Source organism: Brachionichthys hirsutus, chromosome 3 (assembly GCF_040956055.1).
Source record: "Brachionichthys hirsutus isolate HB-005 chromosome 3, CSIRO-AGI_Bhir_v1, whole genome shotgun sequence".
Classification (NCBI taxonomy): Eukaryota; Metazoa; Chordata; class Actinopteri; order Lophiiformes; family Brachionichthyidae; genus Brachionichthys; species Brachionichthys hirsutus.
This window is the reverse complement of record NC_090899.1, coordinates 6,164,463-6,413,408: the sequence shown is the minus strand read 5'-3', so window position 1 is coordinate 6,413,408 and position 248,946 is coordinate 6,164,463. Positions and strand designations below refer to the sequence as shown.

The 248,946-nt window shown below is 42.0% G+C and overlaps 29 protein-coding genes across 32 annotated transcripts; 15 read left to right on the top strand and 14 right to left on the bottom strand.

Annotated features, from left to right (window-relative positions):
- The first annotated feature begins 3,045 nt into the window (after nt 1–3,045).
- Nucleotides 3,046–7,545, top strand: LOC137914597 (transmembrane protein 200C-like). Its single transcript, XM_068758117.1, has 3 exons — nt 3,046–3,811; nt 7,080–7,241; nt 7,319–7,545. The coding sequence occupies exons 1-3, from the start codon at nt 3,046–3,048 to the stop codon at nt 7,543–7,545; spliced, it is 1,155 nt and encodes a 384-aa protein (XP_068614218.1).
- Nucleotides 7,546–7,934: 389 nt separating this feature from the next.
- Nucleotides 7,935–16,181, bottom strand: msh5 (mutS homolog 5). Its single transcript, XM_068758771.1, has 25 exons — nt 16,086–16,181; nt 15,887–16,010; nt 15,703–15,783; nt 15,383–15,436; nt 15,144–15,265; nt 14,897–15,006; nt 14,682–14,717; nt 14,270–14,352; nt 14,143–14,188; nt 13,532–13,670; nt 13,340–13,402; nt 13,109–13,237; nt 12,942–13,014; nt 12,730–12,839; nt 12,551–12,631; nt 12,374–12,461; nt 12,161–12,228; nt 11,145–11,263; nt 10,881–11,007; nt 10,163–10,312; nt 9,838–9,912; nt 8,685–8,831; nt 8,291–8,428; nt 8,136–8,209; nt 7,935–8,055 (listed from the first exon to the last, which is right to left on the bottom strand). Exons 1-25 carry the CDS (start codon nt 16,179–16,181, stop codon nt 7,935–7,937), a joined length of 2,454 nt encoding a protein of 817 aa, XP_068614872.1.
- A 3,224-nt stretch (nt 16,182–19,405) lies between these two features.
- Nucleotides 19,406–33,776, top strand: fam171a1 (family with sequence similarity 171 member A1). The gene is made up of 9 exons (XM_068756705.1): nt 19,406–19,514; nt 24,744–24,971; nt 25,572–25,664; nt 27,831–27,995; nt 28,506–28,685; nt 31,277–31,393; nt 31,547–31,661; nt 31,901–32,018; nt 32,247–33,776. Exons 1-9 carry the CDS (start codon nt 19,406–19,408, stop codon nt 33,774–33,776), a joined length of 2,655 nt encoding a protein of 884 aa, XP_068612806.1.
- A 2,280-nt stretch (nt 33,777–36,056) lies between these two features.
- Nucleotides 36,057–40,342, top strand: nmt2 (N-myristoyltransferase 2). Its single transcript, XM_068756716.1, has 12 exons — nt 36,057–36,166; nt 36,473–36,590; nt 37,212–37,353; nt 37,700–37,818; nt 38,112–38,203; nt 38,472–38,588; nt 38,672–38,842; nt 38,946–39,054; nt 39,139–39,309; nt 39,398–39,565; nt 39,712–39,849; nt 40,322–40,342. The coding sequence occupies exons 1-12, from the start codon at nt 36,057–36,059 to the stop codon at nt 40,340–40,342; spliced, it is 1,476 nt and encodes a 491-aa protein (XP_068612817.1).
- A 261-nt stretch (nt 40,343–40,603) lies between these two features.
- rpp38 (ribonuclease P/MRP 38 subunit) lies at nt 40,604–43,200 on the bottom strand. The gene has a single exon (XM_068760340.1). The coding sequence runs from the start codon at nt 43,198–43,200 to the stop codon at nt 42,379–42,381; it is 822 nt and encodes a 273-aa protein (XP_068616441.1). The 3' UTR covers nt 40,604–42,378.
- Nucleotides 43,201–46,785: 3,585 nt separating this feature from the next.
- On the top strand, nt 46,786–48,089 carry acbd7 (acyl-CoA binding domain containing 7). The gene is given in 3 exon segments (XM_068755740.1): nt 46,786–46,918; nt 47,018–47,080; nt 47,621–48,089. Coding segments are annotated over 3 exon segments (270 nt in total). The 3' UTR covers nt 47,695–48,089.
- Nucleotides 48,090–50,038: 1,949 nt separating this feature from the next.
- Nucleotides 50,039–55,454, top strand: crot (carnitine O-octanoyltransferase). Its single transcript, XM_068755731.1, has 16 exons — nt 50,039–50,141; nt 50,349–50,473; nt 50,557–50,738; nt 50,875–50,999; nt 51,103–51,211; nt 51,777–51,870; nt 52,011–52,136; nt 52,211–52,312; nt 52,456–52,539; nt 52,630–52,737; nt 52,811–52,941; nt 53,027–53,150; nt 53,251–53,329; nt 53,531–53,624; nt 53,872–53,991; nt 54,816–55,454. The coding sequence occupies exons 1-16, from the start codon at nt 50,039–50,041 to the stop codon at nt 54,934–54,936; spliced, it is 1,827 nt and encodes a 608-aa protein (XP_068611832.1). The 3' UTR covers nt 54,937–55,454.
- Nucleotides 55,455–56,685: 1,231 nt separating this feature from the next.
- abcb4 (ATP-binding cassette, sub-family B (MDR/TAP), member 4) lies at nt 56,686–69,555 on the bottom strand. The gene is made up of 27 exons (XM_068759580.1): nt 69,488–69,555; nt 69,282–69,354; nt 68,007–68,163; nt 67,862–67,904; nt 67,513–67,704; nt 67,174–67,345; nt 66,944–67,068; nt 66,432–66,603; nt 66,211–66,324; nt 65,262–65,372; nt 65,063–65,188; nt 63,993–64,196; nt 63,730–63,900; nt 62,827–62,988; nt 62,541–62,720; nt 61,932–62,078; nt 61,715–61,819; nt 61,116–61,193; nt 60,602–60,685; nt 60,289–60,492; nt 60,095–60,195; nt 59,868–60,008; nt 58,819–58,975; nt 58,510–58,707; nt 57,734–57,940; nt 57,276–57,422; nt 56,686–56,892 (listed from the first exon to the last, which is right to left on the bottom strand). Exons 1-27 carry the CDS (start codon nt 69,553–69,555, stop codon nt 56,686–56,688), a joined length of 3,846 nt encoding a protein of 1,281 aa, XP_068615681.1.
- Nucleotides 69,556–71,148: 1,593 nt separating this feature from the next.
- Nucleotides 71,149–74,948, bottom strand: slc25a40 (solute carrier family 25 member 40). Its single transcript, XM_068759952.1, has 10 exons — nt 74,821–74,948; nt 74,498–74,602; nt 73,583–73,642; nt 73,388–73,494; nt 73,183–73,250; nt 72,714–72,838; nt 72,209–72,492; nt 72,025–72,106; nt 71,419–71,499; nt 71,149–71,341 (listed from the first exon to the last, which is right to left on the bottom strand). Exons 2-10 carry the CDS (start codon nt 74,595–74,597, stop codon nt 71,208–71,210), a joined length of 1,041 nt encoding a protein of 346 aa, XP_068616053.1. The 5' UTR covers nt 74,598–74,602; nt 74,821–74,948; the 3' UTR covers nt 71,149–71,207.
- A 920-nt stretch (nt 74,949–75,868) lies between these two features.
- On the top strand, nt 75,869–81,314 carry dbf4 (DBF4-CDC7 kinase regulatory subunit). Its single transcript, XM_068760442.1, has 12 exons — nt 75,869–75,908; nt 76,063–76,168; nt 76,464–76,633; nt 77,058–77,306; nt 77,396–77,465; nt 77,595–77,671; nt 77,754–77,799; nt 78,762–78,807; nt 78,918–79,043; nt 79,195–79,306; nt 79,703–79,818; nt 79,931–81,314. The coding sequence occupies exons 2-12, from the start codon at nt 76,123–76,125 to the stop codon at nt 80,706–80,708; spliced, it is 1,836 nt and encodes a 611-aa protein (XP_068616543.1). The 5' UTR covers nt 75,869–75,908; nt 76,063–76,122; the 3' UTR covers nt 80,709–81,314.
- Nucleotides 81,315–82,279: 965 nt separating this feature from the next.
- On the top strand, nt 82,280–111,986 carry adam22 (ADAM metallopeptidase domain 22). Its single transcript, XM_068760448.1, has 32 exons — nt 82,280–82,376; nt 82,548–82,711; nt 85,378–85,454; nt 89,738–89,804; nt 93,032–93,114; nt 93,819–93,882; nt 99,009–99,075; nt 99,159–99,235; nt 99,759–99,833; nt 100,071–100,142; nt 100,911–101,077; nt 101,174–101,258; nt 101,512–101,602; nt 101,721–101,772; nt 104,554–104,653; nt 104,746–104,817; nt 105,003–105,095; nt 105,810–105,890; nt 105,976–106,026; nt 106,107–106,170; nt 106,282–106,387; nt 106,472–106,591; nt 106,698–106,866; nt 107,239–107,350; nt 108,100–108,190; nt 108,524–108,577; nt 109,017–109,217; nt 109,594–109,694; nt 109,814–109,880; nt 110,538–110,627; nt 111,522–111,645; nt 111,966–111,986. The coding sequence occupies exons 1-32, from the start codon at nt 82,280–82,282 to the stop codon at nt 111,984–111,986; spliced, it is 2,955 nt and encodes a 984-aa protein (XP_068616549.1).
- On the bottom strand, nt 95,839–98,135 carry cldn12 (claudin 12). 2 transcript variants are annotated; one of them, XM_068760451.1, is made up of 3 exons: nt 97,883–98,135; nt 97,072–97,798; nt 95,839–96,969 (listed from the first exon to the last, which is right to left on the bottom strand). In XM_068760451.1, the coding sequence occupies exons 1-3, from the start codon at nt 98,099–98,101 to the stop codon at nt 96,893–96,895; spliced, it is 1,023 nt and encodes a 340-aa protein (XP_068616552.1). In that variant the 5' UTR covers nt 98,102–98,135; the 3' UTR covers nt 95,839–96,892. The 2 variants fall into 2 exon arrangements, with proteins under 2 accessions (XP_068616552.1, XP_068616551.1); XM_068760450.1 differs by having other exon boundaries at nt 95,839–97,798.
- A 2,628-nt stretch (nt 111,987–114,614) lies between the features above and the next one.
- gtpbp10 (GTP-binding protein 10 (putative)) lies at nt 114,615–118,368 on the bottom strand. The gene is made up of 10 exons (XM_068759886.1): nt 118,248–118,368; nt 117,727–117,920; nt 117,505–117,596; nt 117,189–117,333; nt 117,025–117,098; nt 116,844–116,896; nt 116,636–116,743; nt 116,308–116,385; nt 116,083–116,206; nt 114,615–115,454 (listed from the first exon to the last, which is right to left on the bottom strand). The coding sequence occupies exons 1-10, from the start codon at nt 118,278–118,280 to the stop codon at nt 115,252–115,254; spliced, it is 1,104 nt and encodes a 367-aa protein (XP_068615987.1). The 5' UTR covers nt 118,281–118,368; the 3' UTR covers nt 114,615–115,251.
- A 2,626-nt stretch (nt 118,369–120,994) lies between these two features.
- osgin2 (oxidative stress induced growth inhibitor family member 2) lies at nt 120,995–123,040 on the top strand. The gene is made up of 5 exons (XM_068760324.1): nt 120,995–121,082; nt 121,173–121,309; nt 121,390–121,581; nt 121,679–121,770; nt 121,846–123,040. Exons 1-5 carry the CDS (start codon nt 121,016–121,018, stop codon nt 123,038–123,040), a joined length of 1,683 nt encoding a protein of 560 aa, XP_068616425.1. The 5' UTR covers nt 120,995–121,015.
- A 2,285-nt stretch (nt 123,041–125,325) lies between these two features.
- nbn (nibrin) lies at nt 125,326–135,265 on the bottom strand. The gene is made up of 17 exons (XM_068760115.1): nt 135,150–135,265; nt 134,124–134,245; nt 131,543–131,670; nt 131,202–131,361; nt 131,022–131,125; nt 130,811–130,928; nt 129,901–130,091; nt 129,709–129,809; nt 129,469–129,601; nt 129,243–129,376; nt 128,759–128,927; nt 127,989–128,586; nt 127,772–127,861; nt 126,710–126,853; nt 126,420–126,533; nt 126,293–126,342; nt 125,326–125,642 (listed from the first exon to the last, which is right to left on the bottom strand). The coding sequence occupies exons 1-17, from the start codon at nt 135,178–135,180 to the stop codon at nt 125,609–125,611; spliced, it is 2,421 nt and encodes an 806-aa protein (XP_068616216.1). The 5' UTR covers nt 135,181–135,265; the 3' UTR covers nt 125,326–125,608.
- A 6,983-nt stretch (nt 135,266–142,248) lies between these two features.
- zgc:174935 (uncharacterized protein LOC796019 homolog) lies at nt 142,249–144,567 on the bottom strand. The gene is made up of 4 exons (XM_068758106.1): nt 144,251–144,567; nt 143,020–143,074; nt 142,685–142,799; nt 142,249–142,591 (listed from the first exon to the last, which is right to left on the bottom strand). The coding sequence occupies exons 1-4, from the start codon at nt 144,542–144,544 to the stop codon at nt 142,249–142,251; spliced, it is 807 nt and encodes a 268-aa protein (XP_068614207.1). The 5' UTR covers nt 144,545–144,567.
- A 1,356-nt stretch (nt 144,568–145,923) lies between these two features.
- si:dkey-87o1.2 (uncharacterized protein LOC796684 homolog) lies at nt 145,924–148,718 on the top strand. Its single transcript, XM_068754957.1, has 4 exons — nt 145,924–146,216; nt 146,451–146,505; nt 147,308–147,425; nt 147,616–148,718. The coding sequence occupies exons 1-4, from the start codon at nt 145,962–145,964 to the stop codon at nt 147,647–147,649; spliced, it is 462 nt and encodes a 153-aa protein (XP_068611058.1). The 5' UTR covers nt 145,924–145,961; the 3' UTR covers nt 147,650–148,718.
- Nucleotides 148,719–149,251: 533 nt separating this feature from the next.
- them4 (thioesterase superfamily member 4) lies at nt 149,252–152,475 on the top strand. Its single transcript, XM_068754945.1, has 6 exons — nt 149,252–149,374; nt 149,966–150,155; nt 150,503–150,665; nt 150,973–151,083; nt 151,641–151,765; nt 151,921–152,475. The coding sequence occupies exons 1-6, from the start codon at nt 149,252–149,254 to the stop codon at nt 151,965–151,967; spliced, it is 759 nt and encodes a 252-aa protein (XP_068611046.1). The 3' UTR covers nt 151,968–152,475.
- A 2,843-nt stretch (nt 152,476–155,318) lies between these two features.
- On the top strand, nt 155,319–169,103 carry rorc (RAR-related orphan receptor C). Its single transcript, XM_068754936.1, has 12 exons — nt 155,319–155,370; nt 159,462–159,491; nt 165,797–165,882; nt 166,264–166,405; nt 166,505–166,867; nt 166,958–167,059; nt 167,149–167,270; nt 167,528–167,660; nt 167,732–167,839; nt 167,951–168,061; nt 168,625–168,734; nt 168,862–169,103. The coding sequence occupies exons 1-12, from the start codon at nt 155,319–155,321 to the stop codon at nt 169,024–169,026; spliced, it is 1,524 nt and encodes a 507-aa protein (XP_068611037.1). The 3' UTR covers nt 169,027–169,103.
- A 3,718-nt stretch (nt 169,104–172,821) lies between these two features.
- On the top strand, nt 172,822–178,069 carry LOC137910480 (extracellular matrix protein 1-like). Of its 2 annotated transcripts, XM_068754919.1 has the most exons (9): nt 172,822–172,922; nt 173,638–173,694; nt 174,100–174,168; nt 174,260–174,600; nt 176,063–176,268; nt 176,478–176,757; nt 176,843–177,033; nt 177,224–177,311; nt 177,460–178,069. In XM_068754919.1, exons 1-9 carry the CDS (start codon nt 172,853–172,855, stop codon nt 177,637–177,639), a joined length of 1,482 nt encoding a protein of 493 aa, XP_068611020.1. In that variant the 5' UTR covers nt 172,822–172,852; the 3' UTR covers nt 177,640–178,069. The 2 variants fall into 2 exon arrangements, with proteins under 2 accessions (XP_068611020.1, XP_068611028.1); XM_068754927.1 differs by lacking the exon at nt 173,638–173,694 and having other exon boundaries at nt 172,842–172,922.
- Nucleotides 178,070–178,705: 636 nt separating this feature from the next.
- LOC137911530 (phosphatidylinositol 4-phosphate 5-kinase type-1 alpha-like) lies at nt 178,706–186,115 on the top strand. The gene is made up of 16 exons (XM_068755913.1): nt 178,706–178,751; nt 180,111–180,149; nt 181,226–181,260; nt 181,651–181,743; nt 181,940–182,070; nt 182,163–182,280; nt 182,905–183,057; nt 183,151–183,450; nt 184,265–184,500; nt 184,660–184,743; nt 184,855–184,903; nt 185,156–185,240; nt 185,351–185,521; nt 185,654–185,786; nt 185,870–185,932; nt 186,019–186,115. Exons 1-16 carry the CDS (start codon nt 178,706–178,708, stop codon nt 186,113–186,115), a joined length of 1,833 nt encoding a protein of 610 aa, XP_068612014.1.
- Nucleotides 186,116–189,385: 3,270 nt separating this feature from the next.
- Nucleotides 189,386–190,464, bottom strand: LOC137914571 (C-reactive protein-like). The gene is made up of 3 exons (XM_068758101.1): nt 190,407–190,464; nt 189,976–190,078; nt 189,386–189,899 (listed from the first exon to the last, which is right to left on the bottom strand). The coding sequence occupies exons 1-3, from the start codon at nt 190,462–190,464 to the stop codon at nt 189,386–189,388; spliced, it is 675 nt and encodes a 224-aa protein (XP_068614202.1).
- Nucleotides 190,465–196,255: 5,791 nt separating this feature from the next.
- On the bottom strand, nt 196,256–197,996 carry LOC137917707 (C-reactive protein-like). Its single transcript, XM_068760431.1, has 4 exons — nt 197,976–197,996; nt 197,316–197,373; nt 196,888–196,990; nt 196,256–196,811 (listed from the first exon to the last, which is right to left on the bottom strand). Exons 2-4 carry the CDS (start codon nt 197,371–197,373, stop codon nt 196,298–196,300), a joined length of 675 nt encoding a protein of 224 aa, XP_068616532.1. The 5' UTR covers nt 197,976–197,996; the 3' UTR covers nt 196,256–196,297.
- An 844-nt stretch (nt 197,997–198,840) lies between these two features.
- On the top strand, nt 198,841–204,922 carry LOC137915694 (26S proteasome non-ATPase regulatory subunit 4-like). Of its 2 annotated transcripts, none has more exons than XM_068758830.1 (10): nt 198,841–198,872; nt 199,391–199,531; nt 199,611–199,725; nt 200,007–200,093; nt 201,449–201,517; nt 201,647–201,862; nt 202,062–202,170; nt 202,757–202,894; nt 204,183–204,238; nt 204,323–204,922. In XM_068758830.1, exons 1-10 carry the CDS (start codon nt 198,847–198,849, stop codon nt 204,491–204,493), a joined length of 1,128 nt encoding a protein of 375 aa, XP_068614931.1. In that variant the 5' UTR covers nt 198,841–198,846; the 3' UTR covers nt 204,494–204,922. The 2 variants fall into 2 exon arrangements, with proteins under 2 accessions (XP_068614931.1, XP_068614932.1); XM_068758831.1 differs by having other exon boundaries at nt 204,183–204,227; nt 204,323–204,428.
- A 587-nt stretch (nt 204,923–205,509) lies between these two features.
- znf687a (zinc finger protein 687a) lies at nt 205,510–210,719 on the top strand. The gene is made up of 10 exons (XM_068756761.1): nt 205,510–207,390; nt 207,843–208,098; nt 208,240–208,442; nt 208,530–208,714; nt 208,830–209,006; nt 209,079–209,241; nt 209,365–209,607; nt 209,692–209,804; nt 209,895–209,994; nt 210,094–210,719. The coding sequence occupies exons 1-10, from the start codon at nt 205,510–205,512 to the stop codon at nt 210,694–210,696; spliced, it is 3,924 nt and encodes a 1,307-aa protein (XP_068612862.1). The 3' UTR covers nt 210,697–210,719.
- Nucleotides 210,720–212,482: 1,763 nt separating this feature from the next.
- Nucleotides 212,483–222,166, bottom strand: otoa (otoancorin). The gene is made up of 29 exons (XM_068760550.1): nt 222,109–222,166; nt 221,953–222,014; nt 221,226–221,247; nt 221,050–221,098; nt 220,661–220,781; nt 220,437–220,493; nt 220,157–220,350; nt 219,754–219,887; nt 219,610–219,657; nt 219,091–219,209; nt 218,887–219,011; nt 218,448–218,565; nt 217,919–218,131; nt 217,665–217,835; nt 217,418–217,558; nt 217,117–217,166; nt 216,488–216,608; nt 216,299–216,417; nt 216,074–216,209; nt 215,321–215,499; nt 215,139–215,229; nt 214,818–214,947; nt 214,518–214,723; nt 213,935–214,084; nt 213,721–213,857; nt 213,241–213,377; nt 213,056–213,153; nt 212,775–212,925; nt 212,483–212,649 (listed from the first exon to the last, which is right to left on the bottom strand). Exons 1-29 carry the CDS (start codon nt 222,164–222,166, stop codon nt 212,567–212,569), a joined length of 3,420 nt encoding a protein of 1,139 aa, XP_068616651.1. The 3' UTR covers nt 212,483–212,566.
- A 2,122-nt stretch (nt 222,167–224,288) lies between these two features.
- LOC137917800 (RIIa domain-containing protein 1) lies at nt 224,289–224,999 on the bottom strand. The gene is made up of 4 exons (XM_068760535.1): nt 224,916–224,999; nt 224,729–224,805; nt 224,602–224,648; nt 224,289–224,384 (listed from the first exon to the last, which is right to left on the bottom strand). Exons 1-4 carry the CDS (start codon nt 224,997–224,999, stop codon nt 224,332–224,334), a joined length of 261 nt encoding a protein of 86 aa, XP_068616636.1. The 3' UTR covers nt 224,289–224,331.
- An 817-nt stretch (nt 225,000–225,816) lies between these two features.
- On the bottom strand, nt 225,817–231,729 carry il6r (interleukin 6 receptor). Its single transcript, XM_068758948.1, has 10 exons — nt 231,648–231,729; nt 229,964–230,509; nt 229,432–229,555; nt 228,776–228,954; nt 228,529–228,698; nt 228,272–228,416; nt 227,560–227,582; nt 227,405–227,459; nt 227,008–227,110; nt 225,817–226,869 (listed from the first exon to the last, which is right to left on the bottom strand). The coding sequence occupies exons 1-10, from the start codon at nt 231,727–231,729 to the stop codon at nt 226,611–226,613; spliced, it is 1,686 nt and encodes a 561-aa protein (XP_068615049.1). The 3' UTR covers nt 225,817–226,610.
- A 1,566-nt stretch (nt 231,730–233,295) lies between these two features.
- On the bottom strand, nt 233,296–244,415 carry atp8b2 (ATPase phospholipid transporting 8B2). Its single transcript, XM_068758100.1, has 30 exons — nt 244,295–244,415; nt 243,771–243,829; nt 243,537–243,650; nt 243,300–243,398; nt 243,112–243,173; nt 242,964–243,036; nt 242,732–242,802; nt 242,547–242,626; nt 241,988–242,146; nt 241,826–241,914; nt 241,412–241,608; nt 240,796–240,916; nt 240,627–240,714; nt 240,497–240,531; nt 240,178–240,337; nt 239,898–240,086; nt 239,439–239,554; nt 239,110–239,274; nt 238,672–238,783; nt 238,046–238,151; nt 237,376–237,613; nt 237,057–237,240; nt 235,889–236,112; nt 235,719–235,802; nt 235,322–235,567; nt 235,074–235,216; nt 234,505–234,631; nt 233,645–234,065; nt 233,472–233,584; nt 233,296–233,385 (listed from the first exon to the last, which is right to left on the bottom strand). The coding sequence occupies exons 1-30, from the start codon at nt 244,413–244,415 to the stop codon at nt 233,296–233,298; spliced, it is 4,086 nt and encodes a 1,361-aa protein (XP_068614201.1).
- Between the last annotated feature and the right edge of the window lie 4,531 nt (nt 244,416–248,946).

The window sequence follows — 248,946 nt, the reverse complement described above, 5'->3', positions numbered from 1 at the left end:
CAGAGCAGATCGAACAAGCATGGAACGTGTTGCTTTCTTACTTGGTAACATCTTTTTTTTTTTTTTTTTTTTTAAATCAAAGCTGCAAAATACAATCGCGAGAGGTGTTTCAAAGTGGAGAAAGACCCTGTGGAGCAGAGCACTATGTAGTTCAGCTTGTCTCCTCTAGATGGAGGTAGTGGGCCACTCCCCGGGCCCAGAAGGCTGAAGAGGTTATTTACCATAATTGGAGTTGTCTGATGCTTACATTGAATGGGAGGGGGGTTAAAACTTTGTATCCGAGTGTGCGCAAATGTGACTTAAGTGTGTTTGAGAAATGAGGATGGCATTTCCTACCAGCATGTTCTGAGTTGGCTTTCTGGTCGGAGGATAGTTTTGTGACGAGCAGGGCGAAGGGCTAAATAAGAAATCAAGGAGACTCGTTCAGTCTCAGAAAGTGGAGCGAGCTCTGTTCTCATCTACCCGCTGTTTAACAGCTCGCGTCAATATGAATGTTTAAATAAAGTTTTTGGTTTCGAGCAACCTTCATCGCTCACACTGTAAATATTATACAGCTCCTCGCTCCTTCCCAGAGTCTCCTCCTGCTGCAGGGAACGGCCTGTGACAATGAGTGGGAACATTGGAGCATCGGTTCCTTCGTAGATCGTGAGGGAGAGAGAAAGGAAAAAAAAGAACGTTGTCTTTGTAAATGAGCAAGTTGGAATGTGTACATCAGCAACTGTTTATATGCAAACAGCTTTTATTTATGTATTCTAATTTAAGGGGTAATGCTAAAGCTTGTTGTCCCTGAGGTAACAGTTTGATGGAGTGGGTGAAAAATAAATGAGATGCACACCGCCTCCTGTTCTCACTTGACCTCACTCATTTTACCACAACTGTACACACACACACACACACTTTAAATCGATTTTATCTGCTAGTTCCTGTACTTACATGATAGATATTTACTGCAGAATGAGTACGTCTCCAATATATGCAATGTGACATAATGTTATTTGGTGCGTTCCTGTTGTAACCAGGAACTCTAGTTTCATCGTGTGAATGATCTTGGAGGTGCTGCACCTCCGTAATAAATGGATATGAGCCACTTGATTGTCCTTGAGGACCAATAAATTAAATTCACTTTCTATCTCCTTGTGTCCACCGGAAGGACAGCCCAGAGTTGTTACCGCCGCCGAGGAGGTTATGTTTGTGCCGACGTTATTTGGATTGTCTGCTAGAAATATAACTTAAAGAGCTACAGATTTATTTTGATGGAATTTTTGGGAACGTTTCCAGGAACAGACCATTCAATTTTGGATTGGGATCGGTGCCACCTAGAGCTGTAACACTTGAGTCTGCAGCCAGATTCAGGGTTCGGTATCTAGACTCGGGACACTTCAACCTGCAGACTGCAGGGACCGGGGATCGAACCAACAGCCTCCCGACCGGTGGATGACTGTTCTACTGCGGCCCTACTACTATTGTCGATAACCTAACTTTGTTGATGCTTTGTTTTTGCTCTTCATGAACATTTAAAGAATTCGTAAACATTAGAAGACATGTGAAATATGATCATATAAAAGTTTTAAAGCCAGACTCCACTGTCAATCATTTCCAAGATTAATAGTTTTAACCCGACTCACTCTAGTGACGTCACATGACGTCACAGCTTTTTACGCAGCGCCCTGTGGCGGCGCGACGTTCCTTGGACAACATTATTTTATGCAGTTCGCCTTTCAGCAAAATTCAAGTCAGTGCTGATTTATATTCACACTGCACAGAGTTAAAGGGACTTAATGTCTTTTGGGACGAAAATAAATGTACACATTATATTATTGCTAACATATATTTGAGAAATAGTCAAGTATTTAGGAAGTATTAGTATTCTTCCTTTACGTTTTATGTGTTAAATGTACTAATAAATAATTACCATCTTTTTTTTTAACCCATTCAGTAACTCCGCCGTATTCCTGCCACTTCATGGATCACTAAAAATAACAGCGCGCTCAGCGTGGGACGAGGAAGATTCCCACGACCCTTCCTCCGCACGCACGCACACGCACACACACACACACACACACACACAGGCAGGGCAGCCTTGCACCACTTTCGGTCTGACTCTTAAAGCGTCTCTTCTTGGAGCCGCAGCGCTCGCTGCTGGATCGCGCAGTGGAAGCGCAGGAAGAAGATCTCCATCCATCTCTTATTCTGGGACGGGATTAGGCGAAAGTCCGGATTGAACCGCGGAGACGACGGGAGGAATCGGACAACTCCTGGGTTATTCATTCGGATAATGCCGAGGAGACAGATCCTGCTTCGGATTTACCAAAATAAGGCAAGTATATAGCCAATCCCGTCAGATTAATGATGACGTGAAACTCACCGGACCGGTCCGCTGCAGCGCTGCTGCATGTTAGATGCATGAGAACAGGCACTTATTTATTTATCCTGTTGAATCGGCCTCAGCGGCTCAGTTTGGAGCAGATAACGTGTCTGGCTCTCACGACGACGGGGATGCATTGAAGTAATAAACCCAGCAGGGTGATGATGATGATGAATATATTTATTAGATAGAATGTTAGAGTATAAACAGTCACACAGGAGCATGTATTACAGTACAGGTACAGTCAAACAGTAGCATGTATTACAGTACAAGTACAGTCACACATCCTGTCTAAGAGGAGCATTTCTAAAAAGCTCTTGCGGTCTTGTTTCCGTTGAAAGTCCTTCGTACATAAATCATCGACATTTAACAATACCAATAAAACTAATATTAAATTACTCAATTGATGCAAAAATAACAATAAATTAAAGACACATACTATGTAGAACCGAGAGGGGTCAGTCAGGCAGAGTTTTCTCTTCGCATGATGCTGAGAGCAGCTGCTGCTGCAGGGGTCTGCAGAAGAGTTGGCATCTCATTAGCTCGGCCACATGCCTCATTAAAGCAGCTATTTCCTGTTGTGTTGTGTGTAATGAAGACTATACCCCCCCCCCCCCCATTGCTTGACTGTTGCATTTCAGCCCCTCTTGCTCTCTCTCTGTTCAGTCTGAAGTCACATAATGACAGCAGCCAGTCCCGTCTGCAGCTCCGCCTCTTCCCGCTCCGCCCGGTCTTCACCCGCCTGCCTCCCGGCGTGCCGCAGACAACTGAAGAAAGGCAAGCTCCTCCGATCCCGACTGCACCTCCGCTCCGCCCCAGGCGTCTGGCTCATGCTGGGCGTCGCGGTGGTTTTGGTGGGGATGGGCGTCGCCGTGGCCGGCTACGTGTCTGCGGCACCGAAGCCCACGGGCGTCCGGGGCAGCACCCACGTGGAGAGGATGAAGCTGGCTGGGCCCGTGGTCATGGGAGTGGGTTTATTTATCTTCATCTGCGCAGCCACTCTTCTGTACGAGAACCGGGACCTGGAGGTCCTCAGACAGGAGTCGCTCGATGACCTCGAGGACCTGAAGGGACGAAACGGCTGGGAGGGTCCGCAGGAGCAGCCCGGCGTCGGATGCTGGGCCGCTCAGGGCCACGCGCTGCCGCTCTCAAACCGGAACTGTGACCCTCTTCTTCCTCCCCCTCACAGACAAAACATTAGCAGCAGCAGATCATCACTTCTGCCTCCCTCGGATCCAGGAGGCAGAGGAGATGAGGAGGAGGAGGAGGAGGAAGGAAGGTCAACCCTTCTGGCCCACGTTTTGCACCACCAGGAGCCAACTCCTTACCCCCCCTCCCCCTGCCCGTCCATCCCTCACTCCTCCATCTCCTCAGACTCCTGCGACTCCAGCGAGATGAACATCAGGACAGGCCGCGCTCTGCCGCCTCAACGCCGGAGCCCGGCTGGTTCAACTTCTTCTGTCTAATTAACCTGCATGATGGGATTCATTTGAAAAAGATCACAGACACGCTGAAGAAAATGCATTCCTCAATAAACGGATTCAATGTTTGTTAGCATGTTTTAGTGCCTCCAGCTGGCTCTGAGTCACTGTCTCTCCAGGTTCGTCTGACTCACGGTCGCGTTGGGAAGATTGGACCGGCGCCGTTTGTGTTTCTGTTTGAACTCACTTATTGGCCAGAAATCCTCAAAAGTCACTGCCCTGTTTGACCATATTAGGGCGCGAGGTGGCTTGCTGAAAATGTCTCGGGGTGCCATTCTGGGATACGGACACTCTCGCTCTTTTCCCTTCTCTCTCCTGACACACACACACGCGCGCACACACCCACACACACACCTCCGCTCTCCCTCTCTACTACTTTCCCTTTGCTGAAGAGGTTTTGGTTCAGAGGTTGAGCCAGATTAGGTCTCAAAAGAGTCTTTATCTAATCTCACACACACTGTGATCTGCTCTTTATCTGAGGACATTGTGCCTTGGCGTAAACAAGGGAAGCGCTTAAGGCCACACTAACAATGCCCGTCCGTGCTCTGCGCTAAATGTAATCCGGTGTAATTCAACATTTTTGTTTTAATTCAGCGCCAGCTGCTCGGTTTCTCTCCGCTCTCAGTGTGATGAGGCAAGATCTGAAAGAATTTTAATCAGATGGTGGATAGAAAAAAAGAGCAATGACTTAGAACCCCCCCCCCCCCACACACACACACACACAGAACTCTGGTAAAGCTGTTATGAGTTATTCCTGACGCAGCTGAACTGAGAAAAGCAGTCCTGTGAGTCGTGTAGCCGAGGCCTCGCTCTCCCACCATCCCGACCTTTCATCTCCTCTCACTACGCTTTATTCAAATACGCCATCCTCCATCCAAATCCTTGGCTGAAGCAAGTAGAATGAAAAAAATAGAGCAAAAACAATGCCGACTGAAACGCCACTGGTCCCATTAAACATGTTTGAACAGGCGGAGGGGTAAAGGGGGGGGTAGAACTTTAATTATCACCAGCATGTTCTCCCCCAGCCGTTACACAGGGGGCTCGGTCTGGAGGCTTTTATAGGTGCCCTCGAACTGCAGAGTATTTCCTTGTTGTTTCGGCCCACGCTGGGATCCTGCAATCCAGATGACGACAGAGACCCAAGCGTACGGCAATTTCCAGCCACAGATTTCACTCGCTCTGTCACGCTACACGGGCGTGCACGTGGGATCCACACGGGGTGTTGTGTTGGTTGGTATAGCGCACGTTCTAAAATGCTGGATGTGTTGTTTAGAAGCAGGGATGATTCGTAGAGATGTGCGCAACAAGCTGCAAGCAGCCTCCTTCGCACGTCTTGCTCAAGAGAGGCAGCTCTTTCAACACACACACACACACACACACACACACACACACACAGTACAGTGTGTACAGTGAGAAATACAGTATTTATGTACACGCAGAAGCTGTACTGCAGTTCTCTGGAATACCAGCAGTCTTTGATGTTTCCTAGGTGTCCATCAGTGTGTGTGTGTGTTTGTACAGTGTTGTTACATAATTCTGCAACACATATTTCTTTTCTTTTTTTGCTGCATTAAGGATATTACTGAATCAAAGTTCTCCTCAGAGAGATTACCGCGTGGGTCTGTGTTGATCCATATCTGAGCCGACGTTCAAGAGGCCGTAAGCTGCTCAACGACGAGCTGACTCAGGGCCGACGCAGCTCTCCTGCTTCTGAAAGGAAAGATGAGCCACAATCAACGTATGAAAACGACGTCGGGGACTGAGGATGAGCCAGCAGAATCGTGTTTATTCATTTACTCTCCTCAAAGACTTCACTTCTTACAGCAGGAAAGGGGATTTTAGTTTAGATGTGAAGTGAAAACAGGTGAAGCATCAGCAGGGGGGGGGGCTGTCTGGAACAGCATAGTGTATCTGGAGTCTTTCATCAAACCAGAGGGTTGAGCGACCAGATGACATTTTGTGACATATAGAATCCTTCTGGCTTCCAATCCAAATAAAAGTTTTCCTATAATCCGCTGTTTTCTCAAAACGCTTAATTGTTTAGTCGACTGCAACCTTTCACGATCTGGGATCGGTGTGTAAGACGAGCAGCAGGTGCATTCCTGAGAATCCTGCCTAATCCAATTTCAGCCAAAACATCTCCTCGGCAATCCTAACGGTGCCGTCAATGGAAGAGGAGCGAGCGGAGAATGAGCGGACTAATGTTCTGTGTTTTTGCTGTCGTGATGCTCACTCCTTCTCAAGGTAAGATGCCACAAAACTCTTATCAGTGTCTTCTGAGCTACACATCCTCGTTGGGTTCACAAAATGTAACGTCTTAGATTTACTAACTAATAACCTACTTGATTAGTGAAATGTATACAAGGCTCTTATTTCTGATCTCTCTAAAAGAATATCCTAGTTTAATAGAGCCCTAGGTGTGTTTTACTACAATTTATAACAACAAAAACATCAGTCCACGTTTACTGCAAGATGGCTTGTACTTTCATCCATTTGTTAAAGCTGGTTTAAGATCTGAATCTACCATTATTGACTATTTCCTCCAAAATATTGAAGAAAGACTGATAAATGTCAGGAGGACACGCACTGAAACCCACCGACCACAGCATTGAAATCACATGAGCTGGCACTCGCTAACAAGATGAGAGGGGATTAGGATTGTGAGTCTCTCTTACACTCATTTTACGGCTTACAGGAAGAGATAAGTCCTTCTGAAGCGGCTACTGAGGTCAGCCATTTGGCTACTGGATGTAGTCCGACACAGAGATGCAGTTACACCCAAACCATTCTGAAATATGCTGTCTTTACAGTTACTGGATTATTGGAAAACCCCAGTTATTATAAATCCTAAAAATAGACTAACTTTAAAGGGTTTAAGTCTGTGACCTTCATTTCACTCTGCCGATATTTGGAGAAGATGCCTGTTGGCATTTCAAGAGCCAATGTGTGCCGCTATCTTTATTCCTAGGATGGACTGTGCAGAGCAGTGTGTTGGGAATAACAATCAGTTGGTCCCACGCCAACATTCTGCAGCCATATCTTTCATTTAATTCCAGTACCTGTCTGGTCAACAAAGACACGGGGCAGTCCAAAGTCAGAAACAAATTCCAGGCAGAATAATGAAAACATTTCTCAGATGCTTAACTTAATGTCCTTATCCTTCACACATTCAGGCAGATCATAGTCGTTCCATTCCTTAAATCTGATATCCATGCTATTCCTGTGGTGTTTAGGTGACAACGGGGAGCAGATAGAGCAGCCCATGGAGTTAGTGGGACCTGAAGAAGAGTTCCTGAAGTGTTTCCGTTGTGACCTGGGCTTTTGGGATGCCTGCTACACCACGGAAACCACCTGCAGCCTCGGGGAGCGCTGCTACACAGGCCGAGGGGATGCAGGTGTGTTGTACCGTACGTGTCAATAACTACCCTTTCAGCTTTAGAAGGTGCTTTATTTTAATGTTCTTCCTTTCTAGCTACTCTGGCCATTAAGACTTTGGGTTGCGCGAAGGCAGGGGAGTGTGGTGTGGAGAGCACGTTGGAGCTCTTCGCTAATAAAACCATCTTTGTCATGACCAAACACTGCTGCGACACACCTTTCTGCAACTCAGCAAGCCATCTTCCGATCGTCACACTTTTGCATGTCGCAGTGTCCGTCCTAGCTGCGCGTCACCTCGCCGAGGCCTCAACATGTGTCCAGTAAAAGCTAGCATTCATTTCTGTAACAAATAAAATAAATAAATGAAACAGAGGCTGTGGGAAATGATGCCGCCTTTATTGCATTTAGAACTGTTAAATTAGAAAGCACTACTTTGACAACTATGAAGGTCTTAATTCGACCAATGTCTTTGTGTCGTATTTCAGGCTGTGAATTTGAGGCTGAAGAAACTGCAAAAACGCAACAACAAAAACCAAGCAGCTACAACATAAGCATTTTAAATGTATGCATAGTGACAGCAAACGCCACACTGTATAGAACACTGGTCCTGTATAGTGAAAAACTGCATCGGTAGAAGCCTGCTCTCTTGAAACTGAGCTAATAAATGAACAAACTCATCACAGATTTGTAGAAATGTGTTGCAGCGAAGCGCTTCAGCTGTGGTTCAGCAGCTCCCCAGCAGAGGGCAGGATTTCCTCTTTCATGAAAAGCTGAAGATCCAAATCTTTGTCCTCCAAGTCCAAGCTCATGAACTTCTCCACCACCAGCCTGCACCTGTCAGTCAGCCTCTGTTATGCACTGTGGGCTCTCGTGTTGGTTTCATTGTCCTTCTCTGCAGGGGGAGCTGAACAAACCTCTTTTCCTGCTCGTCTGATGATGCTTTGTCAACGCGTTTGATGGACCTTCCTGTCCTGTACAGTTCGGACACCTGACCAAACACACAAACAGTCGACGTGAGCGTGTGGGTTTCTGTTCGTCTGTGGGTGTGTGCGTCAATGTGTGTACTTGCATCCACTCCTCTCTGCACGAGGCTAGCTGGCAAGCCGGCTAGTGTAGCGATGTTGGCAGCATAGCTGGACTGGCAAATCCCTTCTTTCAGCTGGTAGAGAAACACCAACTCATCCCCGTCCACTGCTGTCTCTAGAGTCTAGTATACACACACACACACACACACACACACGCACACACACACAAATCACATACAAAATAAACTTCTAATGAGGAAAAACCAAATAGGATTTTCATTTGCTAATTGTTCATTTGGAAGTTCTGCTGTTCAATATGTTTCTGCAGGAAATTAGTTTCCGTCATGAAACCTCCCTGAACATCCCCAAAATGCTTCAGGCTACATTTTAATCATTGCACGCGTTGTGTTTATCATTGTGTTGTGTATTTCTCAGTACCAACAGAGACAGCAGGCCAGAGGAAGGTAATAGTTCCAGCTGCAGCAAGCTGTGGAAATTAGTGGTCAGGAGGACGTGGGGTAAATCCCCTACAGGCTGTCTCATCCAATGAGAGATCGATGCGGCCAGCAGGGACAGTCCATCCACCTGCGGGGGGAACGTTACACCATTGGCTGCGTGTCTGACGAGGATGAAGCAACTACTGGCAAAAAAAACAAACAGACGAGGCTCTTTATACAAATTCCTTTGATATTCCTTGACATTGCTTTGGTACCCCCCCCCCAAAAAAACTTGATTGCAATAATGTTTTGGAATAGTATTATAAATAAATGTTGTACATGAATTGATGCTAATGTTACTGACGGCTTCAGACTCCAGAGAGCTCATATTTACAAATGCGTGAATATGATTGCATCTGAAGTTGATAAAGGACACTTATGGACCGTCACTGGCATTTTACCAGTTAGGAGAAATGCTGAAACATTGTGATTTCTGTCCTCCAGGTGAAAATCAGTGCAATATTCAATCCCTTTTGTAATCTTTGCCAGCTGCATATTTTCCAATAGTTATTTTTGTTTTTATCTAAGACAGGACGAGTTCATTCTACTGCAGTGATTTGATTTGATTGTTTCTGGCCTATCTCTCTCTCCCACTTCACTAATTCTCCTTTAGACACATAAACTACGTTTGGACTCTCTCCAGCCCTCTCCTGAGTAACCTGGCAGGCAGTGGTGGAAGACTGAGCGCATAAAGAAATCCAGAACACTGTGAAGTCTGTACACAAAAGTATCCCACTAGGAATACCCTCCAATTACAAAAAAATAATCTTAAACTATAAAAAGGTATGAGACACTTTAACGCAGGAACAGCAGCTACTGAAGGTTGCACATTGTTGAGCTGTTTCTTCCCTTGCCTTTAGAGGGCGCACATCAACACGTTTGTGTCTGCAGCGCCACACAGCTGCTCTTATTTTGTTTTTGATCGATGGCACATGTTGAGCTGAACTGAATGGCCGTTCGTGCTGAAGCTCTTAATTCGATCATACTGGCCAAGATTGGTTTCAGGCGCTTCACGTCAGTGACACTGTTTTCCCTTGTTATGTGTGTACACACATGTATTCAATTCACAAAGTACTGGAACGAGATCATCCTACTGTGTTAGTTCCTTTTCCAAATTCATCGATGAGAACTAATGAGTTGCCAGTACTGCTGTTGAGAGCCTGGGCCATCTGGGGAGAATAGAGTAGAACAAAATGTTATACCCCACATTACTCTTTTAGTGTGTGTGTGTGTGTGTGTGTGTGTGTGCGTGTGAGCTGTCTGTTATAGCTGTAGGCAGTACTTGATTCATAATGTCTTGACAGGTGGAGAGTGGGTGTAAAACTGGAGACCATTAACGGTGGGAGTTCATATCTTTAATTTATTCATTTGCTCGTGTGCAAAGATGTGCATGTTGGTTTGTCTGTGCGTCGTATGCACCTGGTTGAGGTCTATCATGAATGTACTGAGGCCCACAGACACGGACTCTCTGCTCTGCATGCGGGTAAAGATTCCGTCCACCATTCCAATCTCTGCATTCTTTGCCGGCACATCTGAGCCAATCAGAGCCATGAACACAATCAACCCCACCTGTCAAAGTGAAATCAGAAAAGCTGGTTGAAGTCAAACCAAAGGAAGAAATAGGAAAACAGAAATATCAGGAATTCTGAGCAGGAGCTCCAAAGGACTGTCAAATGAGGACGTTCTCATTCAAAAACTGCTGTCATCATCAGTTGCAGAAATGTTTTCTGATTTCTGACTTTCAAACTACAACGTCAGGAAATTCAGTGTAAACAGTAAAGTTACCTGGCAAACTAGAAGACATGCATTTTGTATATTTTTATAACTGTCATCATCGTTTGTGTTAAACTGCAAGCGCTGAAAAAACGTGTTGAAGACAGTTTGTGCAACTATGTGGGCTTTCTTTGAAAGACTACCGCTTCTCACTGCTTTCTTTGCATCTCAAAGACTTTTCCTCTGCGAATTACAATTATCATTGGGTGTTTGCAAAAGAAAAACAAAGAACATAAAGTCTGCTAGCCAAAACCTAATATCGGTGAACATCAAAGCTATTTTCAGATGAGCAGCGAACTGAAACACATTCCGTACAGATAACAGTGATATCCAGCGAGGCAGGATACCCCCCCCCCCCCCCCACCTGTTTTAGGTAGATGCTCTTGCCAGATGAGTTGGGGCCGGTGATGATCTTGACTCTGCCCTGGGACTCTAAGCTCTGGAAGGAGTTGGCCACAAACACAGGAGCGCACAGCTCTAACAGTGGATGTCTAGATGAAAACAGACATTTATCAGTGTGTGTCATGTATGTTCATATTAATCAGATTAAGGTTAGCTTGATTATCATTACAGTTACAGATTAGAAGACAAACTGCAGAACCTGGATTATTGTCTCGATCTTGCCTACCTGCCCTGGGTGACTGTTATACACCTGTGGCTGGCTAGTTTGGGTGAAGTGTAGCCGTACTCTTGGGACGCGCTGCTCATAGCCATCAGACAGTCGAGCTCCGCAATGAGATCCAGAATCTAGACAGCACAGACAATAAATGCATTCCTGAATAGTGTTGAGCCTTCAAAGTCATCAAGCTTAACAGGGCTGTGCCCTTGAGTTAAGATGGATCTTGAAGTCAATTTTCTTTTTCAAAAAAATAATTTAGAACATGTGGAGAATGCAGATGGGCAGCAAAGAAGTGGATTTTGTTAGAAGATAATTGTACTTTTTTTTTGTATTATGCAGTAAGCGGGATGAGATTTGAGATTCCTGTACATGGGATGCAGGTTCGTACCCCTGTGCCATCTGCACTCCCATACAAAGTGCATTCTTTACGCTTTATTTTTTCAACCAGAATGCATCTAAACTGAATTCTCAGTCTCTTCTCAAAAATAAGCTCTGCAATTTCTCCTACAACTGGCAGCACACCCATCTGTGATGAGACCTCATCGTATTTGAAATTAACTTTAGGGGTCAACACAATCTGAGGAAAGGCAGAGCCTGTCACAACAGTCCGGGCATTCCAGGTAAATGACACAGCAGGAGGGAATAAGCGCGAACAGAATAGAAACAAATAGAATAGAATAGAATAGAAATATTTTATTAATCCCACACCTGGTAAATTATTTTGTTACAGCGCCAGGAGACATCAGTCAAAACAAGTTAAAAAATAATGAGATGTCGATAAAAAAGAATAATTGAAGGGAATAAATGAATTGGATGAGGATGAATGACTGTACAAAAAGTGCAGATGGAGAAACAGTGCAAAAGAAAAAGGATGTTACAGAGCAGAGGGCTGTGATTGTTCTCTGTCTGACGGAGGTGATTTGTTATACAGATGAATTAGCGTCATGTCGACAATCATTTTACCCACGTAGACTTTGTTTAAAACACCTGAAACTGTAAGTAGAGCCAAGCTGATGAACACAAACCTTGTAGAGGGAGGCACTCTTCTCGAGGATTGTGTTCTGCAACTGTGTCATGACTCCAGTCTCCATGTCTGACAAACAGCAAGTAAGAACCATGAAAATAAAGAGTTTAAAAAAACAACAACAACAACATGAAAAGAGCCCTCAGTGATTGTGGTCATTTCTGTATATCAGATACATACTAGGCAGGTAAAACGCTTTCTGTGAGTAAAATACCTCTAATGTCACAGTGCAAGTCTCCCAGCAGGTCGTCTAGCTCTTTGGTTTTCTTGCTGCGGTAATGCAGGCGGTCCTCTGATAGGAACTAGACCACAGGAACACAAGGGAAAGCATTGGAAAAACAACAACAAAGAAATTAACAACATTATTTTGCTGACTAGATCAGATGCAAACCATGAAATCAAGCCCTTCTATCTCAAAATCTTCTTTCTCCACCATGCTGGGCAGGCGAGGGACAGAGAGCAGGAATCCAATCTGTGAGGAAAGTAAACAATATTATGTGCGCACTGATACCGAAATGTTGGAAAGTTGTGTAGAAGATAAACAGATAAGTGCAGCCGTAACGCTCAGACCAGAGGGATGTAAATGACACAGCAGGAGGGAATGCAAGCGTCCAGATGCTCCAGCTCTTGTCTGGCTACATCTGTGAGGAAGTGTGACAACCCCATCATCGTCCTCTTCTCTGTCAGAGGGAAGGAGCACATTGCTTAGACTTTCACCAACCATCTTTTACAGAAAATCAACACAAGCAAGACACAACAGAATCCGGTAGAGCGGAACCTACTCTCATCGATTGCTGGGTCCACATTGGGCTTGATGGTGAAACGGTTCTCGGCTACGCTGGTTTCAAAATCCACCTACGTGTGCCAAACAAAAGATGAAAGTAAACTCATTAATACTCTGTAACATTCTGTGTATTCAGGTGTGTGTGTGTGTGTGTGTGTGTATTACAACTCGGTTGATGAGGGAGGCAATATAGTGAAGGTCATTAGAGAACCCTTCACTGATATCACAAAAAAGCCGAATGGACTGAGGCAGTTGTCGCACTGTGTCCCTGATACACACTGCACTGTACAATGTCTGAAACACACACAGAAACACAACGCATCATGTTGAATAGATTTCACCCACCCTGGCTTGGACATGTGACGCTATTGCTAAGTGGTGTGCACTATACTGTACCTTGTAGAGACTCTGCCATTTGGTCACTTTGGTGTGAGAGAGAGACATCCTCCGCAGAAGAGTCTGAGACACACACACACACACACACGCACACACACACACACAGAGGCTGGTTTTGTTCAGGTAGTGTCACATCCATCCAGTAAAATGGTCGCAGATGAGGACAAAACAGTAATTGGTTCTAGTTGTTACCGGTATGTTACTGATGCAGCGCAGTGAGGCCTGTAGGGTGCTCAGCACGTTGGAATTCTGCGGCGACGTGAAGAAACGTATCACTTCCTGTCTCCTACGTAACACGGCCATGTCCTGTGTCGGGCGCAGAAACCACTGGCTGAGAGGAGGGAAGACATCGATCAATCGCTTGCTTCTACCAAGCAAACAGTACAAACTAGTCTCCCAATCTGCTAGTAGAAATAACTAGGAGAGAAAACATCAAAATTATTTAATGTACATACTCGGAATATCCAAAGCCTGGAATAAAAATCGCCATAAAGGTATTACAGAAAGTATCTGTTCTTGATTTTTGTTGCTTTGGTAACATTATGTTCCACTGCTGTTCCTTAAAAACACATATTATGTGAAATCTACTTGTCACTTATTGCAATATAATCTTTACATTTAGTATATTTTCTTTCTTAAAATCGTCTATGTTTATTTAGTAACGCTACGAACATGATCAGAAGAATGGCACATAAATGTTTCATGTCACCATCACTTTAATACTAATCAGTAATAATAAATGATCAAATAAAAGCCTAATATTGTGTTTTGATGAATGGACTCAAGCAAGAGGCGCTTCTCACCGTAGAAGTTTAGATCCAAACTTGCACCTGCAGCGGTTCAGGATTCCTGCAGCACACAGGGAAGACGTTCACAATTAAAAAAGACAAAGAGATGATGTCCATAATTACTATCGTCACGTTTGCATACCATAAAGACTGAGTCCTTCCTTTTCACCAGAATGCAGCTTATACACGGAGGGATGCTGCTCTGATTTGAAGATCTGCAGTACACTGAAAGAAATACAAAATCCATGATGATCTCACAGCCACATTCTTTCTGTAAACTAAATCTGATTTAAATTCCATATATTATAACAAAACAAAAAAAAACATAAAGAAAGTAAATGTATGACACAGAGCTTCATGAAGAGAAATAAATTTAATTGGGACGGGAGAGTAAAAGTAGAATTATCGTTCGTTGGTCAGCAAAGTATAGGAAAATTAGCAGTTTTGCTAGTAGTAGTCAAATTCAAATATATTGGGCAAGTGCATTAGTTCTGGAACACAGAACAATGAATTAGAAATGTGTTAGATTAGTGTGTGTGACAGAGCTCATTTACCTGTAGGTGTCCCGGTCAATGCAAATAACACCTTTACTACATCGGGAAGCAACGAGTCACGTGTGAGAGAAGAATTTAAGAACATGATCAGAATCACACACGACAGATTTTATGCTAAATAGGGCATAAAGGCGTAGCGATAGGGAGAACAGAGAGCGTGTACTCATCAGTGTGTGTGTTACTGTGTGAGTAACCAACATTAATGCGTGTCTTACAGTGTGTAGGTGGAGAACTGCAGGATAGGAACTTTAACACTGCTGTCCTCCAGCTCGACTCCCACTCGCCTCCTGTCCAGACATTTCAGCAGAGCGCCTACTGTCCTCAGCTACCCGATGGATGTCCACGCACGCACACACACGCACACACACACATACACACATGAAAATGATGGACCACTCATAATCACCGCCTGCACCCCCCGATGGAATGCTGGATCGGATGACATGTAGCAAGCTGTCTCACCATCAGGGGCGAGTCAAAGGCGATGCAGGATGAGAGATAGGACATTTTGTCCTTCTCTGAAATGGAGGCAGGAAGAAAAGGCAGATTGGCAGAAAGTAGCCTCTGTTTACTGACCTCCAGACCTATAACATTTAAAAATGGACTTAAAACCAATCAGCTGATTGCAGGAAATTATGCACATTTTATGCAGAAAAAAAAGACAGAACAGAATTGAATAAATTGGATAGGTGTTTGTTTACCAAAGTCAACATATGGATATGTAACTAACTCTGGCCTGTTGTCAGGGTTTGAACCTGGGATACAATAACAAAGAAAGTCAGCAAATACAAACAAAATACATTAACAGTGTACTAGAATCATATCACCTTAATGTGTCCGGTAAAATCAGTATAATGCAGCGGATAGTAGCTATACAATCACTAAATATAAACACTGTAGGGTCATTATTTAATTATCTGACCTAGAAACTTTTATATCATACATGTCAAATCTTACTGCTCTATTTATATATTTATAAATATAAATGCAAGTGATTTTTGTTTTATCGCCCAAATCTCACCAAGTTGTTGCAAGCAGCGTGTCATGCAATGCTCCTGTTTTGCACTGGTAACTATTACGTGGGGATTAACCTCTTGAATGACTAAAAAACAGAGGATAGGGGGGGGGGGGGGGTGTTAGGTGTACAGTATATCAAACCACACAGAGCTTTGTAAATTCTAGTAACAATTCTGTGCATCTTTTACCTCTGGCCAATAGGGGGAGCTCGTAGTTGTCAGGAGTGTCTGCCATGTAGTGCAAAGACGAATCTTTACTGTCATAGAAGGAGAGACCCAACTGCCCGTTCTGGGCTAAAACACTCAGGACAACCTTTTATGGAGAGAACACAAGATTTACCGTCTCACTGCTGCAGCTATTTACTGAAATGGGGACGTCTGGGCTCACCACCGATGACTCTTCCTCCTCTTCTTCATCCCCACTTACGCTGGAGGAACCGATATCTACCCCTCTTCCACCTCTCAGACTTTCCAGTGCTGCCATGACCAATTACCTCTAAGCAGAAATAATACTAATACTAAGAAGAAGAAGAAGAAAAATTGACTTATAATTAGTTCTGTTATGTATAAGATTACATTAAATCTTCAAAAACCTAACACCACAGCCATTTAGCTAGGCAAGCTAAGTTAATTAAGCTAGCTGCCTCGTCATTAAATGAGGATATAAATAGATACAGGAATGTAAGGACTCATTAGCAAAACAATAAGATGTTAAAGTTGAAACGCTAATTATAATTACAAGCTTTTCTGCTACAGTACCGCCATTCAGCCAGAAGGACGCCTTCACGTCACGTGACCCCTTCAGCGAGCGCTTCCTCCTTGCCCCTCAGTTGTCATGACAACAGAGTCCCGGGCGCTTGGTTATGCTAATAAGATGTTCTATTTGGAAAACTTTTAACATCAATAAGTGATTATCATTTGCTGAGCTGACCTAGTATGGAACCAAATCATTGCATGCATGTTATTAATGAGAATGCTGTAGACATAAGGGACCTTTCCGTGACATGATAGAGCGGTTTATTATAATAAATACAATAAATAAATACAACTGTACATATTCATATATGTCTTCCATACATATAATTGTACATAAACAGGAACTGTTCTGCAGAATTTTGACACAATTGAAAATTGTGATGATATTTGATATGATATTTGTGAACATCATTGATCACGGTGGCGCAGTGGGTGGCGCTGTTGCCTCACAGCAAGAAGCTCTCCATTTCAAATCCAAGTGATCTGTGAGGAGTTTGCATGTTCTCCCCATGTCTGCGTGGGTTCTCTCCTGGGTTCCCCGTCGAGGGGGTAGAGGCAGATGGTGCATTTTTATTTTGCCTCTCCTGCCCTAAATACCGGTGTATTGACAGTCTGCATGAAGGCATCAAGACTGGGGGAAATCACCTGGGAAGAAAAAGAGAAAGAAACATTCTGTTAGCCTGTGCTTTATAAGACGATAGCAGAACTATCTAATGCAGATGAGCATAAAAACCAGACACTCACGTGCAGCGTAGTCGTAATGTGCAGGAAAAGAGAAATACAGACGTGAAATTAATACAGCAATAACAGAGACTCGGAGCGCGGCACGTCCCGTTTATCTTATCTTGTTCTGTAATGTATGTAAACATAGATAGCGAAGCACAAGAAGAGGAGCAGACTCGGACTTTTAAATAACAAAAAGAGAAAAATGCAATAAAAGCCGAAGCGACTCATGACGGCAGCGCGCATGCGCACAGCGTCGCATTTGGCTCGAGAGCCCTGAGCGCCGTCGTCATAGGTCGACAGCGCTTATGTATGAGCTTACTGATATATTGGCTACAGCTGCAGATAATGATTATTATTGATTATTTGTTGTGCTTTATTGTTTGTTTTGTAAAAAAAGTACAAATATATTCAAGATGCCCACTCCACATGCGGGACGTATCTCATAGGTTTAACCCCATATTGCTAGCCAATCAGAAGAAGCGTCTTTCCAACACTGTAGCCAATCAGATTCAAGGGATTGCCCCCTGAAGGCTGCGCGTGTCTTTGTTTACATCCGGGTCGCCTTGTGGAATTGAGCTCCTCACGAAATAAACGATCGTGTCGGTTCTTCCATTTGTCCTTATTTAATTAAAACATTCGTCTTTGTCTCGGCGTTTAGTGTCTCTCTGGGAAACGTCTCTAGCATCTCTGCCTTCTCCCTGCGCCATTTTAACATTTAACTTTACAACCAGCCGGCGTTTCTTGAGATTCTACTGAAACTTTCACTTCATTGTTTTTCGGCAGTTTCCAGCTTCACAAACCCCGGCAAAGGTGACTAAAACCACGGCAGCAGGACAGAGGAGAGCTGCTCTCCAATGCTGGCCAATTTAAAGGTAATGGAGGAATTGCAGTCTCTGGTAATCGCACAATAAGACGTGACATTTAGAGAAAAGGTACTTCAGATTTTACTTGTAGCCTGTCTCAGTTGTGACTGTCACTCAGCTGAGATCTGAAAATAGTAATATTTAACAAAAAACAGCTATTTTTGACTAAAACACAACCTCAGAGGATGTCACAAGCCAAAGAATCAATCCTGTGTCCAGAAAGCTTGAACTAATCAGGTGTTGTCTCCAGTAGCCCAGTGGATCCTCTCCCCACGGTACCTGAGGGTCCGGCTGACGTTTCCATGAAGGAGGAGCAGGAGTCGTTCCAGGCTTTCTCTGGAGGCGCTGCTCTCTGTGGAAGAGGTTGATGAGCAGGATGCAGACCAGCCACATCTCTGCTCACAATATGTCAAAGGCATCTACAACTATCTCCACATTCTGGAGGTAAGTTTCTTCCCTTGATCCTCCAGACTCGTACTGGTTCATTTGGTTTCCACAGAAGCAGCAGAGACTGTACGAGCAAACTGTATGCAGGGTTATGAAATCACTGAACGGCATTGAAGCCTCGCTCACCCAGATTCATTCCCACAAAACATTGTAGAGGAGCAGCAGATTGTTAGGCAAAGATGCAATACATTTTAGGGCATGTCTAAACCTTTACATTACAGAATGTACTTCATTGTTGAGGAACAGCGTGACTTTTCATAGTTTAATACTTTTTTTTTACTTTTACTTTTTCATAGTTTAGCTTACTTACAGCTTACTTGTGTAAAGCTGGGTTTTACGTCAGAGATAATCAGCGAAGAGCCAATTATGACGATTTATATTTCTTCATTGCAGTTTTCAAACCAATTTTCGTTCACAGTAAAGTATGCTAATAGGTGTATTTAATTAAAATTAGGTCTTCGCTGATAACAATTTTAGTCATTTTTCCAGCCTCTGCGAATTTTAGCTACTGACTGGCAGTAGCTCATCTCTTAATGAAAGGCCTTATTATTTACTTTTTATCATGTGACCAGCGTGTGGCGCTGGAGGTCCGCGGACGACAGCGGTGTGTGTGTGTGTGTGTGTGTGTGTTGTGTGTGTGTGTGTGTGGAAGCCGCCTGTTGGGGGGGCCGTCTTCTTCCTCGATGACCCTGGTCCGTTTGTGAAAGAGCCGCCCGAGCGGTAGAACGACGCGCGGAAGAAACGCGACTTCTCAAGCCCAAATCCAATGGTGGTGCTGCTAAGTATGCAGCACCACCCCCCCCTTGCGGAATACACCGTCTTTACGCTGCTGTGAGCGGGCAGCGAGTTTTTAAAAAGCTAATTTTTGTGTTTTTTTTTTTTTAAGCCGTTTGCTTGATAGACAACATCTGCAGTGATGCGGGCTGCGGGGTGGGGAAGAGCCGCTGCGATAGGACTCTACCTCTTGGGATACCTCGTCTCCGAAGCCGTCAGCAAAACGCTAGCGGGGGATACAACGGCAGAGGGTAAACGTGCTTCTCTTTGTGCGGCTTCCTTTGCTCGTTCTGTCCGAGGAAAGGCGGGTTGGCTGGGAATGTGCGGTGGCTAGCCGCGCCGCTAGCCTGCACTGGTGCTGGTGGGACCAAAACTTCACGCTAGCTAGCTAACATTAGCAAATTAGCTAGTGGGGGGGGTGGGGGGGAGAAAAAACACAAAAAGTTCGCTGACGTTATTTTTTTCATAAAAACAAAACAAAATAATCTCTACTGGATTTATTCCCTGGTGTAAAATCGTCAACCAACATGTTTTGCATGCGTAGTATTTATTCTCAATGACGGAAACCGTATTGCCCGGTAGGGGAGCGAGTCCAGCTGCTCTGATTTGTCATTTTGATCGTTGCTACATTTCAGGGAAGAGGGAAACCACCTGGATCAGAGCTCGGCGAGCTCAAACTTTATACTCCGCCTGCGTGCTCGAACTACAAATGATGACTTCTTCTTTATTTGTATTATTAGCAGAAAATTCAAGTCTGGAAAATGTCAGTAAATACTAAATAGTGAAAAAAATAAGTTTTTTAATTAATTTAATTAATTTTAATGTAATTTCCTTTAAGGTAAGCGTTCAGCAGTACGTTACTAATATTTTTTTTTTTAAAGAAAAATAAATTAGGAGTGGCTATTTTTGGTCCTCGCTTCAGTAGTCCTATAACAATACAGTAAGTATAACTACACATCTGTCTAAATAAAAATAATAATGAAACATTCAAGTTTGGCTTAAACATTATTTGGCCATTTTCTGTATCGTCACAATAAAGTAGTTCCTACAGAATGCTGCTCTTTTGAAGACTATCCCAGCCTTTCTTTGCTATTTGACTTCCTCACTCCTGGGTGTTCATATTTCCTCGGATTGACCTTCAGTTATGCCCTGTGGGGTGTGTCCAGGTCGATACTGAGGACTCCTCTTGGACCATCCGGCGGCGCAGCATGGATGAGTGGAGCCAGACAGACAATCTCCTCGCAGATATAGATCTCACTCGCATTACTGCTGCCCATAATAGGCATGGCAGTGCGTCTCCAGCAGACAGACATTCGCTGGCGGCCTGGAAGTAGACCAATCAAATCATTTGTCACCAGCTAGTCAAGCTTGATTTTAATCATGAGATGCTAGTGGGAGTGCCAACAGCCTATTCTTGGGAGGATATGCCAGGTCATAAAACAGCATAGTAGTTTGGAAGGGGTCAATAGCCTTCTCCTTCAAGAACAGAACCCGTATTTAAATGCTGTATAATGGTATAGTATGTTTACCAAAGTAAGGGAGCGTCCTTTTGCTTTCTAGCCTGAGAATGGGGGCCGGCCGATGTAACCTAATTGTTCAGTCCCATGCTGAGTTAACGGGATTGGCAATTCCTGTTCAATCTTTTAATCCAGACAAAGAAAATAGCAGACTGGACGTCTATTGAAAGCTGCTGTCTTTATTTGTAATGTTATAATATTATGTTTTAGATGCCCAATTTCTCTTTCCCACTTGGGTAATTTATTCTGACTTTTCATGAATTCCACATTTTGTTCCCAAAATGTTTAAAAGGTCTTTTTTTTCTCCCAAATGAGATTTTTTTTATTTGTCTGAATGGTAAAAAAAAAATAGCCTCAGTCTTCATACTCTTGGTTGCAGTTGTTGAGAAAGTTAATAAGTTTATAAGTTAAATAAGTCCAAAAACACAATCAGTCTGTTGGAAATTGATCATTGATTTGATTTAAACAATAGCTAAAAGCTGATGGGCGGGGGGGGGAACTATTTTCTTTGTATTATCAGTTACGGATTCAGCACCAACAACCTTCAAAATGATAAACACAACCTCGTGGAAATATAGCTTTTGTAGGAAAACTGCATTCTCGCTAATGGTCCACATGGAATCGAGTCTTCATCTGCTGCAATATTTTCTCTTCGGTGGCAGACTACATGAGGGCTACTTGCATTTTATGTTTTTTATGTATTTGGAACCGTGCCAAACTCAAAAGCCGTAGGTTTTTCGTGTGTAAGCAGTTGGAAGGTGCACATAAAAACATGTGGAAACACTCGTTGTGTCCGTGCACCCATTCCAAACTAATTGATTGGTGTTACTTTTCGCTGACATCAATTTGAACTAACTCGGGGCCAAAAGATTTACTCATTCATGTTGGCGTGACTGCAACTGTTGGACTGGATGTTGTATGTAAGCAGACTTTCCACTCAGCCTCTTAAGCAGAACGCATCTGTTTCCCCTTGTTCTCTGTTTGGAAGCGCACCAATCCTGTTCACACACCCAGTGAAGGCCAGCCATACCAGGCATTTCCAGTTTATCACACTTCTCTTTTATGGCGCACAAATGCACTGCCTCACTGTCACTTCTACTTAATACATCAAACACAAGTTAATTTGAGCCGGACTGGTCCGATAAAGGGACACAACTTCGTTCTGCTTCATTAGATCTATCTTTGGTTGGGAATTTTTCTTTTGGGTGGTGGGGGGGGGGGGGGGGGGGCAGCGATCTCCTTTTCAGGAAGATGGCCTAGACGCATTTCCCCTCAAACCTACCTTCCTATCTACGTCAGACCTGACCACATTGCTAATATATTCATGAGGATTATTGCATTTTGACAGGGTCTGTCTGCTGAAGTACAAACACACGCAACCATCCTGCTGCTTTAGCTGCTGTTGCCTGGGATAATTAGTCTGTACTCTGCGTTGGTCATGAAAAACTCTCTTTGATACCTTTATCCTCCATATGGTACTCGGTACACGTAGGTAAGGGGTGCATTTAGCATGGAGCCGTTGTAAAGGTACTGGCTGAGCGTCAGAATCCAGCTCGTGGCCGAGGATCTGTCATTCCTCAAGCCGATCGTCTTTGATGTATCAGAGGTGGAGGAGGGCTCCTAGCTTGTTTAGCAATGCAGTGGTGATTTACTGAATGAGAGTTGGAAGGAGAGTGTTTGCATTTGTCTCTCAAGTCTTCCTGGGGGGGGGGGGAGTTCTTTTTACAGTACAGCTGGTATCCCTAAAAACTCGTCATTGAGAGCAACACTGGAGGTGATGAGGTCACGATGTCTCCAAAACACACAGGCTCACCAAATCTTGATGCAATGCTCCTTTTGTTTTCATGTGACAGTGCAAATCCAATAAGAGTGGAATGAAGTGAGGGGTCAGGAAGTAGCCACAGATAAAGACCTCCACACCAAACCACTTGGGAAGATGATGTATTGGTTTGTAACTTGACATATTGCTCAACAAATCCCGTTGCTTAATGAACAACATATCTTTCCGCCCATCTAATGGTCTCTTGGTGCAATGGTCGCTCTTTTTTTGGTGGAGGCTGAACTCGGGATGAACTATGCTAACATTCTCGTTAGCATGTGTGTCACGGAGGGTGGAGTTGCAAGATGGAATTGTGACAAAATTGAATTGCCGTGAGTATGGGGGAGGTGGGTGTGTTCAGGTCAGGGGAGGTGGGTGCGTTCAGGTCAGGGGAGGTGGGTGCGCTCAGGTCAGGGGAGGTGGGTGCGCTCAGGTCAGGGGAGGTGGGTGCGCTCAGGTCAGGGGAGGTGGGTGCGTTCAGGTCAGGGGAGGTGGGTGCGTTCAGGTCAGGGGAGGTGGGTGCGTTCAGGTCAGGGGAGGTGGGTGCGTTCAGGTCAGGGGAGGTGGGTGCGTTCAGGTCAGGGGAGGTGGGTGCGCTCAGGTCAGGGGAGGTGGGTGCGTTCAGGTCAGGGGAGGTGGGTGCGTTCAGGTCAGGGGAGGTGGGTGTGTTCAGGTCAGGGGAGGTGGGTGTGTTCAGGTCAGGGGAGGTGGGTGCGTTCAGGTCAGGGGAGGTGGGTGCGTTCAGGTCAGGGGAGGTGGGTGCGTTCAGGTCAGAGGCGAGGGAGGGAAAAACCTTTCAGCCTAAATAGAAAGGTCAGCTCGTGGCCGAGGATCAAACGGGTCACTGTGTTGTGTGTGTGAGAATAAGGAGCTTGGATGAGTTATTACTGATGTTAGAGTTTCTGCCAAGTCTTATTTTTATTTTTATATCAAACAATGTATTGAAGCATGAGGTGAACTTTCAGGGTAATATAAATGTGTTAAAAATGCAAATCTTACTGGACTGTACACTTTGTGGTACTTTTGCTTTACTTTAATTTTACTTGCTTTCCATTTCATAGTACTTCATCTCCATTTAGATTCATTCATTCATTCATTCATTCATTTATTTATTTGATAGGGACAGTGCACATTAATGAACATCATTACAAAATAATATAATAGATGTAAATGTGCCGGATTTTAGCAAAAATGCTCACTTACATCCGCATTCAGAGACAAAGTACTCGATGTGTGTAAATTGACTCAAAAACATAAACGTGTTATACTCCATTGCATCAGCTTGACATTTTTTTTTTACTTTGCCATCATATTAGCAGCACAGAATGTAATTGATGTGTCATTATATTTAGGAAGTGATGTAATTGACCCCTGGGGTGAAGGTCTTTAGCCATGCAACTGAATATAAAGTAATTGACTCATTGAGTGCCAGCCGTTTTCAACTGGGGGGGGGGGATACATGATTCTTTCCAGTCAGTAATATTAACAGATAATTGCATTCTGTTAGTGGTTGATTGTGATAAAATAACTAAGATCACATTTTCAAAGTTTATAACCTGGTAGGGACTTTTCTTTTGCACACCTGAGGGTTTAAAAAGAGAAAAACAAAGTGAGTTTGTTGCATTAAAAACTCCAACTACTTTCCCTCCTTCATGTACCATTCTGGGACATGTATGACTTGGTATGCAAATATTGTTTTTCCTTAAAGGAGGTTTTCACAGTCAAGGGCAAAGATTTGTGATCTCAAAGTCTAGCTACCTTTATGACCCTTTCTTCAATCAACAGGACGTGTGCATGTTTTTTCTATTCCTTTCCAGTAGAGAAGGTGTTTATATGTATTGGGGGGGTCACCTCAAATCCAAGGCTTCTTGGAGAGAAGGAAATGGACCATTGTTTTAGAGAGGAAACGCTGATGACAAGAGTCCAGGAAATGTTCAGATCAGCATCTTTGATTGGCTGAAATGTGTAACGCCATCGCTGTGGATTGAGACAAAGGGAGTGGCACTTAAATAGAACCCAGTGTAATCAGAACACGGCCGTCTTTGATGTCTATTGATCACACCCTGTCATAGTTTATTATTATTTTGTCTCTCTGCCGTGTCGTCACACTAACACTCGGTATAATCTTTGCCGTTTGTCCGCAGAGGTAACTCTGAGAGTGTACCTGAGTGATGCCAGCACACAGCGGCCCCTGGGAGGAGCAACCATACAGCTCTTCAACAACCACACGTCGTTATCCACAGAAAGCTCATCAGCTGAAGGCAACGCCCACCTTCGCTTCCCCTACCGCCTTGGGACGCCGCTGGTCATCACTGCAACCAAACAGGGATATGTGCCAAACTCTGTGCCTTGGACTCCCTCCAGATTACCTGGTAGATAAGTGTGTGTGTGTGTGTGTGTGTGTGTGAGAGAGGACACATTTAGAATTGGTTATTGTAAGTTATTGATTTCCATGTCTTCTGCTAATTGAATGTGTACGTTAATGTATGACTCTGTGCAAGGTGTGTGAGCTGCTGATGAGAGGAATGCACCATTACTTATTTATTATTAATAGTATTACAATAGAAGCCAGCAGGGGGGCTGCTTAAGGTGTCCTTACACACAAAATATCTGTCTGTGTGTGTGTCTGTGTGTGTGTGTGTGTGTGTGTTGGATTTGGGGTGGCTATTATGGGCCGACGGAATGGCAGCCAATTGGATTATCATGCTTACCAGCTCTGAACAATGGAGGAGTGAAAGGAAGGAAGGAAGAGGAAAGAAGTGTAGTTTGCTGGGTCAGACTTGTGTCCTGCACAGTGGGCGGGATGAAAGCAGGACTATTAAAAATGTATAAAGATGGTTTAATGGCTTATGATGTCTGACAGTGATCAGCAGAGTGGGCAGGTAGATTGGAGTTTGATGCTCATCTAATTGTGAATTCATTCGGCCAGTTAATGTAGTGTGTACACTTGTGTGTTTTCTTTTGTATTCTAGTGTTTTCCTCCATTAGCCTGGACCTCCTTCCAGAAAGAGCTGCCACTCTGATGGTCTATGAAGATGTTGTCGAGATTGTTTCAGGCTTACAAGGTAAATAGCAACGTGTGCGTGTGTTTAAAAAAAGAATTATGTATTTTTAGCTGTACACGCTGTTCAAATACCAAATTGGATAGAATATTTTAAACCAACCTGCTTAAAATTGAATTTGTCACTGTACAGCCTGTTTGCTTTCTCAACTGATTTTTAACGTCAAGAATCCTTAAAACATATTTTTTTCCAGCCAGAATTTGTAATAAACTTCCAAAGGTACTTCATTGTAAAATTATTTTTTCTTTATTACTATATAAGTATTTACACAGTAAAATGGGTTCAATAGAAAATTAAGCATGGATAAAGTCCAATATTTATTTAAAACTGAAAATAATTAGCACTGCTGATGCATTCAGATGCATTTCTGTCAAGTAGAGATGGTGACGAATCAAGCGTCCTCCCTCTGCTCGTCGGCCTCTTTGTGAAGCGCGTGTAATTATATTGAATAAGGCGCTCTCATTCAGACGCACTCAACACAACCTCTTTGTCTGCTTGGTCTTTTGTGTCTGGGAGCTCGAGGGAGTAATTTAAAGTATCCGTTGTGTTGTCTGACTTAAACAAAACAACTTCACAGACACAGCACACATTAAAAATAGAGACGCCATTGACATGTAAACCGGCCAAGGTACACACACGACCTGTAGCACGTGTCCGACTGGTGTATCATTTCTGCCTGCTGTCCCACACACTCTTTTTGTCACCATGCTGTTGATTTATGCGCCCAGGGGAGTGATAGACCTTGGCGTTGGGACAGAGAATAAAAAGACCAGGATGAGGATGATGCAGTACGTGCTGGAAAGTGGAGTTGTGGGTGGAGCAGTCGGGAGAGAATAAAGGAGGAAGGGGGGGGGGGGGGATGGGCAGAGCGGTGTCCGACAGAAGGAGGAACAGATGAGGTGAGGGGGAAAAGTGGAGGGAAAAGGCAGGAAGAGTTGAGGAAGGGAACGCTAAACAAAGGGAAATGGGACCTTTTCATTTGACCAAAAAACTGCCAGAGAAGGGAAATAAATCTCATCCTGCGATTTCATGAACAAGCCTTAGACAGACACGTGAAATTAATTTAAAGACGCACGTACAGCAGGGTGGAAATTCACGTCGAGTACAACTAGAAACGCAAACGCGGCGACCGCTCGCTTACGGCTGGGTCGGTGTCTCACTGCTCAGGAATGCGCTCGGCGTTGGACTACAATGACATCACCTTGCTGAGTCCAGCTACATGCAGTCTCTGCTGCTTTATTGGACTTGGTCAGTAATTTGCTAATGTCAGTCAGAGACCGGAGGGAATGATGCATGATGTGCAGAAATTAGGCGAGAAAAAGTTCACAGACGGGGGATGAAATAATTACTGTTGCAGGGCTTAACTTGTCATGCAAGGAATTACTATGATTGTCGATCAGACGCTGATAGCTGAACAATATTAGTAGTAGTAATGATCATAATAATAAAAACACGAGGGGAAGCAGAGTAAAAATTGCCTGAATGTGCAAGACAGAATGTTGCTTTCTTCCCGAATGCATCCTTTTCTTCCTCGTCTCTCTCTCCGTCTCCTGCTGAGCCCAACTTGCCGTTCCTTCTAATGACTGGGAGATCTAGGAATGTGTTTCTGATAGTGAGCTGGATGCTTGGCACCTGTGGAAGTGTATTGCCTGTGCTTTCTATAATATTCTTGTCTGCATGTTCTTCTCCTCCTGGACACTCATTTTTCTGTATAGAGAAAAGATCCATGGACATTTTTGTGCTTCTTGATTCCCTTCTGCACGGGATTTCTTCATGTTGGATTCCAATCTTCTTTCCTTGTGGGATGTTTGCACTGATTGTTCTGACCAGGACTTGAACTGCTGTCTTGTTGTTCAAAAGGCAACAACATTACCGCTGTGCCATTATCTATCACGTGGTAGAGAGATGATCTCTAGTGCTAATTCTGCTCAGTCCACTTGTAGCAACAATCTGGATCAGCTAGAGTCTTATTGGGACAGCCTCATAGCAAATTCATTGGTTGATTTTTCTCTATCACTTGAACTGGTTCCTGTAGTTTTTAGCCAGTTTTGCTTAATAATCATTACATTAAAGCTGTTGTCCAATCATGATTGGGTCTGTCTTGGCCCCAACACTGAAACTTAAACGACACCGAATATGCATTCAGCCCGTCCTGCCTGTCTGTCGTAGCTCAAGGTTTCAGGAGTCAGCCCATGGTTCGTTTCCAGCGCAGAGCTCTGAGTCTTCCGTCCGACTCATCCTATGCCAACCTGACGGCTCTCCTCACCGTGACCAGCACCAGCTCGCACATCCAGCACTTTCCCCACCTGCAGCTCCACAGCGGCAACAGCACAGGTCAGACTGCTACTGGCGTATGATGGCAGCCCAGAGGCTACACTGTGGGAATAGGGATAGTAAGATAAGGGGGACATTTAGGGTAGAGAGGTGTTGTGGGGGGGGGGGGGGGGGGGGGTAGTAGATTAGAAAGACCCAGCAATGCCTCAAGCTTTTGAAACACGATAAACCCTGTGTGTTTTCATGTTTCACTTCTTTATGTGGGTTGTGTGTCTGTTTGTGCGTGTCCAGTCTTCAGATTTATGAACCCTAAAATCCTCTCCCTCCCCATAGTACACGCCTTCTTCCTCTGTGTGCCCACCTCACTGTCCTAGTTTTATCACTCTCCACCTTGTGTTCCCTTTTCCTGTCTGTCCCTTGCTTTCTTTCCTGTCTCTGTTTCCCCTTACATCTCTGCCAGTTGCCAGCTCCTTTTTCTGCCCCCCCCCCCCCCCCATGTGGACTTCACTCCCACTTCCTTTCCTTTTTGTTGCATCTCTCTCTCTTACACTCTTTCGGTCTCCCTCACAGGGACGGAGAAGACGAGCATTGAGTTGACTCCCGTTGCAGCCGTTTCTGTTCACTTATTGGCCAATGACGGATTGGAGCTGCAGGTGAACGAGCCAATCACAGTCTCCATTCCCCTGCCTGCTGATAGTGGCCTGAAAGAGAATGATCACATCCCTGCTTGGAGATTTGACCCACGCTTTGGTATGTACTGACAAAAAAATACACACTTTACTGATTCATATAGTATGTTTGCATTTGTATCGCCCACTAAGAGCTATTAAAATAAACCTTGACCTAATTATGAATTAATTCACACAAACTACAAGCATATTGACTAGGTGACCACTTCCTGCTGTGTGAATTTATTCTTGAAGTGATAAGGAATGACCAACATGCAATGCTACTCAATACAAAGATTCTGTGTCTGATCACAAGATTTGACTGGAAGCATAATCTGCTAGCGATCATTTGAATCTTGAACTAAACAAGAGCAAAGTGTTGCCGTCTCCTAGAGCAGGGGCCGTTGAAGCCTCTCCGGACCCACGGCTTTATTTCAGCAGGTTTCAGTAGTTCCGGGGGGGGGGGGGGGACACGCCACACCCAGTACTTCTTGGACAGGCTGGACTGAAAGATTGTAATTGGATCATCAGTTGAGTCAGATGTGTGTCTGCACTAGAAAACGTTGTTGTCTCACAGCTCCTCGTCGCATGTCTCCATTTCATTTGTGCCAGTGTGAGAGAAATGCTCTATAAAGATGAAACCGGTGAACTAAAATGTACACTGAGCTTATTTAAAGTCGGACTGAATCATTTAGTTGATTTATTGCTTCAATGTCAAACTGCAAAAGCTGCAGCTACTGGCCATTTGGGTGTTTTTTTGGGTGTCCATCAACTTCCAGGAACAACAGCTGACATTTGAAAACACGCTCAGTTGGTCTTTCTTTCTGTCTTTGATAGCTGCTTCGTGCTGCGAGCTACTCTTTAAGTCTTCCGTTGTGGGTATAATATGTCATCTGAACATTCCACACCGTCTTGCCTTTTTTTGATGTCTTATTCTCCATTCGAACACATTTCATAGAATTGCAAAGAGGTCTCTCTATTGGATGGCACGGCTGTTAAAACCTGTTCTCATGATCCAGAAGGGAACAGGTTACTAATCTTACTCGGTCCTCCCCCCGCGGTGTCTTCTGTAAATGTCAGAATATATGAACGCTGAGACGACTCGTCCCTTTTCACTGTGATGATATTTTCTTCACTGAATTAGCTTTAATTCTAACTGCATTTAAAATAATTCAAGCACTTCTCTGAATTCATTTGTAGAATAACTTTGGTTCTGATTGGTTCCGAATTGTTTCTGATTTTAAGGAGTTTAGGGCTTAATTTCAATTTCATGTGCCCAGTCTATGAAGATCTAGAGCTTATAAAAAGGGCTTTGATAAAAACTGAAAGATTTCTCTTGCTCGCTCTCTCTCACTTGTAGCCTACGCACAACCTGTAGCAGTGATTATTTCCACAACACAAGCCATCCCCAGACCCCTTTCCCTAGGCTCCATCCCATGTTCCCTAGCAACCGACCAAATAAACAACAGACAGGCCCAGCTCCTGATTTGGTTTCTTCAGTAACTTCTTTGAGCGGGAAATGGTCGTGTGTGTGTGTGTGGTTTTTTTTGTATGTTTGAAACAGAATACAAAATGGCCATTATTTTTTAGAGGGAAACTAAAGTTGATAAAAGCTTCTCGTGTAGCGGCTAGTTGTTTACAATACACGTATAACTGACGTCCTCTTGCAGATCTTTTCCTGTGAAATGGTGCGTGGGATAGATTTACGGTGAATCTACTTGGAAACAAATATTGTTCAACCGCTACAGGGCTGTAGTCACAAAGAAGCGCCACAAGGCCTCTCTTGTCTTTCTGCCTGCTTCTTGCGCCTCTACCCTTATTTTCTATCATTTCCATTCACCCGTCTCCACTTGTGTTCTGCCCATGCTTCAATTTGCAATCTGATTCTGATCAGATCAATACAGATTCCTTATTTAATCTGGAATAAATGCAGGTTAAACACAGGCACAAAGTAGCTCACACCATGCTGGCCCAGAGAGCCTAAAGGAAGTGTTTTCCTCTTGAAGCAGATTTACTGAGTCGGTCGGAGCCTTTTGTCTTTGTTGTGGTTTTTGGGCACTGGCACTGCTTGAGCTGCTGTTGTGCTCCTGTTTACGAGCTGTCCAGGACACTAGCGGGAGCATGCTGCCCCCTTTTGGTTAAATTAAGTAACCGCCAGAGAGCGTGAATCCGCTTTACCAGCTATTATTGAGGTTAAAAGTCTTAAGAGTCGGCTTCTGCAAACACTTTTAAACGGCACAAAGAATATAAAGGTTTCCAAAAGGCTTTTTTATATGCGTGTACAGGGACTGGGCACCAGGAGCAGCTCCATTACTGAAATCTCAAGCCATGAACAGTTTAAAATTGACGTGGATCAGTGTTCTTACTCATTTATCAGAAGGGTGTGGGTCGATTCCCCATCTGAGGCATGTTAATGTGTCCTCGGACAACATATTGAACCCCAGATTCCTCCCAGCGTTGGTGTAAATGATCGCTCGAATGGTGACCACTCCTAACCAACAGGTAGTCAAAGATTTTTTTAATGGCCGAATGCTGGGTTTGTGGGTTTGAGGAAAAGTCCTATAAGATTACAGGACATTTCTCCATGTTGGGTCCACGAGAGTGACGCAGGAGTTTGCTGCAGGCCGTATTAATTGTCATTGTGTGTGTGTGTGTGTGTGTGTGTGCATGCAGGTGCCTGGATAAAGAGCAGTTGGGGTCACGTACAGAAGGAGGACAATCAGCTCATCCTGACCTACATTGCCCCTCAGCTGGGATATTGGGTGGCTGCTATGTCCCCACTACACTCAGGTGGGGAAACCACTTTGACACAAACGTTTAGTTTTCAAATATTGGAAAGTCAACATATGCATTAATTTTGTGGTACTGCATGTGAGTGAAACCTGTTTCATATAAATGTTTTTATGAGCTTATTCCTTACCCTGCTTTTTGTCTGTTTAACAGATCCCCTGCTTGCAAATGACATGACCACATACCACACCATGTTTCTGTTGGCTATAATGGGAGGCATGGCCCTCATCCTGCTCTGCCTTCTTTGCCTGCTGTTGTACTTCTGCAGGTGTGTGCAGCAGCATCAAACCCCATGTTAGAAGGAGCCTTCGCATTTGTCACACTACTGTTACATTTCGTATAATATACAGTAATAATCTATTGCAACTTGCAAGTATTAAACAATCATGAAATTCTGGTTGCCTTTTCAAGTGTCTGCTTTTATCGCAGTATTGTGGAAGGAGCAATAAAGTCAAATCCTGAAACGGATTCCTCATTATAATATCTGGTGATGCTTCTCTTGTTCAGACGGTGTTGTTTGAAGCCTCGAGCGTCTCACCGCAAGCTCACACTGTCCTCTGATCTGGACAGCAGTAAGAAGGATCAAGGCACCTCCACGTCCCACCTGAACCTCATCAGCCATGAGGTTTGTCTGACTCACAAAGAACTGTGCTTGCATTGCATCGTCCTGGGAAACGTAAGGGAGGAAACGCACAATTCTGAATTTAAATCCGATTTTGTATAGATATGGATTTAGAAGTCTGATGAAGGTGCAGATAAACACTTCCAACAGACCTGTGGTGGGCAAACCAGGGATAGAATTGTTATAAAAGTGTCTGTGGTGAGATGTTTCTTTATATTTTGACATCTGTAGGTGCAGCTGGAACTTGTTTCCACAGCAACTGAGCCTGACGTGACCACGCCAATGCTGAGGCCTTTCTCATATGAGCACCAAGACAATCAACGTCAACATAGCATAATCCATCGCAGCAAAAACAGCCGCTCCTCTCTGGGCAACAGCCACCACGGCTCATCGCTCGGTAATCTGACGCCCCGCAGCAGAGACTACCTTCAGTCTGTTGAGACGTTCCAGTTAAAGGGCGCCGTTTCGTCTGGGACAGATCGAGGTTACCGTCAATCATACAACTCTGTCTGTTCCTCCAGCAACCGGATTTCAGATGCGCCGTCAGTCCCGGCTAACCAGCTGAGCAGCGTCGGGAATGTCGCTTGCATCTCGCCTTCTTCTCCTCCCCGCTCCCCTAGTAGAGGGGAGGGGTGCGAGTGCAGAGCTCCGGATTATCTTCTGTCCCGCTCGGTGGACCACCTGGAGCGCCCCAATCACCAGTCGCTCTCCCGACCAGGCCAGCTGCTCTGCTGTGGCTCTGTGGATCTGCTGAGCGGAGGCGAGGGCTACCCAAGGGTGCGCCCCACGCTGGTGATCCCAGCACACTACATGCGCTTGCCTGGGGAGCACCCTTTGTCTGGTCAGGCTCTCCTGTTGCAGACTGACCAGCAGAGTGACTTGGAGACCATTCAGGCTGAACTCAACGCTTCACATTCCCAGCAGCCCCTGGGACAAACCCTCGCTAGCGGCGCTCCCGCCCCCGCCAAAGAAGGTGACAGAGATCAGCTCGGTCTGTCCGAGTCTCTGTCGATCCCAACGGCACTCGGGGAAACGGCTTTGATGGAAATAAACAGTGAGGACACCTTGTTGGCTGAAAAGACTTTAATGGAGTTAAGGGGGGGGAAGCCTCTGCCTCATCCGCGAGCCTGGTTTGTCTCGCTTGATGGACGCTCCAACGCTCATATTCGCCACTCCTACATCGACCTCCAGCGGGCAGGATGCCACAGCAGCGCAACAGGGGGAGGAAATCAGCCAAGTAATGGCGGCAGTGGTCGACGGAGCCACGGCAACGATGCCAGTCTGGACTCCGGCGTGGACCTGAATGAGCCTAGAACGAGCCACAGGCCGAAAGATGCAGAGCGAGAGGAAAGGGAGATCGAGACGAACGAGGCGGCGGGAACAACGCCAGCCGTGGCCGTCACCCAGCTGGTGTGTGTGGATGATGCGAATGGGGGAGGCGGCTTGGAGGAAACCCCCAAGTGCATTCCACAGGACAGTGACACGGCACTCGCTCTGCCAAACAAAGAGGGTCAGAGAGGGGATGAGGAGCAGGGGCAGGGGGATGGGGTGAAGATTCAACAGGAACCCCCGTCGCTTTCTCCATCCCCTGCATCGCCTCCTCCGTTACCAACGCCAGAGGGGGAGACTTTTAGAACTGATCAAGCGCTGCGGCCAGTCTGTCCTGATGGCGTTGAGCCGCATGAGGATGGCGAGGAGGAGAAAAAGAGTCCTTGGCAGAGAAGAGAGGAGCGACCTCTGTTGTCCTTTAACCTTAAATGATCCACACAAGACCACGTAAAGGAGGGTGACCTTTCACAAGTGCTTTCTCGATCGATCTCCTATGTTGAGATCACATAACGGATGTATTTGCTGCTGGTGACGACAGGTGGAACAATTACAATGTCAAAAATGTTCAATTGTATACAAGTATCGCCACGTCAGTTGTGGAAAAATGTGACCCCATCCCTTAAATAAATTGGAATGATATGACCATTAATAATGAATTATAGCACTGGAAGAATAATTTAGCACTGGGATTTTTTTCTAGTCCCAAGTTTTTTCTATCTTTCATGAGCTTCCAGGTTCCCTTCATGAAAACAACCACTGATGTCCTCCACTTTGCCATCCTCGCATCACTTTCCATAAACGCACCACTGGATGTACGCATTTGCCTGTGAAAGACAAATATTTTATGCACAACAAGTATATGCCTTTTCTTATAATTATCCTCGTAAGCTTAGAGGAGATGCAGTGGAAACAGGATGATTGAATCTCACAAATGAAAGACTACAGGAATCCTCGTTCTCTCGCCACATTGGCCTCAGTCCGCTGACCGTGAAGGAATCGCAAACACGAGGAATACACGGCATTTCTTTAAGGTGACATTATAACCAATAGGAACGAACATTTGTGATTCGTCTGTCTGGAAAGTCTAATCCCTTGTGTTCACGCGCTAAAAGCATCCCGAACCTAAACGTTTTAATTCTTACGTGCGTTAGGAAATGTAATCTTGCCCAACAGAAGCTTGTGTAGATATTCACATGTTCCTCGCATGGGATCGCGCTTCAGTGAAACGTGATCAGATAACGTGACACGCGTGTATTTTGGTGGGCAAGGATACAATACTACTACCAAACTGTAATTGCACCAAAAAGCGAGCGTTGGATTCGCTGATATGAAGGGCTTATCATAGCTGGACCACTGTCGTATATATATTTTTGCACCTGTTTTGAATAACTGCTTGAAATGCCTTTTTTGTCCTTTTAATCCCTGATTTTGATTGCCAACAAGTATTTTACTCAAGCAGGCTGTTTTTATTCTTCTGTTGAGGGCTTTTATTTTTCACACATTTTATTGTCAATTGTATGAAAACAAACACTTTGGCATAACGTTCATCTGGAACTGATGATGCATTTGTGTTGTGTTTCACTTTAATTGTTTTTCTGATGTTACAAGTGCCTTTGAATAACCTGACTCTACTACAGATTTGTGGGACAGATCACCTTATTTATTTCTCACCTTCTTTTGCCTTCAGCTTTTCTCCTCTACCTCAGCTCCCCCTTTCTCTCCCATCTGTGAAAGCATGCAGTGAACTTTCCTCAGCTTCACCACACTCAAAGGCCACACAGCAAAATTCTACCAGCTGCTGCGATCCTAAAATCCTAAAATCGATAAGATGCCGGTCTCTCTTTGAGTAAGCAGTTAAGGATTTACTGACATTTTAGCACATGCCACCTGGACGCTTGTAGCTTTTTCCTGCAACGCTGCTGGCTGTGAGTCGGTCTTTCCAGACTGTCCATGTGAGAATGATGAAAAAAATAATCAACATGCATTCATGTGGAGTTTGTGTAGTTGTAGCAATCGTGCTACTGTGTATATAGTCCTTTCCGCTGACTGGTGAAAGTGGTGTATGAGTCGGTGCTGTGACTGGCCTCTTCTTTCTTCGTGTTCCACAGCAACCTCCAGTTCAGGGGTGGAGTTGCAATTCAGCGTCCTTAATGCATAACTTGGTTGCTTTTTGTTATATTTGTAGCCTATTATTCTGAATAAACAGTCAAACTGGAATGATGTGTTCTTGCATAATGTAATAAAATAGGAATCCACTGGCCTTCTCCACCTCATCGTTTTGAGGTGACTGTCCCTGCTTTCCAGAGTTTCTCAGTCCAAGTCGAGGTAAATCAAGAAGCACATCTGTTCTTGCTTCATGTCTAACTTTTTGTCATTTAATTTCTTCATTTGACATTTTAAGCTGTTCTCCCAAGGACCCCCCCCCCCCCTCTCTCATGTATATATGTATATATATATTTTAAGCAAGTCCAATGATGATACACACAACATTTAGTGCCTTTAGAATAACACGTCCGGATTGAGTTTCACAATGACTGTAGTTTAGCTGTGATTCCTCCCTTCGCCTCTAGGGGGCGCGCTTTCCTTCTTGCATTGTCTTTGTTTTTCGGTCTCTTCGCCCATTGACCATCATCTCTGTCATAACAGTGGCTGGTATTTAAAAAAAGAAAAAAAAGAAAAAGAACACACACACACACACACACAGCTTTTATCATGGCGGAGGACAGCGAGTCCGCTGCTAGTCAGCAGAGCCTGGAGCTCGACGACCAAGACACCTGCGGGATAGATGGAGACAACGAGGAGGAGAACGAGCACACGCAGGGGTAAGAAGAACGGCCTGCGCAGCCCCGAACGCAGCGGCGTCCGCTGCTAGCTGCTAGCTCGCACAAACACCGTCTTTTTGTTTTTCGTTTTCAAGCAAGTGACGTGAAGAGAAGTGATTTGAAATCTTTATTTTTTATTTTTATTTTTAGCGTTTACATTGTGTTGCGTTAACCGTGTGTACCTTCGCGGATAAATACACTCAGGTAACATCCGACTGATGAAAGGACACGTCTTTAGCTAACGTCGGGTTAGCTCGGCTCTTACGGGGGGCTAGCGTTAGCCGCGCGTCTGTTTGCGTCCTGCAGGATTCCGGCGGGGGATGTGGGGGCAAAAAGGAAGAAGAAGAAGCAGAAGAGAAAGAAAGAGAAGCCCAGCGCTGGGGGAGCCAAGTCCGACTCGGCTTCCGACTCGCAGGAGATGAAGGTGTGATGATGATGATGATGATGATGATGGAGCGAGGACAGACCCGTCCATAGAGTCTGCACTGAAGGAATGTAAACACGCAGCTGTGTTTACATGCAAACTTAAGATCAAGAGCAAACGAAGAATCAAATGGACTTGTTGAAGATGGTTCACCCCTCATCTTCTTCAGTGCTCAGAACTGAAGAAGATGAGAGGTGAAAAATGTTGGTAGATATTTAAATTCTAAGAGCTTTCGTTTGCTGTCAGAGGGAATGTGTGTCTGTGGGTTATCCTGCAGAGTGGACCTCAAGGCAACCCTAATTATGACGGTCGCAGCCTTTATACAAAGGTTCCTTGGAATGTTCCTTTCTTTCTTAAATTTTAATTTTCTCAAATGTTTTGCGTTTTTTTAAATACATAAAAAACAAAAGGTGTGTGCTACTATGCATTTCTGGGGAATTGTGTGTCGTATGTACAGAGATTATCCAATATTCATCAGTATTATTGAACTCTCAGTACACAGTACAGTTTTGAACAGGACCGCTTCATGCAGTGTCGCACACACGGGGAAAGGTTCGTCCATGTTGTGTTCTTACCTAATGTTGTTGTTGTTGTGTACACACACCCCTTCTTCATGTGTAGAATCCTGGCTTGCCCATCCAGAAGCTGCAGGACATCCAAAGAGCCATGGAGCTGCTGACTTGCCAGGGCCCAGCAAAGAGCGTCGACGAGGCAGCCAAGCACAAGTACCAGTTCTGGGACACCCAGCCTGTGCCCAAGCTCAGTAAGTGCCTCCTTAGCTGATTTTTAGCTGATTTATTTATTTCTGTTTGTAAAAATGCAGCCTCGTAGGCAGTGTCCCAACGATAATCACCTTTTGTTGATCCCGTGTTTTATGTTTTTGTTTAACAAGCCCACATGAAGAGAGAAGGGCAGTTAGTAGAGGCCTGGGCCGTGGTCGTCGGTCATCAGCGCCATCTACTGGGTTGATTTTGTCACAGTTTGCTGTCCAAAACAAACTTTCCAAAAAAAAAAAAGCATGTAGCTAACAAGTGGAGGGTCTGGTTAGTTCAGGAGAAAGTAATTTTGATCTTTCTCTGTGCTTGACGAGAGTTCTGCTGTTTTTCCAGACGAGGTGGTGACGAGTCACGGGCCGATAGAAACAGACAAAGAAAACATCAGACAAGAGCCGTATTCCTTACCTCAAGGCTTTATGTGGGATACGCTCGATCTCAGCAATGCAGATGTGGCAAGTACCATGTTTATCATGAATAAACATTCAAGTGTTGGAATGTATTATTTCAGCATGGAAATTAAAATTTTCCCATTTATAATAGTGAGATTATTTACGCAAGGCAGTTTAACTCATCATTCTATATCATTTTTATTGGCTGATACTAAGCCAAAACTTTCTGGGTTCATATTTTATGGTCACCTACCAGTATTTTGATCAACTATTTGATGAATCAATGAACCATGTCAGCTCTTGTGCATACTGTAGAGAGAAGGTACACAGAATGAGTCGCTTGCTGTCCTTTCCAGCTGAAGGAGTTGTACACGCTGTTAAATGAGAACTATGTGGAGGATGACGACAACATGTTCAGATTTGATTACTCACCGAACTTTCTCATATGGTAAGCCTTCCTCTCTGACGCTTCGCGATTACTTTGCTGATGTTTAAACGACTGGCAGCCAAATATATCCACCTCGGAAGACGAATTGTTCGACCCTTATTCTGTATCCGGCTTATTGGCTAAATCTGTTGTATTGTGATATAGAAATAGTTTGATTAAACTTGTGTGTGGTTTTCTAACTTCCGATGGGGTGTGAAAATATTCGCTTTCGGCTGATCTACTGCGTTCAAATCTCTGCTTTCCAGTGAAGCTTCTCCTTCCCTTTCAGGGCTCTGCGTCCACCTGGCTGGTTGCCCCACTGGCATTGTGGAGTGAGGGTGTCCTCAAATAAGAAGCTTGTTGGCTTCATTAGTGCCATTCCTGCAGATATACGCATCTATGACACGTAAGCCCCTCACAACATTCGGTGTAAAACGCGATAAACCGTCGCACCGTGATCACCAGTCCTCTCTCCTTCTGCCGCTGCAGACTCAAGAGGATGGTTGAAATCAACTTCCTGTGCGTCCATAAGAAGCTGCGTTCAAAACGTGTCGCGCCGGTGTTAATTAGAGAGATCACACGGAGGGTGAACTTAGAAGGAATATTTCAAGCAGTGTACACGGCCGGAGTGGTGCTACCTAAACCCGTGTCAACATGCAGGTAGGCATTCTTCAATTCTTCAGTCATGAATCACTTGGGGGGGGGGGGGGGGGCAGAAGTCATTGAGTATTTAAATTGTCTATTTCTTTCCCCTCTGAGACAGATATTGGCACCGTTCTCTAAACCCCAGAAAGCTTGTGGAAGTGAAATTCTCCCACCTGAGCAGAAACATGACCCTACAAAGAACAATGAAACTCTACAGACTATCAGATGTAAAGCAGTTAAACCCGTCGGGGCCCGGTTCGTTCTGGTATTTTCATTACTGGCAGGAAGTAATGTGGAGTTTTTCTTTGCAGAGCACAAAGACCCCCGGGCTGCGGCTGATGGAGAGGCGTGACATCCGCCAGGTCACTGAGCTGCTGCAGAGGTACCTGAAACGTTTCCAGCTGGCACCCTGCATGGGAGAAGAGGAGGTCGCTCACTGGTTCTTACCACAAGACAACATCATTGACACATATGTGGTAGAGGTACCTGGAAGCAGTTTACGCCCTCCAGATTTCGGAGGCCTGTTTGATGGTTCTCCTCGGTGAGCCGTTGCTCTCCGTCTCTTCTCAGGATGCCGGCGGCGTGCTGACGGACTTGGCTAGTTTCTACACGCTGCCCTCCACTGTGATGCATCACCCGCTCCACAGGAGCCTGAAAGCAGCTTACTCTTTTTACAACGTTCACACACAAACCCCGCTGCTGGACTTAATGAACGACGCGCTGATCCTGGCTAAACTGGCGAGTCTCTCGTCTATCTCATTTATAATATGTATAATTTATAATGCGAGTAGCCCAGGTTGTTTAAACTGTTGCAATGTCAACATGTTGAATGGAATTGATTTATTTAAAAAATAAATTCCATTTCTTACCTTTGTGTTCAACAGAAAGGATTTGACGTGTTCAATGCCTTGGATCTAATGGAAAATAAGGTGTTCTTAGAGAAGCTGAAGTTTGGCATAGGAGATGGAAATCTGCAGTATTACCTCTATAACTGGAAATGTCCCCCAGTGGACACAGATAAGGTCAGCAGTATGTTTGATCTGAGCTAGCGCACAACGGTTAGCCAGCATTGTGAGGAATTGAGTCGGCTGCGGGTTAATTATGTCGACATTATTGATGAGTAAATGTTCCAACTGTGCAGCCTGCTGTGAAACAAGTTGCATAGTTAAAGCAAGTCAACTAATATTCTTTACTAGTTGTTCTGAGAAACTCATATTTTGATTTAATAAAAGGCTATTTGTGGGGATTCCAAATTGTTTTACCAGGAAAAATGAGCGTGACCACAATAATATCAGGTCAAATATGATTTTATTATAAATGTATATGATGATTTCAGTCAGTTTATTATCTTGCCAGTTAAAATAAATGAGCAGTTGTCATAGTTACTGAGTTCAATAAGCTAAAAAAATGTGGTTGGCTACGTTATAAATTTGGTGTAATTATTTAACAACTACTCTATGAATCGTTTTGAATGTTTTATCCTCTATTTGTCAGGTTGGGCTCGTCCTTCAGTAGCAGCTCCTTCCAGGCTGAAGCACAAACACTGATCAAGCCGTCATCAGCGACCCCAGACTGCTTCTCACCTGGACAAACAGGTAGCACCATTCAGACAATGAGAACGGTGGGACCAACCTGGAGGCCGGGGACGGAGGTCGCCTGTTCAACAGGAGGTGACGACTCTTAAATCGTCGCACTGAATGTGAAGTCATGCTATGCCTGAGATGCTCCTGACCTGCACACTCGCATCGACAACATTTTCACATGCAAGAGGATGCCTTGACTTTGTGAATTTTTTTTTAGTTCTTCTTCTCCAGCAACCACCTCCGTTAAAAGGGACTCGCATGGACTTTAATATCGCTGAGAGAGAACTACGTAAATGACCATCGACAACATGACCACGATGCAGAACTATCGGCTATTGTGCCCCGACTGCACATTTGTGCGCAAAAGGGACTTAAAGGTGGCTGAAGAATTATTATTCCCCTTTTGGCTCATGTCATTGTGGTTGGAAGTTTCTCCGGTCGTGTGAGTTTGGGCGGGGCTGATCCAAAGTATTTTCCTTCGTAGGGTATATCAGTTTATTCAGACAACATGAGTTCAAGTGGTTTTTAATGAATGTATTGCAGCAATGAAGCACAATTTTTGAGTTCCGAAATAAAGCTAAAGGTCTTTTTTTTTTTTTTTACGGTTCACATCTCAAAGCAGCGGCTGTATTAAGTACCATACCACCTCAGTGGCTATAAAGGACAGGAGCCGTTTCCATGGTTACAGATCTGTTTCTGGGGTTTTTATATTTATGGGATCCTTGATCCAGAGTTTGTTTCTTTGATGTTCCGAAGGTTCTGCTTGGCCTAAGCGATGAAGACGCTGCCATTGTGGTTCATTTATATGTATGTCATTTTCTTATCAACCCTTAAAGTCCTCCTCATCGCATTCAAAGCTCTCCACGATCTGGCGCCCCCATACCTCGCAGATCTGCTCCATCATCACACCCCATCTCGTTCCCTCCGCTCCTCTGACGCCAACCTCCCGTCGGACCAAGCTCCGAACCTGGGGGGACAGCACCTTCTCCATCGCTGCCCCCACACTCTGGAACACGTTACCACATCCGCTACGAGCCTGCTCCGATCTTAACACATTCAAGAAAGAACACGAAACCCGTCTGTTCAACATCGCTTTTAATGTCTAATCTTACTTTTTACGTTTTATTGAATTTAAAACCGTGTTCATTTTCTATTGTCTGTATTTCCTTGCTGTTTTTATATTATGTACACTATGTAAAGCGACTGAGCATCCAGAAAAGCGCTATACAAATAAAATGTATTATTGCAGCTGTTTGAATGAACCTCCAGCATGTCAGTTTTGTTGCTTTAATGATTTTAACACGACTTACATAATTTACTGAGAACTCAACCAGAAGAACCTGCCTTATTTAAACGCTTTTATTTTATTTAAATTAGTTTGGGATGCACTTTTCAAATGATTCAGCTTTCTCCGTCTGAACTTTTTGTTTTGGGAAATTCAAATCCATTGTATGCTGTGAAAAAGCTGCTGAACATTTCAACATTACCCTGCGTTAATAATCTGTTTCAACGCACATCAGCTATGCCAGCATGGATATTCGATTGAATAAACTCACTTTCGAAAGAAACATGAGCATGTGCTTTATGTATGATGGGCCGAACTTAATAATTTAGTTTTAACTCTAGCCTCATTTTAGTTGGTCAAATTTTGGTCATTTCAACTTTTACAGAACTCCATGAAAATTATATACCAGCAATCCAAAGCTGTTAACCTTTTTTTTTTTTTTTTATGAAATTGCAATTAAATGTGTTTCTAGTTCCTTGGAAATAAAGTTAATTTAAAGGATCACATCATTGTCTGGTGCCTCTAAAAACATGCCGGTTAAAATAACTGAAATGACTCAAGTCCACATTCTGAGATCAAGAGGTCACAAACAGGCAACTGCAAATTATCAAAACAAAATGGAAGCCACTGAGCTTATACACACACACAAAAAAAGATGGTACTTTTACTTTCCCATTTCTATTTCATCCGACAACCAACGGTTTGGCCTTTTTCTTTCTTTTAGAGTTAGCAACTACTCGTTTCACTTTGAGAGGCTGCAGAGTGAGGCGTGGCTCAGACCCCGGGACTTGTTCAGGTTCAGTCTCAAGCTTCCTTTTCTGGCCCTTCTCAACCTCCTTCTCCATGATGACACAGCCTTCGGGTCTCACACTGCGTGCTGCGCTTCGTAGCCACGCAACATCCAGCGATGGCACCCTCGGTGTTATAGCATCAACAATGTCGCCGAACAGCTCATCCTCTGTGGAGGCGCACCGCCTAAAGCCCAGCGCAAGGACACTTTTCAGGCCCAGTGGCTCCGACAAAGTCTGGCTGAGACGAGGAACTTGGCAGGCTGGCACACTCCTTGTCGCACTCAGTTCTATCAGGTGATTGATCATGTGTTTAGGCATGACAGACTTGCACACAAGCAGCAGTTTGAGCTCATTCCTTTCAAGGCCTTTGGTGACCTCGTTGATGCCAATGGCAAGCTGTCTCCTGGCTGCCACATCTGTCCACCCATTTTTGGCAGGACCCTGCACCTTCGCATCCGGGCTCACTTGGAGAACAGGATCTGCCATAGCAGCAGTCTTATTGTCCTTCTTTTTCTGCCACTGGCGAAAAGCTTTTACCTCTTTTTTCTGCAGACCTGTGGAAGCCAGCTTGTCCTTCAGGATGTTCAAGATGAAATGCATGTCTTCCTGTGGGAGCGGACTCCATTTTGGAGTGAATGGTGAGGTGAAGGATGTCTTTGTTGGAACATGCTTCTTGAGTTTTTCCTTTTTAGACAGCTTTCCTGGCGTAGCCATACCTTCCGCTGAAATTAAAACAAGAAGTGTAGAAGGAATAAATGTACATAAGTACAGAGCCAGACCAATATTATTCACTCCCTACTAAATAGTTTCATTTAATTACTATCGTATTAGGCCAGGTGCGTTTGGATAACATTCCCCCAAAATAAATAGCATTAAAAATAATAACTACATACTGCATTTATTTGGGCTATCATTCTCTAATATTTAAATTTGATTAACTGAAACATTTCAGTGTGACAAGCAAAAAAATATTTATTTTAGAAAATGTCTTCATAGAACCGTATTTCAGCTTCCTGGACATTGCATACAGCCGGTTCCTTTTTTTTTTTTTGGTCCCTGAACTCAGACAGCATTAGTCCACCATTGATTAAATGCAATACTGCAACAGATTGTACATAAAACAATGTGCAGCTTTTGTTGTTTGTTACTACAGGTAAATATGCACAATGTAAATCCTCAGAAAACTGATGGTAATAAGGTTTGAAAACCGGAATAAATGAATATAATAAATAGCCATCTGTAGATCTTGTTCCTACAAAACTTGTACGCAAACAATGAAAACAATAAATTCCCTCTATCAGATTACATGTACAAATGACTATCAATGAAACATTTTAACGCCGTCTCCGAAAACTAAAAACAAACAAACCGCCGCGTCATATCACGTGAAACTGTTTTTATTAAACTGTAAAAATACATCTCCGTTCTTCAACCCACATTAAACTAAGTCAACAACTTACATGACGGTAACCCGTAGTCTTGAGTTTCTTTACAGACCCACGGCGAAACGAAGTTTCAGTCTTTCAGCACGTCTGGTTCACAGGGCGCCGCCATTTTTGTTTGAATTGTAAAAACTTTATTTAAAAATCCGGGTTATCACGCTTTTATAGATGATGTGTTTGCGTCGCTAACATCTGATGTCTTAACTCTATAAAGATGCCTTTTGTTTGTTGTGGAATAAGAAATAAGTCTACATTACATCCCTCTGAAATATGTTAATGAACCATAAATATATGCAGATCTAACATTAAAATAAAATGAAATAAAATAAAATAACATAAAATACCCTTCGCAGGACGTGTAACTTACGTTATATCACGTGAGCTTCGCGGACCTATGACAAAGCAGCCAATCAGCTCCTCCCTCTGCTCACTGCGCCCGCCTCTGTAAATATCCGATTGGCTTAGCGGACTGCCTCTGATCAGTTACTCTGACATTGCAGCTGCGAACAGAACCGGAGGAAAATACTTTTATCACGACCCCCGACGCCGGATTTGCTAAAATGTCTTTTAAGGTAAACTATAAATGTTGTTTGTTTTCATTTGGTGCAGTGGCTTATTGTAAGCGTGGCGACCACCGCTATGAGCAGGCTTAACGGTTGTAACGGTTGTGTCTTGCGTGGGGTGACATCCATCTTTGACAGTGTGCTATGAATAAGTAAGAAAAATGATTCGAGACGCGCCATCATCCGATTCTCAGATTATTGTGACGCCGCAAAAATAACAAGCATAATAATTGGATTTAAAAGATGAAAAATGTTCCTTAACGTCTAAATTGTTATTGGCACTGATTCAAGGTTTAAAGTTCAAGAGGTTTTTTTATGATTATGTCTACCATGAAAGGGTTAATTATTATCCATAATCGTAGATTATGTTCCAGATCCTTTGTGAGTCAGATCAAGTTGCCTACAAAAGCAACCAACGTCTTGAATAACAAGCCATTTGTGTGGTTCCAACAATAGGCTTCCCAGGCAAGCGATACTGGAATACTGAATACTGTGCTCAGACACCTGAGTTGTGTTCATAACTAAAAAATAAAAATGAAGTTTCTCATCTTCTCAGATTATTGTGCTTTGAGGGATTGCCCTGCTTCCAGAACATCAGTGGCACCATTTTGGTCTTGTTTCCTCGCTCAAGCCAAGATGCTTTAATTTCTTCCTAATCTTTACGCATAAGGAGGCTTGGTCAAACAAGAGAGTTTTCATTTAAGGTTTGTGTATAAAGGTTCCATTATTGTTTTCTATACGATAAGCAGGTTAATTGTCGTTACTCCAGACTACTCAGAAATGAAGCATGATCAGATCTTGTGCGGTGACAGTTATCGCGAAACCTGTCATACATACATTGTCTATTGTCTGTTTGTTTTTTAGGCTCTGTGAAGCTAAAACCTCGTTATAGCTTCACTCTTAATAATTGTCACTGTTAAAGGTGAAATGATGACACCAACCTGTTTTAAATGTACATAACCGTTAATAATTATCACTGTTAAGGTCTAATGATGACTCCAGCCTGTTTTAAATGTTCATAACCGTTAATAATTATCACTGTTAAGGTCTAATGATGACTCCAGCCTGTTTTAAATGTTCATAACCGTTAATAATTATCACTGTTAAGGTCTAATGATGACTCCAACCTGTTTTAAATGTTTATAATAGTTAATAATTATCACTGTTAAGGTCTAATGATGACTCCAACCTGTTTTAAATGTTCATAACCGTTAATAATTATCACTGTTAAGGTCTAATGATGACTCCAACCTGTTTTAAATGTTCATAACCGTTAATAATTATCACTGTTAAGGTCTAATGATGACTCCAACCTGTTTTAAATGTTTATAATAGTTAATAATTATCACTGTTAAGGTCTAATGATGACTCCAACCTGTTTTAAATGTTCATAACCGTTAATAATTATCACTGTTAAGGTCTAATGATGACTCCAACCTGTTTTAAATGTTCATAACCGTTAATAATTATCACTGTTAAGGTCTAATGATGACTCCAACCTGTTTTAAATGTTCATAACCGTTAATAATTATCACTGTTAAGGTCTAATGATGACACCGACCTGTTTTAAATGTTCATAACCGTTAATAATTATCACTGTTAAGGTCTAATGATGACACCAACCTGTTTTAAATGTTCATAACCGTTAATAATTATCACTGTTAAGGTCTAATGATGACTCCAACCTGTTTTGAAAGCAGGATACATTGTAAGAAAAAAGGACACTTGTGTCAAATGTCACAAGGTGGTATTTGTACATACAAAAGAAAGAAATACTGATAAAAAAAAAACAAAAGACAAAAGACATAACAAAACGCAGCACATAGTTTGAAAAAGGAGTCGGAAGAAGTGGAATACTTAAAAATAATTCCTACCCCTTTGTAACTATTATTCAGTTTATAGCAAAATATTCAACATAAATACTCATATTAATAAACTATAAAATACTATCATATATAAATAAAAATATAAATACTCCTCATCATCCACAGTTAACACCCTTCCTCCTCCGTGTACCTTCTTTGCTTGTTAATTTTATGTTTTATTTGTTGATTTTATCTCTTGTTTTTATGTTTTTTTTATACTATTGTGCACTTTGAGATTTGCTTTCAAATATAAAGTGCAATAAAAAGAATAAAACAGAGTGGTGAATTCTTAAACCACTTTTAGTGTGTGTAACTAAATAGCAATGTTGTCCAATAAGAGAAGAATACGGATGTCAAATCTTGTTGCATTTTTTATAGGTTTTGAATCATTTTTCATAAATGTCGAGGGATTTAAATCATTTGTCCCCCATGTGTTACCTCTAGGCAGAGTTTGAGAAGGTGGCAGAGGATGTAAAGAAAGTGAAGACACAACCCACAGACCAGGAGCTTCTGGACCTGTATGGCCTTTATAAGCAGGCAATCGTGGGAGACATTAACACAGGTTTGTCTTGGTTCAGAAAAACAGAAATTATATGAAAAAAAAAATATATATGCCTAATTTCTAAATTCTTCCCATCTCTCTGCCATCACACAATTGTAGAGAGACCAGGAATGTTGGACTTGAAAGGAAAAGCCAAATGGGATGCATGGAGCTCCAGGAGAGGTAAGACTTTACCAATACTTGTATGTGTAAAACTCTTATTTACTTCACTCAGAGATTAAACAAATCTTTACAGCTTTGCTATAGTTCTGAATGGCTATACTAAATGGCATCACTGCTTTTAGACGGATGCTAGGATTAACATGCCATTGCTAAGCATGTATAAAGTGTATACCATAATCACTATCATAGTTTAATATATTAGCCTGCTAACGTTTGCTAATTTGGACTAAACACTAAGTATAGTTGAAGATGATTGAAATGTTATTTGTCTAAGTATTTGGCCATAAACACAATTTTCCTGAACTGATAATACTTATGCTGTAGATGAGAGGCCAGTGATTCCTTCCACATATTTTGGCTTCCTCCCACATTTTCAAACAAAATCCGGCTAAACTGTTATAGAAAATGAACGAGGGGTGAATGGGTGCTGGAATGTGTGGCCCAAGTATGACGTCAGTCCATCTCATAGCAGTGTTTAAAAACATCAACATATTTATACACTGTTTAATCCAAATTGATTATATTTATATTGGTTTTCAGGAATGTCCAAGGAAGATGCCATGTCAGCCTATATCACACTTGGAAAGGAAACTATCAGCAAAGATGGCATGTGAGGCTTGCAGTCAAGTGAAGAGGCTGAATTAAAACTAGCAGTTATTTCAATTAAACTATGCTGCTGTCTGTCTAACAATGAACCTTCTGCTTTCAGAGATTGTGATAGTAGTATAATATGATAATTCCTTTCATCTCTTTTAATGCATTTGCCTTTTTAATTTGGATGTTTCCATTAATTTGTACTATTTGTTCTACTCTCTAAAGTCTTTAAAGATATTAAACATTTTTTTCTCTCTGAATGGTATCTCATCCAGTGTGTGTAGTATATTGTAATCCACATGTTGCCATATTCTCTTGTGCTGTGGACTGGGCTGATTCCTTATGAAATAGGACACAGTACGGTACAGTAAAGCAATATTACTGTTTACGCAATAAAACCTTCTTCTGAACTGTTTTTGACTTGTTGTTACTGAGCCTGCATTTATTAATAGGAATGGGGTTTGCAAAATAATAAACTGTCGATATATTGCAATGGATGCACACACAAATGGATTGAGACAGTAACAGTAATTTATTGAGACAGCATTGACTAACACAGTGACGTAGAAAATGACAAATGTTTCACAAATATGACTCGTAAAAATGCGCGTGCGCAGTAGTGACTTCCGGGTTGTCACTGGTTATGTAGGGTAAATGTGAGTTATTGCATTCAGTCAATATCTTTCTGCAGGTGGAAAAAAGCTGTCAATAAACAGGCTATCTATGAGTGAATGAATGAATATATTTATTAGATAGTATGATTGGGCACAAGTATAGTCACACAGTAGCATGTATTACAGTACAAATACAGTCAAACATCCTGTCTAAGAGGAACATTTCAAAAAAGCCCTTGCGGTCTTGTTTCCGTTGAAAGTCCTTCGTACATAAATCGTCTACATTTAACAATACAATTATACAGACAGTATTGATAGTAACACAACAACATGGATGGCACCTCACTATGTTCTTTAAATACCCTACAGAAAAGAGCAATAAGGATCATTCACAAAGCTGGTTATCAGGATCACACAAATCCATTATTTTTAAAGTCACAATTACTTAAGTTTACTGACACTGTTCAACACAAAACAGCACAGATAATGTTTAAAATATTTATAGGAAATATACAACAATTGTTTAAAAAGCATGAAGACTGCTACAATCTACGGAGAAATTAATTTTAAGGAACCAAGATTTCGTATGACCAGAAAGCGTTTTTGTTCATAAGTGTGAGGGGTGAGACTTCTGAAGGGATTTAGTGTGGCGTTGATGCAAAGTACAAACATGAGGCAGTTTAAAATGCTGTATAGAAATATGATTTTCAAAAGGTACGAGGGTGAGGGAGGTATGGCCAATCAGGTGTCTTAGGGTCAAATGTCTAGTTATTTATTTTTTGTTATTTCTATTTGGGTTTTTTTCTTTCCTTGGTTTGGTTAGTTCGGCTAGTCTCTGTCCTGAAGTTGTGCATATTGTACTTGTATAGATTTATATGGGAGAGAAAATAAGTTTGACTTCTTCTCACTCCTTTTCAAATATTCATTCTATTATGGGTTTTTTTCTTTATTTTTTTTTTATTATTTAATTTATGTGTTCGAAATAAATAATTCAATAAAAAAATCAGTCAATCAAATTACAAATGTTTTACAAAAATGACTCGTAAAAATGTAGGTCACGAGCAATGCGCATGCGCAGTAATGACTTCCGGGCTGTCTGTATGTAGGGTAAAGGTGAGAGGCTGTTGCCTTTCACTGGACCTCTTCTGCATTCAGTGCGTATCTCTGCAAGATTTCTGCAGGTAGAGGCTCTAAAACAACGTCAACCCGAAGACGGTGAGTGGACGGAGGCAAACAGCTAACAACTGGTTAGTTTTTAATTCAGATTAATTCCATGACATGTTGTTATTGACAAAGATGGTTGGTGTTCATGAATAATGAACGAGGGAAAAAGGATGTAAAAAAAACAGGCTATTTATATTTGTCTATTTTTATAGGCGAACAATTATCGAGTCTATTTATGAAATTGCCACTGGGCTAATATTCCACAGTGATATTCTGGGCAATAATCTTGTTAGGGTAGGGGGGGTCATACTTGGTGTAATTATGTTAAAACTTCACAAAATCTCTTTTTTGTAGTTCACTGAAAACTGAATTTTTTTGTTTTGTTTTGGAGCTTTTTAATGAAGTTATTTGCACTTATTGTTATGGAGACCTTTCTTCACTGTTGCTACTTTTCTTAAATAAGCGTTGCATGTTAGTGTTCTTTATTTCACTCGATACACACGCACACACTACAATGTAAGTGAAATCTATATCACAAGACAACTCCCGGGTCGTGTGACATTTATTTCTATTGCAGAGGGAGGGAATGGCGAATCATTTGCAAGAGCGGACCTTCCAGTATCAGAACAGCCTCCCACCTTTGCCGGTGCCATCGCTTGAGAATAGCCTTTCCAAATACTTGGATGCAGGTGGGATCTGAACTCTCTTTCAGTTTTTCTAAATATTTACCAAGCAAAGTATTTACCTAAATAAATATGTTAATGGTCATAACTGTTTGCTGCTGCTGTTGCATCTATTTTATGCGTAGTCATGTAAATAAATTTGACCCCCTTTTGTGACAAGTGTTACAATATTTCTGACACTGGTTGATATTGCTTTTCCCTGTTTGCCATCAGTCCGTCCTTTTGCCTCTGAGGAGGAGTTTAAAGCTACAGCGGACACTGTAAGGAGATTTCAAGAGGGTGTTGGCAAAGAGCTGCACAAGAAGCTGCTGCAGAGAGCGAAGACAAAGAAGAACTGGGTGTGTAATTAAGCTCTGAATGGCTCTTTCTTCTTACAGATCTCCTCTTTGCTAAGTAGTGTTTTATTTTTCTTTGTCTGCAGCTGGAAGAATGGTGGTTAAACGCTGCATATCTGGAGGTTCGGATCCCCTCTCAGCTGAATGTGAACATTACAGGCCCAGGGTCTTTCCTAGAGCACTACTGGCCTGCTGCAGAAGGAACACACCTGCAGAGGGCCAGTATTAATATATGGCACACACTACAATACTGGATCATGCTTCACACGTAAGACAAGTTCACACTTATTTCTTAAGCTTATAATGTGTTAAGCAGTGTTTGCGCTGACTTTTAAATAAAGTCACATGTATATAAAAATATGTTTTTTCTTTTTCTATTTCTGGCATTTTCTTGCGTGGTTTAGGGAGACGCTGCCTCCACAGAAAGCTGGCAACACAGCATTGGATATGGACCAGTTCAGAATGCTGTACTGCACCTGCAAAGTGCCGGGAGTAAAGAAGGACTCCATTCGTAACTACTTCAAAACAGGTGGAATTAACTCTGCTGTTATCCGTAACCTGCAGATACACCTCTAAACTTTGCCCTAAATTCTTCTCAGTTTACACCTCACTGTTTTGAATGTGTATTACAGAGCGTGAGGGTCATTGCCCTTCCCATTTGGTAGTGCTTTGCCGTGGACGAATCTTCACCTTTGATGCACTCTATGATGGAAAAATCCTCACTCCTCCAGAGCTACTCAGGTACTTAGTACTAACAACATACAAATATGAAACCTACAGACAACAAACATCATTTTGAGTGTTGGAGAAATGAGCTCACTGACAATATTGCAAATTTGTAATTTGATAAAACATTTGTTTTTAGGCCAAGAGGGGACTTGCTCTGAGAGAATGTCTTGGGAGCACAGCTGCTTGTCTGGGGATCTCCATTTTTATAAACAGCCAACCTCCTTTATACAAACTTTGGTGTGATGGCGTCACAGAAAATAATTGTCTCTTTTCACTTTCCAGAAGAGAAAAAAAAAAAGACTTTGGATTTTTAGGGTTTATTCTAATTTGGATGAAGATAATATATTTATATTTATTTTCTGAGTAAAGCAGAATATATAACCTCCGCCTCGGCAGAGGTAATTATATTTTTTTAGGGTGCTCTAATTCCCGGTTGCAAACTGTGTTATCCCTTTTGGTTTTTCCAGCATACTTTGGGTTATATAATCGTGCTACTCCACAGAAACACCGTCGTTATGGGCTGAATTGAAGAGCCCATCGGTCAGTGTTTTATTTGAACATGTCCTTCCCTTTGTAGGCAGCTGAGCTATGTGACAGAGTGCTGTGAGGGACAACCAGAGGGACAAGGAGTGAGTGCTCTCACCTCACAGGAAAGGACTCTCTGGGCAAAGGTAGAGACACACACATGGATTATTTTTATATTTTTGTCATGTCAATAAATAAGATAAAAAAAATATATATATTTTGTTATGACCAAAGTATATTTAAGGATCACCTCAGTCAGCACTAAATTAGTTTACTCTTCCTGCAGGCCAGAGAGTACCTGATAAGCGCTGATCCACACAACGAGACCATCCTGGAGACCATCCAGAGCAGCCTGTTCGTCATATGTTTGGATGAATCGAAACCGTACTCCACTGCGGAGAACTACACAAATGTAACGGCCATACGAAGCACAATTATTCACGATTTGAAGTTAACAGATGATATGATTTGGATTTCTGTACACAGGTAACCCTGGGAACAATTACTGGTGACCCCACCATTCGCTGGGGTGACAAGTCGTACAATTTAATCGTTTTCTCAGATGGCACCTTTGGATCCATATGTGATGTACGTGTTATCCGAGTGGAGTTTGATACATACTGTAAAATCCTGTTGGTTACATTTTTCCTTCTTTTGTAGTCTCAGGATAATTCCTGTACTAAAGAAAGAGTATATCATTTTAAAAATAATAGACCCAATTTATTTTGCAGCATGCACCGTATGATGCCATGGTAGTGGTGGCTCTCTGCTGGTATGTGGACCAGCAAGTTAAAGCAGCAGAAGGACAATGGAAGGTACTACTTGATTCTGCGCATATGTTTAAGTAGTTATTGAAACATTAGATATCTGTCCACTTTTCACACAAGGATATCTACACTTGATAGGGTCCAGACACAGTGGGAAACATGCCCCCTCCTGAGGAGCTGGTGTTTACTGTGGATGAGAAAGTCAGCAGTGATATCAGCTATGCCAAACAGCAATATCTGGAGTCGGTGAGCCAAAGGACGGACGCTAAATGACTTGTCCTTTGTTACAGCTGTGTGACTGTGCCCGCTGTTTTTATAGTCACGAGACCTGCAGCTCGTATGCTACGCCTTCACAGCTTTTGGAAAAGCTGCCATCAAAGAGAGGAAGCTGCATCCAGACACATTTGTGCAGCTTGCAATGCAGCTAGCCTACTACAAGATGCACAGAAAGTACGGAGCCCTGATTGAGTTTGGCCATGCAAATGTACCCGATGCGTTTGACGTGAATGGAGATGTCTCTTCTCGTCCCTCTCAGGCCAGGCAGTTGTTATGAGACGGCAATGACTCGCAGGTTCTACCACGGCAGGACAGAGACGATGCGACCCTGCACCATGGAGGCTGTGAGCTGGTGCATAGCCATGTTGGACCCTGCATGCGATGTGAGTGTGAAACCCTGCGTTGTAGCAGGATGCCTGAATGATGGAGAAAGGAAAGCAGACCGCGACTCTTTGATCTACTTTATAATGTTCTTCCTGTCAGGCGAACACCAAGAGGAAAGCCATGCAGCTGGCCTTCGATAAGCACAACAAACTGATGGCTGAAGCACAGGAAGGAAATGGTTAATATGTCAATTCTACGCTGTTACCTGCTAAATGCTACTCGCTGCTTGTTGAATTTCTCAGCAGTCGGTTTTACTAATGTTGCATCACGGTGACATCCTTCTGAGAGTACAGTAGTAGTGTTGCATACCGCATGCTCAGACATTAACTGTCCGGCGCTGACACGTCTCTGATAGCGATTTACATTATGATGTTTTTAGGTTTTGACCGGCACCTTTTTGGGCTGTATCTCATCTCCAAAGAGGAAGGATGCCCCACTCCAGAGCTTTTCTTGGATCCCCTCTATGCAAATAGGTGCAACATTTATTTAGCTAATGTGTGTCTGCAGCTGGTTTTATCATCGTGTACTTGTAGTTGTACATACATATGCTATGTAAAGCTTCATTCATTGACAAGTTTAAATGGACCAACATCATTTTTCACCAAGATGTACAGTAGAACATTTTCAGAACGTACATTTAAATTATCCTAGGAGAAAGTGAGTGCTGATATCAGTCTCAGCTCCAAACCCCCCCAAAACAATTTGTGTTTGTTTCTGCAGTGGGGGCGGTGGCAACTTCACATTATCCTCCAGTCTGGTGGGCTACACCACGATTCTAGGGGCTGCTGTTCCCATGGTGCACCACGGCTACGGCTTTTTCTACCGCATCAGAGATGACAGGTATGCAGCAAAGGCCTGAAGTATTTCTTCTGTCATGATTTCTACAGAGGGTGTGTAGTTAAAACTATGAAGATTCAGCAAATTCAGGAATTTTCTTACTATTATTTTTTATTACCTCCGCCGAGGCGAAGGTTATGTAGGTAATCACCGTCGTTTCTTTGTTTGTTTGACTGTTAGCAAGATAACTGAAACATTTATGGATTGGTCTTCATGAAAATTTCAGGAAATGTTGGGAATGTTACCGGAATCAGATGATTACATTTTGGTGATGATCCAGAAGAGATCCTGGATTACGGATCACTTTGAAATGTTTGTGAACATTGCCGTAAATGGAGCTCCAACATTTGTTCCTCAATATCTCGGTTGATTATTGACCAATGTTCATGGAATTTGACACAGTCATGTATGGTGGCGACCTCTATGTTACCACCAAATTTAATCCGGATCAGATGCAGAATGGAGTCAGGAAAAATATTAAATTTTAAAAAACCATTTAAGGATTCAAAAATCATCTTAAAATACACATCAACTCCGTTTCAATTTTACTTTTCATGGTTGGTGTATAAAGATACCAAAAACAATTTATAGCCTTTTGATGATGATCCAGATCACCATGTGGACGGTGTAAATGCAAACACAAGGGTAATGAGCCGCTCAGTGGAGGTCTGCGCTCTCTGCGAGTGTTATTATTATTATTTAAAACACATTCTGCGGAAGAGTACAAATCTGTGAAAAACTCTAAAGTTTGAAAGTGTATATACTTTCCCTCCATTTATGGAAGTGAAATCGTGTCCACAATACACTGTGCTTTTTTCTTCCTCCAGGATCGTTATTTCCATCACATCGTGGAAATCCTGCCGGCAGACAGATGCTGCATCACTATTCAACATCTTCTCGAGCTGCCTGCACGACATTCTCCACCTGTCCACCACATCTCACCTGTAAATGCACCGGCCGGCCTTTTGGCTCTCACCACACGTGCTGTCTGAAACAACTGCAGGCGTAATAAAGAAAAATTCAACAATAGCCAGTGGCCTTTGATAATTTTTATTCTCAGCACAGATCAATGCAAATATGTAAAAGCTTCTTTCCGTGATGAATAAGTATTTATTTGCTAATTTTTTTGGTTGGTTAAAAATATTCTTGATTCTTTCTAATGGTTTTATTTAATACATTCCGCATAAACCGAGATGATCAAGAGCTATAATTTGCATCATGGCTGGCCTCACCACCGTCTTGGAGACCTTTCCCTTCATCCTTGCTGACTCTCCTATCACAGAGCATACCTGATGCTTTCCTCCACCCGTTCCAGCCCGCCTGCACACGGTTCTTCACCTCCTTTCCACATTCCCTCCATCACTCTGTTGACCGGAGGTACCTGAAGTCCTCTACCTTCTTTACGTCTATTCCTTGTAACCGAACTGTGATCTTCTCATTTACACACATGGTTTACTCCTGGTTTGACACATGTGCCTTACACAAATCTGTAGGTTTTTACTTTTTACTGACCTTTGATGAATGGTGAAAATGTGAATAAGACTGTAATACCTTCATATATCCGGATGGGGGAAAATAAAGTTGAAAGCTGAGCTGATTCTACCCGTTTCCACATTGTGTTACTACAGCATTACACAAAAGCGACACTCATAGTAGTTTGACTCCACTACAATCTGAAATCTGGAATCATTAGCTATTCACAATAAATCACTTCACCAAAGTTAAATTTGTAAATTCGACACCAAACCAAATCAGCTATTTTCAAATCTGTAACATTGTCTTCTCACTATATCAGCCCGATGATACAGCGAGCCCTACAAATCAAAAATTCCAAATGCGGAGTGTCACTTGGATCCATATTGATGTGTGGTAGGACTTCATTGTCTAATTTGTGTTTGAGCATCATTATCCATGAAGCAAGAAGCACAAAAAACCAAACAAAACCCCAAAACTTGTAATCCTGCAATGGTGAAGAATCATAAAAATAAATAAGAAATTGTTCCTTCGCCTGTAACCTACCTCTCTTTCTCTCAAAGAAAGAAAATTAATCACATTTTGAATAATTATATAAGAGACAAAAACATAAGATGCAGTAGAACATTTAATAGTTAGATGCTGTATAAGCATACAAGCCGAGTACTCAAGTAATTCCATTTATTGTAGAAATTAATTAGGATTTCTAGAGTGCAACTGAGAAATAGCATTTGTATTTTCATTCATATCCTATAATGTTTTCCTGTTTTTAAAAAGTTCAGGCACTTTAACTACTAAGATAGTAGAAAACACAAACAAAACCAGCATAATGGAGAAAAAAAAAAACCCTAAATGCGTACACTTCAATTTGCAATTGTGATCCAAGCGTTAGGCACTATAAGTGGTAGGTGCAATACTGCATACATTGGAAGCTTTAATCTGAGAACATTTGCCTTCAGGGTTTTGTAGTTTACAGTAGGTGGCACCAGAAACAGAAGACGAGCCATGTTTTCAGTCTTTTCAACAACTTTACCTCGCCCACAACAACAGTGATGAACAGACGTTCAGAAGAGTTCAAACCCCGACTGTCCCACTAGAACTGCATACACGCTGAATGCGAAGCGTGAAGTTGTTGATACAATGCACAAATAGTGTCCCTTTGGAAACCTGAAAATAAAGAAAAACAATCTGTGTTGTGCTGCCCTCCATGCCCTCCGCCTGGCCTCAGTCGTATTGGTGGCCCATCTGTTTGGTGACTAGCATTTGGTAGACTCCCTTTTTGGCTATCAGCTGTTGATGTGTCCCCTCTTCGACCACCACCCCTCCCTGGAAGACAGCAATGCGGTCAGCATTTTGAATGGTGGATAGACGGTGCGCCACGATGATGCAGGTCCTGCCCATCCTGGCCTGGTCCAACGCCTCCTGCACCACCTGGAAACAGAATGATGGTGGCGACTTCAAATTAACATCTAGCCGCTTAGACGTTTTCCTGTTTCATATTCTGCTTAGATTCAGTTGATGAATTTAGACTTTTTGTTGTGCGTTTAGAACAGAATAGAATAGAATCAGCATTATTGTCAACAAAATTCAAAGTGCAGTTCAGTCGGTGCCTCGTCATAAATAAAACACATTATTAAAAGATACCAAAATATTAAAATAGACACATATTGCTGTTTATAGTCCCTGGTAAGATTTCAGGAGTGTGTGCGTTTTGCCATTTGTGTTTGTAATCCTTAATTAAAACTCCAGCAGGAAAACTACTTGCGCTCATTCCCACAGGTCACTAGACCTGTGGGAAGAGGATTAACACTCACCTTCTCACTCTCAGTGTCAAGTGCTGAAGTGGCCTCATCCAGAAGCAATAATTTAGGGTTGCGGATGATGGCTCTGGCTATGGCAATCCGCTGCTTCTGACCACCAGACAGTTGTGTTCCCTTATCTCCTGCTTGAGTGTCATATCTCTGCTCATGCAAAAAGAGACAAATAAATTAGCTAAATAACTCCGGCATGCTAAAAGCCCAGCTGTAACCTTTTCACAGATGTTTTTACCCCATCCGTGTATTAATGATTTCATATGACATGGGATTAATGGGATAAAGCTATTGTATATATAATATACAATATATATATATATCCATACAACCAGAAAAACCTGTGAAACATTAGTCGTGCCTTTTAAAAGCAGAAGAAAGGAAAGTAATATGTTTTATTATTTACCATTTATTTATTTTAGTTAAAACAATGGTGGCACACGGGGCCTCCTGGCGGTTACCTCTGGGAGCTGTTCGATGAAGCTGTGGATGTTGGCCGCCTTAGCAGCTGCCTCTATCTCGTCCATCGTTACCGTGCGGCTGTTGTCTCCATAGGCGATGTTTTCAGCCAGGGAGCAGTCAAAGAGCACAGGCTCCTGGGACACGATGCCTATCTGGGATCTCAGCCAGTGGATGTTCAGCTCTTTTACATCGACACCGTCTAGCTCCTGATGGTGAGAATCGCAGCGGAGAGGGTAAGAAATCAACCAGTAACATTTGTATTTGACTTATTTTGTTTGGATTCCACCCTTGCCTAAGGCTTAAATATTTATATTACAAATATTCTTATTTGCCTTTTGTTTTCCATTTGCAATTTCGCAGCAAGCAAGTAATTCTCACTGTACCTGTAGGGCTATTGATCGAGTACACCAGCTCTTTCTGGGAACTATATTTACTCAAGAACAGTGCACCAAAACGTGTTATTAAAGCAATACGCTGATACACTCTAAAGCGCAAAGCTGCACAGATCCGTGCTGAACCAGTTTTAGGATTATTAAGTCAACAAGATTAATGTGCAAACAGACACTCGTGGTTGAAGAGAGACTTCGTGATCGGATATGAGAAATCTCGGCTTATACGACTTCCGTCGAACCCACACCCCACCCCAAAAGATAAAATCAAACGGAAATTACAGTATTGATAAAAGTACACACGCTACACCGACCTCACAAAGCCTCAATGTGTCATCAGTACATGATTATGCCGTTAACTATTTGTGTGCTGTGTGACCTCTCACCACTCTCCCAGCTCTGGGATCATAAAACCTCTCCAGCAGCTGGATGGTGGTGCTCTTTCCACAGCCGCTACTCCCCACCAACGCCAGAGTCGCTCCCTTTTTCAACTTCAGATTCAACCCTTGGAGAATGGGCACATCGGGACGCGAAGGGTAGTTAAATTGAACATTTTTGAAGCATACGTTGCCGTCAAATTTCTCCTGGAGTTTTAAGAGACAAGAAAAAAAACAGCAACGTTGTTAAGCAGCATTGTTAAGCAAAGTCATTTGTTTTCAAGTAAGTATTGTGAGTGGGGGCGTTGCAATATGTACCGGTGACACGCCTTCCTGTGAAAGATTATCAATGTCCGACTCTCTGTTTATGAGCATCATGAGGTGGGAAGCTGATACTTTGGCCTTAGCGTAGTTTGGAGTGAAAGCGTTTGCCTCTCCGACGGCCATTGCCCCAAACACAACAGCTGAAACCACACTGAGAGAGGAAGTAAAAAAAAAAAACACACGTTAGGCTGTGCACATTTTCACGAGTTAATGGAGTGTTACATGGCATTGTATAAAGCGAAGACAGCGAGCAATCCCGTGTTCACCTCTGTGTTTACTTTGTGTTCATAGATGTTCGTACGTGCTGTGTAACACCCTCCATCGGGACTCCATCTTCTCATCTCCAACAAATCATTTTATTATTCTCCCAAACGAGATGTTGACTTACTGCATGTGTTTGCTATTTCAATGCGATAAATGAACAGGTGTCTGCAGCTTACAGGTCAAAGTTCCACAAGATTCCATAATGTAGTATTATACTACTATAATAAGTATTATACTATTCCCCACACACACACCAACAACTTTCATCAGCAAATATAGGGCTAGAAACCTACAGGCAAATGTGTGGCTGAACTAATGGAGAGTCAGAAAGGCATAATTGGATTTAGCATACATTTTGTGTTATTTAAAATCTGTTTTTTAATCTAGTTTGAGTATAATTTGAGATTATGCTTCCATCCATGCCTGTTTTTTATGGTTAGTTTGGCTGTTAGCAGGATTATACAAAAATTGATATCAATCAAACTCATATATCTTAGACGTGTGCTTGTAAAAATATTCCTGAAAGTTAATGTTTCTGTGTTTTACAGTCTTATGATCCTTTTGAACGTTAGCGTGGAAAGAACTTTGGACTACCTCTTTATGTAACGGGTATAATAAAAATGATGGTTCCACCCCCCCCCCCCCCCACACTGAGTTAAAGTACAGTACAGTGACCCTTCATACACTTCAAGCCAAGGTAATGATTGAAACCCACATAAACAGCCTCGCTTCTCAGCAGTAATACATGAGAGGTACAGACACGCTGCCTGGTTACTCACAGGAATACGTCCTCGGCATCCATCCTTCCTTGCTTAATGAGCCAAGCCCCAAAGCTGAAGCAGGCTGCATAAGCAAAGTAGATCATGGCCTGGGAGAAGGAGTAGGTGAAACCATACACATGGGCCTTTTTCTGGGAATTTCTGTGCAGAATATTGGACAAAAATGACATGAGAGGGAGAATGGCCTCAAATAAAATAAAAACACACACAGGTAAAATGTAGCATACTTGAATGGCAATTCAAGGTTTTCCTGATACAAGGATTCAAATGTGGGTTCTCTGTTGAGAGAGACAACTGTACGGATATTCTCAATGGCTTCTGTAGCAATCTGTGGAGACAAACCATGCAGACATCTGTATTCATCCAGATCAAGGTTTAAAACATGCAGCTACTGACCAAAAAGAAGCCTAAAACTCGCAACCTTTCCAGCTTTCTCCAGCTCCTTCTTGTCTTTCACGGCATGTCCAGCGAGAAGGTTCATTTCCGCAGCTCCGGCAAATACCATGATGGGCACCACAACCAGGATGAGCAGGGTCAGCTCCCAGCCGAACACGAGGGATATGATCACTCCCGTGCCCAAGTTGGCGAGGTTCTGTGTCAGTGTGGCCAGACGTACTCCAGTGGCCTGACCAGACGAAAATGGTGGGAATAAAAGAGGTGACAATATCATCAATGCCATTAGATGGTCTTTGTGTGGCCTTTTTGTTGTGTTGTGTTCAGCTGTTGGCACTTACCCCTTGTACTTGGGCAGCATCTGTGGCCAATCTCGTAGTGAGCGCACCAACACTGTTATTGGGATTGTCAAACCAGCCCAAGTCCTGAAGCAAACGCAGGTATAAACATTTTACAATAGATTACAAATCAGATATTTGAACAGAATCTAATTTATTGACAAGATTAATGATCAAATAAGAAACAAGAAATGTTGAAGATGGACACACACACACACACACACACACACACACACAACAATGAGTGGGTGTAATTTGAACAAAAATGCTTAAACTTTCACCCCATTTTGATTCAGGAATTGCTCAAATCTAACTGTTAAATGGAAAAACACGACCCCAATATTTCAAACTAGCGAACAAGACAAGGACAAAAACAAGTCTTATAAGAAATACCCAGAACCCTTCAAGATCCTCTGGATTATAAGGCAAATAGAGACCGTAAAATTAATATTGGAACCGGAGGAGGATTTCATGCAACACCCTGTGTAGATCTGGAATGTCTGCTCTTTGCACTCACCTGCTTCATCATAGATGTGAAGGCATTGAGTCTCAGCTTCAGGGTCAGAATCTCCCCAGATTTACCAAAACAGAAACCCTGTTGAGAGTTTGCAGAAAACATTTGCATGAAGATTCACCTTCCCGGCATGTGTTTAGAAAGTAAAATGATTGCCTGGATAAATGGAGTGTGTCTGTGTCATAATGTAATAATAAAGTGTAATATAACATTACAAGGCTGTGAGACAGTTATCAAGCGCTCAGTTATTAACCAACCTTAGTTTAAATTTGGTTTGAAGAAAAAGCAACACCATTACTATTGCCCGTAACCTAATAAAATCTATCTTTAGAAAGGAAATGTTTTTGTCTTTATTTATTCAGGTCTAAATTAATTAAGAATAACTAACGAATATGTATATTTTGGTTAACCTTTTTCCACTCTCTAGGGAGGTGGGTTTTCGAGCTTCGCATACAACTTTCGTAGCAATGATATATTGGTCTTCTCATCTAACTCTGCGGAATAAATGCAATTTTCCAAAATGACACATTATTCCTATCAAGGTAACGAGCATGCACCAGAAGGTCAGTGTGAAAGTGATGCATACATGTATACATGCATACCTGTAGAAACATGGTGACAAACGATACACCTCCAATGGCAGCAAACATGAGCGAAAAAAACGTGGATTTTTGCCTGACGATTTCCTGGTCTGGCTCTGCAAACACCTGATAAGTGGGAAAAACTAAAGCATCACAGGCTTTCTACAACATCTGAGAAATTAAATCCCCAATCAAACTTTAATATTAAAAGACATTTTGTGGCATCAAGCAAACATACAGTGATGATCTTTGAGAAGATGACAGCGAACGCTGGCTGCATTGCTCCGTTGATCACAGCACAGACGGTTCCCACTAGTAACAACGGCCACTCCGATATGTTGAGACGGATAATTTTGAAGAACGACGCAGGGACAATATTTTCTTCCTGCAGAAAAATGAAGAAAGAATGCAGAAAGAAGCATGTGTGGGACTGAATTTAGGGCTCGATTTAAGTGTGTCAGACTGAGATATTTAGCATTGCTTTTCCTGGCTCTGCTACATATATGCTCCCTCCAACATTTGTAAATCCCATCCATTACTATTCATTCAAAACGTGTGAAGCAATTACCGGTAGGTAAAGGCTCAATAGCAAGGACAAATAAAAGAGGCAAGAGGGGTCAGCCCTGCTTCCATGTCTTGAAGTATTTGGAGCAACAGTGCAGAGGAAGAACATTCTCACCCATGAAGGGACAAGAAAACTAACATCAAAATCATTTCCAACCTCTAATGATAGGTCTCCTGGTACGATGATGATACAAAGCTGCAATTTTGACAAAACCTGTTTCGTCTGTTCTACTCCCGATGCTTCTTCATGTGCAAATGTTCACATGTGCCGTATGCAGCTAACCTCGTCCGGTTTCTCTGGGTCATTTTGTAGCTTTTCTTTTTCCTCTTTCTCTCCCTCTGAGGCAGCAAAAGAGGAGCCTCTTGTGGATTTTCTCCTGAACAGAGAGGAGTGGGAGAGGGACACCTCCCCCGGAGACATATTACAGTCTACATCCTCCTCCTCGTCAACTTTCTGAAAGGTCTGAAATACAAAGAGATCGGAGGAAACCACAGACACAAATTATGTCAAAGCAAAATTCCCAAATCAAACTAAATGCTGTGTCAAGATGTTTCTGCGTCTAGTTCACCTGCATAGTGACCAGGGTATTGTAGACTCCCTGCGTTTTCATCAGTTCGCTGTGAGATCCCAGCTCTACAATTTCACCTCTTTGGAAGCCAGCAATGACATCAGCATTTCTGATGGTTGACAGGCGGTGGGCAACAATTATAGTGGTACGACCCAGTCGCACCTGCAAAGATAAAGTCATTTTTACTGACATTTACGAGAATGATTACACTCATTTATGATCAGTGCCGTTTTGAAGACGATGCAACGGCCAATTCTGTGTGCAGTGTCCATTCCAACATGGGGAGGTGCCATCCCATAACTGAAAATGGTGGGAAAGTACAAGGCGTCAAGTCGAGTCGAGTACTACACACGGAACATTTGGTACTGTGTGACCTCTGGGGACGTGTGGAGGAACGAGGAACATGAATTACCTTTGGATCCTGTCAGCATGTGGGAAGATTAAAAAAAAGTAATAAAGTAAGCTGCCGTCTTTGGCAAGTAAATGAGTCAGAGAGCACAGAAGTATTTCTGTTGCTGGGGGATTACTGTTAATGTATTACTTTATATTATTTATGTTACAGGGGAAATGGGTTGAGCGTAGTAATGCAAGTCATGGTCACTCATGTCGAGTCCTGCCCTGCGCGTCCTTTTTTGACAGTTTTTAATCCTCCTTTCGTGCGTTTTTTTGTTGGTAAACTTTTAAATAAAAGGATTTGTTCAATGCGTGGTCATTTGAGACCTTGTGCCAAGGTTGTTACAGTCGATCTTTTACTTATAACCCTCTGTCTACCTTTAATATACCGAGTCTTTTCACCCCATCGTGCCCAAAAACAAAATAAGGATCAAAAGTATTAAAATGCAGAGCAAACATTGAGGCTGCGTCTCGAGACAGAGCTTATGACTCTGTGTGTGTGTGTGTTACCTTGTCGAGTGCAGCCTGCACAATGGTCTCACTCTCAGCATCGAGTGCAGATGTGGCTTCATCCAACAGGAGGATTTTGGGGTTGCGGACAAGAGCTCGAGCAATCGCAATCCTCTGCTTCTGTCCTCCGCTCATCTGAGTCCCTCGGTCTCCAGCCAGTGTTTCAAACTTCTGTTCGGCCACAACGAATTCAGTGTTAGCCAGTGACGGACAGAGGTCGTTAAAAGCTTAAAAATAAGGAGGATTCATAAGTGCAGTCTTACGTCGGGAAGGTTCATAATGAAGTCGTAAGCATTAGCTTCCTTGGAAGCTTGTTCAATCTCCGCCTGCGTGACATCAAGGCGGCCATATCTGATGTTTTCAGCGATTGTCGTGGCAAAGAGGATGGGCTCCTGACTCACCACTCCAATCATCTCTCTCAGGTAGCGGAGGTTAAGAGAACGGATGTCATGATCATCAACAAATATCTATGAAACAAGAGCAGCAAAACCAAACTTTAAACAATGTAGCTGCCAGATAAGTAGGGGGGGGGGGATCCTACTACATATAATACTATAAATAATATTATAAAGGAAAGAAGATCTAAAACTAACTAGTAGATACTTTAATGGTTCAGTGTGGAAGTTTTAAGGTCATTTAAAAAAGACAAGGTTGCTATGTTTCTACAGGGGCCCAAACACTGGCCCTAGAAAAGGCCTTTTATTCCACTACTGGGAGAGTGAATGGCGGGACAGTCACTTTGCTCCATTCTGCAACCTCACAACAAGAAACTACTAAATCATGCCCACTGGACATTTAAAATGGGCTCATTAAACACGTTTACAGGTCTTGGGAAGCACTATTTATTCATTCATTCATCTTCTTGAAGACATGACCATGAGAAATCTCATCTTCAGCTGCTTATCTGAATCTGGGTTACGGTTCAGGGTTGGAGCCTATCCCAGCTTACTGTGGGCGAGAGGCATGGTGCACCCTGGACAAGTCGCCAGTTTATCGCAGGGCCACACATAGACAGACAAACTCTCACAGTGGTACCTACAGACAATTTGGAGTGTCCAAACACCAGTGGGTGTTTCTGGAGGGGGGGAGGAGGCCGGCGAAACCGGAGAGAACGTACAAACGCCGCACAGAAAGGAATCAAACCCCGAACCTTCTTGCCGTGAGTCAACAGCACTACCCACTGCACCACCTTCATGCCCAAGTACTATTATAATTCTTCTATATTCTTCTTCTTCCTCCTTTGTCTTGTCTTGTCTTTGGCATTGCATTGTGGGTAAATTAAGCGGCACAATTTGACAAAACCGGTCCCCTTGTGAACAAAGGCATCACTTACCGATCCTTCCTGAGGATCATAGAACCTCTGCAACAGCTGGATCGTGGTGCTTTTGCCGCAGCCGCTGCTGCCCACTAGCGCAATGGTCTGTCCACTCTTCACACTCAGAGATAAGTCATTTAACACCTGCAAACGATAACAATGTCAATTAGGATATACGCTCACAATGTTGTTGGAGACGCGTAAACAACACGCATACCTCAACCTCTGGCCTCGACGGGTAATTGAAGTGGACGTTCTTGAAGTCAACGTCTCCCTTGATGGAGTCGGGTTTGAACCCCGCGTCTGAATAGCTGTCAATGATTGGTTCCTGTGGGGAGAATATATTTTTTTAACTGGTCACAGTTGGAAAAAGAACCCGATTCTCAAACAAACAATGGGAGGAAGGCTGTTATGCTTCTAGGCTGGGACGAGTATATTTAGATTAGCCTAATATTTATTTCCACAACTTTTTATGTTTACACTGCTTCTTTCCTTGCAGCTAAACTTGCAAAATATCTGTTCTGTATCTTGCTTCCTGTTGAGTATTTGAGAACGCTTTAAACTAGGCTGGCGATTTTACTGATGGAACCTTTGCCAGAGCAATAAACAGGTTTTAATTTCAATATGAAACAGTCACAAAATGCGAAGACAAAGACTTCATTTTCTACAGAATGCATTACCTTGTTTCCCAATATCAGTGCTTCTAAACCAGTTTGAGTGTCCTACGGATTGATCTAAATGCAGGCCGATCTCCTCTTCCTGAAATTACCCTATAATCCCAGAAATAACCCCCCCCCCCCCCCCCCCCCCAATTTGTATAGATCTCTTTTTGTGCTGTCACCCATGATGAGAAATCTGATACACACCTTTGTGTACCAGTACTCACATTTGGGAAGCACTTTTTCCTCACACTGCATTCACAATATGTTGAGGAAGGCCAGAACCACCGCTGTGCTACATCACCCAGACGTGAAGTACAATATGAATCCAAGCAGCAGCGGCTTCCAGGCCGACCTCTCATAACGAATTGTCGGCTGTATCAAAGCAGCCTCCCAGAGTGCAGAGCGGCTTGCTCGGTAATACAAACTGACAACTGTCCAGCAGCAAAGAAACCCTTAAGAGTGTTTTGACGTGTGTGCTAAGTTCAAATGTTTCGTAGTCCTTACATGACTAATAATGCTGTACACTTTGTAGGCAGCTCCACGGGCACTGGCAAAGGTCTGGATGTTTGGAGAGGCCTGCCCCACACTGTAGGCTCCAATTATCACAGCGAAGAACACCTAAACACACACACACACACACACACACACACACAGATTCACATGAGTTTTAGCGGAGCCAACTGTCAGAGTCTTCCTTATGACCAGTTATCATAATGTCTACTCACAGTGAGCACACTTCCAATGGTGTACTCCCCACTCAAGATGAGTGTGCTCCCGTACCAGAAGGCCAGAGAGTAGGACAGGTAGATCAGCAGGAAGGTGGCACCCATGGCAACGTTAGCAGAGATGGCCTTCTTTATTCCCATCTTCTTTGCGTCCTCCAAGTTCTTACGATATCTGTGGTGCAGTGCAGACACAGACAAGCCGGCATGCTTATTTACATTGAAGCAAGATGAGGGTCAAACAAACAAACGACATTCACCCCTCCACAGCACAGTAGATATTTTTGAGCTTTTGTGAAGGAAATCATTTTCTTTAAAATATTTTTTTTGGAATAAAATAGCTATTAAATATATCATATCTTTACTGTTTTTTTAATATTAGATCTATTAATGACTTTAAAATGAATATTCTTAAATACAAACATACACACTTTCTGTTTATTTATTTATTTAGATACTTATTTATTTGTTATGGGGGGGGGGGCTGACCGATGTACACATGCAGCCATACACACCTCTTAATCTCATTGTTCTGACCACTGAAGGCAAACACTGTCCTGATACTAGACAGCACCTCTTCTGCCACAGCTCCAGCTTTGGCATATGCAGTCTGCTCTTTAGAGGTGAACGATGTTAGCAACTGTTTGAAAGGAATCACAAAAATGGAACAGAAAACAAATTCACAGGGGCTTTTAGGAAAGGCACGCACACAGAAATATTCAGAGAAAGCGACACAAACACTTACTTTACTGAAAAGTGCAGCGGAAATTGCCATCGCAGGACTCACAGCCAAGATGACGAGAGTGAGTTTCCAACCTTTAAAGAATCCGATGATGAAAGCCACAATGAAGGTGGTGTAGGACTGGATCAGCAACCCCATCTTGTCGCCAATACCCTCCTGGATCTTATAAACATCACTGTTCAAGCAAATACATTCAACATGTCAACTAATGTTCTTCAGAATACTGTATAATGTATATATCGCATTCAAACTACAATATTTATATTGTTCTGTGAAACTATAATAATAATAATAATACAGATTTAAAATTTTAATGAACGCATGGATTCATCTGGTACCCACTCTGTGAGACGTGTGTTGAGCTCTCCTGTGTCGCTGAGATCGAACCAGCCTATTTCCTGCTTCATGATGCAGTGGAAAAACAACTTGCGGATGCGTTTGGTCTGTCTTCCAGCTGTAAGCGTCCAGAAGGACACTTGTATGTAGGCTGCCACCAGCACCACAGCCCCCATGATGGAGTAGTAGATAGAAAACCTGGAAGAAGAGACATGTTTGGACACCTTTAACAAAAAAATAGAAAGAAAGATAGAAAAGCCACTCGAGGGGATATAAGAACAAACAAACATGAACTTTAAACTCAATAATTTCAACATATTTTTCTCATACTTTCAGGCTGAGGATATAAACTTACTGACGCATGTCTTCTTGTAAGGTGCTGTTTGCAAATGTCAAATCTGAAGGCAGGGGGTAAAGAAAAACATTGTTAAAATGTGCTAGAGAGATTCCTCCTCAATGTTATTTCAGATTAGGATTATGTGCTTTGCACTAAAACTCACTGTTTGTGTTGTTTTGGGATTCTACGGCGTCCTTTATGAAACTGTCTGTCATATCTCCAAACACAATACACATGAGAGGAAGCACTGTCCCATTGACCATGGCCATTATTGTGGCTGCAAAGATCAGCACCTTATCCAAGCTGTCTGCAAACCGGAACTACAATCATGGAAGGGAGCCGGGGGGCAAAGACAGAGAAAACAGCATGTCAGTAGCTGCATTCTGTGGATACTCCTGGTCATTTGGTGACTGGAAGAGTTAATCGATTACACAATAAGATAAGGGGGGGGGGGGGGGGTGTAACTCTAAGAAGTTATTTTATTCTCACAGCAGGGGACAAGTGAAGTCCACCCAAACAACAAGAGGATGTGCTACACTCCCTTCCTCTCTCCCTGCTTGATCCTCTTACTTCATACACATGCCTCGACACACACACACACACACACACACTGCCGTGTAAGGTCGCACACGTCTAGATGTTTGACACTATTATCAGATTTTACTTTGATTAATAACCTCAGCATTTAAAACAAATGAACATAATTGTTACTAGCTCTTTTCCAACGACACACACACACACACACGCACAGACACACACACACACACACACACACACACACACACACACACATTCCAGTTTCATTTTATGACAGTATTAAAACACAGAGATATTCTCACGTTACTGAGGCCCAGGCTCAACTATTGATTTCTTTACCCAAAAACAACAGTTTGGCATAGCTGCTGAACTTCTGCAAATCTTCAGGAGTTAATGTAACGAGTCATCAAATGATTTAGGTTGTGATGTTTTTTTTGCCATAACTTTTTATTTATTTATTAATATTTTCATTGCCATAAATACATTTAAAAGGATGCATCTATCTATAGAGTTTACCTTACCCAGTAGTTATTCCATTTTCAATATCCTCATTACTTATCTATCGTTTAACACAGTGTGAGTCCAGGCTGTTGTCATGCTTTGTTTTTGTTTTTGTTTTATCTCCAGTTCATCCATACAACTAATTATGTACATCCTCCATCTCACCATTACTTTCCATACTTCACAGGCCTGATCAGGCTCAGCAGAGTCATCATCCACCACCACCAGTGTCCGGACTACAAAGGCCATCTGCTCGAGGTAGATGGCCTTTGATCACAATGTCCCTGTCTGACAGACTAATTGTTTTCTATTGTTCCCCTCATGATCGTGTCTTTGCTGGTTAAGCTAAAGCTACACCAGGTTCAAACAAATATAAATAACAGCGTGATGCCTGACTTACCACAGCGATGGGGCCGACCATGGGCTTCTTTGGCGATTTTTCTGGCTTCTTTTTTCCATTCTTTTCTTTCTCACTGAAAGTCACCGACAGCATAATGAATTTAAAAAAAAACCCTGCTTTTACAAGAACTGGTGTATTTTTTTCATAAAGTATTTCTTAAAACTTTAAGCCCACTAGAAAAAAACACACAAAAAAAGCACCCTTACCTTATATCTCCATTTAGTTTATCACTGGCTGCGTGTTGAAACGTTTCCATTTCGTTGCGCTCATCCATGTCTGGTTCCTGTAAGGCGGGGAATGTGTTTACACCTCCCGAGCATGCGTTTCCAAAACACAGCAGCAAATATTCAAAATGAAACCTCGAGGTTCTGGACCGCTGCTTTCCGTCTTCACGGATCCAGACCCTCTCGGTTCTCCCCGTCTATTTCCGATTGCGCACTCTGGACCAAAAGGCTCTTCCGTCATTATCACGTTTCCCCCCCACGTGGCTTTATATCAGCTGTGTGTGAGTGTGTGTGTGTGTGTGTGTGTGGGTGTGGGTGTGTGTGTGTGTGTGGGGGAGGGGGGGGTCCGTGGGATCGAGGCCCATCCTCAGTTAAAAATATTTAAGAATGAATGTATTACTTTATTTGTTGTTTATTTATTACTATTATTATTTTTCTCATAGTGGCACCTTTTAGTCCGTGTTTGGCTTCCTAATCGATGACAGTCTGTCGATATCAGGGGGCGTGGCGAAACTTTGCGGCTGCAGAGAGGGACAAAAATACATCCCCTGCTTCTCAGACATGAGAGGTGGACTTCAGGAGGAAGAGGATAGCTTCTCCTTCAGTGGGCTCAAGGTAAGACTTCCACCACGGACAACACGACAGTGAAGGGGGCAACAACCTCTTGGATGATAGGTAAAAACGTCTTTGATCAAAGTCCATTTGACTTCTTTGTGATTTATAGGAGGATCACACTCCTCAGCCTGAGGTTACTTCGGCAGTGAAGGGACACTGCATCCGGTGGATGAGATTCATCCCTTTACTAACCCAGCGGGTTCCCTTTTCAAGAAGGGGGACCAGAGGGTGTGCTCGACCTACAGTTGGATTTACTCAGAATTCTAAGAAACCGAAAAGCAAAATAAAACTCAGAGTGGGTTTCTTTTTTTTGGACAAATGTCTTTGAATGTCTTTTCTCGGTATGCTCCGGTTCAGCTTCCGTTTTAGCCTTTTCCAGATCATCTTGATTCTCAATATCAGCCGTAATAGTAATGTTGAAATTCACCTTTTTTGCAAATATAGCGCTTCTGATCGAAATGTTTTGCAATATGTCTTTTATAAGGATTCAATGCAACAGCCCCCCCCCCCCCCCCCGAAATAGCATTTCAAAGATATAAATAAATTATTTGATCTTCAATTGCTTTGTATGAAAATCCTATATAGTCACAGCAAAACGTGCAATTTCACATTCTTTTACAACTAACCATTAATAACAGCCACCCCCCCTGAAATATTCTTCTGGGTGTGATGTCAAATGGTTGCACCACCGAGCTCTGCTGTTGTGGAGAATAGCAGCGATCCCTTGGCAGCTGTCAGCTCCTCTGGTCGGCCTTTGCGGTCTGGCCCACGGCGGCGGGGACGGGAGGGGGGTGAGGAGGAAGCCGGAGATGGGGGTTTATGGGAGAACTCTTAAGATACACTTAAAGTTACACTTAAACAACATGTTCAGGGCAACAGAGAGGGTTTGCACATGGCGCCACTACTATCACATCATTGGAAAACTTTGTGAAATATTGCTTTATAAATAACAATAAATGCATTTAATATAGATTTTGATCAATTATATCTTGAAATGCAGAAATGTTTATTTGGCAATTTTTAACGCCCACATTTATTCTAGCAGCGTGCATTGTGCTCGATCTGGAGAGAAAGGACAGTGAAACGATTAGATGCTGCTGGTCTGCAGCGGCCGGACGATTCTCTCCTGGTTGCGTTTGCGGAAAAAAGCCTTTCCAATCTCATAAGTGCTGATCATGATAGCACAGGCGGGGGCCACTTTGATCACCCTGGGGAGGAAGCCTGGCAGAGGTGTGACAGATTAGAAGCCATTCGGTTGATATAATGAGTCATAAAACACCACAAAGGCATCTAGATACCTGCCAGCAGTCCACCAAAGCCATCCTGAGCCACAATGTGTTTCATCACGCTGAAGGTGGAGGCGGAGGCCTGGTGGGTCACTAAGGACAGACAACATGAAATGACCCGTTTAGCTTCTGATCAGGACAGTAATGTAGGATCTCTGATGTAGGTCGGTGATCTCAGGTACGCTTCATCCACACCACCCATCATTTCTAAACTTCAGCCTGTTCCATCTTTTTAGTGAAACTATAATATCTGCAGTAAGTTAAATATCTCCTGTCAATGACATAAATACAACCAGATATATTTGATAAGTTTGGAAACTTTGAAATCTTTCATATTGTCTAAACCAAGACAAAATCAAAGTAATCAAACATTGTGATGACTGCTCCTTAAACGTATTTGCCTTCTAGAGGTCTGCAGTTAATTATTTAAGTGAATGTTATTACATTTCCTTTGACACGAGGCAAACTAATTTATATCTGAAATCAGAAGTTATGTTTTTTTTAATAAATTTCACCACATATATGCTGAAAGTGCACTCAAGGGAAATAGTACCTTGTCCACTCATGCACAAATAAAATTAACTAAAGCAAAAAAATAAAGGTTAAGGCAATTATTACATTTCTTTGCCAGCAGCTCTCCCAGCTCCACCTGCCTCCTCGTTTTGACCACATCAAATGGTAACGTTACAATGGCTGCAACCTGAAAGAAATGGAAATGAGCATTAATTACTAAATAACAGTTCACATTCTTACATCTAAAATGTTGAAAAGCTGAACCTGAATACTGAACAGATGCACTCACAGAGCCAGACACCGCTCCAGATGTGAAGGTAATGGCCAGCGTGGGTTCACTGGCGTCATACCTTTCACACAGCCATTTCTTGCCCATCTCATAGTTAGACCAGTACATGGCTGAGAAGGGCACATCTCGTAGGAGCGTGGCTCCCAAACCCCGCCACAGCGACAGCCAGCCGCCTGACCGCACCGCCCCGCGGATGCAGTCAGTCAGCTGTCTGTACGACTGTTTCTCAGCCTGCAGCTTTGTGCGGATCAGCTCCAGAGGGCTGATTATCGTCACTGCGAACACTGACGAACACAGACAGCAAAGAGACAACGTTCAAACACACCTTCTCTTGCGCAAAACAAGATTACAAATAAAAAATAATCCTGGTGGCACATTCAACCTGACTAGAGTAGAGTGTTCCGAATGACCATGAATCAAATTGTAACCATCTTCATGAAATGGGCTTTCCATTACTCTCTTTTTCAGAACTGGAAATCATTTCGATCATAATGACTTGGCTCACCTCTAGCAGTGCCTCCGGCCACAAGAGGAGCCTCCTTAGCGTAGCCTCCCATTCTGACCCTCAGCACTGCATGCAGCTGCTCGTAGCAAGTGAAGTAGATAACTGTAGCTGGCACCGCCATCACGCTGGATGTAGCACATAAAGATCCAAGAATTATCCATCAAAATAATCTCATGCAGGCAAAGCCAACTAAAATCAAGAGTAGTGAATAGTGATATACATATAGATTTGTAAAGTTTCATTATGATAGCACTTAAAATGCATTATTCTGTGGTAATAAGCCTCCAGGAAAGCTTTTGTTGGTTTTGGCTACTAATTAGTACAACTTCAAACATAAACGCCCTTAATGATAAGGTACAGACTAAACGACTGTCAACCAACCGTGTTTGCTCATTAACTCAGTTTTTAGAAGAAGGCAAACAGAGATAAGTGTAACAAGGAAGAGCAACGCAGAAGGCTCGATACTCACAGGGTTGGAGATAGGCCACTCCACAAAGCCTTTATTCCTTCACCACGGACGATCTTGACAAAAGCGTCCTTCAAAGAGGCAGAGTAGTGTCAGTTTAGAAGATTGCTATGGCAACACAGGAAACTATGACAGGGAACCTGTCTGCCTTAATTTTGATTTTGGCCAAGACTGAAGATTGAAATATAACAAGATATGAAATCTTTACCAGCGTGCCATTGAAATGACCGGGGGCTTTGTACCAGGCCTTGGAATTGCCATTTTCACATACACATAAGTGGTCCATAAGTCCATTGCAGTAGACAAAGCATTTTCCTGAAATATATTGTTAATTCATTGTTTAGAAAAATGATGTCAAGCATTTATTGTGTTAATAAATCTTGCCAAATTGTTGTCATCATACCTTTGGGGAAGGGATTTTTCTGCGCTTGCAGTCTGATCTTCACAACATCCAAAGGTGTGACTGAAAAAAAGCAAAAAGGCAGCAAGAATTTCTGTGTATAAAAGTGCACTGTGCAAACAAATAGATGTGACAATTTTCATGTCTTTGACACTTGATCCAGTTTAATAACCTGGAAGAGACAATGTTGAATGTGCAAGTCTGATGCAGCAACAACTGATGGGTGACATGACTACTTTCACCACAGCTTTGTTTTGTTTATCTTCTGCGTTTGATTTTTTAACAGTCAGCGTAACCTAAAAGTCGTCTGAAGTTGACAGCATCGTGAACACAAAAATAAGATGGAAAAATAACACACAAAAAAACGGCGATGTAGCTCAAAGACGTTTACAAACGGAAATTGCTTTTGATATCTAAAAGAAAATGCAGAAACCAGGATCAACAGGTTTTCAACTTTTTGAACGTGTTCACAGAGCCCTCATCGCTTAAAGTTCTTCGCAGGGTGTTTTATACTTTTGTGTGGAATATGCTGCCAATTTTCTAGTGCATATGATTCCATATATTTTAATACAACCCTGCATTGGAAGATGATGAGCTCACAAGGGATTACATATGTGCAAATAACATGCAATGTAGGTAAGTAACCAGATCATTTAGCCTTTTATAAACATGTAAAATAACTTATTTGATTTGCTCTCTCATTTCTGAATAAATCGAGGTTTTTCAAGGGAAGACTGTGGAAGACCAGATGAAACAACATAGTAATCTCATGTAACTGAAATAAATGTATTAAAAGGAAATATAACGGAATGTAAATCAGGTGTATTTAGAAATAGTTGTTACACTGATACATTCAACTAATAGAAGTATTGTATTTTTATTGTTTTTATTTTTAAACCAGCATCTGGGGCGTCTCACCCAACAGAGACGTGATGATGGCACCGGAGCCGGACGCCACCATCTGTTGAAGCGGGGTAATGCCATTTCTGTTCAAATGCGCGGAACTTCCACCACTCATACTGTCTGACAACAGAAAAGCACATTTCAGCGTTAGACGTATTAAAACTGTACATTCGTCACCGTGTAAACGAGAAAAGGCTCAAACCAAATGAGCGAATCTACGACCTCGGGAACCGTGGCTTGATTTCTACGTTGTTATGATGCTGTCCATTCCACGCGCAGCTAACGTGACATGCAGACAAGCTGCTAAAGCGCAAAACAAAACATGAACAAAGACATACCCCTGCAGATTTGTAGTTTCCGGACAATTACAGTCTTACTAAATCTAAAAGGAATGACACTAACGCCTGAGAGTTGAAGGTTGCTGCTTCCCCTTGCAAACTAGCCAGTTTAGCAGCCATGATGTACTCACTGCATTACTTTGACAGGCGTTTACGTAATTTAGATTTCAGTAGAGCACATTCACGAACTGTACGGAGTTTACGTTAAATGTAATATAATGTCTAACATACTACTACTTACATAATTTAAGAAAATAGAATGTATTAAAATCAAAATATGTGGGTATATTTTTCGACCCAGTCCATATATGTTTTTAAAGTTTGTAACACTGGTGTGGAAACTTCACATAAAAACCGAAGACAGCGTTTACTTTATTGCTGGGGTGCCAGGTTTGAAGTGTATACCCGATTATTCCTCTTTGTTATTCGGACTGCTCACTTTAATTTGTTCTGCATTAAATAAAATTTATAAATAAAACACATTAAATGTTACGGGAAGTTCCTTGATAATTACACAATTAGCTGTTTTTTGCAATATTTGTTTTTTGACGGATGTTAGTCGTAATATTTTGAACAGTTCCAAAGACATATTTTAATCAGAATTATGAAAACAAAAAAGGCATGGTATTTCCAAACTAATCTACCTGTCATAAATATTTGTTGTACAGTACTCCGGACTTTTTTTTATTTTCTATTAAAATTTGTTTTCTTAACCATTTCATTCCAGAATACATGATTGGTCACTCACTCAGAATGTTGCAAAATCTTTTGAGTATTAGACAAGACACGTGTTGCTGCTTGTAAGTGATTTAAGACTAAAACATAACGCTGAGAGTGTAAATTGCGAACTTTTTCCAACATGCAGGATAAAATGTAAAACATGGCAACAAACAAACTTGGGCCAACGTTGAATGCAAAGCGCGAAAGTAGTTTCGCGAAAGATACACTTTTAAATGGGATACAAATGACGTAACCCGTGGATAAGAATGCTAACGCGCTTATTGTGTAGATTAATTACATTATTTTACCGAGTAATCTGACGTGAAATGAGCTCAGCAGCTCGCAGACACCGCTGCTTGCTCGCTCGGGTAAACGACGCTCATTAAACGGTAATGTTTACGTTTAATGAGTTAGCGCCGCGCACGTTGACTTCAAGCGACTCTTATTCGGTGAACGAGCTACTTCGTTCTGGCTTCCTGCTTGTATTTGTCAATAACCATTTCCTTGTTTACAAACCCGCAGGGGAGAAGCTAGCTAGCTAGCTGCTAGCTCAACACAAGAGGGCAGGCGACGAACAATAAAATGAAACCGAAGCGGACCCAGAAGAATGTCGCACCGGAATGGCAAGGTGATGTAGCGTAGCGTCACGTTAGCCTATTGTTGTGTGTTTTTATTCCGTTTGATTGAACGTAAAACAAATTGCTAATAACGAAGTGGTAGCAGCTCAATAAAAGTACAAAATATTTCAGCCCAATATACATATTTGAAAATAAATAGGATATAACTACAACTGAGTAGCATGAAGTTGGTGTAGTCTGAATGATTTCATTTCTGGTTGGAGACTTCATCGAGTAGTGAGGCGTGCTTGAGCTGAGATTACTACGTCTGTGTTTTATTCGTGTGATTGTACGGTTGTCTTTCAGGTGAAAGTGTCCCCGCAGGTTACAGGTCAACATCGGGCCAAGCCGCGCTGACCTCTCGCGTGACCTCTGGCCCTCAAGTCAAACCTTTTGCTGGGAAAGTGTTTTACTTGGATCTGCCAGCGGACAGAATAACAGACACGTTGGAAAGAGACATCAAAGAACTGGGTGGTGTAAGACAAAAAAAACATTTTCTCTACATGTATATTTGTTTGATATTTTTTCTGTGTATTCTTGCCATATCCATTATATTAGTCATTACACGTCATATATTTTCTCCACCGTGTGCACCTTATTGGCCTCTCAGCTTTCTGCTGGTGTTTTCTGGCTTTTTTGTGTCATTTACTGTACTTTCTTCTTGTCCCGTGAGGGGTCGCACAGCAAATCAACCCTCTCCACTTCACCCTGTCCTTTGCATCGCCCTCCTCAGCACCAGCCTCCACCACTTTGTCCTGTGTTCTGCCTTCGTCCTTCATCTTCTTCACCACTAGAGTCATCTTACGCTACACTCTCTCTCTCCTCAAGCTTTCTCATTGCATTATTACATTTTTAAAAGTCAGTTTCACAAATGTTCGTTGTTTTTCTTGTGTTTGACAGACTGTTGAGACATTTTTCAGTAAGGATATTAAGTATCTGGTATCCAACAAGATGGAGGCTAAGTACGTGCAAAGCTTTGGGCAGGAACCTCCTGTTCCCAGCCCATACTCCGGACAGAGTTCGCCTCACCCTCACTCGAAGTCAGACCGGTCTGGTAACAATGGCGACAACCTTAAAAGCAGGGCTGTGGGCCAAGCGGAAACAGTGAGTCGAGGCAAGGCTTTGGTGGAGAGAGTGGTGAAAGAGCAGGTTTGTTATGCAAGCACTGATGAGTTTAGGGGGGAAATGTTATTGCCTTATTTATTTTTTTGTGCTAATACACGCTTGCTTATTAATAGGAAAGGGTCCGAATGAACAAGATCCTGTCAAATGCTCTGGATTGGGGTGTGAAAATCCTCTACATAGATGGTAAGATGTAGAGGTATTATAATTTTGTTGCATCGACCATTATGTAGATTGTTTGAATGTCAAATGCAAATACTGACTTCCTTTAGACGTATGTATGCATATCTTTATTTTTTTATTTTACACTTGCAGATGTAATCGCTTATGTTAAAAAGAAGAAAAAGATGGTTGGTACCCAGAGCCTGTCCACCGCCACTGTCAAAGCGAGTGTAAGTTCACAGGTGGTTGCATACACGTGGTACAATGCACGCTTTTTTTTTATAATAATTGTTGCTATGTTGTTGTTTTTAGGTCAAAGCTGAGCTTGTAGCAAAGAAAGGCGTTCAGAAATGCAAAGGTAAATATCTTGTCTTGGACTGAAATAAAAAAAATAAATATTTTATGCCATTTTAAATCTGGTTGTATTTTTTTCAAGCAGAAAATGATTTTCTTTTTATAAATGTTTTTTGAATTTTGGCCGTTCCCCCGAAATGAGATGGGATCTATCGTTGGACTCTTGCTTGCTTGGTTGGTTGTTTTGTGAAGATAAAGCCCACTGCCAACCTTCTAACCTGCCACCATACGATATGTGCTGCTATTTCTTTGCAGGTTTGAAGAACATAAAATATCAAGCTGACATTTTATTGTAACTTGAATATGCGGCACTTCAAAAAATTAGGTTATAATTAAGTCAAATGAACATTTATTAATATACCGGTACACACAATCATTCCGCAGGTTGGAGATTTTCATTTTTTTTAATTGTTATTATTCCATTTGTGTTGCTATGGTGATGTTATAAGGGCCACCAGCGTGTGTATGTTGTAGTAGATAATGGTATCTCGCCCATGGAAAGCTGGGATCGTCTCATATACAAGTAAATGGATGGATGGATATAGCACGATGGACTATAATATTTTATTTATCCTGTGTATTAGTAAACTAGAAAAGCACTCGGGGAGCGCAGACCTCCGCTGAGCAGCTCATTCCCCTCATATTTAGATTTACACCGTCCACATGGTGATCTGAATCATCGTCAAAAGGTTCTAAATTGTTCTTGGTATCTTTATACACCAACCATGAAAAGTAAAAGTGAATCAGACTTGATGTGTATTTTTAACAGAATTTCGAATCCGTAAATTGAGTTTTCAATGCTACGATGCCGTTTTCTTTTTTCTAACGTCATTCTGGATCCGGAATGTGTATGTTTGTACATTATAGTATTTATGAAACCGGGCCGAAATGTCAGCTCTTTTTCAGAAGAACTTGTTTAAATGCATGCTCGAATTTTAAACTGACCAAAAGCAACATCTGTTCCAGGGGGTCGGCTCCGTAAACAGTTCATCAAGGTTGAGGATTCAAGCAGGTAAAAATGCAAAGTTAGGAAAAGCTGGCAATCACCAAACAACTCAAAGGCAGTAGTATTTGAGTTGTTTAGAGCTATTAAATATATAATGTATTTTTACTTTTCCTCAGACACTACTGTCCAATCTACCTCACTATTTCAAACATGCCTCAGTTCAACCTGAAGACTCTTCCTCCCTGCAGTCCCTTCTTGGTTGATGACAAGGATCCTACTGGGAACAAACTACGGGGCAACAGGTATGATGTTTGTTGTATGTATTTATTTGTATTTCAAGTTTGTTTTTTTGGGGGGGGTAAAAGTGCATTGTGCTGTTGGTTCTGTTGGAGTCAGCCATAAAAACACTTGCTTCATCTTGATTAGTTTTTTCTTTGCAACCTTTGCGATCAGAGGTGTGAAAGCTTCAGCCAGTGAGGAGAGAGCACACGGCCGAAAGATCCGAGATAAGAAAAGAGGCGGCTACTGCGAGTGCTGTATGATCAGATATGAGAACGTCGTGACGGTAGGTTCTCACATTTGTAACCAAAAAAACTTTTTTCAGTTTCCACTCTTGAACATTTATCTCCAGCAGGGGTCGGCAACCTCTTTCATGACGCGTGCCACTTGACAATATACGCAAGCCCAAAGTTTCATCACTTACTTCTTTAATAAAATAATTTGTAAACAATATGCTTTTACAGTTTTTTTTGCAGTATTTAAACATGTTCACTTACCTACTGAGAGCTTTAGTTGACCGTTATATGTAATAATACACATCTATAAATCAGTGTTGTGTAAGACACACGCACAACTTAACGCAGTCGATAGGAAAGCCTCCTTTATGTATTTTAACGGCACAAAACGTCTTGCTCTGTTTAGCATGCTAGCCCTGTTTTTACTGATGCATTTTTTTTATCAGCATCTACAGAGTGCGTGTCACAAGGCATTCTCCAAGAGCGGCGAGTATTTTGTGGTCGACAAGCTGGTATCGACAACGCACTGCAACTTCCTCCAGATTAGAACTCAAGTTAAAAGGTGACCAGTCCCCTTTGCAGAAAAACTGTAAATGTTAGCATTTAATTTGTCAGATATTCAGATATTTTTTATATATTGCTTCTCACTTCACTTTTCCTTTTATTCCTATCAGATATAAGTGTAGCGTCTCCTCTGTTCTGATTGCCCCTGGACCGTGTGGGAAACCTGATCAAAGGCACAAGCAGGACATCGATTCTACTGAGATTATTAAAGAAGAGCAGCGCTGGCCTGGAGATAATCACAAGGGTTTTTATTCAGGACACACTTCTGTTCCTCTGATTCTCAGAGAGGAGGACACAAGGAGTAATGACACTTGCCCAGAAAGATCCAATCATAACTCTCTTGGATGTAAATTATCCTGCAGACAGACTTCCTTAACTTCTTGCACTCAAAAAACCTTTCCAGCTAAGAAAGAACCTGCCTCTTGCAGAAGCAAGTGTGTTGCTTCTATTCCCTCCAGAGACGCTCGGGTCAACCCAGCGGACCAATTAATAACAGAAGATATGAGCAGCTCAAGTTCCCACTTTCAGAAGATAAATATAAAGGATGAGGTTCCCACAAAAAGCCTCAGTGTTGAAACAAATCGTAAAGATGTCAAAGAAGATTCCTCTGTTCAGGATGGAAACAAAATGTTTGGAAATAATCTCTCAGAAAAAAACACAGGAAGCCTTCCAAGCATTATTCCTGTCCGGAAAATACAGAGGAGGGTCAGAACATATAAACGCAAAAGACGGAAATTGGAAACAGATGTTGAACGTGTGACGCTAAGTGACCTTCCTGATGACGCCAACCAGAGACTTTGGGAACTTTTTGAGTCCAGTGATGACATGGATTTGGAATTTCTGGGGTTTGAAGACGGGGAAAGGCAGAAAATAATGGAATTAAAATGAACATTATTGACTTACAGAGCTTCAATCAATACCAGTCCTGGTAACATAGTGTGTCATCAGCTCTGTAATCTGATTTTTCACATGACAAAAAAGTTTTAACATGGCAACATTTTAGACGGTGATATAACTTGTTTTCATGGTGGAAAAGGGCCAAATGATTCCCCTATTTTCCTCCTCCTTATTTATCAGATGAAAGGCAGCTGATGATGCGATGTGGCATGTTCACAGTATTGTATATAATATAAAACATGAAATGGGGAAATCACAGTTCTAAATTTAAAACAGAAAATAGGTCTAGTTCTAGTGAGAGTAAAGGAAATGTTATTTTGTTGTTAAAGGGTTCTTTTAGCAGCTGATCCCGTTTTCCCACTATCCCCTCTTCTCTAATTGAATCCCATCCTTTTCTATCTGTCTTATCCTTTCTTTGCCTGCATGTACATCATGAGGTATTGTATCCTGTCCCATTCTCTGCCCTCTTTTCTCCTATTCACTTCTCATATCCCATATATTAACACACACTTGCTACCCAGGTGCCTGAGGGGCAGCCCATGGGTGAAATGCAGAGAGGTTCTCTTCCAAGTGGTCAAAGTATTCAAAATTAATAAAGAAGGCTCCAAGATGACTTGTGCTTCGGGGTCAACAACAACGGCTCTCTCTCTCTCTCTCTCTCTCTCTCTCTCTCTCTCTCTCCACTCACACACACTATTTTGAGCATGCAGCTATCTGCATTGGAGAGCAATACAAATTAATACCGACGCATAATAAAATGGAACTAAAGCATGTATTCAAATTATACTTATTAGATTTTGCAAAGGATTACAAATCAATAGTTAAATCAACTTGAGTTTTTGTATTACAATTTTCTAATTTCTTAAGCAATCCAAAAATCTAAATAAGAATATTCTTATATTTAAGTTGTGAATGACAATTTTCTAATTTTATTCCTAATGCTTTACAAAATGTATAAATAAATAGCACAAGGTTTTAGAAAGATTCCTCAATGTTGCAGGAAATGGAAAAAAAAAAAATCAAGTATTTGCAAACCATTCAAAAACCACCCGCGGAATAAATACCCCGAGTAAACTCAGTATTGTGTACAGGTCGGCGCTCCGAGCCGGCAGACGGCGGGGAGTCTGGATCAATAACGGGCAGAATGGCGCCCCGCGGCATTTTAACACGGAGGAGGAGATTCGACAGCATCCCTGTCGGTGGGAGGAGAACACAGACCCGCCGGCTCTGTTCGCTCACTCACGCATGAGACGTTGTTGCGGTGGATCGCTGGATATTGATGAGTTTTAAGGAGCCCCCCCCCCTTTTCACTCTCCTCCCCCCGTCCATCCGTGATGCTGCTGATCCAACCGGGTCTCGGTGCGCTCAGACGCGCAAACCAATGGACCCAAATGTGATGGACTGCGCTACCCAGACGGAAAGACCCTGCTCCAAACTCCCCTAAGCGGAGGCAGGACCCCCGGAGTCCCGGTACTCGTAGAGCCGGATCCCGGAATACCGCATTGTTCTATCATTTACACCGAGAGAGAGAGAGAGAGAGCGAGAGAGAGAGAGAGAGGGAGATGATGCTGATGCTGCGCCCGCGATGGTGGATTTCCCTTTTGTGCTTCTCTGGATTGATGCCCGTCGGTCACCAGAGCCCCGCTAATGCCCGAGATGGTAACCGATGCGCTCCTTTAAATATCACACGAGTTCTTAGGCCCGTGTTTATTATTATTATTATTATTATTATTATTATTATTATTTACAAGCGGCTCTGCTCCCTGTAGTTGTTGCGCGGATTAAATGCTCCATGTTTCAGGCGGCCTTGCTGTTTTCCTCTCCGTGCAGGAGACGCCTCGCCGGGTTGGAAGGCTCTTCGCGATGCGGGCAGGTTCGTCCGGGGGGAGGACACCGTCCCTCTTCGCCTGCGCTCCTGCAGGCTGCGTCACGGCCAGGACGCGCAGGACGCGCTCAGCACCAGAGTCGTCGCCGCCAGCCCCGGGTCCACGCAGGTGAAGCGCCGTCGTGGTTTACCGTGGGTTCGGAGGAGACGTGCCTCCGTGGGGCGCCGCTGTGTGCGTTATGTTTCCTCAGAGGGAAATTCATAATTAGGTTAATTGCAAGCAGAATAAAAGAAGCTTGAAACAAGGCTGCGATGATATTAGACAGTCAGCAGTGCCTGCGTGGGTCAGCAGACCTGCGTGGGCACAGAGAGAGGTAACATAACATAACATCACCAGCAACCCCCGAGAATAGAAAGCCTTTATTGTCATTGTATAGTGGCTACACAATGAGATTAGGACTCTGCAGTCAGAGGTTTCTGTTTGTTTTTATTTGTTTTTTATTTGACATTTTGTCTGACCATTCCAGTCTCAGCAGCTTCTTCTTTTTATTCTATTGTCTTTATCGATTTATCAAAGTGACCATGGGACGAGCTGTTAGAGCTTGGTTGATACATCATCATGTGGAAATATGATCAACAGATTCAAGTTGATCACAGACCGATTAGCACCAAATGTACCAAGAAGTTACAGTTACTCTTTAATATCATTTAGAAACGGCATCACCATTTGGATCATTTGTCCACCAGAAGGAACTGACAATTTTGAGAAAAAATAATATTTGATCAATGTGTTTTTTTTCTCTCCTGGTTTTAATTGCCAATAGTTTAAACTCTCAAATATCAATGTTATTATTGGCCTAAATTCAATTCCATTTGAGCGCTACGAACTGATTACTGTAATGTTTTCTATGATTTACAGTAGATAAATCACTAGCTCATTAATACCTTTAGTAAGGATTAGTATATTCACATTTTTACGTAGGTTTGGAGTTATTTACACGATGAATGGATTGAGACTTTGAGCCTCAACACCTTCATGTAATCGTACAGAGAACTAAGCTTTACATAAACTTCACTTTGCATGGGTAAAACTTTGTTTTGTGGGGTATTTTTGTGGTAAATATATTAACAAAATTGTGCAGAAAGGTGTAAGTAGTTATCTAATAAAATGGGAGAACAGTGTACTGTAGTTGCATTAAAAAAAAATGGCGTCATACAGGGGGGTGCTAAGCCCTCGTCATTCTCAAACCTCAGACAGAGCTGCAGCCCAAAGGGTAAACAAGCTGACAGGATCCATCTGCTATTATTATTATTGGCTGCCTGTGATCTTTATATTTTCCAATTGGAAGTGATATTTTCATCCATCATAACTTAGTTATATGAGTTGCATTTCAAAGAGATAGAAGAGATTCATTTCTCCAGATCATTTAGACATTTTTACTTTCCACACAGAAAGACATTGTGCTGGTGTTTCATTTGCATGTCAGTTTATTCCACTTTTAGGAGTGCTATATGGCTCTGGAAGAGGATTCATTTGACTCCTTTTAGATATTGATTATGCCAGCTCATCATAAAAAATAGTTCATCAACACGGGCACACAGAAACTGCTTTCAAAGTTGTGATTAAGCTGTAAAATATATTTAATGCTAGTAAAGAATGCATCAAGGCTTAGAAGAGGAAGAAGCGACTTCAGTTTGATTTTGATTTGATGCTTTTGATTTTATGATTCTCCAGAGAGTTGAATTATGTTATTGGCTATTTTTAGATCAACAGCCTAAAAACAAATGTGTCGCGCAGTTCTGAAAATGTGCGACACGCAAGGTGTTATTTATAGACTTCTTTAGCATTGCCTATTTTCAGTCGCAGACAAAGTGCTTGCTTTGTTTGAATGGAAAAACAAACCCAGGCTGAAGCATGTGAGTGTTGGTTCATATGTTTGGCTTCTTGTCTCTATAGTGGATTAAAAGCACTTACAGTCACCCTTAAACAGTGACGAGTGTAAATTGAGACTTGCGATAACCCAAAGATCAATGTCAGGAGAGTCGGCGGTAGCCTCAGAATACCGGCCTGGCTCATCAAGCTGGGATTTGCTTTCGTTAAACACAATTACTGGTACCTTCAGCTTCAGGGATTCAGTCTGATATCAGATTTCATGGGAAGTGTGCCATGACTTTGTCCTCACCCTCCCCGCACTGACCACACACTGACACACATCATCTGAGGGTGGATGTGCAGTGACACATCCTGACATCGAAACAAAACACACGCACACACACACACACACACACACCTCCTCCCCCTATTGTTATTTCATGTCCAGTACGTAATGATTGTAGGCCATCGGCCAAACTTGGTGGGGGATGGTGAGCTGTGTTTTAGCTCAGCTCTGGGACTCGTGCACGGGAATGATTATGGAGAGCTTTTATTGACCCGAGGGCGTGCAATGAAGCCTCTACCATATGTACTGAGAGCCGGGGACGAATCAGACCCTTGCCCCTATACCTTCCAAATCAATCACACGACCACAGAGTCAGAGAAGAGAGAGTGAATTTCTGTATGATGGTGCACAATAAATGTCATTACTGCCTGATAAATGTGGTTTAACCCTTCATAGGGTTGAACTGAATTGAATTGAAATGCATGTAGAAACTCAATTGATCAAAAATAGTCACTCGTCCCATAAAGGGTTAACACATGTTTAGCATTTAGCGTGGAGAGAACCCACACAGACACGGGGAGGACATGCAAACTACTCACAGAAAGGTTAAGTGCATTTATTATCATGATAATGCATTTGTTATATTGATTAACCTTTCTTCTTTGTCTTTTGTTAGATGGACCATGTGGCACAAGCGAGCTTCCAAGTTGATGCTTTTGGGAGAACATTCATCTTGGATGTGGAACTAAATCAGTAAGTGTCTGCGTGTACTCACCAAATATCTGTCTAGTTAATATTAGCTATATGGTTATGTCTGGCTGGCTGGCTGGCTAAATCGCTATAGATGCTATGTTTTCTTCTAAATCCATACAGTATTATGCTCATATTTAGTGTAAACACTCAAGTATACACGGTAATGTACTTTAGCACTGACTCAGGTGAACAGAAGTCCTAATGTCATGCTCTTAGTGCTGTTCATTGCCTTTGAAAAAATGCACTCTTAGGACATTAATATCTAATGCTGAAGGGGGCTATGTGTGTGTGTGTGTGTGTGTGTGTGTGTGTGTGTGTGTGAGTTGGTCAGTTATTGGGTGTATGATTTAGAAGTCCATCAAGAATAGGAAGTGATATACGGGAAAGGCTGGAGCTCTGGCCCGTCAGACACCAGTATTGATCACAGCAGCACTGATGGAAAGCCAGCAGCTCCCTCTCCCCTCCTCACGCTATACCCTTCCTGCTCTTGTCTCTACATCAATCCATTTGTCAAAAAAAAAACGTTGTCAACGTTTTGTGTCCCTATTTCAGGACAGTAAGGCTTCGACTGAGTAATGCTTTGCATAGGTCGTAAGTCGACGACCCCCCCCAGTATGTTTGTGTAACGCCGTCAGCCCAGGAAACTACCACCAGTCATGGACATGCATGTGTTGTCTGCACTCAGACAAATACCCACGTGCACAAAGACGCATGCACAACCAGTCGAGCATGCCTTTACTGTATACTGTAGCTCAGCGACAGATTTGATGCAGTCGTTCACCTGTTTGACATTGTCTGCTTCAATTTCCTAACTGTGTGTGGCTGTGAGAGGATTATCAGCTGACATCAGTAAGGTCTCAGCTTTCTAGAGAGCGAATTAGCCTCCAACCGGACAGTTCTGTTCTGGGCACCAGTTCCACGTGTGGTTGTAAATAAGAATGAGAGACTTACATCAGTGCAAGTTGCCATTGGGTGACTCGAGAGAGAACTTCTTTTGCGAGTTGTAAAGCAGAAGAGTAAGTAGAAAAGCCTATTTTGTTTTTCAAATAAATCATATTTCATTTTTTAATCAAACATTTTGTTTTTACCGGTGGTCAGTTGTGAGGATGGACTGCTTTTTGAGTTTTCAGGCAGCTTTAACCAGACAAACTAAATCCAGTTGAAATGTGTGGATACACTGGAAATGGGAGGCAGTTTACTGGAGTAACAAAATCTGCTTCTTTTTTGATCAATGAGCGGCTCTGCTGTTTGTGTTTGCTTGTTGCCATGAGCTTCGATTTCTGTTTTCCTCTCATCTTTAGTCGTCTGCAGGTAAGCGTCGGACACGTGTTCATTATCTAAAATAGAGACGGTTCAGAAAGAAGTGGACTCACTGGAGATTTGTTTCCTGTGTCTGTGTCATTTGAGTTTAGTCATCGCCTCCATCCTCAGGGACCAGTGGCAGTTTTCTGGGTCTCTTCAACCAAAACGGTGTGTTAGTCATCAGTGAGCCCCTGAGGATGACTCTGGTGACCTCGGGAGTTTTCATTTAGCGCCACTCAGAAATGATAAACGTATTAGCCTCAGCTGCACTTTGAGTTCTGTGCTAATTAGAACATGCTAAATTAAGAGTGTACTCACGGTTAACATTATACCTGCCTGGCATGAGCATGTCGATATACTGATATTAGTTAAGCTGATGATTCCACTTGTTATATTTTCACCTGATTATATGATTGTGTTTCTCTTACAGATGTTATTCAGTTTGATTTATTTTAGCTGCATTTCATTTTAATGCCGTCACAACTTTGCTCCTGTTTTACTTTTAGATTAGACTCTTAAAAAAAAAAAGAAAAAGTCCCTTTCTATAGACATCCATAAATATTTTTTTCCCCAGTTCTTCAGGATATGCTTTGTATAGATAGGAACATTGACCAACACCTTCATCTTATAAATTGATAATAATTGGTTAATAGTTTTCCTGTGTGAGCTGTAGGTGCAGCTTTCATTTATTGTTGCTATGCCATATTGTCCATAGAGAGGAAATCTGGAGGGGGCTGGTGGGTCATGGGCTCTTTATTCTCGCTCGTTCGCTTTGTCTTCCTTGCCTTCAATTTACTATTCATGGGATTAGAGCTGAAAATGTGCACTGGATGGGGGTTGCTTCTCCTCAATCAACCTCAACCACACACATGTGCGCGCACACCTACACCCACACACATGCATCTCGACCCTTGATGGACCCCTCCCTCTATGCTGACTCTCCATTCATCCATGCTCATCTACCCCTCACCCCGCCCACTTCCCACCTGCTCCTGCTGAATAATAGATAGTAAGATTAAAACGGAAGTGTGGAGCCATGTATTTGTTTATGATGTTTCCATCTTGTCCACAGATGGGAGACAAAAACACTCCATTAGACGTACACATCAAACGCATACACTCCAAAAAAACGCTGCATTGACTTTTACAGTTAATTATGTCAGTGATCATTTGTATTTATTTGGCCTCTTTGAAGTGTTATCAGTGTGTGTTCATGTGCATGCAGCCGAGTTAAAATCCATCGTCTGGTGAACACGAATGTGTATATATAATATAATATAATAACAACTTGTCATTATAACCTCCAACCTTAGAGCCAAACTATTTTGTGTCTAGACATTGAGTCCGTTCTTTGTTTTTGGATGTTTCCATATCAGTGTGGGTCGTCAAAGTGGTCCCTTATGGATATAAATGTATACACTGAGCATAACAGCAAGAAGGGGATGGGGGGGTTAGGGTTAGGGTTAGGGTGTGTGTCTGTGTGTCTTTGTGGGGGTGGGGGAAAGGCTGAGTTTTCATCCTTGTTGCTCAAATTATTTAAATCCCCCAACAATTAAAGCTGAAATCTGTTATCAGCATCCTCCTTTCGAGGCCCGTCTGTCTGCCTTGCTGCCTCAGTATGCTGTTCGCACCCCCCCCCCCGACTGTGCTCAGCGTGATGCTCGATAAAGATCACAAGCTCTGCATCTTAAACACACATCCCAGCAGAACAAAGGCTGACAGCATGCATCAGTGACCCAGGGACTAGTACACACAGCGAATGTCTTCATCACACCAGCGTATGAATATTTTGACATCTGACCGTTTTGAAACAAAATGTTGTTCGGATGACCTTTGTGTCATAATTTATTTGATGATGCTGCAGTAGGTCTGAGGTGAGGTTTTTAACCATTGGCTGTGAAACCTGCTCAGTGGGGGGTTGCCTGTTTGACACAAGTTGTAGGGGTTTTAGAGGAGGAGCTTAATTGCAGTGCATGATGGGACTTTTAGGAGCCTGAGCTCAATGCTCACGCTGTGCGGCCCCCTCTCTTTAACTTTCACTGCCTCTTTCCATTATACCTCACTCTGCCTCCTCTTTCCCTGCATACACCTATTGCTGTAGCACAATTTACATGAGTCATCTTAAAGCAGTCTTCCTCCCCTGTGCATTTTGCTGTGGACACTGATGTCAATGTTTTTATTCAAATAATATTTGTTACTGCATATATGTTTTTATAATACAAGGAAACCCCCATCAGTATTGTAACTTGTTTTTATTTGATTTCCACAAATAAAAACTCTGTGTAGGATGGAAGATAAGAAGAGGATGATAAAATTAGTTGAGATTCTGTCTTGTATTTGTTCTTAGCTCTCACAGTGTATGTGTGTGTGTGTGTTTGAATGAAAGCTTCAGATTACTGTTGGCTCTATCAATGCTCAAGATATAAAAGCTACTTCACTGATTTGTGTTTATATACGTCAGCCCTCCTTTTTGTGAGATTATAATTATATAACACGCTGAACTGAACTGTGTGTGTGTGTGTGTGTGTGTGTGCATTATAGCTCATACATCTCTGTCTCAGATTTGGCCTACAGTATAGTATACAGTATCTCTATGGGATTGTTGTGCTGAGAAAGCACCCCCCTCCCCCCCACACTCACACTCGGCTCTTATTTATGCCTGTTTTCCTTTTCCTTGGTTTTGACTACTTCCCGTTCTGCCTGTGGTTCTTCTTTCCTGACCTTCAGTAGTCCTTTATCCTCAGGCAAACACATGCACCAGACATTTGCTGGAAGGCTGGGCTTTCATAATTGTGTTTGTGCTTGAAATAGCCTTGTCCCTGTAGGCTGGTCATAATTAGCTGGGTTGAGGCTCTGTAAGCGTGTGATGCCAAGAATTAATAAAATTGTCCTAAAAAAATACAAACACATTTGTGTATCTGAGTGATACTTGAATGAAAGTTGTAAATGTTCTGAATTATATCCCCCCCCCCCCTCCCCAGTGATCTTCTGTCTTCAGGATATGTGGAGAAACATCTGTCAGAAAAGGGGAAGACTGTCATCACCAGTGTAAGTTGTCTCTCCTCATTCAGTCACATTGTCACTCTGATAAAGCACCTTATCATATAAATCCATGACTCAGCGAAGGCTCATTTGCAGGGGTTCTGGTTTAAATATTCCATCTGCACAGTTTGAATTTTTTTTTTAAAGCTGCTATAATTAGTATTTTTTAAATCAACAAGGTAGAAAATAATCTCTGTGTTGCGTTTCTCAGCTCTACGGTGTATTTTAACACCTCAACAACAACTTCACACTGTTGTAATTCAATGGAGAGCCATTGTGTTTGTTTTGATTAGAACCATTCTTAATTGGAACAGGCAGTAGTTTTCAGTATTAAAACCCAAATAAACACAGGAAAAACAATATTTACCAGTTGACCAGTGACCACAAACATGACTTCAGGTCAATGGTCAAATGTGCTGATGGTGTAAATAGACAAGAAATAATTACTAACCTCACAATTTAATAAGGTAATTATATAAACCTGTATTGTTTTCAACTTGTTTTTTTTAGTGTGAAAGCTCTTATTAAAAGACTGAGGAACATGTTTGCTCAGCACTAACTAACTTAAGATTTGGTGAGTGGATTGAAGCATTTAGATTTTAGAAGCTTAACTTTAAGGTTAAAGTTCAAATCAACCACATGAAAGCATGATCCGGATTACAGAACACACACATCTGTTGGTTGATCAATGTGTCTCTTCACACACACGCAGAGATCACGCAGCTCATCCAGGCTTTGTTCGACATCTTGTTAGATGCCAGAGGACCAATTTGGAGATGAAGCGGTGGCCTAAACCTTAAACTCACATGAAATTGAGATTGCTGTGATAATCCCCTGGAATGTGGACTTCAGTGACAGGACGACCACTGAGGCGTTTTGTGTCATCTCATAAATGGGGGGGATTATAATGGCCAAGATTTACTCTGCTAAGTAGCAGATTAGCGAGATATCAGATACTTTGCAGAGAACGATCCAAATTGTTAGACTGTGACCGAGTCGCTGGCGGTAATGGAACTCTTATTCACAGAGCGATCACTTAAAACGTGAATTAAATCACCTTGTAGATGAATATCCAGAGCGTCCTTTACACACTGTATTGAAAAAGAGAGAATTTGCCTCTTCATTAATAGCTGCTTGAAAGTCAACATGAGACAAGATGATGTTTGCTACTCACAGAGGTGAAAATGTCAGCAACTACAGAGTCCCCCTTTGTGCATTGCGATGCATTTGTAATAGACGTAGCACCTAATGCTAACTGTGGTGACAGTCCTGACTGTTGATTGATTAGACTTTGTCGCAATAAATGCAGCACAAAGCCCAAATCATCATTTAGCACCAAAACACATTCTGCTTGAACATGATGCTCTTTCTGTTATGATTTGTGTCTGAACAGACATGAACAAAAAGCCATCGCTAATGTCATGCACGAGGCGTGAATTGTGCATACATACAAATATTTCATATATGCACTTACTCCTTATCTGTGTCATGAATTGTAAAATGATATTTATTATGTGTTCTTATTTCACGTCTTCCATTTGACTCAAAATGCCACTGACGTTCAGAGGACAGCATGTCCTGCTTTTCTTTTGCTGTCTGACCTTGACGTCTTCGTCGCACTATTAATAAATGCTCTTATTCCGGTCAAGAATCAACACACACCCCGACAGAACCTTGGTTTGGGTGTTTGTTTCTTTGAAGAGAAGTGGAGTCTGATGGGGGGGGGGGCTGTGGGATAGTAGGACACAGCACCACTTAAAAATAGCTCTCACGCTTTGTTTCAGACTCACTCCACATTCTCGTACCCGGCCTCGCTCTCTCTTCATCTGTGGCACCATTTAGCTTTGACTGCCTAACTTCTTGAGACCCAAATATTTCATCTCTGTTTTATTCAATGTGATTTCCCCTTTTGTCTGCAACACCCTCCTGTTAGCTGCGATCTAGTACAGTGCTGTTGGATTGTCGTGTCAGTTCTGCCCACCTTGCCTTTGATATTGTAAAAATAGAAAGAATTGGGGTAAGTGGGTTACATGTGTTGAGATTACGGCCTTCTTTTTTCTTTTTTTTTTGTCCAATAAGAATCAGATTCATAATTGATTATGGATACAGAGTCACATAACCGGATCTGGCATGGGGGACGGCATCCTGCTCCAGTAGTTCAATGCTTTCATCACACACATTTATATCGCTGTAGATTTATCTGTTTAGTTTGATACGTTAGTCTTTGAACCTTACGTTTACGCTATTTATCACCCTAATTGCTATAGACTCTTTGGGATCGACATAATCAAAATACAGTTTTTAGTGTCATTTTGGGCCGAGCACCTTCACCTAACCTCCTCTACCCGCCTCCTCTCATTGGCAGAGGTCTGCTATGCCTTTCTATTACATGTAGGAGATGAAACTGGTTGTAGACTTATGATCGCCCCATACTTTAGAGGGCCTCTCATTGACGCAAATGAATTTGACGAATTCCTACCACCAAACTGTCCCAAATAAAGTTACTGTGTATTTTCTTACAGTAAATTACTGCAAAAGAGCCATTATCACAATACTGTACTTCAGGTTTACACATATCTGGTCATATATTTCCCCAGTAACTCCTTAAATGCATCCTCACAAAAATAACACAATGTCAGTGCGGATTTGGACGCACGATGTCCACAGAAGGAAGTGCAAGTAGGAGTGGAAGAGGCAGGGTGTTGCTGTGTTCAGCGTCAGACTGCAGAGTAGGAATTGATCCTAAGATAAAAGCTGTGCTTCCTCAGGGAAACCTGCTTCCTGCCTAATGGCTGTTAGGCAATAAGGAAGAGATGCACTTAGACATCGTACTCATCTTTAGAAAAGAAATGTGTGCGTAAGCTTGCAGAGAGGAGAGTAAGCACACACATATAGAAGGATGGAGATGGAGAGTGGTTGGCAGATATATATAAAAAAATATCTGAGTGTCTTCCTGTTGTGGGTTAAAGTTGGGATGGAAGAATGAGAAGTTAGAAAGCAGTTAACACACTGAGGAGGGTAGGATGGGAAGGGTTATGATCAGATGATAAAAACACAGTGTAATTGTGCACATACCGGATCATGCTATAACTTTAGTATAAATCTGTGTAATTGAGTGCTCAGGAACTACTAAAATAAATTGTGTAGAGTATTTCCTGAAGTGGAGAGATATTTTAGGAAGCAGTCGTGTGTATGTGTGATGCTAATTTGTGTGTTTTGCGTTTTGCTCACAGGGAGGAGAGCACTGCTACTATCAGGGAAAGGTCAGAGACAGTCCTCGCTCCTTTGCGGCTCTTTCAACATGCCATGGGTTGCAGTAAGTACAAATATTATGTGTAAATATGACTTTATGTGTGCAATTCTGTGTTTCTCAACCAATGCCGCTGCCTTTTTGTGTCGAGGTTGTGGGCCTTGCTCCCCTTTAGCAGTGCAATCCGTTTTTTGCCAGTTACTGTCCTTCTCTCTCGATTGAACGTCGCATTCACTCAGACTTGTGCTGCTTGGACATGTTTTTTTTTCTTCCACTTTTCTTCCCATCTTTGGTGTTTTTAGTTTGGGCCATGGAGAGATATACTAAACACCTTTGACGTGTCACTATACGGTGCACGTTGCAATCTTTATCAGTGATATCTGTATTCATGGAAGAATCTGTGGTGTTTGTTTTACTTATTCAAGTTTGACATTGGAGCATTCATGACTCTGTCTGCTGCTGACATCAGATGTGGCTTCATCTAATTATTCATTTCTGTTGTCGAGTGAAGCTTATTTATTATACATTCTCAATCCAATCACACTGATGTTTGCCTCTAATAGCATTTGCATATTTCATGTGGTTCTGAGAGCACGTTTGTCAGCCCAGAATACAACGCAGTGCAAACACATGCGTGAAGGACAAAATAGGTTGTAACAGGATGACAACATTTCCATAATTCCATTTAGAGATAAAAAAACAGCAAAAACCAGTGTTGATGTGGGCTCTAATCTCTCCCATTCCTCTCCCCACCTCTCTCTCTCTTTCAGTGGGATGTTTTTCGATGGTAATCACACCTACATGATTGAACCTGGAGGACAGGGCGGCAGCAACGTAAGTACTCTGGAAGGCTACATGAAAATGTATGTACTGTATTCTTATAGCCTGGAACAGTCACATTATCCCTCTTTATTAGAAGAATCATGGCGTAATGAGAAGTGTGTTGAGATGAAGGCGGCAGGGCCCTTGTCCAGCCATATGGTAAATCCATCTGTCCCAACACCATGGCACAAAAGGTTACGCCGACGCCGGGACATTAGCTAAGTGTGTCCGGAACAAGCTGCTCTGTCACCTTCTGTGGCTGCACTCGTCGTCTCAAAGTGTCTCACGGTGTAAATAGGCTCGTGAAAAGGGTGGACCACGGTTGTGAATAATGTAAAGTGTTAAAATAAATCTTCACCAGCAAAGAATGTGATGTACCCGGGCGCTGCGTGACTGATATATCTGACACTTTTTGATTGTGTGAATCTGGTTTGCGTGTGCAGGAAGTGTAATATGTTTAGCTCTCCTGTTTCAGACACCTTTACAACCTCACCTGCTTCTCAGGGCCTCTGCTGCTGCTGCAGCGTTCCTGTTATACTCATGGTGCAGTGACTGGAAATTACAAGATGAAATGTTTTTCACAAATGAAGATAAAGAAAATTAAAATAGCCTATTATATTTGTATTATGAAATATGAGTCCACAGCTGGCGAGAAGCTTTATTGCTCATTATACAAACTGTACAATGAAATTAAATGGGGAGGGGAGTTAGTCCTGAGCCGCTGCTATGAGCCAGCATAATCTAATGCATGTTTTTCAATGGTGTGTGTGTGTGTGTGTGTGCTCATAAAAATATAAGCATCGGTGTTATTGGTGCGTATTTTATCTTAATTTATTTTTGTACTATATTTCTATAATTTATTTTTATAATGTTTTATCTTTTGTTTCTGTGCCACTTCAAAATGAGAATGGTAATTTTAGATGAATTCATTCTCTGGAGTACTTCCATACTCAAAGGAAAGGCTGTTTTCTGGACCGAGCAAAATTAGGACCTCATTATTGTGTTAGATTAAATTTTTATGGGGTTACTAAATTGAGTCAGATTCTGTGTGGTGAGGTGACCTGCAGTTACATCTAGCACAGCTGGGAGTGAGGCTTAATTTGAGTTGGAGGTGTTGGGATTTGCAAAGGGGTCTCCCTGTGGCCTTGAGCCAACATCATGTGACTAAACCTGGATCAGTTCATTTACACTTGCAGACAGAGAGAATGAACGGCGTATAATCCCTCCCTTCTTCATATTAATGAGCCAAAAGTCTGTCTCTGAGGTTACCATCTCCCTTGGCAACGCAGCCCCCCCCCCACCCCTGCGGGCCATCTGTGTTGACCCTAAAATCTCCACCTCTATATACTCCCTCCTACATATACTCTGCATGATTAACTGGGAGCAATGATCTGGAAAAACAAAGAAGATGTTGGTCAAAAATAACTTCAGTGCAGCAGTTGATTCTGGTTACCAATTCTGCTGCTAAATCCCCTGGGATTACATCAAGGAAAGGACAGAACACATAATTAAACTAAACATTTATTTTAATAGAGTGCTCACCATTCTTAATTGGCTTTGGAAGCTCTTTAGAGTGTGATAACTTGATTATTTTTTCTTAGAGTGCTGTACAAGCCAATTTATGTACTTCAAGCAGCAGATAATTTACATTACTGATCAGACGTAATTATTTACCACTATGTCTTTACCTGCCTTACATCATTGTAAATGTAACACAGTAGTTTATTCTTGGAAAATCCGAATGGTGTAAATTTGGAGCCAAGACCGGTTGGAACACGCTGGAGTCGGTATGGGCCGGTTGCCTTTCCCAGTTCGTATTTCACTCTTGCTGAATTGTTGCTTAGTTTCATCTCTCAGTATTTTAACTGGTGGAGAATGGACATATTTCTTGTGAATTGTATTACCATGTTACAAGATGTCAGTTTTTTCTGCTCATAATCAGGCACAGGGACATGGTTTGATTTGTGTTTTTAATAGAAACAAGTGATCACGTACAGTAGAAAAACATTTAACATTAATTTTAGCATTGTAGAATCAATCAATCAATTCTTTATTAGACACAATGGTCCAATAAGAAGCAACACACAACATTCACACAAACACAGTAGTCCTATAACATAATTTGATCAGTGCAAAAGCAAAACATACAGACTTGATCTGCTGCTAGATTTGGCTTATTCACAAAAACTAAGTTTCATGGGTGAATTATCAGATGAACAGCATTCCCTTTCCTATAATTTATTAGTGTTTTAAACATTAACAAAGTTCATGCCAGCATATTTCCATACATTAACACAAAAAAACCTGTTACAATAAATCTAATGTTAGAAAACCCTTTGGGTGAACACGGTTAATAAAGACAATGTAAACTGGTGAAGTCTTCACATAGTTAGTGCATTAAGAGCTCCTCTTCACAGGGCATGGTGGCATTGCATTGTAACAGTAACTCATGTTGGGCAACACAAACAGGCGAGTTAGTAGTTTGCTGATCAGCGTTTCGTTCAATAGTGATAACAGCGTCCTGCATTTGAGCAGGAAACAATGAGTCCAACATAAACAAATATAACAAAACTATCCTTTTCACTAGATTTCCAGGGATGATCATGAGAGGGAATTTACCTTGATCCACATTCCAGATTTTAATTTGCTTTGTTGCTAGCAGGCTGGCCCACTTGCCACTAAAGCAAGCGAGGAGCTGTAACAGTAGCTTACTGGTCCTCTGCTGGCAACATATGGTTAGTCAAGGTATCTCTATTTTTGTAGCAGATAATGTAATTTTCCTTCATTTCTTTCTACAAATAACTAAAAAAAAAATTCTTCCAGCAATGTTTGCTGATCTTCATTGTAAAGAATATACAGAAGCCCCTCCAGGATCTCATGTCTACTATCAACATTTTACAGAACTGACACTGAATTCTTGACGGTATCAGTCTCAGGGCTGTAAATCTCTCATATTCACTTTTATCCATTTCTCAATGCCACTTCATGCTTAGATGTACTGAGCATATCAGCATCTCTTCTCTTACTGTTCATGTGTCAGAACTGGAATGTCAATCTCTATAGCAGACATCCGTGATCGGGAGGAATGCCGACGGCCGGTGTAACTTGATGCGTAGCTCTGGGAGGGAGCGTAGCTCTGAGAGGGAGCGTAGCTCTGGGAGGGAGCGTAACTCTGGGAGGTAGCGTAGCCCTGAGAGGGAGCGTAGCTCTGGGAGGGAGCGTAGCTCTGGGAGGGAGCGTAGCCCTGGGAGGGAGCGTAGCCCTGGGAGGGAGCGTAGCTGTAAGCTCGGGTCCCTGCCACCTCTGAACCATGTCCATCTGGAGCAGAAATCTGGGGCATGTACACCTGTGGTGGTGCGGGGGCAACCACACTTTGTGCATAGCCCTGGGCAGGCACATACGGCTGGGCTTCAATCACTGCGGGAGGGAAGGGCTGAGGACCATAAACTGGGGAAGGAGGATATCCGTTGGCAGTGAGAGGCTGAGAGGACATCGAGGTCGACATGGAGGATAGAGGCAACCAAAAAGGCGAGGGCAACTTTTTACACATACAATACCACATGAACATCAACAGGGACGTTAGCATCAGCCCTCCAGAGCAGCCTATAGCCACATACACAGCAAAGCCATCAGAGAAAATGTTGTCATATCTGATGTTCATTTCTTTGGTGCAGAACAGGAACCACACTGACGGCGCTATGGCAATCGCCCCACTGAGAAACAAGAACATCCCAGCCACCAGGTGGCAGCCTGCGCTGTTAACCAGGAACCTGATGGTCTTAATGTCTGGTTCAGGCTTGTCTGAACAGCAGCAGGTTTTACACATCCCTGACATGCACAGCAGCAAAGCGAAAGAGCTGAACAGTAGGGCTGTGGGCAGGCAGAACTGCAGGAGGCGAAGATCCAGCTGGTCCACTTTAGAGTACCACTGGCAAACAAGGAAAGGCAGCATTCCATTAGGACGGGTGAAGAGACAAAAAAAAAACGGAAGAGGACAAATGTATCTCGTTACCTCTGTGTCGTAGTAGTAACATCCTGAATGGCCGTCCTGCTTCACGCATTTAGTCCACAGCCCATCATAGACACTTATATTCTTGGCATTACGATTGAAGGTAACCAGTCTTGTTACCCGCCACTGTGGGACTAATGCTGCCATGGCAATCCCTCCCACACACACAATGGCAATGATAAAGGCAAAGGCATTGGTGGCGTGGATGTCCCGGCACGACATGGTGGGCGCTGGCTGGGAGTGAGGTCACAAGAGAGTTCCTGTGTGAACAGATCAAAGTGAGTCGGACTGAAAGAAGCAACGGGGCCTGAATCCGATCTGCTCACAAAAGGATTTTTCATATCAGTACATGAATATGCGAGTTTCCCCAAATGGCCTCATCACTAATGAAGTAAACCAACCACGCCATAGACGATCGTCAAAGTTAGATTTAAAAAAAGGACAGGATTGAAGTTCACGAATGAGCTAACAAGCTTGAAGTTTGTTTGTTAGCGACCGAGTTGATGGCTAACAATTAGCATAACAACTACCTGTTGCGATGTGAAACTCGACTACTACATAAAACACACAATATATACCTTTTATTTCCAGATGCTCAGTCGCGTTTAAGCCGACGGGGTGTCATTTCAGTTCGGTCCTCTTTCCCGTACTTCGACCCAAACAACAGACTATTGAAAACTTTTCACTGGAGTGTACAGGCGCTAGCATAAACAGAGAGGCCGCCGGGGGGTGAGTGGGAGGCGACTGTGCCCTTCGCGTTGACTCTCAGGTGGTTCACGCATGCGTAGTCGATACCTTTGCGCAATCAAATCCCCGCAACCCATGATATCATGATATCGTGTGTTTATGAGCCTGAATAATCGGATTGATAATTCAGACACTCATTACAGAGTTCACAAATCAAAATACAGTGTAACACTTTACCTGGTTATGTGTGTGAGATGGGTTTTAATTTGCACAACATTCAGTCTGTACATATCAGACAAAATCAAAACGCATCACTGACATTGTATAAATGTAAAATGCTTTATAGCAGATGAATATGAACACACAGCTGCTTTACAAACGTTTGCATGTTGTGCACTTTGATGTGACGTGTGATTGAATTTCTTTTTTTTGTACTTTTCAGGAAGATGTCCGCATTCATATGATCTATAAATCTGGAGGGAAAGTGGAGTTTAATGATTCTCTCAATGGTAAGATGATGACCGAAGACATGAAGTGGACTTTAAAATAGTAGAAAAAGTTGTTGATTGCTGTGAATGTGCTTTTTACACAGCTGACCTTCCAGAGCCGCCCTTTCCAAGTCCACCATTTCCTGGGCCGATAGTGGTTCACAATAGAAAAAGAAGACAGGTATGAATCCTCTGCAGACATATTTGCAGGATTGTCATTGACATTAGTTGGATGATCTTGATGGATTCATTTTGACACGTAATGGCATGTTGCTTTGTGTTGGTGCAAGATAGAGATCAAGTAGCTCTGGATGCTGTTACATTCAAACCTGATTACAATGTTTTGTGCTGACCTGCAAAGATAGAGAAAGCGCTATTTTGCTGTTCTACTCCCACAATACAGCTCGCCACTCTTGGCTCTTCTTCTGTTCCATTAAATATTTACCTTGAGAGAAGAGGCAGCTTCCGTTCTTTTTTTTTTTTTTTTTTTTTGCAGCTTTCTGTCTTTTACCCCTCACAGCTGCTCTCATCTTCATTTGGAAATTTGAAAATAATCAAGTTCATCCTTGTTTCTTTCTCAGTGACACGTGCATGAGATATGAGTTGATTGCCCTTGATGTTGATAAGTCTCTGCTGAGGAAAGCTGAGAGAGTAGTCTGCGTCATTTTGTGAAAAAACTAGAACACCGTGTTATTTCTTCTCAGGCTTCCCTTCTGTCACGAAGTGTTCAGGATGAGGCCAAATACATTGAGCTGATGGTGATCAATGACCATTTAATGGTAGGTCTTATATGTAGCTTTAATTCAGAACTGTAAAGTCAGGGTTGAGTGTATTATGTAAGATTATAAAACCTCTTAGAGAAGTATTACTGTATAACATAAATAGACTTTGGATACACGTTTGTATATGTAGCCAAACTCTGGCTCATTTTTATGGATTTTAAGAGCATATACTTATAAATAAAGTATTTTATTTCATTCATCTTCATCCCACTGTCTCCCTCTGTTTCTCTGCAGTACAAGAAGCATCGGCTTTCTGTTGGGCACACGAATAACTATGCTAAGTCAGTGGTCAATATGGCTGACATGGTAAGAATTGTATTGATCCTCTTCTTGGAAAGCTTACCACAAACACTCCCAGGCATTGGAGCTGAGTGCACATTGTACTGATTTCTCATTTAACCAGTCTCACTCTCTACATTTAAAACCTCTCTGGCCCATAATATGCTGCCACCAGCCATTAACCAGCCAGTCAGGAGTCTTCTGGCTTCAGAGGTCGGAGACACGGCGGTTGTGTCCCAACAGCACTGAGACGGAGAGATTTTTGTCTTTCAAATGTTATAGTCACATCTGCATGCTGTGCCACTGAAATCTGACCTGCAACAGGGCCATGGCTGTAAGATAAGAAAGGTCATGCTTTCGGTCATGTCCTTGATGGAGATCACAGGAAGCAGACTTCTTGAGTCAGCTTCTTCTTGAGACTATTGGCACTGAACTTAAACCACAAGGCTTTGCTCTGCTCCTCCTTCGGTGTTCGTTTGACGTGTTATCACAGTAGATTGCCATATTATGAAAGTAAACATTATTATTTTCTCTGTTGGTGTCCTTGTTATTCTTGTTGACTCTGTCTAGCCGCCTTAGATATGATGGCGTCTGGTGGTGCGTTCATTTTGATCATTCTGATTGATTGGTGCGGTCGTACAAACAGCTGGACGGGCTGATGAATTAGAAGCATGCCAGTTAGTTCTTGTATTTAGCAGCTTGAATCATTAGTTTTTAAAAAAAATTACATTTGATTTATTTCAAGTGACTGTCAAAAGGTAACGTACTGATGTCAAGTTGACTTTATTTGCTCAGATTTTCAAGGAACAGCTTAACACCCGGATCGTACTGGTGGCCATGGAAACGTGGTCAGCCGACAACAAGTTCAACATCGACGATGACCCCATGGTGACGCTGAAGGAGTTCATGAAGTATCGAAAAGACTTCATCGAGGAGAAATGCGATTCTGTGCACCTCTTCTCGTGAGTTTCAATGGTTCGAGTGAAAATCTTTAGCATTTTGTTCTCCAGCTTATTCTTTTCTCTAAATGCTTTTTGTGGATTTGCTTTTCTTGTCAGAGGGAATCGGTTTCATAGCAGCTGGGGAGGCGCATCCTATATGGGAGGAGTTTGCTCCTTGACTAAAGGAGGTGGCGTCGATGAGGTGAGACTTAAAACACAAATTAATCATTAAAGAATTCTCAATACATTCAATTCAGTCTGTTTACAGTCCATTAGATGGAGAGTTTAGGCCATATTTACTAATTATATTGTTAGTAAATGGTGGTAATCTGTAGGTAATTTCAGTTCTACTATGTTACACCATTCCTTTAATCCAAACCCTTTCTCTTTGTCTGTCTGTCTGTCTGTCTGTCTGTCTCTTTGATTGTTTGTGCGTTTGCTTGTCTCATCATCAGTATGGGAAAACGGATGAGATGGCCATAACCCTCGCTCAGTCTCTTGGGCAGAACATCGGCATCTTCTCTGACAAGAAAAGGATTCTCAATGGTGCATGGTTGAGCTAAAGCTTTCATTCTTCCTGTTTCTAACACATTCATTCATTCAGAATCATTGTGTTTATGCAGTGGAAGGATGCCAATGTGTGTGTGTGTGTGTGTGTTTTCAGGTGAATGCAAGTGTGATGATGATTGGTCAGGCTGTATCATGGATGATATTGGGTAAGTTACTTTGACATTACATTTTCTCATCGGGTTGTAACTTAAAGACCACAGCTGCTTGCCCAAAATTTTGTTATTTTGTTAATGAGATTCAACTGTGATTAAAATTGTCCTTTTTGCATCATTTATAGTTTTATCAAAATCATAATTTTCTTCAACAACAACAGAGATCTGTAATTAGTCTTCAATTCCAACATCACACATGATGAGCAAAAATGAGTAAACAATTGTTTTCTATAAAAATAATATTTAAAGTGATCGATATTTTCACAAAAGAGTTCTAGTGAATCTGATGTAAGACTATTTTAACAGAGTTTGTTTTAAAGTAGGCTTGTGTGCGTCATCCATTCATACGCTATACAAGCCTTGGATCCAGAGAGGATTCGTGTGTGACTTTGTGTTGTGTCTTCGATGGGTGTATCCATACATGTTTACCCCTCTTCTTAAATACTTCTCACGTTTTCCCTCGATCCCGAATGGGACAGCAGGTGAGCAGAAGCTTGGCTGGAACATTGCCTGTGCTGTGTTGAACCGACTGGCCGCCTCGGAGGGGTTGTTGTTAGTCATCCCAACCTTTCCTAATTCATCCAATAGCTCTTCAGTCACTGTGGGGGGCCAGCTTCATGTTTTTATTCAAATGATGTGAACGAATACAGTTTGATGTCCCTTTATTATACACAAGCTGTATTATTCATAGTCATTTTTGTCCAATTTTACACATATTTTAAGTGTATATTTCTGTTTTTGGGAAATATCACCAGCTGATCAATGAAGAAATTGATATGAATTATTAATTGGCTCCTTCTCCCTCCTGCTCTCTGAAAGGCAGGGCTTTTAATTAGTTGTTTTTCCCCATGTCTAACCGATTGATACAGTCTGCAATGTCATTCTCATCTTCGGGCAATATTTGTCCATCTCACTTTTCCTGTAAAAACGGTACAACTCCACCCCCACTCTTTTAACACCCATAACTGCATTAAGCAATTTCGGTTTTCCATAATGAACCTGCTCTAACCTCATGTGGTCACATGACAGATGACAGGTGACTCTGGGCTGTCAAGAGTCAGTTGTGAACAGAACTTGCCCAAATCTATATTCTCTAAAATAAAGTCAATGGTATTTCAGACGCTTGTATTCAATGACCTCAGTCATGCCCATTGACAGATGTTTGTTTGTATCCCTTAGCGCCTGCATGTCTGATCAGCCTAACATGTCTAATACTGTCTTTTATGTTTTTCACAGAGTGCAACTACTGTGTGTGTGTGTGTGTGTGTGTGTGTGTGTGTGTGCGTGTGTGCACTGCAACTGCTGACATAACACTCCCAAGTGAAACGAAACAGAGGACTTGAGAGTTGTACTATATTATTGCTTTGAAGGTTATTTGTCACTGATATTTGATTTCCTTTTTCTTCCAATGAAAGAAAGGATTTTGCTGTGCAGGAATGATTCCTGCCTCATAATGACCACTAGGGGGCAATATGGTGACTGTGTTTGAAGGAAGAGGGTTAGAGCCACATGAATAACAAAACAAGTTGAAATATTTTTTTACTTAGATTTTCGTGTCGCCCTGATCTTCTTCCCCTGAAGCATAAGCATTCACTTGAGAGAAAAAAAATCGCCCTTTTTTGTCCAAATGAATATCTTGTTCATTCAGAAAAAAACAGATTTTTCATGAAGCTTCACAATCTGTTCTGTTTTTCTGACTTAATGACATTATTTCATTGTTACGCTTCCAGGAAATAGTGCCCAATAAAGTACCTCCACCAAGGTTCGACAGTTCTATTTAATTCCGTCAGGCTTTATCCAATAAAATCAACTTGTAGTCCTGTAACCATATAGTTTACCCTGATGTAAACATATTTATATCTGGTGTATCTTTTATTTGAAGTGTAAAGATGCAACCTCTCTAAATATGGATCATATTTGTGTCTAAAATATGATAAAGGAAATGTAGAAAACATCCTGGATCCCCCCTTTTCATACATTGACTACTCTGGGTGTGGACACCATGGTGCCAATCAAACAAATAGAAATGGATGAAAATCTCCTTGGTGGAGGGAATGAATGAATGAATACGTTGATAAAATATTTTCTAGGGGAGGTGTTTCATATATCTTAATCGACAAATCTACACAAATAATCTTGTAGCATTTGTGTTTGGATCTTTTTCAACACACATGGACTACATCTGATGTGCTGTGTAAGGAGAAGTCTTAATTATGACATGTAGTCGGCTTCATTTAGTGCCATTTCACATCAAATAATGATGAACCGTTACAGTCTCATACCACACCGAGTCTCTCTCTCTCTGTTATTGCATTGTCTCCATTGCCAATTTTAATTCTTCTCGTCTTTTCACACCGACACAATATAAAGTGACACAGCATTGCAAGATAATGCAATAACTGTTCTAAAATGAATCATCCGCAGCATTTAAATTCATTTCCAGAGCAAAAATCAATTACAGTATACATATATTTCACTGTATAATTTATTTGCAATCTATATATTTCTTCATATGGTCCTCACAATCCTAGCTATACTCAAACCTACCTCCGTGTTATAGTAAAGATCTCTCCTGAACTGTAAGTATGGTGCGCATGTGATTTAACATGAAATAATCATGTCAAATATAAACTGCTGTGGAACTATCTATAGCACCGAAATTAAATGCAAGCTATTAAAAAAAGGTTTTGTGTGGGGAAAGTGTTTAAAACAGTTGTTTTTTTCCCACCAGTTGTTTTTTGTCACTATTATCTGAGTGTGATTTGGTATTCACAGCTTTTACCTGCCCAAGAGGTTTTCCGATTGCAATGTGGAGGAATACCACAACTTCCTAAACAGTGGTGGAGGAGCCTGTCTGTTCGACAAGCCTCTTAAGGTATGTCACACTCACGTACACGTACACACCATGTACACATGTATACACCAGACTTGACTCCTAAGTTATATCCCCCCCCCCCGCCCAATCAGCTATTAGACCCTCCAGTGTGTGGAAATCGCTTTGTGGAGCCAGGAGAGGAGTGTGACTGTGGCAGCCCAGCGGTAAGTTTCAGATGTACTAGCTTTTAGGAGTGTCTGGAGAATCAGTCATAATGATAACCTATGAAGGAAACGTATAAATAAATAAAAAATAAATAGGGGTTCAGTATCTTGCCCAAGGATACTTTGACATGGATGGATGGATGGATCAAACAGCTGAGCGTGCTTTCTATGTGCTGGTCTTTTAGGAGTGTGCCAGAGAGGGGGGGTCCTGCTGTGACAAATGCACTCTGACCCAAGGCTCCAAGTGCAGCAACGGACTCTGCTGCAACAACTGCCAGGTACAGAACCGACTCCCCTGCTGGGTCTGTCTGTGGCTGTAAAATCTAGACCAAGAGAAACAAGGGCAGCTAGGAGGCATCAGCAACGGCAGCTGATGAGCGGTTGCATCGTTGTCCCCAGAGGACTGCATTAGTTCTTTAAAACGAGTTCCATATTGGTGGATTTGAATCTATTTTTTTTATTTTAATCAGGATAGAATGTGTTACCTTTAGTAAATATCGGTAGTTAAATCCTCTTGAATTACTCCATTGTAGTCTCCACAACGTCTGTTCTCATTCTTTGACCCAAGACGTGTTACCCTTCATACGTATATTATCATATTATTACATCTCTCAGAACAGGATTAGCGTTCAGGCCTTCATCTAGTTGTGGATAGTGATGGAGCATCATGAGTTGTGCAGTGTCGAGTGTTTTTGTTTTGATTGGCCTTTTCTTAATTGTTCACAAAAAAAGGATTCTTCGAAAACTTAATTAAATCCATCATCTACCTCAACACAGTATTTAGTCATGATCAAACAACAACACATGTAACAAACCAGCCAACAAACTGGGATGATTACATAAAGTCATCTAATTCTTTACGACTAAACCACAAATGATCCTCTTGACAGTCCCTCATGGCCCCTTACACTCGCAAATGTCTCAGAAGTAATGAAACAAGTTGTGTTGTCGAGTCTTGGGGACACAGATGTCTCGTGTGTTTGCTGCTACAGATGGAGTTCATGGGCGTTGTGTGTAGAGATGCAGTGAATGATTGTGACATCCCAGAAAACTGCACAGGCAACTCCAGTCAGGTGAGCATGACCCCCCCCCCCCCTCACTCTGGAACGCTGAACTCAATATCACATCAATCAGGACCTCGTGGCATCTTTTTTGCAGTGTCCACCAAACGTACACAAGATGGACGGCTACACATGCGAGAAGGACCAGGTGAGACGTTTGACAAACGCTGAATGGATCTGACTTTATTTTACACAGGAGATGTTTTATGACTGTCGTTGTCTGGACAGGGTCGCTGTTTCACCGGAAGGTGCAAGACCAAAGACAGACAATGCAAGTACATCTGGGGAGAAAGTAAGTGTCATATTTCTGCGTGGAAATCAAAGTTGTGTTAAAGGTGCTAAGCGTGCGTGCATCAGGATCGAAAGGTTTGAACATCCATCGTGTTCTGTCGGTTCCCTTCAGAGGCGACAGCAGCCGACAAGTTCTGTTATGAAAAGTTAAACATTGAAGGGACAGAGAAAGGAAACTGTGGGAAGGACAAGGACACCTGGATCCAGTGCAATAAACAGTGAGCCTGTCCTGTCTGATGCGTGTCCAGTTTCGTTATTACATTTTGCTCTCTGTGATTGTTGGCTTCATCTTTGTGTTTTAGGGACGTTCATTGTGGTTACTTGCTCTGCTCCAACATCTCGCCCGCCCCACGCCTGGGAGAACTGCATGGAGGGCTGACCTCTTTCTCAGTAGCCCGGCACAGTGCTTCTCTGGACTGCAGGTACGCAGTAAAAGACTTTGGATTAGATAAACCGCATGATGGTACCGCGGGAAATGACAGTGGAGTGAATTCAGGACACGCTTCAAGTGCTGTGTTTGTTGTTCAGCGGTGCTCACGTGCTGATTGATGGAGACACTGACCTGGGATACGTCGAGGATGGGACGGCCTGTGGGACGGACCGTATCTGTGTCAATCATAAATGTCTTCCAATCCAGCAATTCAACTTCAGCACCTGCCCGGGAACTACAGACAAAACCATCTGTTCTGGACATGGGGTACACACGCACACACACACACACGCATCAATGTTGCATCAAAAGTCGTTGCTATGGTTGCAAGATGAAGACAGGACAGGGGCAGTAAAGATGTAATACAGTCGTCCCTCAATTATCACTGATTTTTACGTTTTAAGCTCCATTGACTGCAATGTTAACGAAAATTTCAAAGTGATCCGGAATCCGGGATCTCTTCTGGATGATCACCAAAATGTAATCGTCTGTTCCTGGTCACAATCCCAACAGTTCCTGAAAATGTAATCCAGATCCGTCCAGAACCTTTGCTTTAGTTTAAATAATGACATAAATCTGAGAGCCCACGGGTGCAGGGCGATCATTGTTCTTTACCTGCTTGCCCTCTTCGTGCTGCAGGTGTGCAGCAATGAGCTGAAGTGCGTGTGCTACCTGGGCTGGGCCGGAGACGACTGCAACTCCACGTCTCCTTTCAGCTATCTTGTGGTGGGGCCCACCGCCTCAGTTTCAGGTAGCGATGTTGACACGCTCACCGTTTGTTGCCTCTCTTCATCGTTTTCCACCTCTTCTCCCATTGCTCCATTCATTCTGCTCGTCTTTTCACGACGACACTGTACTCTCAACTCAATCCATTCCACCAGATCTCTTCTGATTCCTTGAAAACTCCTCCCCATCCACCGGGCGTTGCGTTCAGTATTTCAAGCTTTTATCATTGCTCTCTCTTGGGCCTGACTGTTATTTCAGCGTCTGTGTTTATGCCTGCGCTCTGGAACCAGCTGACGTTGTATTCACTGAACCATGCATGTCATTCTTTTTGTTTGTTGTTATTTTCACACTCATTCTTTGTCGACAGGCCGATGCCTTTGATGGAGTAACTTGAGGTCAGATTTGAGTTCTTTTTCATCGTATTTGTTCTGTCTTTGATGTCATTTCCCCCCCCCCCATCCTCTCACTCTCACCCAAACTAACCTCAGTTGGTTAATTAATAATTACTGATTTTGTATTTTGTATTTTTTACTTAAAACAAATATTTTCTTTTACTGACAACATGCATCCCCCCCCCCCCTGAGGCGAGGGGCAAAAGCAGTTCGGTTGTTCTCAGTTTTGTCCTCCTGCTTCTCCTTTTACACTCCCGCTCAATGTACCGTGTTTTGTGGTTTGTGTATCCCCTTGTGTCCACAACACTCAGGAAACAGGACACACACGAGTAATTATCACATGCTCAGCCTCCCCACTCTCCTCTCTTCTCTTCTGCCTCAGGTATCACCAGCACGAACATCGTCATCGGGGCCATCGTGGGCTCCATGCTCTTCCTCGGCCTCATTCTGGCTGTTACTGCCTGGTGTTACAAGTGAGCGTCTCTGCCTCCTGCTCTCGTCACGTTTCACTGAAAAACCTGAAGCCTCGTGACTCATGAGATGATGATTAGGATTTCCACACTTGTCTTGTTCTTCTTGTGAAGGACACGTTCATTTTAAACTTTTGTTGAATTCTTAAAATAATTCAGACACACTATGAATTAAAATCTCTTTGAAAAGGTCACAATAATACATGAATTCAGTGGAGGTTACTGCTTTGCCGTGAGTCGGCCACAAGGCTGATAATTGCTGCTTTATGTTGTAAAATACATGTGACTAAAGTTATATCATCGTTGGAATGAAGACACTCGTGCTTCTCTTCACAGGAGCTACAAACAGAGATGCTACGTCGAGTCTGAAGTTCACCGAAGATTCTGCCGGTTTGCTCAGTTTTCATGACACAGCTATGGTGCATCATGTGACGTGTTATCTTAGTTGCCCAAAATGAATCCCTCATTCACGTTTTGCATTAAATGCTCATAAATGTTTCATTGCAACAATCCTCCTTTTCAGCTCTGCAGAATCCCAAATCTGAAGCATAAATACATTTTCTATAAGTGTCATCATGTATTTAAAAGCATTAAACATTTTATATTATTAGGCTGTACATATTAATATGTAAGAAGTATGTTATATTTCTGATGCTATGCTATGTTTTAGACATAGTCTTAACTGGAAAAAATAGTGAAGTATTTTTGTTTGAAATGTTGCAGAGTAGAAGAACACATTTACATAAACTACCTCAAATGTTTTACGTTATAGATATTATTATTATTATTATTATTATTATATTTCCTGAGACTTCCTCTGTATTTTTAGAGAAATGCCCCCAGGTGACTACGTAACAAAGCCTGGGGATGCAGACTCGTTTTACAGCGACATGCCTCCGGGCGTCAGCACAAACTCCGGCTGCAGTTCCAAGAAGAGGTCAGCCTGTCTGTCCCACCTGCAGATTTGCACCCTGTCCTTCACTCCTTCCTTTCCATCCATTTCCCAGAACATCTCACTGTTTGGCTTCAGGTGTGCCATCTTGTCTTCACACACACACTCATTTGCTGGCGAATATGCTTGTGTGTTTCTCATTCTTCTGAATCACTGGTGTGTTCTCGTTATTTCATAATCATGCTTTAAAACAAATCTTGAATATTCTGTTTGTGAATATTTGAATCTGTAAAAAACAAAAGTTCCATGTTGAACATTTAAAAATGCCTCATTGCTACATTTTCACATAATGTCTCATTCAGCTGTCATGATATTGTTTTCTCATGTTTCTCATGTTTCATCTGTCTTTATATTGCACCAAAACAACAGCAGCAGAGCAGCACTTAGTCATTTGTAGGTGCTTGGGAGGATGATGTTGACTTGATAACATTCTGTTTATACGATATGTGTGTAGATCTAACGGCCTGTCCCACTCGTGGAGTGAGAGAATCCCAGATGCCAAACACATCGCTGATATTTGTGAAAACGGGCGACCAAGAAGTAACTCGTGGCAAGGTAATACACAAACACTGAATATCATTACACTACATCGACCATCAGTAAACATGTGGCATGTAATTCTATATACCTGTATTTCTAATTGATGTCTATATTCATGCTCTTTCTCTTTTCAGGGAATCTGAGCGGTAACCGCAAGAAGCTGAAAGGAAAGAAGTTCCGCGCTCGCTCGAACTCCACAGAGTAAGTCCCCCCCCCCCCCCCCATTATGTTAGGAATATCAGCATATCTAATAATGAATAAATATCTATCTATATGAGATTTGTTGACATTATGAAAATGAGAATAGTCTTGTCTTTTTGCTTTGGCGTCTTGGAGCTCCAGAGAAACTTTTAAAAGGCGTGTTGAGATCTTTTTCGCTTTGATTTTGCGTGGCCTGTATAATCATTCAAACAGAAACTCCACTTACCTTTTAACTGTTACCAAACGTGTGTACTTGCGTGTCATCTGGGAAAGGACACTGTGCATGGGCTGCCGCCCAGCCTGGCGTGTTGGTTTGTTTGTCTGGTTGAAGGTTTTGGTGTTGGGAGTAAACCAATAAGGAAATGAGGCCGTAACGCCACGCAGTTGTTGTGACGTTCATCGTGGCACTTTCACAATCGCATACAGGCCTGTCCACCATCTTCTCACCATTTCTCAGTTGTATCTTGGTGTTTGTTCAGGATATTGTTGCTGTGCTGTGCGTTCCTAAAATATTTCCTCTTCCTCTCTCCTCTCCCAAAACCTGCTTATTTCTTGAGATCATGTCCTTTTTAAATTTCCTTTTCCTTCTTTCCTTTTCTCTCTTCTCCCCTCTCCTTGTGTTGTGTTCATCACCCCTTCCTCCCCCCCCTCTCACAGGTATTTAACCCCTCGCTTCAAAACAGAGTTTTATGATGTAACTAAATGGGTAGAAGATGTGACTAGAAACACTCAAGGACCTTGCCTTAGGTATTACCTCAAACTGTCCTGTGCCCACACGCTTGTCTAAAACCCTCCTCACGTTTGGTTTGATTTGTGGCTTGGTCAAGCAAAGTAACAATTAGCGCCAATCTGGACATTTAAATCTAGTATTTTAGAGAATTGACAGCTGGCATGTTGCTACTTGGAGTTCCCACAAGGGGTCACTGCTGAGCACAAGCAATAATGAGGTTTTTCTGCTTTACGGCATATATTTAATGTCATTCTCCCTTTCAGTTGAGTGAAGCTTTTTTATTTTTTTTTGATCAGCTTTATTTGACTGCAGATTTTTATTTTTATCAAACTGTTCTGCTTTATTGCGTTGATAACTGCTCTGACCGCCTGTGCTACCGTTATAATCCCATATTTATCCCTTTCCCTGCCTTCGCTTCTTCCCCTAGTCGCTTGTCACTTCGGCATGTTAGTGAGCGTCTGTGTGTTAGCCCCGCCTCACTCCCGCTGACCTTCATATGCAGGTCAGTGGGAGTGAGGTGAATTTCTGTAAATGTGTAGAGAGCAATGCTGCGGAAGGGTGAAGCTTGTGAGGAAACAATGTCTTAGTCATCACCGCGGCTGGGAAATGTACGCCGCTGTGTGCAGAGGTTGCCCCTAAAAGCTAAGATGCACTTTCTTCTTCACCGGTTTCCATGATCTGTCCATCTCTACACTCTTGTGAACAGCAAAGCTTTTAAGATCAACCTCTCGTTGTAGGAAGGTGAAACGTGAAATAAGCTCAAGGAGGATGTTGCCCAAAGTCACAGATACTACTCACGTTTCCGCAGTTGCTTACCTTATTTTTAAATCCGTGTCTTTGGTCAGCCCTATCCTAAACCAACTAGAGACAAACTGTAACATTTTAATGATGTCACTTCCTGTTTTCCATAGGACGCTGTCCCCCGCAAAGTCTCCCACTTCCTCTACGGGATCCATTGCATCAAGCAGGAGATACCCTTACCCCATGCCCCCGCTCCCAGATGACCAGAGAAAAGCCAACAGGCAGAGTGCCAGGGCAAGTATCAGCAAAGGACACACACAAATATTATCGGTTATTGACTGTATTGGGAGAAGGATGTTGAGGATCAGGGCTAGAGGTCGACCTAGAGAGTGGCTGGTGTTGGGGAGGATGATGCAAAGGACAGGGTGAAGTGGAGAAGGTTGGTTTTTTGCGACCCCTTACGGGACAAGCTAATTTTAGATTTAGAGCCAATTTTATAGAATAGAATATGAAGTGAGAGTGACTGACCAACAGTGACATGGAACAAATATTGAAATGCATCTTCTCACTGTCCCACTCTCGTTTGTGCTCTTCCTTTCTCTCCATCTCCTCAGCTGTGGGAGACTTCAATATAAGAGGCGCTTGATCTGCTCTGCAGAAGACCTTAAGGATCTACACTTCTCTCCTTTTCTAAGAATGAAAAACACAAAAATGAAACAAATTTGGGTCTAGACAATTAAAGAGAGAAAGATGGAGAAAATGTGTGTGTGTGTGACAGAGAGAGAGAGAGAGAGAGAGACGACCACCAGAGTGGAAATAGGTAAAAGGCATATATGAGGCTTGTCTTGTTAGACAACGTTTTTCAGTGGATCTCTACAAGACGGCGCAGAATGCCGACGGAGAAACCAGCTCCACATCCACTCCAGAGCAGCTGGAGCTCAGACTGAGCTGTTCCCATCTGGTCAGGTTTCACCTATGGGACTGGAAACCCTTACCCCCCCCCCCCCCCCCCCCCCCCCCACCCACCATCAAAGGCTGTCCTAAAACCCGACGCATTGCCTTTAGCTGAACTCTCATCTATGCCGTCGTCGCTTTGAGTCGTTTGGCGCTCCACTCTAAAAAAGGAATGTCGGATTCAGGAGGAGGCCGTCGTATCACATGCCTGAATCGCTGGATTCATTGGATTATTTTGACGCACGTGAATCACTGTAGAAAATCCAACTGTGCATGAGACAACTCTGTTTATCAGAAGCCTCCTATTGAACAGCAGTTGTCTGAGCTGAAAGGAAAGCATGAAAGGAGACAGTGACATAATACCTTCGGTAGGTTTAGGTGCTTTCTCTCCACTATAGGTACTCCATATCGTATCACTACTATAACCTGCGACATGCTCCCAACTTGACCCTGCCCGGCTTAATGTGTGTAAATATGTACAAGTAAACACAGAGTATGTTTTTGCTTTTATTTTGAAAGAGACTGACTTCCCCTCTCTTCTTCCTGCGTTGTGTCACAGACAGAAGTGGAGACAACCCCAAACACGTCCTCCAGTTTCGGCCTGTCTGATTTTTTTTTTTGTCCTAATTTTTATCTCCCTCCTGCTTTTTTTCTGTGACCTTGTATGACTTCCTGCACTCACAGCAGAATGTATAAAACGTTTTTTTGTTTTTTATACTATCTTGACACTGGATTCATCCGCCTCTGAGAGAAATACGCATTCAGGAATGACAGAGGGAGTATTGCTTACGATGTTGACGGCTGTCGATGAGTATTATTTAGGAAAATTGAACTAGTTTTATGTGCCATTCCTGAGTGAAACGAATGGGATGTGTTTGATGTAGTTATAGTTGAGCCACTTTTCACTTGTGTGGAAGTTTCCCCGTTGATAAGCTTCTTAAGATGTATTTCATTTCCCCTCATATGTGTGTGTTTGATGCAGCAGGTGAACACAGCAGAACTCGGAATCACAAATGTGATTTGATGACCTTAATGGGAGAGAATCTGTAGACTGACTAGAAATGTGCATTTTGGGTTTCCGTGCGATGACTTGAGATATTTACCGTTGTAAATGATAAGCTGTGCTGTACAGTGCTCGGTGTTTGAGCTAGTGAAGACCAACAGCGTGACGGCTCCGTATCAAAGGATTTCTTTAGTAGGCTATTTGCGAGGCCGGAGCAGGAAAATGAGCATGACATATTAGACTTTCCCCCTTTTGCTTATGTGCTGCCGTCTAAAGTGGTTCATCTACCACCAACCTGCAGTTTGACAGCAAAGGGATGAAAACTCATGGCAGCATGTCATGGGTTTAAAAGTATTTGACTGATGCCAGTGTCGCTGTCGAAGGTGGATTGTGTTCGAAACGATCTCGCATCACCTCCCAAAAGCAAGTTCTTTGTACAGTTACAACTCATTGCTCTACCGTATATATAAATTGTCTTAAAGCCCTCCTGTTCATTATTTAACTGTTTTCGTTCCAGTTTGGACAGTCATTTGCAGTTCTTGTATGAATTAGGACAGTATCGGTAATATGATCATCATAATATTGGTCTCAAGTGGCTTCTAGTATCTTTTTGTTTGTTTGTTACCAAGTACCTTTGTCACATTCAGGCTTTTATCAGCATTATGTACAGAATCAATTCAAACGGTAAGTGCATTATTATTAGTTTTTTTTTTTTACACATTTGTCTTGTGGACAATTTAAGCAGTTGTTCCTCTGTCATGTGACACAGATGTTGTAATGAGAGCCGTACATGCTCATGAATTGCCTTCTACCAGCGCTTTCTGCTTGGCCCTGGTCTTATTAGTGTCAGGTGGCATCGCCATCTTGCAGGACTGTGGTGAGCATAACTCGGAGCTCTTGATATTTTAACATCACAAATACGGTGCGAGCAAAACATCCGTCCATCACTGCATGACATCCAGGGGACCGTCTGTGAAGGATGGGATTGTGATATCTGAGACTGTACAGCTGTCAGTCCTCCATCTGCACACACTGTTGGACCGGTACGTCCTCAAATGTCCATCTGACGAGCGTTCTGCTTGGACAGACACCGCATGAATGTATTTGTAGACAGGAGCGCACCAATACCCCAACCCTTGTGGCCCCACCCTGCCACACAGCAACACTCTGCTGTAGGAAATTAGAAACTTTCAAGTTGCGAAAATCTAAAAAACTGCAGTTCTTGTTTTTTTTTAATTTGTCATTTTAAGTGTGTGCTGTAAAGATTGATGATGCAAAAAAGCAATTCCCATATTTTTTTCCCCTCTTGAGCATTCAGTATTGTAAAATATTTAATATAAAATAAAACATTCATCAACATATCTGTCTGAGATGACTTTTCTCAGAACTTCAGTTTTTACTCACCCTAGAAATAAAGAAATCCATCACAATCACTTCATCACCTGATCCTGATCTGCAGTTCTTGAACACATAAACTGACTTTACTGTACAGAATATCATGGCTATGCATTCTCACACAGATTTTAAACTTCAAGCAAGATAGAGGCTACTGGTTTTGGATCAGTGCGTCTCTACCTCACATGTCAATACTAACAATAACTACAATCTTTATCTATATGAGCAACCAGATTAAACTGACAAGTACAATTGTGTCTTTGTTTAATTTCTAGAAGGTGGTGCTACTTTGCTACTTTTGCATTTTCTTGACCAACACAATTTCACAGCAAGAAATGTTTGTTGATAAAGAGTTCTCATCTGTTGGAGAAATGTGATTTTGTTTTTATGAATATGGGCCTGATACTGTAATAGTATCTCAGAGACTCTAACCAAACAAGTCACATTTTTGAAGCACCATTCAGGCCGATCGTGGTCAGTGTGAAGTCCGTCCTCTGCCACCAATCACTGTGGGCACCGAAGTGTGTGACATTCCTCGATCACCAATGCTACTGTGCCTGGTGCCTCAACGTCTGCAGTCTTTCTTCGTGGGTGGCTTCGGCTGCCTTTTCAGCATCTTCGTCGAGTGATTCTCGGACACAACTTTTCAAATGATCGATACCAGAGCCAGTGGAGGCGGAGACGGGAACCACTTGACTGAAGGTGATAAAGTTCTTCGGTAGCATGTCATCAGACAACATATCGGAGAAATCTGAGAGACAAAGATAACAGCCAAATTAATAATTAAAAACCAAACAAAAATCCAATATGTACCTTTGTTTTCTTAACATGTTATAGGCAAATATATCATTCCCTGTGTGCAGTTTAGTTCTGCACCTTTTGGGCAAATGAAAAGCAACATTACATTAAAAAAATAGAATTCAGATCCATTAAAGTAAGCTAGTAGCGATGAAATCTTTAAAAACATAGGTAGCATTTCATACAGCTTTACACGAACATTTCAATGTCTTAAGTTAATTCACCTTCAAAGGATCAGCATCATCAAATAAACTGTGCCTCCATGTATTGCAGCCAATATGGTGGAAGCTGCTCTGGGAACATTTTGAAGTTCCAGAATCTTTTATAAAATGTTTGTTAGAAATTAAAATTTTTAGATTTATGCTGCTTTTTGTTCTTCACTCTTGAATATAACAATCCACTTCTAATTGGCACATGCCTCGGATATTAGTCGCATTAATTGCTGTAAAAATGTAGACATTTTCATCTTAAATGTGTCTCACTAGGGTTTAAATATAGAATTTCAATTGCATCGTAATTTCAGCTGAATTTAAAAATTACAAAAAGACAAATAATAGTTTTACAATTATGATTACATTTACCCTCTGGGTTTTGTAGTTGCTCCTTCAGCTCCATTAGTTTGTCCTCAGCACCAGGAAGGTCCATCTTATTCACCACCAGTAAAGCAGGCTTCAATACAAGCTCCTCTTTGTACAACTCCAACTCCTTGAGACCGAGGTGAGAGGAGGAAAAGACAATAAAGATGACAAAGGTCTAGCAAAAGAAGAATCTTGAGAAGAAAAGGTCTTTGGTTTTATCAGGCTCACCCTGGTGAGAAGTTGAATGGTTTCAAAGGCTGACCTGAACGGCGTTTTAGTTGCCAACTGGAACCCGCAAACATCTACCTGCAGCAAATTTAAGTCAATCATGATCAACGTCATTTAGAACGGGATTAGTACCTGTAAATCCTGAGAATAAAGTCAGAATTCTGAGGTTAAACTCAAAATTCTCCAAATAAAGTCATAATTATTTGAATTAAGACAGAATTCTGAAATGTCTGTTCAAATTCCAAAAAGTATGCAATCATTATTATATTATCATCCATCAATAAATGTATTCTGACCATATTCAATGTTACTTCATACCACTACATACCACAAAGAGCAGCTGCTTGGTCCTCTCCACGTGTTTTAGGAACTTGTGACCCATCCCTTTATTTAAATATGCTCCCTCAATCAGCCCTGGGAGATCAGCGACAGATATCTACAAAAGATATTTAGCAATAAGAAAACGTTAAACGAGGAGAAAACGTTAAAAGAAGCTAATTCAGTTAGCGAGAAAATACAATTAAACATTCACGTACGTGCTTGTGATCTTTGTATATCAGTTTGCCAATGTGCGGCCTCAAAGTTGTGACTGTGAAACGATGAAAAGTACACAGAAAAAAAAACTCCATCTCATCACATTGACGTAAAGAATATTTTAACCACACGTAAACACACACAAATAAGAAAATAAACACACAACGTTGTTCATAAACTCACAAGCATAGCTGGCGATCTCTGGGGTGGCATTGGACATGGCTGTGAGGAGAGAGGACTTCCCTGCGTTTGGGAACCTGATGGTGAAGCAACAAAAAAAAAAGATATTTGGAGAAATCAACAGGCTCTGCCTTCATGAACCAACATGGTTGTGATTTTCTTCTCACCCAACAAGGCCGAAGTCAGCGATCAGTTTGAGGTCCAGCCTTATTTGGGTGGCCTGGCTCCTACTTGGCTCAAACCCAGAGGACATGGATCCTCCCCGCCCTCCTTTCGCCACCATCACGCGATCACCCTCGGCATTCAGGTGACCTTGGAAAGAGAATGGTAAAAAAATATGCTGGGGCAAAGCGTGTTTTCTATTTCACTTCGGTTTCCTGATAAAAAAATAACGTACTTGAACCCACCACACACCCTCACATATATCCTTTGACAGTGCAACAGTATTGCATCACTGAATCACTGACCAGGAATGCGTTTTACCAATTATTTTTCCATCATCAAAGGTGACCGAGACGCCAACAGGAGCCAAGATCTCCCTGCTGTTCCCCTTTTCTCCTTTCAGTGCTCTGACGCTGATAAAAAAAACAAATCCAAACACAATAAATACACAAAAAACCCCCGTGAATGAGAGTCAGTAGTCTGATGCTCCGAGACAAACACAAATGATCTTCTGGGAGGAACGTTACATTACAAGGAACACACCTGCTGTTGGCTCCGACTCCCGCAACAAAATGTTTCAGGGGGTACTTGTCTTTGATCATCTTCAAGGTCATCTTCTTCGTAGCCACCACCCAAACATCTCCCCCATCTCCCCCCTTGCCTCCGAGCCGTTGTAAGCCCATGCCCCCGCTGCCTCCACGGACGTACAGGCGGAGGTTATCGATAAAGTTTCCATACTTGCAGAAGACATAAGAGAAGCTCTGGTAAGTTTCAAAATGCATCGCAGTACCCAAAACCGGTTCGGGGGAATTTAACTTTTAAATGCAAACGACGTGCTTTTATATCTTAAGATACACCACATAGATGTTATCAATGTAAGGGTACTTTATTATCACATTACGGGTTGAATAGGTCGTGGTACTAGTGTGCAGTAAAGCATTAATGCTAGTTCGTTTTTAGCATACAGCTAAGCTGGCAGTTAGCTTCCCTGCCATGGCCGCATTGCTCTCGTTAGAAAATAAAGGATTTGTGAGATTTAACTTCTTCCCTGCTGCAGTCATTACCTTCCTGAAGACGATTCTACTGAGCTGGACCATCTCCAGCGGCTTTAATGCCTTTCCCCGTGTTGTTTATTATGAGTTCAGTTAGTTTACGTTCGTGTGTGTGTGTGTGTGTGTGTGTTTTTTTTTTTGTTTTTTTTTATGAAAGGCGGAAACGGTAACCTGTTTGTCCTATTTCATTGGACGACGAAATAAAGAGGCGGGGCTCCACGACACGGAAGTACTTGCAGTCGTCGCGTCATGGACGACTCGTTAGGGAGGAATATATGGAATTAGTAATTACTTAGTAATTAGTAATCACTGATTCATCTCCGAATCTGTTTACAAATCTGTCAAAAATTCATGAAACCACCAGAATTACTGAACCTGCATATTTTAATTGCAGCCTGGTGGCAGCGCCATGTCTCCCGTTACTTTACACTGCGAGCCAGTATAACATTTATTAAACATTATAATCCAGATAACAGAAGAATAGCACGGACTGGTCATATCGGAGTATATTTATTTTTGAGTAGTCAACTATCGTTTTAGTGTTAACGACAAAATGCAACGGAATACAAATGTTAAACATCCTTGACTAACTTCCAAGGTATACGCAGTTAAAACGCAAGCGATCACGCAACCTCCCGCACTAGAGCCGATGCGGTGGGGACTTTCATCATGAAACGATCCACTTTGCGCGCTCTGGCGGCGCTGTGAGGATGCTGCGAGATGCTGATCGGAACCACGCGGCTCGCTCTCCTTCCGTGAACGCTCTTCTCCATCCGTCGCACGAGGATAGTGACGACAAATGCAAATGAGAACCGGTCTCTGTCTTTCACGCACACACACACACGGGCTGATCGGACCTGATCAAACCAGGTCTCTGTGGATTTAATCGCTCGAAGGTAAGTGCGCGTGTACGTGATGACGCGAGCGAGAGAGGCTGGCTTGTGATCATCTCACCCCGGACAGTCGGATACCGGATCGGTCCTTCCACCCGGTGTCTCGCTATTTATAAGGCTAGGAACTCTACCATACTTCCCAGTTTACGGGCCGCCACTGGGAGATAAAGGTGCATAACGCGCGGTAAGAGATCCCGTGCGTGAACGAATGTTACCGCGAGTGTGTGTGTGTTTGACCTCAATTGTGGAATGAATGGTGTCACGGTCGCTGCAGGAAGCGCTCCTTGAGCCTCGGTCCGATGCCGGCTGCAGGAGCACGCAGAGGTCAGGTGGACGCAGCGGGGAGCTTCACCCGATGGGGGCTTCACCCGGAGGGCCCCGTCAGGATGATGGATGGGACGGGGGGGGGGGGACAATCGAATGCTCCAAATAATGCGTAGCGTCCAGAATCTTGTCCAGCAGCAATCGAGTGTTTGGTTGAACTCGGCACAGGCTGTTCCCTTCAAATAAACACACACTACAAAAAATAAACAATAATCAGGTTGTGGTCATGCAAAAACAGGCTCGTGTAAGCGCATGACAGGCAGCAACAACAACACGATGGCAAAATGTTGAAATAATTAAATGCCAAATGAACAGTAAATGTAAGAAATATGAAAACCTATAGTTAAAATGTGTCATATATGCATGTTTAATACATTTGTTGCAAATATATGATATTAATATACTATATATTTTTACTGCTGTGTGACTACGTACTAATACATACATAATTTATTTTAGTTAAGATGTGAAATGCACATCTACATACAAAAGAAAGCAACCAGAATGAAAATTTAGACCACGATCGTACATTTTTGACCTGCTTCTTGTGTGTTACTGACAAAAAGAAGTTGACAAATAACATTACTATTGTGAAATCTACTTAAAATAAGGAGCTTACTCTGGTACACACTGACCTCTCGCTCTCACACACATGGACACACATTATGTTTAACACTGGGATATTGTGAAATTCCCCAAACTGGGAAGTCAATGTGTGGAATCCCAGTGCGTCTTACACATCAAGCCCATAATCAAAGACGACCCACTTGGGGATATAAGGGGGTGAGGCTGTGTTTTGTTTGGTATGAAATTTGGTGGTGGGTGATGTTTTGGCGGGAGAGTCTGTGGTGTTGGTGCAGGTGGGTATGAGAGGGGGGGGGGGGGGGGGGGCTGTGATGGTTTGGGCTGTCAGCATGCCAGGACCACATTCTCACCCTGCTTCTGTTGAAAGGGGCAGTAAAGACATAAACAGGCCCAGCGGGATTAGGGCCCACTAGGAGGAGTGATCAGGGGGGATTTGCTGCCCAGTGGGCACACAATGGCACTGTCTCACAACACACAAATCCACACTACGCATGCTCAACAGCAACGTGTCACAACAAAACGCAAGCCTACATAAATCTGATTAGGACTCCCTTTTGTTTGGGAAGCGACAGCGGGGTACGACAGTGGGTGTGGGGGATGCCCTCGGGACAGCATAGAGAAAAGCAGGGGGTGTGTTGTGTTGTGTTGTGACGGTATGTTTCCACGTGTGCGTGAAGCCCCAGACAGACAGGGAGGGCCGTGACTGTCTGTGGAAGCACAATAACAGGACGAATAAGGTTTATTTCTTGTGTTTGAGTCGGCTGGCGACGGGAGTAAACATAAGATGACAACATTAACGGAGAAAAAGATCAACCGGTTTCAACCTGTTCAAATAATGCGAAGGCACATTGAAGCAGCAGAGGGGCGACATCCAAATAGACTTTTGCTTTCAGCTAAAAAAAAACAAAAACTAAACCCTGTTTTCTTTTCCACATTTCTCACGCCTCCTCAGTGCCGGGTCTGACCCAGCCTGCAGCCATGCCTCTTCTGGAAGAGACAACTCTGTCACAGGACCACCCACCTACTGTCCCAGTGGTCATCATAGGTGTGTTTCGCCATTAGTTAGGACCTATTTTAAAAAGCACATTTCTTATTCTAATATGTGTCATGTGACATCATTTTGGTCTGTTTCCAGGCAACGGGCCATCAGGTATTTGCCTTTCCTACCTGCTGAGTGGATACAAGCCCTATTTAGATACGGCAACTGCCCATCCAAACCCAATACTCTGCAGGAAACTGCAGGAGACCAAGCACCTACCCATCACTGAACAGGTAAAAACATGAATTCCTTCAATATGTATGCACTAATCATAGTCACTGTATTTTGCCATGATTGTGATAAATCTCCACAGGACTTGGAACATCTGAGTGAAGGTCTTGAGGGGCGATCAAGGAACCCTGTGGCGGTGCTTTTTGATACATTACTGCACCCGAACGCTGACTTTGGCTACGAGTTCCCTCCTGTTCTTCAATGGACAAGAGACAAGCAGCAACACATCCCACATCTAGTGCTGGGGAGGGCAACACCTGGAGGTGCTTGGCATGTAAGCTATAGAGAGAGAGAGAGATCCATATTTTTCCTCAATTGTTTTATTTTTTTGTCCTCCTCTGATTGCATTGTCCTCTGCTCTCCCCTCTCAGGCAATGGAAGGATCCATGTTGACTATTAGTCTTGGCATCTGGATGGAACTTCCTGGCGTGAACTACAGAGACCTGACAAATGGGAAATGCAGGTATTGAGTAGGAACCATAAAAACATGACCCAGTTTTGTGTGTTTTTTTCCTCATTGTCCCTTTCTTCTTACTAGGGATGCAACTAGCGACAGAGCTACCCCAGAGGAGATTTCATCCTATTATCGTAACTATGTAAAGCTACAAGGCCTCCAAAAGAATTTTGTTGACAACACATATGTGACCTCGGTGCAGAAACTCTGCCGGGGACAAGAGGGGGAAGGTCTGGAAAATGAGCACACTGATCAAGGAGGGGTGAGAGATGGTGGCGATGAAGGCTTGGAGGGAAATGGTTGTCTGAACAATGGAGGAGGGGGAGCTCTCTGGGAAGTCACGGGCTACCATCAGGTGCAGAATGACACTCATGTCCCATTCTGTCTGTTTGCTGAGAATGTAGTTCTCGCTACCGGTGCATTTGATTCCCCCGTCCGATTAGGCGTAGAGGGGGAGGACCTACCATTTGTATCACACAGCATCTCAGAGCTTGGGTTGGCTATTAGCCAGAGAAAACTGGATATGAACTCCGATCCAGTTTTAATTGTAGGGGCAGGTTTAAGTGCTGCAGATGCAGTTTTGTGTGCTTGCAACAGCAACATAAGAGTGCTGCACGTCTTCCGTAAGAGTGCGGATGACCGCGACCTCATCTTTAAACAGCTGCCCAAGACCCTGTACCCTGAGTACCACAAAGTCTACAACATGATGTGTTCAAAGACCTACTCAAATGTGGCTCCCTCCACTCCTCCTTCAAACAGACCCCGAGAAGATAGCATTGCCTCTTCAGTCTGTGCGAAGATGTGCCCAAAGCCTAAACTTGCCACAGGCAGCACTGCTGGTGAAGCCAGCGTCGGCCTGTTTCCCGACTACACTAGTTTCCCCGAACACTGTGTGGTGTCAGTCCAGTCTGACATGAAGTGTCTGCTCCAGGGAAACAACTCCCTCAAGGCTTTCCAGATATCCATGGCCCTGGTGCTAATTGGGACCAACCCCAACTTGTTTTACTTGAAGGGGCAGGGCCAGTACCTGGGTCAGGATCCAACGAAACCAGTGTCCTGCACACAGAACCCCATTGAAGTCAACCCCTACACCTTTGAGTGTGCAAAGGAGCCAGGTCTGTTTGCCATGGGCCCACTAGTGGGAGACAACTTTGTTCGTTTTTTGAAGGGTGGCGCTTTAGGCATCGCCGCCTGTCTGCTGAAGAGACTCAAGAAGAAAGAAAAGCTCATCAGCAATGGAGGGCATGACTTTGTTCGAAAACATGACGGCGAGATCTAAAGAGCTATTACCAACGAATATAAATGATGACGGGGAAAACAATAGTTTTAATCATTAATGCAGCGTTTTCTCATCAAAGCTGATGCATTTCTACAAATTTTCTGAGACCAAAAAGACAATGGATGTACAATATTTTCTACCGAAGCACCACAGCTTTCAACTCTTGTCCGACTTCATAAGAAGTCCCCAGTAGTCCAAGCTACCATGTGCCAATGCTTTTAATTCATTCTGTAATCTCTTAACTGAATAGGACATTTTAATCAGGGTTGTTTATTTGTTCACCATGTGTCTCTTTCAATCCTTTTATTTACAGCATCAACACAGTATGCAACACATACGAAGGTTATAGCTGCAGAGGTGATGGGCAGTCACTTGACAAGCTGTAGTCCCATATGCAAAGTTAAATGATCTCAGCCCAAAGTAATAAAACCTTGGAAGGTGTTGGGTTACATTGAAATTTAGTAAAGAACATGTGAACCAACAAGCTGATTGCTATGAAAAGGTAATGTTTCTGATTATTCTGAGCCTATCAATTTTTTGTGTGTGTTTTTTTTTCTTCAAATGTATTCTTGGATAGCTGCAATTTTAGGTAGTTGTGGCAATGTACCTTCAAAGCTTAGTAAAGTCTAATAAATCTGACCTGTTGGAGTTCTAGTGCCACTGTGAGGCTTTCTATGCAAATTAGTTCACTCAAATCTGAATGTATCAGAGGACAGACAATGACAATGATATGGACAAAATACAGAGGGGCTTAGTGTTCACTTCTGTAAAACGGGGAGGGGGGGGGGGGGGGGATCTTATTTGGGTCGAAGCGAGCGGCGGCTCATTTGATGCTAAATTCATATAAATAAAACAGAAGACAACACATGCAGAAAATCTTTAGTACAATTATTAAATCATTTTTTATTTTACAATGGGGCTTTCATTTTTTTTTTTACATACATGTTGTGGATATTGCTGTGAAGTCTAACATCTAAACTCCTTACAGTCAGTGTCCTTAAATCCTGCAAAACATAGCACAGAACTTTACATGTAGCTGTTTTGGTTTTACGTCAAACTCTTTGTGTACATATTGAAAGTTAAAGACCTTCTGGTGCAGTTTCATAATAAATAGTCACCACGGTTTCGTAAAGTGCCAAATGATAGCGTAGATAGATTGTGCAGTGACAATAGCAACCTATACATATTCTTCATTGCAGCCATAGATTTTCTTTTTCTCTTTTCAGTCATGAGAAATCTGTGTCTAAGAGTGTGTGTGCGGCCCCTCGCACACAGCTCATGGCTATTTTGTTATGTGAACCTTTGATCCCTTTGTAGGAAGTTCATTCCCTAGCCTTCATAATATGATAGTCAGTGATGGATTACTACATAAGCTATTGCAGTCACATTTTTCTTTCCACTGAGAAATTGTTTGAACATATTACTGCATACATTTTGCTAATAATATAACAAGTGAAAATGTGACTTCTTCTAAATGTTGAATTTCAGCTAATTTAGGCACTTTCACTGAATAGTTTTTATATAAATATTAAATATATGCATGCAGGCATGAAGCTTTGCCTTGCAGAAACTATTGTGAGCGGAGAGCAGAACAGTGCTGTGGGAGAAGATGTGGAAAGAGTTTTAAGCCATTGTATTAAAATGTTTAAAGAGTGGACTGAGCGACTTAACTGAAAGCACTGCAAATATAAAAACATGATTTTGCTACACCAGATCGGACACAACTGTCCTCCGCTGTCCACTCTAAGAGCTGCTTGCTCATAAAGCACTGACAGACATGTTGTGTCCATCCATATACTTTGTGTATATGTCAGTAATTCTAGAAAATGTTAGAAAGAAAATAATCCCTCTGCAATACAGACAAAAAGCTGCGTTTGAACGCAAGTGTCCTTTTTGACAATCGTCTCTGCTCAAGAAAAAACAACTAAAACTTCAGGCAGAAATTGTTTTGGCACTTCCCTTTAATACGAAGGGACACGTGTGGTTTAACTATATGCACAAAAAGAGCCCATAGCTGGTCTGCGTTGACAAGCATTGGACAGTTTCAGATGTGTCAAAGCGCCTAAAGAGTCGCGTATTTAAAAAATGACAACTTGAATTCCTTTTCAAGTTCCTCGTTCGGTGGAAACCAGAGCACACATTTGGTTTTAACTTAAAACAAAGGAAAATCTGCTTTCAGCTTATAGAGTCTTGATGCTTTCTAGTATGATTAAAGAGTTTTTAATGTTTTATATGCCACAATCTTTTATTATTATTATTGACAAATAAACACATTAAGAAAAATCTTTGGTCATAACTGTTTTATTACATTGCTTACCATCAGTGGCTTTATTAGTGGAGCGTATGAAGACATTAAAAGGTAACAGCAAGCACAGCTGTAAAAAAAAAACGTTTTTATTTTCAACTAATTTTACTGTAAATCTTTCAGCAGTGAAGCAGTTAGACCAATGCTGAATTTGCCAACATGAAACGTGAAACACAAATAATTTCTTGAGGCCTTTCTATAGGGCGGTGATGGAGTTCCATAAATATGAATACACTTTCTTTGATGCCAAGACGACGGTTACTTCATCTCCTCTTGGTTACTTTGGTAGGGTTGTACCTAAAGACACACAAACACATGCAAAATATGATATCCCATAGACCTGCAAATGACAGGATGGGCTTTTAACATTCCCCATGGATCATTCCTCAATGCCCTAAAAGGCATTAACGATAAAAACAGTCCAAATTAAGTGCTGTAAAACACGTCCAGTGTTTGAACAGCTTAAAGCAAACAAGCTCCCTGTAAATCATGTCTGGAAACTTCGTTTGGACGTAATAAAAAAAATATACAGGACTGTTTTCTTAGCAGTAGACGCCGTTCCCTGGCTACGCATGACTGAGCATGAATCCATGATCAAACAGGTCAGCAGTGACGCACACACACAGACACACAAACCTCAGACCGTCTCTTTTCTGCTTAGTCAAAGAAAACATGGCAGCGCTGGCTCCATTACCCCGGCAACCCTTATGCCCCCCCCCGGTGCCATTAAATTTCTTTTAACACAACTTAATTTATGGACATCTATGGTTTGATTTTCTTTTTATATTGCATGGGTTGTTACCGACACCTGGTGAAAAGTTCATGTCGGTAGCACCTTTAGAAATATATTTACTGAGAAAAATTGCAACATAGTCAATACTTGTTTTCATTTTACCCCGTGTGTGTGTGTATCCATATATATAAAATATAAAAGATCTGCCTCTTACCTAAAGAGGTCATCTCCAACAGACTCATCCCGTCTGTTCTGACGCTCCTCCTGAAATGAACGCGGGTTCATGAATGAAAGGCTCAGACACATACAGACGTTTGACAGCTGTCGAGTGATGACAGTACCTCAGCTGCATCCTTCAGCCACTCATCCACCTCAGAGTTCTTGCCTTTACTGTGAACCAGCAGATATGACCTTCCAGTGAGGCGAGCCGAACCATTTGCACCCGGCGTGTAAATCTGTCGATGAAAATTAAATATATCTAAAAAAAAAGGTGAGATGCATAATCTCTGCATAATGTGTTCTCTGGATGATAACAGATTGAGACTACAGATGCAGGCATACATCCAAATGCTACTGGTTTGAAATCTGAGGCTCCATTGTGTTTCTGATGTGCATGCTGCATGGCAGAGACCTTGCGGAAGCATTTGAAGTTCGTCGGGACACCGATGCCCTGCATCTTGTGTGGTTTCACTTTTGAAGGTGCAGCAGTCAGAGTAAGAGACCGAAATTCCACCAACACCATCTTTTTAGGAAGATCTTCATCAATCTTTGACTGCTGAAAAAGAGGATGTTAAGAGGACAGTTACTACACTACCTAGCATGGAGTAAACACTGCAGGACAAGAACACACATGTAAAGTCATTTAAATAACAATAATATGGTCTGCAGGAAGTTGCACAGTATCTTTAGAGAATGATAAATTGTGTGAATATTTTTCCAATTAGCACAACACATGAGTCAGCATCAAACTTGCAAATTGCAAGCGTGCAATAATTACATTACAGGATGCACAAAGTATCTTATCATAGATCTGCCTAATACAAAATAAGCATTTTCTAGGTTCTCATTTCCCATGGCTGATTTATATTAATAGTCTAACACAATTATGACACACCAGTGTATTTATAAATTGTATTGACATGTGTTGTTGATTCCAAATTCTCCTACAACCGTTTTCTACCAACTAATCAGGAATCAAACGTGCATGAAACAGCGTTGCAGGTTGGCAGAGGGCTAAACCAACTGCAGCTTAGTTAGGGGGTGATTTGTTCTGTTGTATGAGGACTTTTGAAGCATTATACATTGTTTCTCAAGAGAGAGAATTTAGCTTTTGTTTCTGATTTTGATTATGTTATGATGTGTGCCTTAAGACGTGGGCCTTCACACGATTTTATTATGTTCGCATAATGATAATAAAGTATCTTGAATCTTATAAAGTAATAGAATTATGAATAAGTGTATGTCTACAGGAATAACAAGGTGTAGGCACATTTCCTGTGTTTCTTCATACCACAGTAGAGATATCACAGAAAAAAGGCCCTTGTCCGGTTTACTTAACTGATACTGGATTCTTGAGGTCAGAACCTGATGAATTTTTAAATGTAAATTCAGAATGAAACTCACAAATAAGTTGTACGTGCTGAGTGAGATGAATTACAGCTGTAGATGTGACAGAAAGAGCTCAGTCACTTACTTGGACACCCTGCTTGATGTGAACCGGCTTCAAACGGGTCTTGGGCTCTTCTTTAGGATGGCAAAAATCCACTTTCAGTAGCTCTAAATCCTATTAGTATTAAAAGGATAGCACAAAAATATACAATAATAATAATGAAACGTGATTTAATACAAACAAGAGAAGAACTAGGGAGCCCATACCTTTAAATAATGATAAATAATAAATAACTCCTCACCTCAGCAAAAGACTCCTCATCTTTACGTGCACTGGCAGATGGCACCTCTGGAGCTTTGCTGGACTCGTGAGAAAGGTGGATCTGCGCTGTCTTGATTGAGACTGCCCGCTGTTCAGAAGTCTTGTTGTGATTCTTAAGAGAACCGGCCTCTTTTGCCAAACCACCGTGGGCCATTTCGTTACATCCATTTTCTGCTAGGTGGACCCGCTGTCTCTTGCTTGTAGATGAAGACTGGACAGTATTTAAATCTTGTTTGCTACCGTTTGAACCACATATTATTGGCTGTGCTTGTGTGCCATCATTATCTGAGACCGACTCATCAAAGTAGTCCATATCCTGAGACATGATAGACTCCAGTTCATCCATTGGTATGTCTTCCTCCATCTTTTTTTGCTTTTTGTTCTGCGTCTCCTCCTGGAACGCTGACTTTCCCACAAAAAGATCTGCTGACTCCAGTGGTGTCTGGGGTGCTGCTGCGTGGACTCTGTACGTTTCTTTGGATGTAACAGTGGTGGCAGCGGGCTGGATGCTGAGGGATGATTCCAGTAAGGACCTTTTTGGCTCTGAAACAACTGCAAAGAGCTCATCCTCCAAAGGCCTTGATGACAGGAAACAAAAACAAAAAGGAGTGTCAGACTTTTCCACCAGTAAATGAAGTTTACCCCCAAATAAAGAAGGGCCGCATTAAATATTATTATTTAAAGGGTCTTTATTTTACACTAGTGTATATGTGAAACACAAGATATGGCATATGCGGAGCCGTTGTTTACCTTTTCTTGTTGACGGGTTGAAAGAAAGTGGTTAGCGTTGACTGTTTCTGTGGCGATTCTTGTGACAATGTCTTTTGTTTCTTGGGGGATTGCTTCTGCAGGAATGTCTTTGTGCCACCTTTGGTCGTGGAGAGGGATGGCCGAGGCTTAACGCCATTCGTGTCTGCACCTAAAACCGCAAACAGAATAACTTTGGTCACAGAACTTCAAAGTTCACATATTTTCTTACTAAAAACCATAACATTTATTTCATGCAATGTCAAACTATGCAGGTGTTCCTCACTGCATTATAAAATAAATCTTAGCATTTAAATTCTAACAAATGGAAGCGGACACACTGTAAAGAGGCGCTGAGTGACTTAAAATGAAGAGAACAGAGAGCGCTTGCTGGACAAGATGGATCACCCTCCTTCCGTGTCAGATTGCACTCAGGCCTCTCTCTCTCTGTGAGCCTCTACAGTGTTGAACGACGGGCTCATTGTACCTGCCGCCACATCGCCGCTGGCCTTCTCCTGAGCTTCAGATTTGTATCCACGGAGCTGACGGGCTTTTGGGTTTTGTGTCTTCTCAGGCGTCTCTCCGACAGCAAGCACCCCCGAGACTTCACTTTGCTCTAACCTGATAAATAACGATCATGAGACACATCAGACATGCTTTCTACAGAACACAGCAGTGTGCACATGGTATAGCGGACACGCGACCGTTAGTACCGCTGTGTTGGCTCCGTGTTGACTGCGTAAGCTGTGATGTTCTGAGACGGCGCGGGCAGCACGGTCTCATCCACGGCCACACTCTGTGACAACGACGCACTTGGTATTCTGGGATTCACTTTTTGTCCCGACTCTAAGCCGTTTAATCAGACGGGAACAAATGAAAGAAAAATGTTGAGAAATAAGAAACCAAAGGGAAACCGAAGACAGCAATGAGCGCTGTTCTGTGTGATCCCCCACCTGAGTGTGGGATTAGATTGGATGGGTTGCAGTAACGGTCACATGATGCGTAGATTGCAGCCAATCCAATCTCAGACTCTGTGACGATTCGAAGGCCTTTCCTGTGTCCGTGGCAAAACAAAAATACTTTGACAAACATCACAGGAACGAGTGACTTGGTAAATACAGTCAGTGCATTTCTAAACATCAAACCTTTGAACGATATTCTTAATCGTCTTTGCCCACTCTGTCGTGCAGGGAGGAAGAGGAGCTTGCGAGCTGCCGGCTGTTACATCGATCACACAGCTCTGTGGAGACTGTAGCAACTCCTGGGGCACAGAGCCCTCTTCCAGCAGCTGACTCCTGCCACCCCCAAAACTCACTGCTGCACTGAGGCGCCTAAGCTGCAAAAAACACAGAGAAGAGGAGCGAATGCATAACTGTAACTGTTAGTAGCTTTAGTTTGAGATGAAGGCCCTCTCCTCCGGTACCGGTCTGCTGACAGGCCTCCGAGTGATCCAGGAATAACTTTGGAACCGTAAAAGTGACATGTAAGCAGTGAGCCTCCCGAAGGATCTCTGTGCTGACGAGTACCCAGCGTCCTCCGTTCAGCTGAGGAGCAAGAAGATCATGTGACTTTCTTGATAGGAAAAACAAGCTGGGTCATTAAATACTCGGCTGCTAAGAGTTTCCTTCTCGTGTGGCTCATTATCCTCGACTCCCCCGGGAGGACGGTTACCAGGGCCTTGTACGGTACAAACAAAAGGCCAACACCAGTAGCTTTACCAAGATCCCAATTTAGACGTTACCCTTTATCGCCAGTAATGATATTCTTTATTTATGTCACTATGTGACTGTTTGTCTTGAAATAAGCCTGATGCATTTATCACTATCAGACGACACCTGCAACAAACCGCGGTCTTGTTTGGAGACGTTTCCATGCTGCTCGGTGCGGGACCATCTTGGGCGGTACAAGACCCAAACGTTTCAAGACCCAAACCCATTCTGCATATTTTCAGATCATCTGAAAATATTCTGGCTAATCAAGGATTATTTACTTTTTGGTTCGGAACACATTAAACAATAACAAATAAGTAAAAAGAGATTTAAAAAAAAGACGTACCTGTTTGGGAATGAGGAATACGAAGGTCTTCTCTCTGAAAATCTGTTTACGATGTGGAATCATGTCGAGGTTGACGTCCTCTTTAGGCAAGCTGGGTTCATCGACCTCTGGGATGAAACTTGAAAACAATGATGAGCACAGATGAGTCAAGGGCGCCCTGTGACATTCATCTTATTCTCAGTATGGAAGCAAAGTATGAACTGTATTGTACCTGCTGGTTTTAGGAGGGGGTCGTTTTTGCCGAGCGGATTTGCTGAGCTCTGAGAAGAACTCAGGCTTCACGATGGGACGGCAGGACAGCAGAGCACTAATAGTCTGATTGGGAACATAAACACATTCAGGCACAAAATGTCACACACGCATGACTGATTATAAAACGTCTGATCCTGACCTTGATGGTGACTTTAGCGGGCGACATGGTCAGGTGGGTGCATTCCTGGGACCAGGCGTTGACCAGTTTTCCACCCAAAGCCAACAGAGCTTGAGAGAGTGACGTTTTGCCATCGTTGTCCAAGCATGATGAACACACCACGAGCTTCTGGTGGTTCACACTGACACGAGGCACCGGCAGTCAAAACACAGCCCACACAAATCAATGGAACTCATTCAGGGAGTTACTTTGAGCATTTAGTCAGTTTAGGGGATATGAAACCAGGTGAGTGCAATAAAAACAGAACAATTGATTGAAAAAACAAAATCACGGTTCTGAAATAACATGGGTGAGTTTCATACCTGAATTTGCTGTCAAAAACTCCAAATGTAAGATTGTCCCCAGACGTCAAGTTCACAGGCGTGTTCTCCATCAAGCGCTGGCTGTTGACAAACGTTCCGTACTTGGAGCTGTCCTTTAGAGTCAAGCTCTAGAAATAATCATTAGAAAGTCACAATTAAAATCAGTCACAGATTTATTATAACACCTTGCCAGAAGTGCACGGTTTCAGTTGCTGAAGTAACACTTAATGACACTAGTTTACAAGAGTTAACTCAAAATACTAATTATTTTATTACCACCATGTGGATGGTGTAAATCCAATTAGGAGGGGAATGAGCTGCTTGGCGGAGGTCTGCGCTCTCAGAGTGCTCTTCTAGTTACTTTTTTTGTGATAAGATTTGGGTGATATTAACAATGAGGAAGAAGATGATTCCAAAGTCTGCAGGGGTCATGAAGATGTTTCTAAGGCTCTTGGACGCCACAGATCCACAAAGAGACACATTATCTACAAGCGGAGAAAGCGAGGAATGTAGTGAGACTTTAAACATGCACACAACAACAGAAGAATTCAGGAGATGGTGCATTACTTTTGTCACTGTACTGCACGTGTTATAGTGCATCCAGCTCATATAGAGCAAGGTGTGTTTTCAGTGTGAATGCGTAATAGTGAATATTAGTTTATGTAATGACACTTCTCCACATTAGGTAGTGCTGTTAGACCAGTTCAACGCAACATCATCAAACCTGACACTAGCTAGTTCTGTCATATGTGCTTCTAAAAGATCTTAATATTTGAAAAAGTGCGCTAGAGCAATTTTAATTGTGTAATGCACAAGTAAAATCTACCTCAGGAAAGGTTGCTCTCCTCAAACACAAGTTTTTGGGGGTTTTTTTTTTCTTAAATCATCATCCACTCACATATCAGAAATTAAGAACATATTCTTGAACGGTTTTATTGTGTAAAATAAGGAAGATAATATTATGAGGGGGGATTTTTTTTTTTTTTTATCTGTCAAACAGTTGAACAATCCTAGCACCAGGCTTGTAATGTTGGATGACAGGTTTTTGTTTTTGTAGAACAATGACACTCCCTTTGCGTATTCATAATGCATACTTGTAGTCCTGTAAGTGGAGCAGGATTACCGTAATTGCTGAACTATTATGCGCACCTGTGAAAAAGCCGCACCCACTGAATTAAAAAAAATATATATTTTGTACTAAAATAAGCCGCACATATTCGTAAGCCACAAGTGCAATCAGATCCGTAACTTCGGGATAAGGATTGGCTCTAGGGGCTGGGTCGGTCGGGCTGGGGTGCGAAGCGGGGCTGGGCTCGAGCCGCGGCTGGGGGAGCAGTCGCCCCGTCGCCCTCCCCTCTCCGCCCGTCGGAGGCTGCGCGGTGCGCGCGCCCGCCTGGCGGGGTGTCCCCGTCCCCCTTGCCCCCGTGCCCCTCATCCTCCGTCCGCGGGAGCGTGGTGCGGCAGGGGTGGGGACGCCCGGGAGGTCGAGGGGGTGGGTTCCTTCCCCGCTACGCGGCGCGTCCGACGCCGCGTAGCGGATGGCGGACAGGCGGCGGGGACCGGGTACGGCGGTTCCGCTGGCGGCGACTCTGGACGAGCGCCGGGCGCTTCTCGCGGATCTCCCCAGCTACGCGCAAGCGGGGCTTTCCCTCCGGGCGGGCGGGCGTTAATTTTGTAACGAAAATAAATAGGCTTTAACGAAACACGGCTCGTAACGAAAGTGGGAAAATATACGTAAATTTGCCGCGTCGTTGCATAAACCGCAAGGTTCAAAATATTGGAAAAAAGTAGCGGCTTGTACACCGGGAATTACGGTAATCATGCTGGCAGGTAACATAACTTTCGACACACACCTTAAAAGTATCATGAACAACAACTTCAGACATTGGAAAACATTTAGTGTTCCAGGATTTAGGCTGGAAAATACGGACCTTTATTAACACAACACTAGATATAACATCTTCTTCACATTTTAGCCAAAATAAAATTCTGACAGGTCGAAAATTAAGCTACAATGAAGGGATTTAAAAACGCAACTCTCACTCTTGGTATAACTGAAAACCTTTTCTCCATATTAAAATTGTATGTAGATCTATATGATGGTTTATTATTTTTACTTTTACATATAACTTATATTGTTATAACGCTCAACATACAAGCCTGTTGATCCAACTCAACAAAAAGACATGATGAATGAGGACAAAATGACATTTGTAAGGCCACCAATGAGAAAACAGGACTGCTCTTGTGCCCTCTGTACGCAGTGGATGCTGTTCCTGATATCTGGGTGGTGCATAAAAAATAAAAATAAAACCTGTGTGGTTGGTTAAACGACTGACGGGAAGAGTGGCAGTGTGAACATCCTCCACAAACACAGCAGTAATTCTTAGCCATCGTGACTCACTGCCCCATCAGGCAGTTATGCCAGTCCATGATGCAGCAGTGAGACACAGAAACGTGTATCTATAAGTACAAACACAAAAGATAACTATAACTGGCTCAGTAGACCGTTTATGAACACATTCATTCAATTAAATAATGAACTGCGTGCTATAAGACAAATGTCTAGTTTTACTCTGACCTGGTCAGTAGCAGTGAGGTGAGCATGAGCCCTGCTGATGGACTGGTCGCGGGGAAGGATGATGTCACAGTTCTTGCGCCCAACCACGTGCACGCTACCGGACAGCAGATAGTGGGTCTCATCTGTTAGTGACAGGAGGAAAATGATTGGCCTTCTCCTCTAAAATCCATAAAAAAACAATCAAACCGTGCTTTTACAAGCACAACTTATACAACGGGTGAAAGATCATCTTTAGTCTCAACATTGTACTATCAAAACCTGTTTCAAGTGTAACAGGAGTAGAGTGAGCTAACTTGCAGCAGAAAATAAATATTTAAAGGCACCCTATGAAGAAGGAGGATATACAAATAATTACTGCTGGATAAGGATTTCCATGTTTGCAATAACCAAATCACACAAGATAAATTTCTCTCTTCGCTTGTTCTCAGAAATGAAGACTCCATGCAACAGAATTTAAGTTTACAGTATTTTTCCACATTCAACAACAAATGCTTCTTTTCATTATAGCTGCAGTCTGAAGATTATTCCATCATTTGCAGACACATTTGCAAATAAGAGGTGTTAATATGCTGTATCAAACTTTATAAACTTACTTTGGCAGTGGCTTTCCAAAGCTTTCTTTCTGTTAAAAGACTACATTTAAATAAGGGCTTCATACCCAGACTACCATGTACACCACTGTTGATCCAAAAACCTAAGAACAGTGAACTGCAGCAAGTAAACCCTGGAATATTACACAACCGGGACAATGTGGATGAAATGTTTTGCGAAGATTCAACAAGTCTGCGCATGACCACAATTCCCACATCATAAATAAACAAAGGTATGACGTGCGTTCATTACAGCCACAGAGCATTCACTTGTGTCTGAAAATCCATCAACAAAAATGTAAATCCTTCATACAAGGTTTATGGCCGCATTTTGCAAAAAATAAAAGCGCTCGCACAACTTGATCAAGGAGTTAACCATGTGTGGCTAACTGCTATAAGCTAGCGTTAATATATTTACTGTGACAGAAACGTTTACCTCCAGGCCTGAGTGGTGTCAGAATCCACATTTTACTAGTGAAAGTTCTTTTTCACTCATTTAAAGAAACAGAATGTCAGTAAATAGCTTATTTATTAAGTAGAACGTAGTCGATCGTCCATCCGCACTCACAGCACCATAAGAGCGCGCGTCGCGGCTCTGTGACGTAAAAGCCCCGCGACACAGTATTTTCAAAATAAAACTACCGGTAACATAAATATCGGTAACACGTATGATAGCTATATTTGAATCTTTCTATGAGAAGTCTGCTTGATATGTTGTACCCTAACCCATTCACATTCTAGGGACATGACATTCAAGGGTCTCTTGAGTTAGATTTGAACAGATTTTTGTGTGGAGATTGAGCATATTGTTTTTCTTCTTTGTACTGCAAGTAATTTGCTGAGATTACTGCTGACATGCACTTATATTTATATAAAAGTGCATACATACACAGGCATGTTCAGAGATTACCTAGACTGGCTTTCTCTAACTTGAACCTATCCTCAGTGAAGACACAATTGATCTTATCTCAGGCTCACACTGACCCTGAATTTTTAGTGACAACAAAAGTACTGATACACGTAGTGGGTGTGGTGATGAAAATGTACAATACACTGAAAAATACTGATGTTTCAATTTCCATTTGGCTAGAGAAAAGACTTGAACAGCATGGAAGCAAATGTATTTATTAATCTGTGCAAAGAGGTTTCATATTGAAGGTTCACCATGTCTGCATTTAAGCAGAAGAGAAGCCGATCAACAACAGTGAGTTAAAATGACTCCACTATTAAAAACAGGAATATCACTTCTATCTTTGAAAGGGAAAAGAGAAGTCAATAAGTGAATAAGGGATTTTTTTTTTTAGCTCTACCGCTTGTCAATGGCTTTCAGGATTCTTTTAGTTTCAACATGAAACATATGTCATACTGTAAAAGAATATGAGTTTATATGATTTAACTATTAATAAACTAATGTTGAAGAATAATGGGTATAAATTGTGTCTGATGGTCATGAATTGGATTTAAAAATCCTCGTCAGAAATGAACAATTGTCGACTGAAATAATATGGGCTTTCTAACACAGCCGCCCCCAACTGTCTACATAGACAGTTGAATCTAACATAGAAAGACCATTCAGATAGTTGAATCGCCATCAGTGTCTTCAAGCTTAGGGAGCTGGACCAGATGAGCTACTGGTCGAATGTATGTCCGACCCTTCACCTTAATGGCGGCAGTCCGGACACGTCCATCAGCTCCTGGGTAAGTAGCTGTCACTTTACCAACTGGCCATAAACCTCGTGGGAACTGAGAATCCACGATGAGCACCACTCGGTTTGGTTCGAGATGTTTTCCATCGTCCTGCCACTTCTGTCTCTCCTGTAGACTAGGCAGGTAGCGGACACTGATCCTACACAACTTGTGGTCCATGTGAACTTGAAATACAGGATCAACAACCGTGTAAAATCAAAAAGTATGAAAACAATGCAAGTAAATGTGGGAGTGCCGAGAAAAATCTAATGCAACCAGTCTCAGGGAATCTACTTCCTAGATGTTGATGATCTTTTCATCTGGTTTGACTGTGCCAAAAAATCAGGAAGTACGCTATGTGTTCATAGAAAAATCCACTCAAGTGTAATTTGAAAACACTTTTAAATTAATGCAGAGCACAGTGTGGGTAAACGTCTTTTATTTCATGGAAAAAGGTGAGGAAGGTTAGCTCTGTGGTGGAGATGGAGCTAAATAGTAGCAGTGAGTGACGGAGCAGAGGAGGAAATGAAAGCTCAAAGCCATCATAAATAATCCCTCTAATCTTTCCGTGTGCAGCCGAGGAAGATAAGAAGAATGTTCAGCCACCCCCCCCCCCCCCCCCACAACTCACAGCTAGACAACAGTTGCAAAACACAAACACACACAAACACGCAAACATCCTGAATATTTTTCTTCTTTGTGCTCTGGTGCGTCCTCATGTTCCACTGACTGCTTCTATGAACTCCAACCTGTCTTTCCAGTTTCCCAAGTGTTGTCTGAACATTTCTGCTTTCATGAGTCCTCTTGTCACCAGTGTGTTCACAATGAAGCGCCGAAGAAAGCACGTGTCACGTGTCATCCTCTGACAGTCAGTTGTTGAGCGCATTCTTCTTAACTTCTTAATGCAGTACACCTTTCTACTACATTTTCTCATTATTTATAAAGACCATCTCGGAGGCATGCAGCTCACTAACCTTTGCAAATGAACGTGACTCAGATACAATAATGAATCACTGTAGAGACACATCATAGGGTTTCATTTTGCTCCTGTCACTAATACTGAAAACTGTCAGTAACTGAATATCCCTGCTGACGGAGTGACGTGCCAAAGGTTTCAGGTTTGGCGTCATTAGGATCCCTGACCAGGATGTAGAGCACCTACCACATGTCCCAGATGTTAGTCTTGTCAATGACATTATTGTCCATGTGGGTGTGTGTTTGCTTGGAGTAGACAATGCAAATAGCAGTTAAATAAAGTGGATACAGAGGCTTAGTTTTGTTCATCATTTTATTAAGACCATAGAGATGATTTTAAAAATGGATAAATTATAGCTTATACTTGTTTGTATGTATTTTAAATATAAACAACAATAATAAAAATTACACAATATATTCATTTTCTTCTTTTGCATTGATTTAAATTGAAAATGTCATTGATTCATTCACTTTCTACTGCTTTCCCGCCTGCATGGGAGTTGCTGGAGCCTTTCCCAGCTTGCTATGGGCGAGGGGCGGGGTACACCCCGAATACATCGCCAGCGCATCGCGGGGCCACACAAAGACAGACAACCATTCACACACACACACACACACTATTTCAATTAAACTGATGAAGGAATTCAAGTGAACCCGGTATTTTACAACATTTAGCTGTTAATGACAATGCATTAATAACCACTCACCTGAATATGTGATATTTGCAAAGGTCTCAGATGTCAATGCTAGACTCTATAGGAATATGTCTGATATTTAGTTGATAGGATAAAGCACAAGAACAACCGAATATCAAACATATCACACAGCCTCTAGCCAGTCAGCGCTTCAGCAGAGTGGAAAAGCCTGTGTCAGACAAGTATAATGAAACAGCAAGACAATACTTCATTATAGTATGTGTACACATGTAGAGGAAGACCTGAATGGCCTGTCCGGTACAAGAGGGATAGAGCAGAGGATAAGTTCCTGAAGGCAGAGATATCTGTGACTCCAACTGCTTCCAGAGAGACAGGGTTACTTGCAAACAGTGGACAGCAAAAATAAAATGGGAGAAGCTGGATTTATCCAAATAAATCTCACCATGCCTCCACTCAGTCGCACATACGAATACAAATGTGAGTATACTTACCAATTCCCTTTATCCACACACAGCACCAAAATAATAATAAAACCTCTTAAAGCAAGTGTTCAAATTAAGGGTGTGTTAAGTGTGTGCTGTTAAGAGTGTGTAAGCGTGTGAGCAGTCCCTCTGTGTGACAGCATTTATATATACAACCCTGTGAGTTTGGGGGGCGCCACTTACTCTCTGTGTTTCAGAAACACACATACCGCATGTAATTAGAGGCATATTGATCATCTGCTCTGGCCTGCAGCCTTTCCTCTCTACAGTATCCTAATCAATAGGTTTGATGTTCATCCTTCTGGAAGCTGCCTCTCCCTCTCGCTCACACACACACACACCCCCACACACACACACACATGACCATGAACACAAAGTCAAATAGCTTTTAGTTATATCGTGCAGGTAGGACAAGCGTGATCACACAAGTCACCTCAATTCACTAATTTCAAAGCTATCCAATGACTGAGGTCTCAAATGTTATTATTACCTGCTATAGTCTTCTGTCGCTTAATTCATTTATTATTATTTCATATTTAATTTATTTGTTGCCTGTCACTTCACCTATACTTGTATAAAAGGTACAAATAATGTTTATTACATTATTATTAACATTATGAAATGGGTATTTTAAAACAAAAACACAATTATTTTTCTGTTCTTTCAATAACCTGCTTGATCAAAAATAATAATAATCCAAATTACATCAAATCCTGTTTGTTTTTTGGGATTTACTTGTGGGGGTTTTCTTCAATTTGAAGATCAGACACACATCATTGTCACAAACCAGCCTACACTATACTAACAGTGGTAACATCTGTGTTTACTCAGTAATTCATCAGTAATAATAATACCTTAACTGTGGACTCTATTGCTCTATTGGATAGTGAGTATTTCTAAAATAGAGCTACTTTAACTTGGATGAAATTAAAACCTGTCTTTGTGTGTTTTGCATGTTTTGAGCACTTTTGTCAGTATGAAAAAACTAACAGCATGTAGATGGACGCAGTACTATTCTGAACCTCAATTGAAAGTGTGGTAAAAGACAGTTTCCTTCAGTAACCATCATTGTAAAGGTTTTGTTGAATAATCTTTTTTTTTTTTATTGTAATGCATTTATAGATACTATCCACATATCGTACATAATCAAGATGACCCCTGTCTGTCAAGATGACCTCTGATTATTGGCATGACTATTGATGATATTCTCACTCCATCCATGTGGCGTAGTGTGGGACTGTAACACATGTTGACTTCACATCGCTAGCCAGTCATACTGGTCCATGAAGGACACTGCCAACTAAGGGTGCGGTTCAACTTTTGTTAGTATGAAAGAAGGAGGTGTAGAATAGGTGCAGAATTGAAAGATTGACATCGTGCTCTGCTTCCTGAATACATCATTATTGTTAAAGCAAAGGTATGTTACGTTTTCAATCTATTGTTTCTACAATACAGTGTCTGGAAGCACTTTTAATGACGCCATAGAGACGGAATGCCACACTCTACTGTTCCCCTATCCTGTCCTGCTATGACCCTGACCTTGTGAGCCAATTGGGGCAGAATGATAGTCCTTTGATTGCTTAATTGTGAGCCTGGGGGAAGTATTTTAATCCCCAACAGATCAATGGCAACAAATTCTTTCTTTTAATTGAATAGAAAGTGAAAAAATAAGATAAATGTATTTGAAATAGAATAGAATTTTATTAAAAATATTCAATGAATCTGATTCTGCCAAGCTTTTTCACTTACATACCATAGAGATCTAAACCTTTTTGAAAAATTGTATTCATCAAATATAATAATAGTAAGATGCCTTGTCAATCAGTTTTACTGATGCATGTCGACACCCGATTGGCTGTTAAGGATGCAGCGCTAAAAAAGGCTGTTATGTCAAACTGAGAGATGTAAGTTCATTTGCTTGTAACATCTAGTGGACTTGAGGTGTTTGTAAACATGGGAAGATGGTCGCAGAGAAGAAAAGTTGAAGAATTCAGATTTTTATATGTAAAAAAAAAAAGCTTTAAGTCCATGATGGACACACAGTGATCATATAATACATGGGGATACAATTCTTGCACCATTATATTAGCAAGAATGATGACAAATACAAACAGAAAAAAAAAAAGAATAAAAGGTAAAATACAGTTATTATCTCAATGGAAGGAATCTACATTTGATCATTTGAAGCTTGTACTGAGGAAAAATAGCACCACTGCCTCACAACAAGAAGGTTCTGTGTTCTGGGTCCAGCTGAGGTCTTGGGTCCTTCCTTTGAGCGTTTATGTTCTTCCAGAGTCTGCTCAGGTTCCATCTGCATAGTCAGACATACAGGCAACATATAATGTAGCCGCTAAACAACTTGTGTATGCATTCTCCTGCCCATTGGCAGTTGGGATGTGCTCCACCCCAACCCCGCGACGCTGCACGCGATCGGGCATACAAAGATGGATGGATACAGGATATTGCCTATAAATGACATATCTTCTGAAATATTGTGGAATATTCCTGAAGCAACAAAACTAGTTTTGTGTATGGCTGTAAACGCTTCTGTATTTTGTTTAGTTTATCCTGCAGATCTTCATCCATTAAAAAAAAAAAAATCAAACGCCCTTTAATGTGAAGTATTTTTATTTTATATGATTTGAATTTTACATTGAGATGAAAATTTGGTAAAAATATCCAACAGGAACTCCAATGTGTATTCCCATTTTTTTTGTCTGATTAAGATTGTTCTGTGCCATTAATATGTAAAAATGCATTTGAATGAAACCTTCCACCCCACCAGAAAGATATGATGATGCTCGACTATGAAACAGAATACAAACCACACAGCCAGCAGACGGTCAGAGAGAATGACAGAAACACTTTGGGTCCACTGATTGGTCACTGATTCTGCCTCTCTCTCTCGCTCTCTCTCGCTCTCTCACTCACACACTATCCCAGAGATAGGGTTTTATAAAACAAGGTACACTAGTCTGAGTATTAAATATTGTGTCTCTACACTACTGTATCAGTAATGTAGTTGATACATCAGTGTGAAAGATTTCACAAATTTTCCTTTTTTTTTATTCTAGCAACTTTTACGCAATTGATGTTTGATGAATATAGTGCAGTATACTGTAGAACATTTCGAGAAAATTTATGTATTTAATTTTTAATTCAATACAACCTGCAGTTTCATTGATTATCTACACAACAGTATAAAAACTCATTCTAATTATTTCCACTTCTACTAATGCTAAAATTAAAGATTTGATACACGTGAAAACAATCCAATTTCATTTAAAAGATGCTGCAAAACATATACCATTTTATTAAAATAAGATTTTCTTCTTTTTGTCATAAATTGAAACTCAGTGCAGCTGAGTCACAATCCCATTGACAGAAAACAAAGTGAGGAGTTAGTGAACTGCTGAAGCCAACCAGCATAACATTTTTGCATTGTGAAATAAGCTGTTTATTACAAAACCTTTTCCAAAAACACACGGGTACAAAAATAAATGACCCACAACAAAACGTTTTCATTCATCACTTGGCTGCATAAATAAGACATTTTGCCCTTTCCTGTCCAACATGACAAGAGATCTGCAAACCAATGTGCTTTCTTTAAAATAGATGAAAGAACTCAGCTCTTCTTCTCTTCTCTGGTTTAGACTCCTCTTGTTAATGAGCCCTCCATCCAAGCCCTCCATCCCGAGGCATCACTAGGCTCCTCTGGTTTAGGAGCCACTACATGTTACACAGGTTTTGGGGGGTTAGGGACCTGAGGAGCTGCAGGAGCCTGAGGAGCCTGAGGAGCTGCAGGGGCTGCAGGGGCTGCAGGAGCCTGAGGAGCTGCAGGGGCTGCCGGAGCCTTAGGAGCTGCAGGAGCTGCAGGGGCTGCAGGAGCCTGAGGAGCTGCAGGGGCTGCCGGAGCCTTAGGAGCTGCAGGAGCTGCAGGAGCCTGAGGAGCTGCAGGGGCTGCAGGAGCTGCAGGGGCTGCAGGAGCCTGAGGAGCTGCAGGGGCTGCAGGAGCCTTAGGAGCTGCAGGGGCTGCAGGAGCCTTAGGAGCTGCAGCGGCCTGAGATGGACAGAGGTCCCTTTAAGAGACAGAGACTTTAGTGAATGCATAGCTCTCTTCATGGATGTTTAAATACTTCTGTCAAAATTATTTTCATAGGTATTAACCATACCTGACTTTTTGTAAATCTTTCACAACGAAGGGACAAACTAAGCTCGGCTCTTGTAGTTGACTTTTCAATGTAGCCACTTCTTTTTGGCGGTCAGCCTTTTCCTTTTCATTCGAAGCTGTGAGTATTGTAGCACAACATGAGTGGAATGCTTGACAAATTAAAAGCAACTACTACTTCTGGAATCTAAACCTTCTTAGCTTCAATTGGAAGCTAAATAAATCAAATTACATTTCATCAGCAGCACATCTGATTGATAAGAACATGAACCAGTTGCTTCATGTCTTCTCTCAATCAATCAATGACACAAGAAGTCTATAAATGGGCACCTACTGTACCTTGTAGATGATTTAACGTTGTCTCTGCTGCGGCCAGCTCATCTGTTGTAGATTTCTGCAAGTGGAGGAGAGAAACTCATCATCATCATCATCAACATTGATACATGTTCTCCTTTGATATTGCGCCTATCCTCAGTGTCACATTTTTTTTTTTATTGATGTAAAATAATATTGAATTACTCTTCATCTCATTTAAAAACTCTTCCCTTTATCTGGTTGCACATTAGATCCCTTTATATTACCGGATACTTCATTTTCCCTTAAACAATGTTTATGTGTTATTATTTACAGACACACTGAGGAATACAGAGAAATCTCCTTATTCTGCTGTGAATCCACAAGATTGACTTTATAAAAACAGCGTTGTGTGGAGCAATATGTGAGAATCGATAAGCATTGTGGCGACACCTTGGCAGGTCCAGTCAGGTTAAATGGGTCACTGATCCACCTCATGCCAAATTCAGTAAGACCACCTAGAACATTGACCCTGGAACCAACTGCTATCCAGTGGAATCATGTTTGTCATCAGACGTTTACGAGTTATCCTAAAATATGATATGAAATATGACTTTCCAAGGGCAGATTATATTTCTGATTAACTTCTAACCTTTCATACATCAACATTTGAATGACTGAACCTATATTATCTATAGGCTGCATACATCTCAGTTCAACATATTTCTATTCAAACTATTAAAATCTCAGACAGTGGAAGAAAGTAAAAACAAAAAACAAAAAGTGACCAAGAATCTGAAGCTATCTGATTGGCGCAGATAAAGTCCCACCGTTTCTTTTATTGTTCCGTAATAATGTGAGCGTTGGAAGAACAATTTCTGACTTCTAGCATTGTATTTGTGACCACGGAGGGAAAATTGAACCGGTAAAACAGTATAATCGGAAAATGGCCCCTTGTAGATTCACGCCATATATTCAAGGGGCAGTAAATTAATTTATATAATCTAAACAATAAATTAGATGATACACTTGCCGTTCTGGCTCACTAGAGGAGGCCCGACCGGATTTTCCAGCAGGCTCATTTCCATACCAGGTGAAACGGGTTTGGCGCATAGCGCGCACTGAACAGGCGATAAAACCGGCGACAGCGCAAAAACATATTAATCAAAACGCCAAGTAGGAAAGCTATATTTCCAGAGCCATTGCCTTTTAAGGGCAGATAATCTATTTTCACACGACATCACTATCACTATCGCAACTTGTCTTTTCTACTCACCTTGAGTCCATCGCAGACTTCCTGCTCAGTCTTCTTCTTGTTAATTTTCTCTTCGGTCAGGTATGCTTCTGACATCATCGTTTTGATCTCAGCATCTTTCCCTTTTATCAGGTCGCCCAGACCCAATTTCTCAGCCCAATACTCGTCCAGCACATCTCCAGTCACCCGCATCTTAATGTCCAAAATCATGCTCCGCCTATCGTCTTCTATCTGCTCCCTTTTCCGTATTTTTATTAATGGCACCAAAGCCAAAGACACGAGTATAGTCACAGAAATGAAGAAGTGGACCTTCATGTTTGTGCTGCGGATGCTCTTTGTGCGAGGTAGCTGTTCTTATTGATAAGGAGATACTCCTCCTACAGGTGTCACGGCGCATCTTCTTTAACGTCCATGTGAGATTCTGGGCTGGCGCGTCTCTCCGCGCGTCCTCAGTGCGCGGCGCGTCTCTCCGCGCGTCTCTCTGGTTACACCGGTCTGCGTTTGATGGAACACAAATAAACAGACGCGCACTCACCTGCGCGTTTGGATTGGATATGCAACCCCCCCCCCCCCCCCCCCCCCGGTATGTCAACAGTAACACGCCCTTTCCGTGGAGAGTCAGGTTAGCCACGTCCTGCACATGCACCTTTCACAAACATTACAAAATAAACCAGCAAACAAAATATCTCTGTTGCGCTGAGAAGTTCTCCATAAAGCAAAACGTGTAGAAAAGGTGCCAAAAATTATTCCGATTAGTATTATTGTCATTTGATTTCACAAAGAAATTCACCATATATTAAATTAATTTTTGACTCACAGTGTCATCAGTTATTAGAATAACATACATCACACATACCTGCACTCACTGGCTTCTCTCAGTTAAAACATTAAGCAGGTACACCAACGTATTGTTGCATTTTGAAGTGCTGGATATGCCGTTAAGGTTGGTAAATATTACCTTTTATGTGTTTTAAGTGGATTAACGTTGAAATGAAATGTTGACATTTCTCAATACTGGTTCGGAAAAATTCACGTTGAATATTTCTTTATTATTTTTCAGATGTTCATTGTTCTTTTTAAACCTTGACATGAACAGCAGACTTCGTGAGGGGGAAAAAGTACATGGAGATAAACTGTAACTAAACTGATAAAAGGTCAATCTGAGCGACGCTATGACAAAACATCAAAAAGCACCTTATGATTTTCGTTTTTAATATAGACATTATGACAAATGACACTGACATAGACAGGCCTATTTGCATTTTCAAAGATTTATTACATTTTATACGACTTTGTTAATACTACGGCTCTCCTCATCACGTCACATCGCAATCCTGGCAATTTTGTCATTGTTTTTTTTTATTTAAATACGACGTTATTAGGACTCCTAATAGTAGATCCATTTACCGTTAAAAATATTCCTATTTAAAGATTGAGAATCTGCTGACGTCCATGCAGACAATGGGGGCAGATCAGTGACATGCAGGTAAATGAGTGGATCACCACGCCCAGCCTGCTGAGCAGGTAGAGCAGCTCGATTCTCCAGCTGCGCCAGTCAGTCGCACCTGCGGAGAGAAGCTGGAGGAGACGACCGTGAACGCGTGAACCGCGGCAGCCCCGGGACCAGTCGTCGACCCCCCCCCCCCCCCCCCCGCGCTGACCCCCCTCATCGCTCCTCATCTGGATCACAATGAAGTTCTCCGCCGTCATCCTCGTCCTGAGCGCCACCGTGATGGCTGCTATGATTTTCCAGGCCGTTCGTCAGGAACTGGACCTGCAAAACTCCAAAATCCGCATGGCGGAGAACGTGGAGGAGGTGAACAGGAAAGAGGAAGCCATTGAAGACGCGAAAAAGAGCGTGACCGAACTGAAGACGACGCTGGCGGGACTTAACCTGAAGTGGGACGAGTTGAAGAAGGGGAAGGAAGACGCTGAAAAAACAACAGCTGCGTTTGACAAAGGCCTGCGGACCTGTAACACAGAAAAGGCGAGAGAGAGAGAGAGAGAGAGAGAGAGAGGGAGACACCGCGCAGTTGTTTTAACGCTGTTTACATTAAATACGGGAGCATATCGCTTTTCAGGATGCACATATTGATTTGGTAGTGTCGTCTTGCTTCCTATGAAGCTATATCCAAATATTTGATTGTTCTCACCTCCTTTTTTTATTCTCTCCCCCTGTTGGTCTGTCTGCTCACATACTTTCACCTGTTCCTTTTATTAGGAAAATGCTCGGATGAAGAAGACAAACATCGAGGAGGCTATTTCTAAACTCAAAGGTAAGTCTGATTTCTTTTTCCACCTTTTAATATACAGTAAGAACATGCTTTTATTCTAAAACTAACCTGGATTGGGAAAACTTGAACAAAGGTTCAAAGACTGGTTTGGAGATGAGTTTTGTCAGTAAAGAACCTATCTAAGAAGACAATGGGATAATAAAAAAAAAGTTGAACTGGCCTTCCAGGCTCCCATCAGCCTTCTGGTTTCTTGTTCAAATTTCCACCGGCCCAAAAGCCTCTTGTCATAAACTTATGAATCAGACACAGCGTCTAGTTCTACTGCACGCATTATTATGCTGCAATACATTTTCATTAAAATCAGAATCAGAATCAGAAGTGGTTTATTGCCATTGTCAGTGAGGGTTCACAGACTAGGAATGTTTCTCGGTGAAGTCGTGCTACATCTAACATTAATGACAAAATACAAAGACCATACAAGTACAGACACATCAGCAGCAGCCGGAGTGGTTACACAGATGTGTACTAGCAGCAGTATACTAGCATCATCACGCAGTGCAAATGGAACCGTGCAAGAAGATTTCTGCACATTGCAATCTGTGCTTGATGTTAAAGATACAGAAAATGCTTTCTGCTGTTTTTCCTACTCTTCATTTATTAGGTATATTATGATATACCTAATAATAATAGTATATTAAACTTTCAGAAAATGCTTTAATGGTTAGAATTTTTTTCTGCTTTTCTGCAAATCAAGCATTTATTATCACGCAAAAGTGAAAATTCTTACATTTGTCCACTTTCTGCAATATATATATATATTTTCTACATTGTGCTTTATTTTCAGCTGATCACAGTGCAGCTCAAGCAAAGGACCAAGAGACGCTTGCTAAATTAAAGGAAGGGATTATGGAGCGAGACCGAAAAATTTGTACCTTTGCAGATTTAACCAAAAAGGAAGCAAAGTAAGATTTGAAATTTCCATTTGCATCTTTAGTGTAAGATAATCAAGAATATCAGTACCCCCCCCCCATAGAACTTGCAGTTTAAAATCACCTAGAAGATCCACAACTATAGAAGAAATAATGCAAAGCAACCTTATGACATCTGGACATAGCTCATTATGTTAATATTCTATGTCTTTCTTTTTTTCAGAGATCTGTGCGGTGCCATTGGAGTTTTAAATTAAAATCAGCCTGGAAACAAAGATTGTTTTTTTGGTCTAAAAATGTTACTTTTTTTTTTACTATTTACTTCTCCTGACAAATTTTAAATATAGGGAAAAGGGAAAGTGTTTCATGGTTTTATGTATTTTGTGGATTGTGCCGGCTGTTTAAAACGTGTTTTGATACTGGGGAAAATAGCTTTTAATATTATTAAAAAATACAGGGAAATGGTTATTCTTGTGTGGAGATGAATGGCAATGGTGGAATTAGCATGGAAAATGAGCACAAAGCAACAAAAAATGTTTCACATGGTTGAGTTTATTTGCCTTAATTGACACATTCTGAGACATGATATCAAACATGATAGAGATGTTGATGCTGAAACAAAATGTTGTACAATCCTGTGTGTAGCTTCTGTGTAAAAATGGTTCACTTTACTGCATAATTTATTTTAGTTAACTGAGGTAGATAATTGTTTCAAAAAAATAAATATTTGCTGTGAATTCAATGAACTTTAAATTAACTTGAGAAATTAAGTTATTAACCTGAAGCTAATTCTTTTAATCAGCAAAAAGACTTAACCGTAAATTAGAACTCATGTTTAGGAGTCTACAGCAGTCCAACTGCTGGTCCTTAAATACTTCCTGCAATGGTTTTAGTAATGTCTTGTTTGCTTAGTAGTATGTGACATGACATCATAAATCCATATATGGCTCATTAAGGTTATAAAATCAGTGTCATGAGCTCAATGCTTTGCAAGATGCCCTGTGTAAATTTTGTAAAGGAATATCAGATATTTCATGTAATTCTGTTTGTTGAAATCCAATGTACCAAAAAGCTATAGTTATCTCAAGGCAAACATTTACCATGTCAGGCCATAGCCATAATTGTTTAACTTAATTAGCCCCAATTGATGACCAATGGCGTTTGACATGAACCACAGTGGCACGTCCTTCTACCGCCCCCTGCAGGGCGAAATGAATGAGTGTGACGTTTTTACAGCTGGACTCTGAACCGTCCTTCGGTTCACCTTTGGAGAAGTGTTCATACATTGTGAAGTATTGTGAGTAAATTAAGTGTGTTACAAAAATACTAGAATTTTGTTTAATTTTTTATTATTATTAATGAATACAATTAAAACAGTTGTTTCAACAGTAGAAACTCGGGATGGTAAACCTCTAGTTTTTTTGATGATTTTATTTAACTGTCTCAACCTTCGTGTCTTAATGTCTTAATTTTTATTTTTTATGTTTGCTATAACAGCAGTGTGAATTGAGTTTCCTGTATAATCATGTATTTTTGGCAATTTGTTGTTTTAGTCAAATTCTATTCACCTGATCGGTCTTTACAAACATATATTAATCATATTAACATCACATTTTGAATTTTGTACATATTTTAAAAAATAAATTACATTGGAAAGAGGATTTTATGTATCAGAGATATCGTTATTAGCCAATGACAGTGACAGATGGGAATCACGTGACCCTCCCTCATTGTGAGCTAAACATGCTCAAATGTTACGAAGGAGTTCTTCACTTCGACACTCTCGTAACTTCTAGCTCCTGCTCGGTAAAAAACAAAAACAAAAAGCTCTTCTATCAGACTGCTCGTCATTAAGCGCCATGCAGACGGCAAGCCGGCTCGGCCGAAGACTCGAGGGCTTCCGGCGCCTCGGCTCGGTGTCACCCGTAACGAGTCCTCTCAGCCGCCGGCCGACCAACATAACCTTCGTCCGGACCAGGAGGGTGGGTGCGCCGTGATCTGTTTCGGATATATTAAATGCAATGGCTGCTCATTTGTATATCCTGCATGCATTGCATTTCTCATGTCAGTAGTGTTTTTTTTTTTATGTGATAAGATTTAGGTGTTGGGTGCTCCTGTGAAAGCACTGCAAGTTTAAATTCGGCATCCGTCCATATTAATCCCCCCCCCTACATATTAATCATTGCTAAATAATCTGATTATATATTTTTGGTTTATCTGAGGTTTATTTAGCAATATGCGCTCATCTGACCAGTAGTTAGTGGTGGTGTTCAGGTGGCCTACTTTATTCCATCCTTTTTAATGATATTGTAGCGATCGCGCGAGACCACGTGAGGCGCAATGCATCATGGGAGTGACTGGGTTGTGCTTGTTGACACAAGCTCGATTCCAGTGCGGTTCTTCTCCTTGAGCTCGCTACAATATGAACAAAGTGCAGATATACTAAGGCGTTAATTATGTCCCAGAGAGGAACATCAGGAACATTTACGTCAGGAAACTGAGAATCCTGCAAACGGCGGAGTTTATGTTGTTTTTGGAAGAATTATTGTAATCCCTGTATCCCCGTTCCACAGGCGCAGACAACATCCTATTATTCCAAACCGAGGGACCTGAGCTTGCCGAACTCCTCATGGGGCTCAGAAATGATGAGGTCGTATGAGCATTATAACAGCCAGTGTGAAGTGGAGCTGGAGGGCGGAGGGAAACGGGAAGGGCCGTGGAGGAGACTGCCCAGCTATGATCGCTTCTCCAAGGAACGTCCAGGTGAGTTTAAACTAGAAGAATAATATTTGGGTTTATGTGATATTTGGGTGCCAGTCCGTTTGTCCTGTTTTGTTCTCGTTGCATGCCCGAAAACAGTAAAACATTTACTGTTTTTTTTCTTTAAACAAAGCTTTCTACACGTAACAAGTACTTGTGTGTTGCCATTCAGGCCTGTTTGTTTCGTCTATTTCCATGGTTACAAAGTCAACTTAGATTCTGGTTATTTCATGCTTGTTGGCCACAAATAGATTATTTCTGACAATGGGATCCATCGCCTGCATCTTTTGTATTGCTTTTATTATATTTGAGCAAAAATGTCATGAGAGCTTTTGTGTTCTTCATTTCAGGTAGATCGAGTTCTACTAAGACAATCCTGCCAAAAGCACGTTTTTATATCCGCAACATCAGAGAGCTGGGGGCAGCGTTTGAATTTGTTATCTTTGACAACACTGAGGAGCAGAAATGTGTGGGGATTTTCCAATGTGGACATCTTCTGGAGGGGCCGCCAGGGTGAGATCGCTGTTTTTGTGTGCGTGCAGACAATTTGTTGCATGAATTTGCATATAAATGCATTATATTTTTACATACTATTCCTCCTCACTCCATCATGTTAAGACCACAGGAATGTATATCTTGAATACATTTTACATTTAATAAGATGTTGTTTGCATATACATGAGTTCGGGGTGCCTTTGGGGAGAATCTGGAATCTGAAGATGAATCTGTTTTCATTCCAACTACCGGTACATTGACGATTTCCACAAAACCATACTTTTAAACGGTGAATAACTAAACTGCAGTATGTGTGTGTTTCCAGACATGTCCACGGGGGTGCAACAGCTACTATGGTTGACACTGTGATAGGGATTCACGCTAATCGCCTGTCTGGCCCCTCTGTGACTGTCTCCCTAAACATCAACTACTATAGGTACAGGAAGAATATATCGTACGGACCTGTGGCAGATCAAGTTTTTTTTAGATTTGAAAACTGTGCAGAATTTCTTCTCCTTGACGTATAAACTTTGGTGACATATCTCCCATCTATTGGAGAGGTGCCTTTTGAGAGTAAGCATTATATTTACTTATATTTTATACTGAAAATGTATTTGAATATGTAACTTTTTTATCAGCTAATGCAACAAGAAAGTAATTAACAGGGACAAAGTTAATAACTGGCAGCATGGTGGACCAGTGGGTGGCGCTGTTGCCTCACAGCAAGAAGGTCCTTGGTTTGATTCCGCCTGGGGGCCTGCATGATCTCCTCTTGTCTATGTGACTTCCTCCTACCACCAAAAACATGTAGCTTAGGTGAATTGGTCTCTTTCTGTGTGGCCCTGCGATGAACTGGCGACTTGTCCAGGGTGTACCCAGTCTCTGTAGTCAGCTAATAACTATTTGCAGTAATGCCGCTGTTTGCCACTAATACTCTTTGGCGTTTGTCATCCATGGCCGGTTTGCCATAAATGACATTTTTCTCTTCATTAGCGTCATCCCTCTGGGAAGCACTGTGCTGATCGAATCCTCTCTGGATAAGAAGGAAGGCAGAAAAACCTTTCTGTCGTGTAAAGTGACCAACACTGATGGCTCCAAGGTGTACACAAAAACAACAGGTATTCTGCCCACATCGTATTAGGTTAGGTTCAAGTGTATTGTCATTACACATGTACAAGTACAAGGTAACGAAATGCAGTTTAGCATCTAACTAGGCTTGATATATTTGTACTTCTCTGTCGTTACTGTTCATTCATTCATTCTGTTTGAGCAGCTCTGTTCCTGGTCATGGAAATGGATCATTTAACCCAAGAGGCGTGATCCACTCATCTCCTACTGGTCATCTGAGGCCGGATTGTGGAGGCAACAGTCTGAGCAGGGATGCCCGGTCTTCTCTCTGCCCAAATACCACCTCTAGCCGTTCCAGGGGGAGCCCGAAGCGTTCCAGGCCCAACCGGGAGCATGTATTATTAGAAGTGGAGGGTCTTACTCAAACTTTACTCTGAGTGAATATTTTCTATTCTCTGATAAAGCGTTAAGAGTTGAGTTGTATACGTTTTACAGATCAGATTTGGTCAAAAAAAGAAATGTATTTGCAAAAAAAGGATCAAAGGGAAGTAAAATTGCTTTTGCTTTTAAGGTGAAATATTATCTTGCATATCAACGCATTAATAAATCTAATAATTCATGAAATAAATACATAAATGAAGGATTGGACATTTTTGTTGCCTTTTGGAGCACTGCAAAAAATAATTGTATTATATTTGAGAGCATTTCCAATAAAATGTACTCTTGAATTGCACACACTTTTACATGAATGGCCAATAAGCTCTGAGTTATCTATTAAATTAATTTGACTTCAACAGTCAGCGTTGTTTATTATCAGGTGCTGCACAATGAGTGTTTGTTTTGCAGTAAGTTGTTGGTCACAATGGGCTCATCACAGTGAATGCCTGGTGGTCTCCTAAGGGCCCCTCACATTTTCACCTCATAATTAAAGTGCGTGTGTTTTTGTACGTGTGGGCTGGCGGATGCAGGACGAATGAACTTCAGCGTATATATTTTTTTTCCTGTGAAAAGCCATGTGGTCAAGTCGGGTTTGAGGAAGCGGGTGGAGAGGGGGGAAGCGGTTTTTGACTTTCAGTTAAAACCACCTGCCACAAACTGTCCGCTCGGGCGCTTCCAGAACGGTTTTGTACTGAACGCATCTCTGATGCGGTTCTGGATCGAACAGCAGATTCAAGGTCTTTTCTTTAATCTGATATAGAGAAATGCATTTTTGAATGTGGGCATCTACAGGAATCAACAGATTATATTCAAAGATATGCTGACCACAGGTCGTAATCATATTCCAGTGATTGAAGAATTATTGAATCCATAAGTAAGTCAATGCCTCTTAGAAATAACACTCAAGTGATTTTAAAATACAACACAACTTTTTGACATATTTCAAAGAACATTTTTTATTTAAATTGGTTGTAAATCTATGTCAGGTAGGGTTTTTGTTTTAAAGAGTAGACTAATGACAAAGTTTATAGTTAATCCATACAATAATCAATATGCTGTGATAAGCCAACACTTGCATGGTATAACCTCCGATGACACACTGAGCTCCTCCCTCTCCATCTGGTTATTCACATTATAAATATATGTCAGTAATCTCTCTCTCTCCCCTGTAGTTGTGTGCTCTCTCTCCCTCTGTTTGTCCCTCTTTCTGTCTCAGTCTGCAGGTCCTTCTGTCCGTGGTGCTGCAGAACCTGGACCTGTGGCTGTCAACGCGGATGTCCCCATCACTGTAGCATTAGCATTTATTGTTTTATATAGCACCTCTTTACTCAGTGGTTTGCTCAGCAGCCTATATGTTGAAAATCACTCGATGCAGTGTAAATATATTATGTTTTTGCCTGCTCCTGCTCTCTCTGTCTCTATCACTCCCTCTCTTTGCCTCTGTCTCTCTACCTCTGCCTTTCTCAACCCAACCGGTCCAGACAGATGGCCGTCCACTATGAGCCTTAGGTTCTGTCCAAGGTTTCTACCTGATAAAAGGAAGTTTTTCTTGCTTGCTCTTGCGGAACAAGTTGGGTTCTGTCTTTCCCTGTTACACCTGCAAAGTCCCTTGAGTTAACTTTACAACTCTATTGATCTGGTGCAATAGAAATAAAAAATGAATTGAATAGAATAAATGCTGTCATAAAGTCATGCCTGAAGGGTTTCAGTCAGTAGCCTGGAGTATTAAAACACAATTGCAGTATTTAGATACTTGAAATTTGAACCTGATCACATTGTTTTGAGTAAAGTAGCCTCATAAAAAGGCAAAAAGATGGGTAGGAACTTTACATCTGTCGGAGTTCCACAGCTGAAGCGATGAGCAGGACCATGCAGTTTGCATGCAGAACAAGATTCCAGTGGTGAAAGCTCAACGTTCTGCAGTCGTGTTTCTACAACGTTGTCCTCGTTGACCACATTTGAACATCACTGTATCTGCCTCCTGCAACCAGAAGCTGGTTCTGATCAATGCCACGCCATAAGTGGCTTGTATGCCAAACAAATACAAAAGTGAGGCCCTGAAGAACTTTGAGCTGGAGGACTTCACGCTGATGCTGTGTAGACACCACTGTGTGGAGGTTGCGCCAGTCCATGAGGAGGAGGATTACTGCTGTTATCCAATGCCGATGGAGGACATTGTTGGTTTCAAAGTCACTTTTGTCCTCTTTATTTTTCTCAAAATAAAAACAGTCCTCATAAATGGATAAGAAATCAAAGTCATGTTTTCATAAGTTACACAAGCAGAAAGGTGCATTTGTGTCACATTTCTTTCCATTTATTTAGCATCACTCCCATCTGAAAGAACACGGGGTGGAAACTGCGCCCTGGATCTTGAGCGTTTCAGCAGTGACGTAGGATGAGAAGGCATATCGATTATTCATCGTTTTCGTCTGCAGTTGTTTTTCTTATTTCAGTTATTGCCGGGTATTATTAAACACGCACAGTGCATGCATTTCATGTGAAGAGCCATGCAAAGTGGTTGGAACCGGCCGCGACACTCAAACCAGCCCGTCGAGAGGGGTTTCCGTGGGCCGGGGCCCCCCGTTGTCCGTGGGGGCTTTAACGCGTCCTGCGTGTGCGTCCACTAACAGGATGGAAAGGCGCGAATTGCAGCAACCTGGCATTCCCTTTCCTGGCTGAACACTATAACGTAAAACCCGAGCCGCTGCTATTACGTAACAGCCGGTGACATAACGATCCCGCCTGAGACGGTCAGGGCGCACGGAGAGCGCACGGAGCGCGCAGGGAAAGGGGGGGGGGAGCACGGCGGGCACGCTCTCCTTTCTGCTGGAGAAAAACCTCAAAGGGAATAATTATTTTTCAAAACAATCAAACAAGAAAGGGGGGGGGGGGGGGGGTTGTTGAATGATGGCCGCGTTCAGGGACCTGCCGTAAGAAAACGAGATGGCGCTGCATGTTTTCAAATGCCTGCGCCGGCCCGGGCGCTCGAGCAACCAACAGGTAGGCCCGCTCCATGAGCCGCTTGACGTTTCCTTCTGATTCAAATGACAGCTGGGGGAGGGGGAGGGGGGGGGATAGGGTCAGAACCGGCTGAAATGCTGTTTGTGTGTGAGAGAGCGAGTTGTCTGAGTGTTTAGGGCTACCCGGTGCGTTGACAGGAGAGTTATGGAATATGAGGAGACCGACATGCCCCCAGCTGACCCCCCCATCCAAAGAGGTAAGAGGATCCATTACTACAGATTACATTTAGACTGCTCAGCATGTGTGAGCTGATTGAACTGAAAAGCCTCTGAAGCTTTGTCTCATTAGGTTCATTTAATGTTGAGTACCTGTAATGTGTTATTTTAAGTCCCTCTCCTTTTTTTTTTTACAGAAAGTGTGTCTTGCGCTCTCTTGATCTCCCAGCATGCTCTCCTGCACCCACTCCCACCCGCTTTGACCTGCAGCAGCTGATTTGTCTCTGTTTCTCTGCAATCACTGTTAAATATTCTCTTATTTCCCTCTGCGTTCACCCTCCTCCTCTCCCCCCCCAGCAACCCACCTCATCCTCTTCACTGGGGTGTGTGGTTAAGGTGCTGTGAGTGGGTAAGAATGGCAGTAAACCGCACTAATCCTTAGGGATTACCGGTAGTTCTTATTTTTGCTTCTGTTTTTGCTCACTGCTTTTCTATTAAAAGCCTCTACCTGGCAAAAAAATAAAAATCAAGCGGTTAGCAGTCATTTGAGATAAGACGGGCAAGCCCTCTGCCACAGAAACCCACTGAGCACCTTTCCTCCTACTCCTACCGCACGGAGAGACAGTTTGGTCGTATTTCAACCAAATCTAATGATTTAATGACATTGGAATGAAAAAGATTAGTGCAAGAGCAAGCTTTTATTCGCTTTACTTAAGAATATACATGGGAATTACATCTGAATAATACTAAACGAATTAGTTATGTGGAAGCCTCCTGGACGCCTCCTTGGGGAGGTGTTATGGGCATGTCCCACCGGGAGGAGGCTTCGGGGAAGATCTAGGACAGGCATGGGCAAACCCAGGCCCGCGGGCCATATGCGGCCCGTTGGGCTATTTAATCCGGCCCGCCGAACTTGTCCAAATTATATCATTAAATAAAATTGTATTATAATTAAACCTATTTCATTTGACCTTTTCCCTGTAATGCTACCTGTAAAATGCCAAATCCTCTCATGTAATGGCTTTTACACATCATTTATATTAGCTCACACAAATACTCCATCCATCTGTTCCTCGCCCGGCCCCTCTATCAAATTTTAGAACCCATTGCGGCCCGCGAGTCAAAACGTTTGCCCACCCCTGATCTAGGACAAGCTGGAGAGACTACCGGTATGTCTCTCTACAAGCCATGTTTGATTTGTGCCAGTGAACATTATCCATCTGAAAGAGGCCCCTCCCACCAGGGAACACTGGCCACCCATAACTCCATTGCTGGTTCACTGCATTTCCTTCCTTGGACCACTTTTGATAGGAACCAGGAACTCTCCATAAGAGCTTTTGGAGTCGCTCTGACCCAGGCACGAGATAACACAATTTGACTCGCTCAGATCCTTGCACCTGCCCATGTTTCCTGCTTCTAACACATCAAATTTGAGGACAAAATGTTCACTTGCTACCCAATAAATCCCACGCACTAACAGGTGCAATGACAAAGAGAGTATTGGTGTTATTAGCGTCACCTGCCGGTGGTCATTATGTTATGGACGATCTGTGTAGGGCGGCTGACATAGTATTAATAGTACATTCAGTACTTTTAATATGGTTCAGTGCAGTTAGTCATAATATACTTATTTATTCTTTCGCGTCACAGGAATTTACTCCTGCCAAAAGAGAATGTGAAGAGATTCCTAGATCAGTTGTTTATTCGGATCCACATTGAAGTTTAACCAGTTATTTTTTTTTGCCCTGCCCATCCTCTTTAAATGACCACAAATTTCTTAATCCTGATTTGTAATTTAGGCCTGATTCAAACAAATTTCCTTGATTTGGACCCTGCATACTTCACATAATTTAAAAATGTTTTTGCTCATGTTCACACCACTGTCTCATTAGGTGCATTGCATTAGGTGCAATATTTTTGTCCACCACTGTCCATCCATCCATCCACTTTGGATGGATGGATGGGAGTTGGGAGTTGCTGGAGCCTATCCCAGCTTGCGAAGGGCGAGAGGTGGGGTACACCTCGGACGCGTCGCCAGCGCATTGCCTGTACAACCATCTTGTTTTTAAACATTATTTGAACATTATACTTCTAGATTTTTGTTGACATTCATGCACCAGGTAAAATTCCTCTTTGATTCTGATAAAAGATGAAATGAAATGACATTTTAAATGTTGTTGTTTATAAATATTTTTGGCTACTTTGTATACGTCTTTTTAGATTGAGTTGTTATTTAATATTTATCCTGGACATTTTATACTTGTTAGAATATCTGCGTGGCTTGAGTATACCGGTACTTGTATCTGTGGCGTATGTGCTTATATCCAGGCTGATTTTTCAGCCTGCTCTGGGTTCAGTGATCGACAGTGTTGTTATGTAACGCAGCAACTGTCACATGAGCAGCCAGCTTAGATGTCAGAGTGTGGAGACATTGGTGAGATTTTTACTGATGAGAGGTGTTGGTGTTTGTGGATGTGTAACCAGTGGGGGGGGGGGGGGGGGTACGGGACAGTTTGTGTATAAATGATGGTCGGTTTATGTCCTGGCTTGCAGGTGCATCTTTCTAAATGTGGTAATTCTGTGTCACATTTAATTTATGCGCAGCCCAATATTGGTAACTGCATGAAGATCTTTTTCCACCACCAATCACTGAAGGTTATTTAAAAAAAGTTAAAATTATTATTATTAACATATTCCAGAATTTCAAGTAGCTTTGCCTGAAATGTAGTGTGCTGCATTTGACTTGTCTGTTGATAAAAAAATTGACTAAGAAGGACAGAACAGCTGTGTTTTTTTATTTAAGTCAGGAATCAGCAATTTAGTTTTCAGAGGAAATGATCTTAATTTGAGGGGAAATGTTGCCCATTTCTACAACCAAATGGAAGACAGTCATCACACTTCTCCACAAAATCTTTTTAAAGCATTTCTTATTTAAGTTCTCAGGAAATGTCATGAAATGAATGTACAAATTAAAAAACATTATTATGAAATGAAGCTTCCTTCAATTTCAAGAAATTCCCTTATGGATTTTTCTTCATTTTATTTAGCCATAAACTCGGCTAATGCAGTGAATTGTCTGAACATTTTCCGTGTGCGTGTGTGTACACCGCTCTGCTTTCATTCCATGCTTTCTGCTTATGAAGCAAAACTCATTTGATGATGGGAGGAAAATAGTGGAAACCACAGAGGGCCTGATCGAGCGCCATGCAAAGCCTGAGTAGCGCTACATCCTCCAATGATAGTGATCTCCCCTGCCTTTAAGCCTCACACACACACACACACACACACCATTCCAGAATAACCCTTGGTGTAGATTCTCATCTATCCACAAACACTGCAACTCAGACATTCTCACAAAAAGGACCTATTACTTCACATCACAGACACCCACCTTCCTCTGCTTTCATCTAAGGGTGCGGAACAGTCACGCAAATTTAACAATGTCTCACCATAGTGTGAATTGAAATGTCCCTGCTTTATTTGATCTGCTGTCATTAAGGTTACTAGCAATAGCTGAATCTGTAAATGTATACCAATAGTAGAAGTATACTTTTGATCAGTGTTTTTTATCTGGTTTAAACTTTGTGAAGCCGATGCTGCTGCACTGTAATTCAGAATACTCAGGTTTATATAGCTCCACCCTCACCTAACTGTCCTCAACCACGGGAATATTAATTCTAATGTCAAATTATAAAATAACCAAACAACAAATACCGTATATAGAATTTTCTGCCTATTGTTGTTTTCATGGGTGCTTTGTTTTTAAGGTAAGTCTGTTTTATATGGAGGATATCTGCCATTGATCATTGCAGCTTCTCAAAACATTGCACACATCTAGGTTATAATTTTGATGTTTTGAATGAATTCAAACTATATTTTACGTGGTTTCCATGGAGATGTGTTGTCTTAGGAGACTGAAGGGTGGTAATTTTATTTCGAGGGCATCTTCAAAACTACATATTCTACCTGTCTGTCTGCCTGTTAGCAGGATAATGGAAAAACCGCTGGATGGATCTTGATGAAAGAAAATCTGAAGATGGCCTATCTTAGAGCCCATCAAATTATAAGAGCGATCCGGATACCAAAACAATCTGGATTTTCCCCTTACAGTGTCCACGTTTGTGTCCCTCAGGAGGAGCCGTGTCCAAGAAGACTCATTTGAGTAAGTTCTCTGTATGATTCTGCATCTGTGTGTTGGCATGCATGTGCACGTTGGTGTGTCGTGTTGACGTTGCTGGTGTTTGTGCTAGATATTTGTGCATGCATGGTGGTTAACTTCGTAGTTAGTGAACATACAACGCTGCACCTGTATGGCGAGAGACACGCAAACATACACGGATTGTGGCGTCGCTGGAGTTGGGCTATTAGCAGCATGGTGTGTGCTGCACCTGTGCTGCCCTCCACACACACACACACACACACACACACACACACACACACACACCAACCACTATTGGGTTTGGTACTTTGGCATCTGAGTGCAGATGCCAGTGATAGTATTTATCTTTTTTTAACTTCTTTGGTTTAACCTACCTCAGTCGTAGCACACCTGGTTGTGTTATCAAATGTGAAAACTCTGCACTCAACACCTCACCAACCTTTTAAGTAGGTGGTGTGATGATGAAACAGCCATATTCTATAATGGATCTCTTGTGAGTGAGTGAACATGCGTATAAAAACCTGAGTGGTGCATCTGCAGAGGATGGAGGAATTGATTAGGAAATTATTTGTGTACTAGCTTAGCAATAAGTACTTCATGTGGGGAGAGTTAGAAAGCCATGGTCTCGTGTCATTCATTCTATCAATATGGTTTAAACGGAGAACGGATGAAAGCAGGGAGAAGATAAGTCACCCCCCCCCCCCCCCCCCCCCCCGATGATTCAGGATCATCTTGTGGGACCTCTTATGCACTTGAGCATTTTCACATTCTTACACATTCTACTTCTACTCGAGTACAGCAGAACAGCTGAGATTACATTTTTCTCACTCACATGGAAAGCAGTTATTTTGAGAATCAAGATTTGAAGATTTGACTTATAATAAACCAAATTGTTACTGTTTTTATCTTAAATAAGATGTGTGAGATAATAATTTGATGGCGGTGGTGCTATTTCTCAAATAAAAGATGGCTCCACATTTGCTTATGGCATTTATTTTTTATTACAATCGGTGCAAATAAACATTTAAAGGTATCACCAGGATCAATAATGGATAATTATAAATCTTGAGTGTAAATTTGAGATTCAAGTGAAATCATATTGTACAGAAATGTTTCTGTAATGTGATTTTAATTGCACTCCTTGTCATTACTGCAAAATATTTTTGCTTCTGTATTCTCAGGAGTTTTCACAGTTCCAGACAATATATATATATTTTTACTTGTGGTGCAGCATGAGGGGGTGAAGGATAGCAACAAAGGTATGGGAAAAAAGTACCTTGTGAAAGAAGGCAGGGCATGGGACAGTCCCCCTTTTCTGTCTGTCTCACTATCCTCTCGCTCTCTTTCTCTCTCCTACACGCACACACACACACACACACGCACACGCGCACAAACTAGGAAGGTGAGGCGGTGACAAACTCAAAAGTCTGAATATGTGCACTAAAGCTCATTGAGCCATCAACCTTGCTTGCTAAAGGACGAATGAAAAAAAGAATGATTAATAGAATGAATAGGTGGTGAAAAAACGATCAGAAGTTACACTATTTGTCAGACATTGTGAGAGAAAAAGTGTGTTTGTGAAACTGGGACAGACGTCTGAGAAGAGGAGGAGTGAGGATGATGCGAGGTAGGGATGAAGTTCTTTGGTGTGTGTGTGGGCACTGTGAAAAAGATTTTATCTTGGAGAACGATTGCATTCTTTTCTTTCAATGTCTGTCTCCTAAGTACATTCTGTAATATTATTGAAACTGAAAATATGACTGCGGCAGGATTTTTCTAACGAAGCAGTGAGTTCATGCTGTTGATTCATATTACGTGTGAGTTGAAACAGTGTTGTCGTTTTTGATCAAATATAAAATTACCCAAGCAGAAGGCGACATCTGCAGTTTAAGCTCATCAGTCTATCTGATTGAGCTTTTTTCTTGAGATCCCAAATATGATGTAACTCCATGTTGAAATGTGAACCCTTGACTTCATAATTGGCTATAAATTCACAACTTTGCGAATATTTTAAGTGATTTAAATGAGTTTTATTCAATGTTAAAGCTTTAATCAGACAAATACATTTTCAGTCAGTCTCAACTAACGCAACACACACACACTCAGATGTTTCTCAGCTATTACCAACCTCTTCCCACTTGCTACATGTACAAGGCAAATTTTGTACATTTATATAATCTGCAAAATGAATTTGATTTAGAAAAAAAGAAGAAAAATATATAGGTCATAATATAATATTTGGGATGTAACAGTTTTTTGCAATGCAATTATTCAAAATAATAGCCATCAATAACCTTTAAAAGAATATATATCTATATATACGCAGAGGAAGAAGAAGACTAGAGGGGAAGAATAAAACAATCATTTGCAATAAATAATAGTCTCTAACTGTACGCAAATTGTTTACACACTATCTCCTGCAACACACACAGACTCACACACACATTTCTGCACATTTCTGCAGCTGCTTTTGAGATGGCACTTCGATCCATAGCGTATCTCAGCCTTGCTGCTGTGTGTGAATGCTGTGTTGAGGAACTGCAGAATATGCATTTTTATATTCTTGTGTCTTCACTTGATGATCAACTTGTCTAGAGTTGCACACTTACAGTGGGCCTGATAGCATCAGGAAGTACACACGCACGCACACGTACACACACACACACCTTAAACACACCTTGTTGTGTTTGGGAGCATCTGCTTAAATGTTCTTTTACAGTTTCTTTGTCACAAAGGATTTCCTTGTTTCTCTGGGTGCACAGATCGGCACATGATTTCCAGAGCAGCAACAGTTTTGCGCTTCGGATCAAAGATAAGATCAAAATAGCAGGTGACACAATCCCCCAGAAAATATGCTAAGTGGAAAAAAAACAGTTAGGCTGATTCATACGCTTTGCTACTGTCAAAACCAAGCACTTCTCAAACACCCCCAAAGTCAGCCCCACTTCAAAGTAAAATATGGTAAGTCTGATGATGATTAATTTTCAGATCAGCTTTGAAAATCGTCAGATAAGGCACTGTAGGCAGTTTTTCTCACTCATATAATGAATGAAACTTTTGTTTGAAAAAGTTCTCATGTTTGATGAGTTTGGTTCCAAAACACAAAGATATTTAACACCCACTGACCTGTAACCAGCACTGAAATATATGGACCCAGAAATATGAATAAAACATGCAATACAGAAGAGTAGAATAAATAATGTTAGTAAATATTCCATTGTTGATCACAACGTATTTCTTCTTGTGTCTTTTTTTTGATCCCTTTTTCAATATTTTTTTCATTTATGTTTTTTTATATTTTAAATGCAGGTAAAGGTCACAACTTCACATAAAGGAAATTCATTGTAACTGGTTTATACTCATAGTTTTCAGGTCAGCAGTTTCTAGAGTTTTTACATTTATTTTACTTGTTTGTTAAAAAAACCCAAAGACTCTCGTGTTTGGTTGGTTTGGTTGTCATTTATATATATTCTTAATGACTATTTATTACTATTATTATTATTAAAACTGTTACAAATGTTATTACTATTCATTCTAGTTTTTATTGTTAACTGCAAATTCATATTCTATTATTTTGATAGAAAGTAGAAAATATAGTTATACTAAATTCTTGCTCCAGTAAGACACTATAATAAATGCATGCATTATTTATGTAAATCAGTTAATTCAGTGGATTGGAACATATTAAAAATGGCAATGGTGACTATTTTTCATTGTAGGAGAAATTAGAGGAATTATTATAATAATTTAAAATCATATCATGTAAAAATTAGAAAATAATGTAATAAGTAAACAGTGGTATAATACAATAAATACATGCATATAAATAATGTTTAGTTCCCCCTGAGATGATCATAAATGACAGGTAATTAACCTGTCATTTATGAACAGCATGTTTTTGAGAGTTTAATCCCATCCTGTGTGTGTGTGTGAGACGTGTATATGTGTGGACTTTGTTTGCAGATTTGGTTGCTTGTGTACCAAAAGTAAGCTTCCGTCAGAGGAAAGTTGAGGTTTTTTTGTCAGTTTACAGTGGTAAGAACAGACTGCTGACAAAGTGATTCTACCCGGAGTGATGAGTTGAGCGTGTCAATCTGTATTGCCCCACCCCCTCCCCCACCCCCAGCACACACACACACACACATTGAGTGTCTATGTTGAAAGTTGAAACCCAGAGATCAAACCTTTTCTTGTCTTTTTCTTTTTTCCAATTATCAATCAATGTTCTCAGTATTTGTGTAGGTGTTTTGTAACTTTAAGTTGAATTCTTTTTTTTAGGCTTGTCACGTATCATGTTCTATACTACAGATATTCTTAACATCATGGACGAACGTTTGTCACACATTCAGAACACAGATAACTGAATTTTAAGTGGAGATATGGAAGTCATTGATAACTCTGACTGAGTCATCAGTCAGTCTCTTCGTATATATTTTTACGCGGAAGCTTTTATTTTGTCAAACCATGTCCGTCATTTTCTATGTGAAACACGATAAGGTATTCTGTATCACTCGGTATGATGCTTAGTCTTGTATGTTGGACTCACACGAGCGTGCACACCAGGAGTGGCTGGGTTTGATCGGCCAGAGATGCCAACATCGCCTTCTGATAACGTCTAATGATTCAACGCTGCGATTTGATGCTGCGTTGAATGGCATGCAGCCGTAGGTTAAATATTAGAATTGGCAGCGCTGCATAGAAAGTTACTGGTGCAGTTTGCATGGATGTGTGTGTGCGTGTGTGTGTGTGTGTGTGTGGATTAGTACATGATTGAACAGTGAAAGGTTGAGGGTCACAGTGGATTTCCTGTTGTTTGAGGTTGACAATCAGAACTGAAATAGCAATAAAACAGAGACCACTCATGTTCCCCCCACCAATGCTGCATTACTGGCAGAAACTCAATTGTGGTCATATATCTCTATATTATCAGATTTTGCTTTATTTGAATTCAACTGTATAGCATCATTGTGTTTTTTAAGACCAGCCTCTTGTTGAATCCATCAAATATGTTGACCCTTAATAATTGAGATTAATCACCTCTGTCACTATAAGAGCTGCATTCCCTACTCTTTTTTTTTTTTTACTCGGCCTCTGCATCCTCAGACCCTCCTCGCCTCTCGATCCCTGTGGCTCAAGACAAAGAGGGCAATCATTGACACACTAACACACACTTCTGATTCAGCCTCCGAGGACACACTTGTGAGCAAGTCTGACACAGTTTTGGACGGAAATACAACTGCAGTAAATAAGCGTCCTTACGCAGTAAAGACCTGCAGCTTCATTTGCATTTGTGGAGGGAAAAGACATGACAGGAGTAGATAAGAGTTGTACTGTCATGATAAAATAACAATACTGTCTATTTTCTAGATGTGTGGCATTGATCAATACTAAACAGTAAATATGTCAAATTGTGTGAATTATTCTGGAGGGTGTTGCACAGGCCTCTGTGATTTTATTGAATGGACATGTTAAATTAACACCTATAATATTATTTTTCACAAAGTCACATCTGAGTCTTTGGAGGTGGAGGACTGAGTCGTGTGTGAGAGTTAGTAGACATCAGGGGCATTTTGGGGGGGGGTGGCCATTACTGGCAGTGATGAAGGAGCTTAATGCACTCTGCATTACTGGCAGCTGTGTCTCTTATGAGCGAGACAGAGAAGAATTAACAAAGAGAGATACGACATGAAAGAGGGACAGTCAAAATGAGCAGATGCCTGTCAACCACTTGAAAGTACTCTGAGGTTGACACCTTCATTTCTCCGCCTTTCCCCATTTGCAAATATTCCGTATCCTCAGAAGAATCTCTTCTGGTTGTATTTAACTTTTTCTTTTTTCATGTGTTATTAAGGCAGGAAGTGTTTGAGAAGGAAAAAAAACCTTTGGTTTCTTCAGTCACACAACGACTGATAGATGTTTAAGGGGAAGTACAAATTAAGACTGAACATTCCCGTTTACATCTTTGGGCAAAAAACCCAGAATACAGTTATGTTTTTTTTTTAAACTTTCAAATTATGTATGAATCAGAAGGTTTGAGAACTTTTCAAAAATATAGTTTAGACAATAATATTTGTTTTATTGAAATTATTCAGCATGAATGGATTCATTAATCTATGCTTTGTTTCCCTCTCCTCCTCCTCCTCCTCCTCATCAGATCAGCTGTCTGACATTTCAGCTCAACATTTTGTAGATTTGAAATAAATGAAAATGTGTGGCTCAGCTGTTCCCCACCCTCTTGGTGTATTAACCTGCTTGTGAGTAGGAAAGCAGAATGCCGCTGAACGTTGACATGACTGCCTTTATTTCAGCTCAGATCGAAGTTATCCCCTGCAAGATTTGCGGTGATAAATCCTCTGGAGTGCATTATGGCGTCATCACTTGCGAGGGCTGCAAGGTGAGCTCACAGCATCTGACACTCATTACACAAACGCATCTTTCGGTTTTAAAGGAGGAATTCAGTATTTTGGGATTAGCTTCCTTTCAAAGGGGATTGATACAGCCCATTTGTAGTATAGATTTGGGAGGTTGGGTGTGAAACCTGTTATAATTTGTAGCAGCAATACTTTTTGCTGTGTCGTGTCTACGCTACGTCCACCAGACAGCGGTAGCAGACAAGGTCCTGCCACCCATGGGCAGAAAATGAAATCAGTGTCATATGTCAGCTACACATGGTAGCCGTATCTTAAACCAAACTTCTCAAAATAAATACTGCTATCTGCCCCCCCCCCAAAAAAAGAATCATCTGTTTGGCTCTTCTATTGCTCCTCTGCCTCAGGGATTTTTCCGGCGCAGCCAGATGCCTACTGTGTCCTACTCCTGCTCCAGGCAGAGCAACTGTCTGATCGACCGGGCCAGCCGCAACCGCTGCCAACACTGCCGCCTGCAGAAGTGCTTGGCACAGGGCATGAGCAGAGATGGTGAAACACAAACGCACAGAAAGGCCAAATAGAAACATCGTTCATGGCCTTTGTTTACCTTTGGATGCTCTTTTCTTTATTTCTTTTTGTCTTCTTCAGCGGTGAAGTTTGGACGGATGTCCAAACGCCAGCGGGACTCTCTGATTGCTGAAGTGGAGAAGCACAGGCAGCAGCAGCAGCAGCAGCAGCAGCAGCAGCAGCAGCTTCAGGAAGACACCCATTCTGTCTTCTCTTACTCCACCAAGGCCCGTCAAGACCGCTCCCCGCAGCTCCTCCAGCCCATGGCCTACTCCTTTGCTGGGGACAACGAGTTGTTGACCTATGAGGCTGACGTTCACCCTTACCTGGTGTGCTCCTCAAATGAGTCGCAAGTGACAAGTATGATCTACCGAGGCTCAGGAGTCACTCCTGCATCGAGATCCCAGGGTAGGGCCGACAGCAGCGGCCACTCTGATATAAGAGGTGATGCACCTGTGTGTGTGTGTGTGAGTTCCCCTCATCCTCCCCTGCATATTTCCTATTTTCTTATTTTATCCCTGCTCCCTTCAACAGGATTTAACTCCAGACAAGCGTCTCATGATCTGATGGCGATTCATCCCTATAACCCCCTGGAGGATCCTTACAGACTCTATCCTCACTCTTTGAGAAGCATAGGTGAGCAAACAGCACATTAGTCTAACATACATTTAAGCGAGTTTTGTCTTTACTCACTGAGTGTTTTTTTTTTTTTTTTTTTTACACAGATGAGTTATGTACCAGCATTGTGCGTTCGCACAGAGAGACCAGCCAGTGCAGGGTTGAGGAGCTGCAGGCTCTCAAATGGAAATTGTTCAGCAGAGAGGAGATCCAAGCCTACCAAACCAAAGTAAAGCAACCAAGCAGAAGCTCTTTTGTTCTCAGACTTTCACTTGCATTTGTGTTCCTGTATTCACGTCATCTTAAAACAAAACATGGCAATTTGGAGGACTTTAGTCTGAGGTTACTTTCAGTTCATCAAAGAGAAAAATGAGATCTGCTCCCCCCCCCCCCCCATCCTCTTATCTCTTTTTAATCACAACGACGTCTATGTTCATTTAAGTTGATTTGTCTATCCTCCGTAATTTGACGCTATCTCACTTTCAGTCAGTAGATGAGATGTGGCAGCACTGCGCCATCCGACTGACTGAAGCTGTGCAGTATGTGGTCGAGTTTGCCAAACACATCCCGGGTTTCAGAATGCTCAGTCAGAATGACCAGATTGCTCTCCTGAAGACTGGTGAGTTTACTCATTGCTTTACAGCAAGGGGCCGTCAATCACAAGCACTGATCCCTCCCCTTCTGCATCAGGCTCCATGGAGGTGGTTCTCGTCAGAATGAGTCGGTTCTTCAACACAGAGAACAACACTGTCTACTTTGATGGGAAATTTGCTGCAGCTGAAGCCTTTAAGGCTTTAGGCGAGTTTTTATCTACACATCACTCCTTACTTGAACTGAAAATATCTTGTAGGAAAAACAACATGTAAAATATAGTGTGTTCTAAATGGCCTGTGGTTTCTTTTCTTGCAGCATGTGGTGATTTAATCACAGCCGTGTTTGACTTTGCTCATGGTATGTGTGCTCTAAAGCTCACTGAGCACCAGATCGCTCTCTTCAGCGCTCTGGTGCTGATCAACACAGGTAAGATCGACTCACCCACCGGCAACATCAATTTTGCTTTGTAGGTTTTCCTCCCCTTGTTCTCTGGGATTCGCCCAGTCGATACTTTAAGCTGCCTGTCATCTGGTTTTGAAATGTAACATCAGCAGCAACTTCACTAGCATCCACACTGCAGATTGTTATTTGTGTTTGTGTGTGTGTGTGAGTGTGTGTGTGTGTGTGTGTGTGTGTGCAAGGAATTTTGGAAATTGTCACGTGACCGCTCAACCTTTCAGAGAAATTACTGTCATGTAAACATGGCCTTAAAAATCTTGAAGTAGCCACTAGCAGTGATTTCAGATTAGAAGAAAATCTGCTCCTTAAATAAGATGAGATCGTCTGCAGTTTAACAGTTAAAGTAAATGTTTTTGCCAGATTAATACAGACTAGAACGCCTAATCCTATACTTCAAATTGCACACCAGAGCGGTGTGGCCCTTCCAGTTGCTTGTTCAGTGTAAAACAAACAAAAGGCCTTACAGATTAAAGTCTACTTGATTTAGGGTTGTGGTTGAGGCATTTTTAATAATAAATCTTTATGCGCAGACCGCCCATGTCTGGAGGATCGAGGCAGGGTTCAGCGGGTGCAGAGAAGTGTGGAGTTTGGACTCAGACATATTCTACACAGAGACAACCAAGAAAGTCTAATGCACAAGGTACTGTCAGTGTAAAGCAGAGCCGTCATCTGTCGTCTACTGATGGCCTAAAAGCCAACGTCTTCTTGAACTGCATGTTCCTTGCAGTGCGTTCACACGTCTGAATGTTCTCCTCTCCTCCCTGCAGCTGTACCAGAGGATGGCAGTGTTGCGTTCACTGTGCGGTCTGCATGTGGAGAAGCTGCGCTGGTTCAGTCAGCGCTACCCGCTCACTGTTCACTCTCTGTTCCCCCCACTCTACAAAGAGCTGTTTGCCTCTGAGGCAGAGCTCCCGCCAGGGACCACTCGCTGATGATTCACTATAATATACGACAGCGCACACACACACACACACACACACACACGCGCATATTATGCATAATTTGTAGCTTCACCGTTACTTCCTGACAGAATCTATTTTTCTAATAATTACATTTGTATTGTTTTAAGTACCCAAAGTCTTTATTTAGATATTTCCAAACATAAATTTCAATAATTTGATAGAGAGAGAGAAAAAAACCCAGTTGTGCTTCTTTGTTGGAGAGCTGTATTTTATATCAGGATTTTGTAATGACTTTGTGTCCATCCATGAGTTTGTAATACACAGACTTCAGGAAGCTGGACACCTTTTCACCAATATTAGAATTCAAAAATGACTTGAAATATAGTATGTATGTATGTGTGCGTGTGTGTTTATATAAATGTCAGGCTAAAACAAACAGGTTAAGACAAAATGATTGGGTTGATGGGTAAAAAAGAAACTTAGAGCTTGAAAAATAAAAGCAAACCTATCACAATAAAAGTAAGCATCATATCACAAAAGCAAAATGCAATAAACATTCATAAACATACTTAAGATTGCAAAATCCAGTTTTTCAACTTTAACAATGCTACAGTCGGTACATTATTAGTTTACGCTTCCTGTTTGTGAGCTCCTGTACATTTTAGCTCCTCCTGCTTCTGCTCCGTGTTTCAGCCTCAAAAGAGAAGAGAGATGTTTTAGCTGCCACTGATCGAATGCATGCGCTGGGGGCTGAGACCCAGAGAGGACATATAGTGCACGCCAGGAAGCCGGCGAAGCTTATCTAAATACGTCAGATGAGATGGTTCCCAGACTAGCCTGAGATGTTCTCTCAGGCTTTCAGTGGCAGCTGCACAATAGGCTGCACTCAGAATGAATCATAAGGGCCATCGGTGCATCATGGCTGGTGAATTATACTATTTCACAAGTGTTAATTATCTGAATGATTTTGTGTTGCATCACAAAACAGGATTAAATGTAAGACATCCCATTAGCACACGAACGAGGCAACCAGACCTTCTTGCGACAGAAACGTTTCTCCCTCAGGTTGATGTCGTCCCACACTGACCGATACGACTCTCAAAGCAGCGGTACCTCAAGCATCCTGCCCTTCTTGAATAAATCCTCACAGGCTTTTATGTCTTTAGAACTCTGAAAATCTTAAATGTAGAACAAATATTCAATATAAAATTGTTGAAGTAGAGTTAGTCTTTTGTTTATGTGCTAACTTGTAATTATTCAGATGAACTTGCCTATGTTGTGTTTTCTCTTCATACCTTTTGAATAAAGCCATGAGTCACGAGGGACTGATGAGAGGTTTCAGCGTTAAATACTGTATATCAGGATTTAGTCCTCCCCGTTCCTGGAAACGCTGAATCATAACAAATTCCATGTAAATCTTTTAATAAACTGCTGAAGCTGTGAAACCACGCAGACTCAGTATCTTTGTTTATTTGCAGGAAGCAATGTGCCATATAAACTGCTCTAAGTCTGAGACATGCGAGAGAAAAATTTCCTGTTATGGTACGATAAGGAAAGACTAAGCGTAGCTCTGAAGCAACGAACATGATGATCCTCCTCTGAATCGTGTTGAAGTTGCTTCCTCCCAGATTCAGTTTGAGGCTGCAGCAGCAGTTAACACATAATAGTCACCGTATGTGACCCTCAGCACACACTGACGGAGGAACGGAGGAAGGTTGTTAAGTTGTCATCAACAGACCCTGTTGCTAACCAACTTATGAAGAACATTAACACACTAAGGCAGGCGGATGTTATTTTCTTACCAAAGAGCCCTCAAAGAATGTGCGTTAATTGTACCTCAAGTCATGCTTGAAAAACAGTTCTGGTTTAGTCTTGTTCGGTCTTGTTCACTTTCGTAAGCCTGAATTTCTGCTTTGATATTTTACTTTGAGACAGACAACAGGTATGCCTTGGGACATACAGAAAAAAAGTTACATGTTGCTTGATAGTTACACCAGAAATAAAGGGAAACCGCACTAACCGTGTCACCCATGAGGATCCATTAAAGGGAAACGATCCAACAATGCAATAATTAATCATTGGCATTTAATGTAAACTAAGAAAAAACAGCATTTTTTTGCAGCTTTTTTTTAAAGCGTCTGCTGCCATTACAGGAAGCAGTTGTTTTCGTTCAGTGTGATTATGAGAGAACGATTTGCAGCCCTGCCAGGGTTTGTTTCCCGTTATTTGCTCCCTGAGTCCTCAGGGGAATTTTTTACCCGGGACAAATGCTTCTGAGCAGTTTCCGAACCCCCATTACTCACACCCACCAACTGAAAACTGATCCTGATATGCACTGTATATGATGGGAAAGGGCTGTGAGCAGAGCAGCAAAGGCAGGATGATCCATTCGGTTTACGCTGTGGCCTATTGAGTGCAAAATGTAGAAAACTCATTAAACTGCAGCTGCACAAGGGAGTTCTACTCTCATCGGTACAAAAACATAGTGGGAGGGATTGTAGACGGACCATCGGTTTCTCAGAATGGAATCTGTGAGGCTATAATATCCCTGGACTCAAACTCATTTTAGATAACAAGGAGTTTAATGTCTTTAATCTTAAAGCACATAACAAATCAGCATCATGAGAGATAAATAACCCCACACCTTGTGTCAGGTAAGATATGCCCCATCCTCCCCATACCCCTGAAATGGAAAAGCAGTCATTGAAAGCAGATAGAGGAAGATATTAAATGGGAAGTCTGAATACCAACAGAAGAGGTAAAGCGAGCAAATGTTTCAGGCCCTCAAGCAAAATGTATTTAAAGGGCTCCCAAATAGCAATTTATATTGTTACATTTTGTAAAACAACTATAAAGCTAGACAGACCCTCCCACGAAGGCACTTTAAAGTTCACCGTTGACTCCCTAAAACCTCCTTAAATGGGGCTCCTTCTGTCTACTCTATGACAGCTGAATATCAAAGGTCTGGCCACCTGCTGAGAGATACTCAGCTTTTCTAACGTGTGAGAATCACAAAAAATCAAAGCAGTTGGAGTAGAAGAATGTTAGTACAAAGTCTGTGTTTCAAACGTGTGGTGAACCCTCAAGCGACTATTTTAGGCAATTCAATTTTGATATGTTACAATAGAAATACAATTTTGAAAAGCACTCTAAGGTTGACATTTTGAGCTTTAAAGTATTTCAATGAGTGCTCTATAAAGGGTTATGTTGTTGTTGTTGTTGTACGTTGTCTAATAATGCATCCTCAGACCAACGGCGTGAGGATGCAGATTGAAACCATCTGAATGCCTCTGCTTCAAAACCTGCAAGGGAACAAGGCAAAAATAAACACACACATTAAAGTGCTATCATGAATTTATTTCCAGATGTTTTTTTTTTGTTTTTACTGCATACCATAAGACTATATTTAGATGATATATATAGCATCTGAAACATGTTGAATCAAATCTATTGTAAACACTTGTAGTGTCATATAAAGACAGTAAACCTTTACACTAAATAAGAACCAACAAAACATTATATTAAAGATAAAAAAAAATAATGATCTCATAGGTTGGCATTGCATTTGTTGGTCTGCTTCAGAACGAGGCGAGGCGCCGATTGGCTGAGCCAGCAGGTAATTATTAACACCTGGGCTGGAGGAAGAGGTTTTTTTTTTTTTTTTGAGTTTTCGCTTCGGGGGCAGGCTCCCAGACGCACAGCCCACCGGACCAGTCAACGGACCCGTCCCAGCACAGCGTCTTACTGGGCGGTGCTCTCTCTCTCTCTCTCTCTCTCTCTCTCTCTCTCTCTCTCTCTCTCCCCCAGGACGCTCAGCGGCAGCGGGACAAACGCTGCCAACGAGGACCGACCGACGATGGGTTCCCCTCGGGCTCTGGTCTGCTCCATCGCTTTCGCGTTGGTTGTACTGAGCTCAGCGTCTCAGGGTTGGTGGAGTTACCTTCTCGTTGTTGTTGTTCTCCTTCCAGAAATTATGGCTGTCTTTGCGTCTTTGCGTCTTTGCGTCAGGCTCCATGTTTGCTCGTCTGAGTTTATTATAAGCGCGTCTCTCTACAAACATGAATCCTGGAAGACAAAAAGGGCTTCAGAGGATTCTTCTATTTCCAAGACTGGCATTTGGCCAGGCTTGAGCCTATCTCAGGGTTAGGATATGCATTTGAGATGTACTAATACTCTAATGACTTTACTCAGGAAAGTAGGTTTACTCATCTCAAAGATTGCTACAGTTTTTTTAATTTTATTTTTATATATCTTGTAGTTTTCATAGCATGTGTAATCCATATATATCTAGCTCAGGTTTGGGTAACCTATATATAAGAGTAGAATGTTCTATTTAAAGTAGTTGTTTTAGATATCTGTCTATTTCGGAGATGCAACAACCAGACTCAGTGATGATGCAGGAAGAGTTTGACCTCTCAGATGTCTTCGATACTGGAGGCACGGTTTATTCCTCTTTACAGGCGATCACATAACCTCCGCCTATTATGCAAAATGTTCAAAGTTGACAACAGGAAGCTAAAATCCATAAAGGAATACGATGAATCAGAATTTTCTGTGAGGGATGCTGTTATTTGAGCCATGAAGACGTCCAATATCTTTTGTAACATCTGCCTCTCTGTCTTTATGGAAAACATTTTATAGACGAGCACATCCCTGAGCAGCGTGATGTCACCTTTGACCTTGAAAAAATCATGCAAGGTGCGTGTTTTCACATGTTAGTGCAGTATCTCTGCAAATACCAATTAGAGATCCCAGTTATTCAAAGTGGCATTTGGCCAGGCTTGAGCCTATGTCAGGGTTAGGATATGCATTTGAGATGTACTAATACTCTAATAACTGTACTCAAAAACTCTGTTTACTCATCTCAAAGATTGCTACAGTTTTTTATTTTTTTTTATTTTTACACCTTGTAGTTTTCTCTTATGTGAGAGGAACATGTTTTCTATTCTCACAGCATGTGTAATCCATATCGAACCCCTTTATATTTAGCTCAGGTTTGGGTAACCATACAGTATGCATAGATTTTTAAAAAAAATGAATGGAAGTATTTAAGAGTAGATTTTTCTATTTCAAGTAGTTGTTTTGGATATCTGTCTATTTCAGAGATGCAACAACCAGACTCAGTGATGATGCAGGAAGAGTTTGACCTCTCAGATGTCTTCGATGCTGGAGGCACGGTTTATTCCTTTTTTACTCCTTGTTGTGAACCGTTTGTCACTGCGGCTGCTCAGTAATAATTCATTTCTTTTTTTTTCCTTCTTAGAGTTCCCCATAGAACAGATGATGATCCCTTCATCGGAGCAGCATGATACCCTGAGTGAGGGAAATAGGGGTGTTAGGCCCCGTTCCTTTGGCGGTCCTCCGATGCTGAACTACCGTGTGCAGTTTCCCCTCGCCCAGCCGTCATCGGACAATCTCCAAGCCATCTGTCTCCATGCTGCCCGTCGTCCGCACTATCCGGACTCTTATTTTCCTGATTCAGGTTTTGGTCAACTGAAGCGAAGGGCGAGTGCTATCAATAAGGCAGAGTCCTGGTTTAATACATGCTGCCAGGGGAATGACACATGGGGGAGGGAAGCAACGCGGTGTTGCGCCATACAGGCGGTGAGTTTTCACAACAGCTCACACAAAAAGAAAATGAGGAATAGCCTATCATCTTGCACAATTTCTGTTCCTCTTTGTTAATTCCTCTATTGTTGTTTTTCTTTCAATATTTATCTGATTGGAATTACTTTCTGAAGAATTAATGAATCATGATGGAAAAACCTAATCATATAAGCAGTGGAGATAAACTCTGATCCCAAACAATATGACTTCCTCTTACGTAATAACAATGTTATGCATTCCTAACTTCATATAGTGAGCTCTCTAACAGATGTCGGTGCCAGTGTCTGCATCTTAATACAGTGGAACCTCGGTTCTCAAACGGATTTTCGGCGTTCGAACACAGGAGTGGAGCCGAGGCGAACGAAGGTCTACCTCAGTAGGTTCGGTTGGAGTCGACCTGCCATCGCAGAAAGACTGTGCAAATGTTTCGCTTTGTGTGCGTGTTTTTTTTTTGCATTTATTCTTTTGAGCGCTTAGTCATGGATCCAAAGAAAGGCAACAGTAATACTACTGGAAAATAAAAGAGGAATGTAGTGAGAACAACTGTTGAATTAAAGAAGGAAATAATCGGCAAATATGAAAACGATGTCTCGGATCTTGCAGCGCAGTAACGATGTGGCGAAAGTGTCCTTTTCGACTTTTCTTAAGACAACTGAGCTTAAGAGAAGGGAAAATAGAACCCAGAAGGACAGTTACCCAGTCATTTTATGGAGGGGGACTCCCTTTATAAAGGAATACCACTTCTGCCTCCCTCCTGTCCCTCCCGACACCGCAGCCTAAACGTTACGTAAATAATACAGAATTGGGTTAAAATTAACATTTATTATGCTTTTCTTTTTCGTACTATTCACACTTTTGTGTGTTGTCTGTTTAGATACAAGTAGTTGCATATTAATATAAATATAGGCATGTAAATGGACAAGTATCTGGTATGTATGGACAGATTAATCTAAACAGTATTACAGAACAAATTATGTTTGAGATCCGAGGTTCCACTGTATTTAAATTCTTTTAATTATCAAAGCTGTAATGTAGTAGTTCTTACTCATTAAGTCTTTTTTGTGCCTTTTGTGCTGAACATAATTAGGGCACGAAGCAGTATTTGCACTTTAGAGACTACGGTTCACCAAGTTTGGAAACCACGCTTGAAAGCCTTGAGTGCTTTCAGTTAATAAGCTCATTACATGCAGCCCAGCCCGACATAACAGACAGGTCTTGGCATGAGCAGCAGGCTTGTCTGAAGGCAGGCAACAACACCGTCTGGAATCTGTCAGTGAATAAAGCGCTGCTCTGCTCTTCCACTCATGTTTGTTTTTCCAGTTTTAGTTGTGTACAACTTTAGATGCTTCAGATTATTACATGTGGCCCATTGACTCATACGGTCTCGGGCAGGCAGACATTCTGTCAATGTCCAAGGATTTAAATCACCCTGATGATAGTTTGTCCGTGTTTACTGCAGTGGGAGCTCTCTGTCAAATCCTTCTGTGAGGACGACACCTCAGTGAAGGATAGGATTTATGAATGCTGCAAAAAAACAGGCAACGCCAGGCTAAACTGCTTCCACAATGATGCTCCGAACCCGAGCTACATGCCAACAGAGGAGCTGCCGATTCCAGAGCGTCCTGTTAGTGATGGCTTCAGCTTTGACCCCAGCACTTGCCAGAGGTATTAGGTGGAGTAAATCAAAGGAACTGCAATATAAATGTTGATTTTTTTTTTTCTTCACATGATTTATATTTAACTGCCTTGTATAGCTTTTGATCTTTTCATTGGATTTGATGAATAGGGCGAATACTGAGAAACACCAAATCCTGTCCTCATAAGACAAAGGAGAGCATCTGTTCTTTTGAATGACATTGCCTCATATTTTACAGGACATCGACTGTTCAGCAGAGTGGAAGAGGAGGAAAGAAGGTGAAGAAGCTATCGGGTTCTGAGACAATAAGCATCAGGTTCCCTCCAGGACAGCCCACTGCTGATGTCATTAAATCATTGTGCCACAACCAGAAGCAACGACCTCTCTATACTGTAAAGTGTTTGCCAGGTTCAGGCTATGAATTGCTGGCTCGTCAGGCAAAGACCATTAATCGTATGGAAAAGAAATTCAAACTGTGCTGCAAAAAGAAGAATAGGCTCACCTGTGCTGATAGGAAAGTAAGCATACAAGCATACAAATATGAGTATTACTCTTATATATAGTTTTAGCCCCTTTCTCTGACCGTCCTTTTTTCTGTTTCAGTGGCGAGAGGAGCTTAACAAGTTTTGTGTGCCTGAGAAGGGTCAACAGGTGGATTTCCAGTGTTGTTCTGAAAATGATCGATTCAACTGTTTCCAAAATATTTCTCCGGACCCACATTATAATATGACTTCTGCCCCTGAGGAGCTCTCCCTAAGCAAAATCTGTGACACTCACAAGATCATCAAGCAGAAGTAAGATAGTGCTCTAAGTATACTTCTGTTTTCTTTCAATTTCTTTTGTTTTAAAAATAACATTTTTTCATCTTCAGTTGCTGAAAAGGAATTCATTTCTAGAAGACTCATGTGCTGAAATATCAAAACATGTGTGCACGGTATGAGAATATGAGGTCACAGACAGGCTCACACATGATTGTGGTTGTAGGTTCCCTGTTGGAATGCCTGTCAAGAAACTTGTGAGCGAATGCTGCCCCCTCTCTGAAGAAGACAAGACCAGTTGTTTTCAGCAAAGGGTGAGTTAAAGAAGGAAATCAGACTAATAAATCAGAAGACAAAGTTTGGGCTGGAAAAAAAAAAATCTAAATTACATGGTTTGAAAAATGAAGGTTCAGATTATTATTTATTTACTGTTCCTTCTGGCCTTCTTCCCCATTAATTCAGATTAAGATCATGTCAACGAGCATGTGTTCATCAAGGAAGGCTTCTCCAACCATTCGCCGATGTTGCCGCTCATCATCAATGGATTTTCAGCAGTGTATGTCCAAAACACTAATTGATGCTGTCACCAAGGCGACCAAATTCTTACACCAAAAGAAAAAGAAAATATGTCCTCTCACCTAAGTCCTTAGGACCTTTTCCAGCCTACTGTAGGGAGTTTGGGCCACTATGATAGATTGGTAAAAAACAGAGGTGAACTCCATTCACTTAACAGGAGCAGTGACAGTGGAACAATCCTATCTAGTGCCTTGAAAGATTTATCAAACTTTGGACATAGTCTCGCTTCATCTACTGCTAGCATTATTTGCATATATCACATAAAAAGCATTGCTATCACAGGACATTTATGAAGAAACACACACATATAATAAAATGCTTAGTTTGTTACACACAGTTGTTTTAGTATACTTCTATTTTTTATAGATTTCTCTTTACATATTGGATTATAAAACTTTGGGATTCTTTTGAAGGTGCAAGATCACTTATTTTTTGGTGTATGGGTTTGTGGTTGAGATTATATGTGTAAGAAATAATTAAAACATCTGTCAATGTAGCCTTTTCTTGTGTTTTTCTTTACTGCAAGGCTTAACCATTTGTGTGCCGAGTAGCTGATTATGCTTTTTTGGCAACTAGAAATGTTATACATAAAATATTATGCAATTTAACAGAAGTTAAAATATCACTGACTTCTGCAGAGTGTTTATTTAACCATAATTTACTTAAGATTTCTCTGTGAATTTTGTAAATATTCTTTCTTAAAACCCATTTTAATATTGTTAACTCAATATGTTATTTTATTTCTAGCCTTGGTTTGCTGTAACACTTGAATACAATCCCTTGAATCACAAGGGAGTGTCTTTCATATTTACATATCTGAAACATAACACACTGCATCTTCAGTTTTTACTAATATTCTCTGTACACAATTATAAAGTCATTTAAATCTTCGAAATTCTTACAAAGTTCAAAGTTACATTATTAAGACTTAAAACGCCTTACGGTGAAATTGGAAGGATTACCTCTGTTGTTCTATACATTTAAAATTGATTCACATGAAAATTATTTTCGTGTCATACGATGATGGCACTGATGCTGAACCTGTTCCACGTCAGTCCACTAGGGGCGCTGTGGTGCCGTTGCGAGATGAACAACTAGCGGCGCTGTCTGTGATGAGAACTCTCAAATCGTAATGGCGACTGCTGGAACAGCAGATTCGGGATCAACAGCCCCGACAGGTATCTGGAGCCTCATAACGCGTTGTCTTAATACGAGCCCACCAAAATAACTGTGCAACATTCTAACGCAATTTAATTTTTTATTTTTTTAAGTGTCCATGGTTCCATCGAGTCTCGGTTAGCCAGTTAAGCTAGTTAGCTCTCAGCCTAACAAATGAACCAAGTAATAGCTAGCGCATTTAGATGCCAATATATTCACTTTACTGAGTGTTTTTGTTAATCGGATTTAAATGATCAAATAGGTTAATAACTAGGCTGAATTACATGACATACAGCGGGAAGAAAGTACCCCGGCGGCTGGTATTGGATTTGTGATGAAGCCGGTAATTGTGATCATATTTTATGCTAACGAGTTAGCGGGATGCAGCGGGAGTTACTTCAGTCTGTGATGCATAAAGATAGATTCGAGAGAAAGCGATATGAAAGAGAGAGATGGAGAATTCGTTCTATAAATATTAGTCTGTTGTTTAGTGTATGAATCGGTTGTGCTAATTGGCTGCTGTTTCAGATGAGTATATATATATAGTATCACCTAGCCTTCCTCTACAGTAGTAGGCAAACCAAATTTCCATTTACTAACGGTGCCCTTAAATCTAGTCTGCTATTGATCGTTTCATGATTGATTGGCAATGTTATTTTGTCCATCGACACGTTTTATTTTATGCCTATACTGATATACAACAAAGCCTTCGGTTTTTTTTTTCTCCTATCCCCGTTCAACACACACAGACACTTGACTGACAGTAGCATAATGTGTAATCCGCACTAGCCCTTATTGACCTGGTTTCCTAATTGGGACAAGAACCAGTATATTTATGGAGTCTTCATAGGCAGGAAATGACGTCAGGAGAGAGTGCCCTTCATATTATTGCCTGCTGCAGGCTACATGTGACCCGGGCTGGCATTGAGTTGTTTAGTATTCAGAGAGGAACAGATGGCTTGACACTAGCAAGGTTAAGACATTAAGTGTAATTCCTATCATGAATGTGCTTCGCAATATGTGACTTCATCTAATTCTACTTTTGATTTATGAGAAAATGCTCTGTGATTAAATTAAGACTGCAAATTAGTGGTTATTTTCACAGTCAATCGAAGGCTATTAGCAAATCGGCATACAATTTGAAGAATCTTTAGAGTTTGGTTGTCGTTGTTTTTTTGCTTTAAATCTAATGGTAATCAATTATTCAATCATAAAAAAGAATTAACTTTCTGACTGAACTGACACATTGATTTATCATTCAGTTCTCAATAACCCCCCCCCCCCCCCCCCCTCCATTTGTAGTAGTAATTTTTGTGTTTGTTCAGTGTTGCTCCTTTGTTGAGGCAGACTGTTTGGGCTGACCGTGTCCTACTCCACAGATATTAGGACTCAGTTCTGGAGAAGGGCTTTGCAGCGAGGTACTCGCATGGGTGTGCGTGAGAGCGCCTCTGTGTGACGCTGCATGAGTCGTGATGTAATAGTGTGCTGTTTTACATAATGAGAGGGAATGTGGGCAGAATGGTGCACATTGTTTCCTGGAGGGTTGCCATGTGTCCCTGTTGACTGCGAAGCGACTCCTTGTTATTAACCACGTCCTGATTTGAAGTGTCTCCTCGAACTGCCCTTTGCTCGTATTGCATTTGCAGGGTATTGATTAATATAAAAAGTTTTATTGCAGGTGAATGGTCTCAGCATCTCGCTCTATTTCTTAACCTCTGGCACTGAAGCATTGAAGTATAGTTGTTACCATTGGTTACGTGCTAGAGGTGCTAACAGAGTGGGCGAGATAGCAGATTTAAATGGAAAGTTTATGTAAGGCCACATGAAATCCTGTTCAGAATTTGTTTTATTTCAGTGGTGTGCCTTGCTAAGAAAGCCACTGTGTTCTGTTATTACCGTGTTTACCTGGGATAGAGCCATATGTCAGAGGCCTGCTAAGTATGTGATAAAAAAAAAGACATGCTTACCGGTACTTGGTTATGTCTCAAAATGTCAGAATAGCTTTACCCCTCCTTTGCTGAATATACCTCCAGGCACTTCACTTAATTTACCAAAATATGTAATCAATCGTAATGTAGGAAAAAATTACTCTCGACACTAAGTGGACCGTTACAGCTAGTACTGGAATATATGGAGTTTTTGATATGTAAACAATATCCCCGGATAGCAGCTGAATGTAGAGCAGCTGTCTCTGGGGAGAAGCGGCTCTAGTTCAGCTCGAGCTTGTGTATCGTACTCGCTTGTTACTGACTGCGTGGCCACATCGAGGTCTGGCCTCATCGTTGGCTTTATGGTCTTCAGCCAGTGCTAGAAATAGGCTGCTAATTAATCACTGGCGGGTTTATAAACAGCCAATTAAAAATTCAAGCAAACTGCATTAACAAGCACTTAAACAGCATCACGAGGTCGACAATGAACAACAAAAGCAGTGATGTGTGATTCTCAGCATCCTTCTCGCGCTATAAGTCACGGTCTGACTTGTTTTTCTCATCAGGGACCAGCGGCATACGAAAGATGGCCCCTGCTGAGGTGAGGATCTCAGAAATCATCCCCCTGCATCAGTGGAAACTCTTTCTGTCATGAACAGCCCAAAGTACCGGGAATGTTAATATTGATCCATGCAACATTGATGCGGAAGGGGTATAACGGGTTTAGAGATCGAAGCCTGCGTTCAGGCAACCCTCAGCAGCTCGATTCATCCTCCCCTCAGAATAATGAAGCTAGCACTTTTTTTTACACAGACAATAACAGGTGAATAAACAGCTGGTATGTTTCTGTGTAGATTATTAGAAATAATTATTCCATAGACTCAAAATCAAATAAAAAAAAAAGAATTTTTGCAATATGTAGCTTGAAATGCGTAAACACACACACACACTTGGTCCCATTTAAATATGTTTATTTGCCATCTTTTCTCAGATGCCCGGCTCTTCAGGAACAACTCAAAGTATGAAGAAGACCATCGGACACCGGGGTGTTGAGACCACCACGGGAGAGACCACCTATAAAAAGGTCAGAATAGTGTGGGTGGTGGTTTTTGACACCCCCAACTGAGCAGCATCGGTGGTGAATTGTTGAGAAAGAAGTTTGGCGTTTCTAGAATTGGTTGGGTTTTCCTCCTGCTGGATGAGTGAAATGAGCAGAAATCACTGGGGTCAAATAGTTTTAGTTCCAGCTCTTACGTTGTGGTTCTCTCTCACCTCTGCAGACCACGTCATCGGCCCTGAAGGGGGCCATCCAGTTAGGCATCACTCACACAGTCGGCAGCTTAAGCCAGAAGGCAGAGAGAGACGTTCTCATGCAGGACTTTGTGGTGGTCGAAAGCATCTTCTTCCCCAGGTTGGTAACAGAAGTTAAAGTTACGGGGGTTTCATTTCTTGTAATTGAAATAACCTTTCTGTCTCTGGCTCTCATGTTGTTTGTGTATTCAGTGAAGGCAGTAACCTGACTCCAGCTCATCACTACAGTGACTTTCGCTTTAAGACTTACGCTCCTATTGCGTTCCGCTACTTCAGGGAACTCTTTGGTATTCGGCCAGACGATTATCTGGTCAGTACTGGACACCAAACACTCTGCTGAATGCTAGCAAGTACTGACTGCTGTCTTTGCCACTATTCCTACACACTTGTTTTGTATACATGTTTAGTTCGATGCTTTTAACCTATATTCATGTTTAGGGGTTCCAAAATCTCAACTAAATTGTGACTCTTTCCTGTTTTCTGAAGTCCAGTCAGAGGAATAGCGAGACATGAAGTGTTTGAGCTGACTCCTATTAATGTTTATTTAAAAAATGTTTAATGCAACCATTACTTGATGGCCCTGTGCAGCTGTCACATGCCTCACCACCACTTTAGGTCAGATACTTTGTATTGTATTTCCTTTATCGTTTTTTTGACTGTCACGTTAGCACCCTCCCTTTGACGCTGCTGAGCTTTGCGAGGCCCCAGTTATTCGTATACTTTGTTCCATGCGATCGAGGAGACTATCACCGACCTGACACAAAAACCGGGATGGTCGTGCGCCAGGCTTAACATTACTGAAGGCTGCAGAATGTACAGTTAATTAGCACCTCTCAACTAGTCTGTTGCACATGCAGCACAGTAGAGAATTGAATGAATGTGATGAAATGAATGCCAGTGGGATATTCATGTTAACACCTTCTACCTCTCGAAGTATTCCCTGTGCAACGAGCCACTGATTGAGCTCTCGAATCCCGGAGCCAGTGGGTCCATCTTCTATGTATCAAGTGATGATGAGTTCATCATCAAGACTGTTCAACACAAAGAGGCAGAGTTCCTCCAGAAGCTGCTACCTGGATACTTCATGGTGAGTCGACTACTGAACACGAAGGAGTAATGAATTACCTTTAGACTAGCCATCGTGATGATCTGTTTTCCCCTCATTCTTTCTCCCTTCCAGAATATCAACCAAAACAAGCGCACCCTTCTACCCAAATTCTACGGACTGTACTGCGTTCAGGCAGGTGGCAAAAATATCCGTATTGTAGTAATGAATAATCTTCTGCCTCGGATCGTCCCCATGCACATCAAGTACGATCTGAAGGGCTCCACCTATAAAAGACGAGCTTCGCCCAAGGAAAGGGAAAAGGCTGTCCCCACCCACAAAGACCTGGACTTTTTCCAGGATTTGCCAGATGGCCTGCTGCTGGAAGCGGACAACTACAATGCCATGTGCAAGACTATACAGAGAGACTGCTTGGTGAGTCCCAGAGACGCTCATTAGCTTCGAGCGGAGATGACTGTCCTGTTACTGAAAATGAACACATTTTAAAATGATGGAAGCGACCGATGACCTTCAATTAACATGGGAGGATATCATTTGTTGTATAGGAAGGCTGAATTGTGTGGAATTTCAACCTTGAGATTGTGTGCGTGCGCTATTAGAATGTTACGAGTTGACGTATTGTGCGTGTAACTCAAACTCGTTATAATACTACTTTTATGCTGCTTGATGCACATGGAAGGCTAAGAGAATAAAACATAAACCACCTCCCTGCCCGGGTTGCAGCTTTTGATGAAGCTGTTTTGCGTTAATCTGCGGTAAAACCAAGAGCGAACGTTGGAGTTTTGCTTCTTCTTTGAAGGATTTGAACTCGGCTTTCAGTGGTTACTGGTTTCACAGCATGCCACAGTATAAAAATTATATACCGTGAAATATTACTTCCTCGTAACTAAGTTGCCCAGCTTACTTAGGATATTTTTTTGTAATTGGTTATCATCTCATTGGCCGCTGGTGTGGGTGGTGCAGTGGGGAGCGCTGTTGCCTCACAGTAAGAAGGTTGGATTACTTTCTGTGCAGAGTTTGTGTGGCTGTGAGTATTTTAAATGCAAAGCTTTTGGAGTTCTTCAGTTGTCCAGTCAAAGTTCTGTTTTCCTTCTGTCACCAACCATCCAATCAGCGAGCCGATGCTACCATCAGTCTGTGGTAGTTCATATATTAAATATGTGTAGGTTGAGTTTTTGTATTCACAGTCGTGCAGTGTTATTTACGATACTTGTTTTTTTTCATTCAGCTCCTGCAGAGTTTCAAGATCATGGATTACAGTCTTTTACTGGGCATCCACAACATGGATCAGGCCAGTCGAGAGAGGGAGCGTGCCGGGGCCAATTCAGGCGACAGTGGTGGTTCGGACGGAGCGGTGACCCCAGATCAGCGCCGGCCGCAAGCACAGAAAAGTCTGTACTGTACAGCAATGGAGTCCATTCAGGGAGAAGCTCGGGGGAAGGGAGCTTTGGATTCAGAGGACCAGTAAGACATGCAGGAGAAGCAGACCTAAATTTGAGCCTGTCTTTGTTTGTGACTGGGGCATGACGGCTAGATTAATGTTTTAATGGCAGCTATGGTTGCTTTATAAATAAAGTTGTGTTGAGATGACTGGTTGTTGTTTCTCTTCCCTTGTCTTTATAGCATGGGCGGTATTCCCTGTCGTAATTCTAAAGGAGAGAGATTGCTGGTCTACGTCGGCGTCATTGACATTCTCCAGTCCTATAGGTCAGCATCTCAGAACAGCCACATGACGTCTTTGTAGAAGCATCGTTTCTCGTTGGGGAACGTCTCACTATGGTTACTCATAAGCTAATTTTGTTCTGTGTTTTTATGTAGGTTTATTAAGAAGTTGGAACACTCCTGGAAGGCGCTGGTCCATGATGGGGTAAGAACGTCCACACGTTGTGATGTTCTGCTAGGAAACCTTGGGTCCTGCCATCCATGTGGATGTTACTTTGATCTGAACCACCTACCCAGAGTTGGAGGCTTTTGAATGAATAACTAGTTTCATTAAAATATGCGATGTGCAAATTACAACTGTTAAGGAACTTAAAAAGAGAAGGGGGGTGTTAATTTTTTTTACATTGTGGGTTATGTATTGGCGCCTAATAGCTCTCTTGCTGATTTGCCCCTTTAGGACACAGTTTCAGTTCACAGACCGGGCTTCTACGCAGATCGTTTCCAGCAATTCATGTGCAACACGGTGTTCAAGAAAATTCCATGTAAGCGCGCATACCTTTTATTTGTTGCTGGATCAATTGGAATTCCACCAGGGAAACGTGTAGGTGCCTCAGTTCATCGTACTCACTCTGATTTCCTCCATCTTCATCAGTAAAGCCATCACCGTCCAAGAAAAGTCGTGGTGGGGGTCAGGCAGGTCTCAAGAGGGCCCCCACTCTGGGAGCTCCCACTCCGCTCTCCCAGGCAACAGGGCAGTCTAGCATCGACTCTAGAGTTTTCTACCACAGCCACTTTAAAAGCACAGAGTCCGAGGCAGACAGTGGTAAGAAACCAGATGTCACAGGCAAAGCGCGAAGAAGATTAAGTAGCTTGTTGTCCACCGTTTTACTCATAGCTGTGCTCAGGCTGAACCGGTGTTGGTGCGTGCAGTCATTTATTGATTTTCTGTTTTCAGGGATGCAGACCGACAGACCAGATCTTGTTCCAAGGACCCCTCCTTTGGTAGAAAACTCTGCTGACTATCAGACCAACCTGTCCAGCTCATCACTAGGCAGCACTGGAGGGGGCTCAAACTCTCCTCCCATGCGGTAAGGCTCAACCAAGATGATAATGCATAACCTTTATTCAGTCTTCCGTCTCACTTTGTGACTTTGCTGAATATTCTTTATAGGTCTGTAGGGGTGGAGGTCCACAAACCAGCAAACACAGAACTTGACCATGGTTCTTCTCACAGGTACAGAATGCAGTGATCATTGATTAGATTAGACCATGCATAGACTAAATTGTGCTGTAATGATTGGCGATTACTCTCTCTTTCAGTTTTGAGGCAGAAAGAGTTTTGGATAACTCTGCAAATCTCTCTGGAAATGAAGATGTAGTTTCACTCTCGGATATAAACCCAGAGACAAACATTTGATTGTAAGCAATAACTGCCAGGAAGTTATGTTTGCAGCTACAGGTGGTCCTCACTTAACCACGTACTTGTTTAACAACGATTCGGAGTCACAACGGACTTTCCAAAATATAAAAGTGTGTTTAGCGCCAAGGAATCGCTGTTAGGATGAGCGGAATGCACCGGGAGTCGTGAGTGAGTACGTACATATTGTTACGTCAGATTAAGACAATTCACAGAAAGGGGAGGAAGCAAAAGGTGACAAATAGTCGTTTTATTCAACTCCCCCTTTAAGAAGAGCTTCCTCTCAGACGCCACGTCGTTACCAAACAGAAAATATCAGTAAAGGACGGTGCCACAAGTTTGAATGTTTGAATTATCATTGCGTCCAAACCTCCGTGCCGTGCTCCTCTTCGTCTCTCACTCCGCGTCAAAGTTGATACTCCATGCCGTTCCAGGCTGTCTGTGACACTTCGCGTGTTCGGCGGGGTTGTGTACTACGATGGTACGGTTGTCGTAAGTCCGTCGTTAAGCGAGGACCACCCGTACTTAGGATTTTGTATCTTTGACCGTTCTTTTTTTAATATCTGAATTCTTTTCTCAGGAGGAAACTGACAAATGCGTCTTGAAGACGAGGCATTTTTTTGGCGAGACAATGCTGGTAGTAGTAAGGATAAAGAGAATGAAAGTCGCTCATCCATGATGGACCCTCTTTAGTTGTTTTCTCTCCCGTACAATACATGAAGGGATAACTGGATGAAGCAGCGAGATGCAGAGAAGGTTTGGTCGATGAAGAGAGCAGTGGAGTGAGGATCAAGACAACTGTGAGCCGTTGGCTCTCCGAGCCACAAACGGTCACAGTGCACATGCATTTTGCCCGAAATGTCCCAGAGCCCAGGTATCTTTGACATAAACCTGGAAAGAAGACGGATGATTTAAAAGCCCTTCAGCGGCTCTGCTGACATTAGGTTCATTAAACAAAGACTTTCTGCTGCGATGACACCATAAACAAGAGACATAGTTTTTTTATTGAAGAAAGCCTCATTTGCCAGTGGATGAAGAAGGCAGTCGCATCACCCAAGGGAGATTCGGCCAATCGTCCAATTTTGGCAGCGCAAAGAGACGTGAGGTTGCAAAAATCCAGCGTGATTACATGCAGACATGTTTAAGAGCACACGAAGGACACTGCGTTTGTTGAAGTGAAACATTTTTTATTGACTGTCTCGGTAAGTTTGCATTTCTGTGACTCACTACACTTGTTATTGGCATGTTAACTGCCACTGTTGACTGTAGTCTAGTACGCATTTCTTTCGATAGATTAGTGGGTGTAAAGTATTTGCTGCAAAGTTTTTCAATCAAATGTTTTAAGTTCTGCTGGAAGCCACAATGGTTCAGCAATGGTAAGTGTTCCTCATGTACCTCAAATAGAAGGCGTGTATTAATTAACATGGCAAATCACATATGGACAATGCAGAAAACCACCTGATGTGACCATATGTGTCTATACATAAAATATTAGTAGTACTTTTAAAGCGAATAGAAGAGTAAATAATTCCAGTCATGAATTATATTATGTCTATGACGGCCATTGTCAGGGTTTTAGCATAGCTTCTTTCCACATTTGTCATTCGTTTGGTCATGCAGTTCATCGGCTCGCCAGACTTCAGACTGTAAAGAGGCTCGTCTTTTAATAGTAATTTCTGCTGGTAACAGAAATGACACCCTTCTTCTTATTCCATGTTTTTCATTAAGAAGTGACTGAGGTAAGTTTATTTTTTTTATTTTTTTACCCCAATCTAATATTTCTGATACAGAAATCGGAATCACTAAACTCTGAGGCATCTCATTCTAAGGAATGTCTGCTCATGTTGTTAGGAACATGTGGTCTATGCAGCAGAGAGGGAAAGGGGGCATTTGAGCTGTGAAGGATAGTAAGGAAAACCTCTCGCTCTCATCAATGCACAGTTTAGGACTTTTGTATTATAAGACAATTTCAGCACCAAAGAAAAGAGTTGAGCGTTCCTGCAAAAGTTTAGGATGCAGTAGTACAGGTATGAAATAAGACACTCCTGGACATTGCCTGACTGATAAGTTACATAAGGAAATAACATTGTGTTGACCTGTGTTTTAAGAATCCAGTTTTAAACTGGAAGTTTGTTTACTGAATAGTTGTGTGTCTGATAAGCTGTACTGAGCGAGTCCCGGTAAAGATTTATTGGAATTAGTTAACACAAATTTATGCTTATATTGTGGCCTGAGGAATTTCAAGATTGAACTCCACATTCCTCTGAAATGAAGTTATGTATTCTGTAACTTGTAGTCTACCTATTTACGACCTGTCTGTTAAGTTGATTTGCTTGATATTATTCTTGGTATTATACTGACACAGAAAATGTAATATTTCAAAATGATGTGTCAAGTTGACGAGTGTTAGCCACCAAAGAAAACACCCCAATAAATTATTCCTTATTGAGGGAGGGGGGGGGGGGGGGAATCAGGATTAAATTTGGTAACGCCTACATTTTAGTTGTGTTGTTACTGTTTAATTTTTAATTACTGGATGCAGATCAGTTTCATCAAAATTATTCTGTACTAGAACTTGAACTATCTTCCCTGTGTGTTTAAAAGCGCAGTGCACTCAGTGTAGACATTACAATGACTTTGAAGTAATGCAATGTGAACCGCATTCTGCCACCGTACGTTTTTTAGGAAGAATATTTATTAATGTGGTTGATTGCTACAGGCTGAAATGAGGGAAGTTGTATCATGTACCGATAGCACGTATACTGTATACTGAGAGAAGGATGTCTGAAACTTTATGGAGTCTGTTACCTATAAACATTTTCAGTTTTTATATGTCATGTTTAGATTATGATATAGATTCTGTCCATGATGACCATAGGTTGTTAATCTCATTTTTTTTCTACATGAATGTTTCATACAGCTTGTGTGCTAACATTGCAGGCTGTCTTGTATGCTTCAATTACTATATTTTTGTTGTGTATAAAATGTGCATATGTACATAGGATCACGGAAAATGCCTTCTCATGCAACGTGTGCTGCCTGTCTCTCCATCCATGTTTCAGTTATGTGATGGTGATATTTTCCTGTTTGGTTTTAAAGGATTATAAACATTTTATAAATCTTGGGTTTGATCCTTTTTTTCAGGTGTTTTCAGACAAAAATAAAACAAGGACTACCATCAATGTCTGAAGAGACTTTAATGATCTCTAGAGAACATACATGCTTAATGTAATGAAGGCTTGAACCAGAGGGGCTGATTAATTTGGTGTTTTATATCCATTTAACATCACGCTCTCTGGCCACCCGAACATCGCCTACTATTTCATAGTCAAGGCTACCCCAGTTGTACACGTTGCCTGGACTGAAGTATCGGCGTTTCATGTAATATTTGATTTCTTCGGAGGCGATTATATGGTCCCACATATGGACATCCGTAATCACACCCACGAAAGATTGCGCTACATCAAAACCCCCTCCATATGAATCCTGCTCTTGCCCCAGGATGGTGCTCGGCTTTCCACTGATGGGCCCTTTGGCGATGTATCGTATGATGGATGTCTGGTCATCCAGCCACAGTTGAGCCGTTCCATAATCAGATCTCCAAGTGCTACACAGAGAGTGCCAAACGTTTGGAGTCAATGGCATTGACTGGAAGACTGTGCTAGGATTCCGAACGTGCATCAAGATGCCATCCACATTGGTCTTAAAGATCAAGTAGTCGTTGCTGCTTGATTGAGTTGCCAAAGAGATGATCGAGTATCTCCTGCCAAGGTCCGTCTGGAATCTGAACATGTATGACAGCTGTGAGAAACATTTCAATCCAATTTTCAAGATAACCACAAACAAAGCTTTCTCATTACCTGAGACACGTGGTCACAGCATCGAATTTGTTTTTGTTAGTCAGGAGTTTCACATAGTCTGTTATAGCCTCCTTGGGGAAGACAAAGACTTTGCCCGACATATCTGTGGAAAATGTAATTCAACATATAGTGAGACTGAGCAAGAATGTTGATGACATTTCCTAAAGTGTTGTGTGATTGAAACGACTATTTATTTATTTCAATCATGTAAACAACAAAGAATAAAAACAATAAAACAATGCCAAATACATGCACACACATACATATATATACATACATATATAAAGACATATTCACACACACGCATTACATGTAATGGTAATTAATAATAATAACTCAAATAAGTATTCCAGTCATGGTTAATCATCCGAGCGGTATTTTGTAAACACAATCTTGAACACAAATCTTTATGGATTGAATGGTTGACATACCTTTGGGTTCAGCATGACATACTGCAAACACCACCATCAAAAGCAAAAGCTTCTCCATCTGCAAATTTTAAGAAATTATGATTTTACTGCAAATTGGAGCAATAATTCAATAGGTTTATATAATTTCATTCATTCATTCAACCATCTTCTGAACCGCTTGCTGAACAGTGCTGACCACTGCGCCACCGTGCTTCCCCAGTTATATATTTTTCTTGGTATTTTTCTACATCAACCGTGAAAAGTAAAAGTGAATCAGGTTGATGTGTATTTTTAACTAATTTATGAATCCATAAATGGGCTTTTCAATGTTAAAATGTCATTTTTCTTTCCTAACGTTATTCTGGATCAGATCCAGAACACATTTTACATGATAGTGGATATCAGACCCCTTTATGACTGTGATTTTTGTTGAGGGAATATTTATATTTTACAAAATGCAATTTTTTTGAAAAATCCTCCATTGTAAGTAAATGGGAATATCCAGATTTTTTCTTGCATCCAGACGGGTATCCAGATCGCCCTCAAAATTTAATGGGATCTAAGTTAGACTTTTCTTCAGAATTCTTTTCATCAAGATCCATCCTGCAATTTTCCCATAATTCTGCTAACAAACAGCAATCTGGATCAGATCCAGGTGACATTTGGTGGAGTGATAGAGGTCAGCACTTTACATAATTGTGTAACATTTTATAAACAAAAATCAACTGAGATATTCAGGAACAATATTTGAAGCTCCATGTTAACAAAAATTTCAAAGTGATCCAAAAACCAGGATCTCTTCTGGATCATCACCAAAATGCAATCATCTGTTCCTGGTAACATTCCCAACATTTCCTGAATTTCATCAAGATCCATCCAGAACTTTTTGAGTTGTCTTGCTAACAGACAGACAGGTAATTATATTTAGAAATTCTATATGAAAGACAAAACATTTCTTCGTGTTTATAGCGTCTCTTACCTTGTCTGGCTGTGAGGCTCCTGTCCTTGGTGCCCTGTTTGAAGTTTGTCTGTTCAGCTTTTATATGAAACTATTGCTGGATCTGCTTTCGTCACAGAGGACTTAAGAATGTTTCCTGGGATAAATCAAACAGAAGGTGACATTTTTTTAGGTCAGCATGGATGTTGGTTAATTGTGTCATGGTGCCCTAACATGTTCTGCATTTGCCCTAAGAAGAGCACCGACTTCTCACTTATGCATCAGTGTTAGTTGGAACTGGGTGTCCAGATATGACATTATGTGGTGCACCGACTTTTTAATCAACTCTGAGTTTAATGAATTAACAAGATCAATCAATAATTGTCACTCTAGGATGAATTGGCAGACTACTTTGTGCACAACATTGATACTATTAGATCCAGTGTTATACCTGATCAGAATACTATTGATGAAATCTGAGGATCTTTACCTGAGGAAACACTGGACAGTTTTGTTGTTGTTGCTGAGATTCCAAGTAAATCAGACTACCTGTCTTTTATACCCAATTCCACATCACTTTTCAAATCATTTTATTGATATTTTGAAGGTGAGCTGCACAGTGTTTTCATTCCTTATCACATCTCCCACTTACTGTTCAATATTGGGATCAGTTGACACCATTTTGATATGAAATGTGCTTAATATGGTGGAAGGATGAGGGATAAAGATACATCATTTTGAATTGAATTCAAGATGGTGCAGACACAAAGGTTGGCAGGTCCTGTGTGCTTGCTTAAAAAGTCATCCAAATATCAAATAGGACCTTGGATTGTGCTATCAACATATTCCTCTATTGCTTGGATAAGCCTCTATCTTCTGCTAAGTTCAACATGTCCAAGAAAAAGGGACACTCTAACCTTGTAGCCAGCCAGATGGAGTCATCACCACAAGGGTGTTGGACTATGGCCATGCCAGGCCACCCCCAGGTGAGCAGGAACAGGCTGTTACAGGCAAACCACTCCTGGGTGTTTTTAATCTCTTTTGGCTTTTGGCTGGTGATGTTGAACTAAACCCTGGGCCAGTGCCAGCCGGGCCTCCACCTCTGCTGGCTGGGCCCTCCACCACTGTTAGCGGGACCACCGCAGCGAGCCGGACCGACTTCTCAAGTAAGAAAACTAAATAAAACTAGAAATCCAGTGTTAAGAAGGCACACATGTACAAAGATGTTCCATACTTTAGACCAGGCCAAAACTATTTGGGATCCACGAGCCAAACCAAAAGGGCTATTGGGTGGACATTTAAATATTCCTCACGTACCTCAAATATGTCGAAACATAAAATATTAGAAGTACTTTTAAAGCGAATAGAAGAGTAAATAATTCCAGCTCTGTGAGAAACGGGCCTTATTAACGCAGCTAAAGTCATGACTTATACTATATGTCTATGACGGCCATTGTCAGGGTTTTAGCATAGCTTCTTTCCACATTTGTCATTCGTTCCGTCATGCAGTTCATTGGCTCGCCAGACTTCAGACGGTAAAGAAGCTCGTCTTTTAATAATAATTTCTGCTGGTAACAGAAATGACACCCTTCTTCTTATTCCATGTTTTTCTTTAACAAGTGACTGGTGGATCGGAGAGAACGTGTTTTTTTTTTTAACCCCAATCTAATATTTCTGATAAAGAAATCTGAATCACTAATCTCTGAGGCATCTCATTCTAATTAATGTCTGTTCATGTTGTTAGGAACATGTGGTCTATGCAGCAGAGAGGGAAAGGGGGCATTTGAGCTGTGAAGGATAGTAAGGAAAACCTCTCGCTCTCATCAATGCACAGTTTAGGACTTTTGTATTATAAGACAATTTCAGCACCAAAGAAAAGAGTTGAGCGTTCCTGCAAATGTTTAGGATGCAGTCGTACAGGTATGAAATAAGACACTCCTGGACATTGCCTGACTGATAAGTTACATAAGGAAATAACATTGTGTTGACCTGTGTTTTAAGAATCCGGTTTTAAATTGGAAGTTTGTTTTACTGAATAGTTGTGTGTCTGATAAGCTGTACTGAGCGAGTCCCGGTAAAGATTCTTTGGAATTAATGAACACAAATTGGTTTATATTGTGGCCTGAGGCATTTCAAGATTGAACTCCACATTCCTCTGAAATGAAGTTATGTATTCTGTAACTTGTAGTCTACCTATTTACGACCTGTCTGTTAAGTTGATTTGCTTGATATTATTCTTGGTATTATACTGACACAGAAAATGTAATATTTCAAAATGATGTGTCAAGTTGATGAGTGTTAGCCACCAAAGAAAACACCCCAATAAATTATTCCTTATTGAGGGGGGGGATCAGGATTAAATTTGGTAACGCCTACATTTTAAGTGTTGTGTTGTTACTGTTTAATTTTTAATTACTGGATGCAGATCAGTTTCATCAAAATTATTCTGTACTAGAACTTGAACTATCTTCCCTGTGTGTTTAAAAGCGCAGTGCACTCAGTGTAGACATTACAATGACTTTGAAGTAATGCAATGTGAACCACATTCTGCCACCGTACGTTTTTTAGGAAGAATATTTATTAATATGGTTGATTGCTACTGGCTGAAATGATGGAAGTTGTATCATGTACCGATAGCACGTATACTGTATACTGAGAGAAGGATGTCTGAAACTTTATGGAGTCTGTTACCTATAAACATTTTCAGTTTTTATATGTCATGTTTAGGTTATGATATAGATTCTGTCCATGATGACCATAGGTTGTTAATCTGATTTTTTTTCGACATTAATGTTTCATACAGCTTGTGTGCTAACATTGCAGGCTGTCTTACATGCTTCAACTAGAAAAAGACAATCAGAGATTGCAGACCCTCGCCTCCAATAGACTATTCGATCTTGTGAGACAGTAAACAGGGCTTCCGGATCAAAGGGGCCAAACCTGCGCTAGCTTGCTGCTCCGGAACGGGAAAAGATACAACTACAACTGTAACATATATGAAACTAGAATGAACTATGACCAAATTTGATGTCTCTAGCTCCAAAATTGAGGTCTGGATGGACTCCTGAAAAATGCCGATTTTAGAACAAAAATTAGCTCTCAGATCCGGATTGTGATCCGGATCTGGCCGAAATTTGTACCGCCATATGTTTTGAAGAAATTAAGAAAAATGTCAAAAATCCTTTAAAAAATTCTAGAATCTGGATCCGGGCGGCTCGGTGGCGCAGTGGTAAGCACTGTTGCCTCACAACGAGATGGTAGCGGGTTCGTCTCCGACTTGTGGCCATTCTGTGAGGAGTTCGCATGTTCTCCCCGTGTCTGCGTGGGTTCTCTCCGGGTTCTCCGGCTTCCTCCCACAAAGACATGTAGCCTAGGCTGATTGGTGACACTAAATTGTCCGTAGCTGTGAGTGTGTGTGTGGCTGGTTATACGTCTCTGTGTTGCCCTGCGATGGACTGGCGGCTTGTCCAGGGTGTCCCCTGCCTCTCGCCCATTGACTGCTGGGATTGGCCCCAGCTTGGCCCGCGACCCGATAACGGATTAAGCGGTTGGGACAATGAATGAATGAATGAATCTGGATCCAGATCCGGATCAACGCCATTCTCGGGGAGGACCGAGCCACGGACGAAACTTTGCTTGTGTAAAAATTTCAAGTCGATTGAGTTACTAGTTTTTGAGTTATGCGCGCAGACAGACAAACAAACAAACAGACAAAAAACTAACAGACAGACAAACGAACCCAATTGCAATACCCTCACCTCCCCTTTGGCGAGGGTAATTACTATACTTTGAGAACAATAACCCACGTGACATGTGGAAAGGCATCAGAGCTGTGAAGGACTACAATTGCAGGGACCAGCACGCCAGCAATGACTCCACTCTGCCTGACACCCTGAACAGATTCTTCTCACGCTTCGACTCTCCGAGAAGCAGAAGGTCTGTACATCTCCCTCAGTGTCCCTCAGCCTGAGGTGCAGCATCAGCCACTCGTACTGGTGCTGCACCAGGTCTCCTCAGCCCTGAGGAGGATCAACATCAACAAGGCTGCGGGACCAGATGTTGTGTCAGGTCGGACACTGAAGTTGTGTGCTGACCAACTGTTAGGGGTTTTCCTGGACATTTTCAACCTGTCCCTGCAGCTGTCCACCGTCCCTGCCTGCCTAAAGTCCTCCATCATTGTGCCTGTACACAAAGAAAATCATCCATCTCCTGCCTCAACGATTACTGCCCTGTTGCTCTGACTCCGGTCGTGATGAAGTGCTTCGAGAGGATCCTCCTTAAACACATCAAGGACGCCGTCCCTGCTGGTTTGGACAGCCTGCAGTTTGCCTACCGGGGGAACCGCTCCACGGAGGACGCCGTCTCGCTGACACTTCACTCTGCCCGGACTCACCTGGAGCAGCCTAACACCTACGTCAGGATGCTGTTTGTGGACTTCAGTTCAGCTTTTAACACCGTCCCACCGGACATGCTGGCTCTGAAGCTCCACAGCCTGGGACTGTCTCCACCGCTGTGCTCCTGGGTCAGAGACTTCCTCAGCAACCGGCCCCAGGTGGTGAGGATAGGAGACACCACATCCTCCTCTCTGATCCTGAACACTGGGACCCCCCAGGGTTGCGTTCTCAGCCCTGCTCTCTTGAATCTTGAATCTTGAATATTTTTGTTGTGTATAAAATGTGCATATGTACATAGGATCACGGAAAATGCCTTCTCATGCAACGTGTGCTGCCTGTCTCTCCATCCATGTTTCAGTTATGTGATGGTGATATTTTCCTGTTTGGTTTTAAAGGATTATAAACAATTTATAAATCTTGGGTTTGATCCTTTTTTTCCAGATGTTTTTTTCCAGATGTTTTCAGACAAAAATAAAACAGGGACTACCATCAATGTCTGAAGAGACTTTAATGATCTCTAGAGAACATACATGCTTAATATAATGAAGGCTTGAACCAGAGGGACTGATTAATTTGGTGTTTTACATCCATTTAACATCGTGCTCTCTGGCCACCCGAACATCGCCTACTATTTCATAGTCAAGGCTACCCCAGTTGTACACGTTGCCTGGACTGAAGTATCGGTGCATCATGTAATATTTGATCTCTTCGGAGGCGATTATACGGTCCCACATATGGACAGCCGTAATCACACCCACGAAAGATTGCGTTACATCGAAACCCCCTCCATATGAATCCTGCTCTTGCCCCAGGATGGTGCTCGGCTTCCCATCGATGGGCCCTTTGGCGATGTATCGTATGATGGATGTCTGGTTATCCAGCCACAGTTGAGCCGTTCCATCATCAGATCTCCAAGTGCTACACAAAGAGTGCCAAACGTTTGGAGTCAATGGCATTGACTGGAAGACTGTATTAGGATTCCGAACGTGCATCATGATGCCATCCTTATTGGTCTTAAAGATCAAGTAGTCGTTGCTGCGTGATTGAGTCGCCAAAGAGAAGATCGAGTAGTTCCTGTCAAGGTCCGTCTGGAATCTGAACATATATGACACCTGTGAGAAACATTTCAATCCAATTTTCAAGATAACCACATACAAAGCTTTCTCATTACCTGAGACACGTGGTCACAGCATCGAATTTGCTTTTCTCAGTCAGGAGTTTCACATAGTCTGTTATAGCCTCCTTGGGGAAGACAAAGACTTTGCCCGACATATCTGTGGAAAATGTAATTCAACATATAGTGAGACTGAGCAAGAATGTTGATGACATTTCCTAAAGTGTTGTGTGATTGAAACGACTATTTATTTATTTCAATCATGTAAACAACAAAGAATAAAAACAATAAAACAATGCCAAATACATGCACACACATACATATATATACATACATATATAAAGACATATTCACACACCCACATTACATGTAATGGTAATTAATAATAACTCAAATAAGTATTCCAGTCATGGTTAATCATCCGAGCGGTATTCTGTAAACACAATCTTGAACACAAATCTTTATGGATTGAATGGTCGACATACCTTTGGTTTCAGCATGACATACTGCAAACACCACCATCAAAAGCAAAAGCTTCTCCATCTGCAAATTTTAAGAAATTATGATTTTACTGCAAATTGGAGCAATAATTCAATGGGTTTATATAATTTCATTCATTCATTCAACCATCTTCTGAACCGCTTGCTGAACAGTGCTGACCACTGCGCCACCGTGCTTCCCCAGTTATATATTTTTTTTGGTATTTTTCTACATCAACCGTGAAAAGTAAAAGTGAATCGGGTTGATGTGTAATTTTAACTGATTTATGAATCCAGAAATGGGGTTTTCAATGTTAAAATGTCATATTTCTTTCCTAACGTTATTCTGGATCTGATCCAGAACACATTTTCCATGATAGTGCATATCAGACCAATAATCATCGGCCAATAATCAACTGAGATATTGAAGAACAAATTTTGAATCTCCATGTTAACAAAAAGTGATCCAGAAACCAGGATCTCTTCTGGATCATCACCAAAATACCAATCATCTGTTCCTGGTAACATTCCCAACATTTCCTGAATTTCATCAAGATCCATCCAGAACTTTTTGAGTTGTCTTGCTAACAGACAGACAGAGGTAATTACATTTAGAAATTCTATATGAAAGTCAAAACATTTCTTCGTGTTTATAGCGTCTCTTACCTTGTCTGGCTGTGAGGCTCCTGTCCTTGGTGCCCTATTTGAAGTTTGTCTGTTCAGCTTTTATATGAAACTATTGATGGATCTGCTTTCATCATAGAGAACTTTGGAATGTTGCATGGGATAAATCAAACAGAAGGTGACATTTTTTTAGGTCAGCATGGATGTTGGTTAATCGTGTCATGGTGCCCTAAAATGTTCTGCATTTGCCCTAAGAAGAGCACCGACTTCTCACTTATGCATCAGTGTTAGTTGGAACTGGGTGTCCAGATACGACATTATGTGGTGCACCGACCTTTTTATCAATGCTGAGTTTAATGAATTAACAAGATCAATCAATAATTGTCACTCTAGGATGAATTGGCAGACTAATTTGTGCACAACATTGATACTATTAGATCCAGTGTTGTACCTGATCAGGATACTATTAATGAAATCTGAGGATCTTTACCTGAGGAAACACTGGACAGTTTTGTTGTTGTTGCTGAGATTCCAAGTCCAATTCTTGGAAACTTAATATACTATCACAAATATAATTTAGATTGTGCTAATGACCGTAGTGTATCATTAGACATGCACAACTTGGGTCATTTCTTCATTTTAAATTCCATTCATTTGAGTGTACATATTGTGTTCAGCAAAAACCTTGATCTGTACGAACACAATAATTAATTAATTAAAAAATAATTAATATAAAAATGTATTATTGTGAGACTGAATTCAACAACACTTTTGGAGCTCACTGCGTCACAGTTTGTTAGATCTTGATCTGTTCTAAAAGTCGCATCGGGTGAATTTCTTCTCTTGTGTCTTTCAAGAACAACATTACCCATAAGCCAGCGCACGATGACGTAGTGAACCGTCGCCAAACAAGATGGTGCTTGAAAGTACTATGGTCTGGTAAGGGCTCTGAAAGATGTTTCAATTTAGGACGATTCTTTCCAGATTGGTTAATGTTTATGCGCCTTTTGACGTAGTTTGTGTGAAACATTCGTTCGTTGTTTCATTTTGAGTTTAACGATTTCATGTTATTGCCCGAATATATCGTTACCCTGCTTGAGCAACTAGCACATGGCTAGCCAACCACTCTTGTTTTTCCTCCTCACATTATTTGTGGAGTCACGTTCGGCTTCTATACAATTGTGTTACCTGAAATTAATAAAATAAAGCCCAGTTATCGCTTCCCCATGTCGGAAAAAATGACTTTGTATAAAGCGTTAGCTTTTTCTAGCTAAAGCTTACTGTCTAACAGCAAGTCCTCAAGAAGCTGAATGACATTTCTGTTGAAAACCAAAAAATATTTATTGTCATTTTTTATTGTAAATGTTTTTACACCTTGACATGTTTACAATCTTGAGTAAGTAAATATTTTTCCAAATTGTACATTTTTAATTGGTTGCTCATCTCACTTTTGCTAGCGTGGACAACAGTGAGTATATGCGAAATGGAGACTTTCTGCCCACCAGACTGCAGGCTCAGCAGGATGCAGTTAATATCGTTTGTCACTCCAAGACCCGTACCAATCCTGAAAATAACGTTGGACTCATCACAATGGCAAAGTAAGAAGCGCCCAGATTTTGATTAGTGTAATGACATATAAAAGATGTTGGCATAACAACACGCATTATGTCTCTGCAGCAACTGTGAGGTTCTGACCACACTGACTCCAGACACTGGCAGGATATTGTCTAAGCTCCATGCTGTGCAGCCTCACGGAAACATCAGCTTCTGCACCGGCATCAGGGTGGCACATGTGAGTTTGTGACTTTCATCACTCAGTCAGTCTTATCCTGCCTCACTTGCTGGAATTAGGCACGGAGCAGACATTTTTCTATTCGAGCCATGGCAAACTTGGTGAAACCCAAATCTGTTTGCTCCCTTTCTTTATTGATGCAGTACTGCTACAGTTATACACAGCTTGTTATTAAATACACCCATTATTTATCTGGATAGACATGACAAAATAAATACGATTTGTCCCGTTTGTCAGAAATATATTTCGTCTGTAAGTTATTTTTCATTTCCCCCCTGCAGTTGGCTCTGAATCACAGACAGGGCAAAAACCACAAGATGCGCATTATTGCATTTGTTGGCAGCCCTGTTGAGGACAACGAGAAAGAAGTAAGCCGAGTCATTACCCTCGCCGAGGGGGAGGCGAGGGTATTGCAATTGGGTCCGTTTGTTTGTATGTTTGTCTGTTTGCTTGTCTGTCCGAGCGCATAACTCAAAAACTAGGAACCCAATCGACTTGAAAATTTTACACAAGCAAGGTTCTGTCTGTGGCTCGGCCCTCCCCGAGAATGGCGTTGATCCGGATCTGGATCCAGATTCTAGAATTATTTTTACATCTGGAATTGTGCCTGTGCTGTAAACTGCCACTTTAAGAGGGAAGGACACGAATGGCATGATGGGAAAAAGAGTCCAGAAGGAGTCTTGTAGTACGTTCCGGAGCAGCAAGCTAGAGCAGGTTTGGCTCCTCTGATCCGGAAGTCCTGTTTACTGTCTCGCAAGATCGAATAGTCTTTTGGAGGCGAGGGTCTGCAATCTCTGATTGTCGTTTTCTAGTTGTTAAATGGTCAACTCGTCCGCTTGGTGAAGCACAGACCAGCGCTGCATCCTTGTACAGTCGGCAGGTGCAGAGGATCGCCTCCTCCGTGTTACGGGATGACCTGCACCCCCTGTACGGTCACTTTGTCTCTCTGGCCTCTGGGCGGAGGTTTTTGGTGCCAAGGTGCCGAACTCAGAGGTACAGAAATAGCTTTGTCCCGACTGCTGTGAGTCTGCTCAATAAGCATTAGTCTGCGGTTCCTCATGTATTTTAATCCTTCATCTTTTTATCGGGTTTAATTTTAATCATAGTCTTAATCTTGTGTTTTTGTTATTTTTTATTATTGTGGTTAGCAAACCTTCTTATGACATCTTGGTTATTGGGGCTGATGAAATGTTATTTGAACACTTTTAACGGTTGTGTAAGTTTTATATGTGTTTGCTGGTTTGAATGATATGTGATGTTTTATCATCTCACAGCAAATCAAGTCTACCTCCGGGTACAAATAAAGTAACCTTGAACCTTCGTATTCTTAAATGAGTCAAAAGTATATTTGTGACTCTGATGTTGGGAATCAGGGTTTGAGGGTTATGTTGACATCTTCTTGGAAGAGTATACTCCTCATCACACACAAAATAGACGGTATTACTGAGTGTACTTTGAACAATTTGCTTGTAGACACCAGAGCAACATAACATTTTTTATTTACAATTATTTAGTTGATTCAAGTCGGTCAAAGAATCAACGAACTGAACATAAATAGAAATATTCAAAAAGCAGAACTTTCAAATCTGAGGAGGCCAGATGAAAAGAATATTTGCTCAGTTTCTGTTTTTTGTATCGGCTTGCTTCTTTTTCATTTAACCCATAAATTCATATATTTCAGACCCAACACAATATATTGAATATTTGTTTCTGTTTTTTGCAGTTAGTCAAAATGGCAAAGCGTTTAAAGAAGGAAAAGGTCAATGTGGATATTATTAACTTTGGAGAGGAGGTATTGTTGCAACAACACACACTCACACGCCCTTTTTTGCATATCCAGTATGCTGCTGTTTAGTTTTGTCGTTTTGTAAATGGTTTTATACTGTACTTACATGTTTGCAATTCTTTTGCATGTCTGCAGGAAATGAACACAGAGAAGCTAACTGCCTTTATCAACACACTGAATGGCAAAGAGGGCGCAGGCTCCCACCTGGTCACTGTGCCCCCAGGCCCGAGTTTGGCTGACGCCCTGCTGTCCTCGCCCATCCTGGCTGGGGAGGGTGGTGCAGTGTTGGGTCTAGGTGCCAGTGACTTTGAATTTGGAGTGGATCCAAGCGCCGACCCAGAGCTGGCCTTGGTGAGATCATGGTAGCTCTCTCATGAATGTCATGACTTTATTCAGTACGTAGGTCACTGCAATATGTAAAGTTGGTATACTCAATTTATATTTTTTGGGGTGAATGCTGCTATTAAAGAAATTTAATTTTGGGGAATTTAAAGGAATGCAGGTCTGTGATATTGTTTTTGGTTAGATCTATTTTTTTGATCATCACAAGGCTCTACGGGTATCGATGGAGGAGCAGAGGCAACGACAGGAGGACGAAGTTCGCAGATCAGCGGTTGCATTAGCTGCTGAAGCTGCCGTTTCATCCTCTGCTGCAGATGGTTTGCAAAATATTCACCTACATGATTGATGATGATGAATATATTTATTAGATAGAATGTTAGAGTACAAGTACAGTCAAACAGTAGCATGTATTGCAGTACAAGTACGGTCAAACATCCTGTCTAAGAGGAGCGTTTCAAAAAAGCCCTTGCGGTCTTGTTTCCGTTGAAAGTCCTTCGTACATAAATCATCGACATTTAGCAATACCAATAAAACTAATACTAAATTACTCAATTGATGCAAAATAACAATAAATTAAAAATAAATTAGTCCACAGATGCAAAATAATAAATTAAAAAGACGCATAATATGTACAATGTAGATGGACAAAAAGGGGGGGGGGGATTGATCCGGAGAGAGTCGTGATGACTATCTCCGTTTCTGTCCCCCTGAAAGGTGTATTTTTAGGGCCGTCTTGAAGGAGGCCAAAGAGGTGGGCAGGAGTCAAACAGCTCCACCCTTGGGGGGCAGTATTGTAAAAATACTGATTTACTATCATCAATCCTAATTTCAGCACATCTTTTTTACTAATTAGATTACAGCACCCTTCATTTGAGTTCATGAAACATTTTCTTTCTTTTGCAGAGTCTGAGGATGCCCTGCTGAAGATGTCCGTTACGCATTCATACTCGCCCACACCTACTTTACCAGATTTCAGCCGCATGACAGAAGATGAGCAGATTGCCTATGCATTGCAGATGTCTATGCAGGGGGCAGGCACAGGTTAGATGGTTTAAATCAATTTGAATTTTCAAATCATCAATTAACATATTGATTACATGGAGAAACAAAGCTACGATCCAAAATGTGTCCCATCAATTATAAAAACATTGTGGATTAATTTATAGTCCAGCAATATTTCCACGTTTTCACAAATTCTACAGTCAGCATCTCCAGAAATGGCCGGTCTGTGGGCCGGTAACATAAACATATTGTAACTCCTAGCTTTCAGTAACTGACCACTTTAATGTCATCAAAATCTAAAAATGGGTTTCTACGGCTGGTAGCCAAGCTGTGTCACATGAGTATAGCAATAAGCCATTTATATGCTAGCTGACAGTTCATGTTGTATTTGAGCATTTAAAAAAATAGTTTAGTCAGATGAACTTTTATTGTAATTTCTTTTACTTAGTTCATTTTTTATTGCTGACTTGGATAATCATTTCCTGACGCAAATAGCACAAATGTCATTTTTATTGTTTGCCTTGGCTAATTGAAAGATGCTTTAGACACACAGTTCTTTGAAGTATTATCTTGTTTGCAGTCCTGCAGGTTAGAATGACCAGTTGCACAATCAGTCAACTTTGATAGGGAGCATAATCATCCATCCATCTTGTAGATAGATGAAAGCATAATCACATTAATGCAATTTTTGTTCTATTTGTTCACAATTCGACAAATGAGGACGTGCTCAGAAACTGGCTGCATAAATGTTAAAATTGCATGTCTATTTTTGATTACAAATTTAGTGACTAATATTTTCCTATATACCGGTACTGTAAATGTGAGTCTAAAGGTCAACAGCTGATGGCATGGTCCTGAATACTTTGCCCCATCAGGAGAGAAGCTCTCTATCGAGGTCCAGTTTTGACTGTCCTTGATCTTTCTATCATACTTTCAGATTGAAACATTTGCTGCTGGAAGCTGGATCACATTTTGACCAACAAAGAGCAGGGCTTTTTTTTAAATGAGTAACAGACATCCCTTGTGTTGTGTCTATATTAATTGAACGATGGCTAGTTTTTGTACATTGTTTTTCCCAAATTATTTTTTTTGCCAACCACAAAAGTCAGCATATGACACCAGACTGATATGATTGTAATTTATAGTATTTTATATGGTGAGACTAAATTCTGTAATGTCTGTAATGAATAGTTAGACATGCAACATGGCTGAAAAGGATATGTTTGAGTCCCAAAAGAGTTTCACTGTTGATACAGGGGCATATAGACCTGGTATGAAGTTTGCCAACCCCATTTTTACTACTCGGACCATATGTGTTTTCTTGTAGAATTTGGTGCAGAAGACATGGAAACGGGTGCCGACATGGAGTCTAGTAAGGCTACAGTAAGAACAACCCCTCCTTTGTTTTGTCATTATCTCATCGAAAAGTGTTTGGTAAAGATTAGTAATAACACGTTGCTGTGCCAGGATGAAGAGGACTATGATGTCATGCAGGATCCAGAGTTCCTTCAAAGCGTCCTCGAAAGCCTTCCAGGAGTTGACCCCAACAATGAGGCCATTCGTAACGCCATGGGATCTCTGGCGTCTCAAACAGGTTCTAAGCCTGACACTAAGAAGAATGAGGAGAAAAAGAAATGACCATCCAAAGAGAAACAATTAATATATGATCAATAAAGCAGATGGGAGGGTTTCATGTTCTTCCTGTGTCTGTGTAGTGGCGATAGTCATGTATTCACAGTAACAGAATCCTACAAACAATAGTTTTGCTTTGTTTACCTTTAGGAGGACCTGTGATTTGTGTGTGATGTTTTGATTTAGTTTATTTTTTTATACAAGTACTCTAACATGCAAACTTCTGAAATGAATGCACAGAACATAAGTTGTGTTCGATTCTTGGAATTGTATTTTTGGATATTCTGGGATTACAAAGCAAGATACTTTTTTTTTTTGTTGTGTGCAGGAAGCCAAAATCTGATGATTGTTTTTTTTTTTTTTTTTAAAGCTTTCACGACTTCATATCAGCCCCAACAATTAACAGAAGGAACGGCAACTTATTTGAAAAATTAGTATTTTCTGATAGAGTACTTGAAAGTCTGACATTAAACGTGAACATTTTGGAGGAAGTCCAAGATTGTCGCGCGGTTTGATGACGAACAACTGATGCGCCGGAGACTCGGAGGGGGAAGTCGGGAACCAACTTCGTTGACGCGCAGGTAACGCAAATGTTTGTGAGCTATAATGTTATCTTCAGGTTTAGGAAACGACGCACGAATGTTTGCCCTTGAGAAGCGGCGCGTTGCACCGGTGAAGCTCGCAATTGTTTGCGACCCTTCAGGAGAGTTTGTTGACGTTAGCGCGGTGGCTAGCAGACGCATGCTAAACTTGATTTAGCTGCTGCTGAAGGGCCCACTTGTTGCAACATGACAGCTAACTTCAGCATGCTAAACAGCAGCGCTGTCCAGACACGGCCCTTTAGATTTGTTTAATCGACAAAGTAACATTTCAAAAGCTGTGTTGCTAACAAAAGTTCGACTTAGATACCGGGGCATTTTTAAATGTAAGAGTTTTAACGCAGCTCAAGTTTGTTGACGTTTAAATTAACGCGATGTTAATGGTTCTGATTCAATCGATAGATTCCGAACCTTGTGCTGGCAATGGGGGACATGAAGACCCCAGACTTTGATGATTTGCTGGCAGCTTTTGATATTCCAGACATTGATGCCAAAGAAGCCATTCAATCCAGCCCGGAAGCGGAGGACCGGGACGAGGTGGGGGCCGATGCTTCTAAAACAGACGGGGTGTCTTCATCCTTTCCCTGCCCCCCCGCCTTGCACAGTGAGCCCCCTGTGGTCAGCGTCATCGTGAAGAACACGGTGCTCTCCGAGTCCTGTGAGGAGAAGGCCGTCGGGGATAAAGCAGAGAATCCTTCACACACGGCCTCCAGCGCTCACGTTCAGCTCAAGTTGGGCAACTTCGCCCAACAACGCGCTCCTAAAATGCCAATTTTGGAACCACAGATTGCTAATGGCTTCCAGGGATCCGTCCCAAGAGACCAGGGACATTCCAGCACACAGTTATGGCCCCCAACAATTAGGTCCGCAATGAAGGGCGATGATGAGGAAGAGCCAGAGGCTGGATTGGTTCAGAGCACTACAGACGTCCTCCACAGTTTGGATCCCCTCCTCTACCTCCCATCTTCAACCAGCACCGGTCATCGCTCCCCAACTCCTCCGTCCTCTTCCTCCGCCGACCCCCGCCCCCCTCATAATGCCAACGCGAGTCTGCTCTGTGGTCCTTCGACCCCGATACCACAGAATGGGACTGCTAAGGCCGGAGTGAAGTGTGACCTTCACTCGGATGAAGATGACTCCGAGTCAGATTTAGGTAGTTCACTTGTGATCCAGGAGAGCCCGGAATCTCTTTCGCCATCTCCTCCTCATTTCAAACCAGGAATCCGTTACCCTGAGCTTCTCGGGTCGGGTGAAACCGCCCGTTCCGTTTCTCATTCTCCGCATATATCTTCAATGGCTCCAGCAAAACCTGAAGCCCAGCTTGCAGGAGAGGGCTGCACCGCCCCTGCAAATGTTTCCCCTGCAGCTCCCCAGCCGCCGAGTCCTCAGGACTGCTTTCCATCTGTGAGCGTGGACTTTACCTCTGAGCAAAAGAAGAAATACCCAGAGCACGTGATCGAAGAGAGGGACTCCCCCGAGAGCCCACCACCCAGTGAGACTGGTCTTCTAGTCCCCAAAAGGAGCGGCTGTCCTGATTCAGCGCAGACATCAGGTCCAGCATTGAACCACGAGGACTTGACTCACCAAGAGGAACTCGTGGAAAGTGCTTCTAGAGAGGAGGGCAGGCCTGACGACGCTGAGGAGGGGAGAGAGCCGGCGGCTGGAGATGAAGGAAATGTAAACGAGGAAAACCGTGGCGCTTGCACTGAGGAAGCGTCAGCCGCAACTCTGTTGCATCCCCTCAAAGTTAAAATCAAAACGAGTTCAGCCAGCAGCACAAAGGCTGCGAGTGGTGCTGCACCGAAAAAAAATGCAAGAGCCACGACAAAGGGTGTGGATTGCTCAAAGCCTTCATCTGAACGCAACACGAGATCCAAGAGAGACGCGCAACAATCTCGGGCGGCTGCAACCGCGACGCTCCCGGAAGATGACTGTGCATTTAAAGACAAAGTGGCAGCGGACACCAAGCATCATGTTTCCCCCACGGCCGTTAGTATCACCAAAACGGCAGCCCTGCCTTCCGTCTCCGTCTCCTTTCCCAGAGCCGGTGCAAATGGGATCAGCTTTCAGAACGCGGGCTCAAAAAGTCTGGACGTGACGCTTCCCGCAACTTCACAGCTCCATCCTCAAAGCGGCAGCAGGCCGGCTTCCATCGTGAACAGCACGGGAGCCATTATATCCAAGAGTCAGACCAACCTGGTCGAAGCTTTCAACAAGATCCTCAACAGCAGGAACCCGCTGCCCAGCTACAAGCCAGACCTGAGCTCACCTCCGGCGGAGTGGGGGCTCCATCTACCGGCGCAGGTTAGTTTGCATGATTAGCCAGTTAGCATAAAAATCAAGTGGCAGGTATTTATTCGACATTATTAGTTAAACCATTATTTTTCATCCAAGCCTGCCAAACGTCGAGTCGTCTAAAGTTTTTAACTGACGTGAAATTGCCAGTTTAAAGGAATTTATTTTTGTACCGGTTATTGAATTATGAGGAGGGTAAGAATTTATTCTGAGTTTCATTTAGCAAAACGCTGTTTCCTTGTACTATGATGATATATATGTTGACGTGCTCTCATCCAAGAGGCGAGTCCAGTCGAGTCTCTTCTTGGTTTATCTCAGCCCGGATGATTGAGAACCAACACAGACAAAGCGGATCGTTCTTTTTCCTTTATCATTCCACATTCTTCTCCTGGCATTGCATTTCATCGTTCTCGTTCCTGCTCGTAGCCCGTTATGAATGACCGGCGCCCGTTCCCCTGCAGGGTTACCGCTGCTTGGAGTGTGGCGACGCCTTCGCTCTGGAGCAGAGTTTGATGCGGCACTACGCGCGCCGCTCGCTGAGGATCGAGGTGACCTGCAATCACTGTGCCAAGCGGTTGGCCTTCTTCAACAAGTGCAGCCTGCTCTTGCACGCCAGAGAGCACAAGGAGAGGGGTCTGATCATGCAGTGCTCACACTTGGTGATGAAGCCTGTACCCATTGAGCAGATGATTGGCCAGCGGGAATCTGCAGCAGTTGGTTCGTGAACATTAATTCTGTCATTTCATTTAGCCGTACTTCTATATGTGATTTCAAGACGTGCGTGTGATTGTGGATGTATATTCTTCCTTGGTTTCTGATGCGAGCTCTCTTTATCTCTTCTTCTGCTCTCCGCTTCAGGTGCATCATCATCATCATCATCATCATCCGTTTTAGACCAAACCACACAAAACCTCACACCACAGCCGCATAAGTTAGTATCCAACAAGAAACGAGAGGTAGTGCTGCACGTCGGCAATAAATGCCCCGAGTGTCAGACTCAGTTCAGCAGCAAAGATGAGGTGGCGGATCATTTTCAGGAAATCAAAGCAACCCAAACTGCTGTGAGTCTTTGAGGAAAAGGTCATGAGGTTTTGTCATTAACATGAGCTCCTCACTAACTCTAACGCCCTTTTGTCTGACCACTCCAGTCGTGCACAGAGTGTTCTCCTCCCATGCTCCTGCCCAACAGCTGCAGTGCAGCAGCTCATAAACGCATCCACCAAGGCCAGTCGCCACACATCTGCCCAGAGTGTGGAGGCCTGACCGACCAGCCGCTGTTGCAAACGCACCTGGAGGACACCTGCTTGCACTTCGCACGCCGCATCGGATACCGGTGGGAGATCTTCCTATGCATGCGTTCATTTCGTGAAAAAGTGTGCTGCACTGTGGTGCACTCGTGAATTGTATTCATATTGGCACACATTCCTTGTTCCTCTCTTCCTCTGCAGATGTTCTAGTTGTCTGGTGGTGTTTGGAGGACTCAACTCTGTGAAGTCCCACATCCAGCAGGCTCATTGTGATATGTTCCACAAATGCCCCAGTTGCCCCATGGCCTTCAAGTCTGCTCCCAGCATACAGAATCACATCACAGCCCAGCATCCGACGCTCACTGGAGGACAGACCATGTATAAACACACACCATTATTCTCATGAGAAAAATATTTTCAGTGACGTGACCGTGTTTTATCTCTTCACAGGCCGATTTATAAATGTGTCATGTGTGACACAGTTTTCACGAACAGGAACCTGCTGTACATCCACTTTGACACTCATTTAACCAATCAGAAAGTGCATGTGTTCAAATGCCCCGAGTGTACCAAGTTATTTTCCCAGAGGAATTCACTACTGGACCATTTCAAGGTACGTCTATCTTTATATGCGGTAGTGTAATTACATCGAGCTCAGTCTTTCATAACTAAATCATCTGCCTTCCACTCACACTTTATTTTATTTTTTATTTACTCTGCTCTTTCGGTTCCTCAGAGCCATAATAAAAGACTCACAATAAAACAAGAGTTACCTTCACGTCCAGCTACTCCCTCGGGTTCACGTCTAGCTTTGACGGCGGCGGGCTCAGATGTAGAGGAAGGGATGGTCGAGCACGCCGAAAAGAAACTGAAGAGAGAGAGGATGACGAACCCCTTGGGGTGGAAGTGTGCAACTTGCTACACGCGGCACACAGACCGGGAGGACTACATCAGCCACATGGCTGTGCAGCATGGCAAGGTGTGGCAGTCCACCATCTCCCCACTGTCTCACATGTTACTGGATGCAGCTCGGTCAAAGTGCTACTGTGCTTGTCTTGTGCAGACTCTGAAGAAGTTTCCATGTAACAAGTGTGAGAGCTCGTTCACCACCACTTCCAGCATGAGACGCCACATCAGAGACAAACATAAAGCCACAAACCGGAGCTTTTTCTGCCAGTAAGTGCCTCCTCTTATCTGTCTGGTTTGAGGAGGAGAACAATAGTTCTTGATATTATTCTTAATATTTTCTGTTTTTCTGTTGTGTAGCTTGTGTAGTAAGGGTAAGAAAATGTTCAGCAGCAGAGTGATGCTGGAGAGGCACATTCAGCTGAGACACGGCGTGGACAAAGGAGACCAGAACACGCCCGTGGTAAGGCGCTGTTTTTGTATTTCTTGCATTCCTATAAAGAATCAAACCGGAAACAAAGTGAAGATGAAGTTGAGCGTTGATGTCCCGTCCTCACAGGGAGGCAGAGATGATGCCGACAGCTCCTCAGAACAGGACAGCGGGTTAGGGGCTCGCCCCAGACGGAGAGGAGCTGTGAAGTTGGAGCCTGACGATGAATCCGCAGTGGGGTTGAGTCCAGTGAAGAAGTTGCAGTCCTCTGGCCAGGACCCCCTTCCAGAGTCCGGTTTCCGCTGTGGCCCCTGCGGCTTCACCGCGGAGGATCAGGCGTCGTTCTTGGAGCACATCAGCCAACACCGGCGGGGGGCGATGGAGACCAGCGGCCAGCAGTGTCTGCAGTGCGGCGCCTGCTTCACATCTGGCTCCTCCCTAGCTCGCCATCGCTTCATTACCCACAAAGTACGAAACGCACACGCCGACGGCCAGCAGTCCCTCAGCGTGCGCCCAGCGCCTTCCCATGGCAACAACAGGAACCAAGAGGATCTGACTTCACTGGATGGTCCCAAAGCAACATCGCCCGCCCCTCAGGCGATGGACGAAGAGGACTCTTTGACCTGTAAGGTGTGTCGCAAACGATTTGAAAAGGCTTCAGATCTGAATACGCACTTTAGAACTCACGGGATGGCTTTCATCAGCGCGAGGAACACAGGAAAGCCTGCCTGAGGGGGGGTGGGGGGGGCACGAGAAAGGAAAAGAGTGCCTTATTTATCATCAGAGCTATGCACTAATTTAGCCAAAGTCTGGCACAAGTCTTTTATGTGACTGGTTGATTCAGCTCTACTAACCTGCTTTTGACACTCGGGATGTAATCTTGAATTCAGTCAGTAAGGATACGCCGTTAAGGCTGTATCCAGGTTAAAACCTGGTAAAAGAGGAATATGACGTGAAGTCAATTTCAAAGTGAGCGTTTCTATTTGAAAAACAGACCTTTGAACATTAAAATACAGAATTAATTTGGTCAATTGCACATACACAAGTTATGTGTCTGCTTCTCTAAAGTTACTGTCAGGTTCATGTCCTTGGGCTTCGTTATTTGTTTAGACGGTAATATAGTGACGTGATAATCTTAATCTACGATGCAGTCAAATTTAGGACTGGACACGAGCGTCCAGTCGTGTTGACTTGGCTTTCATCAGCGCGAGGAACACAGGAAATCATCTGCTTAGTTAGTGTGGCTGCCACATCCACAGTAAGAAGTGATTCCAGTCTCTGTTCTGGACCTTGAAAAGCAATCTGATGCTGCACATCTGATATCAGGACTCGCTGCCCGTGTGTGGTGTCACGTAGACCAGTAAGATGGGCAGTGATGATCTCCTCACTTAATACTGCATCAAGTGACATTCTGATCTGGACGGTAACCTTTTTAACGCTGAGTCACGTTCCTAACAAGAACTGTGATTGTTGATAACGTTGAAATGTTATTGAAACCCTGATAACGATGCCGGGTTTCCTGCATCGTTGTTTTTTAAATCTTGGTTTGAAGATATTTGTTTCGTTTGTTTACCATCTTAGTTTATTACACTGTTTTGTGCTCATGCTTTCAGCTTGTTTTTGCATTTTACAGCATTTTGCATCTTTAGGCAACATTCTAGATTAACTCCAGACTTTAAATGCACACATTTCCCTTTATTGACAACTTTGACTTTGCTCACCACTGGAGGCCTCAGCAAATCTGATCTTTAGTGGAAGGATGATGCTGGCATGAAGATACAAATTTGAACTGGCATGATTCCTTCTTTGGAAGATTCCCTGTTATTATATGTGACTCAGTCTACTGATAAGATTAGCTCGTTGGCATGAGGAATGTTTTCTCCCATCATTTTGTTCATAATGCTGTGGGATGAGTCTCCTCACCACCCGTTTGGGTGGATGGAGTCAATACTGCGACGTTAACGCTTTCAGTCCACAGACAGTATGTACATATATAATACATACGTCTTTTGTTTTTGTTTTGAGACCTGAATATTTTTAACCTGTCCTTTAATATGTGTTCTGTTACTGATTTATCTCAGCGAGCATGCAGATTTATATTTATAACAATCTTAAAAGTTAAGATTGTGCTTCAGGAAGTGGTGCACAATAATCCTTGGGCAACACAAATAACTGGAATCAATACTTCATACTTCAAATTAAATAAAATGTTATATTTGGGTCAGATTTGTGGATTTATTCCTTGCATTTTTTCAAGCGCTACAATGTATACATGTATTTTTGTCCTTTGGATCTCTACACACGCATGTATATATTCAATGTTGGGTTGGATGAACGAATGACATAAAATGAGATGGAATATTCATTTTAGTCCAGCAAGGGAAAATTCCAAGTTACAGCAGCAACAGTAAAATAGGTAGAGTATTTAAACACACACGTTTCTATATGCAAGTTCTGGTTTTGCATTGTTATCTACTGTTATTTAGTAGTGTTTGCAGCCACACTCCTATAGTCACTCATAAAATATCTGAGACTGTCTAAGGAGAAGGATGAGGATGACTTGTGGGTGTGTGAGTAGCTGAAGCCCCGGCTAGCTGTCTGTTCACAGCGGCAGAAAGCCCAACAGGAGCGACAGGAGAAGCTTCAGGAAAGCTGAGATTCCCTCCATCCTTGGAAGTGGCGCTCCTGAACAAGAAGAGTTAGAGCAGAGCCTTTAAAATCTTCATTATAGTGGTAAACAATAGCTATAAATTATGAATATTACATATTTTCTTTTGGGGGATGTGCACGCACACAGCTGGACATCATACCTGACTGCACACTGCTTCTGTATTGGACAGACCCGGTCTTGGACCGTTTAACAGCTGCTTGTTGATTGTCTGTCAGATAATCGAGCTGTTCAGGAGTTAGTGCTGCAGCGTTGTCAGATCCCAGAGCCTCCAGCTGGGAAGCGAACAGCGACTGGTGGGAACAGAGGAGAGACAAATACCATTAAGTCAATGCAAAATATAACAATACTCCATTACAATTTAAGTCTGTTTCCTTGTTTAGTTTATTTATTTTTAAGTCTCCGGAAAGTCAAAGAGCTCACAGCGAAGACGTTGGGTGGAATCAGTGGAATGGAAGAGCTCCTGAAATGTACGAAGACGGACGGATGCAAGGAACGGAACTCGTTTTCATCCAACGCAGCTGATGGGGAAACGAACGGTATTTTGTAAGATGATGCTGACAGTTCATTTTCCTGCAGACATCACAAAAGTAAAGTGAGCATCTAACCCATGATGTTGCCCATCTCATAAATGAACGCGTAACTCCACTGCATGGGCTCTCCAAATGCAGATATTAGAAGTCTCTTCAGTCGCCTTATAAACTCAATGGGACACTTAACTTTTCCCATTGTGTCCAAAGCTTCTCTGAAATGGAAACACACATTTTATTCAGGTGTAAAACCATCTAACTTTGCAACACAGAGTGTAGCCAGAAGACCAGGAAATAACTGACTAGATTTTGAATTCAGATTTGGATGGAAATTATCTAAGTATCCAGACTTAACAAATATGTTTAATCTTCCACATACTGTATTAACACAATGTATTTCAGGAAAAAAAGCATTGTAAAGTCTTGACTGAGGTGAAGTCAGCTTTTATAGCTGAATGAAACTGCACTCAGTGGGTGGCTTCACGAGGGTTAACTGGATATAAACAAATGTACGAATAGAACACGCTAAAAGCGGTACGTTCTGTACGAGGCACAGACATTAAGATATTGGTGTCGATCTTTTCGAGCTCGCTGAAGTTCATGCCGCAGATAAACTGGGACAGTGATGCAATCTCTGCAGCTCCCAGCTGCGTCACGTCGATAGATTTAGCCGCTGTCCTCCACATCGTCTCCACCTGTTAAGACAGGTCAATCTCGTTCAGGGGACAGAATCACTGTGATGGTCGCATACATTTGTTTTTGTTGGCATCACCTGGGACTGAGACCAGCGGCAGTGGTTGATCTCATCCAGGACGTCCATTGACAAGGAGAGCTTCTCCAGGTCTTCATTGACGAAACCCTGGATTATGCATTTCATCCTCACCAACACGGAGTCGCTCATCTGTGACACTGGGCCAAAGGCCTGCAAAAGGACATAATGCTGCATTTCATTGCATGCAAGTTATTCCAAACTTTAAAAGTTTTGATGTAAGTAATTAGGGACTGAATAAAAGTTATTATGCGAGGAGACAGAATTAACCGATTCACATCACATTGCGCTAGTGTTGCTCCACTGGGTTTCTTCTTTTCATTGGTTGCAACTGTTTGTTTGGGAGGCGTGTTTCTATATTTAACATTCTTAATTCCCTTCAATAAACTCCAATAAAGCTGGGAAACGTTGTTTTTTCTTTTTAAAGGTGAAGCTTAACTTTCAGATAGTCCTTACTCCATCGTCGTCGTCTCAATGCCAAACACAAATGATTGAATATGATATGAATGCTATGAGACATCCCGGACTCATGCACTAATTTTTCCATTGACACTTCCTGAAAAAGCAGGACGGGAATCTTGCGTACCTCGACTGCTTTTGTAGCAAGTGCTTCCAGTTGCGTTCTGCTGTAGTCAGCGACGTCACCGAGGATTTCTACTGCACCAGAGAAGGTTTCCGATGTCATCTCACCAAGTTGTTCAAGTGTCAAGAAGACGACGTCTTCTCCAAGTTCTTCCATCATTTCTATCGTCAGTTCTTCATCAGCCTTACTGTCACCGTCATCGTCATCATCAATACCACCGGCTGAGAGAGACACATAGCAGGCGAGACATGGAACGTCTTTATACAGTATGACTAAGGAGGAAAATGAAATAGCACCCATGAGACATCTCCTCCTCACCATCGCTCTTTTCATTTGATCCAGTGGTGATGAGAGTGAAGACCTTTCGTCTCAGTGCATCGGATGGCCGCGGCAGGCAGCGTCTGAGGAATTGGAGAACGTCTTTCATCCAAAGCTGACAGAGCGATGGAAACAAAATAGAAAGACCGTGAGACGATACAAGGACGAATCCCGACAACTAGAAGATTGCAGAAGCAAACTTCTCATTATTTTGTATGATTGATCTCCTATCGATTAAAGTGTACGCAGAGCAGGATGTAAGCTGCATCACAGACCGCATGGCATGTGAAAGACAAATATGCATGCCTTATTGGGAAGTGCAGCAGTTGCTCTGTCGTCCAAAAGGAGGAGGGGACCCACTTTTTCCATAGTCTCATCTGACCATTCAGATGGATCCCTGTAAAAGTTTTTTTTTTTTTTTTAAACAAAAACATTAGACTCTGCTTTTTCTGCTGAAACACCCAGCATCCATGGAGAGTCTGTCCTACCCAAAAGTGCGGGCGACCAGCTGGGTGAGATTTGCCTTGGGCCGAGGAGGAAGGTGTTGGCACGAAGCCATGGCCTGGAGGGTGGAATTGCGGACTTCTGGGGTCATAAGGTGCAGTTTGGAAGACTCAAGCTCAGACAAGAGTGGCCCAAGCCGGGACGCTTCCTCATTGGTCACATCCTGCAAATCCGCAGTGAGTAAATATTGTGGACTGTTGGTGCGCAGTGGATTTACACTGGGTACTCATGCCCATGTTGGTGCATGTAACTTTAAGGAATGTAATAAACTTCCATTTACATACAGGACAAGCTGAGCAGTTTGATCAATGTAATATGTTGACTATTCAGTCAGTAGTTCCCCACCCAGTAAAACACCATGGCATTTTTTCGTGGCCTTAGGTTCTGTCCAAGGTTTCTGCCTGTTAAAGGGAAGTTTTGCCGTTGCCAAAGTGCTTATTCTTGTGGGTCAATTTGGGTTCTGTCTTTCCCTGCAGGTCTGCTAATCCTGTAAAGTGCCTTGAGATGGCTTTCTGTTGTGATCTGGCGCTACATAAATAAAATTGAATTTAACTGAATTTTTTTCCCCACCAGTGTGCCAGAGAGCACAGAACATCAAAAACACTCAAATGTTTTTGTTGTCTCGCTCCGACAACTTGCTAACATGGGAACATAAATTGCGTCAGTAAGATGCTGAGCTTTACTAGAAAAACAATGTGCATTAGCTTTTTTTAAATGTACTTATGAATAGGACCGACCAGGCAAAGCAGAGCTGTCTCGGTGAGTGCGATGCGAGATGGGGAACGAGGAGGTGAGGGTCTGAGGTTAGCCACTTCCATCTTGTCGAGGAAGACGGAACACACAGAATCCGGCAGATCCTTAATCTTTGAAGGCCTATAAATGAGATAGAGAAGTATGATAAATCCCACGATTTAGATTATTTAAACACATGATCAATTGAGATAGAGAAAATATTATTTTACGGGAAGTGGGAGAGTAGGATTGTGGGTATTTCTTCCAACTCTTCTTTGGTGATGGTTTTGAAATAATCAGGTCTTATTGCATCACAGGCTCGAACAAGTCTTTGGGCAACACACGCTACCTGAACAGGGATATTTGGTACATGTTAGTGTACTCGACTGAAAACACTATTAGCATTACTAATTACACACCTGCCAACTAGACAGCCACTGCGGAGTCTCCGTTATGTCACGAGCCATGCCGACAACGTCATTGTCTGGCACTTCATCGATCGTCGTACAGTCTATGCCCTGAAGAAGTGAATGCAGCCCCCTGTAATAATGTTTCAAATGTAAAGCTTGTAGAACAATAGCAAACGTGAACATATTAGAAAAAGACACGACACCCTAAGCCTGCATTAAACTTGGGTTTAGTAAAGTTAAAGTACATGTAGTACTATATTTTCAACATCATATCCAATATTACTTCCCATCATCATTATGGTGACAGTGACTTTCATGGGTAATAGTACTTTATTCTTTTATTACTTTCTATGTCATTGTTCTAAAGTATTACTTTTCAGTTTAATTTTAGTTTACGCTGTTACTCATTTTTTTATTTTTTATTTTTACCAGTTCTTCTGACTTTTTACATTTACTCCTTATATGCATTATATTTTTCATTTATATTTAATAAGAAAAATAGATTCTTGGATTTGTATTTATTTAGTTGGTATATTGTACATATTGTATTGTTACTGTGATTTTGAGGTAATCCCTGGCAAAAGAATTTTCTTTGGAATGAATAAAGTTATGTCATCTTGTCTTGTCTTCCATCTCACCTGAAACGAAGCTGTTTCATACCGTGCAATCTTTTTACCAGGTAAATTGCCTGGGAAGAAAAGACATTTGTAGAAAATATTTGTTTCCCTTTTTTATTTGCAAGGACAATAAATTAATTAATTGCCTTATTTAATAATGAACTGCTACAGTTTAATGAATACTAAATACAAAAAACTGTAATAAATAATAATAACAATAATAATAATAATAAATTCCTATGAGTGAGAGGATACAGCATACATGAAAAATATAAAAGCATAATAAAATGTGATGGTAGCTTAAAGCATTCAGGGACAGTACCTGTGCTCTGCGCCATACTTTACCAACCACTTGGTCTAAAGAGGTGATTTTTGCTTTGGCCAGGTAGGTCAGAGAAATACTTTGAAGCAAAGGGCCATTCAGCTTGTTCACCACTTCTGAGGGATCCATACCTTCACGCAGCTACAACAAAATATGATGTCATAGCTGACAAAAAGCACGTTCCATTTGAGAGGGAGATTTGCAGTTCTTAATTGATAGAGCCTCTACTGACTGTTTCCTTACTTACCGCCTGCACCATGGCCTTCAACTGCCCCGTCCTCATTCTCTTGGAGATGTTCAACAGGGCTTCTGTGTCATTCAGGATCTCCGGAATGTTGACATTCTTGAACACACAGCTTGGCAAACCACTAACGACTGACTGAAGGTCGGTCAGCTCCTTACCCAACTTCCTGTCACACTGGGGGGGAAAGGAGAATGAGCCACGCACCGTGTGTGGGAGAGCATGTGGACAATAACCTGCTGGCGGCTGGGAAGCCTCACCTTTATTTCACCCATCATTTTCTTTACAAGGGTCCGGGCCTGACCCCTCAAAAACTTCACTGCAGGATTTTTGCCAATGTCTATGAGATCCGTCATAGAGATGGTGATCAGTTGTTCGGGAGGCAGATAGACGACACTATTTCCCAGTTTGGCGAGTTCAGAAATAGAATCTGACGAATTTGATGCCACAGACTTGACAAGGCGCCTCTTAAGCTGGAGTCGAGAAAGAGTACAAGACAAAGCCATCACAAGATGACGGACTTTCAGTACTTCTGTCCTGGATGATGGAGCAATGACTGAGTATTCATGTGAGTAAACAAATATAAACAAGTTTCAGGAATACCTTGACATACGAGTATAATTCGTTCCAAGACCGAGCTCGTAACTCAAATTACTCGTATGCCAAATAAATGTATCCCATATAAAATAAATGAAAATGCCATTTAGCGGCAACATCTGGAAGTTACTCGCGTCTCAAAGGAAAATATTGCTCGCAGGTTCGCTCGTATGTCGAGGTATTACTGTATACCTGTTTCAATCTTGGGTGTTCATCGTCATCACAGTCACGAAACACAGAGAGGAGATTCCTGCTGAGTTCAGGATTCACATCCGGAACGTTGGAATAATAGCAGCCCACACTGCCAAACCTAACAGGATTCAAAGGTCAAAATATTTGTGATTTTTCACATTTTGATATTCAGCTCTTTATGATTTGTGTAGAAACATTTATGCATTCACTGAATATTTACACTTATTTCTTTCTCATATAATGAGAGCAGGGTGATCAGGGAACAGAAACAACAACAACAACAACAGTAAATGCATGTGCCTTTGTTCCATTTTAACAGGAAACGACATACAAGTGTGACAAATCTGTCACCGTCTGTGTTGAAAGTGGGTTTCATAGAGATATATGTTGGTTACCAGTAACCTTCTGAGTTAGTCCATGCATGAATACATACTGGTACTTGTCTGCATACCGGTACTCCTCTCCATCAAAGCACTCTTGAACTCTTTGGTGAAGCTTTCTGGCCAGACTTGGAAGCATCTTCGCGGCCATTCTCAACTTACCCGAGCCAATATATTTACACAGCTATGGGAGAAAGTAAAAACAAATTATCTTGGTATTTCCGTTTCATTGACTCTTTGTGCTTTTTTGCTGTCACCCTCACCTGGTCTTTGGAAATAGAATCGATATCTTTTGTGGTTAAATGGGAAAGGTATGGCCCAATCATAGACAGTTTCTCATAGTCCAGCCATCTCAGTGTAGAATTGCAGCTTTGTAGTGGCTCTGCAGAATAAAGGAGGCTGTAATCAGGCCTGCTCATACTTGAAAGGAAAGTGAGCCGTGCCATTTTGTGTATAGTATTAAGCTTGCCTGAAGTAATCATTAACTGATCTTTCAGTTACAGAATATATTCATACGTGACACCGTGTGTGTCGCTTTGTTTTTTGCCTTCATCACGCTTTTCCTCTTTGTTTGTGTCATTTGTATATGAAAACCTACATTTTGCTCATCTACCGCTCACCTCAATTTCTGCTTTATTTCGTGATCATTTTAATGTGGTCTGCATTATTCAGCGGCGTTGTTCGCCCATTTCTTCCTGCTTCGCTCTTCTTTCCTGCAGCCTCTATCTCCCAAGTGCTTTCCATTGTTTCTGCATTCAACTACTTCTACATTTTCCACTCACCCTTTGCTCCATCTCTCCCCTCTGTCTTGTTCGTCTTTCCTCTTGCTGCTAAACAGGGTGTGAATTTACAGACTATGACTTGCTTGTACTGTATTAGAATAGCTTAATGGAAGAAAGAAACTTCTGGCTTGAGAAATTTCTTACGGAATCTTGAGACAAATGGTGGCTTCATCGTACAGTTGAAGTAATTCTGGACGATCCGCTGTTTTACCCATTTTACCACCAAAGCCCTTTTTTCTTCAGACATGAACTTATATTCTTCCTGTAGCATCTTCATCCTGGAACAATACATTTAAAGAATGAGAGACAGCAGAGAAAGTATTTTGATCCGTGACAGCACCCAGACAGCATAAAGCTCTACCAATACAACACAGCTAACGGATTGTTCCTTGGGCTGTACCCGCAACCCTCCAAATCAATATCCTTTCATACATTTTTGAATAATCCTGTTAAATTACGGGCAGGCAGACAGGAAGACAGACAGACAGACAAGGGCCTCTGAATAGTCTGAAAATAGTAGGGGTAAAATAAAAATAAAAATACTCACATCTTTTCTACTTTTTGGCGTGTTACTCGTTTCGGAAGTTTTATTTTGTTGAATGGAATGTCATGCAACATAGGTATGGAAGCCCACAAAATATATTCATAGTCATCCAAGTCTGCATCGTCTTCACTTTGTGTGATCAAAATCCTCCAGGATGCATGGGCTACAAATGCACGCAGGTAACATGCTGATGCTTCCTGAGGGAATGCAAGAGATGGCAGGAATGATCAGACTGTCAAAGCGGCATTAAGTAATGGATTACATTTCATTTCTTGATACTGACAGAAGAGCTCCTCATCTGCTTGATCATCACTGCAAGTTTGCTGTAATTCCAGTTCATCTAAAAAGGGACAGGTGCAGTTAAATCAAAAATGTACCCATCCATGAAGATGATCAAACATTAAGCTAACCGTTTTAACGCTCCAAATAGCCAATAATAATTTATATTATATTCATGTAGAAGGAGAAATCCAATGTGCTTTAGTGCTCATCTGTAAACATACAAACCATTTTATCTTCCGATGGTTTTCGGCCATGAGAGTCTTTGTCATCAGAGACTAAATTCAGGATGCTCATAAAAGTAGTTTCTATGGCCTCGGATAGACCAGAGTCTTTCTTTGGTGAGTCGCTGAGAGACGAACGACAAGAGTCTTATATTTCAGTCATCGACTCAAATCTCAATGATCCCCTTTTTCACTTTATTAGCAAACGGTATGTTCTAGTTGCTCCCGAGTTGTTCAATAGCAGAAACCACAGTTAAATCATTTGATGAGGAACAACAACAACACTGAAGCAAATACAAATCTATCAATTTGTTAGGAAATAACATGTTTAAAGGAGCCATCTGAAGATACAGGAGATAAAACAACAGCAGAGACACGCATCGGCAGAAATACCTGTTATTGAAGACCGATCTCAGCACCTCCACATTCGGCACCTGGTATCCTGTAACATAGCAGCTCGCCATCTTTTTGTGTTGCCCATCTCTATGTCTCTCTCTCTCACACACACACTCAAGCACGCACACACACACACACACACACACACACTAGTGCATTGAAAATGTCCTCACCCTTCTCCAGGCACTTCCTCAGCTGATAAAAAAGCAGACATGTAATCACTGGATTGTGTAATTTCAAATATAGAAATGTTTAAAATCTTTGCACATCTTTGATGCTATTATTTTGTAAACCAAGTCATGTGGGAACAGCTGACATGAAGTCATGTGATTAAAAGTGCATGGAAATTGTTTTTGTTTTAAGAGTAGAAATATTTATGATCTGTGACAGAATTACAGCAAAAACAGTTTGATAGCAAGAACAGCAATCACTACTTCCCTTATATTTATATATCTGTCATGTTGTCCCGATCAACAAAATGCAAATAGGACCCATGTTGTTATTTTTACAGTGTTGCCATGGCGATGGCAAATATTCCACATTTTATTCTAATGCGGCTGACACAACAATCTTCCACGGCACGAAAAGGAAATATTACCGTGGAAACATCCCTCATAAATTCTGACGCACGTGTTACCCATGCGCAATGAACCCTTAAACTTATAACCTCGATTCTGCATCACATGGAAGGAAATAAGAAAATATGTGAGGTCAAGCAAACATTTTAATACTCAATGTGATGATGAGGATTAAAAAGCAAGAAAACCATCATAAAATAACCAAAGCTACGGCGGACTGGAAATTGTATTTAACCGACGTCTATTTGAATTTCAATTCAAAAATCTGTTTTTCCAGCTACTTTCAGATCAGAATGTAATAATAAATAAGGAAATGACATACCAGTCGTTTGATCACAGGTTTAGAGTTAGGTCTTTCTTCAGGCATCTTCAAAGGACCCATGTCTGAACAGGGCATAAGGAAAGATGATCTAAAGTGCATTTGTGTATTTTGCTGGTTATTAGAGGAGGTACAAGATTAGGTGATGTTGCTGCTTACCCAAAGCTGCACAGGACACCAGGAGCAGAAGGGAAAATGTACCTCTTTTTATAGCCATGGTGAAAAGACGAGTCCACCTGTTTGTCCAACATGGTGACAAAATATCAAAACTTATTTAGCGTTGCGTAGGTTTGTCCGACGCGCAAAAGGCCTACACATGGATGTATTTATTTGACACCAAAGTACGGCGGTACTGCTGGAGATGGACAAAGTCGGAACAGATATTGCAAAGATGAATAATGGATCGATGAAAATAAACTCAAAAAATAAAGAAAAAGCGGTTCCAAGCTCCCTGTCGCAGGTGAGAGCGCAGTGCGCACCTTTCAAAACTCATGCACGCCCACACGCGCACCCACTCCCAAAACACACACACACACACAGGCACAGTGCTCCCCAGACCTGTCTTCTATATTTAGAAATGCAAAAACTAATTTGAACATAGATTACTTATATATATATATATATATATATATATATATATATATATTCTTCCCATAATAAAATAATAATTATTCTTTACAGAGTATTAGCTTTTCGTCATTAATTCTCTGGCTGGTATGCTGAATCGCTCTCTGAGGATTTGAGGTACTTCCACGGTTACCTTGGTTACTCATCCCATGGGAGGTTCCATTAACTTGGAGGATGACAAACAGGTTTAATGATGTACACCATGTACTTTTAAACAATTTGGGATCGTCTCATCTCCCTGTCTGCACAAACACGTTCACACTTCTCACCGCTTTCTCTTAAACAGTCTGTCATTTGACCTCAGTTTATTTGTTTGTTCCACAATAATTTGACTTTTGATTTAAATATTAAAAAATTAGTAATTTTAGAAGAATAGCTATATCACCAATATATTGTCTCGTGATCTGACACTTTTTTAGGTTTTTGGAAGTTTATGTCTGAGGAACTGTTATTAAAATCTTTTAATCATTTCAGTTTTCTTATTTCACCAACACTCAGTCATTTATTCGTCATATTTTAAGTCAAAATCCTCATCCTTCACCTCATGACGTTTCTGCCATTTGCTGAGTCACCTTATCAAACTGCCTGTCAATCATAAAGGCAGTAAAATAAATCAAAAAGTACTCAGCGACAGATGTACAATACTTACTTATATAACGGAGGTCTTTTGTCAATCTGAGAAATGTAACAATTTTAAAAGGTAGGATGTGGAAAAGAGAGACGGACTTACGTGTTCATCCTCCGCTTTTACTTCAATGTGACGCGAGCTGGCTGAGTGGTTACCTGCCCGGCGCAGGTGAGCAGGTGTGTGGCATTTACTGTAATGATGGTTATCGCATGTTGTCTAACTGTGTGTGCGCGCGTGTGTGTGCGTGAGCGTGAGTGTGAGAGAGGGGAGGGTGGGGGCGAGAATCAAGAGAATGAGTCACGAAAACATAAATATTAATCAATCAATGAAATGACGGGAATTTAGGAAGTAATTTAAAGATCATAATCTCATATATAATTTTTATAAATTCCTTTATTTTAACCCATTTAGTTCTTCTTCACCTTTTCATAAACCATATGAACATAACAATGCTGCGCTAACAGAGACAACAAACAACTGATTAGTCTGGAATGGACGAGCAGTTCAATAACTGAATGTCTTGGGATCCTATATCATTTGAAATTGCAACTGGAAAAGATGGTTGTGCTGATAAATCTGATCACCAGTATGAAACCTCGGTGTCTAAATTGGATTGCGTATTGTTAAACAATCCAGAATTCAAAGGAGGATGACCACACAGTTAGAAGCTCTATTCATGCTCTCCATTGGACAAACATTAAGGCAGCAGCTATTGAGTGCCGAGCGATAACAAAGTCCAACACAGACAATGAGGACATCAGTGGGGGGGGGGGAACTCTCTATAAGTCTCCACAAGATTTGTTCATGATATTTCCATTCCTAATCACCAGTATGTGTTTGTGAGCCGGTAAACGTCTGCTTCCTGATTGAGAGTGCGTCATCCCATTTATATTTTTCTTCTCCAAAAAAAAAAAGGTGAATCCAGTTTGCCAAAGGCACAAAAATGTATAAACACATAAAAAAAAAATAAAAAAAAAAGGAAAATGAGACACAGAAAACACCAAGGAAAGAATCTGACACCAAACCATGAATAAACACTTTTTAAGGAACACAAAGAGTCGTAACATTGTAGTTGGTAGTTTCTTTGGGAAATACAAAAATGGAGAAGCATCACTGTCGGATGTGTTTCACTGTTTCTTTTTATTCTGGAGCACATCGAGGTTTGTGTTGGTGAAGTGTTCTGAAAAATACAATTGCCAGTGGTTAGTGGGTTAGAGTTCGATTCTGCTGGATCACCTTTACTTATTATTAACTTGGCTGCAGCCAGCCTACTCTGCTGTTTTCAAAGGATAAGGCCTGAATATTTTAATACATTTGAATAAATCTCACATAGTAATATTTTAATTAACAAACAAAAAAACAACTTGTGTGTGTGTGTGTGTGTGTGTGTGGCTCACCAGCAGCAAACCCCTGGATGTCAGGAGGTCTTTTAAGAATCACCTCTCTGTGGAAGGACAGGTGGAGTATTAACTACGCTAAGCCTACAATAATACAATACAATAATATAAAATAATTTGAACTAACCTCAGAAAGTCGGCTATCATCTCCTCTACTTCTGGATGTGACCTTAAATACCGCTCGTTGTCGATTCTCGTGTTGATCTGAGAATGAAGAGGCCTCGTTATTTTCCACTTCATACATTACAGACAAGACAATCTGCATTTCGGAGCAGAGGAACACGAGCAGTTTAGCCTTGGAGTTAATCCTGTACCTTGAACTGTCGCAGCTTCTCTTGCTGCTCAGCGCTCAACTCACCGACGTCCACCTTCTCCAAACCGCGTTTTCCAGCCATCATGTCGCTATAAACGCTCTTTTAATTAATTCCTCTCTCGGTAACGTACAGAAGGGTCGGTTCAGCTGTGTGGACTGACTGCACAGAGACCCGCACAGGTGTCGCTGACAAATGCTTCCCCAGTAAACAACTGTTCCTATGGAAACTACATCAGCCTACATGAACTACTGACTTCGCACGCTGGGTGGCAGCATTTGAGAACTTCAGAAGGTTCTGTGTTTCACAGAATATCTGAGCCAATGAGATTTCTCTTGTAGTTGCTTTGGGACAGTGGAGCAAAAAAATTATTAATTTCTGTTTTGGGTCATTTTTATATGGTTTTATACGATTTTAAAATCACATCCACATCCGTTGATGCAGCATCCTTGGACATTTTGGGTCATGCGGTACATCTGTTCACATTGATTGTGATGTATTCAGATACAGATCACATAAAAAGGAATGCAAACAGTCAATGTAAAGAGAGCAGAACCGAGAAATAAATACTGTGTTCCTTCACTTTAATTTGTAGAATGAGCATCGCCAATTTGCTGTTGTAGACTGAAGAGGCAAAGTTTTTCTAGTGTTTGTTCGTGTCTGTTTACTCAAAAACTATTTGTGGAATTTGTTAGAAGGGTCGTGTGTGTAGCAAGGAAATAGTGGAGTGGATCTTGATGAAGGCATAGACTGGATTTTTCCTCTCTTTTCTTTTACATTACAAGATAAGACAGGACTGTTTTAAAATTACAACATGAACATAAGTAATTTCTATTATAAATTATGTCAAATTAAGGCTTCTTGGAAGACCTCAGATGACAAGACAATCACTTATCAACTCTTTTATTTGACACACATCACAATTCACATAAATACGCAATTCCTATTCCATTTTTGGGAGCTGTGTGACTGTTCAGATTTAGCTATAATGTAATTTTAAACTATTTAGAAATCCCAGCATGGCCATGTTGCAAAACTTGCTCTCAGATTTTCTGAATGGTAATTCAGTTTTTTTTCTTTTATTATTGTATTTTCTCAATATGAAACATAGAGAAATTGGACAATGATGGTCTTCAACCGATATTTTAGCGCAGAGACTCTCTTCAGGAAACTTTCAGTCTCAATTTTCATTCCTCTCTTTCTCTTTGGAGCCACATGCAACATAAAATCAGCAGAATCAGCACAGTTTAGCCAGCTGAAAGTGTGATGTCATACAAACTCAGTTATTCTTCACACCTCATTAAGAATATCTGAAAACCGAGAGGGTAGAATTTCATTGATGAATTTGATCATCCTTATCAATATACAAAGAAAATGAGTTGGTGTTCTGCATGTAGTCTGATCATTAGGCCTACATCTAATCTTGAACACACTCTAAATTGACACAAATGTAGGACACACCAGCTAATAGATAAAGAAAACTTCTGAACACCTTACATTCGAGGCATGATTGAGTTCAGAGAAAGAGTACGAGAGAATTTACAGGGTGCTCCTGAGTTTGCTCCCGACAGAAGATCATTTTAAAACAAAACAAAAAGTCCTTCTGTCATTATCCTTCTGTCTTACGCTGAAATGGATTACAGAAATCCAGCAACACATAGCAGTCCAAATGCACCTTATAGTTTCACTCCCTGTTCATCACTCCTGCTGGATTAAGAAATAACTTGTGTTGTTAAAGTTCATGGCATCTATCTGTTCAATGTCAGGCTGATCTTCATTTTCTCCTTCCTTATCTTCTACCTGGCTCGGTCGGGGGGGCTTGTTAGATGGAGGACCAAAGGTACACAGAGCCTGTCCTTCAGGCGCTGCTGTAGCAGAGGGCGGAGGCCGAGGTGAGGTGGAAAACGGGGTGATGACACTCAGACTCCGGAATTTGGTCATAAATCTGTCCTTCTGTCTGGTATGATATAAAAGGTAATGACTGAAATAATCAATTGATGATAGAAATTTGATATGTTAATACACAAGACAATATTTAATATTATAAATGTATCTGTGCTTGTTGTGAGGCGGGAAAAACAAGGCGAGTCACTACCTGAATATGTATGCAGCAAAAGTGACTGAAAGCAGAGCAAAGGAGCCGGCGATCCACAGTATGTGAGCCGATTCTGTAAAACCTGAAGACAATGTTGGACCAACTGCAACAAAGAGAGGAGAATGTATAGCATCCACACAAACATATTTGTGTGTGTGTGAAAGAGATAAGTGTGTTGTGCCATGCTTCCTGTGGTGTGTTTCGCTGTGGGGCCTCTGTTAGCATTATGACACGATGGCTTCCTGTTAAAACGCAGTAGACCAGAGGGGATGTTCACATTTTAACAACACTTAATAGTTCCTTCTCTCTTTCTTGGCCTATTCCTCCATCTCTCTCTCTCACACACACACCTTATTATTAATCAATATATTTCACTGTCTATTATTTGCTCTATTACCTTCAGCCACATAATCCTCTTCGCCAGAGCTCTCCGTGTCCACATAGACTGGAATCTACAAGTTCGAGACAAGGCGATATCAAGGAGGCGGGACAACCGTGACCACTGGGCATTCATGATTGTGTCTTTAACGAGTGACACAAAGAGAATCTTACCATTGTGGTAGTTGACTCTGGAGCTGAGGAGAGAGCCAGGCAGACATGTTACTATAAGCAGAATACCGTTTCATTCCCATGGGGGGGGGGGGGGGGGGGGTAGGAGATCCCTTATGGTTGTGTGTTTTGCAGATCAACAGGAAACTTCTATATAAATATTAGATGTTATTTTTAACCCCTCAAGACTTTTTCTTTTTAGACTGTGTTCATTCAGGGTGCATCTTCAAACTGTGAATATGCAAAACCTCACAGATACAGGACCACGACTTGAGAGAGGTGATTAAACTCTCATTTCACTCATGACAACACAAATTGTGCACATTTCACAAATAATTATATCAAGAAGGAAAGAAGTCAACGTGAAAGCCAGTATTAAAGCTTTTCGCTGGATAGTGTTTTATGTTATTATGTAACGCAACAAAGAATTTTGAAAAATATTTCACTTCCTTTAAAAATGTACAAAAAGCAAATGTTCCTTTCATTTTAAATGAAGCAGACTTCTGTTTTGCTTTGAGTGTCCATCAGGACAGATTCTGAATCACTGAGGCAATTGCACTGATTCATTAGTCAACTTGATTTCAATAATTTATCTAAGGTTTTTCCAGCGATGAATAAAAAAAAAAAGATATTCATTTGAAATTCTACTAACAACGGTGTAGGCTAATATTAACTTTGCGTAAGTGAATATGTTTGTGTGTGCTTGTGTATCTACCTGTCCAACTGGTTGCAAGGACAGGGACGCTCCAGTCGCTCCACACCCCATCGTACTCGTCCCTCGTCCGAAGCTGGATCAGATACTCAACGCCAGGCATCGCATCGGGGACAGTGCAGGAGCGGCGGGCCTCAACCTTCTGTATCTACACACAATCAGGTAAACGCAAGAGCTTCATTGCTACAGGGATTAAAAACCTACAGAGAAAATGTAAACATGCATATAGACAAATGACGGATAGCCAAACCTGCACCCACCTGCTGATGGGAAAGCGAGGACCCAAGAGGTCCGTACTTGATCTCATAGTTTAGCTCGTAATGATTGTCTTGAGGCTTCCAGGAGGCCGGGCGACTCCAGGTGACTTTCATCCTCGTCTCCTGTCCCTCCACCTGTCGGACTGACACGTTCGATGGAGGGTCTGGCTTTACTGAGGAAGCGGGGACACGTAAAAGTGAGTGCAGCCTCAGATGAAACACGCACTGCATCAACTCTACGCCCGCTTACAAATGTCCAGAGGCGTGAAGGGCATCAGCGAACTGGTGGCGTTGCCTGCGACGCTCTGAACACACAGGTAGACTCTGTGAACAGTTCTCAGCTCATCCTCGTTGTAGTCCAAAGCGCACCAGCAGCGAGAGGCTGAGGATGAGTACGAGCACGGGAAGCGAAGGAACGCTTCATTCGGGCTGGGAGGTGGAAACAAAGAAGGCGGGCGGTGACACTTAATATAGATAAACTACAGGTAGCTGTGTGTCTCTTCCTTTAGCCTTTAGCATCCTTTAGCTGCTCCACATTTTACTGCTGGTCTCTTTCATTGTGACACGACTCTACGGGTTATATAGGGTACAAAAGAGCATCAAATTGAATATACCGGTAATATAGAGAGTGCAGAATATATGAGATGAAACTGACATGAACAAGGAATATATATATCATTTTCTGTGATGGTGGATCCGGATCTACTTTCTTACCTGGTTCAAGTCGTTTAAGTTTTGTTTACATATCTGCTTTACATTTTGTTTCCTGCTTGTTTTCAGATAAATGAGAGATTGTATAGCATTACTTTAAAGGGCTACATTTTGGTGTTATGTTGAGTTATTTTACAATCTTCACACCACCTGCTGACGATCTGTCTGTGCGTCACGGTGCAGCAGGTGTCGTACCTTTTACTGACGAACAGGGAACAGTCTGGCCTCACAGCGACACACTTCTGAGGCGTCCACTCACAGCGGATCTTACTGCTGGGCGACCTTTTAAAGCAGTGCAGGCTGGGCTTCTCCGGAGGATCTAACACACAGCAGATATGTTCATTCAGTCAGTCATTTTTTTATTATTATTATTGGCATTGACTGGTAGCTCCTTCTATGGATTATTATTCTAATAGATTAATAAAACCTTCCCAGAATCCAGTGCATTTTTGATGATTTGTTTTCCCACTAATACAACAATAATTTAAAACAAATGAAAATATCTACCTGAACTGATATGAGTGTTTCACCATCCTACAAGGACTCTATATTTTATACACTAGTAGTGAAATGATTTCACTAATCCTTCCAGAATATTGTCCGTCTCCTCCATTGTTTTTTTTTAGGGGCATACTTTGCTTTCAGGTGTGAAAATATTTAACAAAACCAAATCAAAATTGACATAATAAGTTAACTTCAATCATCCATCACTTAAGCCACGACTCACCTGTAATGATTACTTTTAGGGAGAACCGTTCTCTGCCTCTGTAATGACACTTGTATGTCCCAGAGTCAGTCAGTTTTACCACGGGCAGAGACAACGTCTCCCCCGTCCTCCATCTGGTTTCTCGTTGGTCGCTTCCCCCCGGCCTCCTACTCGTCCGTTTCCAATGATATTTCGAGTTTGTGTCCCTTGTCATCCAGCTTCTGTCCTCTTTGTCTTCTTCCTCATCGCCATTCTTCCCATCAATCTCTTCAGCCTTAGACAGTCTGTGCTCATTGGTTGACTGGACCAGGTGAGTGGTGGGAGAAGCTGTGCGTCCTGAATCTCTATGTCTGAGGCTTCTGATCACACTCACGACATTCTCCACAGCATGCGCTTCATTTTTCCTATAACTGTTGTGGGTTCTTATTATAGAGGTGCGTTGTGCTTCCGATATTCCTTTGGTGTTTGAGCTGTTTCTGACCAGAACTCCATCCACAGCCACACGACCACTGCAGGTCATGACTAAGTCACTGCCCGGGGATAAAACCAACACCCCAGGGGGAGGGTCTGCACAGAAATAAAGATAAAGTCCGAATGAATAGAGTAAAATAAGTGTGCATTGGATGCTTGGGTTTAAGAAAACAGAATGACAGATTGGGCCTTGAGTAATGTTTGTGAGACACCAGGATCACAGATGATGCAATAATGCCTATCCTGAAATTACCAACCCGTACTGAAATTCTTCTTTTAATAAACCTCTCATCTTAACCAATTCTTCATCTGTGTTATCTTTTATTTACATTTATGATATATTGGCGGTTGCTCGGTCGTTATCTGTGCTGGCAGCCTCCTGTTTGGACTTGACTTGACTTCAAATGTCTATTGCCCTTTTAGAGTTCAAACACACTATCGCACCCTTGCTTCACATTACATTACCATCTTGTTTTCATATCAGATAAGGACAAAGAGAAACGCTGTCGTTCAGATGTTCTGAAAGTTTTACATTTTACACTGACCTGTAAGATTTGATTTTCCTAATCCCGCGTTTTAGAAAATTGAGTCTTAAATATCCATTTAGAGCTTTAATCCAGTAAAATACAACTAAGGCTAAAAACATGATTACAAGAGGTGCCGGGTAATAAAGCTAGAATAAATCGAAGCAGCTGTTTTAATATGAATGTATTAAGGCAGAATATTGAAAAAGAAAACTAAGGTTCTTCCAAAAGGAGGTAATAAAATTAGTTATTTTAGGAAAATCCGACTTTATTCATTATAATAAGTGAAAATTATGCATAAAACATTTTTCAATAAAAACAAAAACATGATTCTAGACTCACAGATGGGATTATTAGAATTTTATTCAATCGTTTTGTATTTTCAAACTATATTTTTTAAATGTGATATTACTGTGTCTAGTTTACTTATAGTTAAAGATGTAACAGTGATTACAATTTATGTAAAAAAAATTATATATTAATCATATTATAAATATATTTCTGATTTTACAGATAAAATTATTTTAAATACTCTTCCCTAACATTTACAAAAAAAAAGAGAGACACGAAGACCAACAACTAGTGTTTAAAATGAAGAAGCTTTAAAGAAGAAGTTAATCTTAAAGCTGTATTGTTATTATTATTTATCTCACACATACTATCAATAAATCCCCACACATCGGAACGTAGCCTAGAAAATGGATCTTTACCTTTTCTTGGGCACGTTCCGTCGAAAATAGTGTGCGCCTGCGTTGCGCACAGAACACAGAGAAAAGGGAGAAAAATCCGCATTTTGGCGCAAGAATCTCCCTGAAAACGACTCATCGCACCATAACCGGTTCACACTCCACAGCAGCACCGGTTTGAGACTGTTGTTATGATTCCCGTTGAACTTTCGACGCGCGCAAACAGGACGGAGTTGCGCCCTGACTTCTCGCCGTCTGTCCGTCAGACCCGTTATTGTGAAATCCCGGCGCGCTTCTTCCTCTTCAGCAGAGGAAATCCTCCCCAGCGTCAAAATAAAACCTCATTAAAAATAGAGCTCCTTTTTAAAAAGATATATTACCTTCACCATAAAACCGGCGGGCCGAGGAAAAGTCAGTGTCGATCCAGGACGCTGCCTTTCAACACATGAATGTATTATAAATATGTGTCATTATTTCTCAGATGTAAAAAACAAACAAAAAAGAGTTCCTAACTAGTTAATCAGTGAACAGGCAAAACGGTAGCTATACTCCTCTCACTTTATGTCATTGGATATGCTGCTCTAATGACGCAGTGAGCTCGCATCTTGTAAAACATCTGTCTGTCTATCTGTCATTTGCTGAATGAAAAAGATCACAAGTATATTTAGGTATCAAACCATGATCAACTCCAAACACCTTCACTTTATTCAAGAAGTTTACTTTGGTTTTCAATTCTTCTTGCCCAGATCCAAACTAAAATAGCAGCAGGATGTCCTTTCGGTCTGTCTTTCAGGTACAAGACATTCTATCAGAGATACATGAATCTGAATATCACCTCAAATAAACAATAGGAGACTGTTTAAGGTGCAATTCAACTAAGCAAGTACAAAATACATCAATATGATGCAAAAAGGAATGAAGTACCAAATAAAGTTAGCAATAAAAAAAAACATACTTTATGCAAAGGTCTAGTATTTTAAATACATTTAAAGTATGAAAATACTGTTCTCATTGAGCGCTTTAGCGAACACAGAAGCTTGAGTATAATCCTCGACAAAAACACTCAGAGCGCAGACTTCCGCCCAGCAGCTCATTCCCCTCATAATTAGACCTATACCGTCCACATGGTGATCTGGATCATCATCAAAAGGTTATAAATTGTTCTTGATATCTTTATACACCAACCATGAAAAGTAAAAGTGAATCAGAGTTGATGTGTATTTTTAACTGCTTTTTGAATCCGTAAATGGAGTTTTCAATGTCAAACTTTTTAATATTTTTTTCCTAACGTCAATCTGGATGCGATCCAGATGAAATTTGGTGGTGCGTTAGACGTCCCCATCCTACACGACTGCATCAAATTCCATAGATATCAGATCATCACCAGAATGTAATCATCTGTTCCTGGTTGCATTCCCAACATTTCCTGAAAGTCTAATCAAGATCGGTCTATTTTATCACATCTGTCTTCCCATTTGCTGCTGTCCTTCAGTAATGTACTGTGAATCCATGATGATCCATTCATGGGTACAGCCATCAGCCATGGAAACAGGTCAATGGGATCCTTCTTTATGTGACAGATTAATGTGATTTGTGTGTTCGTAGCATCAGTGCTAACATATACTGTGTACAGCAACATTAACAAGTTTTTCTTCCATTTATTGTGGACATTTCACTCAGTCGGGCTGGTTTCCTCAGCGAGGGACGGTGAGTCTGGGCTGTCGGATGCAGCCGGTCGATTTTTCCAACCAAAAAAGACTCCCTATTGGAAAATGAAAGTTATTTAATGCAGACACCACAAAATAGAGGAATTTCATACAGGTAATAAGTTGAATAAGATCAGCTCACCTGCACAGTCCCCAGAGTGATCGTCCAGCCTCCTGGTGAGTCGCCATTGGGCTTCGGCGCTAATGGGATGAGGGCGCCAGCATCATGGGCCTGGACTGAAGCCTGAGGGGCGGCTGCTTCCGAAGTTGTTGCTGAAGCTGCTTTGTTTTGTGTGGATAAGGTGATTTGCGTACTATGGGCTGGCGTTACACCCGTTTCCGCTTCAACAGGTATATCTTGCGAGCCGCCGAGAACAGAGGAGGAGTTTGAGAGTGGCTGGACTGACCCAGAGGCAGAGCTGGGCACTGGGCTGCACTCCCCGGAAGCACACGGGGGTGTCTGTGCGTGCTTCTTCCTGCGGAGCGTGTCGATCCAGCTGGAGCTGTGTTTGGAAGCGAAGCTGGCCAGGGCCAGAGATGACAGCCTCATGTTTTTACCTGAGGTGATCAGTTCTCCAAATCCTTCCTGGTGAGCAAAGGCGTAGCCTGACCTCCTAGAGCCACCGCGAGCGCCCAGCCGCCCCTCGGAGATGCTGCTCGTTTGATGCCAGGTGCCTCCCGTGCTACGAACTAGCGGCTTTCGCTTCTTCTGGAGCACCAGCTGAGTGTAGCGCACCTGGAAGGGGCGAGTAGATTCAGTGACTTGAGAGAGAGAGAACCTTCTGAGCTGTTTCACCGTTTCCACACTCTGTGCTAAATGAATCAGAGCTTTTTTTTTTAAATAATAAGATCGATCTAGAATAAACCCCAAACCCTTCTTGTTTTATAACTCAGATTCATGTGACTGGCCGACAAGAGTGAACACCGAGCTGGCGTTCCTGCTCTAAAAGCAGCTTCTATCATTACGGCACACTGATCAGGTCAATATTTGCAGAACATCTCCAGTGCACAAAATGCAGCGATTGCAAGTCTGAGTTCTTCATCATCATCATCATCTTCACCACACACACAACTTTGCACTGCATGCATGCAGTAAATCATTGGCTGAGATTAGTGGCAATGACATGTTGCAATGAGGTCAATGGACTCAACATTTTGTTGTGTTGTTTTCTCACCGTGTCCGAGAGCTGAGGTTTGAGATCCACCTTGAGGAAGCGGCATGCCAAAACTGGAACTATGCATATTGCTGTTGCCAATGCAATAGTTAACCACACGACCGGTTGCAATAACGTGCTCTGGGCACTGGCTGTACGCACAAAAACACATTACAACATAAAAAAAACATGAGCAAATATGTTATGTGTTCATTTCATGTGTCTGTGTGGGTTCTCAGTCGTCCAAGTCGAGGTAAATGAAAACGTCTTATGTATGCATATAGACATTCACATATGTGTCTAAGTATAAGTGGACGGATGGAGCCCTATAGAGATTCTGGTAAACCCATATTAAGTAATTTATTTATAGGAAATAATGAACAAAATTAAAATACATTAGACTCGACGACAAATACACAAACTCAACAATAAATACGTAATAAAAAACACAAATCTCAGCTGGTAACAAGTCAAAACAATATAAGAGCCAACTCCGATGCCGTAAAGCATCAAATCATTCATGACTGAACCCTCTTTAAAAACTACAATATAAATATGTTTGTATGTGACATAAATGAAAGACAGGGCACCGACCTACAAAGTGGAACTGGTTGGGAAAGATCCTGAAGAGGGTCTGACTGTGCAGAGCAATCATGATGGTGAAATAGGAGCCCAGAGAACCCAACACAAACACGTAGTTGATAACCGTCCAGAAGCCTGTGTCAAGAGCAATCTACAGAAAGACAACAGAAAACACACACACACAGAGGTACCCATTTAATATACATGCTTAAACAGTATTCAAAGAGAGAGCTAACACCACTCTGACCTCACTCACCTGTACGCTGACCACAATGACCAGGGCTGTAGCAGTGGTGACTGCAAAGGTCTGGTAGTCGGCAAGGGGCACTCCGGTGCTTTGAGTGGCGTTGGACAGGACGGCGTAAGGAACAAAAAACAGTACTACTGATGTGAAGATGCCCTGAGCGATGCAGATGAAGAACTCTCTCTTGTTGAAGAGGAGGTTGAGCTGTCCAGGCTCGTACAGTTTAGGATACTCCAGACTCTTCTGGTCGGGAACATCCTGCAATAAGAGTTTGATTGAATAACTGTGGCAAGGATGAGAAAGACCTGGTGGAGAACACAGTACAGTCTTTCCTCTTTGTGTAGTCATTCAGGTTTATCAAATGATAAAGCACAGACTGTATACAGTGCACAGTACAACCGTAACACACCTGATCAAATATCCCCATGGCCAATACAGGAAGGGACGTGTAGACGATGTTGTAGAGTGTGATGAAGTACTGATCATACACCGTCTACAACGCAGAGGAGACACAAACAATCAGATTGCAATTCCCACCTTCTGATTGCTGATGTTAGAACGTTCTCTCCTGACCCATACCTGTGCAGAGAAACCACAGAAGAAGCCGAACCAGAAGTGCACCATGGTGAAGGCAAAGTTCTTGTAGAAGAAGTAGCAGAGGAATCGGCACATCCGCAGGTAGGACCAGCGTCCGTGCACCAGCAGCAGACGCTGTAGGAAGCGGAACTGGGAAAAGGAGTAGTCACTGGCCAAGGCAGCCTGTATCCCCTCCTGACCTGAGATACCAACACCGATGTGAGCACCTGGAGGCATGGTGAGATGGAAAAGCCCGCTCTCATTCCCAGGGCATGGATTACACTGCTTGGGTGCATCATTTGGTGCTTCCTCCAGAAGCAGAAGGTACCGTTTGATGTCTGGAGGGAGACCATTTAATGTATCTCTAATGGAAAGTCATCCATAGAAATATGCACAACAACTAATTGGTTCTACATTTGTTTTATGTCATGGTTGCAAATCATATTAAATGTATTCATGAAAGGTTAAGGGTTTCATCATCCATGATAATCTGGGTTAGATAAGTAAAGGAGAAGGTGTGACTGAGTAAGGAAGGAGATTACAAGTTAGGTGTAAGTGATGGGCTTGCACCAGGAACAAGATCAAACTGTTCAACACCAATGACTAATTATTAAGATGGAACTCTGCAGAAAACACCTTAGCAAAGAAACTAAGGAACTATTGATAGACCAAACACGATGAGCACATACCGGTAACTACGTAACACAAATTTCCACATGCCCTCATCGCTACTGACTCGAGGTAGAAAAACAACGTTGGTCTTCCTAAGAATTTCCATTGCCTCACGACAGACAGCGGCACCCACGTGGCAAAACTTCTCCTTTCGGTCTTTCCTTACTATTTTAACCCTTTAAAGCAGAGTGTATTAACATCATCACTGTCAGACCCCCCCCCCCCCCCCGAAAAGCCTGATGTACACAATCAGACACGCGCATCTACACTTTCCATGCAAAAACAATTATGGATTTAGCAAAAAATTAAACAGATTAAAGCTTTTTTTCCCCATAAGGTTCCATAAAGACCTAATTTTCCAAAATTTGTATTTTTCTCACAATTATTTCACAGTTCTGGCTGGCTGATTGATTGATTGATTGGCTCTGTATGGTTAATAACAACCCATTTGCCTCCTCCTGCCCAGCTTCTGCATATTGATCCTGCCTGCTTGACTCACTTTTGATCATGCTAACATCGTTGGCTCCATCTCCTATCGCCAGAGTGACAGCCTTCCTGTGTTTCTTGATGAGCTCCACCACTTGGGCTTTTTGCAGTGGGGTGACCCTGCAGCAGATCACGGCTTTGCAGGCACACGCCATCGATACAAACTCCATCTCCATGTCTGCTTCCAGTGCATGGGCCTATCAGGCAGCAGGAGGGAGTCCAGCAGTTTAAAGATAAATGGAATATGGTGAGATGTTTAATTGATGTAAGTAAGACATTTTCTCATGACAGTTGAAATGTTATTATTCACAAGTACAGGGTGTTGTTCATACCAGACTCTGACCACTGATCACGAGAGCAAATTCTCCGGAGATGTCATCCATGTTGGAGGGAGATGGATGTGGAGGAGAGGGAAGTGGAGTCGGGTATTGCATCTGTTTCGCGCCTTCTCCCTCATGTCCCTCCCTGAAAACATTACCCACGCAATTTGCCTCCCCACATCCCCCCAACTCGGCCTCCTTTCCTCCAGCTCCAATTTGTGATGCCTCTATCATCCTTTCCCTCGCCCTCCTGAAGGAAGAGAACGAAGTGGACATCAACAGGGGCCCGCCACAAAGACGGCATCCCAACTAAACGAGGTGGAAAATAAGAGGGAAGGACGCGCAAACAAAAGGCAGGCACAGAGAGCAGAGAAAACAAGTCATATAAGGGATAAAAATAGCGAGGAGGTGAACCTGAGAAAGAGCAGGTTAATGTCAGGGGTATCAGGTGACTGCAGTGAGCTGTACCTGGACCCTGATGTTGCAGCTGATGCTTCAGCCCCTGCTTACGAATTCAATCCTTATGTGAATTTGTGTGCCACATGTAAGCATCAGGACCATAACTAGTCATAACGATGGTAGAAATGGAGCCACCATGTTTGAGAGGAGCTGTGGATATGTCAATATCACAATGTAGTGAAACAGAAACCCCTCAGACAGCTGTCCAGAGCGACGGACCGACCTGAGCTCCTGCCGAACACGCTGCACCGTGTGGCCATCGATGATAAACACTTCCGTCATGTCGTCGGTCAGCATTTTGCAGGAATATCCTATATTGACAGCTGTCTCTACGTTAGACAGATAGAGATGGTTACAGGACAGATCAGCTGAATCGACTGCAGATGCATTATACAAAGATCAAGCACCAGACCGAGAGCACAAACAGATCAAAAGTTTGATCTTTAGACTTTAAGTATAAAGGAAAAAAAAGTGGTACCTTCTGTTAAAAAGTTCACAAACTCCATTTAAGGTTGCTGGTTTGTTTTTTTGTGTCTTCGCTGATGGCTGGTTCCTTCTAATAGTGATTTATCATTTTAATTATCTGTGATGCATATATGGATTTGTCCGATGAAAGCAATCAATATATTAGTTTTCTGCATCTGGATTGGTGACAGTTTGAAAGTGCACTGAAGTAAATCCATAAATGAGTGCAGAAAAAAATGTTATATTGAGTTACTCGCAAGAATCACCGTTAGGGAATAATCTTTTCAATTTTATGCATCTCTGCAAATTCCAACGCTTTAAAAAAAAATAAAAAAACCTTTAAAATCTAATATGTAAATGTGTATACAAAACAGTTAATCTCACCCTGCTTGTCTCCAGTGAGAACCCAGATCTTAATGTTGGCCAGAGAGAGGACAGCGATGGTCTCTGGGACGCCTTCCTGCAGTTTGTCTTCTATGGCTGTGGCACCCAGGAGCTACACAGGATAGCAAAAATCACACAGACACAACGTCAAGTTCATCACACCAGTGAAAAATGTAAGAAATAACATGAAAGCAGAGTCGAATGGTACGACTCAGATTGCTTGGCTCTTGGTTAAAGAAAGGAATTATCCCACATCAAAGATACATGAAGCTAAACTGAGCTCCATTCTTACTCTACTTTTTTATATTCTGTTTGCAGATCGAACTAAATTATGAGAGAAGCAAATGGCTTCATGGGCTGATGTGTAGAAAATGAAAATTAAACAAGCACACACAGCCGCACACACATGGATGCACGTCCTAAAACTGAGTCGCCAACCATCATGTCCTGTTCTATCTCCTCATAGGCTGCCGCCAGTCGGTCCTCCCTGCAGTCGGTGGCTTTGTCGGCGTAGTGGTGGCTCTCTGACCACGACTCCCACTCATCCTCCGACAGGTCCCTGTAGGCCAGCGCCAACGTCCGCAAACCGTCAGCTGCATACTCCTAGAACCGCATACAACATCCACAGTCGCAAGCACGCACACTTTGACACGAGAACACCCCTGAGCCAGTGAGGAGCAATTTAAGCGAGGACATAGCTGTCATGAGGTTTGCAGACATTAGATGGCAGCACAGCTCCATCCGTCTATCAGAAGGCGTTCGCTCACATTGAGGTGGTCCGAGGTGATGTTCATCAGTTCCTGATTACAAGGGTGGAGTCGCTCCAGCAGCACTGTGTCAGCTCCTTTACAGTAAAGACGGATGCTGCCCTCTGGGTGGCGCACTGAAGAACAAAGCAGCATCCGTGCGAATCCATCATAAAGGATAAAACATAAATCAGGACTAATAACATGAATACTGTTAGTTTGTAGAAGTGTAGATTGTTAGGTAAATAAATATTTGTCTTAATATGCAACAATGAGGAGAATTAATGTATTATGCACCACGGTCAATGTAATTATCTTCATATAGCCATTTGATGAGACAGCTGTCACACTGCAGATAGTAACTTCCAGTTTCATACATATTATTGTACTGCATCTTTTTAATATAAACCTTATAAGAAATGCTCATCAATTCCAGATGTTTTTCTTCATTTAGATTGCAAATTGAAAATGATCACACACCTATAACAGACATCCTTTTGCGTATGTTGTTGAAGTCCAGGATGGCGAGCAGAGTGTAGGTGACGGGTCGTCCCATCTCGATGGTGGTTATGGTCCCAGGCGTTCGGAAGCGAAACACAAAGCCAAAGTTTCGAGCTGCAGTTACTAGAGCGCTCTCATCCGGAGACTGAGCCTTATAAACCAGCTCCCCTGGAATATATGATCAAAGGGCGGTGTCTTTGTGTCAGTGTTCACAGCCACTCAACCAATTGGGATTCTCCGCACCCCTTCTCTCACTCACCCTTACTCTTCTCCTCACTCATGACAGTGTGACAGAGAGCGAGCAGGCGGAAGAACTCCTGCGTGTGTGAATCTCCCACTTTCACCGATTCAAGCAAAGTGTCGTCATAGAAACAGAAGTCCGGGTCTGCCAGGGGGTTGAAGGGAGTAAAGTCCAGTCTCTGAAGGGAGAATATATATATATATTGTATATTAACATTAAGCCATTTTTATCTTGCATTTTCCTGGAGTCTGTCTTTCATTCTTGGGTGGATTCTTGTGGTATTTTAAATATGTGTGTATAAGAATGGGTGTTTTAGTTCAACAAAAAAGCTGCGTACCTTTGGCTGAGGTCCAAACGGGTCTGTTACTTCACCTAACCAGCACATAGATGCATTGTTGATTATTGTGCATGTGTGAGTACAGGAAATACCTTAAATAGTGTGTGTGTGTGTGTGTGTGTGTACCTACCATAAGTCTGTCCATTGATGGAGCACTTATTGAAACTCATGATATTCTGTGTGAGAGTACCAGTCTTGTCACTGAAGATGTATTCAACCTAAGAGAAACACATGACTGTAACTGAACCGTGTCCAAGCATCATGTGTATGGCGTCGGTTCTGGGCGGGGGGGCCCCCACCTGGCCCAGCTCCTCGTTCAGAGTGGTGGTCCTGGCCTCAGCTGCCGTGTTACACTGAGAACAGAACATCTGCTCATCCCAGTTAATGAAGTAGCTGTGACCCAGTCTGATCACCTCCACGCTACACACAGACAGGAGAGAGAGGGGCACGGTAGCATTCAAGTCATCTAGTCTCTGCAGCGCCACGTACAGGTGGGGCCGCAGTTGGACGCCGTTATTATTGAGTTAAGGCTTGTCAATACAAGCCTAACCCTAACCCACGCACGCAAAACCTTCCGCTACCGGGTCGCGGGTCGTGCTGGAGCCTATCTCAGCAATCAACGGGCGAGAGGCGGGGTTACACCCTGGACAAGCCGCCAGTTCATCCGTGTGTGGAGAGTGTGGAACATCCTTCACTACACAGCTGTATCTATTTACATTAGTATTGTCACATATTCATTCATTATTTAGTCACAATCTTCTCCACTAATACCTGCTAGCCATGCAATCGCCATAATGTTGTTCTTGGGAGACAATAAAGTTTAAGTAAATAACTGTCTGCTAATATATGAACATTACCTAGTGCTGTATACACTCCTTGAAGAGCACGTCTTTTGGTGCTCGATGTTTTCCTCACCTCACATACAGAGAGATCGGCACCACTGTGTTGAGAATGATGATGTAGGACCAGAAGGACAGGAAGGCCGAGAACAGGAAGTTGTCCACAGGAGGGTCCCAGGGCAGGTAGCTCTGAAACCGGGAGCCCACCTCTCGCTCCCACACTGCATTACCCACAGCCAGGATCACACCCATGCACACCAGGAAGCAAAAGATCTGAAAGACAAAGGTCAAGACAAAGGTCAGAGTATGAGCGAGTGTGGCGTCTAAGTGCACAATCCGTGACACATGTTGGGTCTGTGGTCAGATGAGTCAGGTCAGGGCAGAATTTGTTATTACAGGAGACACATGACACTAGATTCAAACCGCTGAGATCCAGTCCTGAAATAATTGCTACAAGATCTGTGAAAGTGAGAGGGGTGAGGTGTCCTACCCAGAGGACAAGAGTGTTCATCAAGCGATCAATGCTTGTACGCTTAAACGTGGTGCGACCACAGTTCTGCATTAGTTTGGTGTCTGGGCCTGGAATAAGAAGAAGGAAAATGAAACCCGTGACACATGATTACCACGCCTTCACCCACAGAGATATACAGACCCGCAAAGATGACGAGGCCATAGCAGGCCTCCGTGTTGCGGAGGACGCAGCCTCGTAGCAGCATGTTCTGATTGGTCAGACTGTATTTCTTGTCTTGCCAGTAGAGAGTCCCACAGAAACGATCCAGCTTGTTGTTGGGAGGTTCACACACAACCTCACCTTCACACACAAACAGACACAAACTCAAGTCAGATGCTCGAAATTGAAAAATCTATTCACAGTATTACGTTTGCAATTCCAGCTGTATGATAATGTGCTGAATTATTCATCAGCGTGACACCATAGCTTTAGCACTGTAAGAACAGTATCGTATTCTCCTAAGCAGACAGGGAGTGTATGTGTGTGTGTGTGCGCGTGTGTCTGCGCAAGTTGCTTGTTTTGTCTTGGAAAGGTGTGAAAGTGGATAATGTTTCTGTAGAATACTAAGATACAGACATACTGCATACACCCCCCCCTCCCCCCATAACATCAGCATGTGACATCATATCCTCCATCCCTTTAGGGAAGTTAGACAAGTGGATATTTGTTTACTTAATTTAATGGAAAACTTAAATCTCACCATCAAATAAAGCCAAGTTGTTCTGGTCTCCCATTTCAGATGTGACTGAGACCGACTGACGCACCTTCATATTCGTCTCTCTGCAAGATAAAGCAGCACATATTGAGTCATCAGATGCATATCGATAGCCTCTGCAGACTGTGGCGTATTTTAAGTCAACGGTAGGATGCGGTGCATTTCCTGACCCATCCAACTCAGCTGTCTCGATGTAACAGAGGCCATGAGGTTCACTGCTGGACAAAAGGAGCACGTCGGCCTGAAAGCAGCAGAGAGAATCACTGGCACCGAAGGACGATGGTGACTATAATGAGCATACACATCTGGAAATACGTTTTAATTCTAAATTCAGCAGCTAACATCCCATAATATGGCGTGTGCTTGTTCGTGTACAGTGATGTACGTATTGGACACACGTACCGCCACAAACTGATTGTTTTCCAGTTTGATGATGTCACCCACTCGAACATTCATCCACTTCTCGTTCTGCAGCCTGCAACAATAAACCGCAGATGAAGTTAGAGAAAGCAAAGACATGTCCTTGCAAATGTCAACACGGGCGACTCACGAGCCATGGATGAGGACCCGTGACTGACGGTTGTTGACTTGGTTGTCGCTTTTGTGACGAAACTGCAGGAGATAAATATCATCATTTCAAAAAAAAGTCATCCCTGCTACAAATAAGAGTCTCTGAGCTTTATAACTGCCTACAAACAAGAGTCAAGAAGCATCTGTCGGGTGAGAACGCACGCTTACATAATCATCCGTTGCATCCTTGACTGCAGTGATGCTCAGCACCAGAGCTAAAGGCACGATGGTGGTGAACCAGGAGAGGGAGGAGATCTGAGGTATCAACTGGACAGTCGGAGAGAAGGGTGATTCGCAGGTTAGTTTGAGAAGCGACGCAAAGCCAGTTCATTAATTATCATTTACCTCCATTGCCTATTCAATTTATCAACCCTATTTTCAGCCCCTCCTTCACCCCGTCCTCACCTGCAGTATGAGCAGGAAGAGGAAGTACGTGTTTGCTACTTCCTGGAACTGCTCAAACAAGTTAATGGGTAGGAAGGTGATGATGTTGTACTTGGATGTCATGATGCAGTTACTCTGGGTGAGGAGGAGGGAAAAATTCATACTTAAAACGATTCCACCGCATTAAAGTTGACGTGTTTAAAAGAGGAAACTAAGTCCATTTATTTTACAGCGTAACAGAGAAAACTTACTTACTGCATACTGAAACTTCTCGTTGTATTCTCTGTCATTAGCTCTAACCCTTCTTTCCTCCTCTGCAGAAATACGAGACAAGAAATGAGTCATAGAAGGATAATAGAACAACACAGATATGGATGTTTGTCAATGTACAATAAAATTGCACATTTAATTCCTAAACACAATATCAGTACTACTCTCGTGGACAGGGAACCAAGTGAAGCAGCATTCCATTATATTTTGGTAAATATTCATGGCTTGGATCATAAATCGATAAACAGGAGAGTCTGCTGGAGGGTATTTAAACAAACAGCGTTATTTTGTCTGATGTGCAAACATCAGCTAACATTTAAAAAGATGCTGCCTCTTTCCCTTAGTGACTGGATGTGCCATCTGGTGCAAGCGTGAGACACAAAGGAAAAATATGCACGTGTGTACGTCGCTATAAATCCACAGAGACTCATTACAGGTAGTCGGAGAGACACACAAGTACATAAATGATATTTCCTGTGTTCAGGCTGCGGCCCACCGCCCCTCCTGACCCTGACCCTGACCCTTGTCCTCTTGCTGGTATCTGTTTATGCTGATGCATATTTTGATTGTCTCCAACTCCAGGCTTGTCTCCTCCAATACTTCCTGTAGTTTCCTGCGACTCAGCAGCATTACAAGACCTGTCTTGTTTTTGTACAAATAACAACTAAAAATAAATGTCCATTTATGCTATATTTAGCTTCAACAAACCTAAACATCAGGCTCAGGACAGAATTAAAAATATATATAAAACACGCTAATTAGAGTGTCGACTTGCTAAATACACCAAGTTGATATGTTAATATAATATGAAATTAGCTCTGGTTAGTAAAGTAACATTAGATTTGTGTACCTGCGCATCCTGCACTATATATTCTGTTGTTTTCCCGCTGAGACCTGCCCCATCTGAGAGCCCTTATGCTGCTTGGCAGGGGCAAATATCCACTAGAGGGTTTGTGTGTCGATCAATGGCAAGGCTGCATTAACGCGAGACAAAGAGGTAAGCCTGTGCCAGGTAAGGTTTCCCAGCATCTGATATCAGGCGGCCCTGCACGAGCTGACCAACCCAGTCTGAATGCATGAACAAAGTGTTTAATGTCTCTGACAGCTTCAAGGGCATTAGAAGCCCCGACACAAACTACATGTCACACAGCAAGTTTGTGCAATTTTTTAAAAAGCCCCGATATAGAGAAACTTTCAGCTGCAGGGCTCCTCTCAGTAAATGTTTCCATAAACAAGGAGTACATAAATATCGATACAGACTAAAGTACGTACTTCATTTCATGCTATCTTACACAGAATGACGATCAATCAATCAACATCAACTCTCTATAACTCCCCCCCCCCGCATGGCCAGACATGCAAGGATTACGTCTCTCTGCTTAGAACTGATGCTCACGTCAACAGGAGCGACACAGTTGAACGTGGACTGAAGTCACGGCAGCGAAGACCACAGAGTAATCAGAGCAATGCAAAACGATACCGTCCTCGTCATGGCTAAGTCAGGGCGCAACCAGAAAGGATCATCACTCATTGTGCATGATTTAATCAGGCAATAAGGAGATAGTTGAATCATTTGCACACACACGGTGATCTGATTAGAGGGAAGACGATGCCAGTGCCACAGTGAAAGACCGATTGAGGTCAAATGAAGGTGCCATGGAGTGTGACTTGTGAGCGCTATGCTGAGGAGTAAGGATATAGACAAGCAGCACAGATACAATGGAGGCTGGCGCCTGAACGATCGATCGGTGTTTCAGGCAGCAGAGAAAAGGACATCGTCCTACTTATTTAAATACGATTCTCACATCGTGTAGATGCTTCCGCTTAAGTTTAAGTCCACTTGATTTCACCATGTGAATTCCAAAGCTACGAAGACCAGTGCAAGCTTTTTGAAGCCACTATTGTATGCTATTCTAAAACCTGTGTGAGTAATGTGCATGGAACAGGTACCGACCAGGAGGAGGCCTCTTTCTGAACATCTCCGCTCTGCCGGTGTCCTTCCTCTATTGCCCATGAGACTGTCTGCAGCACTGAGGAACAAGCAATTGAAGAGTCGGTGAAATAAGAACTACTTATAGAAACATTCTCTAATCCAAAGCATGAATGAAACATTTTATGTAGCGTCCTCTTTAAAATGTTTTTTTCCTATTTATTTAATGTGAAGAGAAGTTCACAAAAACCAATTCCATAACCACAAATTTGGGTTTATTTTCTACTTTTTTATTTTTTACACACACACAAAGAAGTTAGGGTTAGGGTTAGGGTTGCCTCAGAATTCCATCAACTATTCCTTGGTTCAACATCCAATCAATCACAATCATTTTATCAAAATCTGTAGACGCTTTATGATATCTCGTGGAAAAACAAACAAACAATACAGGACAATCACACAACCTTCAAGCCAGATAGAACGTTTAAAGCAATCCAGCATTACAACAGCTACACAATATGGTACACACACGCCGGACCATCTGGTCTCTAAGAGCCGTAATGAGGAAATGACATTCAGCAGAAAGCTGTCTCCAGGACAGAGTCTGGAGACTGGTGGGTCGGACCAGATCCACTGTCGGCCTCCTCCTAACAATCCCCTCTATACGCTGCACTCTCCATTCACGCTGAACCGTTACACTGCTTTATCTCAGGTAGATAGATCCATGCAGAAGAGGCAGCAAGATGTGGGCAGCGACTGCAGAGTCGAGATGTAATACAGCTTCTTGAGTCTAGTGCATAGAAGGGAAACAGAATGGCAGACAGACGCTCGAACCAGAGAGCCTTCGATCAATATTCCTAAGACAGCGCCGCTCTGCTTCTCCCGGGGCGAGCCGGTCCGATCAGCTTACAGCGATCATTTCCAGCACCATCCCTTGCCCTGTTATACACGGGAGTCTTTGGTTAAACTGTTTTACTTCCTTCACTTCATACATTCACCTCTCGAGTCTAATATGAGATGGAATGAGATGTATGAAGTTTTCTCTCACCTCTGTTATTAGTTTTTCACTTTCCACATTCCACCCTCTGCCTCTTGCACTCGTGCACTTTGCGTAAGCTTGTCTTGCATCGCTCATGTGAAATAAAGTTGACAAACTGGGACAGGATGAATATCCGAATATCCGATGGATTCTGCTCAGACCTCTGGCTGAAGATTCTGATGACAAGGAGCAGAAAAACTCTTTAGTTAAATCTGTAGACTGGAAAACCAACGCGAGGCCTCATATCTTAAACATTAAAAACCAAGTATTTGTGTTTGCACACCTGAAGACATAGTTTATTTCTTATACCATCTTTTCAGTGCTCATGGATGCTCCATCTTAGATTCCTGCTCTCATTGTCAGTTCAGATAGCAGCTGGTCACATCTACCCATGAAGACAGCAACACATCTTAGCCTATGATCTTACTTCCACGGATGCCTTTGGATAATCACCATTGTCACCATTTCATCAGTCTCAGCCAACTCATCAGCCACCACCGCCAGAAATGACTGTATACTCAAATGTGAGCTTCTTCTCACTGCTGCTCAGGCCAGATGACCTTCCATTACTATTTCCTCATGACAAAATCTTTTGACAGACACACATCCTTTGGTATAATTAATAATAATCATCATTTCAATCACTTGTATCTTCTGCTGCAAATACAGTTTATTGCTGTCATGCATTCCATTAATGTTTATGGTTATTGTTAATACCTTTCCATCATTTTCTGTGCTGCACATGATAAATATTATGTTTGCAATAACTATTAGTGTTTGAGCCGTTTACTTTGATGGGTCTAGGCTGCTGAGGTGCAGTTCTGCATCTGAATTTCACTTTCATTCAGACGAACAGAGCAACAAACTGAAACAAATGAAGTCATTTTCCTGCTGAAATTGAACAGACGTCCATTAGTGGAAATGCAGCGATGTCTGGCGTAAACACAAAGTGGCCCGCTTCACTTTCAGTTGACTTTAAGGGTATGTTATGATGGATGCCAGTGAAGATAGCGTCTTGGTTTAAACTCAAACTACGGGTTGTAACTGCAAGCAAGAGTGTCTGCGATGTACACCACACAATCTGGTGCAGCAATAAGAGCTGAATATAGCAGAGTCACACATCAGTACACTGATAAAGTAAGAATAACACCAAGTAAACATCTCTACGCTCATGAAATGCATACCTACCTTCACAAGATAGATCCTAGGCTTCTGATGGATGCAGAGTCGCCGCACCTCTGGCCGGTGTTGATGAGGAGGTATTTAGCTTGGAGAGCACAAAATGACCCGTAATCAGGTTGGAAGGTTCAGGAGAATGCGCCTGAGCTAAAGGAAGAGGAGAGGGAGTGATGGTGGTGGAGGAGGAGCCGCACCTCCTCCCTCGCCCCCTCTCCACTTTCCACTGGAACGCCTGCACTCAGCATAATAAAGCACACGGGAATCTGACTCTGCATCACCGGAGCTACTTAAATGTCTGGGATAAAAATGTTTTACTTTACTTAAACCCGTCTGCTTTTACGCTTCGGTGTCTCTCCGTGGATTAAAATGATGGATATGATTTGCCCTCTACTGATCCGTCAGCGTTATCTGATCCAACATCTGTTGCTCAAGGTCGAAGCATCTGCATCTTGCTGAGCAGCGCGCAACACACACACACACACACAGCGCCACACCTGATTTCTTTTTTTTTTAATCAAGGTACATTTGCTAATTGAAATTATTGCATTCTTTATGGCAAACATTGAATGGTTATATATTATATTTTACCAATGGCATTGTGAAATGTTTTTCTAAACATTCAAAAACACGAGTAGTCTAGTTTTTCTATAGTTTATTAGTTGTGAATGCTCATTGTTGCACCTTTGGGACAAATAATGTATAGATAGATATAACATTCATACAATACACACGTTATTTCTTTAGATGACCGTACAGGCGGAAATAATCCAGGTGACATAAAATTAAGGCTTTAGCCACCTGTCCCATGTCATGTGTAGGGACAGACATTTCTTCACCATGGCGACACAACACATCCTCGTCACTACGGTAGCAATGTGTTCTGCCCATGAAAGCTGACCATCGTTGCGCATAGTAATCCTGTTCTATACTTTGTTTATTGTTCTTAAGTTCCACTTTTTAAAGTTTTAATCTGCACATGTTCAGCTACGGCTGTTTTAAAGTGCTTTATAAAT

Excerpts from the sequence above, each read along its gene's own strand:
- LOC137914597 (XM_068758117.1), top strand. The coding sequence starts at position 3,046 with ATGACAGCAGCCAGTCCCGTCTGCAGCTCCGCCTCTTCCCGCTCCGCC. Across the intron at positions 3,812-7,079 it reads TCAACGCCGGAGCCCGGCTG|GTGACAACGGGGAGCAGATA; the intron begins GTTCAACTTCTT and ends TGTGGTGTTTAG. Across the intron at positions 7,242-7,318 it reads CACAGGCCGAGGGGATGCAG|CTACTCTGGCCATTAAGACT; the intron begins GTGTGTTGTACC and ends CTTCCTTTCTAG.
- msh5 (XM_068758771.1), bottom strand. The coding sequence starts at position 16,181 with ATGGCAGCACTGGAAAGTCTGAGAGGTGGAAGAGGGGTAGATATCGGT. Across the intron at positions 16,011-16,085 it reads AGGAGGAAGAGTCATCGGTG|GTTGTCCTGAGTGTTTTAGC; the intron begins GTGAGCCCAGAC and ends TCTCCATAAAAG. Across the intron at positions 15,784-15,886 it reads GCTCCCCCTATTGGCCAGAG|TCATTCAAGAGGTTAATCCC; the intron begins GTAAAAGATGCA and ends TCTGTTTTTTAG.
- fam171a1 (XM_068756705.1), top strand. The coding sequence starts at position 19,406 with ATGCGGGCTGCGGGGTGGGGAAGAGCCGCTGCGATAGGACTCTACCTC. Across the intron at positions 25,665-27,830 it reads GATTGTTTCAGGCTTACAAG|CTCAAGGTTTCAGGAGTCAG; the intron begins GTAAATAGCAAC and ends TGTCTGTCGTAG. Across the intron at positions 27,996-28,505 it reads CCACAGCGGCAACAGCACAG|GGACGGAGAAGACGAGCATT; the intron begins GTCAGACTGCTA and ends TCTCCCTCACAG.
- nmt2 (XM_068756716.1), top strand. The coding sequence starts at position 36,057 with ATGGCGGAGGACAGCGAGTCCGCTGCTAGTCAGCAGAGCCTGGAGCTC. Across the intron at positions 38,589-38,671 it reads GATATACGCATCTATGACAC|ACTCAAGAGGATGGTTGAAA; the intron begins GTAAGCCCCTCA and ends CTGCCGCTGCAG. Across the intron at positions 39,566-39,711 it reads CGCTGATCCTGGCTAAACTG|AAAGGATTTGACGTGTTCAA; the intron begins GCGAGTCTCTCG and ends TGTGTTCAACAG.
- rpp38 (XM_068760340.1), bottom strand. The coding sequence starts at position 43,200 with ATGGCTACGCCAGGAAAGCTGTCTAAAAAGGAAAAACTCAAGAAGCAT.
- crot (XM_068755731.1), top strand. The coding sequence starts at position 50,039 with ATGGCGAATCATTTGCAAGAGCGGACCTTCCAGTATCAGAACAGCCTC. Across the intron at positions 53,330-53,530 it reads TGAAGCACAGGAAGGAAATG|GTTTTGACCGGCACCTTTTT; the intron begins GTTAATATGTCA and ends TGATGTTTTTAG. Across the intron at positions 53,625-53,871 it reads GATCCCCTCTATGCAAATAG|TGGGGGCGGTGGCAACTTCA; the intron begins GTGCAACATTTA and ends TTGTTTCTGCAG.
- abcb4 (XM_068759580.1), bottom strand. The coding sequence starts at position 69,555 with ATGGATGAGCGCAACGAAATGGAAACGTTTCAACACGCAGCCAGTGAT. Across the intron at positions 66,604-66,943 it reads CAGAACAATGAGATTAAGAG|ATATCGTAAGAACTTGGAGG; the intron begins GTGTGTATGGCT and ends ACTGCACCACAG. Across the intron at positions 65,189-65,261 it reads CGTCGAGGCCAGAGGTTGAG|GTGTTAAATGACTTATCTCT; the intron begins GTATGCGTGTTG and ends TATCGTTTGCAG.
- slc25a40 (XM_068759952.1), bottom strand. The coding sequence starts at position 74,597 with ATGAGTGGTGGAAGTTCCGCGCATTTGAACAGAAATGGCATTACCCCG. Across the intron at positions 73,251-73,387 it reads GTCATTTCAATGGCACGCTG|GACGCTTTTGTCAAGATCGT; the intron begins GTAAAGATTTCA and ends GCCTCTTTGAAG. Across the intron at positions 71,342-71,418 it reads CTTTGGTGGACTGCTGGCAG|GCTTCCTCCCCAGGGTGATC; the intron begins GTATCTAGATGC and ends CACCTCTGCCAG.
- dbf4 (XM_068760442.1), top strand. The coding sequence starts at position 76,123 with ATGAAACCGAAGCGGACCCAGAAGAATGTCGCACCGGAATGGCAAG. Across the intron at positions 77,800-78,761 it reads AGGCGTTCAGAAATGCAAAG|GGGGTCGGCTCCGTAAACAG; the intron begins GTAAATATCTTG and ends CATCTGTTCCAG. Across the intron at positions 79,044-79,194 it reads AACAAACTACGGGGCAACAG|AGGTGTGAAAGCTTCAGCCA; the intron begins GTATGATGTTTG and ends CTTTGCGATCAG.
- adam22 (XM_068760448.1), top strand. The coding sequence starts at position 82,280 with ATGATGCTGATGCTGCGCCCGCGATGGTGGATTTCCCTTTTGTGCTTC. Across the intron at positions 85,455-89,737 it reads TTGGATGTGGAACTAAATCA|TGATCTTCTGTCTTCAGGAT; the intron begins GTAAGTGTCTGC and ends CCCCCTCCCCAG. Across the intron at positions 109,218-109,593 it reads ATCTCACTGTTTGGCTTCAG|ATCTAACGGCCTGTCCCACT; the intron begins GTGTGCCATCTT and ends ATATGTGTGTAG.
- cldn12 (XM_068760450.1), bottom strand. The coding sequence starts at position 98,101 with ATGTCGTGCCGGGACATCCACGCCACCAATGCCTTTGCCTTTATCATT. Across the intron at positions 97,799-97,882 it reads GTTACTACTACGACACAGAG|TGGTACTCTAAAGTGGACCA; the intron begins GTAACGAGATAC and ends CTTGTTTGCCAG.
- gtpbp10 (XM_068759886.1), bottom strand. The coding sequence starts at position 118,280 with ATGGTCCAGCTCAGTAGAATCGTCTTCAGGAAG. Across the intron at positions 116,744-116,843 it reads TATACAAAGATCACAAGCAC|ATATCTGTCGCTGATCTCCC; the intron begins GTACGTGAATGT and ends TATCTTTTGTAG. Across the intron at positions 115,455-116,082 it reads GCAACTACAAAACCCAGAGG|ATTTCTCCGATATGTTGTCT; the intron begins GTAAATGTAATC and ends TTTGTCTCTCAG.
- osgin2 (XM_068760324.1), top strand. The coding sequence starts at position 121,016 with ATGCCTCTTCTGGAAGAGACAACTCTGTCACAGGACCACCCACCTACT. Across the intron at positions 121,083-121,172 it reads TGTCCCAGTGGTCATCATAG|GCAACGGGCCATCAGGTATT; the intron begins GTGTGTTTCGCC and ends GTCTGTTTCCAG. Across the intron at positions 121,310-121,389 it reads ACCTACCCATCACTGAACAG|GACTTGGAACATCTGAGTGA; the intron begins GTAAAAACATGA and ends AAATCTCCACAG.
- nbn (XM_068760115.1), bottom strand. The coding sequence starts at position 135,180 with ATGTGGATTCTGACACCACTCAGGCCTGGAG. Across the intron at positions 134,246-135,149 it reads GACACCACTCAGGCCTGGAG|ATGAGACCCACTATCTGCTG; the intron begins GTAAACGTTTCT and ends TGTCACTAACAG. Across the intron at positions 131,362-131,542 it reads GTTTTTGACAGCAAATTCAG|TGTGAACCACCAGAAGCTCG; the intron begins GTATGAAACTCA and ends GCCTCGTGTCAG.
- zgc:174935 (XM_068758106.1), bottom strand. The coding sequence starts at position 144,544 with ATGAAGGTCCACTTCTTCATTTCTGTGACTATACTCGTGTCTTTGGCT. Across the intron at positions 143,075-144,250 it reads AAGTCTGCGATGGACTCAAG|AAATCTACAACAGATGAGCT; the intron begins GTGAGTAGAAAA and ends CTCCACTTGCAG. Across the intron at positions 142,800-143,019 it reads AACGTTAAATCATCTACAAG|CTTCGAATGAAAAGGAAAAG; the intron begins GTACAGTAGGTG and ends CAATACTCACAG.
- si:dkey-87o1.2 (XM_068754957.1), top strand. The coding sequence starts at position 145,962 with ATGGCTGCTATGATTTTCCAGGCCGTTCGTCAGGAACTGGACCTGCAA. Across the intron at positions 146,217-146,450 it reads GGACCTGTAACACAGAAAAG|GAAAATGCTCGGATGAAGAA; the intron begins GCGAGAGAGAGA and ends TCCTTTTATTAG. Across the intron at positions 147,426-147,615 it reads TTAACCAAAAAGGAAGCAAA|AGATCTGTGCGGTGCCATTG; the intron begins GTAAGATTTGAA and ends TCTTTTTTTCAG.
- them4 (XM_068754945.1), top strand. The coding sequence starts at position 149,252 with ATGCAGACGGCAAGCCGGCTCGGCCGAAGACTCGAGGGCTTCCGGCGC. Across the intron at positions 149,375-149,965 it reads CCTTCGTCCGGACCAGGAGG|GCGCAGACAACATCCTATTA; the intron begins GTGGGTGCGCCG and ends CCCGTTCCACAG. Across the intron at positions 150,156-150,502 it reads CTTCTCCAAGGAACGTCCAG|GTAGATCGAGTTCTACTAAG; the intron begins GTGAGTTTAAAC and ends TCTTCATTTCAG.
- rorc (XM_068754936.1), top strand. The coding sequence starts at position 155,319 with ATGGAATATGAGGAGACCGACATGCCCCCAGCTGACCCCCCCATCCAA. Across the intron at positions 167,271-167,527 it reads TCCAAGCCTACCAAACCAAA|TCAGTAGATGAGATGTGGCA; the intron begins GTAAAGCAACCA and ends TCTCACTTTCAG. Across the intron at positions 168,062-168,624 it reads TCTGGTGCTGATCAACACAG|ACCGCCCATGTCTGGAGGAT; the intron begins GTAAGATCGACT and ends CTTTATGCGCAG.
- LOC137910480 (XM_068754919.1), top strand. The coding sequence starts at position 172,853 with ATGGGTTCCCCTCGGGCTCTGGTCTGCTCCATCGCTTTCGCGTTGGTT. Across the intron at positions 176,269-176,477 it reads GACCCCAGCACTTGCCAGAG|GACATCGACTGTTCAGCAGA; the intron begins GTATTAGGTGGA and ends CATATTTTACAG. Across the intron at positions 177,312-177,459 it reads CCAGTTGTTTTCAGCAAAGG|ATTAAGATCATGTCAACGAG; the intron begins GTGAGTTAAAGA and ends CCATTAATTCAG.
- LOC137911530 (XM_068755913.1), top strand. The coding sequence starts at position 178,706 with ATGGCGACTGCTGGAACAGCAGATTCGGGATCAACAGCCCCGACAG. Across the intron at positions 181,744-181,939 it reads GAGAGACCACCTATAAAAAG|ACCACGTCATCGGCCCTGAA; the intron begins GTCAGAATAGTG and ends TCACCTCTGCAG. Across the intron at positions 183,451-184,264 it reads CTATACAGAGAGACTGCTTG|CTCCTGCAGAGTTTCAAGAT; the intron begins GTGAGTCCCAGA and ends TTTTTCATTCAG.
- LOC137914571 (XM_068758101.1), bottom strand. The coding sequence starts at position 190,464 with ATGGAGAAGCTTTTGCTTTTGATGGTGGTGTTTGCAGTATGTCATGCT. Across the intron at positions 190,079-190,406 it reads ATGTCATGCTGAACCCAAAG|ATATGTCGGGCAAAGTCTTT; the intron begins GTATGTCAACCA and ends CATTTTCCACAG. Across the intron at positions 189,900-189,975 it reads GCTGTGACCACGTGTCTCAG|ATTCCAGACGGACCTTGGCA; the intron begins GTAATGAGAAAG and ends ATACATGTTCAG.
- LOC137917707 (XM_068760431.1), bottom strand. The coding sequence starts at position 197,373 with ATGGAGAAGCTTTTGCTTTTGATGGTGGTGTTTGCAGTATGTCATGCT. Across the intron at positions 196,991-197,315 it reads ATGTCATGCTGAAACCAAAG|ATATGTCGGGCAAAGTCTTT; the intron begins GTATGTCGACCA and ends CATTTTCCACAG. Across the intron at positions 196,812-196,887 it reads GCTGTGACCACGTGTCTCAG|ATTCCAGACGGACCTTGACA; the intron begins GTAATGAGAAAG and ends ATATATGTTCAG.
- LOC137915694 (XM_068758830.1), top strand. The coding sequence starts at position 198,847 with ATGGTGCTTGAAAGTACTATGGTCTG. Across the intron at positions 199,726-200,006 it reads CCGGCATCAGGGTGGCACAT|TTGGCTCTGAATCACAGACA; the intron begins GTGAGTTTGTGA and ends TCCCCCCTGCAG. Across the intron at positions 200,094-201,448 it reads TTGAGGACAACGAGAAAGAA|TTAGTCAAAATGGCAAAGCG; the intron begins GTAAGCCGAGTC and ends TGTTTTTTGCAG.
- znf687a (XM_068756761.1), top strand. The coding sequence starts at position 205,510 with ATGGGGGACATGAAGACCCCAGACTTTGATGATTTGCTGGCAGCTTTT. Across the intron at positions 208,099-208,239 it reads GCGGGAATCTGCAGCAGTTG|GTGCATCATCATCATCATCA; the intron begins GTTCGTGAACAT and ends TCTCCGCTTCAG. Across the intron at positions 209,995-210,093 it reads AAGGAGACCAGAACACGCCC|GGAGGCAGAGATGATGCCGA; the intron begins GTGGTAAGGCGC and ends CCGTCCTCACAG.
- otoa (XM_068760550.1), bottom strand. The coding sequence starts at position 222,166 with ATGGCTATAAAAAGAGGTACATTTTCCCTTCTGCTCCTGGTGTCCTGT. Across the intron at positions 217,836-217,918 it reads AAATGATGGGTGAAATAAAG|TGTGACAGGAAGTTGGGTAA; the intron begins GTGAGGCTTCCC and ends TTTCCCCCCCAG. Across the intron at positions 216,418-216,487 it reads AGTGGCTGTCTAGTTGGCAG|GTAGCGTGTGTTGCCCAAAG; the intron begins GTGTGTAATTAG and ends ATCCCTGTTCAG.
- LOC137917800 (XM_068760535.1), bottom strand. The coding sequence starts at position 224,999 with ATGATGGCTGGAAAACGCGGTTTGGAGAAGGTGGACGTCGGTGAGTTG. Across the intron at positions 224,649-224,728 it reads ATGATAGCCGACTTTCTGAG|AGAGGTGATTCTTAAAAGAC; the intron begins GTTAGTTCAAAT and ends GTCCTTCCACAG. Across the intron at positions 224,385-224,601 it reads CATCCAGGGGTTTGCTGCTG|AACACTTCACCAACACAAAC; the intron begins GTGAGCCACACA and ends TGTATTTTTCAG.
- il6r (XM_068758948.1), bottom strand. The coding sequence starts at position 231,729 with ATGCGGATTTTTCTCCCTTTTCTCTGTGTTCTGTGCGCAACGCAGGCG. Across the intron at positions 230,510-231,647 it reads CGGAACGTGCCCAAGAAAAG|ACCCTCCCCCTGGGGTGTTG; the intron begins GTAAAGATCCAT and ends ATTTCTGTGCAG. Across the intron at positions 227,583-228,271 it reads CCTTGCAACCAGTTGGACAG|CTCCAGAGTCAACTACCACA; the intron begins GTAGATACACAA and ends CTCTCTCCTCAG.
- atp8b2 (XM_068758100.1), bottom strand. The coding sequence starts at position 244,415 with ATGCTGCTGAGTCGCAGGAAACTACAGGAAGTATTGGAGGAGACAAGC. Across the intron at positions 240,532-240,626 it reads CATCAATGGACAGACTTATG|GTGAAGTAACAGACCCGTTT; the intron begins GTAGGTACACAC and ends TGTGCTGGTTAG. Across the intron at positions 236,113-237,056 it reads CGATGTTAGCATGATCAAAA|GTGCTCACATCGGTGTTGGT; the intron begins GTGAGTCAAGCA and ends CCATGCCTCCAG.